Genomic DNA, 262,393 nt, shown 5'->3' on the forward strand with positions numbered 1-262,393 from the left:
CCATATGGAAAAGATATATATAAATCTTATAAAGTTTGTATCTGTCTTGTGTGAAACTTGTATGAAAAGCATACAAGAGTGAAAACAGATATAAGATCCCTTGAAAAATTATATAATGAAACTTGTATGTTTTGGATACTTACTAAAACAATATATGAAAGTAATGAGAAAGTGGCCACTTTCATGAGTTTTTACTATTTCTTTTCCATATGGGTAGTTTCCATCAACTAGCTGACAGAGCTGATGAGCAACAACTTGCTCAAGAATTGTTGAAATGAACAGCAGTTTATATCTGGGTCTGTAGTTAAGGCTGGCCTAACTGTAGTTAATTACTTAATCTAGTGCGGTAATGTATTGCATTCGTGTATTACTGAAAAATGTAATGTGATTACAGTAATACATAACTTTGGAACATGTTGCATCCAACGCTGGATCCAGGAAGGGTTTTTTTAAGTAACGTAAAAATGATGGCTGGTTTTTTTTTTCATCTTGTATGCACCCAGATGAAAGGGATTGATTAATAATAGAGAAGCCAGGGAGAGATGACAGGTAGAACTCGTTTAATAAATTTAGGAGGGATATAATGTCAGTTGGGCAGGAAGATGTATACATCTGAGAAATTTTATCAAGGAGATGTGTCCTGGAAATGAGATTAAACTCGGATAATAGCAGTGGATGATACACTTGGGCAGGTTGATAGGATCTTGTATTGAACTGTGACTGTGACCTGTTCAAGTCACATACTACTGATCTTTCCAACAAAGAAAAGTAGAAGTCATCAGAGCACATGGCAGGGAAAGCATACTGAGCAGGATTAAGGATTCTGTTACTGGTCTTCAACAAAAACCTTGGATTGTGCTTACAAATAAACCACCAAACCTTACATCTGCATCTAATTTCTTCATGTGAAGGTAGTATGTATATGGAGGTTTCTGTTGTACCATCTCCATTCTGCCTTTCTATACATGCTTCTCTAATGACAAATATTATTGTTGATCCAGAGTAAAGGATTGGTAACTGGGGCTAAGCTGGCTTTTAAGGGGACTACATAATCAAGAATATATTACATCAATCACGTAATTGATGAGCAATAAGTCACTGATATATAAATAATTAGGTGTTGATATGGGTACATTAGAAAAGAGAACTGAAACCCTTGCTGCCAAATTCTCATTAAAGATGCAATAATGGGCAATTTGGCTGTGGAAAGACAACACTGTCTGAAACTGTTGAAAATGAGCAGATCAGACATACAGTACATCTGGAAAGTATTCAGCTGTTTTGTCTCACATTTTGTCATGTCACAGCATTATTCCAAAATGGATTAAATTCATTCTTCGCCTCAGAATTGGACACACAACACACTGCGATGACAAAGTGAGAAAAAATATAACATGCACGTAAGTATTCAAAGATTTTGGTCAATACTTTTTGGAGCACGTTTGGCAACAAGTTTTTGAGTATGATTATACAAGCTTTGCAGTTTCTCCAGTCTTGTTTCTTTAAATCTCTCAAGCTCCATTAGGGTGGATAGTGAGATATCTGTGCACAGCCATTTTCAGATCTCTCCAGGCTCTGTCTCCAGAGATGTTCACTAAGGTTCAGGTCTGGGATCTGGCTGCACCACTTAAGCACAGTCAAAAAGTGGTGCTGAAGCCACTCTTTTGTGGTCTTGGCTGTGTGCTTAGGGTCATTGTCCTGTTGGAAGATGAACTTTCACCCCAGCACGAGGTCCAGAGCAGGTTGTTATCAGTGGTGTCTCTGTGCATTACTGCATTCATCTTTCCCTTGACCCTGACTAGTCTTCCGGTTCCAGCCAGGTGATGAGCATTGCCTGGTTTCTTTCAGATATGATTTTTGGCAGTTTGTCATCATTAGAAAGTCCTTCAGGTGGGCTGTCGTGTAGGTTGGCCACTGTAGCATGCAGGCGTGATTGGTAGAGCGCAGCAGAAATTGTTGTCCTTCTAGAAAGTTCTCCTTTCTCCACAAAGCAATGTTGGAGCTCTGTCAGAGTGACCATTGGGTTCATGGTAGCCTCCCTGACTAAGGCCATTTAACCCGGATCACTTAGACTGACCAGGCAGCCAGCTCTAGGAAGAGTCCTGGTGGTTTCAAACTTATTCATATTATGGATGATGTAGGCCTCTTTTCTCATTGGGATCTTCAATGCTGCAGAAATTATTCTGTCCCCTCCACCAGATCTGTGCCTCGATACAATCCTGTCTCTGAGGTCTACAGACGATTCCTTGGATTTCATGGCTCAACTATGGGACATTATATAGACACGTGTGTGCCTTTCCAAATCATATCCAGTCAACTGAATTTACCACAGGTGGACTCTTGTCCAAACATGTGACATACGATCAGTGGAAACAGGATAGAAAGGAAAGGCTTCGAATACTGTGTAGAATTCTGAAGTTAAAAAAGAATTTCATTCATTTTGGAATAAGGCCATAACCTTACAAAATGTAGAACAAGTGAAGCGCTGTGAATACTTTTTGGATGCACTGTATGCCGGAAGATTACAGAATGAGTAAAAATTGCCAAGAGTAAAAATCAGACTGAAACTTAAAAGGCACAGTATTCAAATTAATAAGCCTGTGTATAGAAATGTGGTCAATATAAAACTTTTTGTATCTGTACCTTATAAACACTGATTGGTAAAGTTAAGGTGGCAGTGTAACAGCTATAGCAGTGGTTAGGCAATTTAGCTGGTGAAAAGCTTTTTAATTGCAATGACAGGAAATCAGCTGTGCCTGTAATAGAGTGGGAATGGACAAGAAGAGTTAAACCCCTAATCATTAAATAACTGTGACTTGAATATGTTTTGTTAGACATTTCATGTAAAACAAATAGGGTTAGGGTCTATAAATATATGGACAACTAGGGTCTTACCCTAAGACCCTGTCAAGGGTCTAATACTTTCTTAAATTATAGGAACTTTCTGGATGGGGCTGAGAGTCACTGTTTCTTTTTTTTTCTTTTATAAGAAAAGCTGTAGACTGAGCTCACGGGTCCATAATTATGCTTAATGTGGAAGAAAACGTCCAGCAAGAAAATGAACTGCTATTTTTATTGTAGACATAATGAGAAGGCTGTCAGCTAAACAATTAGACTAACCTCCCAAAGATTAAGACTAGCTTTCCACCCTGCATATTCCATGTGCACAGGGACTGACCCCAACCATTCCCATTTGAAATGGCTACTATTTGAGACACATCACCTGTGGTGGCTGCACACTGGCTGTCAGCCCTAGTTATATAAAAACCAAATATGCATGGACTCTTCAAGCCTTTGATTTCCATCATTTTAAAGTCAAGCAGACATGTGTTGGCCTTAGCAATGAGTGTGCCTGGTCAGTATCTTTACCAACGCTGAAGTCACGATCGCAGAAATGTTCTTCTCTACCCCTCAGACAAGAAAAGACTAATCTGATGCCTCCCAGGCACACTTGATAACTGTGGACAGGGATCATTTATCATCAGCCACTGGCAGGTTGGATGGCATAACATGTCGCTTATACTCTCAATCTCAAGCAAGAAAGCAAGATCTTGGAATGTATTACTATCTTCTTTGGTTCCAGAGAGACAGCTCGCTAGACATCAATGTCCCAGGGACTTCTGTGCCTCCTTTCCTTTCAGTCTCCTGCATCTACTCAATAGAGTCCTGGTGCAACAAGTGAGCCTTATTTCTTGTGGCTAGTTAGAAGATATTGTTCTGAGCAACTGCACCATTCCTTCACGGATACTTCTGGGAACTAGTGATCCAACATGGCCTTCTGCCCCAAGCACAGAGAAACTGCATTATTTACACAAATCTACTAATGATCTTTCTTCACATTACACTCCTGGTAATAGATCTTCACCAGATGATGGAGCTGGCAGTCGTGGAGAAAGGCCTTCGGCAGTCTTCAAACGATCATCTTGGGGAATGTGAGGTGTTCGGACAGTAGTATAGACAGGCTCGGTGAGTTCATTAAGACTCAGGTGGAACACAGTGAACATAGTTTGATGTGCTTTGAACAGCATTGGGGCATTGTAGCAAGACGGACCACGTACACATCGCCCAGACCAAAGTGTGACCCAACTTGGCTTCAGGTTTGTGTTTTTTTCTGGTGGACAGAAAAACTGAACTGATACTACTGGAATGCATCCATATAACTCACTAAAGGAATTTATCACCGTTGCTCCGGTGTGAATCCAGATTGAATCACTGTTTCAGTCCTCTACCATTTGTGAAAGAGTTCGTTTAAATGACTGTGGTGAATGGTTTCAGTGCTGGACTTGTTCCAATGATCATCATAGGGAATGTGAGGTGGTTGGACGTTCCCAAAGGTGATGAATGCATCCCGACCCTCTGTGGTGCTACTTTCTCTAACAAATGTTTCAACTCTGCCTCAAGAACAGATACAAAAACATTATTATCTCATACCACGATACATGCATTTATTTTAAGATCCTTATTATCTTTTTTTCTTTTGTTTTGTTTTGCTTTGTGTTCCTGCAACACATTAATTTCCTGGCTTTTCCATGGGTGTTCTCTCCTGATACTCAGGCTAGTCAAGTTAACTGGTGATTCTAAATTGAATGTGAGCTTGAATAAATGTCTCGCTCTCTGCTGACACACTGCAGACCTGTCCTGGGTGTGCCCATCCTCTCCTTTTATGACAACCGGGACAGGCTCCCTCAACCCTAAGCCGCATAAGTGGTTAAGGCATTAATGGAAAATATTTATACAATAGAGAGGGTCATGTCATATTTTATCAATACAGTGGAGGGTTACATTACAACTAAAGTTCTCCCACCTCCAGCTCCAGGCTGCTTAGAAACATAATCTAATTATGACTTACAAAGATGCCAACCATGTGCTTAAAGCTAAACATTGCATGGCAACAGCAGCTGTAATGTGTTTCGACATAAGCAGTACCATGTGGGGCATATGTTTTATATATATATATATAAAGAGTGAGAAAACATGTAGGCTGGTCTTTAATATATATTTAACAGCTTTCAATGGGTATTTTGGAACATATTCTAATTCATAAAAGTACAAATTCTTATTCCATTTTGTGTTTTGTTAGTGTTTTTTGTATTAGATTTTGTGTGTGTGTGCAAAAAGACTGCAATCAGACTCTTCTACAGGATTAACCAAAGCTGCACTGATCAACACTGAATGACAGTCCAGGCGAGCAGCAACTCAACCACTACAGCAAACAAATAGCTTCACTGACCAGTGCACCTCCAGCAACTGTGCGCTACATTACCGTGCAGCAATAGCCAACGTTGCTAATGAGCTATTACAGCAGTGACCTCCGGGACAAACTCATTACCAGGTGACAATAGACGCCAGACAGAAGCTAGATTCATTATCATAATTATCAGCACCGCCTTTATTGCAGCTCGCAGGGGTTGTTGATCGAGATACACGCTTGTGTGCGAACCTGCATCTGTGTGACTGAAAGCACAAGACAGAGAGCATTACAAGTAGTTAGAGACCATTACAATACTGTGAAAAATTATCTCAGTGCTGTGCAATAGCTTGGAGCAATTTGACTAGAATTCTCTCATATTTTATAGGCTGTAATGAGGAGGCCTGTACTTTCAAATAACATTTGGACAAGTCCATTACAGCTCCACTGAATCCTGAATGAATATTCTATTTTTTTTTTCCTTTTTGACATGACAGAGTCAAACATCAAGCTCAGAAATGTGTGCAAGGATGCACACATTTGAGAATGGACGGCCACTTCAATGCTTTGCAGCTGTTCCATCTGTTCGCTTGAATCTATCAAATGGTCATCTATCAATGGTCCCTCTTGCTGCTCCCTCTCTTGTCAAACGGCAGAGGGAAGTTTACAAACTTGCGCTTCTCAGGCTTCACGACAGCAGGGAACTTACTCATTACTCATGGAGCCAATGAGAGAACAGGGAAAGATAGGTATGCATCTGATACTCTAGCAGGTAAGTATTTAACAGGTACAGATCGTGGGTAAGTAAGTGTATTGCAGGAAGAGAGAACAAGTGTGTTGCAGGTATTGAGAGCAGATAAGTAATCAACGGGTACTTAAGCAGATGTAAGTATACCTGATGACACCACAAACTCCCAGAAAGATTAAGAGTTAGCAACAGTAGCCGAGCGGCTGGAATAACCACAGCAAAAGACAGTGGCAACTTTTTGACAGTTAGTGAAACCTACAGTAGGTACAGTGCCTATGCTAATGGCACTGTAGAGGTCAAACGATACCTCAATGATGCATTTGTTTCAAGGCCACATGATCCACTACTTTATTGGCAGAAGCAAAGTGTTACCCTTCGAACCATCTCAACCTAATAGCCGAATAAAGGAAAAAGCCGAAAAGCTTTTGAATAGAAATCTTACTACAAATAAAGACGGTTACTCCAAAATAAGTGTTGATCATCGTTACTGATAGTCTGGTGTAATGTGTAACCTTGTGGAGATGTGACAATACCAAAAGTGGCCAATAGATGTCACTGTGGAGACGGATGTCAGATTGTTTCGTCGGAGTAAAAAAGCACTATATGAGTACCAGCCCATTTATCGTGAGTAACAAAACAGTGCTACCACATGAGCAAGTTAGCATTCAGGCAAGGAGCAGTAGTGAAGTCCTGGTTTAAATACTGTGTTACCTGCAGATGGATGACATACTTCATCTGCAGATTATTTGAACATGATATCAACTTGTTTTTCAGACAACCCTGCTAATTGAGAATATAAATATGGAATAATTAGGAGACTAGTAATTAATTTTGCTTTTCTAGCAGAAAAAAAAGTCTCAGTTTCCATAAAGTGGCCAACATAAAGATGGTGGGTTAATTTGAATTCACTTCGTAAATCTTACAGGTTCACAGTGCTGCTATCAGTACAGTGTTGTGTGGTGCAGAGCCTTTTTAGTGCCTTTAGCAATCTACTGTAGCAAAGTTGGGATAATTTTCATCAGGACAAAATTACAGCAGACAAAATCTGCAGGCAGTATAGCAAATTATTGCTTTCTTGCCCCAACACATTTACCTTTGATGCTTTCTGTCAAACAGGCTCTCTAAGATGTGGTAAATGCTCCATGACATCATGTTTTGAAGCCCATTCTGGGGTTTGGTTGCCTAAACCAAAACAAAATGGGACTGAAAATGACTCCTGCCTCTTTGCAGCATGTGTGGAAATGTATGCAACAGGTTCTGAGTTAGCCACACTGCTTATACGGGTGGGCAAGAAGTATTTGTGGTACAAATACTAGTAGTGGCAACAAACACACAGTCAGCACTACTAAGCGCATTTCAACACAAATAGCTTCCAACAATGTGCAAGGTTAAAATGGTCACAGGACTTACAATGTCTCTGACAGCAGATATTTTCTACATATCTGTGCGTGGAAATTTCTTCTATGCAGGTAACACAAAGAAGGAACACATCCTGGTCTCTTTTGTTATCACTTGCATCATTTCTTGTGTCACAATATACCTAACCTGCACAGCCTGTAGGTTAGGTTACCCTGCACCCTTTTCAGCTTGTTAAACCTACTTTGCACAGAATGTAACTGCACTGGATGGAAACTGTAAAGTGCAGCAGTGTTCTGTATAAATACTCCTGGAATACTAGCCTATGTAAAGTTTATTAGGGTAAAAGTTTTTGTTTGAGGGTGATTAGTCAATCAAAAATCCACATGGCGCATCCTAGCAACCCCAACCCTGAATTCAGATTGAACAGATTAAATAAACTCTTAATTAAATACCACAAATAAGCATATAAATGAGTTTCTGAGCATTCCATCAAATAATATTTTCTTCAAGATGCCATCGTTAAAAAAGTGGAAGTGGTGTCCTCTGCAATGCCGCCTACTGTTTTCACTCTTTAAATTTTTCGCTTTTTTTTAGTAGCAAAAAATTAAGAATAAACTGACTACAACATAAATCAAGGATAAGCAATATGTGGTGTGTAGTAAAATAACAAATTTAAACAAGCTCTAAATTGTCAACTCGTTTTCTTGAGGATCTTTCAGCATTCTGGAAAAAAAGAGAGAGAGAGAGAGAGAGAGAGAGAGAGAGAGAGAGAGAGAGAGAGAGAGAGAGGAGCAAACCTCCCGCTAGGCGTATGCGCTGTGTATAATGAGGCTTTTCTGTTTTAGCTATAGTGCCAAAATATTTCAGAACTGAAAACACAAAGTCAATGCAAAATCACACGGGTCTGTTTTACACGTGTCAAAGGTGAAAAGACAGAACAAGGCAAAAGAGAAGAGAGGATGGCAGGGAGAAAAAAACTCCCAGAACACAAAATGTTATCAAAAGGAAGGAGAGGAGACAAAGAGGGGAAGGATGGAGAGCAAGATTGTAAACAGGAAGGAGGGATGCGAAGAGGATATTCAGAGGAGGAAAAAGTGATCAAGATTAACAGGGGAGATGGAAATGAAGAGCAGATGGATGGGAGGGATGAAAATCAGTGAAGTCAAGAAGAAGGCAGCGAAGAGGGGTAAGGGAAGACAGATATGAACTGACAAAAGGTGGAAGGAAGGAGGCATGGAATAAGGTGACAGGCAAAAAAGAAGCCAGAAAAAAAGATGAAGATTTTTTTTTAACGAGGGGAAATGTGAGGGATGGATGAAGAAAGGGGGTGGCTGAAAAGGGAGGGATGATGAGAGAGAGGGAGGCCGTGACGAGGAGCGATTAATAATTTATGATAGCCTCGACTTTCCAAAGCAGCCCAGCGGTCCCGCTCCCTGCTTTCCCCTGACGTTTAATTTGTCTGGAAATCAGCGAGTGTGGAGTCTGATTATCGTCTCCGTCTGCCAACGCCTCTGCCTCCATCTCTGACACCGAGGTGAGATCACAAGCTGTTCAGTACGCACGTCAGCCGGAAATCCTTTAGGTTGAAACACTCATCTAAAGGCTGCACCCATGCAGACACAATGTATCTCTGTGTAAAGCATCTTCTAATCTCCCAGAAGTGCCTGAAATGAAATGCCCAAACGCAGACAAGATCTTCTATATTATTCCATTTAGAAGCCCATTAAACTGACAGGGAACAGAGGAGGTAGTGCTGGAAAAAAAGAAGCTCTTATCCAAGCTCACTAGGTATAGTTTTACAGGCTGATGGGCCTGTTTTCGAACAGAATAAGGAATGCACATCTCTCTTACCATGAGTTTTCAGCTTCCTGGGTCTTGCAGGAAGCTGAAAAATAACCTAAAGTCAAATGTTAAAATTCACCTATATCAGGAGTCTTTGATGATATCGTCTGACCTCCACAAATCTACTGGGTTTGTTTTTTTGGAGGGGGGATCACAAAGCCAAAGACAACAGTAAGTTTAGCAGTCTAAATTTCAGCCTCTTATTTGCATCTGCATGAGAGGAAGAGCTAAACTAAAGCCAGGGTGGGGAAAAGATGAAAAGAACCTCAGAGGCAACATTAAAGACATTAAAACGGGGCAAACTTTCATTTCCTCTTATTAAACACACAGCTGCATGAGGGAGAAAGCAAAAACAGAGACAACTGGGAAAGCCGCTGCTGCCGCCTGGTGGTCTTTTTGTGTTACAGCAATGCAGCTCAGTCCAGCCTCAGATAAAAACAAAAAGGGGGGAGTGAAGACTGTACTCATGTTCATATTTCTTATTATAGAGAAATAGGCATGATACTGAAGGGGTTTTGGCCTGTATCAAGGACAAAAAAATGATAAAACCGAGCCTGTCTGGTTTACATTTTTGATTCAAAAAGAAAAACAAATATAAGAATTTTACCTGTCGCATGGGTAGAATCGTAACATGAACTTAATGTTCATTTATAGGTCATGAATCTCTTTACAAACTACATATTACAATATTATTTTTAGTTCAAACTCTCTCCATTTAAATTTTTTTATAATCATTTCAGTTTTTAAAATGTACAGTGTGTATTACATAAACTTGCAACGCTATCATCTCCTTGCTTCAAACGCTCTTGTTCAAAAAAGGTCAAATTGGTGTCATATTTTATTAATCCCACTAAACCCGTGGATTTAGTGGACGCTGAAAATGCTGTGTTGGCTTCAATCAACCAGATAAAACAAGATTAAGATAACAATTTGACCACACGCTTTGATTCCCCTGACAGCAGCTTTGCCTTATTTCATGAAAGAGCAGTCGGTGCCAGCGTCAGTTTTTTGGAATTTAACCTTAAATTTCATCGTCTCCCTGAAGCAGATATCATGCACCGATAATCTATATATATTTATGGAAGGTATTTCAATAAGAATAGGTTGCAGTTGGGGGGGAAAGCTGGTCTATGTCTTTATTTAGTCATAGAAGAAGGAGGTACAGTATAATAACCACATACAGTTGTATAAGAAATATGCTACATTCATGAGCTGCTGTGTCAGGGACCAAGCAGTAAGGCATAAAGGTGTTTAATTCAAAAAAGGGGTTTTATTGACCCAAAACATAAAAATTAATTGACAACCCAAAAACCTAAACAGGCAGACAAAGAAAAGAGGTCAACTCAATAAACTAAACTCAAAAATGGCTACTATATAACCAACTAATACAAAACAATTGAACAAATTTGAAACATCCCCCAGGCAATAAAGAAGGTGATTTCGTCCAATTAGTCTGTCAGCAGTACTTCAACCCCCAGGTAACTCAAACAAAGATGTATTAATGTAACATAAAACAGAACTTTGACCTTGCAGTGTTCATATGTGTGCACGCCATATAAACATTGGAAGGTGTGATGGAAAAAAATAAATGAAATAAAGAAACAATATCTTGGACAATAAGTAGAATATATTTAAAGTAGTGACTGCAAAGTAAACCAACACACTCTGTAAACTTGACATCTTCATCTAAGTTGTGTTCATGACGGAATAATAATAACAATAAATCACACTTTTTCTTTCATGTAAGATCATTTGTATTCTTCAATAGACAAAAGGTTAAAGTGTTACTTTAATGTTACTTTTTAATTTGTTTTACGCTGATGAAGTCGTGGTCATTATGCTGTGACAGACACTTTGTGGTACCACCTGGCAATGATGTTGGGGTTGTTGCTGTGTGACAAAGTGGCCATCAGCAGCTTGGTGCCAGGTGAAGTAGCCGTGATGGACACCTTCTTCTCTATCTTCTCGCCTGGCTGCAGGAGAATTATCCTGAGAGACAGAGCAGACAAATGTATTCTTTTCACATCTCACCTCCCACAAAGACAGTACAGCTCCAGAGCTCGGAGATCTAATGTTTTGCACAGGCGAAAGCAGGTAGTAATAGTACAAACTGAATAAAGGAGAAATTGGTGAGGGATTTTCTATCCCACAGTACAAAATGATCCCAATATCTCCATGTGCTGTGGATGATGAATTTTGAGTAATGCTACCAATTTCTCAAGGAAACCTTTGCCAGGTAGAGATTTTTTTTCTGGCTCACAGACCTTACTCTTCTTCTCCACTATATATCAAGCCAAAAAGCTAATGCCAAACCAGTCTCAGTAATGCTGATGTATAACATCTTAACAAGATACATTATTTCTGCATAATCTCTTCCCTTGTTAGCTAATTCATTCCTCCCGGGGGTGTCTGTGCAAATAAAAAGCCAATGGATACAGATTTACAATACCTTACACATCCTTGAAGCCCATAAAAAAGAAACTGAAGAAGAATTAACCAAGTGAAATTCAGTGTGTAAAAATAATAATGGAAAAAATAAACAGAAAAAACAACAGCAGGGTCCTGTATATTTTGTGTGATGCAGGAAAAGGGTGGTTGAATGGGTTTTATGAAGAGGGATGTTGTTTTTAGGTTTTTTAAAAACTACATTTGGCACTGTAAAAAAAAGCTAGCTGAAGCTAAATACACTCACTGCCAAACCTGAAAATACAGACTAGTCATTAGACGGCTAGGTGTTTAGTTGGGATGACTGAAACAACACTATTTTTAAAGGAGGTGTGGCACAACTGTAGACTTTCAAGACTTTACGACCTCTCGACATTCCTCAAGACATTCCACCTTACCATCAGCCACAGATTTACAGTACTTGTAATCTTAAACAACAACCATGAACCTTCAGCAACCTAATTTCTCGATGAAGAAATCTTGCGTTTATAAAAGTGAGATAATGTAAACAGGTCATCATCAAATAAATGGAACAGTAAATTAATTGCCTGTGGGCAATGGTGCTCTAACATATGACAGATATGACAGCAACTTGTTTTTACTGTTGCAGTAACATACCTGACCGCATTCTCAGGCCACATTCCTCAGACATCTGCTCAGTTCAGATTTGAAGGGAAGATAGTTTTGTGTTTTTTGACACACTTACTTGGCCACTTGTTTGCCCTCCAGCAAGCCGGCTCCCTGCACAGTCAACACAGCTTCATACAGAGCTGTGCTGAGGCAGTTGGTGAAGGACACAAGGACTGTGCGCTGCTTCTTCAGCTGGATAGAGTTGCCTCCTTCAATCTACAGAGCAGCCACAATTACAAGAGCACACAGGGGAAAAAAATTATCTGTAAAACTGATTGTGGCAGATACTGTTTTTTTAACCCAATAAAAAAAGGAAAATAAATATGGATATTTTTAAAGAAGCGTGGGAAGCTTTCATATGAGTTCGAGGTGGAAGCTTGTGTTTTATAAAGTTTTGAATGCTAGTGGTGTTCTTCTTCACACAGCATTTTTCACCAATATTTTCTCTGGCACCAAACATTATCTTGCAGTGTTTTATAAGTGAGTTACATGGATCCACCTTTCTTTTGGCTTCTGTAAATGATTCACTAGACACTGCTAAAAATGCTAATAGCATTAGCATTTTGGGCTCTAATCTGCTCTTTAGCAAAGTGACTTATACTCTGTGTGAAAAAAAATCAAGGAATTAATACTTTTTGTTCAGAGTAAAACATCAAGTCTCCAATATTTTTTTGGTCAGTTAAGTAGCAGAGAGGGTGGTTAATCCGTTTCAGCTGCTTTGGTCCTAATGAAATGAACAAAAGCTGTAAAATAGGGACAACAGTGAGACAATCAGGAACTGTTTTACAAGTGGAGGCCACTGACATTCTTTCCATCCTCACTGATTCTGTTTTGTTTGGTTTTTTTTACTAGTTTTGCATTTGGCCAGAGTCGCCGTTACTAATGGTAGCATGAGGTGCTACCTGGAACTCACAGAGGTTGCACAGCTGGTGCAACTTCTCCAGGATGGCACATCAATACATGCCATTGCCACACGGCTTGCTTTGTCTACCAGCTCAATATCATGGTGGAGATTCCAGGAGACAGACAGGTACTCTAGGAGAGCTGGACAGAGCCGTACAACGCCCTTAACCCATCAGCCAGACCGGTGTCTGCTCCTTTATGGAAGGTGGCACAGGATGAGCACTGCCAAGACTGTAAAAATGACCTCTAGCAGGACACTGCTGTGAATGTCTGACCAAATAATCAGAAACAAACTTGATGAGAGTGGCCTGAGGGCCCGACATCCTCTACCTCTAAAGGGCCCTGTGTTCATTGCCTGGCATCATGGAGCCTGATTGGCATTTGCCATAGAATACACATAGGAGCAAGTTCACCCTGAGCACATGTGACAGACATAAAAGGGTGTAACAAGTTGCACCTCAGAGTGTCCAGGAGCTCAGTAAAGCCCATGTCCATATGTGGGAGGAGATCCCCCCCAGGACACCATCTGCCATGCTATGAAATTTCATCAAAATGACTACCCTACTGTATCATTTTTTTTCACTTTCCATGAAATGATGTGGCACCTTTTCCAAACACACGGCCAGTCCGTGTCACAATAGATATCCAGCACTGAGATCTGATGTGTTTTCAAAGTGTTCCTTTAATTTTTTAAGCAGTGTATAATTCTATATATTCATATGTACATTGCACAATGCCCGTCTTCTTCTTGTAAATTTTAGTTTTTATTGCTGTTGTTTTTTGTTAAGCCCAGGAGGACCGGTGATAAGACTGTGAGAGCTTACTGACTGAGAGTAAAGAATATGGTTTTTAGTGAGCCTGTGATCGTAACGCTTCATGACCTTTACTCTAACACTTGTATCACTCCAAATTTGAATACTGTAACATGCTGATAAAAATGAAAATAATGTGCAAATAGGAAAATGAAAGAAAAAGATTATTGAGAAACATCTAAAGTCTACTGAATACTGAAAGCATGTCATCTTGACAGTCGTCAACTACTTCATTAGTTAGTTTCCAAGGTACTGGAAACATTCCTCAGACGTTTTGGTCCATGTTGACATGATAGCATCACACAGCTGCAGTAGATTTGTCGGCTACACATCCATAATGTGATTTTTTTTTTATATCAACACACCCTAAACTTGATCTGTTGGATTGAGATCTGGTGACCGTGGAGGCTGTTTGAGTACAGTGAACTCATCATTATGTTCAAGAAACCAGTTTGACATTGTTTGAGCTTTGTGACACGGTGTAGACTGTGCTCACACAAAAGGATAGTCGTGGTCAGCAACACTGTAGGCTGTGGTGTTTAAACTAAAATAAAATGCTCAGTTGATACTAAGGCTAGCAGATTTTTTCATGAAAATATCCCCTGCACCATTACACCAACATCAGCTTGAACAATTGAGACAAGGCAGGATGGATCCATGCTTTCAGATTTTTTACACTAAATTTTGACCCTACCATCTGAATGCTTGATCAGAAAGTGAGTCTTTATTTTCCAGTTTTGGTGAGCCTAATAAAGCTCATTAATTACACTAAATAGGCTTTGGAATTTAATATATGGTGTAAAGTGAATGAATATAGTTGGTCAGGGAACAGCAAAAGAAATTTATTTCTTTGCTGAATCTTTTCCTGCAAGGCCGACATATTATCAGTTGACTGACATCATAATGTGAAAGGTAATTTGATTTAGGTCACCAAACTATGTTAGAGAGACTGTTGTTGTGCATGCTCTTTTGATGTGATTTTGACTTTGTTCTTCATTACAATAATAACCTGATCCTGTCATATTCAGCTGACAGCCATGAAAAAGATAAAAGTGAGGAAGATGAGGAAGGAAGAGAAAGGAAGACAGTGCTATGTAATTCATATATAATACTTTGTGAGTTGCAGAGACAGGAGGGGGGATGTTGTTGTACCTGTATGGTTATTTGTGGAGGGCTTATGCTGAACTCTTCAGCAGCCAGAAATGTTTCTTTGGTCCTCATGTCCTTTAGCACCACTGCCAAGTTCACAATATCATCACCAGCCAGGAATGACTGATATTTAAAATGAGAGATGGTGTGATTGAGTGTTGTCACTGGGGATGAGGAAAACGTCATGGGAAAGGGAAGAAACGAAGCAAATCAAAGGGAAGGTTAGTTACTTTGTTTATCAAACACTAATCTATATATAAGCAGTACAATAGTAAATGTACTGGAATCATGAATGTATTCAGTCACCTGAAAATGGCTGTATCTGCACCTCTGTTTGTGCGTCCCAGAAGGCCTCACACGGGCTGCTGTCGTACTCTTTCACCTGAGCGTTGATGTGTCCCACCAGAACCCTGGGGTTCTTGCACTGGTTTGTGATGGTCACACATATGTGGATGGGCTCACCCAGTTTTGGCACCCCAACTATTTTTAGGGTCACGTTCAAATTGGGTGACATTGTACCTGGTAATAACATGTACATTGTTTCAGGTTAAAGATATGCGACTAGAGCTGGTTTGATTTTCACCACTTGAACAATCTAGCTCGTTCTAGATTAAACCCTAAATGATTAAAGGTGTGTAGAAATTATACACACACACACACACACACACACACACACACACACACACACACACACACACACACACACACACACACACACACACGCGCGCGCATATATATATATATTATAGGTTTTATATTATAGGTTCTCCTTCATAGCATTCGTTTCAAATCTCACTATGGGAAAATACTGACTCCCAGATTGCCAGACATGTATGTTAAGAAGACAGCTGTCCCCAATAGCTCCACATGGAAGGAGCACCCACCTGGGAAGAACCTGCACTGAGGACTGAATGCACCAGGTTAGGCACTGTAACATCTAGCCTTTAAAACCTAGCAAAGCGCCCGGTGACAGAGTTAACACATGAATGTGTTAACAATTTAGCTTAGCCCCTGATAGCAATAAGGGGAGTCTTAAAGGTTGTTGGGGATGCTCTGGGGTACAGACACTGACCTTGGTGTTGCAGTGTTCTTGCACAGACTGAGGTGTTTCCTCCTGAAAGAAAAAGCAGAAATAAAACTACTTGAACTTCTTTTCTCATACAGAAGTCTGTTTTTCAAGGAACAATTGCTGAAGATCTTTAGCTTTTTAAAAGTTATAAGAGAAACATTTTGCTATGACAAGCCTCAGAGATAGATTGAGCACATTCTCTTACTTTTGTCAGGTTTATATGTCAGCTTCAGATTCTCTGGTTTATCTGATCCGATGCTTTTGGTGTAGATGAGCTTTCCCACACACTCAGTGTCCACCGTCTTTCCCACCACCAGTCCATTGTGCACAATTAACCTTACGACATCCGCATCAACAGAGGCACAGACGAATGGGATGTCGTATCGGGCGTCCAACCAGTGGTGCTGGATGGCAGCAACTGGACAAGGTCCACAGCAAAATATCCCTGAGGATCAATGTGTTTACAGAGAAATATCAGTCAGTATCTTTCATTGCAAATCAATGCAATCTATAAAGAGCATAATTTTGACAGCTATTTGGAGCAGGGGCCTACATGTACCTTCACTCTTTTCCTGCGGTGTTGGGTCCACTACCTGCCAACCGTCACACCCTGCACCAAGATCTGGTCTCCTCATCCAGCACTCCACCCACACATGGAAGTTCCTGCAAGAGGTCAAGTACACTGTTCCAAAAAATAGTAATGTCAAAGTATCTTACTGCATATTTTACAGTTTTGTACTGTCTTTCTAGAATATCCTTAAGTTTACATAAGTAGACTGTGATTTTACATGTCAAAGGTAAAATAACATAACATCACTGTAAATATAGTAAAACACAATTTACTTGTTTTTAAAATAGATTTTTTTTGTACATATGCATATTTAGATTGTAAAAATACATTCAGAAATGCATCATCATTTCACAAATATTTGTCTGTTATGTGAGAGAATGATCTGTTAAATTCAAATGTAATACTATGGAAAAATATATAAAATGATCGAAAATTAATGAGAATAATCAATAATTAAAGGAGTATTTGAATTATAATTTTGCTGAAAATTTCATGTCATCTAGGCCTGATTCAATAATTCAGAGGTAACAAGTGAAAATATAATTAATAGGAATAAAAACTAAAAAAAACATCTAAAACATTGCACAGCCACGCTGTGCTAATTAGATATTTTAAAAAATAAATGTAGAGGTAGGAATTGCAATTAATATAAATCTCAAAGTATTCACAACATTCCTGAACAGAAATAGGCCTCTGCACCTGTGGTGAGGGTGTGGCCATGAAAACAATGTGACATGCCATGGGACACATAATAACATGACGCTAAGCATCGGCCAATGAATGTGAACTAACAACCACAAGGTCGCGGGTATGGCTGCACTGTAGGAAAATCCTAATATAAAAGTATTTTACTGTGCATTTTACAGTTCTTTTCTGTTCTTCTAGAATATCATTAAAGTTAAGTAAATAGACTGTGATTTCACATTTCAAATGTAAATTAACGTTGTCAAAGGAGCTTGCAAAGAAAAGCGTCTGGACTTCTTTAAGTTGCTTGAAGACGTTTCACCTCTCATCCGAGAAGCTTCTTCAGTTCTAAGGTCAAATGGTGGAGAGTCCCAGATATAAAACCTAGTGGGAGTAACCCCCCACAGAGGGACAAAAGGACCCCCTGATGATCCTCTAATCGCCTGAGCCAAGGTGTGAAACTGGGCGTGGGTCCCAATCAGCCAGAGTTTCGGGTGTGTTCATTGTGAAACCTGGCCCCACCTTATCATGCGAATTCCTGAGGTCAGTTGGCCCAGGATGTGAGTGGGCGTTAAGGCGTCTGGGAAAGCATCTCAAAACTGGATTATAGATGGCAGAGAGTTGGTGTCGTAAACCCCCGCCTCTGTTCAAAGATGGTCGCTCACAGTGGGCATAGATGGCTTCTTTCACTCCTCTTTCAAACCATCTGTCCTCTCCGTCCAAAATGTGAACATTGGCATCCTCGAAAGAGTGTCCTTTATCCTTAAGATGCAGATGGACTGCTGAGTCTTGTCCTGTGGAGGTGGTTCTTCTGTGTTGTGCCATGCGCTTGTGAAGTGGCTGTTTGGTCTCTCCAATGTAGAGGTCTGAGCATTCCTCGCTGCACTGTACAGCATACATCAGGATGAAAGTCTCAGCCACGCTCTCCAGTGCCAAAGTCCCTCCATCCAACCTCACAATGCAGGAAAAGAAAGCCGTCGCTTCCCTGAGCAAAGACCACAACATCACTGTTTTACCAGCTGATAAGGGAAGATGCACCGTGGTCCTAAACACTACAGATTACCATACAAAGATCACTACTCTCCTCAGTGACAACAATACCTATGAAGCCCTAAAGCGAGACCCCACAAGCAGCTACAAAAAGAAAGTTATAGCTTGCCTTCAAGACTTTGAAAAGGACAAAATCATTGACCGCCTTACATATCACCGCCTTTACCCAGGGGATGCCATACCCTGCATCTATGGACTTCCTAATATCCACAAGGAAGCTGTCCCACTCAGACCCATAGTCAGTAGCATAAACTCAGCCACTTACAACATTGCTAAACACCTTGCCACCATCCTTGCGCCTCTCGTGGGGAACACCCCACACCACATCAAGAACTCCACCGACTTCACCGACAAGGTCCAGAAACTTACCCTGGATCCAGATGAAACCATGGTGTCCTTTGATGTAGTCTCTCTTTTCACTTGCATACCCACCACGGAGGCCGTGGAGACTGTCAGAAAACGACTACAAGAAGACAGCTCCTTGGAGGACAGGACCAACTTCACACCCGATCAGATTTGCACACTGTTAGACCTCTGCCTCACCACTACATATTTCAAGTACAACGAAGGCTTTTACAGACAAAAACATGGCTGTGCCATGGGCTCCCTCGTGTCACCTATTGTAGCCAACCTTTACATGGAGGAAGTGGAAAGGAAGGCTCTTGGCTCTTTCAAAGGAAGAGTACCCAGCCACTGGTACAGATATGTGGACGACACCTGGGTCAAAATCAAGACACAAGAAGTGGAATCCTTCACTGCGCACATTAACGCTGTGGATAAGAACATCAAGTTCACCAGGGAAGACACAAAGGACGACTGTTTGCCTTTCCTGGACTGCGCCGTGCACATTGAAGAGAACGGCAAACTCAACATCGAAGTTTACCGGAAGCCCACACACACAGACCAGTACCTCCTCTTTGACTCCCATCACCCTTTGGAACACAAACTTGGAGTAATTAGGACCCTACACCACCGGGCAGAACATGTTCCCTCTAAGCCTGAAGGAAAAAAGAAGGAACACACACATGTAAAGGAAGCACTCAAAACGTGCGGCTATCCTAAATGGGCGTTCTTAAAGTCAGCAAAGAGGCACAGAAAAGAAGACCAGACACCAGCGAGGGAGGATAAGAAGGACAGACGCAACAACATTGTCATCCCCTATGTAGCCGGTGTATCAGAGAAACTCAGGAGAGTTTTCTCCAAGCACGACATCCCGGTGCATTTCAGACCCAGCAACACGCTCAGACAAAAACTGGTTCACCCGAAAGACAAAACGCCAAAACACAAACTTAACAATGTGGTGTATGCTGTACAGTGCAGCGAGGAATGCTCAGACCTCTACATTGGAGAGACCAAACAGCCACTTCACAAGCGCATGGCACAACACAGAAGAGCCACCTCCACAGGACAAGACTCAGCAGTCCATCTGCATCTTAAGGATAAAGGACACTCTTTCGAGGATGCCAATGTTCACATTTTGGACATTGGCACCCGAAACTCTGGCTGATTGGGACCCACGCCCAGTTTCACACCTTGGCTCAGGCGATTAGAGGATCATCAGGGGGTCCTTTTGTCCCTCTGTGGGGGGACACTCCCACTAGGTTTATATCTGGGACTCTCCACCATTTGACCTTAGAACTGAAGAAGCTTCTCGGATGAGAGGTGAAACGTCTTCAAGCAACTTGAAGACGTCCAGACGCTTTTCTTTGCAAGCTCCTTTGACTACGATGACCTGGATGACTGAGAACCTTCACAGACGTAAATTAACGTTAAATCACTGTAATGTAATAAAACATAATTTTCATGATTATTAAATGTATCTGTCTGTACATATGCATATTTAGATTGTTAAAATACATTCACAAATGTATCATGATCTCACAAATATCTGTCCGTTATTTGAAAGATTGAACTGTTGAATTCAAATGTAATGCTATGGAAAAGTATATAACATGATTCCTATAAGTTTGTGTTACATCACATAAGTATTATTATCATTGCTATTTAGGGTGATCATGGCTCAAGAGTTAGCAGTTCGCCTTATGATCAGAAAGTTGCCGGTTCGAGCCCCGGCTCGGACACTCTCGGTATTGTGTCTGTGGTCAAGACTTTTCGCCTACTGGTGATGGCCAGAGGAGCCGATGGTGCGATATGGCAGCCTCCCCTCTGTCAGTCTGTCCCAGGGCATGCAATCCATTATTATTTAAACCAACTGTTAACTGTATATTTCTGTACATTTACGTATTATGATTCATATTGCCACATTCATTGACCTTGTTTATAGGTAATTTCTTTGTTTGATCACGTTAAAATGTTCCTAATTTAATGTCTAAAAGCACTTGGTAAAGGCAGAATCCCATGTGAAATTAGCGCAACAAACTGTATTGTCATTACTGGAAATAACCGTATTTTTATGAGGAAGTTATTTTCTGTTATGTTACGGTAGTATTTTGGCGCCCCAGGTGCCAGAATATTACTGTTTTTTTTAAGATGTTTTTTTAACAGTGTAGAGATAACTACAGATGATGTGCATTATGCAATTAATATACAGAACAGTCAGGTTAATTTTACAAAACAGAAAAATATTTGTAGTAGTAAAAAGTCCTTTTAGCAAGTTACACAATTATTTTGAAAGCCACTTTATGAGATACACTGTGCTAGTAGCAGGTTGGGCCCTGTTTTGCTTTGCGCACTGCCTTAATTTATTTGTGTTACACATTCAACAAGCTGCTTCCTCACAGATTTTACTCCAGCATCGCTCAATTGCTGTAGATTTGTCGCTTCATCTATAATGTAAATTTGTCATTACACTACATCCCAAAGGTGATCTGTTGGATTGAGATCTGGTGATAGTGGAGGCCGTTTGAGTACAATGAACTCATTGTCATGGTCAAAAAACCATTTTGAGATGATCTGAGTTTTGTGACATGGTGTGTTATCCTCCTGGAAACAGCCATCAGAATATAGGGACACTGTGCTCAGTGGATGACTTGGTCAGCAACAATACTCAGGCAGGCTGTGGTGTTTAAATGATGCTCAGTTTGTACTAAGGTGCCCAAAGTTTCCAAGAAAGGATCCACCACACCATTACACCACCAGCAGCAACCTGAACCATTGATACGAGGCAGAATGGATCCTTCCAGCCATGATGTTTTATGACAAATCCTGACCCTACCATCCAACTCTTGTAGAAGAAATTGAGACTAGAAAACATTTTTCCAATATTTCTTATGTGTATTATTCCGGTGTGAATTGTATCCTTAGTTTCTTGTTCGGTTCTTCGGTTCTTCTATAACTTTGGTTAATTGAGTTACTGTTGCCTTGCTGCCACCTTGAAGCATTCTCCTATTACCTCAACAACCATACCACATTCAGAACTACTTACAGTAAATCACCTTTCTTCACAGTTTGAGTGATACCTGGTTTCAACTTCGACAGGTTGTTGAACATGTCTATACACATGCCTATGTGCATTTAAGTCCTGTCATGTGACTAGCTGATTAGATCTTTGAGTTAACAGAAAGTGAACACCTGTAGCTATTAAAGAAGTCACCGAGTGCAGATTGCAAGAAGTTACAAAAAGAAATTGTATATTTATGGTTAAGAGCAAGTGACACCAACCAAATGTTGTCCTTTGACACGCCGAACTTCTCCCCTGTTCTCGTGTAAAACTCTTCAATTATCATGTTGCCATTTCCATCATGAGCTGCGTTGAAAACTGTTACCACCCTGGAGGGAATCCCTAGAACTCTCATTACTGGAGAGAGAGAAAAAAAGGCTTTAATATCATTTAAAAACCATATTTTCAATAATCACATAGCAATGCTGACATAATGCCTATGGCAAGTTACCATGGGAATGCAGTGTAAATGGTATGTCCCTTCAAAGAAAGAAAATAGATCCAATAATTGATCTAACAATCAAGGGGCATATGATGGAATTCTGTCAATCTACAGCATTTTAAGCATCACAAGAGCAACTTTAATCCATCCTGTGTGGACTCGCCTGTATACATTTAGATTTTGGGTCTGTGCTGACTTGTTTGGACAATTCTTGAGACTAATACTGGTATCACTTCTGTACTGTAGAGCAATTAAGACAGATTTAGGTCAACAAATCTAGAACTCCATGAGACATAGAACAACAGCTCTGCACAGGAGATAACTCAATCAAACACAGATTTCACCAATGATCTCATCCTAAACACACATCCTACCTGTACAGAGGACGGATGCAAAGACCCAGCATTGGCCATAACGCACAGGTCTGCATTTGGATGAGGCCCAGCGGAGAAGGATGTCAGCGCTGCCACTCCAGTCTGTAGGCTTCACACCATTTTTGTAACTGCCCTGCCACTTCCCCTCCAGAATACCCAGGTCATCGTTACAGTTTATCTAGAGCAGGAAGAATCACATTAATGACTTCACTTTTTTCCTTTTACTGTGGACAAAATTGCTTAGCATTATACTATATTGTCTCTCACCATAGCGCAGACCACTCGGCTGAGGTAGACAGGGTCTGCTCGTAATGTATAATCTTTGTTTTTGTCAGTGAGGTGTTGCGGGCTGAACTCCAGGAGCTTCAGACATGCTTCCAGGACTCCAGGCTCATACTGCATACATGTGGATGGAAATTTAGCATGTTACCTGCTAATAATGCTACTATATATGATCTATGCAGACTTGTTCTATGATTCTGGGTCACATACCAGACCAAATGACCATGGACGCTTGCTAACATTTAAACTGCTCCCCATATACACTAGCCCATAGTCACTTTTGATGTACTCTTCTTTATGGGCATCCAGTGGCATGTATACTGGATCACCTGAAAAGCGGTGATAGTTGGAATTATGTCTACAAAAGGATAACAGCAGACTGTGGACAAGAACAGCAAGTGGCAGCAGCTACATGGACTCACCTTTCAGCCAAGGGTTGCACAGTAGCACAAATGTTCCCAATACATAAGTTTTTCTGCTCCGTCTGGTCTCTATGTGGGCCAGGAGTTCATACAGAGCCACTGATGACTGAACAGGAGCGCAAATGTGGATAATGACTGACTGGGGATGCATGTTCCCTGGGTAGATTGTAGCTTTCCAGTCATAGAGCTGGGGGTGGGACTGTTCTTCATAGAACAGAACTGGGATCCTCTTTGACAGGCCACCTGTATGGTAAAGTAAATAAATAAATAAATAAAGATAAAAGCAGCATAATTTCCACCTTATAATTTGAATTTGTAATAAAAAAAATATAATAACTAAACTAGTTTTTTTTAAAATTGCAGAGGGAGTGTTCGCCCGGGGCGCCAAACAGGCTAGGACCACCACTGCCTTTGGGAACTGTACATTTCCCAATGCCTCAGAAGGGTGTGGTTCTCCCCTTTTTGACCTGTTGCTTTCTGGCAGCTGCTACAGTTTCTAATTGCTAATATCAGCACTGCCCTGGTGCAAAGGTGCTCCTGAATGCTTTTGAGTGCAATTTTTCACTTGAAAAAGTATGAGTGTGGTATTTATAAATCAGAAGTATTGCTTTAAATATGAACAGTCTTAGTCTTTGATACCTAAACAAACCTCCAGCACCAGGCTCTCAGCGCAGGGATTCCACAGCCAACTGTCAGACTTTAGCGTCACTTTGAAGGGTTTCCCTCGTCGAACCACAAGTCGGTTCCTACTAAGCCCCTGAGTTTCATGGGAAATGCTGTTTTCGGGAATCTCAAAGTTCATGGACTTTAGTCGGCAGTGGCCATTAGTGGTACCTGTAAAACAGATGGCAGAACCCATACTGATCTGAAGACAGTACACATGACAAAGATCTGTCAGGAACTAGAGAACAGACGGGGATAAGAAGGTAAGACGGGAGCTTTGGAGATGAATTTCAGCAAAGCCATCAATTTTAATTTACAAATCAGTGTTAAAGGAATTACAGGTTTCCTGGATTACCGCTGGGTAAAATGAACTTTAGAAAACGCAAAAAATAAACAACAGGACAAGAAAAAATATTGCAATGAATGATTTAAAATTGTTTCTTTCTACCTAACAAACGAAATCACTTAACAAATGATGCTGCCTCTCTCATTCATGTTAAAAACTATCCTATTCCGCTTCACAACTGTAATATTTATATTTATTACATAAAGTCCATGTATCAGATTACTTGGTAGAATATTAGTGTTATTTTCTTTACTCTTTGCACTTAACCCTTGGTAGAACCTGGGACCATTTCGTGGCCTTTGCGTTTTTTAATTCCACGCCATTTCCACTGTGTTTAATGGAGTATAGCCAAATTTTCAAACGTATTTTTTTCCCATTTTATTTTAAAATTTCAGTCTGAGTTTTTTAAATGAGCTTAAATGGCTGAATAAAAGGCATACATCCACTACCGAACCTCGTGGCCGATTTGTGCCCCATTGAAACCCATTATAAACGCTATTTTTCACGCCAGAAAAATTACGGTCAAATCGATCATCAGGTTTCCAGCTTAGGTTTCGTTTTGGACTACAGGCCTTAGAGTTGTAATTTTTTTATTTGTCCACCGGGTGGCGCCCTTGCTCCACATGTGACGCCTGCTGGAACATACACATGTTCTCCAGCGGCCTGCTCGAGACAGATACCCGGAAAAGGCACACTAATTTCCCGCGTACCACAGCAGGTTGGCCCGCTGCTCGTTCCGGACCATTTTCTGCCCTTAGGTTCGTTTGATTTTTTTTTTTTTTTTTTAATCAACAGGAAATGACGTATTTGTTTTCACGTGGTAGCGGAAGTGTGTGCTGCAGACACGGGAACCGAACCATATGCTCCGGCGCTGCGCGAAACACACCCGCGGCAGAGGCGCTCCTCCCCGGGGGAGCAGGAGCAGCAGCGCCGCCTGGGGACATTTTTGGCTTCTGGAAAAAAAATTAAAACCGGATCGAAATTAATGTTCGTGCCAATCTTTTGTCCATCTAAAGGCCTAATTATAATAACAATAAAATATTACTTCAAATGTTTTTTTTGGAAAATATTTTATGTTTTATGTTTTATGTTTTTGGGGCAAAAAAAGCAGTGCGCTCATGTGACGAAACCGGGATATAAAGGGTTAAAATCCGCGAAATGTAATTAAAACTTGACATGAATATTTCAAGGAGAAGTAGGTCTAAAAGATTGGCTAATTTAAAGTGGAATAAAATATTAATATATAAATTTTTTATAGCACTTTTTGGGCGTGGTCGATAGTGTGCATTTTATGAAATGCGCTCCTGGAAAAAAAAATAAAAGGCGATCGAAATGACTGTTGGTGCCAATCTTTAGTCCATCTAAAGGCCTAATTATAATAACAAACAAATATTACTTCAAATGTTTTTTTTGGAAAATATTTAGTTTTTTTGTTTTTTGGGGCTAAAAAAACAGGGCGCTCATGTAATAAAACTGGGATTTAAAGGGTTAAAACAATGAAAATATAATTAAAACTTGACATGGATATTTTAAGCAGAAGTAGTTTTAAAAGATTGACTAATTTAAAGTAGAAAAAATATTGATATATAACATTTTTAGAGCACTTTTGGGGCGGGACCATTTTTTGGTCCCGAGGTTCACGAAAGGATGGGATTTTGAGGTTTTACCAAGGTTAATGTCTGCTGGAATAAAACTTAATTGGATTACTTTCAGCTGGAAAATAAACTGTTTATGCAAAATCATATGAAATTTAATCAATCCATTTAAGCAAAACTCAAAGCAGCTCAAACGCACACATGCGCCTTCCTATGGACAAGAAAAAGATTAAAGTTACATCTGAGTGGCAGAGTGCACTTACCATTGATGCTGTATATTGTCTGCTGCATGTTGTCCATGGTGTGACAGCTAGAATTGCAAGTGTTTGGAAGAATGACAAGCATGCTTTAAGTAGCCCTTCGCAAAGCTAAACATCTCACACCTCTCCAGTGATTAACCAATCACCATTCATTTTTTTTTCTTCTTATCTGATTTTAATTATGCAGGTGTCTGACAAAGTGTACGTCATACATTACAAACAAATTGCACACAAATCACAAATTGCAAAAGCACAGCAGGAAATTGTGTCAGTGTCCTTATTCTTAACTCAAAGTGCAAAACCTACAGAAAAGTCAACAACCTTAACACAAAAAAACATTTCAGACTTCATACCAGCAGGAGACACACCCTCCAACTTTTCAAGTATTCACTAGCCAAGCATTCGAGTGATGTCACTTCAAACTTCCAGAGAAACTGTGTGGTTTATTATTAAGTTTATGATTCACTTTCTCTAGAAAATGACACAGGTTTCATGTGATGCTCGCTGACACATCTAAAACCTGCCATGGTCTTCTGCAGAATGATCACCCTAATGAAATTTGCATTTGCCTCTGAGTCATTAATGATACTCTATGTACTCCATGAAACATTCAGTATTTTAAAATATAGACCGAGAACATCTTGGAGCGCATTGTCATTGTTATTTGATGTTCTATTAAAAGTTCACAAAACACAATCAAACAGAACAACTCTAATATAATAGTCTACATCTTTAGCTTCTGAGATAAAAGACTGTGGTATTTTGGTGACACTCAAAGCTCATCCATGAGTTTATGAAACAGTATGAAATGAAGTTCGTGTGCTTTAAACCAAACTTTAAAACCTATTTTCATACCTTTCACTTAGTGGGTCCGGAAAATAAAGCACAAACAGAGGACTGACTTTCATCAGCAGAAAGGTTGCACAGACTCTTACTTTTTTTTTCAACGTATGCCCCACCTGTTTCTGTAACACAAACACATCACACATTTCCCTGAATGATGTTGCAAGTGGACTGCAAGAGTGTAGCGCTCCCTCTAGTGGCATAGGGGCGACATTGCATTTACGTCAATATGATAAACAGCTGTGCAGTGGTTAGCGTGCAAGCAAGAACCCGCAGGCCAGCTGGGGCATCTCTGTGTGAAGTTCTCGATGCCTTTTCATGGAGAACTCGCTACCCCACACATGCATGTTAGATTCACAGAGTCTACCCAGGAAAAAAATCCCATTACCATAAGTGAAACGACAATAATGTCAGTGATCAAATGCTGAGCAGCAGCACGGCACCACTGTGAGTCAGCCAGTCAAATGTGTGGTGATGGACTTGCAGGATTCGATGAATACATTTATGATTTATCATTTTTATATCACAAAGAACTAAAGATATATTTTTAAAGTCCTTTAGAGTCAATATAAAGGACTGAACCCTTCAGGAATTACAGCCATTTTTGCAGAGTGTCGTCATTTTCAAAAGCTCAAAAACTAATTGGACATTTGAGCAATTTCATTGTGGCTTGTCTCCTCACTGTTTAATTAAAGTGAAGTCATACGAGGCCTTCAGACTATAGCAAGTGCAGAGTTTGCCTTGTGTCATTTAAAGACTGCTTTGGCTGTAGAGTTCAAACTACAAGAAAGGAGAGGAAAAAGTCACCGTCTAAACAGTGACTGCTCATAAAAGAAGTAGGCCTATTTTGAATGTTCTGACTACAGTATAAAATGCCAGGGAGTTGAGAGAAATGCCTGTTTGTGCATATATACATATGATTATCACTAACTTCAGGACTGATCTACAGCCAGTCTAACCCAGGTTCCTCACATGCCACTTGGAAAATGCTGAGGGTGTAGCCTGTTACACTACCAGGTCACAAATACACATTGTTTAACTAATGACATGTGATACCACTGATTTCCTTTCCGATCTGATAAAATTCAGGGTGGCGTCTACGATACTGATCTGATACCGATACTTTGTACAAAAACTTAAGGTGTTATTGTATTTCAAGTTATAGCATCATAATGATTACAGGACATCAGACTACTTGTTCTTATTGTTTAATTATGAAGAATTATTACATAGAAAAAAATTACTGAAGTTGTGTGTTAATTGATGCTATTTGAACACATATATCTTGTCATTTAACATGTATCAAATCACTTTTATTGTCACATCATTGCTGATACACTGGTGCAGCACATGTGAGTGAAATTCTTGTGTGCAAGCTTCACAAGCAACAGCGGTGTGCAAAATACAAGAAACACAAGAAACAAAGTAAAATATAAGAATAAGAAATATGAGAAATATAAGAATAAATATATGTACAAATATAAGAATGTATGCACATTACTAATTATGCATACATCTACACATACAGTACATATAGTATACGTGTATGGGTGTACATACATATATATACAGAAGTCAGCAGATGAATATTGTGCAAAAATGGGATTTATGTACAATATGGAGTGCATACGTGTTGTAGTTTCGATAAGTGACAGTGAAGTGTCTATGAAGTGTTAGTGGTCAGTGTTCAGCAGTCTGGTGGCCACAGTAGTGCTGTGCCACACTACAAAGTTTGGTATCGATCCAATAGCAGCTAAATACAGGGCCAGTATTGCCAATATCAGTACCGACAAAGTATCAGTCCGATACCAATGCTAGTGTTGGTATCGATACTATGATATTTGGATCGATCCACCCACCTCTAATTTATTTATTTTTTTTTTAGCTCAGAAATGTATAGCACAGACTTTATGTGGCTCCTGTGCGACTTCCACTGCTAACCTTTGTGGGGGAAATGTTTTTGATAGTACTAAATTACAATCAGCCTTCTGAAGTAAACAAACATGGTTCAATAGAATACTAGTGAAGGTTTAACTACGTAATAACAAGACTTACCTAATGTAAAAGAAAGCATCATTAGTCTTAGGTAATAGCTACACCTCGTATTTTCTTTACATCACACAAAAACAATTTGCGACACAAATGATTCAAATGAAAATAGTTATTTTTATTTTGTCAAAAGACATTTCGATACAAAAGGGCATATTGGGATCCATAAGTAAATCACAAGTACAAACTTTAACCAGAATGAAGGAAGAAGAAAAAAAACAAAACAAGAAGATTGTTAAGTTTCTCGATAAGCCAGCACTGAGAACAGCAACTTAGTCAGGGCTGCACTCCGTTCACTTCTGTTCTGTTAAGCCACATCATTTTTTTAAAGATTTGTCAGTAGATCTGGATTTTATTTTGTACTCTAAGGTGACTTCAACAGAAAGAAATCTGCCTTTCAAAATGTGCATTTTATAGTGTTATAAATCTAGGATCAAATGTCATTTCATGATGAGTTCAATATAGCCCATTGTTTCAGAAAAATCCCACTTGTGCCCTTAAGCGTGCTTTGAATCTTACAATTGCAAAAGATTTGCGTTTAAACTGAAGGTGCAAAGTTTTTCAAACAAAAATCAAACAGATTCTACATACAACTAGCGGAAAATCAGGACGTCACACATTAAGATTTCCTGATCTGAATATTTTTAGGAACTTACTGCTTTACCTCAGCAAGGCACTTGCTGCATTTGTCCTGTGAAGCAGGGCGGCGAACACAATAGATGGGAGCTGAAGTCCAACACGGAGACGAAACGTGTTACATCATCTGTTATAAAAGGAGTCTAGTTGCTTGTAACAACAGTTGAAAACCTCTCAGATGGTATTTTGAAGATATACGGAAACAAGACAGCAGTTACAACATTTTAAAACATTTGGATGAGACTGAGGCACCCAAAGGCTACAAAATACTTCATGTACAACCTTAGAACAGCAATGTTGCCTGCAACATGACAAAAACTTAAATCTGAACTGTAAATAAGTTACAGATAAATCAATCAACAACAAAACAAAAAAAAGACTTCTCTTTTTCAAATTTTGGCACCACACGGCAATTCAAAGGTTGCACATGGACAACAGCTTAAGGCAGGAAAATGCACTGAGTAGAAAACACGGCAAAAATCTAAAAACGTGCTACGAATAAGAAGCTAATTGACAAATAGCACATTTAGAAATTAATGATTTGCACGGATTTACAAAATAAAAGTCCCTTCCTGACAGAAAACAGATCAAAAAAATTTTTGTACCCTTTTTAAATAAATATTAAATTCCAAAAAATAAAAACAAAATGTGCATTTTCCACACGCATGCACCTGCACACAAAACCCAATATTTAAAGAATGATAGGGGGGGAAAAATGTTAGCTTACATAACTTAGGACGAGAAAATACGACAGACATTTTTAACTACAATGATCATCTCATACTCTTGAGTACATGATGTGAAAATGTCTGTTATTGCCACATACTTCTGAAAATCAATATGGTTTCCTTAACAACACAACAAAAAATGAAAAAATAAAACAAAGTAGTACGTGCAGTGAAGCCGGTGTGCCCGTTGCAGAAGACACACAGAATCGATCACTCGCACCTAAGATAAGATGTACCACCCTGTTGACCTGACTGGGTATGGATTTAAGGCATGAACATCACAAACAACTTTCTGAACTGACTCGATGTGCATGTACTGAACAATAACAGGATGCGTCTGCTCTGAACTCTCAAGAATCCTTCCTGGAGTCGTCACTGCTTTACACTGATTGGATTGGTAAAAGTAAAGCTCCAGCTGTCTTTTGATTCACCCAGGACGACAAACAAACCACACTGAGTGCGTCCAGAAAACAATGACTAGTTTGGGAGGTCCGGGGTTCGGGACCTGCTGGAAGTTCCTCCCCACCTACACGACACGAACAGTCGGGTTGTTTCAGGAACTTCCATCTGCAGACATCCGGTGAACTCACTTGAACCTACAGCTAAAATATTTAAACGACAATTTTTTAAAACACACACCTTTAAAAATCTACCATTAACCTACGTAACGCCCACACACCTTTGCATCAAAACAGTTGATTTAAGACTTTGCTCTGCTCCGAACACCTGAGACTATGGCTAAACGCTTAGCTAACTAATAGAGAACAAATCAGTATTAGTTTTTACCCACCTGGTTTCCTGCACACTGACAAAACATACCTTAAGTTTTCAGGCTAAGTTCACATTGATCCTTCAAAGCAAGCGGCCATTTTTTTTGTCATGCAGTGGAATTTCTATCTTTGCCATTTTCATACTTTAAAGCGCTTGACTACTGTGCAGATGTTTTCTTTACAAAAAGAAAAAGAAATTTAAAGTGTCGTGGTAAATCTTTTACCATTTATTAAGTTCCAGTTTCCCACAGTTTTTCCCCAGTTTTACTTTGTGTTAACAACAGCAACACTGTATCCAAATCCACTGACTGTGGTAGAGTTTGGGTCTGTGCAAATCTAATTTGGAGCTCACAATGAAGCCATGTTAACATTAAAAGGGAAAAGCCTTTTAGATTTGGGTTTTTAATGATCTCTGCGGGTGTGAAAGAAAAATAATAAACTACACCGCAACGCCAAAATGCTTCTGTAAAGCCCAGCTGGCCTCACTGAAGAAGCTTTGGGCTAAACGTGCTGGACGCGTGCGGAAGTTTCTCGTTTAGTCCGAGCCATCTGAGGAACAAACCTGAAGAGGTATAACATGTCAGTGTTTAAGAAACCAGCCCTAAGAGTCCCAACGCCACACACACACACACACACACACACACACACACACACACACACACAAAAAACACCTGCACAATCCGCTTGGGAAAAAACATCAAACACAAAAACCTCACAAGGTACAAAATATGAAAATAACATTCATATAAATAATTTAAATAGCTATTCTAAAGCTAAACTCTTGGTCTAAAACTTTTGAATGGCCAAAGAGAAGTGCTAATGATATGCTGTACAATTTAGGGGGAATTATTTGAGATTTTAGTTAGGGTGGTATTTCGGGGAACACAATTAAAACAATACACAAAACATTTCTCCAAACTCCCACAATGAAAACACTACATTTTTGATAATGATGTGTCCATAAAATATTGATTCCCATTCTTTTTTTCTTCTTTTTTTGTTTTAAAGGAGCTCCAGATCACTGAGGAGAAGGCCTGAATTTATAATCATTTGCCCACGCGCTCCTCTTCTTTTGCTTTTTAACTTCTAATCGTCCCCCAAAACTTGTGACAGGTCACCAAAGTCACAGTCAAACAGTTCACTGATGCCTTCATGGTCCTCTAGTCCATAGTGGTAGTCGTGACTGTGAGGGGGGGACAAGTTGATGAAACCGTCCAATGGGAGAGGAAGGCCCTCTCCGTTCAGGAAGTCCGTAGAAGAGAGCGGTGAGAGATCAAAATCAGGTAGGTCTCCAAGGTTGGAGAATGGGTCGCCTCCCAGGATGGATTCTGTCACAGAAAGAGAAATGTAAGAAACAGTAAGAGATTAAAGAGAGGATTAAAGAGCTGCACCAACTTACAGTATAAGATCAGTGAAAATTATTTCAAAATAAATCATGAAAAGCTCAAGAATAAAAAATATGGAGCTGGAAATAAGCACAGTAAGTCCATTACCATGATCAAAACCAAGCTAAAGACCATAAATAAAACAATTTATTCTTAGTTTTGCATTAGGTACCAGTGTGCATAATATTTTATCTATGGGAGTCAGGAACACTTCAGCAGCAGTGCCTCAAGCAAAGCTTTTTCCACTGTAGACATTTTGACGTGGCACAGCAGGAAGGGGATGACTGCATTCTACAAGTACTGATTAATACAATTAAAGCCACCTGTTTGATGACACAAAGTGTCAGCGGTGAAAACAGTGTCTCGAAAGAGTCACCAAGGACACTCTTTCGAGGATGCCAATGTTCACATTTTGGACGGAGAGGACAGATGGTTTGAAAGAGGAGTGAAAGAAGCCATCTATGTCCACTGTGAGCGACCATCTTTGAACAGAGGCGGTGGTTTACGACACCAACTCTCTGCCATCTATAATCCAGTTTTGAGATCCCTTCCCAGACGCCTTAACGCCCACTCACATCCTGGGCCATCTGACCTCAGGAAATCACATGATAAGGTGGGGCCAGGTTTCACAATGAACACACCCGAAACTCTGGCTGATTGGGACCCACGCCCAGTTTCCCACCTTGGCTCAGGCGATTAGAGGATCATCAGGGGGTCCTTTTGTCCCTCTGTGGGGGGAAACTCCCACTAGGTTTATATCTGGGACTCTCCACCATTTGACCTTAGAACTGAAGAAGCTTCTCGGATGAGAGGTGAAACGTCTTCAAGCAACTTAAAGAAGTCCAGACGCTTTTCTTTGCAAGCTCCTTAGACTACGATGACCTGGATGACTGAGAACCTTCACAGACATGTTGCAAATGCCATTTCTAGTAAATACACAATTCGCTCCGACCGACACAACAACAAAATGTCGAAAGTCTCATATTACAAGACTAAGCGTCTACTTTATTAAAAAAAAAAAAGTGTTACAAAGTTTCTGAACTGAGCCAGACTAAATGTATATATTGGGATAATTGGTAGTAGTTTTAATTTATTCTTACTTTGTCAAATCTGTAACAGAAATAGCAGAAATCTAAGCTTCATTTACCTTTTTGGGGTTTTAGCACTAAAATGTGTTAATTTTACAATAATGATTACAGGATGTAGTTATGCTTTGCTGTGTTAAATCCTACATCAATATGGACAATATTATGGGAAGGATTATCATCATCTATATAGCTTTTGGGAACCCTATTATTATAAAACTCAAAGCCTCACAAGTTCTATATAATCAGAACAAACTGTGACATCATGTCAATGTTACATGTTCACTGTTGACATTGTGTTTATGTTAATGTGTTCCTGTATGTTTCTAGATACATTCTGATAAACTATTTTTAGTGCAGCGGCACTTTATGAGACGTGGAGTGTGCCGCCATCCATATGTCCTTGGTGAAATTTAAGCAAAATTGTGGGACTTCCTGCCAAGTTTGATATGTTATTAATTCCACCTATTTGCTGTTCTCCTTCTTCGGTTACCTGTGAAGCAAATATTTGCTTCAAAAACTTCCAGGAAATATATCAGTCCAAGAAAGGTGAGGCAAACATTCCCCTCATGTTTTGTCTGCACTGGCTAAAATATAAATGTTGGAAACAGACTGTGTTACGCAGAAGTGGCCTTAAAATAGTTCCTGATGATAATTATACAAATTAATACATAAATGTGGTTTATTTACAACACTCACCTGTGTCGCCACCTAACACCAGTGATGAGGGGTCCTGTTGCGACACTGCTGTTACAGTGGATGATGTGGATGCTGGAGATGATAAACCCACTTCCAGGGCTATTGAGCAGGTTCTGGGTTGTGATTGGTCGGTGGGTTGTGTGGAAGGTTGAACAAGGGAAGGGTCGGCAATGGGTTTAGAGGGACTGCCTCCTGTCACAGGGCTGCAGACGCCAGAGCTGTCTTCTGGACAGAGGAAGACGTCGATCGGACCTCGCGTGCTCTTCAGCGACACCTGGTAACCCTGGGATGTGCATGCAGATGTGCAGATTAGCAGAAACTCCAACAACAGTGAGTCCAGTGACCTGGGCAAAATGTTTTCAAAGCTTTTACCTCAGAGGGTTCTGAAACTTGCATCTGGGTTTCTGGTGGAGCTCTGATCACCATAACCAGCTGGTCGGGGGAATCGAACGACTGCCTCAAGTCCTGACAGCGCACATACCCCAACGTGATGAACTCAGCGATTAAGGAATAATTTCATATATTCATTAATGTAAATGTTTAGGCCATCTGTTTTTTGACATCTGTTTCTGAGTGACGCACAAGTCACGAGCATCACGTGTCCAGCTCAGCTCCACTGCTGCTGCCAGAGCCACTTTCTGTTTAACAGATCGCAGCTCATCACTTAGAGATCACAGAGCTGTGCACACGTGACAAGTCTGCACACGGCAACACTCAGAGCTCTGTAACCACTTCAGACAACCTGATACTCAAAACAAAAAGGATATTTTTTGTTCTGTGGGTCCTCTGTGAGCAATCTGAGCTGCAGATTGCATTTGGAAATGAGCTCATCCAGCTGCTCCTCAGCATCTGTGAGGTCACACACCTCCCTCTGCAGCTCCTTATGGCGGGAAACCAGAGCCGCATCAATGCGATTACCGCTGCAGGGGTAGACGAGAGAAAAACTGACTGCTTAGGGTCACCAGATACACACACACACACACCAAGCACTCAAATTTATTCTGCCACAGTTCTTGCTCCCGTTCCCAGATTTCTTTCATTTGCTGTTTTAGGCGTCTTTGAACACTTACAGCCACTGGATGTTGTTCTTTGACTTCTTGGAGATGAGCTGGATCCCCTCCAGGACATTGGTTATGTCGTAGATGCGTCTCTTCTGAACATCGAGCACCTGAGACGCCCAGTTCAGATCCACCACGCCGTCGGCCGACTGGGACAACAGGTCCAGAAAGCGCTTGGTGGTCAGGTTCAAAGAAGTGTCATACCGAGACTTCTCTGCCGTGGTCCGAGGAACTGGGCAGAAAGAGAATACATACAAGAATGAAAAGAAATGCACATATTACTGGTCTAGAGCGTAAGCTGAGACAGCGGTTTGCGGTGGGCAAAAGGTTCAAATGAAGATTATCAGTCACTTTAAAAAAATGGGACTCTTCAGCATCAAAAGAACTTAACCATTCTCTTCTGCTACTGCTTATTCTAGCTGCCTTAGGGCGAGAGGCAGAGTACACCCTGGACAGGTTGCCAGTCTGTCAGAGGGCTAACACATAGAGACAGACAACAACACACTCAGTCACACCAATGGGCAATTTAGGGTTACAATTAACCTAACCCACACTGACTACAATGTCTTCAGACAGTGGGAGGAAGCCAGAGTACCTGGAGAGAACACAAACGCAAACTCCACAGAGAAGGATCCTGGCCTGATGGTGGAATGAACTGAACTCAGGACACATTTGCTGTGAGGCAACAGTGCTAACCACTGTGCTTTTGATACCGTATTTTCACGACCATAAGGCGCACTTAAAAGTCTTAGATTTTCTTCAAAAAGTGCGGCGCGCCCTATAGCGCGGTGCGCCCTATGTGTTGTAAGGAGGACGTAGTAGAGAACACCATGAGAACGTTAAAGGGTGAAGTGTGGGCGTTGATCGTATATACCGGGACAATCGCACATACCTGTATAAAAGAACAGGTATGTGCATTATGCAGGACATCGTTGTTTTAACAACCCTGAAAATGGCAAAGAGACACGCTTACGAAGCACAGTTTAAACTGAAGGCCATCAGCTACGCGGAGGAACATGGAAATCGAGCAGCGGCGAGAGAATTTAAGATTAACGAATCGATGGTTCGCAAATGGAGGAAGCTGGAAAACAAGCTCCGGCAGGTCAAGAAAACGCAGCTGAGTTTCCGCGGACATAAGGCGAGGTGGCCCGAGTTGGAGGAAAGACTCGAGCGGTGGATCATCGCGCAAAGAGCGAGCGGGAGAAGCGTTTCGACGGTCACCATTCGGCTAAAAGCAGTTTCACTAGCTGAAGAGATGAACATTGAACATTTCCAAGGAGGTCCGTCTTGGTGCTTTCGTTTTATGAAACGGTGCCATTTTTCCATCCGGACCAGGACTACGGTAGCGCAGCAACTTCCAGCGGATTATAAGGAAAAGCTGGCCATCTTCCGCTCCTACTGCAGCAAACACATCGGCGACAAAAACATCCAGCCCAGCCACATCACAAACATGGACGAGGTCCCGCTCACTTTTGACATCCCGGTGAGTCACACTGTGGAGAAGAAGGGGACCAGCACGGTAGCGTGCCCATCTCACAGCCGATGTGAAAAAACTTGTGAAGCAAATGAACTGTGAGCTTGCTGTCATTCCGGGAGGCCTGACAAAGGAACTCCAACCGCTGGACATCGGTGTGAACCGCCCGTTCAAAGTAAGGCTGCGAGCGGCCTGGGAGCGATGGATGACCGGTGGAGACCACAGTTTCACTAAGAGTGGAAGGCAGCGCCAGGCGAGTTACGCCACAATTTGCCAATGGATTGTAGATGCTTGGGCTAACATGTCTGCTGGCACTGTTGTTCGAGCTTTCGCAAAAGCCGGCATCGTTTCTGAGGAGCCGCACGGCACGGAAAGTGACTCTGACAGTGAAGACAGTGAACCTGGCATGTTTGATGGAGATTTAGCGCAGCTGTTCAATTCAGACACAGAGGATGAGGACTTCGATGGGTTTGATTGATGATAAAAATGTGAGTACCAAACTCAGTTTTGCTCCTGCTTTATTTTTAAATATGCACACTTGTATGCTTGTGTGTTGTTGATGTGACGATTACCGGCAATAGAAATGTGAGTAAGGTACCGAATTCAGGTTTGCTCCCGCTTTATTTTTAAATACGCATACGGTACTTGTATGCGCCCTATGGTCCAGTGCGCCTTATGTGTGTGTTAAATACAGTAAGGGCACACATAACTGAGACTGCGCCTTTTAGCACAGTGCGCCTTATGGTCGTGAAAATACGGTATATAAAAATAAAGAATTCCCCCCTCGCTCCTCTCTGCTATGGATGCAAAGTTGCTTTGCATCCATCTCCTTCCAAACAGATCCCAGTGGAAATCCACATGGACTGCATTTCTAACAATTCAGAAGTCTATCTTGCATGAGGGATAGACTCATATTTCTACATTATACCAATTAATATAATGTGTGTGTCACGTGTAGCTTTTCCGTTTCAAGTCCATCATTTGATCCTTTTGGTGCATGCAGTGAGCCCAAATACTGCAAATGAAAGGGATCAAATGAACTGATAAATCGCAACGCCTCTTCTCTTGCTCCATTCTCAAAAAAACAGTCTCTCCATTATTTGAATAGAAAGATATTTGTAAGTTTCTCTCACTACAGCCAGCCTGGAGGAGACAGGATGACAGGCCGCGCTGATAAAAGAACAGCTGCTTTTATGACAATGACTGAGAGCAAAGGTGAGCAAGGATGTGTGGGCGAGGATTTTTTAGAGCGGGGTGTGGGCTGTCAGCTGTACCTCTGGGAGGAGCAGGAGTGGAAAGCGGTGCCTGGCCTGTGGAAGGTCGAGTGGTGCTGACATACTGATGGTCACTGTCCAGGTCCAACTTCCTTTTTACCTGAAGGAACACACGTCTGGAGTAAGAAACAGACGTAAGACAGTAACAGACTAACTGCTGACACAGACACGCACTGTTTACGAGCAGAGAAATGTGAAAATGATACCAGCAACAGGTGGGTAACTTACAGCAGCTCTGCTACGTGCAGTATGTAAACGAACAACTCCTCAGTTTAACCACTTCCCTTATTGCTCTTTCACTTTCTCTCTCCCCTTTCCTCCCACACCTCCCTTCCTCACCGGTGGCCTTCCCAGAGACGGTCTCCTCTTGTCCTGGATCCCTACGTCAGCTGGGCCCTGCGGAGTGGCGAACAGCAGGATCTCCCCCGTGCTCGTCGGGGCAGGGGCTGGGGCTGGGTGGAGTCCTTCATTGCTGGGGCTGGTGATAATCACTATCTGGTGGTCCTCGTCCAAGTTGATACTCCCAGAGTTCAGCAAAGTCTCAAAGTCTGCTAACAGATCCTCCGATGTCTGCCCTGTTATCAGAGTCTCTGACATTGCAGTGTGTCACCAGGAGCCCCTCTTCACTGGACTTGGGTGGCGGTGGTTGTGGTAGTTATAAACTAAGGTGCTGTTATGACAGTATCAGCACCGACTCACATCTGCCATTTTTTTGTGAATAAAGGCAACAAGGGTGAATTCTCGTGAAAACTGTCTCGAATGAGTTCATTAGCAGGTGGAACATTTCATAAACTGTTTTATTTTGTTACACATTTTGATTACACCACAGCAATGTAAAGCCACGTCCTAAAACTCAGACTGAGGCTGAAACAGCAAGCCAGGGTGTGCTGCCAAACAGGAAATTTGGCACATGAAATATTGCTAAATGCATACTATAAAAGCTCCGCCGCGAATAAGTTATCAGAGAACCAGTCCGAAACTGGCCGTGGGAGAAATCCAGTCAGGCAAGCTAGCAAAGGGAGCAAGCTAACCTTTTGTTTTCATCTCTCCTGTCAGTACAGTAGAGCCGAGGCCTGGCCACACTGCCCCTGAACAGCTACCACCCCGGCTAACGAGCTAGCTTCCAACCAAATGACAAAGACTCGAACAGGGTCACAAAACAAACTCGAGCAGCCGCCAAACTAGCAGGTCACGCCGGTAGAACAATATTACTTCTCCTTGTATTAAACACCGAGCGAAGTTAAGAGGCTATTAAAACTTTACAGCAGCTTACAGAAGTGAGCGATGAGAACAAAATATCCACGCAGCAAAAAAGCATCACGGGAACTTAAAATCATCTTTGAGACTATATCTATAAAAGCGAGCATCAGTCCAGCGGATAGTACATAGATGTGGTCGAATATGAATATATAGGGCAGATTAGCATGTTAGCTAACTTATTAGCGGCAGTTGTTCAATCCCCTTGTTTTGTTGGGGCACGCAGGAAGCAGTCCGACAAAATTGGAAATATAAGCACATAAAGCGGCGAAAAACAAGCGCACGGTTTAACATAACAATCGGTGGACCTCGCCTGCTCACCCCGGCCGCAATCCACCCGTTAAAACGCCGTCATTACCCCGTTATCGTCCTTTATTGTTGTTTTTGTCTCAGCTGATCTACATCTAAACAAGCCCCTGACGGTTTTCGCGCGAAATCTTTTTTGCCGCGAAACCAACACGTGCGCCAAGCAGTCGGTTGGGATTGGTCCGAGCTGTGCGCTTTTCGCGGGGCGGGGCCGAGGAGCTCTGATTGGCAGAAGCGGGTGTCTGTCACGTCACGAACGCAGATAAATCGATGAGAAGCGCGTTCGCGGAACTTGGAAAATAAAGCATTTTATTTTAGTTGAAGCAAATATATTTAGTTTATTAGGCTGATGTCAAGCAAGTTGTTTGTAATTAATATAAATTTACATTTTTGTTGTTGTCGGAGTAAAAAAAAAAAACTATTAACCGCAGTTCTTCTTGCCGGTCTCGCGTTCGAGAAGAGTTTCTCACAAATAATAATAATAATACTACTACTACTACTACTACTACTACTACTACTACTACTAATAATAATAATAATAATAATAATAATAACAACAACAATAATAATAACATTAATAATAATAAAACATGTCTGGGTGAAAGCGATTTTCCTTAGTTAAGCAGTTACCTCAAGAGGCAGCCATAAGTAATCGAGCGCCTACCACCCAGTAGGAGTGCTACAAGATGGCGCAGGCAATATTTGAGGTGCTGGAAGGTATGAGTATTTATTTATTTGCAGCGTAATTACAGTTACCCAAAACGTTTGCTCCTACTTTAGATATTTCACTGATGTAGGCCCATTCGGAAACGCAGAAAAATAACGTAAATCCACGTACAAGCCTCTGGTTTTGTTTCAATCAGGAAAACAGCACATAGGAAGGACTCTGTATGAATGTAAACAAACAAAGTGATTAAACACTTTTTCGACCTAACGGACAGCTTATTATTAATCGTAGTCATCGTATTGCAGTCAGATGGTAAATGTATTTACATTTCAGGGTGATTTTCTTTCCTTCAGGCCCTCTTAATGACAAGACTTTGTAATATTACTGGACTAACAGCCTGTTTGTTGTAAATGGATTATTACTGTTTTTGTTATTGTAAGTGAGTACAGTATCAGGAGATTACTGTACGCAGATTTGAAGTGGATGTAGAGATATCCTTATCGAAAGCTGTTAGTCTTCCACACTAATATTGCTTCTGATCACAGTTGATTAGATAAAACTACTAATTCATGTTTAGACATTTCAGTAAGTCATGCATCAGACTAAAATGGATCTTTGCAGCAGGTGAATTCTTCTTCTTCTTACTCTTCAGGCATGGACAATCAGACAGTGCTGGCAGTCCAGTCACTGCTAGACAGCCAAGGAGGTGTTCCTGACCCAAACAACCAAAACGTCTCTGGGACGCCAACAATCCAGTCTATGGGTATGTAATAGCATGCACAGCTGTGGGACAGGCTGTGTCATTGTCCTGTTATTCTTTTATGTCAAGAGACATGTCATCCATCCATCCATTTTCTGACGCCTATCTGGGTCTGGGTTTTTGGGCAGAAGGAGAGATGCCCGCCCATCTCTTCTAGCTAATCCAGGAGGACACCAAGACATTCCTAAGCCAGCTGAGATATTTCTCTTCATTCTGTCCTGGATTTTGCCCAGTGCATTCTAAAGGGAGGATGTGTTGGAAAAATCCCTCAGGTAGCAGGTATTTTTGCCAGAATCACCTCAACTGGCTCCTTTCAGTGTGGAAGAGGATCAGACAAAGGGCAATTCAGAAAACCCCAATACCAAGAACTAAAAATAGAGAACAGTTTACCCTGCCTAGGAGAGGGTTACCAAGGCCCAACCATGGAGTCAGACATGTGGCTTGAGGCAGAGCGCCTGGTGGTCAGGCCTTATCCACGGGGCCTGTCCAGGCATAGCCAGAATGAGCAACAATGAGCCCACCACAAACAAAAGGTACCACAGGGGTTCGGTGCCTTGTGGATTGGGTGGCGGTCAGTGACCCTGGTGGTTGGATTCAGTTTAATTTGATTAATCATCGCAGAGACCAAGGTTCTTGAAAAGTCTTGTCGTCAGATCAGCTTATTAAGTAAATGTCAGTTAAAACAATGTAAGTAGTTTATAAGCACATGTTTTTCATCCTGATGTTATTGCAGCTCATATTTGTGTCACATAACAAAAACCTTACACAAAAAGAAGAATCTAGAGGCAAGAATTTGACACGTTATTACGGTTGTGTTATTAGTTAGTTAGCTATTAGCTGGTTCATCAAACCAAAATGAGGTCCTCGTGACAGACTCGACTGCTAGTTTAATTTATCTGGTGGTGCACACTTTTTGCTGTGAAATGATGTCATCGTGTGCAGTCTTTGAAAAATACTTTTCCGCTAAAATAGCTATTAAAGCCAAGTGCATCACTGCAAAAACATTAAAGGATGAATATCACCACCCATTAAATGTCCAAAAGTGCATTAACATCCTCAAAATTGACTCATGTGTGTCTTTTTTTCCCCCGTCTGCTGTTTCTTGCTGCCTAAAACCTTTATACAGACGACGAAGACGTGTTCCTGTGTGGGAAGTGTAAAAAACAGTTCAACTCTTTGCCTGCTTTCATGACGCACAAGAGGGAGCAGTGCCAGTCTAGCACCCCTTCTCTGTCCACAGTGTCCTTGGCCTCCACCAATGCTTACACGCCTGTCCCGTCTATTAGTTCGGTACCGCAGACTCCTGCCAACAGACAGGTGAGGAAAGCAAAAGGGCAATTTATCTGTGGGGGTGATAAATAACTTGCTCGGTTTAATAAGTTAGTTGTGCAGAGTGCAGAGCTTAAAGCAGTAATAAAACTGATAAGAAATGTAAGGAGAAGTGGGAAAGAGGTAATGGTCTGAGGTAAAGCTGACCTGATGGTAAAAGTATTTTATAAATACGTTATATAAGAGGCCAGGACTGTAAAGGAAAAAAGATTTTGTTATAATGATTCAAAAAGCAGCTGATGTGACTGTTTAACTTGGCACTCACACAGGTGTCCACCTACATCACAGTCCCTCCCTCCCCTTTGACGCACACTCTGGTCCAAGGCAACGTGCTCGTCAGCGATGACATCCTCATGTCTGCCATCTCAGCCTTCACCTCCATCGACCAGCCCATGGCCCCCATGCAGACTCCCATACAGGTACTGTTTGCTTCCTTCTCTCTTTCACGCCCAGCATTTGAATTTATTACATCCTGTCACCAAATCTGTGCGCTTCCTTTATGACAGAGTAACCTGAGCATGCACACAGCCGGTGTGTCCTACTTACAGCACCATCACCACCACCTCCATCACCTTCATCAACCGCAGCAGCAGCCCCCGCAGCAGCAGCAGCAACAACAACAACAACAGCAGCAGCAGCAGCCGCCCTCCCATCCCCTGCCACCTGCACAGCCCACCCAGCAGACACTCACTTCCCAGGTCCCGGCGAGCCACAGCAACTCAGTGGTGCAGGTGTACAGCACTCTGCCCCACATGGTCGGAGGTGGAGGGGGTGGCGGGGGTGGAGCTGAGATCCACACACTGGGTTTGCAGCCTTTCCATCCTGTGCAAGTGAGTGAGGCTTGCTGTTTGGTTGCCGTCGCAGTGGTTAAAATGATACGTTTCCAGTTTCTGTGACCATGCGTGTCTTCCTCAGGTGCCCAGTCAGGGTGTGGAGAGTCATTCGTTCACAACCCCTCCCGTGTACAGCCCCGGGAAGCAGGGCACCAAAACCAAGACCTGCAGCATCACTGCCAGCATGGCGGAGCTGGGTGACTTTGAAAAGGTTATCGTTCCCAAGCGACCGAGGAACTGTAAAAAAAGCTCAGATGGAGTCGCAGGTATGTGTGGAAAAAGATTACATTTGTAGGCTACAGTTTTTATCTAATGGAACTGTAGAAGACAACATGATGGATGTTTATATAAACTGTATTAACTGTTTATATAAACTGTATTAATTGTCTGAATTGGACTCCTCAGCAGAGCAGCTCAAGGGAAAAGGTCCGAAGCTCAAATGTAACTTCTGTGACAAAGTCTTCTCGAAAAACTTTGATCTCCAGCAGCACATTAGGAGGTGAGTTGCTTTCCAGGATGTAGAATCGACCAACTTTAAAGCTGAAATAAAGGATTCATTAAAACAATTTCCCTCTTGCAGCCACACGGGAGAGAAACCGTTTCAGTGCATCGTCTGTGGCCGAGCCTTCGCGCAGAAGTCCAATGTGAAGAAACACATGCAGACACACAAGGTGCTGTGATATAGAGGTATCTGCATGATGTATTTAAATTTTAATCAACACACTAACAACAGCTGTCTTTATCTTACAGGTGTGGCCTATGAGCGTGGCCAGCACTGTGTCTAGACTACCAATCACAGTAAAGGTGGTACCAGTGCCCCCCAGTGAGGAAGAAGAAGGCGGGGAACAGCAGCAGGAAAGTGAGCGGGATGAGGACGGGATGCAGGAAACACAAACAGAGGAGCCAACGCAAGCAGGTACCGTCTGTTAAATAGCACACTGTGAAAAACACACTGCAAGCAGAGCCCGGTGTAGATCCAGAACCCACTGAAGAGACTAAGGCCCAGTTTACTTACACATTGTCAGTACAAAACTGGGCTTGTTTTACTCTCCCTTTATGTATTTTTGGGAGTTTACTAACATTTGCTAACTGTGCTTATATCTGACGCAGAACAAAAGCATGTTTTTGCATTTGATATTAAATGAACTGACTGCACCTGTGTTTAGAAAGCAGCACAGCTTTTGTAAATCATCTGTAAAACTAACCACACATATGAGCGCTTTTTGGAGATTGTACTTGCATGGTATTTTGTCACGTTTAGTTAATCTTGCCGTATATGCCCTGTCTGACCTGGGAATACTTCAGGATCTCCCAAGAGGAACTAGAAAATGTTGCTGACGACAAAGACATCTGGGACACTTTGCCACTGCGACCTGATTTCCAGATAAGCACGAGTTAATCAATGGATTTCAAAAAATTTGCTTAAAATGTTATTCAGAACATCAACAATTGAAACTCAGGAGAAAAGGGCTATGTAAAGTTAGAAGTAACGATCAGCTACAACACGAGACAATTTTAAAAGTAAAGTAAAAAATGTACCTGATTTAAATTTGGTCAAACTTCTCTTCGAGATTGCATCCTCGCACACTTCTGGACTGTTTCCAGTCTCACAGGAAGTCCTGTTCTGACCCTTTGTACCACTGACTTCCTGTGTCGAACCAACCTGACTGTCATGTTGAGACCAAACTGCAGTTTTTCACAGGGTCCAAGCCCAGATGTGGTGCTCCAGGTCAGGACCATGACCAGGCACAGACACTTTACCACCTCAGGTCCTGTGATAAAGTTCTACTGTTTAATATTGTGATATCTAAGTAGGAGCTTTCTAGGCAAACGCTCTGAACTCCTGGAGCAAAGCAGTCAGCTCAGTACTACTCAGCACATTTGCCTCCTTTGTAGTCCTCGCCAAAATGACAGCTGATAGGTCTGACGCTGACACTGCCTGACACCAAGTCAGAGTGAATGAGCGAGCCAGAAATAGCAGCATCAGTGAAATCATTCCAGTGATTCTAAGGAGATAACGTTGAATGTGACAGCAGCCAGATTTAAATCAGGCGGGCAGATTGCTGCTGTGTCCCTCAGCTGTAGAGGTGTGGCGGTGTTCCTCAAGAAGTCTGTTTTTGTCAGTAACAGTGACTGTCACTGATAAATCAGCCTCTACTGTCTTTTCATTGTTATGGTTTCTTGACACATGTGGACACTCACAGCCCTCACTGTTAACTCACTGCTTGACTGCAGAAGCACCTGGGGAGCTGGAGGAGAGAGTGGCCGAGGTTCGGGCTGATCCAGAGGGCAGCCAAGTGGAGGATGTGCAGAGCAGGCAGAACCAGCAGTGCCCGGCTCAGACCAAACAGATCGTGGTGATAGACAGCTCCTACCAGTGCCAGTTCTGCGCCAGCAGGTTTAAGACCTACTTCCAGCTCAAGTCCCACCTGACCCAACACAAGGGGGAGCAGGTGAGTCATAAAGACATGATGGGTACACATTAGAAAACTGTGCTGATGAGTTGGATTGACTGAAAACGTCCAGACACACACGGGGTTAGTCACTCGGACTTTGTGACTGTTTTCCTGCAGGTTTATAAGTGTGTGTTAAAATCATGCTCCCAGACCTTCCAGATTCTGGATCAGTTTTTGGAACACATCCGGACGCACCAGGAGCAACTGACCTACCGCTGCCACCTGTGCAGCAAGGTGTTCCCCTCGCTCTTTGAGCTGGGACTCCACCAGTACTCCCATTCCCTCTGCCCGCAGCAAAATACACGCAAGGAGGCCACCGTGTACAGGTCAGCTCAAGCACTTATCCTCGAGTGGAAGAAGGAGTAGAGAGAAGAAGTTTGGAGAGGTGGAGAGAGCCTGCTTGCATAAATCCCATAACACATATGTCATATTCCTTTGTTGCATAGTTTGTCTTGAGCAGGTCTCACGTTCACTGTTCTGCTGCTGTAAATAATCACTTGTACTTTTGCCTGTAGCAAAAATTATATATCACGTCTTACTCTGAACTGCATGTCTACTAGTCATTTCTACAGTTGTCAGACTGAATGCGCTTCTTCATAGGATTTGTTAACAGTGACAGTTTACGTTTTTCCTTCAGATGTGTGAAATGCCAAAGCCGATATTCTACGCAAGAAGCGTTAGAGCAACACCTGCTAACTGCATCGCACAGCTTTCCCTGCCCACACTGTCAAAAGGTACACTATGACACACCCGACGTTTCACCTTTTATTCACTGTGTATGCACATGTTAAAGTAGGCTTCAGATTCCCTGTGCCTAATGCAACTTGGCTTGAATGGTTTAGTTCATGAACATAGGTTTGAGCTGTTTAGGCATTTTGTTTCCCGTGTCAGTTCAGTCTCTGACTCACGCCCTTTGCGACCATCAGGTCTTCCCATGTGAAAGATACTTCAGACGCCACCTCCCCACTCACGGCGTTGGCGGCAGGTTCAAGTGTCAGATCTGCAAGAAGGCCTTTAAGACGGAGCACTACCTCAAACTGCACACACGGATTCACTCAGGTTATCTTTTCATCTGTTTGGCTATGTTGTATGACCTCATGCACCGCAGACTATATGCAAAACATGCACAGTTTCCCTTCTGTTCAGTTATTATGAAGGAGGTATTTATTAATGTCAGAGGAAATTAGGTGGTCACAGTTGCTCCAAGTGACTAAGAACAGCAACTATTAATACAATGTATTACAATGTTACAAAATAGCTCTAATATATACAGATACATACAATGGAAGACTATGGGACTGGAATAACAGGACAGACTAGAGCAGACAACAGACAGGTAACGATTAAGTCAAGGCTGCATGACAAGAAGGTGCTGAGAGGGGTGGGTTGTAAGGTGGTCTGCAGATGTGCAGTGACTCTAGACTGGTTTTAGCATCTCATGAGATGTGAACACCCGATTTTGTTCGCTGTGCATACAGCTTAGGCGTAAGTTTAATGCTGATTCCATTTTCTAGGTGAAAAGCCATATAAATGTTCCCTCTGTGAGGCGACGTTCAACAGGAAAGACAAAGTGAAGCGACACATGCTCATTCATGAACCCTTTAAGAAATACAAGTGTCCTTTCAGGTGAGACCTTTAAGTGGGAAAGCCCTGTTCTCTTCTGTTTGTTTTTCCTTTTCTAAAAGTTATTCACTCTTGTTTTTCTCATTTTCATCAGGACACATGTCGGTTGCACCAAAGAATTCAACAGACCAGACAAACTCAAGGCCCACATCCTGTCACACTCTGGTGAGTGGATAACACCAAGAATATTTTTGAGGAAAAAGATGAAGAAGCACTGTTAGGGATCTTCTGTATTCCAGATACAGTATGTATATGCGAATATTTTAATGCATCATCACATGAACTTTTTTCCAGGTATCAAGCCCTACAAGTGTCTGTTCTGTCAGAAGGCGTTCAGCCGCAGGGCTCACATGCTCGAGCATCAGCAGTCCCACACTGATAACTACCGCTTCCGTTGCTCCACCTGCAACAAGGGCTTCACCAGGCAGAGCTATTACAGAGATCACAAATGTCCTGCCGCAGGAAATGAGCTGGAAGCAGAAATGGGGACGGGAGAAATGGAGGGAGACGAGGTAGAGGAGGCTGAGGAGAAGGACGGAGAGGATGAGCAGAGAAGAAACGGGTTTACGAGAAAAGCAAAAAGGACGGAGACAGGGGGAGATGATGGAGCGGTGGGCAATGGCATAAATGGCATCCGGCAGCAAGTGGAAACACATGGGGAGGCGGGAGAGGAGAGAAGGAATGATGAGGGCTGTCAGGCTGTGCTGTCCATCAGCACCATCGAAAGGCAGACAAAGGGAGAAGAGGAGGAGGATGACGGGGTGAATCATGGTGGAGGAGGACTGGAGCAGATTTCAAGCGATGACCAAAACTGTTTGCAGCAGCCATGTTTGTAGTCCTAATGCCAAGTCCGAATGTTTCCAGGACCAGTCGACAAGCTTTGTTATCCTTTTTTTTATTATTTAAACCACACATTTACATAACATTATTTGTTTTAAATTAAAACGTCATTTAAATTATTACACTGGATTAACAGGAACTGGAAGATTTGAAGGATCTGTTGGATCTATGATGCCCAGTGGAAAGTTTCTAAATTCTTGTATTATGTGCAAGTTCAAACCACGCCGGCTCCGTCACAACATAATCTCAAGCCTTTGCCAAAATGTTCTGTTTTCATGTCATTTCATGTAACGACAAATAAAATTACTTTAAGGTTTGTACGTGACTCAAAGTGTAATTGTGTCTATTTAAATGCATGTTAGTGCATGTTTTAGTGCAGGTGCCACCAAAGCTGCTGACGTTATAATGGTTTCAGTTTTGGCTTTGGTTGGGTCACTCAGCGAGTCTGAGAAGCATTTCAAAGCAGCTCTGGGGGAAAGGGGAACTTCTGGGGAACTCCTCATCAATGCACTCAAGAGTATTTTGGTAGGCTGGCCACTGCTGGGATGGGTCACCACACTTCCAGGTTTTCTGTTTGGGTAATGGGTCTTATCGTGGCTCACTAGAGTCCCAAAGCCTTAGAAATGCCTTTCTTTTACCTGCTTCACTTACCTCTTGGTCTAGATCATAGGTGTCAAACTCTGGCCCGCGGGCCAAATTTGGCCCGCAGCCTAATTACATTTGGCCCGCGAAGCCATACTAAATTATTATTAGAGCTGGCCTACTGGTATTATACAGCTAATATATATATTGTTTAGTATTAAGCTTTGCTTGTTCCATATTCAGTTTTTCAGCAAAACTTGTTTGAGTCCATAAGAAGAGATTCATTCTTAAATCTGGAGGAAGATTTTTTTCCAATAAATATTAATGTTAGCCCGCGACCTTGTTCCAGTTTTGAATTTTGGCCCACTGTGAATTTGAGTTTGACACCCCTGGTCTAGATAATGAAATTTATTTCAAACTTCTGATAAAAAAATGGGGTTAATTACATTTAATTCATGATTTAACAATAGGGGGTGATTACTTTTTCATACAGGTTTAACAAATTCCTATAATTAATAAAATAATTTATAAACTAGCTGTATTTACACCAGTAATCTATGACTGATTAAAAAAAACCACAAACTAAACTATACAGAATGACCAGTTTTTAACATTGCTTTTAACTTCAGCTCAACTCGCAGTAGATGGTAAATCTTCCTTTAAAATCAGCCTTTACTGTTAGTTTTAGAGTGATTCATTGCCATTCATAATGGTGAATCACCCAAAAATGTTTCCAACACCAAATTTCACTTATTTAACTACTTCTGTATATTCTTTCATCCAGACTACATTATGCTTTAGACCAGTGATTCCCAAAGTGTGGAAGAAACTCAGCTTGAAATTAAACATATGTAGTTACATGTTTATTGAAATGTATTAATATAAAAAGGTCAATTAAAATCGGTAAATAAAGGTAGTTAGTTTGTGATTTAACCCATTACTCTGACCAAAGTTTATTGATCTCATTTGTCTCCCAGTAACAGGTGGGTCACGCATCGGCCTTTACAATTTGCATATGCCTGGGTAGATTTAGCAGTTTATAACAGACGGCTCGCGCTGACTTAGACTTTGACCCTCTTGCTGTTGGGTAACTGCAGTTGCATAACTGCAGTTGCATTTTAGATCAGAGTCCCAAGAAAGCATGCAAGCTTGCTTATTGGGAAAAGCAACCAGGATGCATCTGGCATAGTAAATACCCTGATAATGTGGGTAGTGAAACACCACATGTAAGGAGAAAATGTTTATCATAGCAGAGAGGATAAGGAACCAAACCACAACTGTGTCCTTAAACCTGCCAGGGCAAGCAAGACTAAGTAAATCAAAGTGATAAACAAGATGATACAAAATGTCTTTTTTAACAACTGCATCCCAGTAAAGGCACACACACATTTCTGAGTTAATTTATTAAGGTGGCATTATCTATATTACACATCGTTCATATACATCAGAAATTAAACAGGGAAAAGAAAATAGTGTTAACATAAACCTCTTTTTAAAACCTCTCTTTTAAAAAAGAAACTTTGTTATTGACACCATTTACAACTTCATGTACAGGGGAGTGACAGTGGTTTATTTGGATATGGAGGCTTCTAGACAAAAAAAATTAAAACCCAAAAAAAAAAAAAAAAAACCCAAAAAAGAAAAAAAGAAGCAGTTAATATTTACATATCTATTCAACTATGTTCCCAAGATTTTAATATGCGATCGACCCAGAACAAGATCAAAACGTCATCCTGCATCAGGGAAAACAATCTGAGGCAAAGCTGTAAATAGGCAACTAGACCAACTTTCCATCTTGATACATTCATCAGTTTTTATGCTAGCATTGTCTCAGTAGTTGTTGTCCTAGCCGAGGTCACACTTGACTATTTAAAAACAGGCCACGTGACACCCCCCCCCAAGCTCAATCTGGTGCAGTCCAGAGTATTCACTTTAGCATAAAGCAACCTGCGGTGGATCATCTCTGCCGGCTTCAAGCTGCTAACAAAGCATGCCTGAAGCCCGAGGGTGGAAATAAGGCTACCTGAAGGCTAATGACAGATGATCTCACCATGCACGTGGAAACGGTGAGTCCAGGGGTACAGACAAAGCAGAATGGAACTCGCACAAGCTGGGGGTGTTGGGAAAGAAAGTGCCGTGCTTTATTAGACTAACACCGCCTGAATCCAATGCCCCCATCAGTGACCCCAACAGTCTTTCAAGTGTGTAACCTGAATCATTCAAAGGAGCGCTCTAAAAATGAGAACCCACACTACCTGCTGCTCTAAATTTCATATGATTGATGCCAAACTACACCAACCTCAGCGCGCGCGCACACACACACACACACACACACACACACAAAACTCTGGATACCACCTTGGCAAAGCATCAGGAGGTTTCTTTGTGCATTCACATTTTAATACAACAATCTGCCCAAGTCAGCTGTTCCATGATACATAACCTAGAAGGTGAAGCAAGAATCTCTCTCACACACAAACACACCTTTTCACTTTCGTAATGCATTCTAGGTAAGGTAAAAAAATTTAAGAATACGAAGCTATGGAAGACTTATCATTTTCAAAGAAAAAAAAACCAAAAAACAAAACAAAAAGCTTAAAATCATGACATTAAAAATGCAGGATTTAAAAAAAAATAAAAATAAAAATCAAGATCCCGTCTGAGATTAAAGTGGTTATTTTAGGAGAAAAAAAAGTTTTGGTAAGAAGTGGTCACATTACAGAGTGCTGGTCTGTGATAACAACTATCACAGCATCTCGGTCTGTATGTTATTTTCATTTGAACAGGCCTGAATCATGGGCGAGTATCTTCAAAGTGCAGATCTTTATAATGAGAAGGTCATTTTGTGACCATAATTGTCAGCTGTGATACACTGCAGGCACGAACCAGCAGGTGGTGTCGTCTCGGGTCTGAATTTGAAGTCCGGGCTCACCCCTCCCCCTCTTATAAATTTACCACTTTAATCTCAGACTTTTTCTTCCCAGGAATTCATGACTTTTATTTTTTTTCCTTGAAGCAGTACAATGCCTCGCACAGCTTTAAAATTCTGTTTTTCTTAGAATTACCCAAATCCACAAACTATAGAATTACAAACTGCTTTCTCTGCTAAAAGCATTTAGAGGTAAAATGTTCCTCTAAGTGGAAAAGGGAAGACAGAATTCAACCTTTTTCAATTCCAAAACGCTTTGTCTCTTTCATTTTGTCTCTCGCTGTAGGGTTTGTAAAAGTTCAACTAAGGCAAAGCGCTCGATCCAATTCAAATGCTACACGTGTACAAAAAGCTACAAACTGCTTATTTTCAAGCTGTTAAGTGAGCATTCGAAATATCCATTATCATTTAAAAGTTGATTTGGTTTGACTTGATTTTGGTGTCTTGTTTTCAAACTTTTAACTTTAAATAGCATCAAAACAAATCTCGATTCATTAATTACTAAAAAGGATTTCCTCAGGATGTTAATTTATTTAATTTTTAATCAAGACTATCCCATGAAATAAAAGGAGAAAGCTGGAAAACATTTTAAAGCTGATACTAAGATGAATAACTTAAAAGACTCCCCCAGGATACTCTAATCCACAGTGTCCCCCATCACACATCACAGCGTGCAAACTCTGGCCCTATAAAACTAGGGCCTCTAAGTTCTCTTCCACTCTTCCCACCACTAAAGACAATGGAGGTTACAACACTTTTCACAATCATCGAATCGATTCCCAGATCAAATACTAAAGAAGCAGGAACGCAAAATAGGCATGTGGCCAAATCTCTCTGAAGCACCAGGATTGTCTGTTAGTAAAAGTTTGAAGCACTACTTTTGAGAAAAAAAAAAGGGTCTTGTTATAATTAACATGCAGATCAAAGTGTGAGTTCGATTCTAAAACAACAGAATTTAAAAATGATTTTTGGTGACTCTCACGTCAGTTTTAGAAGAAAAAGCAGACCCTCTCAATCTCTTTAAAGGTTTTACTCCTGGAACTTCTTGTGCTCCGTCAGGTCAAGATGTTTTCAGTTTAACCCCTCCTTCTTACCTGACATGATCATATGAGTCGAAAGCACAAAACAAAAGACCTGTAGTCTTGTTAAACAGATGTCACAGAGGACGAGTTCACCGGGCATAGAGCGGTGCACATTCTGAGAGATGGGAGCAGCGTCCGTGTTTTGGTTTGAAACGATACAAAAATTTCTCCAAGCTGTCGGGCGTGCAGAGGCCTGCTGAGACTGCAGTGTGCAGGGCCCGTGCCCAAAACCCAACAACATGCAGACAACAGTCTAGCATATGCTCCCATAGAAGTACTACACATGTGAGTGCATGCATGAGCACAAACTCCCAAAAACTCCTGCCTATTCTAAAGAGGCTCCCTGATTTGAACACTGGTGGGGTTTTTTCATTCCTCCAGACTCCTGCACCCAGCTCCTCCTGGTTTTCTTTACTCCTGTCCAAAGCCTTCCGTTTCCTCAATGGCAAACATCAGCTTCTCTTTCAGCTGCTCGTAGCTCTTGTAGGGTGGCAAATCCAGTCTGTTGAAGCTGGAAAATGAACATTAAAAAAATGTATTTTAGCTTGAAAAGCTGATTCTGGTGCTACCACAACAAACCTAGCTTGATTCTGAAGTGAGTCTATGTCAGTGTGGAGCTGTGTGCTTGGATGAAAACTAAAGAAGTTTAAGGACAGTTGAAACAACTCTGAAGTAGGTTGTAAATCTGCATTCATAATATCCAGGCCCAATTGGAAAACTGTACTGTCTCCATAGTTATTTCAACACTGTCCATAACACTTCTGCAACTCAAAACAGTTCTGTTCTTTTACATGAGGTGGGGTGTGAGGTGTATGCCCATTATCATCCATCCGCACCCAGTAGTTTCTTTAGTCCTCTGTATGAACTCACCATGTGTGACTTCTGGGAAGCCAGTTTTCTTTTCCCACCTTCTCAATGCAGAACTTTTGAGCACCGTTGCTTCCTACGAGGTGAAGCACAACTCACTGTTAAGTTTGATCCTTACAGAAAAGGTGAACTTTCAAAACAAATTGCAATAATTTGACAGTTTCCTACCTAACACACTAAAGGCTACAAATGGCTTAAATCTTAACAATGAGAACAAACATACAACTGAAATAAACCACCAACAAAACTTTGTAGGTTATCCTTTGGCGTCATGCTGCATGTAGAATCATTTGGCACTTCAAATGGTCATCCCTGCAATATTTACCCATGAGGTCATTGAAGCCTCCGACTGGCAGGCGACAGGTACCAGTGACGAACTGCAGCAGTCTCATCCTCTTCTCATTGTCCATCTCCTTCACCAGCTGCAGGAGAAAAAACAAACAAAAAACAAGAAAGATTAAAGACCATATTATCATATTATTATAAACTTCAGTTTAATGAGTCACTCCTTCGGCTTCACACTGACCTGCCAGAACCAGACGATCTGTTTACTGCTGCGAGCATAGTGTCTGTAGATGGTGTTTCTTTGCCAGTCTACCAGGTCAATCTCCTGCATACCACACAGCATGACCTGGGATGGAATACATTTTCATTAAGACAAAAAGTATACCGCCCACTCCATTCTTGAGTATTTGTCTTTAAGCATACCTCCAACTCTTTTGCATCAAAGTACTGCAGGTACTGCTGAGGGAGGACCTCATTGAAGCCTTCAAAGAAAGCCTGTGTCTGCTCTTCTACTCCTCTGGACAGGCGCCACTCTGCCACCAGCCTGCACAGGCAAACACAAGCCCAACCTTAAAACCTAAAAAAAACTCTTATCTTAATAAACATGTCATATGAGCCTTATATTGAATTGACATAATAATAATAATAATAATAATAATAATAATAATAATAATAATAATAGACAATGATCTGAATTAACAACTAAATGGAAAACCCTGAAATCCACCTGATGTACTCCTCCTTGTTCTCTTCTGTGACTTGGATGTCACCTCCTCCTGGCTTCAGCTCATGGGTGGAGATCTCCCCCAGGATCTCCTTGTCAACAGAGAAGAACATCTCCAGCCCGCACTCCTCAATGTTGTTATCCCTAAAGAGCAACAAGGTCCCTGCAGCATTACTGTTACAACAAGTTTTCATCCGTGTCATGTTATTCCGTTATCATGACACATTCTACACTTAAAGCTCTGAGAGTCTAACACCACAGGAAATTTGCTGCAGCCAAGAATGATTTGAAAACCTGACCAAGGGTTAAAGACTAACACGTTTCAGTGACCTATTAATGCTGCTGACGACATTTCTTCCTCCGCTCATCCAGCTAAAATGTTGCCTAAGGGGATTTAGAGCTACTCAAGGCCCAATTTTAAGAACATTTTCTTCATGGTTTCCCCAGGAAATGTTAAGCTTGAATTAGATTAGATTAGCATTAGAAGGTAATTAAAAGTGACTGAAGAACATGGAATCAATTATTTTGTAAAAATGTAAATTCAGTTTTGAGTTACTAGTCACAGTTATTCATGTGACTAAAAAGGACTAAAAATCACATGAGATGTTTGGCTAACCGCAGGATGTTAATGGAGGTTTTGATCATTGTGCTGGGGTTCTGTTGACAATTAATGATGGCATAAAAATATTTATGTCATCTGTAGCCAGTTAATATAAAACTTCCAGAACTGAATAAGCTTCTCGGATGAGATGTGAAACGTACTCAAAAAACACTCAAGTCTAGCCACTTTTCTTCTCAAGCTTTTTAGATAAGACTTCACTGATTTTTTTCTCCAGTTCTTTGTAGGTTAGATTACTTAATAGGACTAGACTTTGCAATCCCAAATGACTGAGCTCAGTACTCATCTTGAGGGGGTTTTGAGGCATCATTTCAATTGGCTGTCCCCACAAAGACAGGAAATATGTAATCGGCTTAATTTGTTTTGTTTGTCAGCAGTGTAGCATCCACAGTTTTCAAGATATTATGTGATGGTAAAAAACCCATGACAGCTTGAGTCTATTTAATTTTTGGTAATAAATAAATAAATAAATAAATAAATAAATAAATAAATAAATAAAGGCACGGTGGTTAGCACTGTTGCCGCACAGCAAGGTGGTCCTGAGTTCAATTCCAACATCAGGCCGGGGTCTTTCTGTGTGGAGTTTGCATGTTCTCCCCGTGTTTGCGTGGGTTCCCTCCGGGTACTCCGGCTTCCTCCCACCGTCCAAAGACATGCACTTAGTGGGGATAGGTTAATTGGATAACCCAAATTGTCACTAGGTGTGAATGTGCGAATGAAAGTGAGTGCGAATGGTTGTCTGTCCCTGTGTGTTGGCCCTGCGACAGACTGGCGACCTGTCCAGGGTGTACCCCGCCTCTCGCCCTATGACAGCTGGGATTGGCTCCAGCGCCCCCCGCGACCCTGAAAAAGGATAAGCGGAAGTGAATGGATGGATGGATGGATAAATAAATAAATAAAATAAAAAATTATCGGATCAAAGTCAAGGCCCCACAAAATGTGAAAAGCAGTAAAAGCTTTATTTTACCCACAATTTCTTTTCTTCAAACTTCCCAATAACAGGGTCTCTGGGGATGTGAGCAACTGGGTTGACCTTCATTTTTAGCGCCCAAGTTGACCAGTGCAATATGAAAGGACATATGGTTACTCCCCCCCAATATGAGACCCTACAACGTCAAGATGGACCCATAATGTTTCGCAAAAGAAATCACACGCTGCATGAATACATCTTAAAAATCTCACGTTTTTACAGCTTATAAAAGCAAAAGATTCCAGCCAATTCTGCCCCAATCATGTGGGTGAAAAAGATAGAAAATAAACCATTTTAGACTGTATGTGCTTCAAGGTCACAGGTCAAAGGTCAGGTATCAGCTCGTTGTCAGCAGGCTGACGTCAGCATGTTGTAATAAAAAAAAAAAAAAAAATCATAAAACATCAAAGTTTTATTACAGCCCCTGCCGTTTGGGGGACAGTTCTTCTTTCATTAATGAGTTAGTGTAACAAAGTGCAGTGATGTGTCATTTCTCCACACAAATAAACACGAGCAGCACATTAAGCACACTGTTACTCTTCTCGTCATAAATAAAACCTGAGATGTATAGGGTGATACACACCAATACAAAGACATAAACAATCTAATGTATTAGTAACTTTGTAATAAGAAATGTCAACAAGTTCATTTAGAATGAGAATAATTAAGAATGCATCGTCTCTCAAACCGCTTTACACACACAGCAGTTTTGTGAACTCACTTGATCCACATGAGGGAGTTGTAGAACTCTGGATCAATGGACTCCAGGTCGTGGAGGGTCAGCGGCTTGTTGAGGATGCGCTTGTAAAATGGCAGTGAGAAACCAGTATCGATGAACTTGCCATGGAAAAGAGCCTGAGGGGGAAATGCATGTTCATCATTATTACACACAATCAATCAAAGCTTTATTCGCCACATGCAGGTTGCCCTGCAGTGAAATGGGACCCCCCCCCCCCCGACCATACACACACAACACAGACATTACATGGGGATACAAGTCTGAGATCGGTAGTGTTACTGAAAAACACTGAAATGTACATTACAATGGGAAAGTACAAGAGGAAAAAGAGACCTCTACTCATGCTGTGCTTCCATGGTAGGACAGCATGAGAACAGGAAACAAAAAAACTCCTCTGCACAAAAAGCACAAAAATGTCCACAGCACAACATTGTGAAGGACATGACAAGCCACAGGATTGGGTGAGGGTGAGGAGTAATCCGAAGCGAACACAGCAGCCGCCCTGCACAGCGCTACCATCCCAGCGCGTCACACAGACCTGACGTGTTCCCCCGCAGGAAACAAGCATCGAAGGCGTTTGGAAATGGAGGGGGATGAGTGTGTGCTTATCAGTGTAAGTGTATGTGTGTGCGTGTCCATAGTTCAGCTGAGACAGTGTCCTTTGCCCTGCCAGGCTAAGAAAACAGTCTACCAGCCAACCCAGGTGGCCTTGCATGGAATGGGAAGGAACAGACTCAACAGTCGTTATCAGGGAGTTTTTGTTCGGTTCCGGCCTTGAGCCCACAGCTGGCGCCGAAGGGGTAGCCGCATTATTATAATGGTGATTTTTCTTTTACAAACAACTCATGAGAATTTCAAGCTGTTTCAACACTCCGACACCGACACTGGTCTCTCAATCTCCCGTTGGATAGCTGCGAGTTTCTCCATGATGTTATTTACCTTCAATTCTGTGGTCTTTTCAGTTTTTTGCTCACAGAGCAGATTCTGAGACCTCATGACCGCAGCCAACTGATCCGCGATGTAATCCAGCTTCCGCCCAGAGGTGTTGTTCCGAGTGGATTCTTCCCTGATGTAATCCAATATACGCTCAGAGGTGTTATTCTGAGCCTTCACTGCAGCCGTTAGCGCCTCCAAGCTCTTAACCATGCTGCATTCAGTGAGCCCTACCTGAGAAGCCGCACCTCGTCCCATCGTTTCAATCCCAGCGGGCAGCCTTGGGGGGGTTTGAACAGCCAGTTCCGCTTTCTTAATTCTCCGATAAGCCAGGGCCAAGCCAGCTCCGATCAGCAAGAACCCTGTTATCATGGTTCCGAATAGGTAGATATCTTCAGCGTCCTCGATCGACAGTCCTGCCAGGCACACGATCCTCCATGTCTGCCACCCGTCCATTGTGTATCCGGCAGGGAAAGTCCCTCCAGGGCACTCGGGCTCTCCCGAGCCCAGACTTCTCGTTGAGAAAAGGGTGTCAATAGCATTCAGAGACCAGTTGATCAAATCCATAATTCTCTTTAGGTTTTAGAAACAGACTGTGAGAGAGTGTTCCAGGGAAAAGTAATACAAAAAAACACGAGACTAGACAAGGACATAAGAACTAAGCAGGGAAGATAAGGGAGAGGAGAAAAGTGCGACCGCCTTCGCTGAGAGCCAAAGAGAAACACCTTACTGTTATAAATAATGCTACAGTGACTCTTACAATATCTTACTTGCCATTACAGCTTTAAAACCAGCATATGAGAAAGTGACTAACCATGGCAATAAAGCGTCCTATGAACTTGAAATACTTGAGGTGGTCAGGGTTGATGTAGGAGGCTGGGTTGATCTGAAGACAGTAGTTATCTTTACCAGCATATTCAAACAGGCAATACATCGGGTTCAAAACCTCATGGGACAGCAGGAAGAACCACTCCCTGTGAGTGAGGAGAAGACAAGGCAGAAGTGAGTGTGGGATGAGAAATCCAGCAAATACATAAATAAAAATGACAGCAGCAGCCCAATAATAGTTCTATGCTATGAATTCTGAGACTTCTCATAACTAACCTGGAAACACCGCCATAGTCAAGCCCTTCTTCTCCAGGGAAGATGATCCACAGCCTCCTTCGCAGATCTTGAGCATTTAAGCTCATTATCTACAACAAAGACAACAGACTGATATACCACCTGTGAAATCACTATTATTCTAAAACAAAATACCCCAGTATCATAATTAGGAATTTTACAGTCTGCTTACTTTATGCCCTGCACTTTTGTCATTATTATGCATTAATAAATACAATGAACAGTGTGGCTCAAGGTGGTTGCTGTACCTGCTGGAAGGAGTCCTCAAACAGGGTTTTTCTGGATACGTTGATCTTGACGTGTTGAGGCATCGCCAGTTGCTGGAGAAAAGAAAAATGCCAGCAACAGTTAATTTTGCAGTGAAGACTCACTGGTTCGCCTTAAAGGAAGGATTACGTTTTTTTTTTAATTTAACATGGTACGCACACAAATATTACACATGCACACTAAATAAAGCAAAAACAGTGCACTCCCCTGTTTATGATGACTTGGGATTTTTTGTTATCCATCGAAGACTGTGGGAGTTCAGACTTGATAACAACAAATTGAGTTGAAATGAACCTAAGGTCATCAGTCACCGTGAATAAATTTATGACTGACTAAACGGAATTCATCTCTACTTTGTTTCATCATGCAATTTGAGAGATCCATTAGAAAGATATGAAATACTCCATTTTCCACATAGTGTCAGTGGATATGGTGTAATGCCAGGAATCTGCAGATTTTTATTCTAAAGACAACAACTCTCCTTTCCTGTAGCGACACCCACCTGGCACCAGAATCTGAAGTACTGTACTTTGGCTTTGAAGTCTCGAACATAGGTGATCTGGGGTCCATTTTCACTGTGACAAAAAAGAAGGAAAAACCAGAGTTTCATTTAATCCGTTAATACCTTAAATATTACTTTCAGATATTTCGATCTCACACTCGCTTCCACTCCCATGAACGCCCACATAAATGTCCTTGCAAAATATATTTTAAAAAAAGCGATCCACTTACAAAAACGTACATGAGAAGGTTATAAACATGTGAATTTCGCCACTGTTCATCTTAGTTTACATAACCACATTCTCATCACCTTCCACCCAAACTGGTTTTTCCACCTGAGTGAAAAAACCAGACCCAAGCCTCAACTCAGTAACTATCAGGACTGAGAATGCTGTAGGAGACTAGGTGACCCATTAGTCATATCAGGCTAATGCATCACGACTTCTAAAATTAGAGAGGGATTCTTAGGACAGTGACACATATGACTGAAAATCAGCTGAAACATAACTATCAGGTATATCAAAGCTACCTTGTGAGATGCTAGATCAACTGTGAAATTAAACCTTGTTTCCAAAATACTCAGAATGTCTTTTAAAAGAATGATGATTATGTTTAGAAGAACACAAGATGGTTTGAGATATAAACGTGTTTGTTGCTTCTGTTACAAAGTATCATTATGGCAGTAATTAGCAATAAAACTATTTTTGAAAAGAATGTACGTCTTTTAGTTAGCCAATGTGACTGTGTCTTCTATATCTTTCTGAAGCCTTAAAATTTTGGGAGAATGGAAAAGAATGCATTGGAATAACATACAGTGAGGATTTTCCAGTGCGGGGGTCGATGTAGGTGGTGGTTCTCCTGGTGTGGTCGACAAAATAAGGAATACCGTCTACAGTGAAGCGCATCTCCCAGCCTTCAGGAAGGGGCTTCTCATTCAGCAAACTGAAAAACAACATTAGACCTTTTCCTGTTTAATGTTCTCAGTAAAGGTTATGAAAAAAAACACACTACAGATATACAAGTTTTATGTTTATCTGATAACAAAAACAGTGGAATATGCAAACACACACTAACCCCTGTGTTCTTGGATCCTCCCACTGTGTTGACCGTGTAGGGTGATGCACAAAATAAACTCTGCCATTGGAGTCTGTTCTCTTCTCTGCAAGCACACAAAGTGAGACATTATATTGCCCTACCCTAACTCCATCTTTACTTTACATTATAATAGATTAATGCAAAAGCCACAATTAAGCATAGCTACCTTTGAATTATTTAACTTTATTATTATTGAGAAATTAGGGACGAGTGTCTTTTTCATGCTACAAACATCTCTACCTTAATCAAATATAAAGATAGCTTAATTTAAAGGGGTTATATTAAATAATAAAAATAAATCCTGCTGTGGCTATCATGATATAACACTTTATATCAGGGCTGGCAGCTCAGCAGCTACCAGGCTACTGCTAGAAAAAAAGTCCCCAATGTAGACATCGAATATAATCCAACAGGTTCCAGAAGGCAGTCACAATAAATGTTGAAAACTGATGTTCAAATGCTAAAACAATGAAAAATCCAAATGTGACAGAAAATATGAGAACAATATGCGATTTAAGCCACTTCCAATGAGAGTGTAGGACACTGATTGACATATGTGAGAGTTCATCTCAGCAACTGGAACCTTGAATGTCCGCTGGTAAAACACTATCAGCAACAAAGCATTGCACAACAAGCAAATGGCTTCCTGTGTGGATGTCTCTTAGCAACAATTGTAGTTAACAGTGACAGAAACTTTTGTATTTAAATTAGAAAGTCATTATGACCTTACCCCATCCCTGTGGTAGAGGCCCAAGAGGATCATACTCCTTATTTTGAGTGGCTGTGGCCTGGTCTTGGGCCTACACAGCAGAAGATGATCGTTAATGAAGCGTCTTCACTTGTATGTATGACATAACAGATATGCCAAGCTTTGTGTTTAACAAGCTTGGCATGTTTTTAAGATAGTGGCGTGTAAGGACATATGCAGTGGCACAGCGATCCCAACTACTGTGCATCTTTTTGTGTTTTCCCCCCACACCCCGCTTATTCCTGCTGTCTACTATTTGTATTTTATTCTGACACAGGTGGCGTGGAGCACCCACAATTTCGTTGTACATGTACAATGACAATAAAGGGCTATTCTATTCTATATTAGAGCAAGAGGCCTGTAACTACAGGGCCAAAGTAACATCTCAAAAGCAGTGAGCCACCTTTTTCCATTAATAGCAATGTCACAGAAATATGGCAACATAAAGTAAACTATAAGCTATATCCAGCACAGTACTTATGTATATATTTTGTATAAAATGCTTCAAGAAAAGAAAGATATCTAGCTTTTTTTCTCAACTTGCATCCTTCAATCGATCTTCAATCAAAATCCGATTTCCTAATCATTTAGTATTTGTGTCTGTGAAGGTTCTCAGTAATCCAGGTCATTGTAGTCAAAGGAGCTTGCAAAGAAAAGCGCCTGGACTTCTTTAAGTTGCTTGAAGACGTTTCACCTCTCATCCGAGAAGCTTCTTCAGTTCTAAGGTCAAATTCCTGAGGTCAGATGGCCCAGGATGTAGATCCTGGGCCAGGAATTCGCATGATAAGGTGGGGCCAGGTTTCACAATGAGCTCACCCGAAACCCTGGCTGATTGGGACCCACACCCATTTTCACACCTTGGCTCAGGCGATTAGAGGATCATCAGGGGGTCCTTTTGTCCCTCTTTGGCGGGATACTCCCACTAGGTTTAAATCTGGAACTCCTCACAGTTTGACCTTAGAACTGAAGAAGCTTCTCGGATGAGAGGTGAAACGTCTTCAAGCAACTTAAAGAAGTCCAGGCGCTTTTCTTTGCATTTAGTATTTGTATTACAAGACTGTAAATTCACAGATGAGACACACCTATAGTCACTATATTCCAGCTTATTACCATCCAAGTCAACACAATGCATCACATGATAAAGAGGATGTCTCACCCCAAATATAAATCTCTGGTTGAATTGCTGCATGGCGCCCTGCAGCTGGCTTCGCTGGTGCTGCCATTGTTCATAATTGCGCACTGACTCCACAGTGGGGCGTTGCCATGTGGTGGTACGTGTCATGTGATCAACAAAGTAGACCCGCCCCATTTGGTCAACACGACGCTCCCAGCTGAAGGTGTAAAGGGGGGGAATAAATGCTTTAATGACAGAAAAACCATACACTTTTTCCAGGCTAAAGGACATGACAAATATATCACTGGACGAAGTGAACAACAATAATATAACCAGTATCTACTATTATAACAGTCCAATAACACTAGAGATGACTTTCTAAGAAAAATCTAAGTGATAGAGGGTTTTTTTTGTTTACCCATGGGGCAGTGGTTCAGGCCGTTCCCACGTTGTTTTCTTCTCCACGTGATCAACATAATAAAGCCTGCCGTTCTGATCCACTCTCTGCTCCCATCTAGAAAAAGGAACAATGATAAAGTTCAGGCCACTTTTCTTAATGGTGCAAGACACCACTCTAGCAGATTAGGTACAGATTTATAATTTCTAGCATTTTCTACATGAGTCATCCTAGTAGAAAAACAGCTAACAGCCAGTGAAGGTCACAATGATGTCATAGGAGCACAGAGCTCAGAAAGGGATGTTTACAGAATTACAGGCTGGATGAAGCCAGACCAAAAAAAGACCACGATTGTCACAACCATGTTTAATATATAAAATGTGAGATAAAGTCATTCACTGTTTAGGCATATCTGCTCTCAACAGACAAACAAGTAGCATGTCACCTTGTCTTTTCAGTAAGAAGATTCTGCTATGCTAAAAACTGCTCTCACATTTATCACTCATGTTTGCATATTCGTTTGATTTTTTTATCGTTACAATATTCAGCATGCTCCGTCATCTAACGTGTCATTAGATTGATGAATGGAATATAAATGCTCATCTGACCTTGCCTTGTTCAGGTATTTCTGTTCTGTTTTAGAAAACATTAATTTACGGCTAAGCAACAGCCCCTTTTCTTTATTTTTTCCTCAGTAGTTAAGCATTTTTTCTCTGGATGAAGCTTCCTTTTCTTGGTCTATTTATACTACAGCGCAGTCAGCCGCTTTAGCAATTAGTAGTTTGGCTTGGGCACTATTATTGCTTAGCATGGCTTTGGAGATTAGATAATCATTTCCATTCTTTCACATTCATGACTTATGACTGTACAGAAAACCTCTCTCAGTTCTTCTGCAAGAATTAGAAAATGAGCACCAACCCAGGAGGCAAGGGTCCTGTGCTGACTGCGGGGACTCTGGGAGTGACAGCAGGGGTGATGGTGCTGGTCGGCTGCCTGGTTGCTGCAGCTCCAGAACCGGAGGCCACTGTGGAGTTCCTGTCAGAGCCCCATGATGGACTTGAGTCTGGGGCTGATGAGGGACCCGAGGCCGGCGCTCGCACTGGGGTATCAGAACCTGACTGGCCGTCGCTGCAGTCTGCTGCAGCAGAGTCATTGCTGGAAGATGCTGAAGAAAGAAAATGGTGGATCCTCACTTTAAACACGGCCAGAGCATATGAACAAGGCTTCAACAGGCTTCAACAGGCTTCACACTGCTCTAAACAAATTTTAAGACAGTTTTGTCTGCTCTTGAATGTCACTACTGTGTGATGTCACCATTTCCTTAAAATATTCACCTTAGGGACATGGATCTAACTATGAGCATTTTTGTTCAAATCTTTTTGTACTGGTGAGGGCCAGCCAATTAGAAGAAACTTAACTTAAAATGCCTCGTTTCAGACAGCGAATGAACTGCATAGTTGAAACAAGGAACACTGTAAGTTAAATAAAGTTCATTTTGAGCTGCCAATCATGAATTGTGTGAATCGGCCCCATTTTGGAGTGCAAGAACAAAACTGTGGAATTAATATGATTATAAGAGATCATTAAGGCGCATGTGCGAGAGGATTTAGCTAGAAATGATCTTATTGTGCATCTCTGTGTTGTTGTGCATGAAGAAAGCTCATATTTAAGGAAACCGGTTGTACAAACATATCAAGAGCAAGTTGTGCTTTGGCTCAATTCCAGATCTACCTCTGGGTTAAATATTTGACACTGGAATGATGGTAGAGAGTGGGTATAGAAAAAGAGTGTCTCTTCTTCTTTGTTTTCCTTTAGTTCATAGTTTCAGTGTCTTGACAGATTAGAGCAGTTTTCACTCATTAAATCTCTTACCTGGTGAAGAGTTGGGTCTGCGTGGGGTTGGAGGCGGAGGTCTAGATGGCCTAGGTGGTCGAACAGGCCTCAGCCCTGTTGAAGATACCGATGGAGACCCTGTGCTGTTTACTGATCTACGGCCACTAGGAGAGGACTTGTGCTCTATGCTGTCCACAGCCGGAGAGCTGTCTCGACTGTGCCTGTGGAGGAGGGTGGGTGGATACTGATAAACAAAGCAGAAAAAAAAAGAAGAAGAAACCAGAAATGTGACACTGGTAGAACTTGCCTAAAGACAGGAAGATGTACTGTACCTTATGGAATGATCACCATTTGGCTGCGACTCCCCATTTGATGTACCTGAAATAAAAGCATGCAAGAGAAAAGAGTCAAAATGAGAGATTCTGTTAGAATGTAACATAACCAGTCAAATAATTAAGAACTCTGCTATTAGTACTGCTGATATGGATGAAAAGTTGAACTTCTGAAAAAAAAAAAAAAATGTCAAAATATCTTCAGTCCCCTTTTTCACTTTAAAAAAAAAAAAAAAAAGTTGTAAAAAACAAAACAAAAACAAAAAAACAAAAGGTCCTGTAAAATAAAACAAAAAAATGACAACATAAAATGAAAAACTTCACATGCTTCCAATGTAAGTTCCTCTTTGTGCTCTTCCGTGACTCACTGTGATGGTCGGCTTCTGCTTTTGCGAACATATCAGGATCAACAGTCATGCCGTCAAGGCAGACAGACAGGTCCCCCACCACGTCTGACTCGTCCCTGTCTGCACACAGTTGTAAGGTCTGCACCACCTCAGAAACTACATACAAGAAACACACGATGGTCAGTGCTACTATGGCATCTGAAATACAAACCTTGCCATTAATGATGCCACCAAACTTTACTTCAGTCAGTGGTATAATGTCCCTTAAAAAAATTCTAACCAACAATACACAGTAGTAATTTACACAACATTCATAGTAGAAAAAGAAGTACTTTTTGCCCCCCGTAAGCCTCCTGAGATCACATACTGGATACTAACAAAAAGAAATATAAAAGTACTGTTATAACCATTTATTGATAGCACAGTGACAGAAGCAGTTTACCCTGCTCACCGCCAGGAGATGTAATTATATATTATAATACATTTTTTAATTAAATGAGAAAGATTACTTAAAAGACTGTTTTCCTGCTTCTGTTATGGCTAAATATTGTACCTAGTACAATAATGAAAAGGTTCATTTTTGAGGTGGAAAACAACACCAAAACACAAAAAACAAACATGACAAATGATTTCAAACATGAAATCTTGAATATTTAAATTACAAAGTTATGGCAATCAGCATGTGTTTCCCTGCTCTGATATCAAAGTCAGCTCTTGACATTTGATTTGCTCCCAGAGCTCCCTGTCATTAGCTCTGCTCTGCTGGACAGGGTCCATGCATATAAAAAAATAAAAAAAATGACCGCACAGTGAACTGGTCTTTATGAGGGAAAAACAAAAAGATAAACAGACCAAAAATCTTCCAGCATACAAGCAGATGACAAAGATTATAAATGGAATACTCTACTGATTGTTTTACTGGGTGTAAGTCAGATAAACCACATCTGTAAGCGCTCTGAAATTCTTTCTGTATGTACGTGTGCTGCAGTGAAACCATGTAAACCTGCATCAACTCACACAGACAGCAGGAAATTATCTGACAAAACTTTGGTGGGCAGGAAGTGATGTGGTTTATACTTGCAGCAGTTTACTTTTGCAGTAGAAAATTACTAGTTAACCATTACTGTCTAATTGTCTACACATATAATTTCTTATATTTAGCAATCTCCTTTGTTCTATGTGCAACTGTTGTGTTACTTGGGTTAGCCAAAGCGCATTTCTACGGCTTGTATCCAGGATCTTATTTGCTGGATCAGTCAATTCATTGATTTTCCGCTGCATATTATTATGTGCTGGAGCCTATCACAGCTGTCTGACTTGTGTATCAAACTTCTTTGTCAAGGCACAAGAATTTGTAAAACAGGGACTTAATTTACATTTTCTGTGGTACTTTTGAGTACATCTTGCTTCATCACTGGCAAACGGCTGTATGTGATAAACGTCATTTAAAGGGTTGAGGGTTTCCCTTTTTTTTGTCATCAGATGCTTGCAAAATTTATTCTCTATATTTGATCCCTTCGCAAAAATTTTACTAAATTATATATCTTTATAATCATATATGTCAACTCTGAGGCAAGGCTCAGAGTGACAAGACACTGTTTTTACCAAGCTAACATGTTTCATCCTGCAGCTCTTCTAGGGGTAAGTTGAGGTATTCCTCAGAGAGCCAAGAAGCATAATCTCCCAGCTGTTTCCTTTCAATTGGACATGTCCCCACACAGCTCACCTAGGAGGCATCTTAGTCAGATGCCTGAACCACCTCAGCTGGCTCCTTGTAGTGTGGAAGTACAGGAGCTCTACTCTGACCCCACCCAAATGACTAGACTCCTTACTCTACCTTTAAGGCAGAACGCACCGCTTGTATGTAGGAACCTTTTTTTCCCTTTGTGTCATATATACTCACTTTTCATGTCATTAGATTTGAGTGTTTCACTAAGATCCAGCGTGGCCATCCCTAGCAACAGATCTGACTTCAGGGTCTGGTGGCTCCACACACGAAACACTAGTTTGCTGAATGGAGTTACGATCCTGTGAAAACCAATATATTTAGAAACAGTTACTTTTGAAAGTTTAAAAAACAAACTAAAAAGAGAAAGAAAAAAAACAAACATGCTTTTTTCGATTGAAAAGCTAACATAGGAAAGTTCTTCATGGCCGTGTACACCATTTCAACAACCAGGTTGACAGATTAATATGTGCTGATAGTGTTTTTATAGACTTTCCATTGTCTAAATGAATAAATCTGTAAGCAGTTCTTATTCCACTTCTCAATCACAAGTCCTTAGCTAGCCAATGTCAAGTGAATACCATTTTGTGTGAGTCTTAAAACCTTTTACAGCTCCAATCTAACATTTGTGTTAAGTACAATTCCCAATGATAAGTTCTACAAGCATCAATAATTACAAATATAGGAAATAACAACCAATTACTCTCAGGAATTCCCAGCACTGCAATCTATTTGACAACTGTTTTACCAAGCTAAACAGTGAACACCACTTTGTCTGTATGAGCAGCAAAAATCTTTGTGTTGTCCTGAAAGCGAACCACAGACAATAAAGTTCAAAAGCTATTCAGGGACAGTGAGTGTCCATGACCGTCACTACGACAGTTGTTTAACAGTCACCAGGAAAAGAGACAGTGGATATGTGGACTGGGTCCGGTTACACCCCATAGTAAACACTTGTTATATAATAACGCTTCCCCCGTTGGTCTAAAAGAAACTGTAGGAGGGTTCTATAATAAGAAGGCCACTTTGCATAGAAGGAGACATTAGATAGGCTAAAATTAAGGGGGTGCTAAATGTGTGAATATTTTTACTGCAGGAAGTGAAGTGGTGTGAGTGCACTAAATGTGAAGTGCATTCTTGGAAACAGGAGTCCTGTAAATGCACAGGACACTCACCCAACTGTGTGGGACTGTAACTGCTAATGGAAGCCAATTCCAAACACACAGGTCTTTAAACTTCTCTTTAAACTGGAAACTCTATGAAAACCGAGCCCAAGAGCGTATGCACGAAAAACAATTGCACAGTTTCAGTGAAATTCTATTTTTATATTCTCATGAGAGAAACTGACAGTTTGCTGGGGAAATGATGATTTGTCTTACCGCATAGTGCAGTCAGCAGTAATCGTGCATGGTACACTTCTTCCTTTGAGCCAAAACCCAAATTACCACACTGTTTTTGCAGTCTCTAGGGATTATAGCCATTAAATGGGCTGTAAAAATGTTTGAACAATGGAAAGATGCTCTTCTCACCGAGGAGCACAGGCATTATTTACTATATGCTCTCTTTTTGATATGCATATTTTATAAGCTACAAATATAAACTACTATCATTTTATTAGTGCCAAAACTTTTGTTTTCCTTCAACATAGTTGAATATTTCTCACTCCATAGAGATGCTTAGAGAATCTTTAAAGGGTGCCCTTTATGCTTTTGCCGATTTTCATATGGATATTTATACAAACATGGGCAAAGTTTCAAATAATGAGGTCAGCATTTGTACAAGTAGTTCTGGTGAGTTAAAAATTAGGGTTTTAGATGTTGTATGATGTCAAAAACAGGGGATATCCTTAATATGGTCATCTCACAGCTGTATTAACCTACTGTTCAAACCTCCTGTTTGCAAGAAGAGGACTGAAAAGGGTCTGTCGCAACATAAGATAAATACAGATCTATCTTTTTAAACTGTGAATGATGCAATTACTCTACTCTGCTCTCTAGTTGTTTCGTTTCTCCCTCTGAAAACGCTACATCCAGATGAACAAAATTGAGGATTTGGTAAATACACAGTTGGTTTGGTTTCCTGAAAATATAAGTAGTAACATTTATGACAATAAACAGTCTATGGCATCTGAGTAAGTGGGCTATTAGATGTTTTATGGGCACATTTAAACATTAGAATTCATTCTGTATCCTTTCTCATAAATTCAAACATTTGCAATTTAAATACAGGTTTTATTTAGACAGGTTTGGCTCGAGTTAAATACCTTTTATGGGTAATAAAATAGAAGTATGGCATAGGAGTATCTATGATATGAATTAATATAAGAGTCTAGTAATCCTGGCAAGACTGACTCACACAGTGAGCGGCTGCTTCCATTTGGGGCTGTGAGTGTTGGTACATTTCTCTGTTTTCTTGGACTGGCCGTCGACTGTCACTTCCACATAGGGACTGGGACCAAACCAGTTTTTCTTGTTTTCTTTCAGTTTTGCTGATAGCACTAAACAGGAAGAATACATATAGTAAATGAGCAGTCAGATGTTGGAGTCCAAAACAAAACAAATAAATTGTTTACAACTTTAATTTAGGAACAAAATACTAGTATGAAGGCAGTGGGGGAACAATTATTTGATCCCCTGCTGAATTTACAAGTTTACTTACAAAGAAATGGACAGTCATTTTAATGAAGAGAAACAAAGTCCCAAACGCTAAAACTCTAAACCCTTTAGGTTTCTAGGCTGCCGCTTGGCAGCTTGAGGTTTCTTTCCCTTCACAGATTTTTCTACAGGATTCAGGTCTGGAGACTGGTTAGAACACTATGTGACCTTAATGTGCTGCTTGACAGTATGTTTTGAGACATTGTCATGATGGAAGACTGATCCACGGACCCATGTGCATGTCTACGACCCAGCTGACGTCTTGGGCAGCTCTTTGGTCTTGCCTGTGGTGACGGCTATGTTGGAATGGAAGAAATTGATTCTGTGGAGAGGTGCGCTTCATACACAATATGAGTTGAGATCAGGAATATAATAAATATAATTGAATGACTGATTGTAATTAGTGGGAGCCAGAATTGTGGTGTGGTTGTAGGGGATGAAATTCTTATTTCACTCTATGACATGCAAATCAGTTTGTTCTGGATTTTGTGGTTGGTATTCTCTCACTCTATTATTACCATAACAATTAGAGACTGTTCCTTTCTTTGTGAATGAGCAAACATACAAATTTTGTTTTTTTAACTGGTAGTAAAAAATATGCAGTAATAGCAAGAAGCACAGATTTTTACTAATGAGAACATCTGAAAAACTTAAGCAGCTATCTGAATGCTCAGAAATAAAATAAGTCAACCTGACTTTTATTTTAACCTCTGTGTGTCGGTCTTCACTTCTTGATGAAGACCGAAGACTCACCAACGATTTGTAGCTGTGCCCTAATAGGGTATCCATTGGAAGTGCCCGACTTGGTGGCTCCACTGGCCATGACATAGGGCTGGTATAAAGGCCTGTAGACAACACATCATTAGGTTGGTGACAATCATGCAGAACTCATACAGATATGACTAAATGATCTCATCTGTAAGTTGCAGATGTGCACCATACTGGTGAGATCATTTAGCTCAAATATATTTAGCTTACATTGTGAGCTGAACTGATTTCTGACTATTAATAGGTTAAAAAAATATGAAACACTACATTAAAAATATTTATATTTCACAAATTATCTCTGCAAATCTACACTGTACAGTAAAATAGAAAAATATCAGAGCTTTGAGCAAATTTTCATTAACTACAGGAGTTATACTGCAACTATATTTCTTACTGAAATACTCTTAAAATGTACAACATCTGAGATTAAAATAGTACACAATGACTTTCATTCATACACAGTCACAGACATTTGGTGGCAAAGCTGGGAAACAAACCACTAACTATTTGATTAATGGAAAACTCGCTCCAACACCTGTCTGTAAAGTGCACTGAGACTACATTTGTTGCAACTAAAACTGAATTAATCAATTAGTCAATTTAATCAGCTGCAGTTCAGCAGTCAAAGCTATAACAGTCAGTCACTATAAGAACCTTGCAAGATGCATAAAGCACATCAAGCTCGTACATCTTCCATAGCTGACACAAAAGTATCATAACTGTGGGCTCCAAATTACCTCTAATGCATATTTCTTCCTATATTCCTGTGCAAATGCTTTCACTGGGTTTGGCTTGAAGCAAGCAGCCTTTACCCAATTATCTTCAAAGTCTAAGATAAACAAGAAAATACGCCAAATCACTATTCTCGCCAAATCTGTGCAAACAAGTTAGCTTAGCTTAGCTCAACGGACACCCTACTTAGGACATCAGCAACATGCATACATATTTTTTCCTTTGTACAAAGACTTCTACCTAAATAATCTCATCACCTGGAGAGTCATTTTGAATAGTAGAAAGTCTACATTAAAAAAAAAAAAAAAAAAAAAAAAAAAATTGTATTTCCTTTCAGGATCCCATCCTTAACAACACTAAACAGTATAATGACCTGTTAAACGTCCGCAACAAGGGAACAGACTGACGGTAAACTCAAAATAAAAAGAATATCAGTTCAAGCAACAGTAAAAATCTCCTAAATGCTGCGTCATCATGGAAGGTAATAAAAGACCACAAAAGGAGGCAAAGGCCAGGGCTGCAGGCTGTGAAACCTGTAAGGTGGCTGTAAAAGAAAATCTTATGGGTCTTACAAAAAAACTTGTGATCTTTGTCACCAGTCTTCACTTTAAGATCACAATTTCATTTATATAATACATGAGAGCAATTACATAAAGCTCATGCCAAAAATACACCGACAACAGCAATAATTGGTTCTGAGGATAAGGTTGCCAGGGCCAGTTATACTGTTTGCTTATAAGCATGTCAACAGTATATGAACTCCGAAAGCTCTGAAGCAGGCCCTGTGATCTTTTCTTGATTGTGGTTACTTCAGTGTGGCACTGAATAATGCAGGGTCCTCAGCTCTAGCTCATCCAACAGTCTACGCACACAGCAGAGCAGGAGACAGTGAGGAGCTCCCGGGTAAACTTTCACGTTGGCTACGGGTCTCAGTCAATAATTCATTATAATTGCTGACTTTGCATCCTTGCAAGTAGGCTGAATGTGTATCATGGATGAGTGTATTTCCTGGATACTAAACTGGATTTTTGTGTTTTCAGCTAAGCAACATCTCCCACTATTTCACAAAGTGCATCTGGGGTTTCTTGAAACTAATCTGAACTCAGACTGATTCAACTATTGCCTGTTAGTGCTGTGGTGTTGCAGGTGAACCAACTATTTTGAACAGTATGACCAAAACCGCATAAGAGGAGCTTTTCATTACTATATGCTGAACTTCTATTGTCAAGGTTGCTAACACCTTGTTAAATCACATGGACACGCTGTTTACATCATGACTAAGAGGGCAAAACAATGCAGCACATCAAAACAACATACCGTCGCAATGACGAACACGAAATCTTTGTCAGATAAAAGGGACAAATGGGTTTTCTAATATTACGATTCAAGCAAACAATACTCAAAAACCGTCATTATAAGTAAAAATCGGAGACTGTTGAGAACAATTGCGACTGAGGGCACAAAATAACGTAAACGTCATTCTTGCATTATGTTTACAAAGCAATTATGTCAAAAGAGAAAACTATGCGGTCAGGACAGCTTGCTAATGGAGGGCACTTGGGAGCAGTGACGTTTGACAGGTGCAGTCAGTTTCCCGAAGAGTCAACAAGCTTCCGTATACCTTTAATAACACTTCTTTTCACTGCTTCACTGACACAAACCCATTTATAATAATATAAATTCCTACCAAATCACTTCAACATTCCTCAATAGCGTACTGAGAAATGACTCCATGACGTCTAAGCGTAAAGATTTAATCGAACTACTAAAATATCAGATTGAGTGTGGCGCACCTTCCTTCGCAAATGACAGCACATAGCTGAGAAGAAACTACTCAATGTACCTCCACATTCCGTGTCTTGGATGCTAAGCTAAGAAACGTTCGTAAGATTACATAATTTAATCCAACTAGGAATTGATAACAAGCTAACGCTAATTCGGTTAGCCGGAGAAAGAAGTACAGTATGTCCTGGTTGCCAAAGTCAAAAGCCATGAAGTTGACCACTTTTAGTTATGTTCGCCGCTGTGGCTTTTTAACTAGAGTTGCTGAGTACGTGTTGAATGTCAGCTGGCCACCAGAATTGACAGCCTGGTGCCATCCCAGCCCAGGCTAATTACTAGCCTGCTAGCTTGTGTCATCATCATGGCTGGCTGGAAATCCCAAAGTACAACGGCTGTGGAAAAAGCTAATATCACCGATGAGAACTCCAGTTATTGGCTCCCATTACTTACCGGAGTCCGAGCGAGGAGCTGTAAAACTAACGCGCTGTATCTAAAGTGTCCACCCAGCCTTCGCTCACCAGGATGTTTGGGTTTCTGTTGGGGGTTTCACTTCAAGGAAGAAGAAACTTCCACCATCTTCGTAAGCTCGTATCACGTGATCGAAACAAGGTGGAGCGCGCACGCTACTCCCTCTTTGTGCCGTGATTGGACAAGAGTTGTAGTGCTACGAACCAATAGACGGTCAGTAAACATAATGATGCATTTAAGGTACTTGCAGTCTACTCATAAACCTTACGTTAACGCAATGTTTTTAATGCCTTGTGCAGCATTTTTTAAAATAACGAATATATTTTTATATATACTTGATATGAAGGATATCCATCATCTTCTGTGGCAAACTTGATACATAAATGTGTTTATGATGTGTTTAGTGAAAATAGGCTTAGGTAAATACAGTTAGAATAAAATATCCACAAATCTCTTGTGTGCAAAAAGAAATTCCTGTTCAATCTTAATCTGTCCTATGTAGCTCTTGACAATGTAAAATTTAACATGCCATTAAAAATATCAAAAGACTACTTGATAACCAACATATTTTGTATTTGACTTTAAATGTAGTCATATTTCTAATTTGGTTAGAAATATTTCTTATGGAGGCTGTTTCCTATTTACAGATGGTGGTCCAACAACAAACGGCAGATGGAAGTGTTGTGCTGTATAGCTGACTGTGTAATCGTTGTCACCTCCTCGGTGAGGACAAAGAGCTGTAGGGACAAAGAGAAGAGTGTTTACTAAAGCTTACTAAATTTAATATTGCAATAGGTTAATATACTACATACTGCGTGTGTTATAATTCATAGATATTACAATCTAATAAATAGAACATAAATGTAAAATAGGATGTATTGTACTATACACTTAATGAATACAAATATGTCAGTTCAGTTCAGAGATGCTTTATTTTGAAAGTGCTAACAGGAACGTAGTATTCGCTATGACGTTTGTCTTGACTCCTATAGCGGGGTGGTCGGGTTTGGTCACTGTTGATACAGAGACAGCATGAGACAGTTCTCTGTTCGGATCATGCAAGCATGGGGATATTTGGAGGAGAAGACAGTTTGACAGCTAACTCAAAGAAAAGGTAAGCCACAAATCTCAACATCAGGCATTAGGAACAGTCCAGGGCACGACTTATTACAATGTTTATGAGCCTTCACTTGAATTGTGGCCACACAGCGCAAGATGCAAACGTGTTGTGTCTTATGAAAAAGAAAAACTGCACCAATGCAATGCATAAGAAAAGTTACTCCATGACTGTGGAAAATCCACGATGTAGGCATGTAAATCCGATACAAGGTGTCTGTAACACGTAGTAATAATCATGCACGTTGTATTTTTTCACAAAAAATAATAGAACTATTTACGAGTATGTTTATTATGATAGAGAACAATAAGGTTTTTGTAGCTGACACTCACTGAAAGCATTTTATGCAATATTAAAAGATTCTAACATTTTTTTTCCCTTATGGGGTTTTGTATATAGGGTTCATGCAAGTTGAGGGAAGGTCACACCCTGAGCTGACTCCTTGGCTGCTACTGCTGTTGCAGTTCTAAGTAATATATGAATAGAATACAGAGGGATAAAATAGTGTATGCCATGATTATCTTCACTACTGCGAAGCACAGATGGCAGATGGTCAACATCAGGGAGTCTGCAGTGAGTCAACATGGCATGAAAAGTAAATGACATCTGACAGTAAAGATGGACAATATAGCAGTGCTTTAGTGGGAGGTGATAGTGTTTCCTGTCATTAGGAGCACTCTGAGATTCAATCAAACGCTAGATGGCTTCTAATAGAACAGTTTTTTAAAGCAGTAAGCAATGTGGGGAAGGGATTTCTGCTGAAATTGACATTGCTGTTGTAAAATCTTCACATCCTTGAGTAATGCCGGTTGATAAACTAATTACAGAACGCAAATTAAGGAAGGCATCCCCAAGTGCTCCTTTTGACATTCAGTCTGACTTAACAGCACAGAGAGTAAAATAATATAGGAAACACAGAGGTGCACACAAGCTTGCTCGAAGTTGTTCGCATCAGACTGACAAGTGCTTTGTTATTTCTCTTAGCATTTGCATTTCTCCCGGGTGATTTTCATTTCCTTCTACGTGCACATTAGCAATCACTAGAAAACCTCTGCAGACTGGTAGGACCTGCTTTGAATGTGTGTGTGTTTAAAAAAAAAGAGCGATAGAGAATTACATGCTCTGTATAAGTGACTCTCACTTGTTTTATTACATTTCTATCAAAACTTTACAAGAAACTTTTATGTCAACAACAGTTTCCTGTTTTGCTTTGTGCATTTGTTTCTTATATTTGCCATTCGAATTAAGTTTCTTCAACACTGTGCTCTCGACCTAGTGTTGCCAAGGTGTAGTCATCATACCTGTGCATTCTCAGCTTTCAGATCACCTCATTGCTTGATTTCGTGTGAATGCTCTAAGATGTTTCCTGGACTTTGCATGTGCCTGTGGGAAACTTTGCACCCCTGCACTCTAGTGTGTGTCTGAGTGGAACAGCCTGCTCTTGCCAGGCAGCTATCAGTGTATTAATAGGTGTTTGAGCTGCTACTTTGGTCCCAACCCCCAACTGGCTTTTCAGTTTTCATAACACAAACAGGCCAACAAACCCCCCTGCCCGACCCCGACCCCCCCCCCCCCCCCCCCCCCCCCCCCCCCACTGCTACATAAAACAAAACAAGAAAATAAAAATAAAAATATGAGCTTATTTTAGGCTCAGTGGTAGATAACTGACAGTTTGGGTTGCATGCTGTATGTTAATAATAGGTGGTGAGTTGCAGGGTTTGTTGTTAGGTAGCCTAAGATGACCTGTCATTCAGTCATAGATAGGATTTTTTATTTTTTTTTAGATTGTGTTATCTATAAAACTTTAGAGATAAAGGTCATTTTAAAGGTTATTTCTACAACAGGAACCACCTTGTTGATGTCACATTTGAATTATTCCATTTTTTACATGGCTATATTAGATTTTCTTTTTCCTAGGAAGTTGAATAAGTGGAGGAAAGAAAGAACAAGACTGAGTCTGTTTATTCTCAAGGGGAAACTAAAGAAGAACTTTAGTGTGATATATGGGAAATGGGGGGGGGAAGAATCATAGTAGATGCTTTGGTAGTGAACATGGTGTCAGGCTGACCATATCTGGGAACTGTGTCAGGGTGTGCTTGCTCCCACGCTGGCTGATAGATGGGAAGGATGGCTAAACCTGGCATATTTACCATTTTATTAGTTTTAACTTCCCTCTGTGTCATCATTAGCCACGGGTGTTGGCAGTAATCTGTTAGGTGGGAGCGCTTGTGTTTGGTTGGATAGAGCAGTTAAGAAGATGTCAGACTTCCTCTATTCACTGGTCCGTGCTGCTTGTGCTTCTTTTATGGTCCCAGGGACAAAAAAGTATAAATAAGAAACAAAAAAGGAACCGCATGGCATAGCTCCAAGCTGCAGGAGCTATTTTTGGGTCCAGCTATGGGAACATAACCAAGCTCCCAATAAGTCATACATGGACAACATGGTGGCTGTAAATCCTGGTGCTATTGGTGGGCTGACTCTCATAAGTGATTTACAGAATCAGATAATGTTAAGAGACCACTTTCTGCACACCTTGCCGTTGTTCATAGCATCAAACAAACACAGAGCCTCAACTGTAAAGTGTATTAAATCAAACAATACGTTTTGTCTGGATCACTTTACAATGTGGAGATCATATTTCTTTGAGGTCACTCTAAGTAGAAAGCATTTGTTTTATGAAAGCGCTGTGCATCCTTTCCATCACCCCCTGCCGGTAGGTTCAAGTACCCTGTTTGACCTGTAATTAAAGCTCCTTGTGGTTATTGCATAACAGGCTCTTGTGTGTTGACTAGTTGCTGGCTCTTGTTGTTCTGCAACAGGTTAGTGGGCAGGTTTTATAAGTGACTCTCACTTGTTTACTATTGGAAATATGTCTTCTATTTCCAAACAGCTGCTTATAAGATGTGTGAGTAGATATTGCCAGACAAAAGAAGAAAGAAGCTACCTTCACTTTGTTCCTGCATTCACAAGGGGTCTTCCTTGTAGCTCCACATTTTCAACTTGTTTTTTTTTTTTTTAATTACACCAGACAAATGCAGAAATGCAAAGACCTCTGAAATTTTTCAGTTCACTTTTGATTTCTGAAGGGAGTTATCAGCCAGTGTGCACCAAAATGCCTCTGGATGCAGCTGGACAGAGATACACTCACAAAAATCTGTAAAGCACTAATTATATAAAATTATAGGTTCATTTATTCAAATAACTAATCATTAAGGAAAATACGCTTGGTATAAACTGAATACCAATCAAGTCAATTTCATTTGACCAGATTTGATCAAATTCAACATTTTACACTGTACTAATGTAACATGGGAAACTGAAATGTAATCAGATTATTTAAAGTCAGTATTTGGGGCATAAATATTTTTTTTCAGTGTACAAACAACTATAGCAATGAGTCAGCATTTCTAAACAGATCATAACATGCAGATATGACTCAGTAGCATATCAATGAAAATCTCTTTGCATAGAAGGGAAAACAGAAACACGAGTCCTCAGATCGGCCTGGATCCAGGGTTAGCATTGTTACGTAATATCAGTATTAAATGGAATCAGATACAAATATGATGTGAAATGATTCAAACATAGTGACAAACAGACTGAGAATGATCTCCTAACTCTGAACCGCCATGATGCTTGTAGATGCTTTTCAAAACACATTTATCATATGGTTGAGTCTCGTGGCTCTCACTAGCTGCATCAAACAACAGACAAAATAAGGAACCATCTGCTTAGCAAGCTAAATACCTGAATGTAAAAGCAGTGTTATATGGGGGGATGCAATGGAATTGACACTATACTAGATACACTAGATATTTCCACTTTTGCCAGACTTACAAATCAAGTGAAAAACATTTTATAGGATGTGTTTTTGGAAACATTTCTGAAATTAGAAGCAAGATGTGGGGTGCTAGCGAGGTAACCTCGGGTTTAATATGAATGGTTTTTATGAAGCAGTTATTTTCAGAATATTTTCAATTCAGTTTAGTTAGAACTAGTGAGATATTCAACTCTCTTCAAAGCTAAGCGTTAAGAGGTGGCTTACTCAGAGACCAGCAAAATCATATCTTTTGCTGACAGGCAGCTTAATGAGATGTTTTTAGATATAATCTTAATTAAAACCCTAAAGACTTGTGCAGGTTGTCACTATAAGGTTGTACAGGTTTTTATTGTTAGTTGTTTAACTACTCACCATTCAACACCAACATGGTTGCAATATTAAGGACAAGTGTAATCCATGCTACATGCACACATCTAAGAAAGACATTAATTTAGTGGAACACAGAATTGTAACTACAGAGGGATCTACCTTTTTGTTAATGCAGGGGAAGTGTTATTGATAAGGCTTTCAACTTCACAACTTGGCACAGTCTGGCCAGAGCCAGCTTTTCTTCCTGGCTTTGGCTTCACCAGCTTTGTCGCTTATTCCTCATATTTGTTTAGGTTTATAGTTTTTTCCTCTTTGTGAGAAATAGAACAAGAAGTGTGCACTCTCACTCCATGTTTACAAGCTCCTGGCCACAAGTGACTGGCAAGTTGATAACCTCTGTTGTGTGACTGCACAGCATGATTAGGTTTAGTAAAGCCAGCTCATGGAAATTATTTCTGGGTTTGTGAACAGTACTGAACTATGAGTGCAGATGTGGTAAATAGACTTTCTCATCCTCCCGTTTATTAAAAAATAATAATAAAAATTATGTGACGTGTGTTATATTACTTAAGGCAAACAAATGAATCTGTAATGGTATTGATATCTCCAAACACACTCCAAATTACTGTAAACGTCTGCCTACTTGTGAGAAAAATGACCTCGGGGCTGCTGTTCAGGACTAGCTGAGCTGCTCTGTGCTTAGTACCTCCTTGTTTGAAATTACGACATAGCTTATTTTTCTAGTGATGTAAGTTATGAGCAACAAAGGAGGCCTTGTTTGACCTTTCATACTGTTCATTTTTTTCTTCTTTTTTTCTGCCTGTCCCATTTGGTTCTTTAGCCGTCAGAATTGTTGTCTGAAGACCAACAAGGATACCCAATGGATCATCACGGCCTTGCTGTATTGGTCCATTTGATCAACCTTTGTTGTTGTTATTATTTATTTTATTTTATTTTCAGTTGTAACAGATGGGACAGACATGACTGAAGGATAGGAAAGGGAGAAAGAAAGATGAAGGAAAAGAAAAACAGAAGGGAAGAGGGACAGTGAGAAAGGGCACATCACCTGTTGAGAGAAAAAGAAGAGAAAACAAGCAAAAAAAAACAGAGCAACATACTAAACACAACACCATCACGTTAATCTAGCTAAGTGTAAACAGCAGTAAATACTAAATATTGAATGTTGTTGTGTAGCAAGCAGGACCGACAACGCATAATGTGCTTGGAAATAGCAGCCAATAGAGGTGTAGTTTATGTCTATGAACAGTGAACACCCGTGTGCACACCTGTGTGGATCAGCGTGCTTGTATTCAAAAGGTTTCCCCATGTAATGGTCTGCTAGAGGATGTAGAGAGCCATAGCCCCGTCCCCCAGGGCATGAAGCAGGCATGGAAGAGATCCAAGCTCCAGACATCCAGAGGCCCCAGAGTGCGAGAGGGGCATCCGTGCCACCCTCCTGGGAAGAGCTGAGGAGAGCCCCAGATGAGGGGTCACCCAGTAGCCACAGAGCAGAAGCCAGAGGGGGCTGCAGTGGCGTGCCCGCCGGCTCTGCCAGCAGCCAGCTGTGCCAGAGTGAACCGAGCCGCAGGCCCAGAGGCCCGAGGGCCCCCTTTGCCCCGGAAGAGGCCTGACCGAGCAACAGGCACCAGGCCCCGCCAAGTAGTCACCGGGAGTGAGCTGGTACATATCTCAGCACCCAGCCCCGGACACCAAGAACCACCAACGCACCGACCCCTGAAGGCATCAGTTGTGTGTGTGAGTGTGGTGAGGGGAGATAGGCCTTTGGAGGGCCTGAGAGTTCCCAGAGAGGTGGAGTGTAAGACCCGACCTGACCGAGCAACAGGCACCAGGCCCCGCCAAGTAGTCACTGGGAGTGAGCTGGTACATACAGTGGGGCAAAAAAGTATTTAGTCAGCCACCGATTGTGCAAGTTCCCCCACCTAAAATGATGACAGAGGTCAGTAATTTGCACCAGAGGTACACTTCAACTGTGAGAGACAGAATGTGAAAAAAAAAATCCATGAATCCACATGGTAGGATTTGTAAAGAATTTATTCGTAAATCAGGGTGGAAAATAAGTATTTGGTCAATAACAAAAATACAACTCAATACTTTGTAACATAACCTTTGTTGGCAATAACAGAGGTCAAACGTTTACTATAGGTCTTTACCAGGTTTGCACACACAGTAGCTGGTATTTTGGCCCATTCCTCCATGCAGATCTTCTCGAGAGCAGTGATGTTTTGGGGCTGTCGCCGAGCAACACGGACTTTCAACTCCCGCCACAGATTTTCTATGGGGTTGAGGTCTGGAGACTGGCTAGGCCACTCCAGGACTTTCAAATGCTTCTTACGGAGCCACTCCTTTGTTGCCCGGGCGGTGTGTTTTGGATCATTGTCATGTTGGAAGACCCAGCCTCGTTTCATCTTCAAAGTTCTCACTGATGGAAGGAGGTTTTGGCTCAAAATCTCATGATACATGGCCCCATTCATTCTGTCCTTAACACGGATCAGTCGTCCTGTCCCCTTGGCAGAAAAACAGCCCCATAGCATGATGTTTCCACCCCCATGCTTCACAGTAGGTATGGTGTTCTTGGGATGCAACTCAGTATTCTTCTTCCTCCAAACACGACGAGTTGAGTTTATACCAAAAAGTTCTACTTTGGTTTCATCTGACCACATGACATTCTCCCAATCCTCTGCTGTATCATCCATGTGCTCTCTGGCAAACTTCAGACGGGCCTGGACATGCACTGGCTTCAGCAGCGGAACACGTCTGGCACTGCGGGATTTGATTCCCTGCCGTTGTAGTGTGTTACTGATGGTGACCTTTGTTACTTTGGTCCCAGCTCTCTGCAGGTCATTCACCAGGTCCCCCCGTGTGGTTCTGGGATCTTTGCTCACCGTTCTCATGATCATTTTGACCCCACGGGATGAGATCTTGCGTGGAGCCCCAGATCGAGGGAGATTATCAGTGGTCTTGTATGTCTTCCATTTTCTGATGATTGCTCCCACAGTTGATTTTTTCACACCAAGCTGCTTGCCTATTGTAGATTCACTCTTCCCAGTCTGGTGCAGGTCTACAATACTTTTCCTGGTGTCCTTCGAAAGCTCTTTGGTCTTGGCCATGGCGGAGTTTGGAGTCTGACTGTTTGAGGCTGTGGACAGGTGTCTTTTATACAGATGATGAGTTCAAACAGGTGCCATTCATACAGGTAACGAGTGGGGGACAGAAAAGCTTCTTACAGAAGACGTTACAGGTCTGTGAGAGCCAGAGATTTTCCTTGTTTGAGGTGACCAAATACTTATTTTCCACCCTGATTTACGAATAAATTCTTTACAAATCCTACCATGTGAATTCATGGATTTTTTTTTCACATTCTGTCTCTCACAGTTGAAGTGTACCTCTGGTGCAAATTACTGACCTCTGTCATCATTTTAAGTGGGGGAACTTGCACAATCGGTGGCTGACTAAATACTTTTTTGCCCCACTGTATCTGAGCGCCCGCAGCAGCAGGGAGGCCCCGCATCCCAGATCCCAATCGGACGGCCACACTTCCTCCCAGCCCCCCCGCCCCGATGGCCAGCAGAGAACAGGGGTGTGTGAAGACCCCAAACCTCCCTCCTCTCGCTCACTACTCATGTGTAGTGTTGCTGCGTGTTGTTCTAAGGTGCAGACCTTTCATACTGTGTAGATTTATTGCATGTTTACATATTAGCATGTTAAACAAAGTTGTGACTTACAGCGAACTTGCCCTCCCATTTTACTTTGTACTCGACACCCACAAACTGAACTACAAAGGGTGACAGAATAGATGCAACATTGTTCAGTTTATAATTCTGCAAATGAACTTCCTCACCTCTCCCTACCGAACTGAGTGTTTTTATATTAAGAAGCTTTGAGAATGTTATCTGTGTCCCCCCGCTATAAAAGTCCTTTCCATATCCCTTTGTGTACACATTACAATGGCTTATTTTTAACCTGTTGGGCTCTTTAGAAGTGGCAAGGGGAGAGCAGGCAGGAAGCTGGTGCAGGATGACAGAGGATCCATCCTTCCTGTCTCCCTTCCCTCACATATTACTATGGTTTGTGTTGCCGCTCTGTGATGCCCACCCCACCCCCAGTGAAATACAAATAAATAAAAATAATGTGTGAACAGATGCACTGAGGGACACTTCCTCAGCCACAGTAGACCTGCATGGGAGAGAAGCTGTGACAGTTTGACCTACTAGATAGTGTTCGAGAGCAACTTACTGAAAGGAACTGGAAAAAACTCACTTTAAATGTTGGATATTTAAGAAACATCAAGCAGATAAGAAAACATGAGAAGCTGAGCTGAATAAAACATATAGCTGGATGGGCGGAGATGGGCGTCCAGGTACACACCGGCTCACTCCTTGGTGGCTGCTTATTGGGGCCTGGAGCCTGGGGCTCGCTCGGGCCACTTCGGGGGTGGGGTGCCCCCGGCCTCTCGGCCTGGGGCTCGGTCACTCTGGCACAGCTGGCTGCCGGCGGAGCTCACGGGCGCGTCACTGCAACCCCCCTGGCTTCTGCTCCGTGGCTGCTGAGTGACCCCTCATCTGGGACTCTCCTCAGCTCTTTCTGGGACAGTGGCGCGGCTGCCCCTCTGTTGGTCTTCCTTGGTCTCTTGTGTTCTAGGGGCCTCTGGATGTCTGGAGTTCTGATCTCCTCCATACCTGCTTCATGCCCTGGAGGACGGGGCAGTGGCCCCCCCACACCCTCTAGCAGATCATTACTTTTAAAAACAAGCGCGTCCATGCTCACAGGTGTACACACGGGTGCTCACACAAACAAACTACACCCTTTTTGGCTCCTACCTCAAAGCACACTGTGCGCTGTCGATCTTACGTGCTGCACAATAATGTTTAATATTTAGTATTTACTGTTATATTCCCATATATCATCGTGATGTTGTTTATTGTATTACTCTCGTTTTCTTCTGCTTGTTTTCTTTTTTCTTTCTCAACAGGTGATCCAGGTGATTGATATATGTATTTTTTTTGTCTGCTTATTTAGTTGGTTTTTGTTTTTTTTGCCCTTTATCCCCGTCCCTCTTCTCCGCTGTTTTCCCCCCCTCTTCCTTTCTCCCTTTTCTTTTCCTCATTCAAGTCTGTCCCGTATCTAGCAAGTGAAAATAAAAAATAAATAAAATAAACAATAAAAGGTGAATCAAATAGACCATTACGGCAAGGCTGGGATGGTCAATTTGGTAAAGTAAATCCGTTGGGCATCTTTCTTCGCCTTTAGACAACAATTCTGATGGCAAAAGAACTAAATGGGACAGGCAAAAACAAAAAACAAAAAAAAAACATATAGCTGGATGAGCCACAAATACCTGTTTGACTCTGTAAGCATTATTAGAAACAAAGTAAATTCATTCAAATCTAAATTTACTGTATATGAGCACTTTATTTAACAATTCAACCCTAAGAGATACAGTTACTAGTTACTTTTCTGCCTCAAGGTTTGAGTTTAAACAGTACTTTTATGAAATGTTATTAAATTAAAAGTATTCTGTGTGCACTTTGGAGTCTCTTGGTGTGGCCCTCCACAACAGGCCCAGTCATATGGCCCCTTCAGAAAATTAAATTCATACCCCTAACTGTCAAACATGGAAGAGTCATATAAGGTGCCTGAAAATGTAGACACAGTAGCTTTAGTGTTTGGGAATGATTAATGGGCCCTCCAAAGCAGTCCCAGTTTTTCATGGGACCCCATGGGAAAATAAAGTGCCCTGCAGATTAAATTCACTTTTGCTTGCGCATTGGTGAGTTAAATGAACTCAAAAAAGAGAGGTATTCAAACCAAAGCCACCACCACCACCACCACCCCCGCCTATTATCTTACGTCACCTCCAGGGTTATCTGGGTTATGACCCTGAAGGTTGACCTTTATGGTTGGATTCTACCATATCTAACTTCTACAGTACGTGCAACTTAAAGTCCTTCCATCCTTCAAAAAGTAAGAATGAAATGTTAACATCAACAGCACTTTATGAATATATAAGCTCAAGTATTTACAAAATGAGGAGTGTTTACACTTTTAAGTATGCTTTTCAGACAGTCACTCAGTAGTCTGAAAGACTTTTGTTAATGGAAGTTTAGGTCAATGATAGTTTTTTAAACATTTAAACAATATTGGCACTTAAATTTAACTCTAAGTACTTATTGATACATAAACAAGCTGTAGAGCTTATTAGAGCTTTGATGTGCAGAACAGTTTTCAGCTACAGTTGAAATATGGCTTGTAAATAAATATCAAGGCCAGTTTTTCTTTTTCTTCCCTCTGGTTCTCCATGGTGTTTGTGGTATTTTATCTTATCACTGATAAACTCTCTCTTATCCAGTGGAGTGCATTCATTGTTGCTTTGAGTGGCATTTGTTTTAGTTATCTAACAAAGAAGAGTTTTTAATTACACAGTCCTTTTTTCTGTTATGTTGCTGACAGCAGCGTGAGAATTCCAGCCAGCTATTTGCTCTTAGGCCTGTTAGTTTTTAAATTGGTTTTTCATAATTAATTTAAGCTTTCAGTCTGAGCTTTTGTTCTTTTATATATACCCATGGGGTCTGGATTTTCTCAAACTAACTGCATTCTTCCCAAAATAACTTTCTCGAGTTACTGCTTTTAAGGCAAAAATGCTTTTTTCCCCTACAGTTGAAATTCCTTTAACCCTGCAAAAATGCAATACTGCAATTGATAACACATGTGCTAACAATAATATTCTATTTTAGTTTATACAAAATTAGCCATTGTGCAATTATGCAATAATGACCACTAGGGTCAGTGGAGGAAAAAAAAAGTCGTTTTATTTCACAGCAGCATCTGCAGTCCATTTTACTGAGTAAAAGAACCAATAAAGCTAATTCTGGGACAGCAAAAACAAAAACATTTGGATTTCTTATTAGTTCCGGCTGGTGAGCTGTAGTACAGACCATATAGTCATGCAAAAAAAACAAGTATGTCCCATGAAAATTATAGGAATTTCTTTTTAACCAATTTTTTTTTTTTGCTTTTCTGAGCAAGAAGCAAACATTTTATCAAAATTGATAGTCTAAGATAAGATAAGATAAGATAAGATAAGATAAGACTTTATTGATCCCACGGCAGGGAAATTTGTTCTACCTTCAAGCAAGGAAAAATGTGCACTTTCATTCATTTATTAATCAAAAATATCAGCAGATGTGACATAGGCTTCTGATGGAGGTTACATTAATAATAAAAATGATAACTTTATTTATGAAGCTCTTTTAAACAAAGTGCTGAACAGCTATTTGAATATTTAAAAAAAGATAAGTGAATAAAAGCAATACAAAAAACATTACAATTTAAAAACTGATAACAATTTAAAAACTAATAGGCATAAAATTAAGACGCATAGGATCAGGTGACCAAGTAGGTCTTTAACTTAGCTTTAACCCTTTCATGCATGAATTATGACAACCTCAATCAGGATTTTTTTTATTAAGTACTTTTATTCATCTTTAGGCATGAAAAAATATTTTTGAACTTCATTTTTTAAAATATGTACTTTTCAAAGAGTTGGTTACATGTCCACTTAGGTGCACAACATACGTTTTGACTTATGAATTTGACACATCAGTGTCCAGTGTAGTGGTTTATGTGCAAGTATATCAACACTGACACAAATACAAGAAAACAGCTGTCCACAACGATAGCTGTCCACTGTAGTGGCCACTATGCGTGAAATGGTTAAAGCCTTGTAGGTGAGCAACAGGAACTTAAAATCTGCTCGAACCTGACAAGGCAACCAGTGAAGACATTTCAGTACTGGGGTAATGTGCTCAAATTTCACAATTTTTGGCTAAAATCCAAGCAGCTGCGTTTTGTACCATCTGTAAATCTGTAAACCTCTAAAACCTTTTTTTGGTAACCCAGAAAGAAGAGTGTTATAATAATCAATGCACAAACACACAAATGCAGTCTTCTCCTGGTTTCAAACACTTGAACTTTAACAAGAGTTACCTGCAGATCCAGCGATGAAAGTTTGGAGTTCTTTAAACAGACTGAATTTGCTGGGGAGCCGAGTCTTGTCAGACATTTAAAAGCTATGTCTTTTGTTAACGACCTTCCTCACTGTGAAATGATTTATATAAATTAATTGGATTTTTTTTTTTTTTTTAAACCCTGGCTAAAAAGTTGTAGTTGCTATCTACAGCCACTGGATAACATGTTTGTTAGTTCAAGTGATAATACCAGTCATGTCTCTATTACATATTATTTGAGACTGTATGACTTGTACATCACCTACCCACATAGCAAAATTGGTATGGCCCCGATCTGGCCCACACAATGTTCTTATACATGGCCCACATACCGCAAAGAATAACAGCCCTTTGGTGGCCCAGATCTGGTTTGCCAGAGGTGGCCCACACATGGGCCAGCACAAGACCAGTTGCAGACACACTGGTGGTCCTTTGCTGGCCCATGTGTGGATTACCTCTGGTAAACCTGATTTGGGCCACCAAAGGGCCGTCATTCTTTGCGGTATGTGGGCCATGTGTAAGTTGTGTGCAGCCAAGGGCCAGTTGCAAACACACTGCTGGCCCTGTGCTGGCCCAGATGTCAGCCTAATGTGTACCTTAATCAAGCCATGTAATAACAACATGTGCTGGAACATAATAGTGCAAAAGTAACATGACAAAACTGTTCAGACAGTGAATGGACTGATTCATATATAGCGCTCTTCTACTCTCCCAGATTACTCAAAGTACTCTATACAACATTCCACATTCTCCCACTTTCTCTAGACTGAGTGCTTTCTAACTATATTCATACACAGACTTGCAGACTAGAGGAGCCAGGGATCAAACCACTAACCTTCCGATCAGTAGGTGGCCTGCTCTACCTCCTGAGCTACAGCCACCCACTGGTGCAGAGAGTAAACCGTCACTAGGTTTGGGATATAGTGTACACTCACAAACTTGTCAAATCTGCATTTGAAACGTTGGCTACCATAGCAGTATAGTATTGCAACATGGCATTTAGGTCTTCTGACTAAAATAGGAAAATAGGAAGATAAATAGTGCCATCATTGCCAGACCTGGCCCACATCTGGTTGACATACACCCTGCCATGACACCAGTCAGTCAGAAGTGCCAGCTTGATGCCGGATCCAGGGAAGACCTATTTTCTATGGGCCTGGGCCACATACACCAAACCACAATCGGGCCAGATGTGGCATGCCATCGCATAAACAGTAGCATCATTGCCAAACCTGGCCCATATCTGGATGACATACGTCTTATCATGCCAGAAGTCAACCAGCAGTGCCGGCTTGATACCAGATCCAGGCCAGACCTGCTTGCTATGTGGGTAGAGGTGACTGGCGTTGTGTTTTGGCACTACAGGGAGTGCAGAATTATTAGGCAAGTTGTATTTTTGAGGAATAATTTTATTATTGAACAACAACCATGTTCTCAATGAACCCAAAAAACTCATTAATATCAAAGCTGAATGTTTCTGGAAGTAGTTTTTAGTTTGTTTTTAGTTTTAGCTATTTTAGGGGGATATCTAAAGCCACAACTGTTTGACTGTTTGGCTCAATGGTCAAAGAATAGCTGATATTGTCTAAACAAAGTGTTAAACTGCTCACATTTTTTTGTGAAAAAAATGAAACAATATTTTTCCTTTAGTGAACAGCACTTATCCTTGAAAGAGTAGTTGTCAAACAGCTAACAGATCATCTGCAGAGGAATGGTTTATTTGAAGAGTTTCAGTCAGGTTTCAGAGTTCATCACAGCACAGAAACAGCTTTAGTGAAGGTTACAAATGATCTTCTTATGGCCTCTGACAGTGGACTCATCTCTGTGCTTGTCCTGCTAGACCTTAGTGCAGCATTCGATACTGTTGACCATAATATCCTATTAGAGCGATTAGAACATGCTGTAGGTACAGGGAGTGCAGAATTATTAGGCAAGTTGTATTTTTGAGGAATAATTTTATTATTGAACAACAACCATGTTCTCAATGAACCCAAAAAACTCATTAATATCAAAGCTGAATGTTTTTGGAAGTAGTTTGTAGTTTGTTTTTAGTTTTAGCTATTTTAGGGGGATATCTGTGTGTGCAGGTGACTATTACTGTGCATAATTATTAGGCAACTTAACAAAAAACAAATATATACCCATTTCAATTATTTATTTTTACCAGTGAAACCAATATAACATCTCCACATTCACAAATATACATTTCTGACATTCAAAAACAAAACAAAAACAAATCAGCAACCAATATAGCCACCTTTCTTTGCAAGGACACTCAAAAGCCTGCCATCCATGGATTCTGTCAGTGTTTTGATCTGTTCACCATCAACATTGCGTGCAGCAGCAACCACAGCCTCCCAGACACTGTTCAGAGAGGTGTACTGTTTTCCCTCCTTGTAAATCTCCCATTTGATGATGGACCACAGGTTCTCAATGGGGTTCAGATCAGGTGAACAAGGAGGCCATGTCATTAGTTTTTCTTCTTTTATACCCTTTCTTGCCAGCCACGCTGTGGAGTACTTGGACGCGTGTAATGGAGCATTGTCCTGCATGAAAATCATGTTTTTCTTGAAGGATGCAGACTTCTTCCTGTACCACTGCTTGAAGAAGGTGTCTTCCAGAAACTGGCAGTAGGACTGGGAGTTGAGCTTGACTCCATCCTCAACCCGAAAAGGCCCCACAAGCTCATCTTTGATGATACCAGCCCAAACCAGTACTCCACCTCCACCTTGCTGGCGTCTGAGTCGGACTGGAGCTCTCTGCCCTTTACCAATCCAGCCACGGGCCCATCCATCTGGCCCATCAAGACTCACTCTCATTTCATCAGTCCATAAAACCGTAGAAAAATCAGTCTTGAGATATTTCTTGGCCCAGTCTTGACGTTTCCGCTTGTGTGTCTTGTTCAGTGGTGGTCGTCTTTCAGCCTTTCTTACCTTGGCCATGTCTCTGAGTACTGCACACCTTGTGCTTTTGGGCACTCCAGTGATGTTGCAGCTCTGAAATATGGCCAAACTGGTGGCAAGTGGCATCTTGGCAGCTGCACGCTTGAATTTTCTCAGTTCATGGGCAGTTATTTTGCGCCTTGGTTTTTCCACATGCTTCTTGCGACCCTGTTGACTATTTTGAATGAAACGCTTGATTGTTCGATGATCACGCTTCAGAAGCTTTGCAATTTTGAGACTGCTGCATCCCTCTGCAAGATATCTCACTATTTTTGACTTTTCTGTGCCTGTCAAGTCCTTCTTTTGACCCATTTTGCCAAAGGAAAGGACGTTGCCTAATAATTATGCACACCTGATATAGGGTGTTGATGTCATTAGACCACACCCCTTCTCATTACAGGGATGCACATCACCTAATATGCTTAATTGGTAGTAGGCTTTCGAGCCTATACAGCTTGGAGTAAGACAACATGCATGAAGAGGATGATGTGGACAAAATACTCATTTGCCTAATAATTCTGCACTCCCTGTATATAAATAAAACTGAACTGAATTGAATATATTTTGCTACAATATCACTGATCATGAAGAACTAGATTCAATAATGAATTAAATCTATTCAGTAAGGACTGGGGAAGATCTAAACTCTTACTCTACAATAGGGGATTTTAGCAAACACAGTAAAACAGGGAAAACAGTGCTATACAGGACATACTGACCACACTACAGAAACACTATTTCTCAGAAACAGTTACCTCAAAAGACCGGAATGCAGTGATGTTATGAGACATGCTGTGTCTCTCGTAGTTCCCCCCTAATTGGAAGTCTTCTTGTATCTTCTGCTGATAACATCACCACTGCTTCTCCTGCCTACACATGTTGCACATGTAACTTCATGATGGAAATGACCACTCTTTGGATGCTGTCAAACTGGCATTGTGGAAACTATAGGACGTCACAACTGATTTAAAGAAAAAGGCAGTTTGAGAAAAAGTAGGCGTTTAGGGAGCTTGTCAGTAAATAGCTCGATTCAGATGGAATTGACTTGATTCGTCTCATTTTTGGAAAAGAGCGTCCGTTCACACTGAAAGATAAAATAGGAGCCAGGTTTAAGAACTGTGAGACTATAAAACTAAATATACTGTTCAAATTAAAATGGTCATGTAAATGAAATAACTAAATGAAATATAATAATATTAGCTGGATAGACATAGTTCAAGATAAATATAAAACAGTGTGTGTCCAAAAGGCAAAGGATAAATCGTAAATGGACTAGTATTAGTAAATGGACTGGATATAGTCCTTTCTAACGTATAAGTACCAGTCCAAGTACCAGGAGGTTGATGGGAAATTTGCTATGGTTATGTCCAGCTGGAGAAATTGTGTACTGATCCTGTAGATAGTGTGTTGTGTCCTGATTCATTTAACCCATTTAACTGTAGTTTGTTCCTGTAAGTGTTTCGTGATTCCCGATCTAGTACGATTATTGTATTCCTGATCCAAATGTTCTTCGGGATTGTGCCAATGTTCGTCATAGCTACAAATCAAGCTATCACTGATGCTCTTACAAAAGACCTGCAGAATTCTTTCGATGACTGTATATTTTTACATTTTTCACCCCCAGAAAATGTAGGCACTCTTGGCTTTTTTTGCAAAGATGACCTCACCGATTTAAGGTGTAATCCATTCCTTCAAAAATGGAAATCTACAACAATTGTATTGGTTTTAGAAGCGCCAAGGTCAAGCTTTTTCTCCCCTGGGCCCTGGATAATGCAGGAGAGCTCAAGGGGTCCTTTATGTGGGCCACAATCTTCAGTATGTTGATGTGGTTTTGATGCCTGCTGTATCTGAAGAACAGCAACCATTTCAAAGCTCCTCATTACAAGAAGTGTTAAAGCTACAGGGTGGTGGTTTTCTTGTGGGCAGGATTGTTCTTCTTGTGTATTTTGTGCAAAAACATTACAGTGTGGTGATATTCAAACACTGGAAGGAAATGAAAGGGTGGAACACAGGCCAAAGAAACATAGCACGGTTGTTGTTATTGTTAAGCTATCTCTACATTATCAATATTTTTCTCTGACTTTTTGCTTAATACGGGCCACTCCAGTCAGACTCCCATGTTTCTGTTTCTCATGAACTATCAAGAGGTACAGTTTGTACTTTTTCAGATGTAGACATATTTATGTTCTGCCTTCCAGAAAGAGGGAAAGGGACGATTTATTAGAGTCACTTTGGTTTAACAAAAATAATGAGAAACAATTCTGTTTAAGGAGAGAAAAAGTCTTTAGCAATAAAGGCTTCTCACAATACCACAGATGACTGATCCTTTTTTTAAAGCATTTTATGACCTCAGAACATCAGGATCCTGGTATGTTTCTTCATTTTCTATTCCATAAAACGTGTTAGGTTTTATTGTTAGGTCGCTCCTTCTTTTAGAGTCTGACAGTTTATCTTAATCAGAATTCATTTGCCAAAATCACTTGTGAAGTAGCAGTTTGGCCTAATTACTTCAAACTGCTGCGCATATGTTGCGAGGTCTGTGAGTGAAACCTCGCCATCCACTGAAAACATCACCTTGAGTTCTGTGGTTGCCAAGAAAGGCTACAGCATCTGACACGTGTTTGGACTCATGTTAGTATTTTCTGTTATTAGCACTTCCAATAGGTGATGACTCTCTGCTGTTACTCCTGCATTATTACTAGTGTGAGGCTGCTACATGTGGTGAACTGGTGGCCTTGATTTGTTTTTACAGCTGTTACCAGACATGCAAGCAATGCATACCAGTTTGACTGTCAGACCATCTAAACATCTCACTAGGGAAAGAAAGAAAGAAAGAAAGAAAGAAAGAAAGAAAGAAAGAAAGAAAGAAAGAAAGAAAGAAAGAAAGAAAGAAAGAAAGAAAGAAAGAAAGAAAGAAAGAAAGAAAGAAAGAAAGAAAGAAAGAAAGAAAGAAAGAAAGAAAGAAAGAACTCTATTAAAGGAATGCACTGAGCTATTGGAAAAAGCCTGACCTATACTGAAGTTTAGTTGCTGTTATGTAATTTTGCTAATGTTTTTATTTTTATTTTAAAATTAAAATTTTAAAATAGTGCTTTTAGTGCTTTTGTCACTAGTTCAATAATCATATACATGTCAATCTAATTCCAATTAAATTCAGTTTTATTGAGATATGATATTGGAGAGAAGACCCCAACATTCAAATAATCCCTTATGAGCAAGCACTATGTGGAGCAAGCCTTCCTTTTTAACAGGAAGACACTTCCAGTTAAAAGGTCATTATTCCAGGATCATCAGCCTGGAAGGAAGTTTTTCCAAGATCAGGATCAGCCTCATGGAGGACTGTAATGTGAGCAGCTAGTGGATCACGTGATCCACAGTAACAGTAAGCTTTATCAAAAAGTCAAGTCAAGTTAGTTTATTTCTACAGCACATTTAAACAACAGACATTGACCAAAATGCTGCACAACAGTAAAATCAAAATCAATCAATCAATCAAAAAAGAAAACAATACAAATGAAGGATAAAAAAATAATAATAAAAATAAATTCATAGCAACTTTCATAAATACTAAAAATGAAGATAGTAAAAGAAAAAGAGACACAGTGGGGAAAATAAAACAGAAGCTGGCCTGAAGCTGGGAAATGAGAAGAAGAATGTTTAAAGTTGGGAATTCAAGATTGGTAGTTGGGTAGATGACCTAATCTGAGGAGGGATCTGCCCGATAAAAAATAAACTTTGAAACCTAATCTTTAAAGTATTTAATTTAATTCAGGTTTATTTGTTTAGCCCCAGCTCACAACAACAACACCTTAAGGCAATTTATACTGTAGGGTAAAGACGTACAGTATCAATGGGGAAATGATAACCTGTGAGAAAACAGTAGGTGACGGTGGAAATTAAAAGCTCCCTTTTAACAGGAAGAAACCTCAAGCACAATCAAGGTCAGAGAGGCGGGCGTCTTTTACCACGATCTGTTGGGTTTGAGAGGAAAGAGAAAAGAAAAGGATAAGTAGTGTATGAGCAGAAAAGTAGAGAGGATGTCTGCTTCCTGAAGTCAAACTGAGGGTTGATTTCACAGGTGAGGAGCCTGACAGATGAAGGCTTTAATTTTGGAAAGTCAAGGAACCACAAGAATGCCTTAACAGACTTTTAATTATTTTTTATAAGAAAAAAACCTCATCTGTGGAAAACTGATCATTCAAGTATAAATATGGTGGTAAATCACAGCACAGCTGATTAAAACCAAAGCCGTGTCTTAGGTCTACTAATCAGGGCAAGTTACTGAACCACCATGTAGTGGCAATGAGTGCGCGTGTGCTGGACAAAATGCACCAAAAGGGCATAGAAACTGCTCCGTGTATGTGTGTGGATCTTTTGGTTTTACAGTGTAAATATTTGAGCGCTGGGTAAGTGTAGACTAGTGCAATATAAATATCTATCCAAGTAAGCCATGCAACACAAGAAAAGCACAGGGACTTGACCCACATCAGTGTCTGCTCAGCTGTTATGCTACTCTGCTACATGTACTGCAGACGGTGCTGGGACTTTTAATAAACATGGTCAAAATTTGGAGATTGTTTGGAGATTGACAGCATAGTGACTTATAAAGTAAAATTTCTTAATATAATGGTGTGGAAAGGTTAACTAAATTAGGGGGGAAACTTATGTTATTGTTGTTATTTTACACAGTATGTCCCAGCTGGCCTGCTGTAATGGTGCTCAGAGCTACAGTATAAAGACTCATTGTTTTCTTCATGAACCAGGTTATTGTAAGCTGCATGTGCTGATGCTTTGTCAAAGTGATGTGTTTTTTTATGTCTGCACTCAGTACGACTTTTCTTTTTTTAAACACTGTTTGAATCTCTGAGTTCAAACACTGGTCAGCAGTGATTCCCAGCTTTTTTTCATAGCCGTAAAAGAAAAGCAGTCACAATATTCTTCAGTCTCACTGACATGTCAGTGATTTTCGGGCTTTTGTTCTCACCAGATGAACCGGTATGACTGAGATAAATGCTGACAGGAAGCAGTGTAGGATGAGAAAAACCAGAGGACAAAAAATAGTTTGAGAGGAAGAGTCTTCAAGAGCAGCAGTAAGAGAAAAAGAAAGAGATCAAGCGGAAAGGGTGTTGGCTTTATTGTATGTGTGCGTCTTAATGTGTCTGGCTGAATATAGGACACACAATTCTCTGGGCACAGTCAAATCAGCATGCATCTGCATCACCTAAGTTCAAATTGAGAGGTGACGGCCTAAGAGAAAATAAAAGACAATAAAACCACAGGGACAAAGGAAGTGACGAATCAGCAATAGCATCTCAGTTTGTTACCGCAAAACAAAGACAATCCAAACCACTTGGCTACAATTCACAGATAGATTGCAAGCAGTGTTTATTGGTGACAATGGCACATAGCGAGCACTTGCCAAGGCATTATGATATGTGCGGGTGCGTGTCCTTGGGTTAACAATGTTCTGATGGGGAACAATACATTACGAGAGGCAACTGTGTACAAAACAGAAAGAGGGGCAATCATTGTTTGGTTCTTGATGGATTGAATCATAATTATAAATATTTGTGTGTGTTTGTGCGTGTCATCATTGTCACTGACGGAAACTCAGAACTGAAGTTCATGGGAAAAACTGTCACAGCACAGTTTGTGATGCGAAGAAAAAAAAAGTAAGGGCAGGCTACAATAGCCTGTGGCTACGATGTTGTTCTTCGCTGGTAGGATGGCATTAAAAGACCAAATCAGAAACCTATTTGCACATGGTAGTAGTAAAGATAATAGTTGATGATTCTTAATATAAAGAATGCAAAAACACAAGTGACTTTTTTACTTCTGTAAGTTACTTAAAGATCAATATTCACATTAAATTCCCCCTGTGCTGCAGTCGATTTGAAATACTCCTCAGCTGGGGGAAAAAGCTGTGGTTAAACAATCTAAAGTAATCCGTGGTTGCACTTGATCTTAGCAGACTCAGCAATACCAAAACTTTCTCTGGGTTGGTGGAGGAAAACTGCAGAAGCAAGCAGTTCGGAAAGAATCTTGCAGGCAAGCTTTGCTGTAATGAGCTTGGGACATTTCCTGTGTGTTGCCTTCACTTCAAACCTAGTTACAAGTCATTTTTGTATGCTTGCGACTGACTCATGAGCATTTGAGAAGCACTTGACTTTAACCTTTAACATTGGCGAACTGATATTTTAATTATAATAAGTGTAGTTTAAGCTGTTTTACGCAATACAACATGACATCCAGTCTGTGTCCAGACTTATAAGAATACAATACAACTTTATTTAAATAGCACGTTTAAAACCAAAGGCTTGAAAAGTGCTTCACAATATTACAATAGATCAAAATAAATTTATATAAAAGGCATTACCAAAATACAAAACAAGCACTAGCACTAACACTAACAGATGGGAAGCACTAATTAGACCAGAAGTGTGGGCTAAATAAAGTAGGTATCAGACCTCAATTCGGAGGGTCAATTCATACAAATATAATATCAGCTAAGAGGCTAAACAAAGATATAATAATACGATTAAAATAGATGAGATGAGGGCACTAGCTAGTTGGGAATGCCAGATTAAATAGGTAAGTTTTCAACCGTAATGTGAAAGATTGGATAGAGTCCGAGGCACGAATAGTAGTAGCAGGAAGGCTGTTCCAGAGGTTAGGTGCAGCTGAGACAAAGGCACGATCGTCTTCTGGTCCTCAGTCGAGACCTAGGCTGCACCAAGAGTAACTGACCTGATGATCTTAACGCTCGACTAGGAGTGTACAGGCTGAGAAGGTCAGTGAGATAGCTAGGCGCAATATTATTTATTAGCAACAAGATTTTAAAATCAATACAATATTTGATGGGTAGCCAATGCAAGTCAGCAAGAACTGGAGTGATAGAAGCATTTTGAACAAGCTGTAATCTGTGAAGAAATCAGCATACATTTAATTTTCTCTGTTATTTTAGTTTATTTTTAGTACACTAAAAAAATATTGATGTCGATAATGCTGACTTAACTTCATTTTATTATATGGTAATTTTACTTGTGTAGAATATAAAATGTTACATTTAATGGAATCTGGTCAAATTAAATTTACTTAATTGAAATACATTAAGTTTATATTTTAAGCATGTTTTCTTAAATGTTTAATTATTTGAATAACTAAGCGTTTGATGGGTCCTGTTATTTGTTAATCTGTCTACCAAGCCTGCTTACTGTCCTCACCTACACCGTTCAGTGTTTGTTTCTTTCTTTTCATCACCAGTGTATGTTCAATTAAAAATAAGAGAACTAAATTTTCACGAGAGTTACAAAACTATTTTTAATATATTCTATTGTCACAATGAGTAAATAAGCAACAGAGACAAAAGCATCAAACAAGAATATTTCAGTTGTAAACTTAAACGTTTTCATCTTATATGTTGGATTGAGTGGAGAAAAAAATGATCCAGTCACGCAGAAGATTTTGGATGATGAAATCAAGTCTGCCTGTATTCTGAGAGCTCTTCTCTCCAGGCTCTTTTACACACACAAAAATAATTATAAAACTGAATATTTAGAGAAACAACACCGCTGACTCACAACATTTCCACACATTTCTTTCCCCTTTTGCTTTTCTATCTCTCTTATTCGCATCTGTCAAAATGCTTTCATTACTCTGTCCCCTACAGAGAATTTATTGACGATAATGCGAACTCTTATTGCTTTTTCAGATATTTTTCTCATACACTCTTCAGTTTATATCCCTTTCACATCTGGCAAAATGTTTTTGTAACCATGTTGATAAAATGTTGCTATTTTATCAGTTGTGTTTGACTTTAATCATTTGAAATCTTAAAAAAAATGTAGATGCCTCCGTTTCACAATACATTTTGCTTCAAGGAAAAATTAAACAGAATATGCAGCTGTAGATTTTTGCATTGAGCAAATCCCCGAAACAAAGTCTGACTATAGAGAGCGAGAACAACAGAATTAAAGCACTGACTGTGTATTTGTTGTTAGAGACTCTGTAACTGGCTGGCTCATTAAAGATGAAAAGCTAAAGGGAACTCGCTGCTCTTTTGCCCCAAAATAACAATAAACACACATCTGTTTCTGTGACCCTGAGTGGACAGTAGAGAGAAATGACTGCGGGAGCATGAACTTCCTTTGCTGATAAATGAGAAAATACACAAACAGCGAATAAACATACACGAATGTGCTTATAAAAACTGTGCGTTCACACAGAGGCATTTGGGTTCGGCCTGCAACAGTGACGCTATGCGGAGCGCTTGATTTCATGCATGCTAGTGGTGGTTTTATGTCGTACTTGAATGATGCAGCTGAAGCCACTTCACATGTACATATGGTGGGAGACTTAGCGTACAGATGTTTCACAATTACATTGTTCATGTTCTTCTTTTCCTTTTAGAGAAATGTGGAAAACCCTAACACTCTCCCTGCTGGTTGCACTGGCACTCTTCACAGAGGTGAGTACTCCTTTCACCCATTAGCTATTTAAGTGTCTAATGCTTTATGTCAAAGCCAGAATGTGCTTTGATTAAATTAGAGGACGTAGATTTGTAGTATCTCTAACATACTCTTTGTTTTTGATGACTACCTTGCCCAGGTGGCCCACTGTCAGGATATGGAGTCCCTGGCAGTCACTGAAAAAACAATGCCACGGCAGGAGAATTTTACTAACATGGATTTGGCCGACTTACTTGGACAGTCGAGACGGCAGATCCTGGCTGCTCAGTTTGAATGCTACTTGAAAATAATCCACGATCCAGTAACAGAAGAAGGTGATGATAACACTTTACCCATTGTTCCATCCCAGCTGGATGAATTTCTTTTAAGTATATTATTCCTGGTAGATGGAGGATAAAGAAGCATTGAAATCGTTTCTTCTGCAAATATAAACATGCACAGTATGCATGAAACAATTAATTAATAAAATTAATTAATAAAAATTCATCTATTTTCATTGTGTTTGGAAAACATTCCACATAATTATATCAGAGCCAGTGCTAGAACAGATGACTTGTTGCATTACTAGTAAATGAAGAGGAAAGGGAAAATAAAACTTTAACTCATGATCTCACCAAGGCAGAAGAAAAACTCCTCAAATTCCTCACCTATATCGGAAGACTTTAAATGTTGGTAGCAATGGCATTTAAAAGCTCCGTAGAGCAAGCATACACAGGAGGTGGGGTTGTTTACCGCTAACCCACTAAGTTGTTTTAGAATGTGAAATTGGCTTGAAATAAACCCCTGAACCACCATCAACAAAAGTCTGGATATTTTCCATCCTCCACCTTTCGGGGGCAGTAAAGGAGTCCATTGCTATTGTGTAGACCTCTCTGTGTGATAAAGCAGTTGCTGTATTTTCTGTTTATCAAGTAAAAATACATAAAGGCACTTGATGATGTTGATATTAGGGATCTGTGGGGGCCATAGCATCACTTCCAGTACTTCTTGTTCTTCTTTACGCTGAAGAGAGTTCTTAATGACTTTGGCTGTGTGTTTGGGGTCATTATCCTGCTGCAGAATACATTTGGGGCCAATAAACAATCATTTCTTTTTCTGAAAGCACTCTTTGTTTACAGCATTTTGTTTACAGCACAGTAGTGTATATATATCGTAAAGCAACATATAACATATTAAGTAACTGATAGCAGTTGAATAGTAAGGAAGTGAGGTGTATTACTGGCAGTCCTTCCTATTTGGTGTGTGCACATTCCTTGGAAAAGAGAAAGAGAGAGGGACAGAGAGAGAGAGGAAGAGAGAGAGAGAGGAAGTGAGTCAGAAAGAAAGGAAACTTGCCCTTTGTATTTCCCCAGTGCCTGTTACTCCCATTCAGTACTTCACTGCCTTTGAAATGTTATTGTGTGTTTCAATTCCCAGCATGCCTCTGTGGGACCTGGTATAAGCGAATTTCCGAGTATTGTTGAGAAGCTTTGTGTAGCCCAGCTGTGGTTACACTCTCTATATAAGAGTAACACACTATTTATAATGAATGGAAAATCTATATAAATAGTAATAATAATTTAAAGGGTTGCCTGTGGATGATAAAATAAATTCAAAATGAGCAGTTGGTGTATAATCACTTTAGGGTGCCTCTCGCCCCTCCGGGTGTTCTTTTAGCTGTATCTTTGCTGTTCCTTGGACTGCGCTCTTCTGGACAGAAATCTTGGATGTCTGGGATCTACTGGTGGCACTTGCCAAGCTTCAAGGGCACTGCACTCAGTGCTCTGATTACCAACGGAACAGCTATTGCCTTCACCCTTAACATCTTCTTGAGCTCTTCTCTCAGCCCTACTTCTCAAGCTTCTTGTGTTCCTTCGTCCTGATGTTGCTATTACTCAGTATAGCTACATCTATCACTACAGCCATCTTCCTCTGCTTGTCCACCACTACCATGTCTGGCTGGTTAGCTATCACCAGTTTGTCTGTCTGTATCTGGAAGTCCCACAGGAACTTAGCTTGGTCATTCTCAACCACCCTAGGAACCATGTCCCATTTTGACCGTGGGACTTCCAGGCCATAGTCGGCACGGATGTTTCTGTGTATATGCTGGCCACTTGTTTATGTTGTTCCATGTATCCCAGGGAATCTTTGCACAGCCTGCACCTGGGATCTTGCTTGGTGTGGTAGAACCCTGCTTCTATTGAGCTCGTGCTAAGACCTATTTCTTGTGGTGCCATGATTAGGGCCTCTGTATTGTCTTTCAGTCCAACTTTGTCCAGCCACTGATACAATTTCCTCAATCTGCCTTCATACATACCATGAAGGGGCCTGTCCTACCATGATGATTCTTCTCCTTGCTCTTTTTCTTTCTTGGGTTTCTGCTGCCTGTAGAATTCATTTCTGGTAGTTTGATCCCCTCTTTTCTGACTACCTTCGCTCTCTTTGTTACTATTCAACTTTTTCCAATCCGAATGACATTCCGATGTCACTGCTGTAGATCCTAGTGGTGCGGATTGGTGAATCGATGTCTCATTCACTCTTGGCATATAGCTCGATGTCATCCATGTAGAGGAGGTGGCTGTCAATTGCTCCACTCCATAGTCGGTATCCATAGCCATTGCTCACCAAGGGGTTTAAGGCTTATGCAGTTGAAGTTGGCTTCTAGAGTTGTTTGCCATGTCCCCATTGAGTTTGTAATGAAGTTCAGTTCAGTTCAGTTCATTTTTATTTCAAACATGCGCCTTCACATTCATTACAAAATATCATTCCATTCTTTTGTTTGAAAAGGAGTAGGCAGAAGTCTACACTTATTATTCCCTACCCCCTCAAATTTTGCCTTTAATTTAATTTTCTTTTAGCCTTAAATTAAACAAACAACATATGAAGTAAAAGTAAAGCAAAAACAAAACAAACAAATAAACAAAACAAATAAACAAGCCCCACCACAGTATAGTTACTTTCATATAAATAAGGACTGAGTGGTAACGTTTGCAGATTGACAAATTATGAGACAAACAAACTAAAACACTATTACGAACAACATTTCCACACTGGGTTAACCCTGTTTTCTTCATTCTTATATTTGTTAAAAAATTGTTTTTTATATTTCATTTTAAACTAGTTTATGTTGTTACTTTCTTTCATTTCTTCTGTTAGACTGTTCCATAATTTAACTCCTGCTATAGAGATAGACATACTTTTCAAAGTTGTTCTAGCGCTTTGTATTTTCAAATTCTATTTCCCTCCCTCTTTAGCTTCTGTGAAGCACTTTGTGATTTTTATCTTGAAAGGTGCTATATAAATAAAGTTTTACTTACTTACTTAAGTTACACCCACCTTGTCTTTCTATAAACAATTTACAGATTTCTTTTGGAAGCAATTTATTTCTTACTTTATATATTATTTGCTTTCCCCAGGACGGCAATGCTCCGTGCCAATTTCCCTCGAACATAAGTAATGTGTGGTTTCCAACAGACCTTGTGGTCAATGATCACACCAAGAAATTTTATTACATTTACTCTTTCTAAATATACATTGTCAACACATATTTCTACTTTGATATTTTTATTTTGGTTTCCAAACAACATAAATTAGTTTTTATCTAGATTCAATGATAATTCATTTATATCAAATCACTTCTTTAATATCGTTAATTCCTGTATGATCATCTCCAAAACCTGTGGCAATTCCACACCTGAACAAAATATATTTGTGTCATCTGCAAATATTACAAACTTTAAAGTCTCCTAAGGTCCTGTTGATCTTGTATAGTGTTAGGTATTCTAGGATCCATGCGTGGGGCATTGAGTAATATGCTTTCTTGTAGTCAATCCAGGCAGTGGACATGTTGGTCAGTCTGGTCTTGCAGTCTTGAGGAACTGCTCTGTCTACAAGTGGCTGGTGTTTTACCCCTCTGGTATTACTGCCAATTCCTTTCTGTGTGCCGCTGTATTGAGCTATTTGCAGGGGTGCACAAAAGTGGTCCGCAGGTGCGGATTCGCTGTCAAAATAAAAGATGCGCACCAGATAAGCTCCTTTAAGCAATTACTTTGGTGTTCCTCCACCTCCAAAGAAATGTCATAAGGAGTCCGAACCGCAAAAGAAGCACGTATTGAAAAGTGGTTGCAGGAGGTGAGCTGGCTTCAAATGATGAACGCACAGAGATGTGGTGCAGAATATGCCGTGAAAATCTCACTCTAGCGGACAAAAACAGTGCCTTTTATCTACGCAAACACGCGTTGCAACTTCTTATCTGGTGCACGTCTTTTATTTTGACAGCGAATGCGCACCTGCGGACCACTTATGTGCACCCCTGTCTATGTGCCTATTCATCTTAGCCACCACTTGGTTAGAACTTCCAAAAGGCTTATAGTGTTACCACTACACTATCCAGCTGCTCTCTCTCTCTCTCTCTCTCTCTCTCTCTCTCTCTCTCTCTCTCTGTCTGTGTGTGTGTGTGTGTGTGTGTGTGTGTGTGTGTGTGTGTGTGTGTGTGTGTGTGTGTGTGTGTGTGTGTGTGTTTTATGGTTATCTTACCCTAAATTACCACTGCACAGACATGCAAATCTCAATGACATTTCTCCTCTGCCCTCTTTAGGCCCTTACTGTAACCGTACATGGGATGGCTGGCTATGTTGGGATGATTCAGCTCCAGGAACTGTCATGCAGATGTGTCCAGCATATTTTATGGACTTTGACCCTACTGGTAAGGCCGTAATGGACACACATGGTCTCTTTGTATTCTTCTTTTTTATTTGTACTGATACAGTAAGTGAATAATAGATTGAACAAAGATAGTTATAGTTTTGAATTTACACCACCATAGTTAATTTTAAATCAAGTAATGAAGATGTGATTGATCTCTAAATCACAATCAAACGGGTTTAACAAAAATGTTGTATTATTTGTTTAGGAATTAGAGGCATTTCTATACATAGTCGATACATAGTCACCAATTTTCATTTTCATTGGACTGACAAGAAGTTTCTTGGACAGGTGTCCATTCCCTTGCTATTTCGTGAGAAATAAAGGACACGTAATGTCTGAATTTCATTCAAAGTAATGAATTTGTGTTTTATAGCTTTTTTAGTCATTTTAGTCAATGTAAGGCTCAAAAAGTTATCAGTGCAAGTGAAGAAGCCCGTCATTAGGATCAAAACCAAAATAAATCTATTAGTGTGATCGGAAAACTAAAGGAGTAGCCAAATCAACAATCTTGTGCAGTGTTAAAACAATTTTTTGCACTGATCAGAAGACAACTAGAGAGGATGTTGACAGAATTCTGTCGATGGTTCAGAAAACCAACTCTGAAACATTTAGCCAAGTCAAGAACACTTTCAAGGGGGTAGGCATGTCATTGTCAAAAGTCTGCAATCAAGAGACACCTTCATGAATGAAGTACAGGTGGTTTACAACAAGGTGCAAACCACTGGTTACACTAATGAACCTGAAAACCAGATTTGACTTTCCAGAAAAATCTGATGAAACTAAGGGTAATTTACTAGAAAAGGAAGACAAAGCGGAATCATCTGTCCAACATAGTGGAGACTTTGTTATGGCATGTGCCCGTACGGCTGCTAGTGGAACTAGATCACTAGTGATGAATGGTGTTTTGACTTTTAGTTGAAATAGCAGGATGAATACTGAAGTGAACAGGGCTATACTCTCTGCTCAGATTCAGCCAAATGCTGCAAAACTGTTGGGTAAGACGAAAATGACCCAAAGCATATTGCAAAAACAACCTTTTCGCTAGTTAAATGCAGAAAGTTCCACAAACAAACAGCAACTTAAATAAGCTACAGTAAACACATGGCAGATCATTTCAAGGGTGAAAAAACAGCATTTAACCCTGGAGAACCAATGGGGTCAGATCCGAGCCCATGGGTTCTCCAGGGTTAAAGATGTCCATGGGTTAAAGTCTTAAGGCAGTCATTGACTTCATGTAAGTATTAAAAACAGTCCTGATATTTAAAAATTAAGTTAGTTTGTCTAACTAATTTAGAGACTTCAAAAATGGGGGACTGTGTTTAAAAGTTGTTGCATTTGTTAAACTGTAATAATTTTGTTAAACCCTTTTAATTAAAGCTAAAAGCCTTCACTTCAAGGACAATTTGATGGTTTTATTTAAAATCCACTGTGGTGGTTTACAGGGGCAAAACTGCAAAAATTGTCCCTTTGTGCAGCAAAGAACAGACCTAACTGCATGTACTACAAATCGTCCACGTGCTGTATTTCATGTATAATGGGCCTATCATTGCCAACTATGACAACATGTAAAATCTGTTCATTCAACAGAGAGGGTTACCAAAGTCTGTAATCCTGATGGCCAGTGGTTCCATCACCCAGAGAGCAAGAGAATCTGGTCTAACTACACCATGTGTTCTGCACACACTAACCACAAACTCAAGGTAAAATGGAGCTATTTTCATCATTTACTGCATTTGTTTAATTTGGTTTGGTTTTGGCTGAATTGACCAAATTGGAGCATTGACCTTTACTGTAATCTGGTTCTGTGTGCCACTGTTTCGGGAGCTATTTTTCTGAATAAATGAATGTTTTTTGTGAAATTTTCTGACTGGAGTTAGAATTTGTTCGCACTTTCAACTTTCAACTTGCAATTTTATCTTATCTCATTTGATCTGATTTGGAGATGCCAATTTAACTATTAGAAAGCCATAAAACTTTGCAAACTCATCTAACCCTCCAAAATATGTCTAAGTAGAGTTCTGATAGAAATTTTCACCTTGCTCAAATCTGCTTTTAGTCTAATCAACCTCATGTCTAGACTGAACAGGCCAGTTGTTTGAAGAATATTCCTGTCAGAAACAAATCTCTAAAGCCTGTCAGACTTTTTGTATATTGTCTTTAATCAATTTAAAATTCCCATGCCATTTCTCCAGCAGTGATTACTGTTTAGTGCATCTTAATTGATGGCCATTCAGCAAATACTTTCTCTCTCAGAAGAGAGTTTACAGTTGTTTTATTTGCATTGCTGTGTGCTGCTTTCACATACTGTGAAGAGAAGATGCAAAGATTGTATTCTGTGCTGGCTAACATCTTAATTTTAAAAGAAAATCACTCTTAGTCAGCGATAAATCTATTTACATTCATCATAGCTGAGCAATTTGTTCCCTGCAGCTTGCCATCAGTGTCTACTACATGGCCATGGTGGGTCATAGTCTTTCCATTGTGTCCTTAGTCATCAGTCTGACCATCTTCTCCTACTTCAAGTGAGTCATGGGAGGTTTCTTCTGTCTGGGTTAATTGACTGCTTCTTGTTTTTTCCCTCTTCATAATCATATGATTAAATTATCATAGAAAATAATGGTGATTGCTTGAATGGGAATATTAATCTCCTGAGAAAAGTATTAGTTCACTCTGAAGCACCCGTAACTAATACGGTAGTCCATTAATGCTGTTCCTTTGCTCTCTCTGCTCTCTTTCAGGAGCCTTAGCTGCCAGAGAATCTCCCTTCATAAGAACATGTTTCTTTCCTTCATCTTAAACTCAATTGTTACTATGATATGGCTCACATTCAGCATAGTCAATAACCAGGGCACAGACACCAGCAACTCTGTGAGCCACCAACTAGTCTTCATCTCATTACACTCATGAGTTTTCTCTGTTTTCAAAAAGGCCTTATAATCCATAGTCTAGTGCCTTTCTCAGTTTTCACCTGTGGTCCTCTGTTTGTGTTTAATTACATATTTATAAAAAATCTGCTTATAACATATTCAGTATATAAGGACTTACGATATCCCCTCTATCAGGTGAACTGTAAGATCCTGGCTGTACTGACTCAGTATACCTCTACTTCCACCTACTTCTGGATGCTGTGTGAAGGCATCTACCTCCACACACTCATCATAGTGGCCGTCTTTGTTGGGGAACAGCAGCTCTTCTGGTACTACATCCTGGGGTGGGGTGAGTCAGGAGGATCACACACATTTGTGCCTTTTCCAATTCTTCTTGGAGTTCCTTAGTCTAGTTATGTAGGAATTTGCATCATGTTAGCAGCAAATTTGCAGACCTGGCTCTGGCCACAAAGGGCCAGGTAGGTTGGGATAGCTTTTTTCCCCCTTAATATTATTGTTAAGGGGATTATTATTATTATTTCCTCTTAGTTATTTACTCTGGTTATCTTTGTCCACTATTAAAATTTGCTTGATGATCTGAAACATGATATGCATGACAAATATATATATATATAAAAAGAACAAAACAAAACTAAGAAATCAGGAAGAGGGTAAATACTTTTTCACGGCACTGTATCCAAACACGTGAGCATGTATTATACATACATATACATCCTCATTCACTAATACACTAAGATGTACTGCTGCGGCTGCAGCAGCCTCTGCAGAGATCCTGGGTGTCAGACTAGTATTCATTTCTGATTTTCTCTCTCTCTGTCCAAAGGTTTTCCCATCGTTCCTGCTGTCACATACGCTGTGGCTCGTGGGCTTTTCCACAACGACCCGTAAGATGCAGCACATTTACTGTTTTGCCATTGTCATCTCTGTAAATCAGAAGCTCAGACTAAGATGAGAAATGTAGTAAGACGTGTAGAGATATCCGTACTGGAAGTAGAGCAAAGCACAAGAGAGTTTTTCATCTTTTCTATAGTCTCTAAAATATGAAGTGGATTCTTGTATAGAAATATTTGACTGAAAAATGTTCAACAAACTAAGGTCAGTATATAATGGATATAAGCTAATGACTGATAAAGCCTGACTCACTGAGAGTAATTTGATTCACTGTAATCCACTTGTACAAGCTGCAATGTGACCCATTCCCATAAGCCACAATCTTTACAGCCTGCGAAAACACTGATAAAGATTGTGGCTTACAGGGATAGTTTATATAGCGACTATGTCTACAGCAGCTTCGTAAAAGATGTTTTGCCATCATCATTATTATAAGCAGATGAACACCTTTGACATTAGTTGAGTAAAATATATTGTGGTATTATATTTTTAATTTGTCAGTTATAGTTTTTGGATAATTTGATAGCTCCACCCCTTCCACACCTTTATTTTACTTGCTACGTGCTTTTTTAATGTAGAATATTAAGTTCACCTGATACAGTCACATGGTTTATATTGCTGGATTCATCACAGTCAGACCTTCTCCCCCCAAAAATGATTGGTGTTTACTGATCTTTATATTTTTATATATGTAGCACTCTATTCAATCAGTCCATCATGATATTTATATTCTTTTTTTCAGATACGTAGAAGAACCCTCTGCCCACATCTGTCACATCTACTTTGGTTTGAATCAGAGCTTCCATTATGAAATTTCTCCCATCTGAACTTTGTTCAGAAGTTTTTAAAATTTGGGGAGTTTTTTTTTTTTTTAGAATATCTGTCAATTTAACTTCTTTTTCAGTAAAATATTTTTATACAATAAAACATAAGAGACTATATAAGAATATTTAAAAAAAACACTGTGATCCTTTGTTCGGCCTCCGGTATGGACTCAAAGAATAAAGTGCTTTTGCAGGTCTTTACTCTAGCCTCATAGTACAGTCTTTTGTTAAGAAGAATTATAAAATATAGAATTATCTCATCAAATTGCAGTGTTCATTGAGTGTGGCACAAACGATGAACAATGATTTCCTCTTTGTGTTTGTTTCAGGTGCTGGATTAGCACACACACTCAGCTGCTCTACATCATACACGCCCCCATTCATGTTGCACTCATTGTGAGTTGATAACAGTGCATTTTAAATATCTTTTACCCAAATTTTAAATATTGAGTGACAGTTCATTACACTGCTGCACACTCTGATACATGAAATAGACAATATACCAGATACACATTCATTTATTAACAGAGAGATCAAATACGCTGTGTCAGCCTTTAAGTGCCATGATAAATATTGCCAGCATAATTACAGTAAAATGATAAAATGCTAATAAAATCATAGCTTTGGCACTAGTTTCAGAACCTGGATGTCATTTTTCAAAACGCTAAAAACAAAATTCTCATTCAAAACACTGCATTTGCGTTCATATGTTTTTAAGGAAAACTGGTACAGTTTCACTGTTTAGTTGTTTAGAAAATCATTGAATATTAGAGTACATGCAGTACACATATGTCGTTGCTGTAAAAGAACCAGTAGAGAGAATACAACAGATGCAGTGGAGTCAATGAACAAATGTTAAATTTACTAATGAAATCCACTGTAAGACGAGGAGAGCCTCTGCTATGCACCTCCTAGATGAGTTGCTCTAGGCATGTTCCACTCAACAGGAGGCCTCTGGGGCAGACCCAGGACATGCTGGAGAGATTACATCTCTCGTTTGGCTTGGGAAAAAACTTAGTCTCCAATTAGTCTGCTGCCCCCACAACTGGGACCCAGATAAGTGAAGAAAAATAGCCGACTAGATAGATAAAATACACTGTAAATAACAGCGTGGTTCCCTTTAAATGAAAGCAATTTGCTAAAAATAATATACATATTGGAACATATTGGAAAGAACCTTTGGCGAGTCCAGGCCCGACACTTGTCTGCTGTTATGTTGCATGTCTGGAGGATGATCACTTGTTGATGCAGATGCCTGTCACATATTTTCTACTTCCATGTGGGGAAAAATCCTCAGTCACACAGAGGAAAGGAGAGTGCATGGGCAAGTCTATGATGGTGAGCTGTGGATGATCCTGAAACCATGGCTCCAGCTGAAAGCATCATGCAAATTAACATTGTCCCACACAGTATCACAGAATTCCCCAGCAGTCCCAAAGACCAGATTTAGCTCATAAAGAATGCTACAAGGAGCTCTGCATTGTATGAGCCAACACAAGATCTGCATCCCACCACACCATCTTCTAATATAGCAGCAGACATGTGATGTTGGCCTCACGTTGTCAAGATGCTGTGATGGTGTTCCACTGGCCAGTGAAATTCTGACCTCGCTCTTTGTCTTGGCTTGTTGGAAGCCTGCCTGAGCCACAAAAATGAACTTAAGAGTGTTTTTACTTGCATCCAGAGCCATAAACTGAACATACTTAATGGTCTGTTGCTTCTCTATGTCTGCATTTCTCTCGAAAAGCACATAGTAGAGCTGTTTTAGGGAAATTGGGTACCTTTTCAGCATATGTGCAGTGGTTGGGATACTTACAGATTCCACATTGTTGAAGTTGTCTTCTGATGCAGAAGAAGCCAATCACGGCCAACTATTGTTCATCAGTTAAGAGTGTGTCTCTGCCTGGTTTAGTGTCAATTCCACTGGAATAATTACAAGAGAAAAAGTATTACTGTAGAGCAGATTTGGCCTGAAAACATGTTACACATTAGCACGTAGTACCCAACATGACATCCAGGTTCTGAAACGAGTGCCAAAATGATTGTATTAAACTGTAAAAGGCACACAATGTAGACAGTAAGTAGTCATGTATTAAACTTCAGTCTCCTTAATTACTGGGACTCCAGTGCCACCATCAGGCCACTTGTTGTATTTTCCGTATAAAAGATTTTTTTAAAGCCTCATAATAAACATTATGTCTCATTCTTTTCATCCATATTTGTTTTAACCACATATATTTTTCTCTATCCCCCTCCATCCATCTATCCAGGTGAACTTTTTCTTTCTCCTGAATATCGTCCGGGTTCTGATAACCAAACTGAAAGAGACACACTGTGCTGAGTCCACGACCTACATGAAAGCAGTTAGAGCCACGCTCATCCTCATCCCTCTGCTGGGAATCCAGTATATCCTCATACCTTGGGCGCCGGATGGACGCATTAGCCACGCTGTCTATGAGTTCTTTCTTAACATCTTCACTCACTTCCAGGTACACTCAAAACAATGGCACACTTGAGATACATTAAACTCTGTGATCAAACCAAAAGAGTGCTTTCGATAATTTGCAACATGCAGTGACAAAGAGCACTTTTTGCTCCTAAAACTGCATAAATAAGCACTGTGTATTAATATTAACCCATTCCAAATTTACCATGTATAGTGCTCTCACTAAGAAATGTTTTTTTACTGCTATTGAATCTGTCTGGCTGTTACTTTTCAGGGACTCCTGGTGGCATCTATTTTCTGTTTCTGCAATGCTGAGGTATGTCTAAGAAATTTTCAAAGTGCTAAACTGACTAAGACTTCAGTCATGACACAAATAATGTAGATTTTTTTTTACTCATTCGATATAAATTCTGTCCGAATTTCCAAAATGTTGACTTAGAATTGGCAAAAGAGCATAGATAAGATGACATTTATTCACTGTTGATGTGCAGGCTCAAACAGCAGTGCGGAGGAAGTGGTTTCAGTGTAAATCTGCCTGGGGCAAAACCGGCTGGGGTGAAACACCTCTCACCAACAACCACTTTAACTACCACACCAACTCTTCCATCACCGAAACCAGCCGCATCACCATGAACGTAGAGCCGTCTGCCAATGCACCTTCGGAAAAAAAGGACTCGATCTCCGTGGTGCCGCAAAACGCCAGCAGGAAGAAGAGCAATGCATGCACCAACGGGGAGATAAGCAACATTCTGGAGACCACTCAAATCTGATTGGATAAAACACAGAGGTGACGGTTTTAGTGCCATATACACACACACACACAACACACACACTGAAAAAAACAGGGACTGACGGAGAGTTTTCACAATAAATGTTAGGTTTTGTATGTATGTACATAATGTCTGGAGAGCGATTTAAAAGCATGTAATGTGTAGCTCACACAGGCACATTTCTACGCTTACGTTTTTGGACTTTTAGGAACTGATGAAAAAAACAAGCGTTCATCATCGTCGTTCATCATATCCAGTAATATCCAGTAATCGTATTGTAACGTTTTGTTATGTTGCTGCAGTCAAGTCAAGTTTCAGTTGTTGTTTGTTTTTTGTAGTTTTCATCAGAATAGAGAAAGATGACAATCCTGACACTGTATCTTAGATGCAGTTAGGAAAATAGATTTTTGGACAATGACACATCTCTACACCACCAAACACGATCTACAGCAAATCAAACAATCAATATGCGATTAATAAAAGTATTGCATTAGCTGTTTAGGAATTCTAGCCATTTTATTACATTGTCCCCTATTTTCTTTGAGTAATTGGATAAACCAATTACTTTAAATTTTAATTTTAATTGAACAGTTTTTAAAGATTTGGATGAAAATCCTTTTGGAGTCTAAAAACTATGGATATCATCAATGGTGCATTTCCTTTGAGATGCTCTGCCAGGTCTTAACCGCAGCCACATTCAGTTGCTGCTTGTTTCCCTGCCGCTAGTTTTGTATTTAGTAACTGAAAAGCATGCTTTATTAGACTGAGATGAGGTGACTAGCTTGATTGTAGACTTTAAAATTATACAGCTACCTCCCTGAGAGCGTTCTTGGGTTAGCTAAATTCAAAGGGTCTTGCTAAACAAGGAAAGAATTTGCAATCATCTTCTTTAAGTTGCCTTTTGTGGGCTTCCAGATCTTTTAGAGCTGTTAATGGTCAGCACTACATTTTCTACTAAATGTAGTAGATTGTTGATTTGGCCACTTGAAAAGCTTTTGCTATCTGTCTGATAGGTTTATTTTTTGGGAATGATTTCCTCTTTCACTTTCATGGACACCTTGCGGGACCTCATATTGAGAGTTCCAGCAACTGCAATCAATCCAGATATTTTATCTGAAGCCTTATTTAAACCTCTGATAACTGTGTATTAAAACATTGCTCTTTTCTAAACAGTTAATGCATATTTTCAGGTGAGTGTTTGTGTCATTAGTTGCCCCATAGAGCTGCCGAATGCTTAACTGTATATCAGAGTGACCAAGTGAATGTCGTAGCCCAGAGATGTGATTTTTTTTTTTTACAAACTTTTATTTAAGAAAGATAAAAACACCTCATGTTGTCTTGAAAGCCAGCATCCTCATTTAAGTTGTTTCACATATTAAATTTCACATCACAGTGAATCCTATAATAGAGCTGGAATTTATTACCAGAGGGAGTGCTGTGCCCAGACAGTTTGGAAAATACACTGTTATAGAACTAATCTGCCCTATACAAAATGCAAAAAAGGCAAAATGCTGTAATATTTAGTTTGAGTTGGCTTTTACTGTAACAATGAAAAAAAAAAGATGTTAATTTTTTTTTTCAAAACCAAATGATACAGAAAGGCAGCTAACTAGACATGTAAATCTAAAAATTATATCCAAAGTTTAAGCTAGCTGGCCCAATAGCTGCAGCTGGATAATCTGAAACTTAAACCCTACGTATTCTTTAGCATTTTGTCGAAAAATACCAATTTTGGTAAATTGAAGTGGCGTTATGGTACTTCATCACCTAAGTAAATGACACAAGCAAACCCACTGAGGTGAAAAGCTGAACCAAGTTAAAATTTAGCAAAATGTGAAGCTAGCAACTGCTATGCTAGCTGTTTCTTACACAATGTAATTCAGTTAGTTCAGTTCAAGAGAATGTAAGGTAAAGACTAAACAATATTGTGTGTTGTTGTGGTTTAACTAGACTTGTCGTGACTAGTTATAGTTTGGAGTTTTATCCCTTAACTTCAATCTGTAACTGAGCAGCCAGAATGTTGGGGGTTTTTGGACAGTCAGCAAAAGAGCTAAAATACAGAAGTGGTATTTTATTTTTCAAAACTTTATTTACATATTATCCAAACTATATTTACATATGCAAAAAAATATTTCTTTTGCTCGTCTTTTCTCATTGTCTCTTACTGAGCTCCGGTTTCAGTTTCTCTACAATGAGATTAGAACTAGAACGGCTCAACTAGGTTGGCTCAAAACTCTGAGGCTGAGGTTTAAGTACAGGAAAGGCTCAGAGAAGTTCCATAAATAGTGTGTGCACTAGACCCTGACCAATTTATCGGCAGACCAATACTATCAGCCAATCTCAGCCAATCTGTTGGTACTGAAGACATTAAATATAGTTGATAATTCAAATTTGTAAAAGAAAACAAGATGGAGAGCTACCCTTCAACTATGTCATGAATGTTGATGATGAATATTTTGTCCACCAGGGGGCACTCTGCAACTCCCCTGTTGGTAACACACCTGTTTGGAATGAAGCAAACACAACAACCAGCTGGGTAGAGCATATAAAAGTAAATAAATAGCTACACACAACAAAAATATAAGGAAAATCTATTCATGTTTCATGTGTTTAAAGGGGGGGGAAAGGAATGTTGAACTTTAAACCACCAATTGTTGGTATCAGACGATTTGTTTCTTCACAAATTCCCCACTACTTTCTCGTGAACAATGTATGAAAAAAAAGCACTTATTTAATGTCTGCCATTAATGTTTCTTTTATAATTATATTACTTTTATTGTAATGGAACAGGTTATACTGATCTGATGTAAAGCTTTAATACCCTGAGGTTTCAGATGAAACGAAGATGAGCTTTTGTCTAACTTCTGTAGACAGGAGAAGAGTTTGTGCGTAACAGATGTGTGTGCCTTTTTTGTTATAGTTTTTCCATAGTGTTGCTGTTTTATTATTTCAAAGAGTGCTTATTATTGTTACACAATGCTTTCCCCCTCCCTTTGCACAGTTATGCATTTACAGTGACTTTACAGAAATACAATTTAATAGTAGTGCACTGTATGTATCCTGGCTACAGTCCACTAGAAAACTGAACAAGTCTTATTGTTAAAGGTGAGCTGTTAGCAAATGTATTTAGCTGTTATTACAGCATGCATACACACACATCATAATAGAAAAACAAAGGCTCCAGTGTGAATATAGTGAGGTAACAGGAAATTAACTAAGCATGAGAAAGAGCTATTTCACTTAATCCCACCCACTTGGGAAGTGCCTGCTCAGCAGAGAAACAACTGTCATGGATGCATTTGCAAAGCAATTTGAGAAACATTCCAATAAAGTGCCAAAACAAATTTTCACTTCAAACATATTACTCTAAGGAGCTTGGAAAGAAAAGCGACTCAAGGATGGTCGTTCACAGTGGACATAGATAGCGTCTTTCACTCCTCTTTCAAGCCATCTGTCTTCAAGAACCCTAAAGAACAGTCGTGTTTCTTTCACAGCTGCTTAGATCGCCATGACGTGGATGACTGAGAACCTACACAGACAAACATAATACTGTATTTATATTTTTAACACTGCCATTTATGTGTGGAAATAAATTTGTGTGACTATAATCCAGCTGTGTCTGTTACTATTCTATACTTTGGGTTATTTTGGGAATATTTGTAATTTACACAAGTGTTTCTGCTGTTATTTTACATACTTATGCTCAACTATTTTCCCATTAAACTATTTTAACTTTTGCTAGTTACTTTATTATTTGGCGTATATTTAATATGGCAATCTGTGTGCTACTTTATTTCTTTTTTGGTTTGTTTATTATTTATTTTATTTAATATATCTTATTTAGTGTAAACCAACACTATATAAAGTAATTAAAATAAGTACTATTAACTTTAACAGCTAATTGAGATTATATGTTGGGAAATAAGCGGTTTGCTAGGATGACCAGCATCAAAATGAAACGTTTCCTGATTTATTAATGAATTGTGCAGTAAAATATGTATTAGTAAATTTGTGTACACATTAATATTTCACCTTTAATACACCAATTCATTGTTTGATCATTTCCGAGGACCAAAATAGTCACTGAAATGCTAAAGTTAATTGAATAGTTAATCCAGCAGCTAATAGGGAAAGCAAATTGCAATTTTAAATAGATTTAGGTTTTATTGAGAGTTTAATGTTTAGAGTTTTTTCTGTAAATTCGTTTTTCATTAAAGGCATTTGTTAATGAATTGATAATTCATTTAGAATTATTCATTTAGATTTCCATTCCATTGACCATTGACCTCTGTCAATGGCCCCAGGGTGGCTGTGGCTACAATGTAGCTTGCCATCACCAGTGTGTGAATGTGTGTGTGAATGGGTGGATGACTGGATGTGTAAAGCACTTTGGGGTCCTTAGGGACTAGAAAAGCGCTATATAAATACAGGCCATTTACCATTAGATCATCAAATAACAAATCACTTGGTTGATACGATAGGACAATCTTCCCCAAGTATTTAGGTGTATAATACATTATTTTGTAAAATATCTTAAACATGGGCATACATCTGCTTTAAGGTTATTCGCTGTTTTCTTAGTACATGTCGATTTTCTGAAAGAAAACCGTATTTTATTGTACTGTAGTAGAAAAGGACGAGGTCCCACCGAGATTTGAACTCGGATCGCTGGATTCAAAGTCCAGAGTGCTAACCATTACACCATGGGACCGGATGGTATCGCCAGTGTGGGTCGTCGACTTTTGAAGAAAGTGAAGAGACTCTCTGCTTAAAATTCTAGGTGTATTTGTCTATTTACGTTCAGCTACATTACAACGACACAGCTGAAACGATGACATTAAACTGTAATTTATGTTTATAGCTTTTTAAAGACAGCTAACAGGATATGAGTGACGTTAGCTGCAAAGACATGTTGTAAGTTTTAAGCGAGCTCCTTTAGCTAACTCAAACATGCCAAAGACTGAAAAGGCAGCGTTGATTCTATGCGCTTTTATATGAGTAGTAGTTTACGTGTACTCAGTAGTATAACTAGCTAGCATTACAACACAGTTCTCATATGAAACGCCGCTAACCTTAACCGTTGCTTCCAGGTTCATTCTTACCGCACACGTAAATTACTTTGGATGCTTGAAATGAACTGAATGATAAATGAGAAAGCAGGGTGAGAATAAAGTACATATATACATCTGTTATGTTATGTTATTATCATTAGGTGTTGTTGGTTATTGCTGAGTTGTAGTAACACAATACGCCACGTGGAGGCAGCAGAGGATGTGTTTTTAACCACACTCCACACCGTCGTCTACTTCTCTATGTTTTTGTATCGTTTGCATTTTTATTATATAATTTCACTAAAACCGTGCTCTTTATTGGGCTGTACAGGAAGGAATTCCACGCATATTAAATCACCACCCCCGGATGCTTTGTTGAAAATGCAGGTAATCAGGCAGGCTATAAGTTCTGTCCCTACACTGTTTAAGCTATTGTAATGACATTTTCCCCCTAAATGAGATTGATTATATTTTAATCAAACCTAAAAATAAGTTTCCACGGTCACTGAGCTTATGCACTACAGCCGAATAAGCACGACTGGTTCTGCCCCAGTTGTGCAGACCTAGATAATTACAGAATGCTGTGGATCAGAATCAGAATACTTTATTGATCCCTGGGGGAAATTATTTTTTGTTACAGTGCTCCATTTTAAACCAACATTAAGACAAGACAGACAATACGCTAACTAAGAATAGTACAATATATACATATATATACATACATACATACATACATAAGTCACTTATAAATAAATATTTGGAAAAGAAACATGTGTAGTTGTAGCAGCAAACAGTGTGTTAAGTGGATGCGTTGTACAGGGAGATGGCCACAGGCAGGAATGATTTCCTGTGTCGTTCAGTGGTGCTTTTCGGTAATCTCAGTCTCTCACTGAACGAGCTCCTGTGGCTGACCAACATGTCATGGAGTGGGTGGGAGGTGTTATCCAACATTGTCTTTATCTTGGACAGCATCCGCCTCTCCGACACCACCTTGAGGGAGTCCAGCTCCATCCCCACAACATTGCTGGCCTTACGGATCAGTTTATTAAGTCTGTTGGCATCTGCGACCCTCAGCCTGCTCCCCCAGCATGCAACAGCATAGAGGATCGCACTGGCCACAACAGACTCATAGAAAATCCTCAGCATTTTCTGGCAGATGTTGAAGGACCTCAGTCGCCTCAAAAAATAGAGACGACTCTGGCCCTTCCTGTAAAGTGCTGTGGTGTTTTTAGCCCAGTCCAGTTTATTGTCAATGTGTACTCCAAGGTATTTATAGTCCTCCACAATGTCAACACTGACCCCCTGGATTGAAACAGGGGTCAAGTGTTTCCTGGTCTTCCTGAAGTCCACGATCAGTTCCTTGGTCTTTGCCACGTTGAGCTGCAGATGATTCTGCTCACACCACGTGACAAAGGAGTCGACCACAGCCCGGTACTCTGTCTCATCATCCCTGCTGATGCATCCAACCACCGCAGAGTCATCAGAAAACTTCTGAAGATGGCAGGTCTCTGTGCAGTGGCTGAAGTCTGTGGTGTAGAGGGTGAAGAGGAAGGGGGAGAGGACAGTCCCCTGTGGTGCCCCTGTGTTGCTAATCACCTTGTCAGACACACACTGTGGGAGACGTACATATTGTGGTCTTCCTGTCAGGTAATCAACAATCCAGGACACCAGAGAAGCATCCACCTGCATCGCTGCTAACTTATCACCCAGGAGGGTCGGCCTGATGGTGTTGAAAGCACTGGAAAAGTCAAAAAACATGACCCTCACAGTGACAGGATGAGCTTCTCTGTATAAGCTCTGCAAGTCCATCCAATACAGCTCCATCCACACATAGTGTAATAGAGAGGTGCTATGGTGATACATTCACTTGATACCCCACAGCTTATCTATACTAACAGCTTAAAGCAGCCATACTCGTTACAATCTCTAGCATGTGAGCGGATGCCTCCCGCTTCACCTTCGGCCCCATTAAAGACTGGTTTTAATGCACGTATGTTTAAGCAAACAGGCCACTTGGTTACACTCACATTCGACCTAAGAAGGATCAGAGGGAAATCAATGTGGTGTTGAACTTTGGATGCAGGAATGTGACTGAAATCAATTTAGTGGAGTGTTTGTTGCAGATCATCCTATACTGTGGTAACCCCTATAGAAGTAGGTCAGCCACACAGAAGGAAATAGATAAGATATCATTTCAATCTTTATTTTGAGAACAGCCCTGATAGTTTTAATTTCACCCAATTATCAAATGCAGGGTCATTATCGATGTGCTATGTTTATCTCTACCCAACTTAAATTTACACACACATTTATTGACATTTTGAAAGTTTCATGATCAAAGATCATTTGAAGCATTCGAGGTGAAAAACTGCTGAGTGCAAGCATGAATAAATCCCATATGCACATCACATGTGAGCAGGCACAGGAGTAGATGAGCCTCTTTTCTTTTCCTTTAATCCCAGCCTGTCAGATTTAGGCTAAATCCTGTTTTAGTGATAGCCTCAGTTCTTGTCCAGGCAAGACAAGATGGTATGCGTGGCCCTTCAGTATGTTCTACACACTATACACTGTTTCATTTTTCTGGAATGCGCTTTTACAATGTTTATAGTTTTAGTATTTTTAAGTCATTTTTTTGCTATAGTATGCATCAGTAAAGTTTATTTTAATCATGTGTGAACTGGGGTAGAATCAGTGTTACCAAGTTAGCACATAAACTATTGATGAGTGGGTCAGTGGACTTATTTTTCACCCAGTTTTCGCATCTATTGACTTAATACTGTTTCATGAGTCAACAGCTTTAAAAAAAACAGCTCTATCAACACAAATCAGTTACAAATCAACCATCTAATCTTTTGAAGCTTTAAAAAAAACCTCTTTCATGTATAACACGTGCAGTGCACTAAAATGTTCAACCTTTATTTAAGAAATTGGAGGCTGAGCTTAAGGCATTATCATTATAAGAACATGTCTGACAGACAAAGCCAGCAAGTTCATGCTTCAAAGAGAAACGAAAAGAGCTGCCGATCATTTTTAAGTCCTTCTTAGCTGTAAAATGATGGCTCCTTCCTAACTGCTGCTGCCCTTCACTATTACAGTGAGGAAAAGAATGAGTGAAGGTAACAGGTTTCAAAAGCATTAAGTGAATCATTTCTTAAGATGAGCATGAAAAGCATTCTGAAAAAAACATTATTTTTAGCTACTAAATTGTAGCTGAATTATACCTGTGTTACAATAAATGTCAAAGCTTTAATTCAGTGTCTAAGCTAAGTGAGCAATGTCACTGCTTAGTTTGTGACCAATCAAAACTGACAGCATAAAGTATTTGCTCCGATCGCCTAAGTCTCTCTTTGCAAACACACTATGGACAGAAAAAGGAGTTCAGGTATTGCAATACTGCAATACATATTTCAAATCTGCAAACAGCGTCTTTAGCTTTCATGTAGCTCTTCGGGCCATAACTGCAGATATCATCGTCTAGCGGGGGTTTGTCTGGTCTGATTTTAAAGGGGTGTGATTTGCAAAAGGTGGATTACTCTTGAGAATATTTGTTATTGATTTAAAGGCTTGGTCTTATTAAGGCTCATCTTTTGTGGCAACATCACAATGGGATAGTATTCCAGTTTTTCACAGGAAAAAGTGTCAATGAAAGGTCTGGCGAAAGACAATGAAGTAAGATCCCGCATTTGCAGTAAATCAGGAGAGGAAAAATACAGTAAAGCACACTGTTTCTTCTGAACTTCAAATTTACAGGCAGGCACCTCAGCTAACCCCCATTACTCTACGCAGGTGTGCTTTGCAGCATCTCTTGAGATTTGTGATCTAGCTCTTTGATGGCTGTGCAGCCTCTCTTGGTATGAATACACTCGCTCCCTCTTTGGCATTTTAACTGAAGCGTGTCCAAATTTCGCCCTTGCAAGCCATCACATATTTAATCTGATATTCTGTGATGTTAGCCAAGCTCGTAAAATGTAAGGTGTGCGGCTCGAGCAATGTGGGTACTGCAGGTGCTGCAGGAAAGAGCAAATGCAGGCAGCGTCCAATGGGTCACACATGAACGACACTTTTTTGGTTATAAAAAAAACTATACCTCAAACATGCACTGTGAAAAATGTGTGAATCTTTTTGTGTAGAGACAGGCATATTTGCAATCCAGATCTCCAAACCCCACAAAAAGCTAAAAGATGTGTTTTTTTGTATTAGCTAATTATAACGTACAGTAAAAATCACAGTGATTTAGTGGTCATTAAAATGTGTTCAGAATTGGCAAATTAACGACCATTCATCTCATGAATCACGACACACTGCTCTCCCTCACATAAACTGCCATTATATATCAAAAGTATTGGTATTGGTGATACTGGCCCTGTATCTGGCATCAGATTGGTGCCAAAATGTGCAGTATCGCACAGCAATATCTTCAACCACGCTAAGGGTACAGCGTCTTGGGATGGGATTACATTGTATCCCTAACAGGATGAATCTAAACAACTTTTAACAACAATTACCAAAATTACGCCTTTCCCCCCCTAATCTCCAGAAAATCTGTTCATCTTGGTTAGTTTTCAAAAGGCAAAGAGTGTAGAGCACTTGTGAACACCGCTATGAGGCAACAAGCCAAAAACATATTTCCTAGCCCTTCAGTGTACTCTGGTGTACTGTAGATATTATTGATGTCTCAGCCTGCTGTGTCACCTCTTGGCTGTACATAGCGTCCTGGCCATGATTGTGACCTTAAATGCTCTGACTGGATGCTGCAACCTGATTTCCATCCAGCAGCAAAGCAAGCAGGCAGGCAGGCAGGCAGGGGTCAGTGTTTATGTAACTCACACAGCTTCAGATAAGCACCTTTGGACTCACGCCCCCCTTCTCAGCTTGCTCTTATAATCTCTCCTGATCTCACTCTAACACGTCTCTCGCTCCCTGCGGTTGAGATGTGGTCTCTTGACAAATTGATTTTCTTTTTTTTCACACAGACTCACAGTTACAGATCACTTTAGTTTTTCTCCCTGCTTTCGCGGTGATGGAAATTGTATATGAACCAATTACAACCTCTTCCTTTGTGTTCACTTCTGCATGGGCAGTGACTGCCACCCCCTTCTATGTCTCCGTAATGTCACTCTGTCCGCAGTGGTAGATGTGCAGGCCTCCTTCAGTGCAGTATTGTCACATGTGATCTAGTCACTTCCTGTCTGTGCTTCCATGCCTGCCTGGCCCTGGTGAGAGTCTCCCTGCCTGATTGCCACAGAGGAGACAGCAGAAACAGAAAGAAAAAGTAAATAAATTTAAAAAACCAATACCATTCTGGTTTATACTGCAGCGATACATAATAAAAAACTGAACATGTCATCCACAGATCAAACCTTCCTTGCTACCATGAGTAGAAATTTTGTGTTTTTTTTATTGTGACTAAACTTCAGTCACAGTAAGCACTTTAGTGAAATCCACACTCTAAATGGCCACTTAAAGCAAAATGAAAATGAAATTGTACTAAACCTTGCTTAAATATGCAACCATAAAGCATGTGCAAGATTGGCAAATTTATAATCACTAGAAAACTATGAGCAGTATCTCAAAATAAGGCTCTGAGAATGTTCTCATTTCAGGATAATGAGATGAAATTGAAACCAGAAGCAGCGCAAATTGTAGCCTTTCCGCTAATACTCGCCTTCTTTCTGTTTTATTTACTCCGACTTCACAGTGGTTTATTTTTGTATCATCTTTACTTTCAGTTACTGGATCACTCTGAGGCTTTATCTAATATTCTAAAAATAACAATATTGTAAACACAGCAGCCAGGACATCCCTTTAACCTTGTTTTCACGACTTTGTGCAGATTGCCTAGTTCTCTGTCTTTTGTCTGTTGCAGCTGTTTCACGTATTGACTTTTTGTGTTGTCATTATTTTACATAACAAACATGTACAAGTATAAAGTGAACAGAAATAATCTTACATTAATCCTAATTTAAGATTCTCTTAAATTCTACAGTGAATACTTTATATTTAGTGTCATACTTTTAGGTGTTGATGTTAATCTATTACATTATTGCTCCATATATATTCTTCTATTTTTTATTATTTTTCAGTGTGATTTTTCTGAGCAGTACAAGAATTATTCTTTGGGATAAATAAAGTTTGATCTTTTTATCAAAATTTGTTTGTTTGTTTTTTTAATCTAGAAAAATAACTCACAAAAACTCAGGCAATATATAAAGTTTGATGTCAGTAGCTATGACTGTACATCAGATCCTTATCAGTGCTAATGCTAATATGTGTGCCATGAATGTTATATTAGCACATGGCATAATCTTCTAAGTTGCCTCTAAGTTGATCCCTTCCTGCATAGGTTGAACATTTTTTTAAAACTTCACAAACCCTTTATCTCAGTGAGACTTTGATGGCTTCAATTGCGTTTCTTTTGTAACCATCGGTGAGAACAATACATGTCGAGTTCTGTGATGGTCACGTGATGTGAAATTTAGAGCGTGATCAGGGGGCTAAAATTGCCTCGCAGTCTGCTGTTGTTCCTGGGGGACCTGAGCTAAAGGACACAATAGTTGCACTACAAAGGGTCCAAATGTAGATGATGGCAAATTATTAGTTACACGAGAGCTTTCACAACTTTTCCACCTTGCTCAAAGCCGTAATGTATAGAATTATAATAATTTCACAAATTCAAGCAAAAGAAAAAATACTAAATACTTTTGCTACACTGGAGACAGTCACCATGAAGAGGGGCATTATTAATCTGAGCTCCCCTGCATTCAGAGTGATCACAGAGAACTGTGGATTTATAATGATCATTTATCACATTAATTGAACGTGCTATATGTTTATTCTGAGGCTTCATGAATCTGCTCATAGCGAGGTCACCTGATTTGGTTTCCCTCCATTGATACATATATATATCAGAGAGAGAGCAATCATTATGATGTGGCATACCTATAAACAGACTATAAACAGACGTGTTCTGATTGTAACCACATGCACTTTTGACAAGTCATTAAAAAAGCATATACTCGTGCATTTTAAACGTGTTAAAGAAAAAAAAGCATAACCACATTAGGTGAGGCTTTTGTGCCAGGCTTAATTTTGGTTTTAATCTTAGTCAGCCTGACTAAATTAAATCCGAGGCACATATCAGCCTCAGAAACAGGCATGTGACCTATTTTTGGCCCTTCACTATATTTTAAGAAGGTACACAGTTCTCAGTAGTGACAGCTGCCGAACACGTCTTCCTCCTCCATCCACAGAAAATATATGACTGGATATGCCCAGAGTTGCAATTCAGACTGCTCTGATTTTGATTCTTAAACTGGAACATTTATGTGTCTCATCTTTTCTTAAGTGTCCTCTTTACCCAACATTAAACAAGGTGCTAAAAAGTTATGAGGAAAGCCTTGCATGGGGAGATTAATAGCTAACAAACCAGGAACATGCTTGACTCCAACGTTCTTTTTAAAAAATGTTTTTTTCATTGAGGCCTTTGTCATTTCTCTTACTCATTAAAGGCTGGAATTCTGCAAAACACATTTTAACATTGTTATTCATAGGATGAAAAAAACCTCTTTGACATGTCAAAGATTAGTCAAGGCTAACTTTTCACTGAATAATAATAATGAAAAAGTGCAGAAATACTTTGCTTTCCTTTAATTATAATCTTTTTGTTGCTTCTGTGTGTTCTGTCACCATTTCACAGATGCAAGACTTTTATCCAACGGCATCATTATGCATCCTCACACCCCAGGAGCCACTTTCCAATGGGAGGCTCGCTCTCAAAAGAGAACTATTCAAACACGGTGCAAGACAAACACCGCTCGTTCATTCCTGTGGAGCAGAAAGAGCTCTAAATCTGTCTGAAGCTGTGATTTTGCCTCCAGACTCCCTCCAGGTGGGACGCCTCTGATAAAACCCACAGACTGCATACTGTACTGAGAAGAACTCCCACAGACAGGCTCACACTGTAAGCAAGGATGTGTGCGTGCGTGTGTGTGTAAAATAGTGAGGCTGCCTTGCAAATCAAATGGAGTCATAAGGGAAGGCGTCTAAGGCAAGAAGACACATCAGAGTATTATTCTGACAATCGTTTTGCAAATCAGCATTTGAATATTAGTTACTATCATGCAAAAAAGGCCATTTGGATCAAAACAAGCAAAAATATATTTTTGCCAAACGAGCTAATTTTCTAGTGATTCTTATCCTTTGCTTGTTTTTGAACCTGGTATGCTACACTGCTTCACAAGATCTGTAATACTGCCCCCTGCAATATAACACACACAGTATATACCATAAGTGGCCAGGATAGTGTTAAACTTGCTGCTCCACTGCGGTAGTTCAAGGCATGAAAGAATTTAGTCATTTTGATTCCATTGTTGATATCACTTATTCTTAAAAGTAATGCACTAATCACATTTTTCTGTATAATGACCTGAAACACATTGCCTCATAATTACCATTTAACAATATAAAGCTAGGCTGCAGTCCCACACTGACACAAATCCCTTTCCTAATGAGAAGACACATATGATCCTGTCTACAAAAACTGGTACTTTTACATGTTTAAAGTTATCTTCAGACAAACACATTTTTCACTGAAAACTGAAAACGTTTTGAGTTAACAGGAAAGGAACTATCCTTTTTGATGTTCCAGTACCCAGCATGCAGTTTCCCCAGTAACCAAAGTCAGACACAGTCATTTTTTATAATTAAGGTGTGGAGATTAAACTGAACTTGGCAACAGCACACTGTGTACAGAGTGCCAGGTCTATGAAGAATTATTCCCCCCTTTTCAGCGATTTACAGGTGTTTTGAGGATGGCAGGAGGTGCCCCCTGGCATAGTGCTTAATTTTATTAATGAAGGGGTCCCCTTCATCAAAGAAGCAAAAAGGCAAAGGAAAGGCACAATGTGACCTGATTCACGCTGGCAATGAGCCTATCCAATCATCATTATGCTAAATACAGAATGACCAGACAGGTGTTTTTAAACTTGCCGTTTGGATTAGGTAAGTAACATATTCATTGTTGATAATTGAGCTTCTGATGTGCTAGAAGAAGTTTATTTTAACCTTTGGATGTAGACAAACTGGCCAATTCTGCATACCAAGAACAAATTAATATTTTTTAAGCTAAGATAAAAACTAGCTGATATCTTAATATAGCTTCAAATGCATTATAGAGAAATTGGAGTGATGAGCACATTCAATAAACCAGAGTCTCCCAAAATATCCAACTAATCTGTGTTTGAAGAAACTTCTTCCCCAAAGATTGATTGTTCACTGGAACAGTAGTTTAGTGGATCTTGAGATATGAATATTTAGTCACACTCTTTCCTAAAGTTTAGAAGAATTTATATTTATTTAGTTCCACTTGTGGTAATTTAAATCACGCTTTCACAAAGAAAGCTGCTGGCGTCCTCCTGGGATCCTGCTTGTCTGATTGGCTTAGATGGTCCTGGGCTGTAATTCATTCCAGGTTTTTTGCAGGTGGTTTGCAAACAGAAGTATAGTGTTAATGGTCTTATTTTAGAACTTTAAAGACTTCTACGGCCACACGCTGGACTTTATGCTCTTGATTTGTAAGCCATGAATAATGTTAGAATGTCAGACAAGATGAAAGATGTTTCTTTTTTCAGCTCGTAAATGACAAGAAGTCAGTGTTTCTTGCTGAAAGGGAAAAATTGGATTGCACGTTGGCTATTATGAGACCATTACTTTCCACTCTAGTCCAACTAAGTTTCTTTTGAGGTTTCCGATGCAATGTAATGTGTAATGAAAATTAAATTAGTGACAAAATACTAACGTCTTTAATCCCATTTCACTCTTTTTAATCATTCTGGCTGCCAGCTTAAATACACATGGATGTATAAAACTAACTTGTATTGCAAGAGACCTTGGAGATGAAGTGCCATCAAAAAGCTAGTTATTCAGGCTTTTCAGAAGTCTGGAGAAGAATTTCCTTTCATTTTGAAATTAAAGACATTTTTCTAAACACAAGTGAATACTGTTGAGACACTGATTTCATGAGGACATGGCTTTACATGCTGTCATTCACCCATTGTTAAAAAAAAACTAAGCTTGACGCTTCTCTTCTTAGCAGCTACAGACCAATTTCAAAATTACCATTCATTGCTAAGATTTTAGAAAAGGTTGTTGCTAAGCAGCTTATTGCTGTTCTAGATATATACAGCATTCTGGATAAATTCCAGTCTGGTTTTTGTAGAGCACACTCTACTGAAACTGCACTTATTAGACTCTCTGGTGACATCCTGATGAATTATGATGCAGGACAATGCTCTGTCCTGCTGATGTTGGACCTGACTTCTGCCTTTGATGCTGTTGACCATCACATTTTGCTAGATAGGCTGAGACATTGGTTGGGTATATCAGGGTCCGCTTTGGACTGGTTGGCATCTTATCTGTGTGAACGATCTTTTTCAGTGGCTAATTCTAAATACAGGTCCTCTTCTACTTCTCTTGAATATGGTGTGCCACAGGGCTCTGTTTTGGGGCCTTTATGGTTTTTGCTGTATATACCCTCTCTTCAGCACTTATTGAGCACTTTTAAAGATATTTCTTATCACTGCTAGGCAGATGATATTCAGTTATATATCTCCTTTAAGCCCCAAGATGTTTCCAAACTACTGATTTTGCATAGGTGCTTAGATTTCGTTAGGGGATGGATGGCTGATAACATTCTTCAGCTAAATGAGGAGAAAACTGAATTCCTTGTTGTGCTCCCAAAAAATTGGTACCGTACATCCGTACATTCCCAGCAGGTCCCTGAGGTCATGTGATCAGGGCTTGCTGGTCGTCCAACATATGAGGCTGAAAACGAAAGGCGATAGAGCGTTTGTAACTGTGGCCCCCAGACTCTGGAACTCCCTTTAAGCCTGAGATCTGTGGACTCAGTGGTTTCATTTAAAAAACAGCCAAAAACTCATCTTTTTAAACTTGCTTTTGGTTGATTTATGTTTTTATGTTTTAGCTTTTCTGTGAAGCACTTTGTGATTTCTGTCTTGAAAGGTGCTATACAAATAAAATTATACGTGTATAGTATAGTATAAAAAAAGACATAAAAAAAAAAACAAGCTGAAAATTATGCTGCACTACACCACACAAAAATACATACACTATCAAAATGAAATAAAGGATAAGCCTTCTATGTGCAGAGGTATACTTAAGTCACAAACTATTGCTTTCACTCTGGCCACAGACTGTCATCAACTTCACACCTACTGCTCTTGTAATGTGATGTGCATCCCGCAACCATCCTCTGCACCGTCTGCATCGTTGTATAATTTGTCGTCTTCCCCTCGCCACACCACCACATGTCATCGCCCCTTCGTGTCCTGTGTAAAATGTTTATCTGAGTAGCTCCCACATTATTCATTCGGAACTCATTTAAGCTTAGAGTTTTTCCCAGTTGCTTTGGCTCAAATCTCAAAATGATCACAGAACGTGACGAAAGACTCTAAGAGCAATTATTGGTAGTATTTGTATTTTGTGGTCAAAGTATTCTACAGGTGTAAGTCATGAAATTGAAGACTGTAAAACATGCAACAATTTGCAATCATGGTGGATCCTGGTCAGATAAGCACATCCTGCCCATGGGGAAGGAAGAGGAATAAGGATGGGGAAGTGAGACAACAGCATTTAAGATTGGCCAGAGGGGCCGATGGCACGATATGGCAGCCTCGCTTCTGTCAGTCTGCCCCAGGGCAGCTGTGGCTACAACTGTAGCTTGCCTCCACCAGTGTGTGAATGTGAGAGTGAATGAATAGTGGTATTGTAAAGCGCTTTGGGTGTCTTGAAAAGCGCTATATAAATCCAATCCATTATTATTATCCATTATAACAAATTGTTTATTTGTCCTGTTTTTAGGTAATACTTTACAGAAGGACAGCATTAAGTGTGAAGTTTATGAGAATTTGTAGCCAAAGGTACACAGCAAAATCTCCAGTGTTAAATTAACACTGGAGAGTGTCTATATGGGTCCACACCTCTGAGTGTTAAATACAACACTGTTGAGTGTTAAATTAACACTTTTGACAGTGTTATATGTTTAAAAGTAACCTAGTCAGTTTTGAAGATTAACCAACAATGGCTAACACTGAGCAGTGCTGATTTTCTAACACTGGAATATTTCTAACATTTTGAGTTATTTTCCAGTGTAGAAGAATGACAGGATGTTCAGTGATTCCCTGCACTGTTTTGTGACTGTTATAAATTATTGCAGTTGCAGTAGCATGCAGCAGTCGATGCTGACATGGTTTAGATGTTGTATTCTGTTTACAAAGTCACTAATGGCATAATGTGTGTTCCAGTGTATATGTAAATGTGTGTGTGTTTTTAGAGTGTTATAGAATGATTGCTTAGATTAGACATTATTAGTCTTTTTAAGTTTTGCTTCTCTGTCCAGGACAAAATTAATTACACAAAATCCAAAAGCAAAGTTTTAAAAGAATACATGTTTTTCTTTTTCTTCTTTTTTTTAAGGCATAAGAAATAAAAACAAATATTGCCGTGGAACAAGATTTATTTCTTTTGTTTTGGATGACATGATAGTGTAAATTTTTTCCCTGTGTAATACCAAGTAAATCATTGCTATGACTGTGCCACTATAATTCAATTCAATTCAATTTTATTTATATAGCGCCAAATCACAACAAAAGTCGCCTCAAGGCGCTTCATAGATACAGAGAAAAACCCAACAATCATATGACCCCCTATGAGCAAGCACTTTGGCGACAGTGGGAAGGAAAAACTCCCTTTTAACAGGAAGAAACCTCTGGCAGAACCAGGCTCAGGGAGGGGCGGCCATCTGCTGCGACCGGTTGGGGTGAGAGAAGGAAGACAGGATAAAAGACATGCTGTGGAAGAGAGACAGAGGTTAATAACAGATATGATTCAATGCAGAGAGGTCTATTAATACATAGTGAGTGAGAAAGGTGACTGGAAAGGAAAAACTCGATGCATCATGGGAATCCCCTGGCAGCCTACGTCTATTGCAGCATAACTAAGGGAGGATTCAGGGTCACCTGGTCCAGCCCTAACTATATGCTTTAGCAAAAAGGAAAGTTTTAAGCCTAATCTTGAAAGTAGAGATAGTGTCTGTCTCCTGAATCCAAACTGGAAGCTGGTTCCACAGAAGAGGGGCCTGAAAACTGAAGGCTCTGCCTCCCATTCTACTTTTAAATACTCTAGGAACAACAAGTAGGCCTGCAGAGCGAGAGCGAAGTGCTCTAATAGGGTGATATGGTACTACAAGGTCATTAAGATAAGATGGGGCCTGATTATTTAAGACCTTGTATGTGAGGAGCAGGATTTTGAATTCAATTCTGGATTTAACAGGAAGCCAATGAAGGGAAGCCAAAACAGGAGAAATATGCTCTCTCTTTCTAGTCCCTGTCAGCACTCTTGCTGCAGCATTTTGGATTAGCTGAAGGCTTTCAGTGAGTTTTTTGGACATCCTGATAATAATGAATTACAGTAGTCCAGCCTGGAAGTAATAAATGCATGAACTAGTTTTTCAGCGTCACTCTGAGACAGGATATTTCTAATTTTAGAGATGTTGCGCAAATGGAAGAACGCAGTCTTACATATTTGTTTAATATGTGCGTTGAAGGACATATCCTGGTCAAAAATGACTCCAAGGTTCCTCACAGCATTACTGGAGGACAAGGTAATGCCATCCAGAGTAAGAATCTGGTTAGATACCATATTTCTAAGCTTTTCAGGGCTGAGTACAATAACCTCAGTTTTATCTGAATTAAGAAGCAGAAAGTTAGCGGCCATCCAGGTCTTTATGTCTTGAAGACATTCCTGCAGTTTAACTAATTGGTGTGTGTTATCTGGCTTCATAGATAGATAGAGCTGGGTGTCATCTGCATAGCAGTGAAAATGTTTGCTATGTCTTCTAATGATGCTGCCTAAGGGAAGCATGTATAATGTAAACAGAATTGGTCCTAGCACTGAACCCTGTGGAACTCCATAATTAACCTCAGTGTGTGAAGAGGACTCTCCATTTACATGTACAAATTGGAGTCTATTAGATAGATATGATACAAACCACTGCAGTGCAGTACCTGTAATACAGGGAGTGCAGAATTATTAGGCAAATGAGTATTTTGTCCACATCATCCTCTTCATGCATGTTGTCTTACTCCAAGCTGTATAGGCTCGAAAGCCTACTACCAATTAAGCATATTAGGTGATGTGCATCTCTGTAATGAGAAGGGGTGTGGTCTAATGACATCAAGACCCTATATCAGGTGTGCATAATTATTAGGCAACGTCCTTTCCTTTGGCAAAATGGGTCAAAAGAAGGACTTGACAGGCTGAAAGTGGCATGGGTTTTGGTGCCATAAATAGTCAAAAATAGTGAGATATCTTGCAGAGGGATGCAGCAGTCTCAAAATTGCAAAGCTTCTGAAGCGTGATCGTCGAACAATCAAGCGTTTCATTCAAAATAGTCAACAGGGTCGCAAGAAGCATGTGGAAAAACCAAGGTGCAAAATAACTGCCCATGAACTGAGAAAAGTCAAGCGTGCAGCTACCAAGATGCCACTTGCCACCAGTTTGGCCATATTTCAGAGCTGCAACATCACTGGAGTGCCCAAAAGCACAAGGTGTGCAATACTCAGAGACATGGCCAAGGTAAGAAAGGCTGAAAGACGACCACCACTGAACAAGACACAAGCTGAAACGTCAAGACTGGGCCAAGAAATATCTCAAGACTGATTTTTCTAAGGTTTTATGGACTGATGAAATGAGAGTGAGTCTTGATGGGCCAGATGGATGGGCCCGTGGCTGGATTGGTAAAGGGCAGAGAGCTCCAGTCCGACTCAGACGCCAGCAAGGTGGAGGTGGAGTACTGGTTTGGGCTGGTATCATCAAAGATGAGCTTGTGGGGCCTTTTCGGGTTGAGGATGGAGTCAAGCTCAACTCCCAGTCCTACTGCCAGTTTCTGGAAGACACCTTCTTCAAGCAGTGGTACAGGAAGAAGTCTGCATCCTTCAAGAAAAACATGATTTTCATGCAGCACAATGCTGCATCACACGCGTCCAAGTACTCCACAGCGTGGCTGGCAAGAAAAGGTATAAAAGAAGAAAAACTAATGACATGGCCTCCTTGTTCACCTGATCTGGACCCCATTGAGAACCTGTGGTCCATCATCAAATGGGAGATTTACAAGGAGGGAAAACAGTACACCTCTCTGAACAGTGTCTGGGAGGCTGTGGTTGCTGCTGCACGCAATGTTGATGGTGAACAGATCAAAACACTGACAGAATCCATGGATGGCAGGCTTTTGAGTGTCCTTGCAAAGAAAGGTGGCTATATTGGTCGTTGATTTGTTTTTGTTTTGTTTTTGAATGTCAGAAATGTATATTTGTGAATGTGGAGATGTTATATTGGTTTCACTGGTAAAAATAAATAATTGAAATGGGTATATATTTGTTTTTTGTTAAGTTGCCTAATAATTATGCACAGTAATAGTCACCTGCACACACAGATATCCCCCTAAAATAGCTAAAACTAAAAACAAACTAAAAACTACTTCCAAAAACATTCAGCTTTGATATTAATGAGTTTTTTGGGTTCATTGAGAACATGGTTGTTGTTCAATAATAAAATTATTCCTCAAAAATACAACTTGCCTAATAATTCTGCACTCCCTGTACCTACAGCATGTTCTAATCGCTCTAATAGGATATTATGGTCAACAGTATCGAATGCTGCACTAAGGTCTATCAGGACAAGCACAGAGATGAGTCCACTGTCAGAGGCCATAAGAAGATCATTTGTAACCTTCACTAAAGCTGTTTCTGTGCTGTGATGAACTCTGAAACCTGACTGAAACTCTTCAAATAAACCATTCCTCTGCAGATGATCTGTTAGCTGTTTGACAACTACTCTTTCAAGGATAAGTGCTGTTCACTAAAGGAAAAATATTGTTTCATTTTTTTCACAAAAAAATGTGAGCAGTTTAACACTTTGTTTAGACAATATCAGCTATTCTTTGACCATTGAGCCAAACAGTCAAACAGTTGTGGCTTTATATTGAAAAGCAAATGAGAACTTACAAATATGTACACAGTCCCTATGGTTAGGTAAATACAGTAAATAAGAGCATGAATAAGAAAATACAGAGTATACAAGTGTGTGATAAATAGTGCGAAATAAAAAGTGCTAAAAAGTGTCTAAAGTGCACATATCCGGAAGCAGGAGTGTATGCGTACATACCCTGGTGCGAACATAAATGATAATTAAAAAAATTTAGCTTAGCTTGCATGCTTACTCCTGCTTACACTGCTTACTGTCTGCTCCCCTCTCACAGGCCTCCACTGCACGCTAGCATGCAGCAAATATGACAAGCACGGACACTCGTAGTCAAACATTTACCCATGACAACTCAGGGCGACAGCAGCAGTGTCTAGGGGCCTAACAGTCCTGTTCCTTTTCTCCCTCTCAAGTCAAGTTCTTAAGCTGAACATTTAAAATGTAAGCCAAATGAGTCTGAACCAAACAGGGGTCGCTACAGCAGACGCTCCGTCCCACACCGACCTTTGAATGTTTACACGCAAGAGCTTTATTTCCTCTCAGCTTTAAAATGCTTTTGTCAAAACCTGACAATGGAAACACTGCCTCAAACAGTCACTTACCGACTGACTGAGCTTGCTTTATTATGTCCTACCTGTCACTCATGCCCGCACACACACACACACACACACACACACACACACACACACACACACACACACACACACACACACACACACACAGTTCCCTTTCCCCCCTCACATTAAACATTTAACCTGAGCTTGTCAGGGAACTTATTGCTTTGCCTGGAGACTTCTCCTGGTTTTACCTCAAAGCTTTTTAAAAGTAGAGGTTTAAAAAATTAAAATAGAGCCACCTTGCAATTACATAACAGTTTGGTGGTCAGATAGCAGCAGTGGCAGGCAGACCTTCATCGGTTGAGTAAATACAAAGCCGGGATGTTAAGGAATAATGCTGCGTGCACTGGCTGTCTCAGTAGGAATCGTGTTTGTGGCGAATTTCAGTGTTTGCATGTCCAAGCTCAAGAAAGGCGGTGTTGGTACGCCAGTGTGTAATTTTCTATGTATAACCCTGGCTCTGAGGCTTTACGCTTTTCAGCGTTTCCAGTTTATGATTTTCTTCTGATGTTCTTTTATTTTAATGGGATAAACACACACCACTCATGCACAAAGTATAAATTTATGGACTTACACACACTGTAAATACGCATATGAGCGTGTGTGCTCATGCACGTTTTGTCTCTTCATTCGGCTGCACAGCTGGGGAAAGCCAGAGATTTTTCAAGCCTTTCATGCCTCCTCAGATCTTCCTTTCTCTCTTTTTTCCCCTCTGTGGAAATTATACAGGATAATGGAGAAAGCATTCGGGCTTATCCAGATTTACACCTGTTGTCTTAGAAGGAGAGCAAAACATCAGCAGCACAAGACAGCCTGTACTTCGGTGGAGTATGCCTGGCCACACACAGACATCCTGGTGTATGCCACCAAACATGTGGAAACATATCCTGAGGCGCCCAACCATATGTACTGCTGTAATATGCATCAGGCATTTGTTTGCACACATGCAAAGGTCTAAAACAGTACTGTCAAAAATAAAGTTATGTCTTCATCTAGGGATTATTTCAATTATAAATAAGACATGGATTTTTTTCTCATTAGACTAATTGTGGTAAATTTAAATAATAAACAAATAGTAAGTAAATAATTGTGGAAATTTAAGTGTAATTCAATGCATTTATTTCATATTATTATTATTATTATTGCTTTCAGTTTGGACTTAGTTTAATCAGATCACTGCCATTTAATTTAAACCCTAATGGCCAAACAGAGTAACAATTCCTCTCACATGTTTGTTTTCGGATGTGTATGTTCCTAGAGTCACATGTTCCGTGCTCAGTTTAACCCCTGGAGTATTGTGATGTGTGTTACCTGGATCTGCTCACGAATATTCTACAGCTCATGCTAGAAAACAGCACTTGAAATTCTGTGTAGAAATGACAAAGATTTCCAGTTGTTTCATTAACTTTTGTGCACTTAGAATGAGTGAAAGCGTACGTTTTCCAGCTGTGTCAGAGGTGGTAGAGAGCCGTGATCATTTCCATGGACTGTAGAAGGAAAAAACGAGGGGCAAAGACAAATAGACACTGCCTAACCTCCAGCGGAGGGAAAAGCAAAACAGCAAGAGCCTCTGCGCCAATGACATAAAGAACAAACAAACAACATGTCCAACAATAGGGCGAAGAAGAACTTGTAAGGCACCATCTCATTTTTGAAACCTGCTGCCAGTTTCCAGCTGTGGGGAAACCAGTGTGGGATGTGTGGGATACTACATAAAAACAGGAATTTTAGTGGTAGGAAATTGCCAGTAGTCAAAGTGTATGATTTCATAGTTCAGTGAAATCACATCAAAAAAAGGGACAAAAATGCCATGAGAAAAATAACACGAGTAAGGGCGAATAATACAGCTGGAAAAGAAGGGGTCTCGCCCTGCTGCTCTGTTCTCTAGCTTCAGTTCTAAAAAGACAACCCCCATTTTTTTATATATGAAGTTTAGATGATAGCTGGAGTTATCAGGCTTATTCGTGCTCATGAGAAAGTATGTCATCTGTGGGCTTCTAGCCAACACTGGCACTCCATTTTGGCCTCTGACACGGCGGGTATTCCTTTATGCTGTTACGCAGCACGTGGACTTTTTGGAAGATGTGCGGCAATTAAAGAAAGGGAACGTGAGCAATTTGGACACGGAAGAGTGCTTCAGTTTAGGCTGGCAGGGCTTCCTCCCTTCCATTTAGCAGTACAGTGGAGGTCATGATGGGCCGGTGGGAGAGGGAGGAGTGACAGGAATGAAAACAGCTGAGAAACCCTGCATTGAAAAAAACAACAAAAACACTAAAAGTCTTTACCTAATGTAGCAATGTAGTATATAATGCTGTAGGATGAGAGATGAGGCACCAAACTTTGGAGGGCTCTTTGAACTTTGAATGTTGACAAAATGATCCATTTAAAGATTTTCTGTGTTTTCTTATCATGTCTTATTGTCACCACATCGTAGCGGTTTGGGATCTTTCTTATTTTGGCTTCAGAAAGAATAACTTTCTGTAATTACTTCTCCTGCATGGACCGAGCGCAAGCCTGCGGGGCGACAGGAGATGAAGCAAGAAAGGAGGACAAAAGAGAGGGGGTTTGGTGTTGTGCAACCGCTTGACATTGATCAGGGTTGTCGAATGATGACGCGGCAGTCCATTGTCTCATCCATCTGCACTGTGTGCAGTCTCTCTTTTTGTGACTTCTCCCTCCCCACCCAGAAACTTCTCCTTTATGTTTGTGCACATACTTTAGATAGAGAATCAGTTGAAGTCCACATTACCACAGCTCTAAAAGAAACCTAAGATGTTGTTTTAAATGTGTGGACTTAACCCCATGTAATGGTCTTGTGTTTTGTGAATTGATCTTACCTAGTCTTAAAATAAGCCAAAAATTTAACTGACACTTTAATTTATCGAGTAAATTAGAGAGGCAATGAAACATGTATTGACTGAGAAAAATCAGTTTATGTTTCAAACACAAGGCTTTACTGATTTTTGGTAATCTAGCTGCATATGTTTGAGATTATGTGGTGATATTTCACTCCGCTCTTCTTAAAGCACCTCCCAGCTAGTGAATTGGCTTGGTTAATTCTTCTGTACAACAGGCAAAGCTGTTCCCACGACAGCTCAATAGATAGCTCCAATATAAAGAAAATACTAACTGAAGGCTTCTTCCGTAAATAGTCTTTGCATCACTGTGAGCCTTTTCTTCGGCTCAGTGTCCTGCCATCAGAGGAAGTTGCTCTGTTCAAGCGGTATCCACAGGGCATGGTATAACCTTGTAAAACAGGGTGATAATGTTCCCTGCTTCCCACATAAATCTTCAACTTTAGCACCAAAGTATCCCAAACTATCACATTCCCTCATATTTCTTTTCACTCAAGAATCTCAAACTGTCATTCATCTGTCCTCAACACTTTCCTCCGTGTAAATGATCACGACTCTCTACCACCTCTGCCACAGCTGGAAAACGTATACTTTCACTCAATCTAAAATCTGTAGAAATCTTTCTCAATTCTACACAGAATGTCTAAGAGCTATGTGTGAAATGTGGGAGCTGCTTTTCTTCCATTTTTGCTTCCTCTGTGCTTTCAGCCAGGTTATGATTAATATGTTATAATGTGGTAAGATGCTGCTCTTATAAGTACAATGTATATCTTCTTTTTTTCTTTTTTCAGATGATTATATCTTTAGTTTTCTGTCATTATTTGCTTATATTTTTTTTAAACCAATATTATATGTGAACAAGAAGATGTATTATAAAACAAATGTTTAAGTTTAATTGAATCTTGGCAGACTATATTTTTTAAATCTAAAGAAAAACAATCTATATAGAACAAACCAATTTTTTAGTGCAATATTTACTTTGTTTTAGTGTTGTTTAACTTCAACATAGATGTTTCCTTTTGTATTTATTGTTTTATGACTTGTTTTATTTACCTTCAAATACATATTTGGGTACACAAGGCAAGGAGAGGTTTTTTTAATTACAAACACAGCATCTTTATTAATACTTACATTACTGAAAATAATGAATAAAAGAAATTACTGATAAGTTTCTTCAAGTCGTTATTTGGTGTTTATCAGAATTATCACATTAAATATCTGACAGTTCTGATCATTTGTTCCTAATTGATTTGCATAAATCAACATAAATGTTAATGAATTTGCCAAATAATTTAAATCTGACTGAAGCAGTGGTGACATATAGTTAAACACATTCAAATACTACAATTAAGCACTATCTTAAGCTATACTTAAACTGCACTACTTTTCTGGAAAGCTATTTTACTCCGAGACATTTGTGTGGTTTTACTTTACTTTGTAACGTTTTTGTAGCTTAGGGTTTTTGCAAAATATTTGTATTCATAGCGATCTTGTGCATTTTTTCAGCCAGGTGCTTTCCAAGTGTTTTGGTTTTAAACATTTAAACTATTTAAAACATTTCACTTTGAGCTCTTTATGACAAGTATTACAACCCCACAGCTTGTAAGAATAATTCTTTTCTGAGGGTTCAATTAAAATAACTGTTAGTAGCAAAAAAGTAAGAAAACTGTTTTTTTAAAGAAAAGTCTTCTGTGTTTTCATCCTCCTGCTTCTATTCAGTCAACCTATATCCCAACTACTTCAACATTTATGTGTATTAGGCATTGATGCAAATGTATAAATTCATTTTATTTATAAATACAGCTTTAAGTGCTCTGTGATATTGCTGTTGTATGGTTTTACTTAAGCTGTAAACTCCTAGAGCAGCCTGTGTTTTTTCCACATTGAATAATTCTACAATTATTCCATCATTTGACCAAAATAAAAAATAAAAATCTCTTTTAAGCGCAGATGGAAACTATTTTTGCAGACTCTGTCTGTACACAGGTGGTGTGTTATGATAGAGGTGATTTATGACTGTGTAGGTGTTCGCGGTGGACTGCTCCACTCTGGCTGGAAGTGCTTGCGCTCTCTCTCCCACCCAGCCACTTCACATTAAACGCTTCCTGAGGAGCTGAAAAGACTGGAAATAATCCATCAAATAACCCCACCCCTATGCGCTCGTCAGCCAAGTGGCAATACAGTAACGTAACATATTGGATTTCTCAGATTGTGAACAAATAAAATGAGCTCCAGCGGCACAGAAAGGAGTGCTTGAGTGTGTCTAAATGTGCAGTTTACACAGGCAACATATTTTGTAGCTCATCACTTCCTGAGGAAACGTGAGACACGGATGTATTCTGAGAAAAAGGAAAGTGCAAGAATGACTGTTACAGTAACTCTATAAAGATATTTGCATCACATTTACACAGTAGTTTCGAGACATTGATGTCTTCAGCATAATCATTATTTTTGGGGGAAACCAGTTGCATGTGTTCTGCTGGTTCTTTCCTTTTCATATCCACAAACAGGGAAAATTGTTGATGATATTAATGAATTTAAAGTAAATGATATTATGAAGTATTGTGATTTAGATATTTCATTCCATTTTATTGTAAAATTGTGTTGAAACATATATAAAATATAATGCAGGTTTCTACAAAAAATCTCCATTGACAATAAATTTAAATGATTAAGGGAATCATTTACTACAACTAATTAAAAGCTCAAATGCAATTTTAAGAGATATTTAAATATTTTTGTGTGTGCTTTTTTGTTTATTTTTTCATTATTATTATTATCAGTATTATTATTGCTTGTATAGAGCACATTCTATGTCCCTGTTGGAACCTCAAGGTGAAAAAAACAGCATCTAAAAAGGAAGAAGCAAATTGTTTGAAATGGTAAAATAAATACCTGATGTGTCAGACATGTGAGACAAGAAAAATCTCACATTTGTAAATGCTTTTTGTATTTTGTAAACAGAACAAAAACCACTTTTTTAAAAACAGAGTCAAATAAACAGAATCAGTTCCTCTTTGTTAAAAAAAAGCCAACCATTTACATAACATGTAACCAGATGAGTAAGTAAAACTGGCGCATGTAGAAAACATGTCATCAAAAGGAAACTTAAAACTCTGAAAAGAAACAACAGGTCAAGTTTCACATTTTCTGCGGCTCGATTGGTTCTTGTTTATGTTCCGTAAAGTGGACTGCAGCGTCAGTGGGATTTTGGCGGTCAGAGCTTTTACTTGGTACCACTAATCTCAGGATACAAAACTTCCTTTATGTGGTTTGTAAGAATTTTAACAGTGTGTTCTGGGCACAATGGGCAAGGTGCTGAATAGGCACTATCTGCTGTGTATGAGAGAAATACTCCTCGAGTTTCATAATTATGTTGAAACGCAGTGCCAGACTTGAGTATGGCAGATGGATGGACAGATTGCACGGCGGCTCTGATTTCTTTAAGTTTCTCCCTGATTTCTGACAAAGCTACACTGATAACACATTTGCTGCATTTCTACACTGCACTCTTGCTGGACCGCGTTCATTACAGAGCAGAAGAACTTAGCTAAGAAGACTGTCCACAAGAAATATGGCTTGTTATAATACGGACATGAGTAATATGTTATACTGATATTTATAAACAGAGGAAATAAATAAGTCAGTCCTGCTTACTCTGGTGATTCATGGGCTTTAGTCTTACCCCAAGAATGACATTTGTGATTATGACTGAAATGTCTCAACATTAAGATGGATTACCATGAAATGTAGCACATTTCAAGTCGCTGTTGCCTTATTTTTAACTGTTTTCTGGTTGAATAAAACTGTAAAATGGATTTCCATTTACATGACTGTAATCTAGTTCCAATAACATTACAGTTCAGGTTTGTAAATTCTAATCAGAGCGGACTATGCTAACAAAGCCTGGTCTATGCAGGAGTGGCAAAAACAATTTGCTGACTTACTGACCCCATGTTCCACTTTTGCTCAGCTCTCAAATTTCCTTGTGTCTGAATGGAAAGAATGCAGCAAATTTGTTGAGAATATTGGGTCCAGTTTATTGATGTTGGAGGCTTGTGATGACATTGTCGAAGAGCTGAAGGATGAGGCAGAGCCAAGGAGCATAAAAAAAATCTTAAAATGGGGACAGAGGAAAGGGCCTGATTGTTACTGAGACTGCTCCTTTCCCTGGACAGTGTGTTCCTGTGTGCGGCCATGTAGGTGCCAAAACATCCCTGAGAATCTTGTGGCTCACTCAGGGGACACAGCAACCAATCTTCTGGCTGCACACTGTGAAGCTGATCAAAGAGTGTGTTTGCCAAGTACTGCAGCATTCCTTTAGGTTTGTGCAATTGCACTGGTCTTTGTGCCTTCTGACTGCAGCTGAAAAACCAGTGTGAGGACTGCATTCATCCAAGTAAAGGTCCAGTCATATATAAGAGCCAGTGGGCCAGGGCTGCCTGCAACTATTTGCTTTTCCAGCTGTTTTCTAGACTCACCCTGTGAGTGGGAGAGAGTGCTGTGTGTGTATGTGTGTGTGCGTTGGTTAGTAGGTCGGGGCATTAAAGTGAGATGGAGACATTCCGAGTTCTAGGAAGGAAACTATTGAGGAAGAGAGAGCTATGAGGAGTCCTCGTGTTTCTTCTGCTCCTATTGCTGTAGTGTGTGTGCACAGTGAAAACACCCAGAGAAAATCCGGGCATCTCATGTGATACTCGCTCACTTTCTCTCTCTCGCTCTCTCTTTTTTGTTCTCTTTCTCATGCACACACAAACCCAGAGGAAGACTAAGTCCCTTGTGCGCATGCCCCTGACATAAACACGCCCATATGCCTTGCATCGTATAGACTGATCCGCCTCTCAGACACAAAGCAACAAGGGATGGCCTAGATTCCAGCACATGCACACACAGGCAACGCTGTACAGAGGAAATATCCCGTACACGTGATTGTCACGTATATTGGTTTATGAATGTACATGCATATATATTTGCCCTGTTAAAGCTGGCTGCACTGATTCATGCACCACTTGATTGAGATAAGAAAGTCAGGCGGGGGTGGGGAAGAAGAAACATTACTGTTATCAGCCAAATGGGAGCAGCCATGCTGCTGTAAATTTGAATAATGCATTTATTGCAGTTACAAAGGCTATTTGGCGATAGGAACCACATATCCAGTTTTGAAGGATTCCATTATATTTTTCAGTAAACATTAGTTTTTTGACATCCATATTTGGTTAGTAAATGGAGATTGTCTAACCCAGTTAATATTTAAATGAAAAAGCGGGAAACAAATAGAAAAGCTTTGATCTCCCTCCCTTATGTGATATCCAACCATACAGATCATTTTAACCAAGGTGGCCTGTTCCTTATATGCAGAAAATGACAACTAAACTACAAGTAGGCAATGCAATTCAATTACTCTTAAAAATGGGAGAGTGACATGAATAGAAGTATGAGAATCTGCAGTCGTCAGCTCGAATGACCTTTACAGTGCCATTCACTGCTGACTATCCTCATGGCGCAGAGCTTAAAAGTAAAGATTTTCAATGCAGTAATCAAGCCGACATTAGGCTTTGACAGAATAATGCCACATAACTGTATGACCGAATGACTCAGCGAGATAGTGTATTGACATGCTCAGTCGCACCTATAAGAAGGAGAAGAGCAATGTGTTAGTGTTTACTTGAATTGAAAGGTTAAACAGGAACGCGTGAATACCTTTGACCTCCGGCAGCTAGACTGACCTGCACAGCCTCAACCTGTGTGTCATCAAGCATTAATGGTGACAACATACTGATAAATGACACTTGTGGAAAATGTTTCAGTAAGTTGCAGCATGGGTCTATAGTGTACAGGATGCAGAAGTGGCTTAGGCTCGCATGCATATCACACTGTGACGCAAAGACATGTAAATGCATCGAGATACCACAGTGGCTACTTCTGTAGAGAAATATCTCAATGTTACAGTGCATCTAAGAACACGCAAAGCATGTAGGTGTATTAAGACAGGAGGTCTATCAGCAATTGCAGGGGCATAGAGCAGAGAAAGTTAGCATGGTCTGCTGCAAAAACAAAGCACAACAAGTTTCCTTATGCCAAATGCTAAAAAATTCCTACTTCTACAGAAAAGTTCAAGCCATCAATATGCTCACATGGTATCAGTGCTTTCAGTCCCACATGTACAGAAACTTATGGATTTATGTAACTGGCTTGTTGTCAGTGCCAGCTTTGCATAGGTTGGAAGGTTTGAAATCCAGCTCATGGGATTTTCATAAAGCAATGAGATCAAGCAATAAATAAACAAATAAATAAATAAGTAACATAAACCAAGTCATACAGAGTGATACCCTGAGCCATCCAGGGAAATGACAAGAGATAGCTAAAAGAAGAGAATCAGTTCTAATTACAGAGTGGGCGATGTGGTGATTGATGTGCTACAGTAACCGCCCAGGGGTGACACAGAATAGCACCACAGGGCCCTATCATTCCCACAGAATTCTTTCACCCAGTAAACAAATTAGCTTTGGCGTGTGTCCCAATATACGGTAAATTATGGACACATACCAATAGGCGAGTCGGTCAAAATGTTTTCTAGGCTAAGCCGTTATCCCGTCATCATGGGTATACTATCAGCTACCACCAGTTTCCAGTACAGAGGGAGCACAAAGGTTAGAAGAAGCTGGAACTTTCATATATTATGTATAGGTGAACCATATATGATTCATGATGAGAAATGCGGACACATTTAAGCTTCAAATGCAACGGTATTAAAACAGATCCCTCCACCCACCCACACATACACACACCCGTGAATTGGTCAAAACACGTGTAGTATATTTAGTATACATCTTTATAGATTCATACAGCTAAACGCCCTGAACTTTAAAAGCTGCCCTTACTTTTTTCGACTTTACCCCTTATTTCAGTTTATATTCTTAAGGTTTATTTCTGCAATTGTTTACTATCTATCGGACCGTCAGCTACGTCACGACACACCCCTATATGGTACGGAGACAGCTGGAAACTCAGCACGAGACTGAAAAGCTTCTCGACCAATTGGAAAAGACACTATTCCAGAGTGGAGAGTTGTGATTGGACATCTGGGAGGGGGATTATATATGTACAGATATGCCCGACTGCTAAACCATGTGGGGCGGGACTACGGAGAAGTGCTGTCCATCTATGTTGATACAGATCTGAAAAAAAAACTGGACTAACGGAGCGTCTGCCTACGTTGCTTTTCGCGTGGACTAATGTAAGTTATTTTAGACTTTCCCGTACCTTTGGGCGTGCCTCGCTCTCTGACGTGTTATAACACTTTTGTAGCATTATACTTAGGCCATTTACCCCCTCTCGTTTCGTTTAGCTTAAAACTGCTTTTCAAGCCGAGTGGTACACGCGCTTTTCAGGCCAGCAAAGTGGTGCTGCCGTTAACGTTAGCTGTTGTCATTGCTCTCTAGCGGTCTGCATTATTTTGACATGCAGCTGACACAAACAATGCGTCCAGTGAGGCTAGGTGTAATGCCATTGTAGAGAGGCCATTTTCACAGCCGTCCCGCTACTGTAACACAACAATTCAGTAATAAGCGTGGCGTGTGAAAATTAAAGGACACTTTGGCGGTGTGTGACCGCTGGTACCGCTGTTTTTCTTCTTTTTCTTTTACTACCCCGAGTCCGGTCCTCGATCAGGCTCAGCCCGCTTGTGTGTGAGGGAAAAGGAAAGGGGCAAAAAAAGAGTCTTTTTAATTATGTGTCAGTTGAATATGTACCGACACATTTACACGCCATGTAACCTCCGGTGGTATCGCAAATGCTCAGTTTGCTAGATTTTCTGGCTACACGTAAGCACTTGGTTGTACGCTCCAAGTCCTATTCGGGCAAACAAAACAGCGTTTAATGGCAAAGCGGCGTGGACGTGTTGCAAAGTTTAGTTTGAATGAAGTGTTGCATCATGTGTAACTACTGCTCCTCACACACGAGCCCGTGAAATGACTGTGGAAAAAAGTCCAAAGCCCCTTCCTCTGGATGTGTTTACCTCGAGCACGTCAGGTCGTTAAAATCGCCAGATTTATAGAATGACGTTTGGCGCTACAGTGTTTCCATGCACGAAATAACGGCACGTCAGCGGTAATGTTACCCAACTCCCACCTCTCCGACTGACCGTTAGACAGTCCTGCTTAATTCACTTGTCTTTTTTTTCTTTCTTTCTCTGTTTACAGTTTTTGTTTTATACAGAGGGCAACGTTTTTCAACGCGGGGGGAAATTGTTCACCTTTAGCTCCACTAGTTAGTGACCTGGCTGCAACATCTGGGCACCTCTCTGCTACTGTACAAAAGTGAAGGTTGATATGCAACATCAGGTAAGACGGAACTCACTGGCTTGGTTTTGTGGTGCATCACAGCTTCGCTTAGCGTGCGTGGCGATTCTTATCAGTTAAACACGAGCAAACAAAATGAAATCTGTATATTTAAAAAAAAAAAAAAAGCTTTTCGCTTTGTTTGCTCGCTGTGCCGTGTTCGGGATATTTGTGAAGCTCTGCCGCTTCTCCACTCGCCTCATCCCGGTGTCGTTTTGTGTGTTGTGTTATTGTTACTCCACATTCTACATGTGTATGTTCGCCTCCCCTGCAGCCCAGCAGCAGGGCCAATGCGCAAATCCCTATCCTTTATTACACTGCATTAAAATGAACATGTGTTAGCCTGGCGTGCAAAACAGCAGGCGGATTATTGATGTGGCTTTAGACACATCAATAATTTACGGGGTTGCATACTTTCCTTCTCAGAGGTTGTCCGCCTCTGGTGCTGAGGAGACTGCAGGGAAAAGACAAAGGGACAGATTAGCATGGAGCCAAGGGGAGCAGAGTAGACATGCATAGACTTCAGTAAGGTGACATGTTGTCTGAGTCTGCTGTCCCATTCTATTTTATGTCTTAAATATGCATTAGCAGATACGAGCCACTAAAAGGTCAAAGCTACACCATCTAGTGATTAATTTCAGTGTTTGTTTTTCACAAAGTAAACTTTAACTATCCTGAAACCTGTGCGTCTTTCATTCTCAGTCCTTAGTGCCCATCATATCATTTGTGTTTCTTATGTGTTTCAATTTAATAACACACTGTTAGGCTTGCTTTAAATAAGAAGAGGTAAATGTTTAACTCACTGGAAGAGCAGGACATATTTCTTGGGATGTTTCCACCTGCGCAGAGAGTGGTTTCCTTGACTTAATTATTATTTGTTTATATAGCTGTTTTGCTTTATTTTTAGTGCTAAAGTCTCTGTACGTCTTTTCATGCCAAGGCAACCAGGGCATCAGAAAGTTAATGCTAAAATGAAGAAAATGAGCTGGTAATTTGTCATATTATGGTTTTGTTGCATTATTTGTACATCTGTTTTTTGGTTTTTTTTTTGCCTAGCTCTTCTGATCTTACCTGCTTGTTGGTCTCCTTTGTCCCGAGGAAAAACACAATGCTAGCCTGTGCAATGACATGATTTCTTGGCTGCTTACGCTCATATTGCCAGGAACGATTCATCTATCTATTTTCTTAACACCTTATCAAATTTAAGGTTGCAGGGTGCAACCTATACCATATACCTCTATCGACTCACATAGGGTGAGATGGTACACTTATCACAGGGTTTAGCAAAGATTCATCATGCACTTGATCAGTGTTCACTTTATTACACTTCTATGAGTATGGGAGAAGCTAGAAGTTGAGATGAATTTGAATAGAAGCAGAAACCGTAATTTCTGCCACTTTGCAGTGTTATTTATTTCATTTAAAGGATCCTACCTCCCATCTATTACCTTAGCGGGATACACAGAACCTTTCTTCTGTAATGAGGTGCTTAGTGGGGCACATTGTGCTTGAGAGGTTTGTACTCGCAGAGTTACAGGCAACTTGTAAAATGATAACAGATGCATAGAGTCTTCAAGGTGGAGAGTGCTGTTTTGAAATTCCCAGGAATATGAAATGCACATGTACATACATGTGCACATGCACACGTACTTGTTAGTGCGTGTTACATTTTTTTGTCTAACTTTATGCCGGTCAAGTCATCTGTGATTTGTGTACTAAAGTCTCGTGGCAATGCGGGCACAACCACTTTTCTTACATGTTGAAAGTGATCTTGGGTAAAAACATTGAAGATAAGATAAGCAGAGTCATTGCTCTGATGGGGATAGAAAATCAATCACTTTAAAAATGTAAAATTTTAGAGGGAAGGCTCATTATAAAATCTAAATAAAACCAAATCCCCTGGTTGAAATCAGTCCTATAAAAATCAGTTTTTAAGATCAGGGTATGTATTAGATGGTAACCCCATACCCTGGTTGTCAGCATTTTTCAATAACACTTGTTGATTGTTTAAGGTTTTTTTTTTTTGTGTTTTTTTTTTATTTGGCACGCTGCACACAAAAACTTTTGGGTCTGATTTGGAGAATTGGCTATTTGCTGGTGTGAGTTCAACTGAATACTTCTGTTCATCTCCTTATTGATTAAAACACCTGCAGAAGCAATAGTGTTATTTTTCTAAAGCTGCTTGATCCAAATAGTGATAAAGCTTGTTGAATAAAATGACTATGTCCTTAATTGTACTAATTAATCTTACATTTAACCTGGACACTCTAGCTTTTAAAATAAGTGATTAGGGTTGGACAATAGGCTCTGCACAAACTGCAGTCATGTGGCATCTGGGTTGCAAGTAGGGCTTGGTGATAAAATAATAAATGATAACACAAAGAGACAGTGATTTCGCAAATGCAGCAGACTACTATACTGAAAAGACATGGTGCCAGTAAGCACATGTAGAATTTAAGTGGCTGATTAAAGTAATTGACACTCTTTGCCAACTCCCTGGCCCAAGTCATTTCTTTCAGAGGGCATTTTCACAGCTGAGGCATAGAGAGACAGTTGAATAGCTGTGTCTTCTTCTAGTTTGCTGCCAGATTGGATTTGTGGTTAAGTTGTACATCCATAAATGAGCCTCACTGTCTATGTCACTGAGACAGTGATGCACTTCCTGTACATTTTTTAAAGTATCCATTAAATTTGCTGATTGCTTGCTTACCCTGGACCATAAGGGAAATAATACAGAGTAGTCTCTTGAGATTTATTTTGCATTCATATCATGTTCTTGTTATTTGTTTGGAATTGACCAAAGGAGTTAGTTTCCCGTTTTGTTTGTATGCTTCTGCAACATTTGAAGCCTTTGACTGGTCGGAATTAAGAGTTTAGTTTATTATATATACACCTACAGTTGTAAATGTCTTGCAGTATATTTATCATGTTCAAATTCTGACAAAAATAAATTAAATTAACCTCATATCTAAGGAGTAAAAAGGAATCTTTAAGCTTGACAGAAATAGTGATTTGATTTATATGATGATATATATCAATATCAACTGGTGTGAAAAACATTACTGTGATTCAAGTATTTTGTAAGTGGAAAAGCATAAAACTATAGCAAACTATCACCACTGGTTTGACAGTTGCCGATCCCTGGTGCTGATGGATATCGACATCATCCATCGGCACAATCCTAGTAGAGATACAGAGACGAGGTTCTTCTTTTTAATCTTCTTGCTTCTCAGAGCGTTACAGCTTGAGTCAGTCATGGTCGCAAAAAAATAGTTTTCCTTGTTTACGCACTTGCATGTGCAGCAAAATTCATGCTGAAGAGCTTGCTACCATACAGGAGAGCAACAGTGCAACATCATCAGAAAAAAGGGGACAATGCAGAGCAGATCGAAATATCATGTCCTTCATTTTAGCCAATAGCAGTACCGATTAGCTCAACCACCATCATCAGATCAGGATGGGGTGTTGTCTTTGGGCTTAGAGAGATAAGCACTTGCTGGCCTTTACCACACATGAATGAATCAGGCTATTATTAGGTAGTATTTATAATACCGTCAAAGGTATGTGGACACAACTTTAAAGTATACTGACAGTAGCAGTGTTCTCATTCTTGTGTTTTAATTTGTCCATATATTGTTGTTAATGCTTTCAGTGTTTTCTCTCTGACCTTTTTCTGTTCAGTTAAAAAACTCAATACAATATCTTTTCTCTTTTTTCTTCTGCTGCTCTGGTGATCATACCAACCACTATCTCCTCAATTTTTTGTTGTTTGTTTTTTAAAAAACAAACACATCACTCCCTGTGTGGCGAAGGTTTTCCCCCAAGGGAAAGGACTAAAAGACACCAGGTGTTTTGTAGTTTCAAAATTTTAAGCCTGCCAGCTGTTGGATTTCTGCTATGAATGATAAATCAGAAATTCAGTTGAGGAAAACAGATATTTTTCTGCTTCGTGGTGTTCACATGTAATAGATTTTCCTTTATTCCCATAGCCACATCTCCTCTCCACCTCCCTTTTTAATGCGAACATGCTCAACAGGGGCTAATAGATTCCTTATGAGAGGTAATTGTGTAGCTACAACATAAATGCAGGGGAGGTTCTGGTGTTGTGGTTAGTCTGATTAGGTCTTGTTTGAAGCCCTAAGGGATTTGGCGAGATAAACGTCAATAGCAGCTGACCTCACAGCCTAAGGTCACAGGCTACCATGCAAGTAGCGCTCACAGAGCTGCAACTTCTCTGGGTCCCACACTGAATGTTGGTAAACAGTGGCGTAGATCACAGGGTTTGTGCACTATGTTGTGGTCAAGTGCAACTTTGCATAACACTAATGGGGTTAGAGGTTCAATTTCCACAAGGCAAAAATGCTTGCACCACTGGAAATAAAAAGCTTTTTGGATAATAGATCTCCAGTCAAGAGACAAACAGTTCCTCTGTGCTCTTGCTGGAAATTCTTTTCTCAGGGATTTTAAAATGTTTTGTCAGGAGCCATTTTAATTTGATGTAGTTTTCAAGATTGCAGGGATGGTTGAATATTGGGTGAGGGTTTTTCGTCAGAGGTCACAGTAACCGAATATTGTTATCCATTTAACAGAAAAATTTGACTGCACGCTGCCATAGCGACAGATTAAAATTCTGGTGGTGGAGCTACTGTTAAATGAAATACTACTACTACTAATGATAATAATAATAACAGGACAGAATGAGTTGAAGTTAGAGCTTGCTAGGGCTAAATTAAAATCCCAATTACATTTTGGCTTGAATTGACTGAATGATTGTTCACTGACAACATTTGCAAATTTGTACTATAAATGTGTTGCTACTTTGTGTTATCTATCTGTCAAGGTGGGGTTTTTATAATAATAATAATGCATACTTTATTGATCCCCGTGGGGAAATTCCTCTCTGCATTTAACCCATTCACTCAGTGAAGCAGTGGGCAGCCACCAATCTAGCTCCTGGGGAGCAGTGTGTAGGGACGGTACCTTGCTCAGGGGTACCTCAGAGTAGCCGTTCAGTGGATTCGAACACCTCGACCTTCCGATCATGGGGTGACCACGCTACCTACTGAGCTATCCCTGCCCATAAGATATTTTGCAATATGATTGTGCTTCAAGTATTGAAACAGACTGGTGGTGTTGACTTTGTTTTCTGAAGCTGTTTCGTTTTTGACTTTGTTTTTTGTTTGGTGTCATCTTTGTCAAAATGTGTCCATCACGGCAGGCATAAGATTTTTAAATTTTTTTTTTTGTACGAGCTGCTCGGGTTGCAAAGTCGACTCAATGATGCTTCCATGTTTGGCCAAGCATTAATAGAAAAAAAAAAAAACAACCAGTCAGTTTTTTAAAAAGATATGGGGCAGAGTAGGATCTGAATGTCAGTTTTGATTAATTTTTGCTTTTTTTTTTTTATAAAAAAATAATAATGAAAACTGATAACAAGCTCTGGTACTTGCACCATCTGAGAGTCCATATTCAATTGGTGACATCTGTTTGCTTCCTTGGAAGAAATGTTAACCATGCTATCACGCTTCCTTATGAGGTGTGAAGTGTGGTAGTAGTGAGTTCATGAATGCATGCACTTTTTATATTTTTGCTATTGTCATTTAAAATAAATTGTAATGCTATTAAATCTGTGCTATTTTTTTTTTATCACATTGTGCATCAAAATGATAGACAATGGCAAATCTAACACAATCTCTGTGTAATATATGATTGTGTTAGTGTTTGTGCACTCTGGCTTTAAACAAAACATTTATTACCGATTCTTGGTCTTGGACATTTTCCTTCAACCAGATCAATTTCAATTAAATTGAAAGTGGCCGTACCTTTGATGAATAGTTGGAAAATTTGCTGCGGTGATGAAATTACGTCTTCAGGTAAAGATCTAAGATCAGTCAATTTAACGTACAGCATCATCCACTTACCTGTTAGACTGATTTAAAATAAAACACGGGCTTGCATTTGTTTTAGCATGGCCTGCACAGTTTAATGTGCCCAGAGGACAACAGGAAACTAAAATCACTATTCTGTCTTTGCAGAGGTAGATTGGTGTTCAGGTGATTAAAAAGGTGCCAAGGTCTAAAATAATAAGTAGCAAACACCCGATACAAGAAGCATATACTTATTGCAACATATAATTCTTTATACCTGTAAATATAAAAAGAGACAAATGTTTTATAAGCAACAGGTGAGTAAGGAGTGATGGAACTGAATTACTTGAGTGTGTTATGTCAGACATTGTACTGCTGTAGGATATTACAGAATTAATCCACACGTTTCTGTTTTCCTGCCCACCCCCGAGCATGGAACAGACTTTTAGAGGTTCTGCGTCACATTTTGTGCTTTGAATGTTGATGAGAGTGATATATGTACAGATGGTATTGAAGCTGGCAGAAAAGCAGTCCATCAGCCATAGATTCAGTCTATGCAATGAAAACCTTGTCCACAGGCTGGCAAAAATAAGCCAGTCACAGTTTATTTCTACAGCTCATGCTGGAGGACAAGATACACACTCTTTAAAAGAAGGAATCAAATTGTGACTGTTTATCCTGAATTGCACAAATCATTAAGTGTCTTTGATTCATTTTAATTAAAGTCAGGCAGCCAAACTTAAAATGCAAAAGATATTTCTTAAAGCAGCAGAAAAGCTTTTTGTTACCATCGCTGCCACCTCTGTGGAAGATTAGACACACTTTCCATTGATTTAAACTTTGGGCTTTTTAATTAGAGTGATGTGAGACTTCACTTGGATGTGTTTTACAGCCACACTAAAAGCACGACTGGCTCATTACTGTAGTCACTCATTAAACCCAGGAGCACATGTGTTTCAGAGAGTGCATGAGAATATGGCGAACTGGACTGTTATTTAACAGAAGACACAGGGAGAGTGACGGACAGCTCTCAACACCAAGCCTTCAGTGCAGAGTGTTTTGAGTTGGACAAAAAAAGTTTTTGTAATTTTTTTGTAATTTGAATTAAAATGAAAGCAGCTATGTGTAGTTGGCAGCAAATTTGGAGTAAGGACTGGTCATCGATTAGTGTAATGTTATTTTGGCTTCAGCTGTCCCTCAAATGGGTAACATCATATCATTTTCATCATGTCAATATTTCATTTTAAAAGGATCGTAGAATTTCTGACTGTTGCAGAGAAATGTTGGAGGATGAAACTCTGAAATGAGATTCAGGCTTCTGTCTGTCCTACTGTGTCTGTCTACGGAGGCCCACTGTAAGGGGCTTTCACTGAGCTGCTAACCCTTCTTCTGAGCTCTTTTTTCCCCCCATTCTTATTTCCACTTTCCTTATGCTACCTTAGCACAGAGACAGAGAGACAAGCCCACTGAAGACGATTGGCTGTTGCTTAACGGGCCCCTTACAGAAGACTCCGCCCATCTCACCCTGTTTGTCCAATAATTTGTCATCCAGAAGGGCAGTGGATGACCAAGCAATCCACTGTATATGTGCACACAGGTTCTATGGTGGTCATTACTACTGGTGTAATTATGTCCTTCTTCTCACTACTTCTGCTTTCGTGCAGATTTTTTGACACGTGTACATAAGCGCTATACAAATACAGGCCATTTACCATTTACCATAATCACTTTGGATCCAGTGTAAATTTAAAACAACAGGCAGATGCCAGCAGAAAAAGCAAAGACAAAGCATATCTTGGCTCAGAGGCAGAGCACTTTTATTCTGTGTTTTTACACACAGTCACAGGGAAGCACACACTCTCTCACTATTATTTTCTCTTATTCAGAGTATTATATTATGGCCTGCAATAGTCAGTTAAGACTCTTTATAGTTGGATTTTGTTTTTACGCGTATTTTCTGTTTGTTTCTTTGCCATTCCAAATTGTTCAAGAGTTTCTAAAATAGTTTGAAATAGCAGCTTGTGAAATTCTGTGATGATTGATGTCAATGTTTACAATAAGTTCTTTTTTTTTTAAAAAGCTAAAAAAGTAAAAGCTATGAGATCAATACATTTCAACCTAAATATAAAACAGTAAAATAAGTTTTCTCTGATCTGTTTTTATGGCAGCTGAATTGAGAATGTTGTTACAGATGTATCCATTTAATGTCCATAATTATTCACCACAGTTAGTAGGATGACCTCTGCATCAGATGATAGAGGAATCCAAATGTTGTATTGATTTAGACAAATAGCGTTTCTTCCCACATTTTTCTTCTTACTGCACAGATTAATGTTTCTGTCCATCCGAAAAATCCTGAAGCCAGGTACGGTCACACTGTCGTTTAGGAAGTGTTAGTGTAGCAACTCCTCCATGAAACACATTGGAGTACACTCTGTAAGCTCTCTGGGTCTCAGTCACATCACTAAGCTCGTCCACATTATTGCTCAAAGAGCTCACATTGTTATGGTGATGGCTGGAGCCTCTTAACCCTCTCAGGCTCAAATTAAACTTTTTGTTGCTAATGCACAACCAAGTCCTGCAGTGGTACTTATGAGTAAAAAAAAACTCATAAAATATGTATGTGGGGTAATCAGGTTGTTAGTTTTTAACTGTTGCAAATCGGCAACGCCTGCCTTGAGAGGGTTAACTCTCCACTGAGCTCCAGCTCTGAAACTCTGTCCTTCTAAAGTGTTGTCAAAATCATTAATAAAATTGATATTTTTTTAAGGTGTCAGGAAAACAGTTTTTTTTCCCATCAAAGAATAAACTTTATAGTTAGAACTTTGTCTTGAATAATCAGACAATATAAACTGTGGCTTACATTAATACTTATAATATAATATAATATAATATAATATAATATAATATAATATAATATAATATAATATAATATAATATAATAATATTTATTTTGAATTAAATGGGAGAAACAAACAGATTAAGAATGGATCTCGAAAAGGAGTTTTTCCTATGGTGGTGTTATGTTAATTAGTTCCACAGGTGGTAAGAGATTTTTATTTGCATACTTCTCCACTAGCAAATGCTTACAGGATGGGTTTAATTCAAAGCAGCTTTCCCTGTTTTTTTTTCTTTCTTTGTGTGTGTGTGTGTGTGTGTGTGTGTGTGTGTGTGTGTGTGTGTGTGTGTGTGTGTGTGTGTGTGTGTGTGTGTGTGTGTGTGTGCGTGCGCGCGTTTCGGTTTGTTTACAAAGTTGTCCTTAAGTCAGATTCCTGTTAGCAGTAAAATCTTAATATGTCTTTAAATGTGCTCTGTCACACTACATCATGCAGTCTCTGCCTTTTCTTCTGTCATTGTTTTTTTGTTGTTTCTTCTTTTGCCAGCGTTTTACAATTTTTTGTTTTTCTCTGCCCCAGTTTCTCTCTGTCCTGTTGCTATTTTCCATCACTTTTTTTTGCATCTTGTACCGTTTAAAGCTCTGTTTGCTTCTGCCAGTAGCTGGAGTTTGCTTGGGTCACATTTGTTTTAGTGCTACACTGATAGATGCTTGTAGTATGCTCTCCAGAGAGTACAGTAGACTGCTGCGCAGACACTCTTGCCAGCCTCTTTCTCTAACATATGTATACTGTATTCTGCCATCACCAAATGATTTATTTTAGAAAATGATGCAACTTGAACTCTATAAAAGAAACTGAGATGTGTGTGTGTAGCCACTTAGATGCTGCTTTTATTACACTTGCCTTTGTTATTTAAATAAGTGTGCTCTATTTTAACCAAGTATTCTCTGAATATAGTACATTTTCAGTTGACAAGGTCTTACTGTTTCAAACATATAAATGAATCTTAAAATCCCTTTTTTGTCCCTAGTTTTGTGGTATTATAATTTTTTTTGAAGTTACTGGAATATTTTGTTGTTTTTGTTTACCCATTATGCTCTTTGGGCTGGGTAACAAAGTTGGATAGAAAACACAGCCATAGAAGTGTAGACGGGGTTAGTCGGCAGCAAACAGCAGGAGGTGTGTGAAGAAGTAAAAGATGGCTCAGGCCACCAAGGCTGTTCTCATGAAGCAAAGCCAATAGCGCCAGTAATTATAAAACTGCCTAAAATGCTGTCTTTGTAGACAGGCTTACTGGTGTGTGTTGTTTGGTGGCAGTTTTGTGACTCAAGTCAAATTACAAGGAAATAAAGTGTCATTACTTATTTCTTGCAGCTGTAACTGCGCATTTTAAAAATGTAAAAAAACAAAATGCAAAAAGCACCACAAAGAATTTAATAATGCACATATCTTATATATCAGTTTCTTTCACTATTGTTTTATTTTCTGCTTTGTACCTCATACCCTGCTATTACTGAATTATCCCACACATGTCTGAAATGATGGCACTGTTATGATGTTTGGCAAGATCAGGAGTGGTAAGGGTTTACATTTAAAGCCAAAGAGAGAAAATTTCTACTCTAGGAAATAGAAATCTGAGGGAAGGCTACAATTATGTTCATATTTGCACTATGCTAACAGTAATATTTTTTATGAAGTAGAAAACCCTAAATCGAGCAGTCTGCTGATTCTGTCTACTTATTTGTCTCTTTGCTACGCATGCTGACAGATAACTAAAGCTTGTCAGCTACTGGTGTCAAAACTACCACCCTTTTCCTGCTTTTTCAAAATTAGTTAGTGCATATGGTTTGTGTCCCATACATTTATTTATTTATTTATTTTATTTTTATCTTTTGCACATTCTGAGCATTTAGCAAGATTTGGGTTGATGGATGACTATATTTTGGTGTCTGCCCGTTCATGATGTTTCCTGTGCTTGTGTGTGTTTGTGACTAGGGATGGGTATCGTTTAGGTTAGGATACCAGTACCAAAACCGGTACTTTTGAAACGGTGCCGGTGCTTAAACGGTGCTCGAACTGGTGCTTAAAGAATGGAGAACACAAAATTGGTCCAAAAACCTCTCATGTTCAGCTGTTTTTTTGTAAAAAGATAACAATTTTAACAAGTTTAACTGTTTTCCACTTTTTCTTTGGTCATTTTAGCCTTTTTGGCCAGGGTGAAGGGAGTACCTGCCATCAAACAAGAAGACAGCCGCATGTAACTACAACGGTGTTTGCGAGTTCACCTTACATGTATTAATTTAATAACGTGGTTAGCTTACACACGAACAACATTAAGCTACTCACCCAGAGAAGAACAGGTGCTGCTGCCATCATCATCCGTCATCATTTCTACTACACTGGCAGGGCTACGGGCCAGGACTCTCCTCTTCGGGTTTTTGGGGGATGTTGCTAACTTCGAATCGAATTTTAATCACGATTACGATCTGGGCTTTCAACGATCATTAAAAATGACTGAGCCGATTATTAGCCCCTCCCTCATTTATCCGCGACACCTTAAAGGCCGGTCCGTGAAAATATTGTCGGGCATAAACCGGTCCGTGGCGCAAAAAAGGTTGGAGACCGCTGATTAAGAGGACCCGAGGGAAGCTCGGAAAGCTAAGCAGAAGTTATTTGGAGAGGAGAGTGACTGCCGTTGGTTGAAAAGAGAGGTAAAAAAAACTTCAGTGGTGTTGCACACTTTTATATTATTTTTTAAAGTCATTATTCAATACATTGTTATTGTTAACCCTTTAAATCCGGTCAGAGCAGCACGCTCCGTTTTGTGTAACTATTTTTAAATCCCTGTAGAACCTGAACCTTGTAAGCTAGCGCAATAATTTGTTTTGCATATGAAACTTACATCTTATGCCATCAGCTTGTCCTCGGTCACGGTTTCCTTCCACATAAATTGCATAAAAAGCGCTTGCAGGAACAAAAACATAATATTCCAGAAACACGCTTTGCCGATCCGATCAGCTGTTCGTAACACTTCGCACATTGAAACAGACGTCACCGCTAACTATCACATGTCCGCCATTTCCTGCCCGAAACCGGAAGTGATGTCATTTTCGCGGAAAATGTAGTTTGTTTTTTTTACTTGTAGGCCTTTAAAGCCTATACTGGTCATGCTTGACTTTTCTGAATAGTTTCTGGGATGCTTAGAACTCGAATTGCACTGTTGGAAATAGTTTATTTTGATGCACCTGCTGTTTTCTTTGCAAATTTGCATCATAGGATTGTTTTTGTTTTTCCTGCAGTATATAAAAATTGCTGTATCTCCAAAATAAAACTATGAAGACACTCAAAATAAACTTTTTTGTATTTAAAGTTTTGAGGGATAAACCTCTTAAATTTCTCCAAGTAGAAATATATGTTAAAAAACAAAAACAATTTTCAATTTTTTTGTAGTTTATTGCACTTTTTTGCAATTAATGTAGTTACTATGGACTTAATGCATACATATTATTAAAATATGGGCTATAACAGTTGTATAGCAACTTGAAATGCTCCCACAAATGGCACTACAACATGTAAAAAAATAATATAAGCTCTGGCGGACTTGGTTCTATAGTAGGTCTTAAAGGGTTAAATAAATATCGTCAAATAATCGCGATCTCAATTTCAGTGAAAATAATCGTGATTATCATTTTTGCCATAATCGAGCAGCCCTAGCTATCGGCTTTTAACACAATGCTATACGTCGCCAGGTGTTTCATCAGATTTGAGGTGTCACCTCCTTTGCACAGTATCACCTTAAAGCACTTGTTGCAGGCTGCTGAGTTTGCATCTTTTGCTGTGAAGTACAGCCAGAATTTGACCGCTTCGGCTTGGGCATTTTTAATCTGTAGCTCTGCTCTAAAAGAGCGTATGTACTTGGGCCCGCCTACTATCCTTGGAAAAGTAAAATGGCTAGAACCCAAAGTGTATGACATCTCAGGGAAAAAAAAGCTGCTTTTCGGTCTAGTTACTACCGTTTATGTCAGAACTGGTGCCGTAATGGCACCGGATACTGGTGCCGTAATGGCACCCATCCCTATTTGTGACATACTTTTGTCTGAATCTATGTGGATGACGTTTATTTCAGTGTCGGCGGCTGTGGGCGTCTGCAAGATCCGACATTCCTGGATCTGGCAGCTGTGCCGAAGTTTGTGTGTGTGTGTTTGTGTGTATTCCGAGCTTGTGTTTCGCAAAGAAAATGCTCCTGTTTGATTTTGATTTTGTGTAGTAACCCCACACTTTCTCCACACCATGTACAATTCTCCCAGTTTTTTGTCACCTCCAGCTACTTCCCCATCACTGTTTTTCTCAGTCTCAGATTTTCCTTTCTCTCTGTTTTGCAGATTCACTTCCTGAGTGTGTGTGTGTGCATTTTAATGTGTTCTCACATTGCCATTATTGTGTCCTTTTGGTCAGCTTACACCATTTTCCGTTATGTAATATATTTACTGCACTAGATGGTTCCTTTTGTTTTCAACTTTGCTCAGTGGCCAGGTGCACCTAGCTACTTCAGATGGCCATTTTGGTCACTCTTTGTGCACACGTCTACCAGGAAGTCATTTATACAAATTAGCTGTGTGAGGTCTAGTTTCAGGAAGGTCACTAAAACGGAAAAGCAATTGCCTGGAAGGAAGGATATTTTTAGTCATTGTGTAAAAAGTGATCAAACGATTCAGAGATTTTTCAACAAATGACAAAAAACAGTTTTTTGTTGGTTGAGGAAAAACAAATTATGAACTAATGAAGAAAATACATTAAAACAGCAGAAATCACATTAGGGAATTATAGTGCTGTGCAAATAAAGGGCTGTACAATAATTGTATTTGACCACTTCCAAAGAAATTTGTGTGTGTGTGTGTGTGTGTGTGTGTGTGTGTGTGTGTGTGTGTGTGTGTGTGTGTTTGTGTTTAGTCACTTGACCACTGAACGTTAAACCAGTGTTGTGTCTACACATAATGGACAACCTGGCAAAGATGCAGTCTTATCTTTAGTCATTCTTCTTAGTAGCCTGTAACAAAAACACACCAATTGTTTCCATTACATTAGTTCAGTTGAATCAAAAAAAAAAAAAAGATGCCAAATTACAGACAACTGAACTGAAAATCAGTGTTAACACATCCCATGGAGTACAGCAGTGAGTTTGCACAGCCGTCTGTGAAACATGGTGGAGGCTGTGTCATGGTGCATTTCAAAATTGATGGAGTTATGAACGCAGGAACGTGCCAGATTTTCCTCCACCATGCAATAATAACTGGAATTTGGTTGACAACAGTGGTGTTCAGCATGACAGTGATCCCAATCACACTGCCAATGCAGGAGGAAAAGCATGCCTGAATAGAAAAACATACAACCAAACACTATCAGTCATGGACTGGCCTCCTCAGAGCCTAGACCTCAACATTGAAGCAGTGAAAAACAGAGCAAAAGGAAAGCCATGAATTGTTTTCCCTGGCCCGGTCTCTCTTCAAACAGATGCAGCAGTGGGTTGATTGGCATGCATGATAGAGGCTGGACATTGTAAAGACGTGTTGGTGTCACAATGAAGAAGGAAAAAATGTATGTTCAGTAGTATTTAACAGTGACACATTGTGTTATTTTAGCATTTTGCTGTAGTTTTCTCCATCCATATTAGGTGAACAGAATAGCAACCTTTAATTATAGTAGCCCTTTAATTATGCACAGTTCTGAGTTTTATGCGATTCCAGTGTTATTCAGCATGGAGCATAAACAACCAGTGTGTTTTTTAACTATTGTGGCCAAACAGTGGAATGTTAGGTCGCCTGTCCTGAGTCCCACTTGCTGTAAACCAGAATGAAACCAAGTCCTAAAGCAGACACAGAGTAGAGTTCTGGTAGGGCATCACCAGGATGGGTTAGCACACTTCTGATGGGATGTATCATACAGAGTAAATTTATATCATTACTTATTTCACAAATGTTCTTTTTATTTGAAAAAAGTGTACTTAAGCAGCAAACATAAAATGCTGTTACAGAGGTTTGGACAGTGTTAACTCATTTTTATTGCTTTTTCCTAATGGATCATAAATTTCACAAAGATCCTGAGAGAGAAAATGAATGATACAGAGTGAGGGTTAGGTAGAGGCTTTCGCCCCCATCCTCCAGCCTCAGAGGCCTCTGGGCTGGCTGGGAGCCAGGGGCAGCCGGGAGGTGAGGTATTTTAATTCACCTTAGAAAGGAAATTGGAAAGGAAATTATTTGCACCACAGTGAGGCAGACAATGGAGGCAAGTTTTGTGATAGTGAGTATGCCACCAGGCAGTAGTTAGACCAGAGATGTTTCAGAAAACAGATTCAAGGTAACAAATACTACCAAATTATAGTGTTATGATTGAAGGGTGCAAAACAGAAGCATATGAAATTCCAGACATGTTATTATAACTCGTCCACTGAGTACAGAACAAAGCGTGTGGGCCATAACATACAAGGAATACAGTAGACATGCAGCAGAAAAGAAAAAATCTTAATTAAGGTGTAGGGCTGGGCCATATTATACCGTTCACGGTAATACCGGTATAATGTTAGGCAACGATAGGAAAATGAAATATCGCGATAGAATGGGAGTAAAACGCGCATGCGCAGTGCCTTTGTTTTCATACGCACATGGCCGATTGTTGAGTGAAACAGATGAACCAGAATTGGTTTGTAAAAATGGTGCAACTTCCGTGATGTGGAACTGGTTTGGTGTTTGTCCGTCAGATACACAACAAAGCACATTTTTTTGCAGAACATGCAAGCGGCCGTTGTCATTGTCATATTTGTCGGACTAAGATGCTCTTAAATCTGGGAGTAATCTGGGTCCTAAACTCCGTATGCTTCAGGTCAAACAACACTGCAGCATCACTTAGAGTTAAAAACTGTCTAAATTCTTTCATCTTTAATAAAACGATCAGCATTGCTGCTTTACCAGGTGTAACTATAAAGTTTAACTTCCAGGCATCCATGAAAACAAAAGTTATTACATTTAACGGAGTTAGAAGTTAGCAGGAAGCTAGCGGAAGTTAGCTCGCTAGTTTCGCTAGTTACCTAAGCATGATATTGCATGTTCTGACTGAGAGATTTCTGAAAAAAATCAAACGTACAGCTCTGCTATCACTTCCAACATAAATGAAGACAGGAAACTAAACAGCAGTGACGTTTGTAGGGTTACTGAAGTTGGGCTAGCTGGTATATAATGATGTGCTACGTGACCGCTAGCGATACAGCTATGTTAGCATAACATAAACAGTGAAGCTGGAGGACGAACACTAACACTTTTCCACTTATAAAAGTTAACGTGAAGGTTCTTCATGGTTAGAGACAAATGCAATCGCATGGCAGGATGCTGTAAACGGACCAAACTTCAGTCAGGAGAACAACTGAGATAATCCATCCACAATACGAGGTTAGTCATTAATATACTGCAACAACATGGGAATAGATCAGCTGCCAGAGAATTCAACATTAATGAATCAATGGTACAGAAGTGGAGGAAGCAAGAAGAATGAGTTTAATAAAGTTTGATTTATCTGACTGCTTTGTTTCACTTAATGTGCCTTATAATCCCGTGCACCTTATGGTCCGAAAAATGCGTACTGCACACTGCAGTTTAATGTTGCAAAGCACCTCTTTTTAACTTCAGTGGATATTATACATGGTTATGCTCAGGATATGTCAGCATTTCCAGTATTTAGTATTTAGTATAAATACTAAATACTAAATACTAAATACTGGAAATGCCTTTTGGTTAAACTTTCAGCAAGGAATTTGCATTTGCACTGTTACATTTTTATAAAGCTTTAATGTACATAAAAACCAGCTTCTTGTTTAAGTGAAAATAAATGGAAGGTTGTCTTTTTGCGCTAGTAATGTTGTGGAGTTGTATTTTGTCTCGCATCAATTATATCGTCGGTTATATCGTTATCGCAAATTTTCAAATATATATCGTGATAAATATTTTTGGCCATATCGCCCTGCTCTATTAAGGTGTATGAAATCTGTTTCTCTTATACCACTCATCTGTATTTTACAAATCAAAAATGTGGTTTAGGGAAAAATCAATTTGTACCGCTGTCCTTACAACCTCTTCTCAGATGACAGCTCTCATTAAATGGGTGAAATGATGTGTGGATACAAACTGCAATTTGACAGGTTGAAAAGCACACAATTGTGAGTCATTGTGTAGTTGGTAATGTCATGATTAATGTTTGAATGTGTGTAGGTAAATTAGTTAAGTTTTCCCCTGTGGTGGTGGTTTGCAGCAGCTGTTATGTTAAGCCTTGGGTCTCATATGGTTTTCACATTAGAGTCAATGCCAAAACCCAGCATGCAGGTACGTTTATATATTAGGAGGTTGGAAAATGAGAATGTCGTATGTTTTACTTAAGTAGAGAGGCTGTTGAAGCAAGCAGGAAGGCCATAAACGTTAGTCATCAGTGTCTATCTCCGCTGTAGATTTATATTACAGTTTTTCTCAAATGCTAAAACACATGTCACAAACGTTACCACCAGGTCCCCCAATGTCCAAACACAACACCCTTCTCTAAAGCTACATAAACATAACCACACCTTCCCACTGCAAAACTCAAACTCCCACACCAAGAGAGCAGCTCGAAGCTGTCAAAACTATAAACACTATACACAGCATTACACACTACAGCAAAACAATTGAAAACACAATGCTCAATTTGTGAGAAGGTTCTTTGTTTCATAACTGCCAATGCATATTTTAGAAACTATACAGTAACGGATCGTCGTAGATCCCTGCAGAGGATTAGGCATTTAGATTTGTGAGTTTCATATGAGTAGTATAAATCTATAGAAAATCCTGCATGTACGTACACTACTGTAACACAACTCAATGCAAAAACAGAATCTATTGCACACAACAGTAATCTTGAAAACATGAACAGGGTGTGAAGTTTTTTTATTTACGTTATTCACACACACACACACCACAATCACTGTGCGGCATCATGTCGCTGAGCTGTTGCTCGCATCTCGTCCGTAATGATGGTACGAGGTTGTCTTGCTCTCCCTCCTGGACCTTCTCCTCTCCCATGTTGGCCTTCTCCTCTTCCTCGTTGGTCGCTCCTCTTCCTCCTCTCATTTGAACTCCTCTTCCTCATTGGCCTGCTCCTCTTCTTCCAGGGCCAGCTCTTCTCCCTCCTCTGCATCAAATTCCTCTTCCCCTGACTCTGCCTTCATCCATTGTGTTTGTTTGGAACCTTCAGCATACTGTGCACTCTGAACTTGCTTTTACATGTGGGTACAGCATTAGCAACAAGTGTCTTCAATTTTGAGTCATTGTGTGTAGTGAATGACGCCAGGTGTGTTCCCTGTGTTCAAAGATTGGTGACTGTGGCAAGCATTTTGCATCACATGGGCTTTCATTTGAGAATATGAGCAGAGTTGTTTTGCAACATGTGTTTTAGCAAGGAAAAATGTGTTTAGATTTATGAGTACAGAGGGTTGTGTTTTGTGAATTGTGTCTTCATGTGACATGTGTTTATGGTACTGGAATATGGTGGCTACATTTAGTAAATGTGTTTAGACTACTGGTCATTTGGGTTACAGGATTGGCTTTTGTGTTTTAACATTTGAGAAAAACTGTAAGTGCTGTACTTGTTTGAAGGTCTGGCTCCTCAGTTCTAGTTATTATGGGTTATGGATGAAAATAGCATTATCTGCATAGCATCTAAGTGATGCTCTACTTTATTAAAAGAGAGTGTGGTCACGTTTTGTTTTTGTTTTTAAATGAGAAGGTCTCTTTTTTTAAATTACTTTTCTGTGTGTTTCAGATGCAGCGTACATATGTAATAAAGTATATGTATGTTTATGGTGATCCTGGCCCATGGTCAGAAGTGAAGTCAACTCAATTTTAAAAAGGAAAACATCTGAAGAACCCAAATTGAACTCGGGCTCATATTTCTTTTCCATCCAGACTCCCTGATGGCAGCTTTGACTGGATTCAGCAGCAGTTACATAACGTTGTCATTCCACAAATACCTTGTAACTTAGCTGATATTATTTCTACATATTGGCCTATGAATCAGATAATTAGCTCTTCAATTTGATGCTTACTGTCTTTACTGATGTAAAGGAGTTAATTGTTACTCTTAGTTGAATGCATAAAGATGACTGTCCTGTCCTGAGATTACTTAATTTAGGTCGTTTTCAAAATTGTGCTTATTTTGTTTAATCACTACACCCAATTAACGCGCGTGTTGCTGTTTTATAGCTCTTAAACCTGAATTGGTGTGTATACAGTTAAGTCGCCGTGTGTCAGTCAATTTTTGTTGTGTTTAAACAAGTGGTTCATAAGTGTATTCATATGAAAATATTTATTTAAAATATTTATTTTCTGTCAAAGGTTGAACATGATATATGTACTGCAACGTTGTACAACTGTTTTTAAAATAGAAAACATGAGTACATATAGTAAACTAAACTGTTAATTCTGACTAGGCAAACGCTTTAAGTTCTCTTTTTCGGACTTTAAATGGCCAAACTATCTCTATCCTCCTGAACTCTCACTTCTAATGTACTGGTGTGCAGCAGCCCAAACAATAGCACGTATGCTGTTGCCGCCCACTCCTATGCTGTTAACCTGACATGACGTGACTCTACTTGATTCGTTCAGCACGGTGCTATTCTCGTTGTCATTGGCCTTTTTTGTTGCCTGCCATTTATAGTTTAGTTGAACTTGAGCACTGAGCATGTTTCATATCGCTATTGAGGAACATTTTTGCGCAATTTATTATTTTATCACCAACCTCTACAAGGAAGTGACATCGTGATATATCACTGACTAATGTACACAGGTGTGTTTAGTGTTATGCATATCACTGTATGTTGGTTTTTTGGCTGAGAAAGTGTAATGCTGATGATGTGTGTATAGTTATACAATTTTGGATTTTGCTGTTTGGCTGCTTGAGTGTTAGGTTCTGTAATTCTGGTGTTTGATTAATTGTAAAAAATACCAAGAGAAATTGTTCACACTAATTACAGGCCATAATATGATAAATATCACTGGGGAACAGTGATGTAGTCTAGCAACAGAAAATCTTTTCATAATGTATATAGATGAAAAAAAGTTTCTTTGATGTTAAGAAAATCCTGTAGGATTTGGAGCTTAACTAAGTATCTCCAGGTTTATCTCTGGTCTTTCAGTTTAAAAAAAGGGTGGGTTTTTTTTCTTCCTTTATTGCCATGGTAACCTTTGCTAAACACCTAGCAAGCAACCCCAGACTGCTGATGACCTGATTTAATTTTGGTGCTACAAGATCCCACAGACCTTGGTGTACAGATTAGTTTTTCCTGATGATCATCAACGAGAGATGCTTTTTCTTCTGTCCCTTTTTTCCCCTGCTGTCTGCCAGCTATGTTAAAGAATCAGAATCAGAATCAGAATACTTTATTGATCCCTGGGGGAAATTATTTTTTGTTACAGTGCTCCATTTTAAACCAACATTAAGACAAGACAGACAATACACTAACTAAGAATAGTACAATATATACATATATATACATACATACATACATAAGTCACTCAAAGGACTGCCATTGTTCGATAACATGAAACAGAATATGCCCTGTTGATCAACAAAAAAACAAAACAAACATTTTTCTTGCTTCCAAGACTGTTTAAGACCACCAGGGTTGTAGATCAGATCTGCCCTAATGAGCGGGCAGTGACACTGATAAACCTAATCGGTTATGCATTGTGTGCTGATGGACAAGAATTACTCTGCCAAGAACTTCCTAATCAGTGCTCCTTCTTCTAGCTTATTTCCCATGGATGCAATAAATAAATCTAATCATTATTCGTTTGCTATTAAAAGTAATCTGCCTCATTTTGCATATAGCAGACAGTTGTCTGTTATGTGCAAAGATCCAAAAGGCTCCAATGCTGTTGGCACTGTTTCAGTAAAATTTGTAAATATTCAACAGCTATTCGTATTTGAGCTTCACTTCTCAATCAGCTGAGTATTTTAGCAGGACACTGTGCGTTGGGCTTGTGTTGTGCTTGCAAAAGCAACATAAAGCTGAATTCCAGTGTACATACTTTTGTATGTCTGCGTGTGCATTATTGCGTGTGTGTGTGTTCAGAGAGACATTGAAACCGGGAGAAAGCGGTTTTGTTTTTTCTTGGATATGCGGTCAGTAACCCAGAGAAGAAAAACCAAGCAACAAACAACACACACGAGTCTAAACAGAGTTAATCGTTTCCCTCCAGCTTCTCTTCTCCCCACAGTTTCTCTGTGTTTTCCCCATGTTGTTGTGTGGTTGTGGTTTTTGTATTCTGCAATTCTTTGTGTATGTAATGATTTGTTGTAGACCTTGTGGCTGCTGTTTTTGGTATATGAACTTATACATGCATCTGCATGCACAAACAGATAAAAATCCATTAATTCAAGCACATTTGCAGGCGTCAAGAAAGCAGGACTAAACGTCTGCACGCTCACCATTTAGCCCAGCCTGTTCCCTCCCATATCCCACTTGTTTACAGTTGTACTGGTTACCGCAGACTCAAAGCTGCCACTCAAAATCAGATTCTACTCTCACATGTGGTGATGTCGACCTCCTGTTTAGAAAATAGTCGTCCTGTTTGACAGACCTGCACTTTCAGAGTTCCTTCACAGATTTAGATTTACGTATCCTATTTTGACAGCCGCCCGTAGTTGTTTATGTTCAAATGGTAAAATCTTTTGTTGATGAGGCTCCTTGTGTAAGTTTAAGGGTGCGTCTTTGTCTGTTACGCCACAACCCCCCCCGATCTCTTCTCTGTGAGCTCTCACTTACTGAACTAATGTCAAGAAAGTAATCCATAAAAGCAGTGGCAGATGGCACAACTTCAATGAAATCACTGTTAGAGAAAGATGCCTTCAAAAAAAGAAAAAGAAAAGGAGTGGCTTTTCTCAGTAGAAGGAAATGCCATTTAAAGATCAAAAGAAATTCAAGCTAAATACTAGGGCACAATCGATAAACATCTTTTAACAGTCATAAAAACTGTTTAAAAGTTAAAAAAAACCCCAAAACAAAACAGAATAACAACAAATGCGGTCATACAGCATTAAAAGGATTGTCTGACTGTTTGTTTACATGGACAATGAGCATTGTTTTTTAAACCTTTTATCCTCTTTAAAAGCAATTAGGCAAAAGAAAAACTTAAAGATAGCCATGTGATGGACAGGTGTCGTCTGACACAAACAACCAATCACACTGCCAGAGGACAATTTTAGAATACAACTCAAAACGTTTTAATCTCCAAGTTCTGTTGAATGTGCCACTCAATGTTAAAATAAATTTGCATGGTGAATGAGTTTTGGCCACCTACACCTGACGGTGCAGTGTTCGGTAATGACTCTGCCCTACTCAACACTCGTTGCTAGTGTTACAGTTCTGGTTAATCAAAGCCAAGAGGGCGTGGCATTACAGATAAAGGTTACAAAAAGCTGTGTGCTTTTGTTTCAAATCATGACACAAACACACACACAAAAACAGAAGCGGCATATCTGCATGTGATTCTCTGAGCCTTTTATCACATATCAGGTTCAGTATAAACATTTACCCACCAGTGTGGCAGAAAGCTTTCTCTGATTTACTTGCCAAACAGAAAATCTATCCGCATTATGGCACTAACCACAGCCTTAGTAGATCAGTTTCGGTTTTTTAATTGAATGCTGTCAGTGTAATCTAAAGGCTGCAGCAGCACAAAGTGAAACTTGATTTGATTTGATATACCTTTATCAGTCCCACAAGGGGAAATTTCACAAGGCTGCCGACCTATTGCACACAATGGCGGCGCCATCTTACCCTCCAACCATACATACATTACACAACTTGCAGGAGAGAAACACGACATTCTAATTAAATGATTTTAACTTGCTCAGGCAAAGCTTGGCACAATTAGGTTTTAAAACCAAAATTCCCCCTGAGATGCAGCATCACAAAGTGTCAGTGAGAGTCTCCTGGGCTCTTTCGGTGGCTTTTAAAGTCAACGTTGGAGCCTGTGAGTGAAGTGAAAACGTTGTTTTTCACTCTCCCCCCGCTGCCCGCCTGTCCAGGTGGCAAATGTCACATGAGTATCTGGCTCTTTATGGAAGAGCCCTGTGACATTTGATTAAATGTGTAAGCAATATGAGCAAAAGGCACCTCTACCTGAGTGTCAGAGGGCTTCCACTAAAACAGATGGAGGGCAGAATATATTTTTTTAATCAAGCACAAATTTGTTTTGGTGCTACTTATCTTGCCCTTCTCACATTCTCTTTTATTTCCTTTCATGCCCAAAGCCTTTTTAAATAAATCTTCATGTAAGTCTTACTTCATTTTTCAAACCATGAAATTGTGCATGACAGGGCCAGCAACCAGGGTGTTGACAGAGACTAAGTTATTTAGTTAGTTGCCAGAAAAAGCCAAAACTGAAGTCGTGTCTTAGAGCATGCGCTTGCAAATACATGCACACACATGCTTGTTGAAAGACGTCCTGCTGTTTGCAATCTGGATCTCCTTTATTTTAAGTGGGGTTTCACGATAAACGAGCATCTTACAAGTGTCCTTCACATGCTGTTTAAACCCCCCCCCCCCCCCCCCCCCCCCAAAAACACCAGTGTGCACACACAGACACACCTATGCACACACAGATTATTCATTGTCCTTAGTCTCTGTGAATCTAATACTGTTGCATTATATTACATCAGATGTGGTTCTATAGTTTCTTATTTGTTGTCATCAAAACTGTTGTTTTCTTTATCCAGTAAAATGACAATAGATTTGGACTTTCTTGATGTAGTGTGCCCAACTGCTGATTCCTGCCCTTTGCCATTTGAAGTAAGATTGATGAGGGTGAACCTTTTGTTTTTCCAAGAGATTTTTTTCTTGTTTTCAATTCAATGCGTTAATCTGAAAGCATTTATGCAGCAGTGCTGCTGCTGATGTTAATGTTTATGTCTCAGGGACTGGAAAACAGTGGAAAGCCTCAGTTACCGAAAACTGGACAGACTTGGGTATTTTGAAAAGACCAAGTTATATTCCTTGCCCCACCAGAACTGGTTGAGGTTTTGTAATGTCAAAGTTCTGCAGTGTGTGTGTTAAGCCGGCCTCTGTTAGAGCTGGAGTCTGTAGATGACGGAGTACAAAATATTTGCAAAATGTGCTACATTTGATGTGCCAGCCTGTCATTTTAACGGATTTTTTATTTTTATTTGAATTTTATTGAATTTTATTTTTTCCATTTATTTTTGCATGTGTGTTGCTGCTGCCTGTGTTTAATTGAGTAATTTCTGTAACTGTGAGACGCTGCTGGCCAGGTCTCCCTTGAAAAAGAGGTTTTTAATCTCAATGGGATCTTCCTGGTTAAATAAAGTTTAAATAAAAAAATTTAATTAAAAAAAAGCACAGTACTGTACAAAAGCCATGCTACGGATACTTCAATTTTTTTCCAAGGAACCAGATTTTCTTGTAATATTTCTAAAGTGTTTCCTGAGCAGTAGTTTTCAAGGTTTTCTGAAGGTCTTTCAAATTTTTCTTTTAGAAACCTAAAGACTTTCAGGGTTTTTCCCCCCCTTAAATATGAATCATTCAGGCCTCAGAAAGACACCAAACTTAAGGGTTGAAGCAGAGAGTTTAGCAAAGAACCAACTTTAGACAATTTGTCAAAACCACGCAGTTTGTTCCCATTTCTTCGGCATATTTTATATATTCAACTAAAGATATCAGTTTGGCAGATATAAAGTCGTATTTTTAAAACAACAAGGAGATTCATGAAGAATGATTAGCTAAATATTTGGCATATCTCTACATGATGTGGATTTTGTCCTTAAAAATGAAGCAGTGCTAGGCCTAAAAACCAAAAGTAAAAGCAAACATCATATGCTGAAACTAACATAGGACCTGAGAAACTGGCTCTGGACTACATCTCAAGTTAATCTATTCACTGGTTGCTGAAGCCTCATAAGAAATTATCTCAGTGGAAGGTTGGCTGTCGACAAGCCGTTCTTATAGAAGGGGGAGATATGCCAAGTTATACAAGTACTGGACTTAAAATCAGTGGCAACAAGTGTTAGTGATGAATCTTAAAATTTAAAAGAATTTCATTTTAATTTAAGAATTTAGTGGTTCAAATCAAACATTTGGTTCAAATGTTTGATATGTGCATAGGAGGTCAGGAGTGAGGTAACAGTGTGTGTCATCACACAGTGAAGGTGATTTATTGCATCTTTCAATACATAACTGAACTTGTTTCCAATTTTCCTAGTGAAATAGAACAAAATGAGGTGTGGCTCAAGACACATGTTGAAAACAAAACCTGGATCTTATTGAATTCTTAAAATAATCTTTCTGAATGTGACTGTAGCATCAGGGACAAATTTCAATTTAATAATATGTATAGACATTCAAGCTGATAGTCTTTAGATCTGCATCAATTTGTGCAATTTTAGAGTTCAAAAATCCAAATATACAGCACTATGCAAAACTTTAGGTCCTGGAGATATTTCCAGTCTTGTCAGATGATACCAACAGGCTGGAGTCTGAGGGGTCTCATTTCCCTCTACCCCTGGAATAATGGAAGAGCTTAAGCTTTAATCAAGCTCCAACATGTGCTAGGCTTGCCAGTTACCTGAGCCACTTTCTTATTTTTTATTTATTTATTTTTATTTTTTGCACTTTCTTAGCAATAATTGTACTTTAGCAGGAGCCTGACCTTCACACGAGGCTTATATGAGGGAGGAAAATGAATCTTATCTAGTCAAACTCTCCCAGTAGATCCTCCCACTAGCTGTTACTAATGTCAGAATAAATCAGCTGATGGTGGAAGCAAACTGCCACAACTACATGAAAAACTTTGGCAAGCAATGCAGACTTCATGCCACCACTTCATATATTATATGTGGAAATATGGTTATATAAAAATGTTTTTAGTTCTTTTTTGTTTTGTTTAAATGCGTGTATGTGTGCTGTATAGTATATAATTAAGACACTGTGTTATTTAACCTTTTTTTCCCCTCTGATTGCTCAATTGCTTCTGGGAACAGAGGTAGTATGCTGGGTAGAGTATTATGGTCTATGTTCTCATTCAAGTTGAGCTTTGTTTTTATGTACAGGATGTGCTCAAGCTGGTAATGAGAAAAAAGAGGAACGTGGAGAGTGAGAGATGGAGGGATGGAGTGAGAGATGAGTCATTTTCTCTGTCAGACGCTGTTGTTTTCCACTAAACCCTGTTATTTTCGCTCATAAATGGTTGCCAGGTAGTGGGTGGAAAAAGAGTATCTTTTTTTGTTTTCACATTTGGTGTAATTTTATGATGGGGCAGACTGTGGTTTTTACTTGAAATATTTTTTTATGAACTTATTCCAATGTTCCTTTCACTTTGCATGAACCAAAACATGTGAAACGCTCATAGTTCTTACAATACTTAATGCGGGGAGTTCTTAAAAAACCAGTAATTCGCAAATCTCTACCTAGTATTGACACTTGTTAGCTTGAAAGATTGATGAAAATTAGGGTCGATCTGTTGTTTAGCTTTGAGCAAGCACGTGGTTGTGTCTGAGGGTTCCTCCTGCTCATCAGGAGTTTTTCCTTCCCACTGCCACCGAGCTCAGGGAAGGGTAGTGGTCTGCCGTGACCAGTTGGGTATTAGGGAAGGGAGACGGGACAAAAGACACACTGTTGCAGAGAGTCAGACATTAATAAAAATAATTTTGCAGGAGTTGTGAGCCAAGTGCACAAGATGACTTTAAAGGGGATAAAAGCTACATTAAAATCAGGCATGGTTGTTAGAGAGACAGTTCTTGATCACAACTTGTGTAAAGCAAACTACTGACAGGAAGAAAAATAAAGCAATGAATATTTATTTGGCCCTTCTTGGACAGACGCTGGATAGACTGATATGGAAGATGGCATTAAAATCTTTCGAACTAAGTAGAAAGGTATGGAGTATTATTAGATCACCAACAGCTTTTATTGAGCTAATTCAAATGACACATGAACTGGAATTGAATTGGATAACAGGGTTTGAGTAGATACTTGTGTCTGCATTTGGATTTGAAGGAACTCTTTTAAGAAACCATTTGCTCCCCGTTAAGCCGCCTGCGAGAGCCTCTCCTTTTATTATAGTGACTAATCTCTGGTTTGATCGCTCCACTGTAAGCGCTTCTTTCTCTCCATGATTGAAGCTTCCACACCATAAGCCATTGTAGAGAGTGGCATTTACTCTTTAGAAAACCTGCCAGATTTTTGACAGAAGTAAACCACTGTTATTGCACCTGTCGCAAGCAGGCTATATTTTGTTGAATAATTCTAATCTTACCTGTTAACCTTTGATAGGCAGATTTATAAAGAGTTCAATGAAAAGCGCAGAGTGGTCATTAGCTCCTTATAGCTGTAAACTCTATACATTGTTTTTTTCCTATAAGAAACATGGTTTTTATTTTTTGTTCGTTTTGGTCATTCATCACAATGTTGCTACCCTAATTTTCTTCTTTGTGCTTTATTTGTTTTACAGCCATATTTCTATATAGCAGGGCTTCATTTTTTGCACCTTTTAACTGCCTGTTGGCACATCAAACACAGTCAATTTAATTTAATAAAATCTTGAAAAATATATTTATTTACAGAAATAGATCCTTCCAATAGAGGAAGATGTGTTAGGACAAGATATGGCCATATAGTATATACAAAGTGACTCTATCTCAAAATAGAGAAGATATAGGCACACGGAAAAATGTGCTTTAACTGACTGAAACTGAATTTCATTGTTTAGTAAATAATGAATGAAAAATCCACAAGTAAGCAAATGGCTTTTGTAAAATATATGTAAATGTATATATGTAAAATAGCCACGTAAAATTTTGTTGTTGTTCAGAAAGTGAAACATGCACCTTCTGTTTCTTTTTCCGTCAACCTACTTTGGACTAATGGACTCCCAGAGGCTGCTTGATCCTTAGTCCCCACAGGTGTGTGTGTGAGACAGAGAGAGCGAGTAAATGATCAGGTATCCATGCGCTTATCTGTAATACCTTGCTTGAATTAGGCGCATTAAAAATTTAAGCCTATGTGTTTACACTTCAAGGTTGTTGTGTCACATGTGAAAGTGACACTTGCCTCTTGCTTCACAAAACAAAAAGTTGCTTTGTTTATTAGAAACCATATAACATTTTGCTATGTCAACCATAGATCGTTGATACCAAAAAAATAAAAATAAAAAATTCACAGAGGCATTCTGAAATGAGGTTTAGAAAAGGAGAAACTGCCTTTTCACTACTATGATCTTGGAAAAGTCAGGCTCTTCTCCTTTAGTGAGAGGCACATCTGCTTAGCTGAGTGCCACACAAGGCTCCTTCGGAGGGACTCTTCTTTTAACAGCTTGCCAACCACATCAGGGAATGTGAAAGAGTCTGTTTTCAAGGACAGACTCAAGATCCTTCACTTCAGTTTTTATTTTCCTAACCCCTTTCCTGACCCTGAACCCTGTCTTCTGTTACAGTCACCAGTTTTTTATGGGGTTGTGCTCTTACATCTGTCTGTCCTTCCTGTGTTATCTGTTTGTTTATTTATTTATTTGTCCTGAGCACTTGTTCTTGTGTTGTAATGCTCGCTGAGAGCACCCTGTTAACTGCACTTCTCATTCATGAGAAGTTTAAATGTGAACTTTTGGGTTCGTTTGGTGGTGTTTGTGGTAGTGATGGGGGTATTGATTTACATCTGCATACTTGGCAGTCTAGACAAGTTGGGAGGAGTACTCAAACAATGCTGTGGTGGAAGATAAACTGATACTTGGCTTAATGCTGCCATTATAACTATTACCTACTTAACAAAGGACCTGGCAGCTGTACACAGGACCACCTCACGTGCCTGGGGTGTCAAGTCTGAGGATGACAAGAAGGCATGTAGGAGGCGTGTTTTTGGTCTAGTTTGAGTGTGTATAAGTGAATGTGTTTTTCATTTACAGCACATAATTAACACATAGCTGAGACACTACATTTTTGACTGTTAGTTGTCCAGATAATACCTGTGTTTATCATAATGAATGTTGGGATTATGACTGTTTCTGTGGGCCTCTTTCTTTTCATTCCACTGCCTGTTTTTGTTAACACAACAAGATAATACACAAAGGAATTCACCTTTCTGCCTTTAAAGAGAACAAAAGGAGCTGCAAGCTAGAGTTGCATACCAGGCTGGCTTATCTTGTACTTTTGGCTGGTAGCAGTTCCTACACATACAGTGTACCCGCACCCAACACAATCAGCTTGCTAAGCTTTCAAGACTAAATAGAATAATATTTCCCTGTGAAATCCAACTCAAAACTTATTTTTTTTAATTTAAAGAACCTTTCCCGTTGTCAAGTAATGATAAAAATATAATCTAATTTCTGTAAACAATAACCTTATTCTGCCTGCATTTCTGTTTGTTAGTGTATGACAAATATAGCCTTTTGAAAACTAATTTTGGAAGTTAGACTGATGAAAAGGGATGCCATAGACCAGTTACATATAAAAGTAGACATTAGGGACAGGAACTCCTCCCCATCGTCTCATGACTGGTGGAGAGCTGATGGAGACGACGTGGGCATCAAGCTCACTGGACGAGATCCGCAATGTTGATATTATAAATATAGTGATTTTTAACATCATGGGAACATGGACAGGAGGATGGAGCAGCAGGGCTACCCCAAATGAACAACAGGAAAAGAGGCAGAACTTGAGGGAATACATATTCATTTGCTTTGCATCTCAGACGCCTAGAGAGCAGTTCAAACTCCCAACCATCCTGGTCACCATTATTAAAAATATATACTCCCAAACCAGTTGGCAAGTAATTGCTGGAGGTTGCTGCCTCAAGCAACTATTTTAATAAATCAATCAATCAATCAATCAATCAACAACTGATTTCAACCAGCAACAGCTGGTTAACGTTAGTCACAAAGAGGGGGCTGATTGGAGGCAGATTGGCACGGTTGCCTATCCGGTTGTTCAGTCTGACGTCACTAGCCGTGTCTGGGTCTAAACTCCGCTGCAGGTCCATATATCAAACGATCACTATGGCATTACTGAGAGTTGAAAAACTGTCTAAATTCTTTCATCTTTAATAAAAATGATCAGCGTTCTGCTCTACCAGGTGTAACAATTGAGTTTAACATCCAGGCATCCATGAAAACGGAATTTATGACATTTAACGGAGTTAGAAGTTAGCAGGGAGTTAGCTCGCTAGCTTCTATCTAAATACAATATAGCATGTCCTGACTGCGGGGTTTTGGAAACAAATTAAAACGTACAGCTCTGTTATCACTTCCAACATAAATGAAGACAGAAAACTAAACAGCAGTGACGTTTGTAGGGTTACTGAAGTTTGGCTAGCTGGTACATAATGATGTGCTACGTGACCGCTAGCGACACAGCTATGTTAGCATAATATAAACAAGCTAACTTTTTTTCCACTTGATAAAAGTTACCGTGAGTGTTCTCGGTGGTCAGGAACAAATGTAATCGCATGGCAGGATGCTGTAAACAGACCAAACTTCAGCCAGGAGAACAACTGAGATAATCCATCCACAATACGAGGTTAGTCATTCATATACTGCTGCATGGGCTGGGCTGTAGTTACATCCTAAGGTTTTAAAAACTGAGCTTAAATAAATGATTAGCGGTAATAAAAGCCGAGGGAGGTCAACAGTGATCGCTGACTGTTTTAGGAGCTTTTTGAGATCAAATAGAAGAAAATACATAAAATTAAACATGTTAACAACACAAATGCCATATTAAACGCAGACTACTTTAGACCCGGAAGTAGGATTCGTCGCGTCATCACTGAACAACCGGATAGTTTGCATGGAAGATGCTGACTTCTTTGTATTTTAATTTGCTGACTAACTACCATGATGTCGAACAAGTGCAATGGAAATTGGGACTCCACAATTGACTTGACTACTTCCAGCAACAACTCACTGGCTGGGGAATTTAAATTTTTCTTTTGCAAGCAGTGGTTGCCAGGCAGTTGTCAACTTTTTTTCTAGACCTGTGTGTATAGGGACTTACTGAATGTATGCAGAAGCTTCCTGTTCGGGAAATTTCCAGTTAATAAATTATAATGGGAGGTGAGTAGGGACTGTCAATGGCCATTGATGTCATAGTCTATCATCCACCCTCCTAAACGGTTTGCTTTTTTTTTTTAAATAAAAAAAAGAACAACATGTTTTTGTTAAATGTAGCAGTTCTTTACAAGAAACAGTGTAATTAAATACACTTTTGTTTCGAAGGGAAATTAACAGTAAGTAACCCTTACAAAGTCTTGCTCCGTGTTTAGTACATGCGTTATGCCTTCATCTTTGCAGAAACAGTGCGGTAAACAAACACCAGCCACAAATTTCTCAGCAACCCTTTAATATGGCTGCAGAGGACGCCGTCCTTATGAGTTTGTTTTGAATCCTAAAAACGGTTCTGTCAGTTCAGTGAGACAAAGTTCATTTAGTCTTTGTCAACATTGAGCAACCTGCACGTCAATAAGCTGATATGTTAGTTTTGGCATGTTGTGTTTTAATTTTGACGCTGAGAGTTTGGCAGTGGCCAAAGGAACCTTACGTTATTGTATTTGTTATTTTTTTTAAATTTCAAAAACTATTTTGTTTATTTTTTCAAACTTTCTTTGGGACTGTTTTTTGGAGTTCCCAACTTTGGCATACAAACGAGATTTGACCTTTCATAATGGCGGTGATATTGCTTTCTTTCAATGCATTCTTTTCAACACAACTGACATTTTCTCTTTATTTCTGTACAGTTATATACCAGGAATCATAAGTTGGTGATGCATGCAGGGCTTGCCATTATATTGTGCATCACTACATCTGACATGAATTTAAGCCGCAGTCTTTCTTAAGTAATCTGTCCAAATAGTAACAATATGTGGGAAACACTTCTATTATGCTGCTTAACTCTCTGTGAAGTGGAATGGTTGTAAGGCCACAAAAACTATATAGTGCAGTTAATGAATAGAGAATCAATGAGGGAGTCTTGATGAGTCAACTCCTATTTTATTTACTTAAGTTAACACAGATGTGTCAGAGCAATTTGGTAGAATTTTTTACCTTGCAAACATGTTGATCCAAAAATGCACATCTGAACTTCAGTTTGTCTTCATTTAAAAAGACTAACCGTGGTCTCCTCAGGCTGTTTGGGGCTTAGGAAATTCTTCACATCTAATGTCTGCTGCTCCATGGCTTTCCATTATCATGTGACTTGCACCCTTAGTTTATGAGGGGAATTTTACCCGAGTAGAGTAGTCACCAACTCAAGTACCTTGTTATTCGGCTTACACGACTCCAGGTGATTTTAGGATACTTGCCTGTGGTTGAATGTCATCTGTCATATTTACATGCTACAGATAAAGCTGCAATAACTATTTTTTTTAAAGAAATGATGGATCAGAATACTGTTTTTATTTCGTAAAGCATAGATGACATTTTTTAAAATTTTGATTTATTCTCAGTGCACTGCACTCAGTCCGTTTCCAGATACATAACTGTTTTCAGCAAAAACTCAACTGTCACAAACTGGCAAGACGCAAATAGCATGCAAACAAAGTTAGTAATTAGCTTCCGAACATAGTATTGAGTTTTTCGTGGTTCAGGACTTAAAAACAACTGATTACTACACTTTATAATTACCAGGTGGCCTGAAAGAATTATGATAATGTAATACCTTTCCTTCTGGATGTGTAGGAAAGCTGTAGGCAACTAATAATGCATGTGCTTTATCAACTTTATGAGGTGATAATATGTGAATGTTATGTTTACAGGTTGTCCTGTGGCCCAAAGGCCCAAACAATCTATTATTACTGCTTTAATTCAAGTTGTCTACTAATAAGAAATCCCTGATATTCTCTCGTATAATGCTGATTTTATTTACCCTATTAAAATGAATCTCATGTAACCATAGTTATGGGGATTTATCTGGACTTTTTAACATCATTTAATATATTAACTTGGACCACATTATGAATCAGACGTTGTCATGGATCCAGGGTTTCGTTCCCGAGGTTTGGTATTTATAGATCCTTACTTGTTGGCTTCTTTATGTTATACTCTCTGGTTTTTGTTCAATAAGAAGAGCTCACTAGGAAGAATTGAATATAATTTATCGAGATAGAGAAATTCATTTATTTGGCAGTTAGATTCCAATGACCCATCATGGCAGAACAAAATCCCAGCAGTGATAGGATTTAGGACAGGACCCCCCGGAGTCTAGACGCTAGTGGTGGCGAAGATGAAGACTGAGGCTTAAATAGAGCTCTGGCTGAGATGTCTGAGGTGGAGATGAGGAGGAGGAGGTGAGTTGCACAAAAGAGTCTGAAAGGGAGAATGACAGAAAGCACAGATTTAAACATGTGAAGTGGAGGCTGATCTCTATTGTGTTCCTTTCTCATATTTTTGTATATATTCTCCTGTTTGTTATTTATTCCTGCTGTCTACTATTTATATTTTATTCCAGCACAGTTGGTGTGGAGCACCCACAATTTTGTTGTACCCGTAAAATTACAATAAAGGGCTATTCTATTCTATTCTTCTACTCTATTCTTCTAATCTATTCAAATAAAGCGGGCGAGAAAATGATTGGAGTAATGATTACAGTATTGAGATTGACAGTGTGGGTAAGCTGTAGTCATGTAAAGAAAAGAAAAGCATATGAACACCCAGGAAAGCAGGCAGATGAGTGATTACAGATCAGAAATGAAGCATAAGCTTCATTTGAGCTGTCTGTGTTCGGTTCATGGTTATAGTTTATCTTTTATTCCTTGAGCTTCAGTTTATCCTGCCCCCCTCATGTTTTTGTTAAGTGTCTGTCTGTGTTAGGTGCACTTAGTGATCATATTTTTTTTTGGTATTCGTTTGCCTCTTGTGCCTCATTTACTTTTACTTCCCTTGTTTAATCTCTGATTACTTTCAGCTGTGTTACTATTTTGTTTCCACTTCTCCCTGATTTAAACCCTCAGTTTGTTGTTTGTTTCCAACTCATTCCTTGAGAGTCCTAATGCTGTAGTTGTCCTCTTGGTATTTTCAGTTTTCTTTGTTATCAATAGACTTTCTGGCCTAAATAAATGGCTCACTTTTCGTTTGTACTCCACCTCTCTCCATCTTTGCAATTGAGTCCCCACTAGGGATGGGTATCGTTTAAGTTTTATCCGATACCGGTGCCAAACTGTTACTTTTGAAACGGTGCCGGTGCTCGAACCGGTGCTTAAAGAATGGAGAACACAAAATTGGTCCAAAAACCTCATGTTTAGCTGTTTTTTTGTAAAAAGATAACAATGTTTGCCTTTTCTGCAGCTTTAGGGCATATATGGTATCACTCTTGGCTGGAAGCAGTGCTTAAACAATGGAAAAAACACAGACTTTGTCAAAAACCTCTCATGTTTAGCTGTTTTCCACTTTTTCTTTCGTCATTTTAGCCTTTTTGGCCCGGATGAAAGGAGTATCAAACAAGAAGACAGCCTCATGTAACTACTACGTGTTTGCTAGTTCACCTTACATGCATTAATTTAATAACGTGGTTAGAGTACTCAACGTAAATTACACACGAACAACATTAAGCTACTCACGCAGAGAAGAACGGCTGCTGCTGCCATCATCATCCTCATCATTTCTGCTACACTGGCAGGGCTAGGGGCCAGGACTCTCTTCTTCGGGTTCTTGGGGGATGTTACAAACTCCAGGTCCGATAACAGGCACCACACCCGCAGTAGATGTGCTCGGTGTGAGATCTCGGTGGTACAACCGGTGGTGTAACCCTGCCAACATAACAATCAAAGAAAGGATTTGTTGCCCGGACACTGAACTGTGTGCTGTTGGACTCAGGCCGTATTATTTACCCAGGGAATTCTCTCACGTCATCTTGGTGGCTGTTTATGTTCCCCCCTCTGCTAACCCCACAGCTGCATGTGACACTATCCACTCTGCCATAGCTCGGCTACAGACTCAGCACCCGAGTGCCTTTATTGTGATCTCGGGTGACTTCAACCATGTATCACTGGACAATACACTACCAACATTCAAACAATATGTGGACTGTCCCACCAGGGGAGAGAAAACTTTAGACTTACTGTATGCTAACGTCAAGGATGCATACAGCTCCTCCTCCCTCCCCCCACTTGGTAGGTCAGATCATAACCTGATTCACCTCACCCCCCGCTATGTGCCAATTGTGAGGAGGGAACCTGTGACCACCAGGACTGTTAGGAGGTGGTCAGAGGAGGCAATAGCGGAACTACAGGGCTGTTTCGAGGTGACCGACTGGGAAACACTCTGTGAGCCTCACGCCGAGGACATCAATGGGCTTACTGAGTGTATCACAGACTACATAACTTTCTGCACCGACTCCATTGTTCCAGCTCAGACTGTTCATTGTTACCCAAATAACAAGCCGTGGGTGACTAAGGACATCAAAGCCCTCCTCAACAACAAGAAGAGGGCTTTCAGAGGGGGCAACAAAGAGGAGGTGAGGAAGGTCCAGGTGTTACTAAAGGACAAGATCAGAGAGGCTAAGGACAATTACAGGAGGAAGCTGGAGTGGAAACTCCAGCAGAACAGCATGAGAGAGGTGTGGAGGGGCATGAAGACCATCACTGGATTCAGGCCAACCAACAGCAGGGGAGCTGAGGGAGGTGAGAATAGAGCCGACGAGTTGAATCTGTTTTTCAATAGATTCGACACCACAGTGTCTGCTCCCACCCCCACAACCTCACCTGCAGTCAGCCTGGAATCCAGAGCCACACCACTGTGCCAGCCTCTCTCTTCACATGTTGCCTCCTGTGAGATTCCTGACACCCCTCCCCCACCCATCACCTTCACTCAATACCAGGTTGAGATGCAAATGAGGAGACTTCACTCAGGCAAGTCTGCTGGACCAGACGGAGTGAGTCCCCTTGTCCTCAAGGCCTGTGCCCCCCAGCTGTGTGGAGTCTTTCATAAACTGTTTATGCTGAGTCTGAGTCTGCAGAGGGTCCCGGTGATGTGGAAGACATCATGCCTCGTCCCTGTACCAAAGACGCCTCGTCCCAGTGGCCCCCAGGATTACAGGCCCGTGGCACTGACCTCCCACATCATGAAGACCCTGGAAAGGCTCATCCTGGACCAGCTGCGACCCATAGTAAGACCACATCTGGATCCCCTTCAGTTCGCTTATCAGCCTCGTCTCGGAACAGAGGACGCCATCATCTACCTGCTCAATCGTGTCTACACCCATCTGGACCAGCCGGCGAGCACTGTGAGGGTCATGTTTTTTGACTTTTCCAGTGCTTTCAACACCATCAGGCCGACCCTCCTGGGTGATAAGTTAGCAGCGATGCAGGTGGATGCTTCTCTGGTGTCCTGGATTGTTGATTACCTGACAGGAAGACCACAATATGTACGTCTCCCACAGTGTGTGTCTGACAAGGTGATTAGCAACACAGGGGCACCACAGGGGACTGTCCTCTCCCCCTTCCTCTTCACCCTCTACACCACAGACTTCAGCCACTGCACAGAGACCTGCCATCTTCAGAAGTTTTCTGATGACTCTGCGGTGGTTGGATGCATCAGCAGGGATGATGAGACAGAGTACCGGGCTGTGGTCGACTCCTTTGTCACGTGGTGTGAGCAGAATCATCTGCAGCTCAACGTGGCAAAGACCAAGGAACTGATCGTGGACTTCAGGAAGACCAGGAAACACTTGACCCCTGTTTCAATCCAGGGGGTCAGTGTTGACATTGTGGAGGACTATAAATACCTTGGAGTACACATTGACAATAAACTGGACTGGGCTAAAAACACCACAGCACTTTACAGGAAGGGCCAGAGTCGTCTCTATTTTTTGAGGCGACTGAGGTCCTTCAACATCTGCCAGAAAATGCTGAGGATTTTCTATGAGTCTGTGGTGGCCAGTGCGATCCTCTATGCTGTTGCATGCTGGGGGAGCAGGCTGAGGGTCGCAGATGCCAACAGACTTAATAAACTGATCCGTAAGGCCAGCAATGTTGTGGGGATGGAGCTGGACTCCCTCAAGGTGGTGTCGGAGAGGCGGATGCTGTCCAAGATAAAGACAATGTTGGATAACACCTCCCACCCACTCCATGACATGTTGGTCAGTCACAGGAGCTCGTTCAGTGAGAGACTGAGATTACTGAAAAGCACCACTGAACGACACAGGAAATCATTCCTGCCTGTGGCCATCTCCCTGTACAACGCATCCACTTAACACACTGTTTGCTGCTACAGCTACACATGTTTCTTTTCCAAATATTTATTTATAAGTGACTTATGTATGTATGTATGTATATATATGTATATATTGTACTATTCTTAGTTAGCGTATTGTCTGTCTTGTCTTAATGTTGGTTTAAAATGGAGCACTGTAACAAAAAATAATTTCCCCCAGGGATCAATAAAGTATTCTGATTCTGATTCTGATTCTGATTGTAGCAAGCTATCAAATACAGTGCATTTCTCGGCGTTTATAAAAACGCTACGCATCGCCAGGTGTTTCATCAGATTTGAGGTGTTACCTCCTTTGCACAGTATCACCTTAAAGCACTTGTTGCAGGCTGCTGAGTTTGCATCTTTTGCTGTGAAGTACAGCCAAACTTTTGACCGCTTTGCCTTGGGCATTTTTAATCTGTAGCTCTGTTCTAAAAGAACGTATGTACCTGGGCCCGCCTACTATCCTTGGAAAGGTAAAATGGCTAGAATCCAAAGTGTATGACATCTCAGGAAAAAAAAGCACCGAAATGTGCGCTGCTTTTCGGTCTGGTTACTATTGTTTATGTCAGAACCGGTACTGGTACACATCCCTAGTCCCCACTACATCACACTGTGAGTAGATGATGAACTCAAATGCTCAGTAACTTTCTGGGGCTTTTATTCTGGATTATTGGGCTTTGTGGATGGTCATCTGATTTGTTCACAGAGAAGAAGTCAGTTAGGATCCAGATTAACTGGGCAGTTTCCACTAATCCAGATTATGTTAATTATACTCACGATACCCCACCACCTGAATCACTGTTGATGAGGGTTGGTTAGTTTAGCTTCATGCCAGCCAACTCCCTTCCCTCTATTGCAGCAAGCCAACTCCACATTGCTCCTCCAACTAACCAGCTTCGGGTGCTTCAGGTGGAATTGGAATCAGTAGCCAGTGACCTCTGTCAGCTCACTTTATCTGGCATCTGCCTTGCTGGACTTGGCTCTGGGGCTCACGGACTCTGTGCTTACCACCATTTCAGCTCCGATTCTGCTACTTCTTTGGCAGTCACATTAAGTGGATGAGAAGCCTCCAGCCTTTGTTCCCACTTTTCTCTCTTTTGCAGGTGGAAGTGAGGCTCTCGCGTTCCATCAGCTCTTTCAACACCAGCCTCCAGCCAAGCCACCAGAGGGTGTCCTTCAAGGCCAGCCCCCTGAACTGGTTTTGTGATTTTTTTTTTAAGCTTTCGTGCTCCCTGCTTTTTTTTTTTTCTCGCGTCAGTTGAGCTACTTACCCTCATGTTTTTTCACTTTTGTTTGTTACCAATGGGCTTTCAAGCCTGAATAAATGGCTCACTTTTTGTTTGTATTCTGCTTCTCAGTCTTTGCATTTACATACTCACTACATCACACTCCAACATGACAAAGGTGGTATGTTTATCGTCAATATATAGATTAAAGATGTTCCTGCTCATTTACTCTCCATCGTACTATAAACGGGAATTATATAAAAAGGTTGTGGTGCCGCCAAAACACAAGCAGTTGCTAGCTTATTTATCTCAAGAGTTCAACAATTGCTGTAGTAAAAGCTACATCAAAGGTCTCCACCTGCATCCATGCATTTGAATGAAGCCTTTGTTGTGATGGCTAACACATTTTTCTAATTTCACTTTCTTGAGAAAATTACCAAATTGTGGATTATAAAACAGTTTCCAGCAGCTTCATTGAACTTTTAGGAGCATTTACACACTCCTTTGATCTAATGATGTCACTGAAATTATTGCTCAAGTCAAAGTGTTGGGAATGTTTGTGCAGCGGTTGTTTCTTGTCAGGTTCCTGCTGAGTTCAGGGAATCCTCATGTTTATTTTGGTTTTCTTTAGCTTTTTTTCCCCTCCTTTCACTCTTTCCCCACATTTGCACCTGTTATTTGTCTCATTCACTTTTTTTCATCATTTGTTTCCTTTTTCCGGCTTCCTTTTATCTGTTAGTAGGAATCTCCCTGACAGTTAAGTATTCATGCCTATTTCCTTTTCATTGCATTCCCATTTTATCATCCCATCTCTTGCTTTTACTTGTATATTTCTGTTGTCATTACGTTGCTATTTTCTCCTGCCTAATTCCCTTGCGGTCATGGCTTTGGCTATATTTATGAGGTTTCCCACTCTCCCTGCTGAGCCTTATTATCAGGTTAAGCATTAACCTTCAGGCTTTACCTTGCTCGTCCTTAACTTTGTGACATCGTTGACGTGGCCACAGGCTACATTACTCTGTTCTGATTCCAGTATGTTAACCTCTTGTTAATAAGAGAGGAAGAGAAATAAAGGGAAGTTACTGATGTGATAGGAGTACTGGGAGGAAATAGTCAGGATGCAAAGAAAGAGGCTTGCCGTGGGAGTATGGGAGTAGGGCTGGGCCATATTATACCGTTCACGGTAATACCGGTATAATGTTAGGCAACGATAGGAAAATGAAATATCGCGATAGAATATGAGTAAAACGCGCATGCGCAGTGCCTTTGTTTTCATACGCACATGGCCGATTGTTGAGTGAAACAGATGAACCACAATTGGGTTGTAAAAATGGTGCAACTTCAGTGATGTGGAACTGGTTTGGTGTTTGTCCGTCAGATACACAACAAAGCACATTTTTTTGCAGAACATACAAGCGGCCGTCGTTATTGTCGTATTTGTCGGACTAAGATGCTCTTAAATCTGGGAGTAATCTGGGTCCAAAACTCCGTATTCTTCCAGTCAAACGAACACTGCAGCATCACTGAGAGTTAAAAACTGTCTAAATTCTTTCATCTTTAATAAAACGATCAGCATTGCTGCTTTACGAGGTGTAACTATGAAGTTTAACTTCCAGGCATCCATGAAAACAAAATGTATTACATTTAACGGAGTTAGAAGTTAGCAGGAAGCTAGCGGAAGTTAGCACGCTAGTTTCGCTAGTTACCTAAGCATGATATAGCATGTTCTGACTGAGAGATTTCTGAAAAAATTCAAACGTACAGCTCTGCTATCACTTCCAACATAAATGAAGACAGGAAACTAAACAGCAGTGACATTTGTAGGGTTACTGAAGTTGGGCTAGCTGGTATATAATGATGTTTTTTAACTTTATTGCTATGTCTGGTTTTATTACTATGTGCATATTAGTATTGTACAGCACTTTGGTCTACCAGGTGTGTTTTTAAAGTGCTATATAAATAAATAAATAAATGATGATGATGATGTGCTACGTGATCGCTAGCGACACAGCTATGTTAGCATAACATAAACAGTGAAGCTGGAAGACGAACACTAACACTTTTCCACTTATAAAAGTTAACGTTAAGGTTCCTGATAGTTAGAGACAAATGCAATCGCATGGCAGGATGCTGTAAACGGACCAAACTTCAGTCAGGAGAACAACTGAGATAATCCATCCACAATATGAGGTTAGTCATTAATATACTGCAACAACATGGGAATAGAGCAGCTGCCAGAGAATTCAACATTAATGAATCAATGGTACAGAAGTGGAGGAAGCAAGAAGAATGAGTTTAATAAAGTTTGATTTATCTGACTGCTTTGTTTCGCTTAATGTGCCTTATAATCCCGTGCATCTTATGGTCCGAAAAATACGTATTGCACACTGCAGTTTAATGTTGCAAAGCACCTCTTTTTAACTTCAGTGGATATTATACATGGTTATGCTCAGGATATGTCAGCCCATTTCTACTGGAAATGCCTTTTGGTTAAACTTTCAGCAAGGAATTTGCATTTGCACTGTTAAATTTTTATAAAGCTTTAATGTACATAAAAACCAGCTTCTTGTTTAAGTGAAAATAAATGGAAGGTTGTCTTTTTGCGCTAGTAATGTTGTGGAGTTGTATTTTGTCTCGCATCAATTATATCGTCAGTTATATCGTTATCGCAAATTTTCAAATATATATCGTGATAAATATTTTTGGCCATATCGCCCTGCTCTATAAGGGAGTATCAATAAATGTTATTGAAGTAGCTGCAAGGTTCTTGTAGAGGAAGGAAAGCATATGAAGAGTTGAATTAATATTTTTGTCCCTGGGGTGTTTTTTTTTTTTTTTTTTTTTTTTTTGACGGTAAGCTCTTGTGTTTATCTGTTTGAAGGGAAAAGAACAAGCCTCTCTTATTGACAGTGCCCTTAGGTTACGTTAAGTGTCATATTGTTTGCTTTCTATCAAAATGTTTTTGTCTTTCTGATTTAAGTCAAGCAACACTGACTTAAACAAATCCCAACATCCTTGGGATTCGCATCAAAGTTACACCTCTATCTGTCTTTCTCCCCACAGATATGAGATGCTAAATAGAAAGTATTTCTTTCTGAATTTATTGTTGTTTTGTTCTTCATAAAACAGCCATGAACCCATGCTACATGAGTAATGTCTGACTCACACAGAACAAGTTTATGAGGCATGTTTGGCTATTATTCTTCCTTTATATTGCGGGGAAATCGGCACCCATGAAACAAACAATTAGCCTTAATGAGTCCAGGCAAAACTTATCCAAAATTCAAAAAACAAAAAAACAAAAACAGAGATACATAGGCAAATAGGACTTTAATAATTATTTTATTTATTATACTGGCAGTTCAAAAGGTCCATTGATTGAGGTTTCGTTTTTTTGTTCTCTAGGCAGATTGCGCTATGTGGTATTTTTCAGGGGGTTAGTTAAGTTCAGTAAATTGATAGAATAATAATGGTATGGAAACCTGTCTTTTTTGTACACCCTTATATGTATAAATTTAACTGAATACACTTTCAACATTCAGCTTTAAAAAATGCACTGTATAGTGTAACTTTGTATACAGAAACTATATTAATTAGACCAACACAGACAAAGTCCTCCAGTCAAAGCTCTTCATTGGCTGCCTTATCACTGGAGCATTCTTTAACAATCTAACTAATAATAAAAAAGCAGCTAATTTCTGCTGTTCCCTGACTTGCTTGGAACCACTATAGTGTTTCATTTGGCATGATTTTACAGCAGGTGCCCTTCCTGATTTTCTGTGTCTCCTCCTGGGTTTGAACTGGGGATCTTTGACTTGTTATGCAAATAGGTAAACTACTATTGCTCCTACTACTAGTGCTACTAAAATAATAAAAATAATAATCAACTTTTGATACATATAAAATGAGTGAAAAGAACAAGTAATGCAAGTTATACAAAGGCCACTCTGTATTGGTGGGTCTTTGAAAGCTTTTTGAAATGAGGAACTGATCATGCTGGTGTTAAATAAGTAATGTTTGTTCCACCGAATTGGGGATAAAACAGATAAAGCACGATCCTTTATTTTAAGCCTGTAACCTTTTAACTGTAATTGATTATGTAGTCTGAGTCATCTGGGCGGTGTAAGATGTTCACACTTCCGAGATATAGAGTCACTACATAGTGATTTGAAGGTAATCAGTAAAGTCCTTTCCAGATGAAACTGATATAAACTAGGACTGGGTCCTGTCGGACCTAACATGCTTTGAGGGGAGTTTCTGCAGGTCTAATGTTTAGAAGCCCTCCTAAATCACTGCGTTTTATCTTTCTGGTAACAGTAATAAAAATGTAAGTGCTAAGTCATTTTCCACTAACTGTTGACACTGATAACATGAATAGACATTGCAAAGCAATGAAATGCCTCATTAGAAGTTACCATTCACTTTAGGCAAACACTGGAAAGCAGTACAGATGTCTATAAAATCCACAGCAATTTCAGATGAGCGGCAGTAGATTTGGCTTTATGTAATGGAACCCATATCTAGAAGTGATTGGGAATAAGTGTCAGGGTCCCTGTGCCTACCCGGTCGGCTCAGTACGGCTACATATGTTTTGTATTCCTTTTTTTATTTTTTTCCTGCTCTCTCCTTTCCCCTCTTTCCCTCCTCCCTCTGCCTGGGCGGAGCTTACCTGCGGGCTCCTGCCCTTGGCCCACGCACCTGTGGCTCATCACGAGTGATCCAGCTCCTTTATAAGACGGCAGCCCTGTGTTTCTCGTCGCTGGACCGTTGCCGACCCTCGTCAGTGTAACCCCAGCTCAATGACTTCAGAAGTGTTTCATAGCGATTTACCTAACTACCCATTCGTGTCTCTGTGTACAGATTCCCTGGACCTACCCCTGTGTTACCCGAGTGAGTGGAGTGTGAGGAGGAGTGGACGGAGAGTGTGCGTGTCTTTCCCGTTCGTGTGTGGACCCCCGGAGCCCGGCTTTCCCCTCACTTTTGTAAATAATCACCTGGTGCATCATAATAAAGACTCTTGTGCTTTCAAGACCTAGAGCCTGCGCGTGAGTCCGTTCAGTCCCGTTGTGACAATAAGAAGTTGAGCAAATGTGTGCCAAATCTGATAATGACATTGTGAAAGAAGGCATAAGCTACTTTCCATTGTTCTGTGGTCTTTTGTTATGGATGTAATGCATTACGCGGATGTGTCATAATGCTTAAGTCAAAATGTAATGTGAAGCATTTCCTTTGCACTTTGCTGTGTTTATCCTTAGAAGATACTGTGGTAGAAAACAGGTTTTGTTCTTATTTAATCATACTCCATGTGCTTTTAAAACACGAAAATAGTACACATCCAATGCAGAATTTACTGTCTAATTTTTAAATGCTTGTCATTTTTTTGTTATTTCCCACACATCATTTTCTACTGTGCAAACATATCTATGTAGCAAACACTGGTGTATGTCCAGTGCTTGCTACCATTTTTGCCCCGCCATCAGATCTCTCCACTAGATCACAGTTTACGTCAGCAGGGATCTGGCCTGAATTGCAGCCTTTATTAATGTGCTATTTGCTTTACTTGGCCCAGCTTTAAGGGAAAGCAGGGGCATTATTAATATTAAGTTATTTAAATAGCATAATGTCTAGTAGAGCAGGGCGATATGACCAAAAATATTTATCACGATATAGATTTGAAAATTTGCGATAATGATATAACTGACGATATAATTGACACTAGACAAAATACTTTCCAACTCCACAACTTTATTAGTTAAAAAAAAATCAATGTATTTTCACTTAAACAAGCAGCTGTTTTTTTATCTGCATTTAAGTTGTATAAAAATGTAACAGTGCCAGTGTAAATTCCTCGCTGATAGTTTAACCAAAACGCATTTCCAGTGGAAATTGGCCGACATATCCTCAGCATAACCATGTATAATATCCACAAAACTTAAAAAGAGGCTATACACACACAATACGGTAATATTATGTTGAAGCACAGTACGTATCACTCCGCGAGGCTCCTGCCTACGATAGCCGTAATGCTCCGACAATCCATCAAGCAGTCCGGGTTCGTAGTTTAGTAAAGTCGTACTGAAACATCTGACAGATTTTCGAGCGCCGTGTACATAAAATCATTTCGAGGTCAGTAAACACAACCAGAATTCAAACATAAGGCACACGGGATTATAAGGGGCACTGTTGATTTTCAAAAAAATCAAAGGATTGATTTTAAGTGTGCCGTATTTTCCAAAAAACACGGTAATAACGACGGCCCGCTAGCACGCTCTACCAAAAATAGTGCTTTGTTGTGTATCTGACAGACGAAAGCTAAACCAGTTCCACATCACTGAAGTTGCAGCATTGTTACAAACCAATTCTGGTTCATCCGTTTCATTCAACGATCTGCTTTCGCCATTTTCATTCCCCGTCGCCTTTTTCGCCATGTGCGTATGAAAACAAAGGCACTGTGCATGCGCGTTTTACCCATATTCTATCGCAATAGTCGTTGCCCAACATTATACCGGTATTACCGTGAACGATATGATATGGCCCAGCCCTAATGTCTATGTTGATATCCACTCAGCTGCTTGACAAAGACCCTTTTGTAAAGTGCAGTTTGTACAGTTTTATGTATATGTTGTTTTAGCTTTGTAAGCTAGCAATCAGCTGTGTTTAAAAGTATAAGAGATGCTTTAGTCAGTCCTAAAATTTTGAATAGAATCGCATATTATTTCTTTTGATGTAGTATTTTGACAAGATCCACTACTTAATCAATTTTGGAAATAATCCAGAAGTAGGGGCTGCCTTGTATGCTGACATTATTGAAAACAGCAGAACTATCTTACAGTTAAAACAGATTGGTTGCTTGCGTCGTTATCTGTGGCTCTGTTTTCCACACTGTAGCTGTACTCTGACTTTGACTCTGCATGACAGCTCAATCAGCTGCTGTTTGCCATTATTCACATGTTCCAGGTCAGCAGATGATAAGAATATATTGATCACTAATAACAAAGCCTTAGCTCATCATGTGTGCAAGTGTCTTCTCAGTTGAAAGAGTTGAAGGAGTTGTGCAAAGAGCCTCTGTTTTATCCCAGATCTCTTTTGGGCATTTTGAATTTTACCCAGACATAAGTGTAAGTAACCCCGTATGCCCTCTAAACAAAAGTGGATATGATTTGTGCAAAATAAATGGTCTCCTTGCCAGTGTGTACATCACAGCTACATTTCTCACTAAGCCAGCAAAATCAAGCTTCCACATCCAGTGCTGGACACACCACGTGACACCCTGTGGCTCCAAAAAAGACAGCTGTAAACTATGAGGACAATTTCCTGACTAACGTATCTGAAGAACTATAAGTTGTGTGGAAAACATTTGCAAAATTTGGCCCTGAGGGTGCTACCGCAAGAAAGCTCATGCAGTGAGTAATGGAAAGAAATCATCTTCATTGTTTCCTTCTCTTTATCCACACTCGACTGCCTCATTATTTTCTGTTATATTTTCAGCAGTGGGCCTTCGCTGTGTTCTCAAATACTACTTTTTCTTTCCTCTTTTACTCCTTCAGTTTCCATCTGTCTCTCCCTTTTTCACTTTCTCCTTTCATTACTTAATTCCCTGCTTTCATTTTTTTCATGACTTCATTCCTTTCTTTACAAGCTCCTCTCTGTCTCACCCTCTCTTTCTCTCACTCCTCCCTCTTCGTCTCCCTGACAGTCTGCCAACAGCCCAACAGCCCAGCCTGTTCGTTTTCGTCCTCCGCCTAGAAAACAAGGTCTAAAGTTCAAAGCTGCTGTTGTGGATTGGCGGAAGGAGAGGGAACACAGAAGGAGGCCAGACCTGGGTCAAAACAGATTTGAATATCGTCTTAAGTAGATGGAATTTGAATTTAACCAGATACCACATTTTAATTTCAGCACACGTAATCACTTTGAATTGGGTGAATAAAACAGGAATCGTTTACTCTGGTCTTGACCAGCGTCTCAACACATTTTATTCAAATGCGATAGTCCATCCATCCATCCATCCATCCATCTTCATCCGCTTTGTCCGGGGCCGGGTCGCGGGGGCAGCAGCCTAAGCAAAGAGGCCCAGACCTCCCTCTCCCCAGCCACCTCCTCCAGCTTATCCGGGGGAATACCAAGGCGTTCCCAGGCCAGCCGAGAGATATAATCTCTCCAGCGTGTCCTGGGTCTGCCCCGGGGCCTCCTCCCGGTGGGACATGCCTGGAACACCTCACCCAGGAGGCGCCCAGGGGGCATCCTTGTCAGATGCCCGAACCACCTCAGCTGGCTCCTTTCGATGTGGAGCAGCAGCTGCTCTACTCTGAGCCCCTCCCGGATGGCCGAACTTCTCACCCTATCTCTAAGGGAGAGGCCAGCCACCCTTCGGAGGAAGCTCATTTCTGCCGCTTGTATCCGCGATCTCGTTCTTTCGGTCACTACCCACAGCTCGTGGCCATAGGTGAGGGTAGGGACGTAGATTGACCGGTAAATTGAGAGCTTCGCTTTTACACTCAGCTCCCTCTTCACCATGACGGACCGGTGCAGCGTCCGCATTACTGCAGCTGCAGCCCCAATCCGTCTGTCGATCTCCGGCTCCCTTCTCCCATCACTCGCGAACAAGACCCCGAGATACTTGAACTCCTCCACTTGTGGCAGGAACTCATCCCCGACCCGGAGTGGGCACTCCACCCTTTTCCGGCTGAGAACCATGGCCTCAGATTTGGAGGTGCTGATCCTCATTCCCGCTGCTTCACACTCGGCTGCGAACCGTTCCAGTGCGAGCTGGAGGCCTTCACCCGATGAAGCCAACAGAACCACATCATCTGCAAAAATCAGAGATGAGATTCTGAGGCCACCAAAGCGAAAGCCCTCCGCCACTTGGCTGCGCCTAGAAATCCTGTCCATAAAAATTATGAACAGAACCGGAGACAAAGGGCAGCCCTGGCGAAGCCCATCACCCACCGGGAACGAGTCCGACTTATTGCCGGCAATGCGAACCAAGCTCTTGCAACGGTTGTATAGGGATCGAATGGCCCGTAGCAATGGGCCAGACACCCCATATTCCCGCAACACCTCCCACAGGACACCCCGAGGGACACGGTCGAATGCCTTCTCCAAGTCCACAAAACACATGTAGACTGGTTGGGCAAACTCCCATGCACCCTCAAGTATCCTGGAGAGGATAAAGAGCTGGTCCAGTGTTCCGCGACCAGGACGAAAACCGCATTGTTCCTCCTGTATCCGAGGTTCGACTAACGGACGAACTCTCCTTTCCAGCACCCTGGCATAGACTTTCCCAGGGAGGCTGAGGAGTGTGATCCCCCTGTAGTTGGAACACACCCTCCGGTCCCCTTTCTTAAAGATGGGGACCACCACCCCGGTCTGCCAGTCCACAGGTACTGCCCCTGATCTCCACGCAACATTGCAGAGGCGTGTCAACCAGGACAGCCCTACAACGTCCAGAGCCTTCAGGAACTCGGGGCGGACCTCATCAACACCAGGGGCTCTGCCACCAAGGAGTTGTTTAACTGCCTCAGTGACCTCGCCCCCGGAAATTGGCGGGTCATTCCCCTCATCCCCAGACTCTGCTTCCTCCTCGGAAGACGTGTCAGTGGGATTAAGGAGGTCCTCGAAGTATTCCTTCCACCGCCTGACAATTTTCTCAGTCGACGTCAGCAGCGCTCCGCCAGCACTATACACAGTGCAGGTAGAGCACCGCTTTCCCCTCCTGAGACGTCTGACGGTTTGCCAGAATCTCTTTGAGGCAGTCCGAAAGTCTTTTTCCATGGCCTCTCCGAACTCCTCCCACACCCGAGTTTTTGCTTCAGCCACTGCCCGAGCCGCATTCCGCTTGGCCTGTCGATACCTGTCGGCTGCCTCCGGAGTCCCACAGGCTAACCAAGCCCGATAGGACTCCTTCTTCAGCCTGGTGGCTCCCTTCACCTCTGGTGTCCACCATTTGGTTCGGGGATTACCACCACGGCAGGCACCCACCACCTTGCGGCCGCAGCTCAATACAGCAGCTTCGGCAATGGAGACTCTGAACATGGTCCATTCGGACTCAATGTCCCCAGTCTCCCTCGGAATGCTGTCGAAGCTCTGCCGGAGGTGTGCGTTGAAGATCTCGCGGACTGGGGCCTCTGCTAGACGTTCCCAGCACACCCTCACTACGCGTTTAGGTGCACCAGGTCTGTCCAGCGTCCTCCCCCGCCACCTGATCCAACTCACCACCAGGTGGTGATCAGTTGACAGCTCAGCCCCTCTCTTTACCCGAGTGTCCAGAACATATGGTCGCAGGTCTGCTGATACGATTACAAAATCGATCATCGACCTACGGCCTAGAGCGTCCTGGTGCCACGTGCACTTATGGACACTCTTATGTTCAAACAGGGTGTTCGTTATGGCCAAACTGTGGTTAGCACAGAAGTCCAATAACAGAGCACCGCTCGGGTTCAGATCAGGGAGGCCGTTCCTCCCAATCACGCCCCTCCAGGTCTCGCTGTCGTTACCCACGTGAGCATTGAAGTCTCCCAGCAGGACAACAGAGTCTCCAGGTGGAGCACCCTCCAGCACCCCCCCCCAGGGACTCTAAGAAGGCTGGGTACTCTGAACTGCCACTCGGCGCATAAGCGCAGATGACAGTCAGGACCCGTTCCCCGACCCTAAGGCGCAGGGAACAAACCCTCTCGTCCACCGGGAAAAACCCCAACGTACCGGCAGCAAGCCGAGGGGATATTAGGATACCCACCCCAGCCCGCCGCCTCTCACCAGGGGCAACTCCAGACTGAGACAGAGTCCAGCCCCTCTCCAGGAGACTGGTTCCAGAGCCCAAGCCATGTGTAGAGGTGAGCCCGACTATATCTAGCCGGTACCTCTCAACCTCACGCACTAACTCAGGCTCCTTCCCCACCAGAGAGGTGACATTCCATGTCCCTATTGCCAGTCTTGGCAGCCGGGGGTCAGTCCGCCAGGGCCTCCGCTCCTGGCCGCCACCCGGCACACAATGCACCCGACCCCTATGGCGCCTCCTGCGGGTGGTGGGCCTGCGGGAGGATGGGCCCATGTCTCCTCTTCGGGCTGTGCCCGGCCGGACCCCATGGACTAAGGCCCAGCCAGCAGACGCTCGCCCTCGGGCACCCTCCCCGGGCCTGGCTCCAGGGCGGGGCCCCGGTAACCCTATCCCGGGCAGGGTAAACTGTTCCCTCGGTGTCCTTTTCATAAGGGTCTTATGAATCGCTCTTTGTCTGGTCCCTCAATGCGATAGTGAAAGAATAAAATGTTTTTGTCTTAAGTCTTGTGCCTTAAATGCATTCAGAATAAGGGAAATACCTTCTGCACCAGCAACAACAATATGAAATGTTAATACAAGGCAGAATGGATCCATGCTGTCATTGTTGTTTATGACTCATCATGACCAGCAGCAGAAACTGGGACTCATTAGACCGGGCAACATTTTTCAATTTCTTTTTTCCAGTTTTGATGAACGTGTGTGAATTGTAACCTGTTATGACAGCAGTGACTCCTGTAGCCCAGTTGCTTCAACGTGAGATGTTCTAGTGCATAGCTTGGTTGTACTGAGTGATTATTTAAGTAACTGTTGCTTTTCTATCAGCTCGGATCAGTCTCCCCATTCTCCACTGACCTCTGACATCAATAAGGCATTTTTTTACATGTAGAACTGCTGCTGGATCTTCACTTTTTTCTAGTTCATTCTCTGTAAACACTAGTGATGGTTGGAAAATTGCAGCAGATCAGCAGTTTCTAAATTACTCAGACCAAAACAGTGTGGCACCAACAAACACACGATGTTCAAAGCCACTTTCTGAGGAATTATATTTTGATTGGTTGGTCATTTTTCATGTTTCCACATCCTGCCTATGCTTAGTGTATACCAGCATATTTTCTATGTGACTAATCTATTCATTTGTACGGCTGGGTTGTTCTGGGTTGTTCCAATGTTAGAATGTGAGTGTGTTTGCCACAAAGACATGTGTACTCTATTGTTCGTGGGCCTCCACCCGAGTAAGCTAAGTGCTCACCTGTATTTTCCCAGCACATCTTCTTTCAGCCTCCATCTTTGTGGTACCTGTAATAAAAAAAAAAAACAAACAAACTGACCTACTAACTTGTGCACACGCTCAGCATGTACCATGCTGGCAAGTAGGCACATATAAAGGAGGTAAGAACATGCTCTGGTTTTGCAATGTGTTCACTGAGTTGTATGTAATAATTTGAGTAGGGCTAATGAATAACAGGAATTTATAGTGCATCTGCATTTTGTGTTTTATTGAGGAGTATCATTTATAGATGATTTGTTGCTGGCTTGAAAACTATATTTACTTAAAGCACATAATGGTTAAAGACCTTGACAAAGCTGAAACATTACTACTTTCTTAGCAGTTCAAATAATGTTAATAAGCCTGCATTAGTAGAGGACTTTTAAGTCTGACTTTGCTCTTACAGCAGGAAGATCACGACTTTGTTGTTGCGTCAATTAAATTTTCTGATGGCCTCCATTAGTACTAGGGCTGCACAATTAATATAATTTTAGTCCTGATCTCAATTTTAACTTTCCACAATTACATTGTGTCTGAGTACCTGACCACAGGGTTGTATGTGCCAATTACAGCTGTTCCTGCACAAAGTTTCTTGGACATAGTCTTGATGAGTAACTCTCCATTAAAAGACAGATATGCAAAAAATCCAAATGTCTACAACAGTAGAAAGTGAAGAGCTTGTCTCTGGAAAAGAACCATCATTTATTGTTGGAAATTCTTGGAATTAGTGCAAATGGTGCTAACCAAAAAATCCTCCAAAGAGTTTTGAAGAGTTGTGTCTCAACTGTAAAGCAACACAACTTATTCAACTGACTGAAAACACACCACAAACTGCTGGATAATTTATGCCTGAAGGCCAAGAAAAGCAATGCAATGGTTACTAACGCATTCAAAAATCAACTAAAGTCGTCTCTAAGAAAGAAGACTCTGCATAGCAGTCCAGCTCACAAAGACGGAGAGAAACCACCAACACAGCCATATTACATTTGGACAAATATTTTGTCTCCAGGCTTCTGGAAAATGGTCAGCATGCTGGACAAAAGCAATTATTTTTTTCAAAGTAGCAGTACCTGTACTGTGCGCAAGAGCATGCAGGGGAAGTGGAGAGGGATCTCACAACTGGGGAGTACTTTGCTACGAGTTTCAATTGCAAGCAGGTACAATTAATGATGTGTCTGCAAAGATGTTTTAATTAGCTGGAATGTAATACATTTAAAAAGTGAAAGCGAGTACACTGTTGATTTAGTTTTGTTTAAGATTTTGGCGCAATTTAAAAAAATATATTTATAGTTTTCTCCTAAGATATGTGCAAAATTTAGTTTAATAAGGGAGAGAAATTTTATTTTGATGCAAAGATTTGTACATTAGTAAACTGTAGTCCAATAATTGTGACAGCAGTGTCACAGTTGGGTGCAACAATAAACTTTTGTCACTAAAATCAATGAATAAACATGACCAATAATTGTGGTTTCAATACTGATCATAATAAGTCATCCATCCATCCATCTTCATCCGCTTTATCCGAGGCCGGGTTGCGGGGGCAGCAGCCTAAGCATAATAAGCATGATAGTCATTTTGGCCATAATCATGCAGCCCTAGTTAGTATCTTTAAACTGACCTGGACACACTGAAGGACGAGAACTTCCTTTGCTTTCATTGCATTCAACGTTCAGGCATCTGTTTGCGTAAAATCATAATGTTTGACATCTTGTGACGCCGATTTTTTACCATACTTTAATCAAGCCTATTGTAGTTTATTAATGCTGACATCCATGCCTTGGATGATAATTTACTCATGTTATTGTTATGTGTCTGTGCATGTTATTTCTACGTGTTAAATTATTTTCTTGTTGTTTTAGTTGTCAGTGAAATATTTTGCTTGTTGAACAAAAAAATTGAATTCAGTTCACATGTTTATTTTAAATCCTTGCAGCCTCCATTCTTCCAAAGTCAGAGGTATTGTGTTTTAGCGTGATCAGACCATTTATTCTTGTCAGTTTGAAGCCATCTAGAGTAGCCTTGAACAGAATTAGTTTTCTCAATTTTTCAGAAACTTTCAGTTTTCTGTTAACAAACAATGTTTGGTTATAACTCAAGAATTTATTGTCTAGTTTCTACATTCTAAAGTGTCTACATTTATTAAACGTACCTGCTGCTTTGAGTTTGTTTATTTCCCCCATAATATTGGCCCTTTAGGCCCCAGTCACATAGACCCAGAGACCAGTCGGCAATAGACACTCATTTTTCCATAGAGACCGGTGGTTCCCAGGCAGTTGCCAATCGTTCTCTAAGCCTGTGTGATGAGTCCTTTGGCACTTCATCCTCCACTGAGCTTGATTTCTGAGCTCACTGAAAGTCCGATTCTGCTTACCAGATAGCACCATCATACCTCTACCTATAGTTGTCTTTCAATCCACTATTTACCTAGTGTTTGCATTGAAGGTCAGCCTGTTTCTGTCACAAACAGTCTTTCTTCTTGTTCCTTTTGCAGGAGAATGTTTTGACAGCACTGCAATTTATTTCATAATGTGTCTAAAACATAGATCATATGTCAAGATTGTCTTTGATATAAGATCATAAAATCACCCACCTCCCTCTGTATGTTTTGATGTCCAGGATTCATGGAGCCAAATGGGAATCAAATGTCTTTGGACTGAAATTTTTAAAGAGAAAACCCACCTTGTCAAACAAAATTTAACTTGTAGTTTCTCACTTTCCAGCTCAGTAAACAAAACCAGTCAAGCCCTGAGGTGACACAGCCAGAAGTCTCTGTATATCACCAGAGTGAGGAAACATTAGAAGTAGTCGTTTATTTTTCGAGTTGTGGGATTTTTGAGTATGTGTACGAGTTAAAGCTCCGGCTCAGCTGCTGCTCTGTTGTGATGTAGTGGACTAGAGTTTATGGCAGTTAGCTTCTAGTGAGGCCCACTGTGAGGCAGCTGGTAGTAAAAGTAGGCCATGTTCCCTGTAGTGCCGCGTATAGAGGAGTTCACACTATATCATATAAAGAACAACAAAAAACTTTTTTCTGCTCAGCTTTGAAGTGAAACTATTCGGAGGGAAAATGTTAGGCCCCTCTTAAGCCTTGCAAGATTTTGTTAACCAGAAGAAAATGCTGATGGAAAGTATTTTGTTGAACTATTTAGCCCAATGTTGTTATTAAGAATGCCCCACCTTAGACAGCCGAGAGGGAGAGGAACCTCAGCGTACATGCAACAAATACAGGACAGTTGATGTTGATGTACTGCTTCATAATTTTAAAATGGGATTACAGTGTGCAGTGCATAGTTGTGTTTCGGAGTAAAATATTGTCAAATAGATTCTGGTTAATTTTGACAGAATATTTTGACAATATTTTACTCTAGTTTTAGTCGACTGAATATTATAAGATTATAGTAGAGCAAATCTAAGGCTCAGTTAAGTAAAATATAAAGTGTACAGGTTTGTCATGTTTTTAACCATTGAAAGTTGCTTGCTTTCAATTGAAATTAACACTGGTTTAGACTTTATTGTTACTATGGTTCATTAACATGCTGTGTCCACATTCAGTCTGGTAGGAGTTACACTGGTGTTGGATTGCACATCTCTAATTTTATGCATCTTCTCAGGAGCTTCAAGTATTCTGAAGTTCAGAAGTTAGTGTTTGTGTGGTAAAAGTTATTTTTCAACTAGTCACTCAAAGAGTGTAATACTGTAATACTTTATTGATCCCTTTATTGTTCTTTTTTCTTGATGTTTACACCAGATCAAAGGTCAGCAGCAGCAGTGTAGGTGGTAGGAATTAAGTTTATCTGCTGTGCTCAGTTAGTGCCAGCTTTAAGTTTCAGTATCTGTAAAACACTACAGCAGCATGTGATGTGTTATGATTCTTTTTTTTTTTTTTTTTTTTTTTTTTTTTAAATGACATCAGAAACAGCAGTATGCGACATTACGTGATGGCAGAGCTTCAGTTCATCCTTTGTCATTTTTTTTTCTTTTTTTTTTTTTTTTTTTTTTAATAAATAGGACAGGGGGAATGAATGAGAGAAAGAGGGGGAGAGAAAGAAAGAAAACCAAAGGGGAGAAGAGACGGTGAGAAGGGGGGGGAAGAGAGAGAAAGAAAAAAAAAAAAAGAACTCCTGGGTCACCTGTATGGAGAAAAAAAAAACAAACAAACAAAAAAAACAAACAGAGGAGACAGCAAACAACAAAGAGCAACATAATAATAGAGAAAACAAAGCACCATCACAATAAACTAGCTAGTCATAGATATCAATATTTACTAAATAATAAACGATATTGTGCAGCACGCAAGATAGACAGCGCACAGTGTGCTTTGAGGCAGCAGCCAAGAAAGCTTTAGTCCGCGTCTGTGAATACCCATGTGTGCATACCTGTGTGGATCAGCATGCTTGCATTCCAAAGGTTTCTCCATGTAATGATCTGCTAGGGAGTGTGGGGGGGCCACAGCCCCGTCCTCCAGGGTGTGAAGCGGGTATGGAGGAGATCAAAACTCCAGACATCCAGAGGCCCCCAGAACACAAGAGACCATGGAAGACCAACAGAGGGGCAGCCGCGCCACTGTTCCAGTAAGAGCTGAGGAGAGTCCCAGATGAGGGCTCGCCCAGCAGCCGCGGAGCAGAAGTCAGGGGGAGTTGCAGTGACGCGCCCGTGAGCTCCGCCGGCCCCCAGCTGTGCCTGAGTGACCGAGCCCCAGGCCGAGAGGCCGGGGGCACCCCACCTCCAAAGGGGCCCGAGCGAGCCCCAGGCCCCAGGCCCCGACAAGCGGCCGCCAAGGAGTGAGCCAGTGTGTACCCGGACGCCCACCCCCAGACACAAAGAACCACCAACACACCGACACCTGAGGGAGTCCGCCACCGGCAGGGGAAGTGGTGGTGGGTGGAGATAGGCCTCCAAACCTTGGAGGGCCTGAGGTGTCCCCAGAGAGGTGGCGTCTGATACCCAACCTGACATATAGACACAGACATACAGGCACACACAGACACAAACATCCATTCCCACCCTCATGCTCTCATATGCACTCACTCCACACTCAACCAACGTGGAGACAGACATAAAGAGATGCTGTACACACAATCACACTCCCCAAGCGTACTCTACAAACCGGGTCTAGGTACCCTTGCCCCTGGAGGGGGGAATTGCACCCAGACCCAGGTGGTGTTACCCTTTTCCCTGCGGTGGGGAGAGGCAGACCACCCCGACTCCGCAGCAGCAGGGAGGCCCCACACCCCAGACCGCAGTCGGACGGCCAACTCCTCCTACTAGCCCTCCCGCTCCAGCAGGTCGCAGAGAATGGGGGTGGGAGAAGACTCCAAACCTCCCTCCACCCGCTCATTGTAGTGTTGATGCATATGTGTTCTAAGGTGCAATTAAAACCCAGGAGGGCATGGAGCTACCTGCCAAGGAGCAGCAGGTAAGCGCATAGTCCCTCCTGCTAGCCCTCAATGACTAAGTGTATTTAAAATTGAGAGGTGGGCAACGACGTCAGGGGTGAGGTATACACCCTGATGGTGATTTGGACTCCGTGATTGTGCCCACCCCCAAGATCCTATATGTATGTGTAATGAGAGTGTGAATAATGTGAATGTCTAAGTTGTGGGATAAAATTGAGGCAGAGGCAGCCAGAAGGGGACAGGGGGGGGGGGGGGGGGGGGGGGGGGGGGGGGGGGGTAGCCTCCTCTGCACCCTGGTGACATACCCCCACTCCAAGGCCCTGCATGTGTGGGTGGTTGTGGAGGAGCGGGATGAGGGAGGCAGCTGGAGATGGGGAGGGAAGGATGTGTTATGATTCTGATCAAACAAGTCAAACATTTTTATTGACTTTAAGATTTTTTAAGAAAGCCAGTCTGCCTTACTGTTCCACCTAAGTCTTTGTTAATCTGTGCATGTATTTCAGTCACTGTTACTAGAAGAACTCCCCTTTGGAGCTTAGATGGCATGTCTGGGCAAAATCTTTTTTTTTATACTTTCTCTTTATTGATTTTCATCTTATTTTACATACAGAAATAAAGAGGGCAAAGGAAACCAACACATTCACATATGTTCACATATTCCAAAATACACAACGCCTTATTTTACTTACATATATTACATATTACACAGTTGCATGTTCCATTCAAACAAATTCGCAGCTGTCCCTCTGCATCACAGAGGTATCAGTTTCTAGTCTCGTGACGTATAACGAGCCCATCGTTCCCAAAGTCTCTCTCCTTTCTCCTTCTGTAGCCGCAGTGAGAGGGTAATCGGTTCCATACGATGAATTGTGTTAATAATGTCTATGACCAGCTTCCGTGTGGGGCGGCTTGTCTGTAACCAACGTTTAATAATTGCCTTTTTGCATGCAACCATAATTATTTTCAGTAAGTATGAGTCTCTTTTATTTATATCCTCAGGGATATTCCCAAGGTACATGGTACTAAAGGAGAAGTCCAGTGCTACTTCCAGGTCTTCAGTTTAGGGCATGACCAGAAGACATGGATGCAACCTGCAGCGACCTCCCCGTACACCCTCCAGCATGAAGCGCCTGAACCACTTATTTTGGATTTCTGCTTTGGTGTGATGAATAATCTAATTAAATTCTTCCATCCAAAATCTCGCCATGTTAAAGAATTTGTGGTAGATAACACATTCTTCCACATCCGCAACCAATCTTCCTCTGAGATAGTTATACCGGCTTCTTTTTCCCATCGACGACTGACATGTCTTGTTGAGGTCTTTTTCATAGCTATAAAACTTCTGTACATTTTGCCTATAGTACTTCTTATAATGTTCTCACCATAAGCATCCATAAATATTTGGATCACCCCACTAGCATCTGTGTCAAGCATTCTAATTTCCTTCCGGAAGAAGCTCCGAACCTGTAGGTAACGATAAAAATCTTCCCTGCCGATCTCGTAAATCTGACACATGTCCTCAAAATTTATCAGCTCCCCATGCTTAACTATCTTACAGATTGCAGTGATTCCATGCCTGGACCACTCCCTGAATTTATGGTCTAACAATGCTGGAAGGAAGCGTGGGAGATACACTGGCCATCCCAGCAACCCTATTTCTCTATTAAGACCAAAAATTTTAATCACATCTGCCCATTTTTTCAGGGAATGTGGCACATTTCTGTTTCTTCCACCACAACCATGTGGTCTTGCTGTTTTAGCAGCATGTAGGATATAAAGATCTGTCTAAGTAGAAAGTGTGATTTATGATAGAAGGGAAGCTGGAGTAAAAGAAAAACCGTACCCACCCTGTGGTGAACTGTTGTGGGCGGGCTTTATTCCAGTAGAGTGTTTTCCTACGCAAGAGGTTGTATTTATTGGTCTTCAGTTTTATCATCACTCATAGCTCTTTTAGTTGTTTTTTTTCTTTCATCCATTTCACAGGTAAAATAATTCTTTTCTTCTCATATGTGTTAACATCATAGGCTGTAAAAACCATTTTTAGAAATAGTTATAAATCAGCGTAAGTGCATTGAGGTGCATAATTAATAAAGTAATCAAAAATGACTAAAATGTGGTTTTACAACTGGAAGCAAACACCCTCATGTAATCACCACAGGTGTACTGCAGCGCTGACCTTTACTGCCTGCGTCTTTAATAGATGTTGTTTTTAAAAGCTGTGTGGCACTGCCGCTTTTGAAAAAGCTTCAGTGTATTTTATGTTATGAGCAAGCACAAAGTAGTGATTCGGTAAAGAATTTTAAATGTCCTCTTGGTGAGTGTTTGTTCTGTACGATGCACTGCTATGGGATTTTAAAGCCTGCTTTGTGAAACTAGTTTTTACATACGATGAGGGGATTGCTGAATTTTTAACAAGACTAGATGGCTCTCAGCTGCACTGCCCACTGCTTCACAGAGGATAATTGCATCAGCATCAGCATAAACAGCTACTGTAATCTAGCCTGTTTATCCCCCCTCACTACATATTTCATCTGTTGACATTAGATGTCATCTGTATGGCCCTCAGAGGCATTGTGGATGTGTTTTTACAGCTGATGCTGGAGTGTTAATTACAAAAAAGAAGGGGGGGAAAAGAAGCCACAAACAATGTAAATTGGCTTATATTCCTATATATTTATATACTTGAGAAGTCCTTAAAAGAACAGTGAGATTCTAGAACTGGTGTCCTGTTCGCGTCTTTCTGTTTTATTTAAGTCATTAAATTCAAGATGCTGTGATGCATAAATAAGATCAGACCTTTTTTGGTTTATTTTCATGCCTCAGTCTATGTATGTACACACCCGGGACATGAAATTTTAATGACTCTTCTGGATAACATTTAGTAAAATGATTGTTTGGTACACATTTGATTTACCATTGAATTCTGTTACTGAGTATTTACAGTGAGATGGGAGTCACACGGCTCTAATAGTGTGGTGAGCAGGGGTGGGCTTTCGTTTCAAAAACAGCATAGATTCACTTATACATGGAAGACATTATTCATTCTATGTCTTGGTAGTTTGAATATAAATAGTAAGAAATATAAAGTAACTGAGGTATAAAAATAATATGAGGTGACTGAGTCAGATATTCACATTCATATATTTCTTTACAAAAATGCTATATTATATTCAGTGCTATTGTAAAATGTCTTTGTGTGTGTGTGTGTGTGGGGGGGGGGGGGGGGGGGGGGGGGGGTTAAGGCAACATGGCAAAATTGTATTCATAGTTAGAATCCATTATTCACAGCTGAACTGTTCTGTCCAGAAATATTGCCTGTGTTAGCTCCCTTAATCCAGTTCAGTTTGTTTTAGGGGTGTAAATGTTTATCAAATGTTTAAACCAGCTTATACCTAGTAAGCGTGCAAAACCCTGAAAATTGCTAAAATGAATCCAAACAAAGCACAAAGACTTCTGGCAGACTGCGGTAGCACTATTCCATCAATTATGCTGATCTTAGTTATCACACATTTCAAGTATGATTCCAGATTTGTGGAAAAAGTGATTTGCAGATCTAACTGCTGTTTTAAAGGAAAGATAATGATGATGAGATTAAGGTGGTTTCAGTAACAGGATTAGACAAGAGGAGAGACTGAATAACCTGCCAGGTAAAAAAAAAAAGAAAGAAAGAAAAAAGGAGAGGGACAAGAGAAAAAAGAAGAAAAAAGGGCTGTCATCTCTATCAGCTAATCATGCTCGCTGTGAATAAATAAAATGACAGTTATTAAGCAGTGTTACAAATGACAAACGAGAGAAAACACAAAAGGGGGAAAGTGTTTAAAGGAGAAGTACCGTTTGAGTTGTTAATTACATACCTGCGGCTGAATCGCATTGTTGTTAATCAGCGCTATTAATGAAAGTGCGGGTTGTTATGGTGTTTTTTGTTTTTTAGATCTGTTGAGAGGTTTGACACACTGTCTCCCTGCTTTACCTTCTCTAATTATTTCATTATTCACCTGCTGCTACATCAGTAAACAAAGCTGTTTTTGTGACAGGATGACTAATGGTGGAGGTCTTGTGTCTGTGTGTGTGTTTGTGTGTATGTGTGTGTGCAGATCTGTCCTATCCAACCACCCCAACACACATGCACACGCACTGTTAGAGGAAATCACTGATATGTAAACACTGATACATACGAGCCAGGTTTAGATGGTGAACGTGTGTTAAAGTAATATTCCTTCAGTATTAAGTATGTTTGTATGTTTGCTGGTGTGTGACCTGCACTCCCACTACAGTGTATTCTGGGTAAGTGGAGTGATGCCTTCACAGCCAGAAGCTCCCAGCTCACGTGTCTGTGGGTTTATGTTTTCCTGGGAACTGGTGTTACAGCTTCTACTTCTATGAACGTCAGCTCCTCCCCGGCTATATTCTGCAGCCATGTGACTCCTGCTGCTCCTTACTTCAGTGCATGCAGCCCCCTCCTCTCTTTGTCCTCATTTTGTTGTCTTCCCCTAACTTGACCTCCCCCTCTGTAGTGCTGTTTATCAGCAGGCTCCAACACACTACTCATTTATATGTCACATTGAAATCTCCATCTTTGTTTTTTTCCTTGTATTTTCTACAGTTTTGTTTCACTTTTTTCAAGAACTTTATTCTTAAAAATCAAATTAATTTCAACATGTTTCAAATTTTACTCTTGGAAGTCAACACCACTATCTATACGATTATTACATAGGCAACACAAGGGGACAAAGACAGTGAAGACAGAATCATAAAAAGTTTAAAGAGAAATTGAATTTGAGTCTAAAGGCGCAATAAACATGTCATAGAATGAACATGAAAGGCGGTAAAAAGTTTATGTTCTGTTTTAATGCTTTTTAAGACTTGCATAAGTAGCGGGGTGTTTGTCATATGTGCACTGCGAAAACAGTGAATAAATAAAATTGACATCTTTTTAACACAAAGAGAAAAAGAAATATTAACCATTAAGCCAAATGAGTTGAGTTGATGAAAATACAATACTTTAATCAATGCACAGATGAATGGGGAATTAAATTAAATGAAAAACATCAAGCGATTTATTAAGTTAGTGGGCCACAAAAACAGCTTTAGTGATTCTTGTCATTGATTCTTCAAATCTCTGGAAACCCATACGGTGATGGGTGGAGCACCATTCCTCCAAACATTTTTGCTTTAAATGGTGTTTTCGTGATGATTGTGGGCAATTGTGCTAGTTTACATGCTGGTTCATAAGGGGGGAGATTTGGTGTCTATCATTTTAAAATCATCCACCCCACAAAATCTATAAATAGAGGCACTGTCGTCCAGAAAGTCTTGGTCTTAGTCAGACTTTAGACAAAGTTGCATTTGGAGAAAAAAAAGACTGTTGCTGGTATTATTTTGGTCACAGTTGCCAGTAACTTTTTGTTACACTACTCCTGCATATCTCTCAGAGGAAAGCCAGATGGTGGATGTGCTGGAAAAATTCCGATGGCAGAGAATGTTTCATCTTGGCAGTATTAAATGCATCAGTCTTTTCACAGCCTCTTCAAATGTACGCTGTTCTGTCATTAATTCTTTTTGCCATTAACACAGTAATTTGAAAATTCTTGAGGCGTGTGTGTGTGTGTGTGTGTGTGTGTGTGTGTGTGTGTGTGTGTGTGTGTGTGTGTGTGTGTGTGTGTGTGTGTGTGTGTGTGTGTGTGTGGCTGTGGCTGTGGCTGTCCCTGCAGACTCATTCAGCCAATAGCTGCACAATGCAGAGTGTGACTGTCAATGCCTTTTGCTAAATATGCTAATAACCCAACACCTGTTTGTATAAGAGAGAAAAATACACACTTCACCTCTCTGTCGAGCACACAGTCAAAGACTCCCACAGAAGACACAGGCAAAGAGATTTTTAAGCTTATTTGAGGTTGGCTTTTTTATGGATCTGTGCTTAGAGTATTTATGCTGACTTTAATGTCTTTTTGAATTTTTGTGACCAAGACAGCATGGAGCCACAGTGGTAACCTCTACTGTCTTTTCCCTTTTCTCCTTAGTGATGGAGCCCATGACGGTGACGACGTCAGTGGTCGGGCCGGAGGAGTTCGATCGCAATGCCCCCAGGATCTGTGGCGTCTGCGGGGACAAGGCCACCGGCTTCCACTTCAATGCCATGACCTGTGAGGGCTGCAAAGGGTTCTTCAGGTGAGTTTCATACTTCAGTTGATGTTTTTGCATGTTGCCTGTTTTGCGTTTTGGTGTATGTTTCTGCTGAGTGTAGGGTGTTTCTGGGTCCAGGCAATGTGAATACATCCTGCTGGGTATTTCAGTCTCTGGTTTGGGGGTTTGTTTGCCCCCTTAATAATGTTGTTTGCACATTTCTGCCAAAAGGACCATTAATCAAGTTAAAATAGTGAAACTTAGAAATAAGAAGTTTGAGATAAGAAATAAAAGCTGTTATGTTTTTACTTTCAAACAGCAAAGGGACCTTCTGTTGTATACTTCTGGGTTTTGCTAGTTTAAAATAAATGAAGTTGTATATTCAATAGCTTATGGGAAAAGAAAATGATCATTCTGTTTATTGAACATTGCCAATCTGAGTTTACATCATAACTGTAGATATTACTGCCTGCATGTTAATGAAGAGTGCATTATTGTTGACACTGAGGTACAGTTTGTCTGTTTCTGCCTGGCTGCATGACAGCGATTACAGTGCTTTCAGAAGATTATAAATTATTCAGTGTTCACCACAGTCCTGTTATTTTTCATTTTCTTCCTCATCTCTCTTCTCCTTTTTCTTACCCATTACTCAAACAGTGATATTTTAATGTATGTATACTATTCAGCCACAGTGTGAAAATCACTGACAGCTGAAGTAAATGACCGTCTTGTTACAATGGAAAACGTTGCCTGTTGGTATTTATGTGGATGTTACTTTGTTGCGCACCACCCACTTAAACACTGTTGCTAACCAACACCCATTGTTACACAAGCTGTGGCTTCCCCACAAGGTGCCACACCAAACCACAAAAACTGCTCGGAAACAACTCAATTCATCTGTATTGTGTTTCTTATCTTTGTCTTCAAACTCAGATCTTAATCTCATCACAGAAGTATGTAACCCACACGACTTAAGAGACCAAATGTCCCAGTTTCAGAAATGTTGTGAAACTAAAAGGATTTTTTTTTTATTCATGTCCCAGCAAATCATGTTTTTGGCACCACAGAGTATATCTGTACAGTATAAAATGGATTTAATCTTTTGGTTTAGGCCTTCTCTTTTTAACTTTAAAATTTTGGATGTCTACATTTCAGTAGTATGTACAGTTCATCTGTTGCTGGGTTATCACCAGAAATGCCTGTTTTTAGTAGTATATCGCTTATGTTATAAATAATAAATGATCCCAAATGAGTAACTGATTCTTTGTGGCTCTTCATAGGCGCAGCATGAAACGTAAAGCTTCCTTCACCTGTCCATTTAACGGGAGCTGCACCATCACTAAGGACAACCGGCGTCACTGCCAGGCCTGTCGTCTTAAACGCTGCATTGACATCGGCATGATGAAAGAGTGTAAGTTGATATTTATGACCTCTAATAGTCTAACAGCACTTATGTTGTTGATGCCATTGCTTGACATGTAAAACATGACTAAAGTATCTTGTATGTAAGTGATCCTTTTTTTTTAATGATTAGTTGTAAGTTACTGGGCTGGGTATCAGAGTGAAACCTGCTGGTTTATATATTCAACTGTGGGGTTGAATATATGCTTTGTTAATGAGGACAAAGCATATAAACAAATGGGCATATAGACAAAGCACTTTTTTATTTCAGTAAGATACACTGAAATAATATTCTTTTTATAAATTACATTATTATAAATTATATGACTATAGATGGAAAAATTACGATAGCTTCAAGATCACGATTATGATTAAAAATCATGCTATTATTTGATGTTTGTGCTGGACTTTGATATATGCCTTTGCAGAGTGATACTGAGGCTGATATTAAAGCGAGCATTAACAGCTTTGCTCCTGCTTGACTTACCTTTGATGTAATATTCATGTTCGTATCTGAGATACTGAGCAGCTGGTCTGATGCTGCTTCTGTGTCACTGCTTAAATTAGAAACCAAGGCCACCGCTGCACAAAAGACAATTGATCTGTAATAATTATTTTATTTCTGTAGCTGGGATGGAAAATCAGCCAATAGCATAAATGGTTTTGGTGTAAATTGATTTATAGGAAGTAGATATCATAAGGTTTGCACCATATGGCAAACTCAGTCGTGGGTCAGATTGTTGCTGAACTTAATAATGTTGTTAATTCTCCTTATAGCCTTCCAGATTAGGGCTTCTGTAGTTAGTGAAGTTTAGTTGGTAGGATTAAAGCATTGTAATCAGTTACTGAAGTAATATTGTCTTATATTTTCAGTTTGATAGTGTTCTGCATTTAACTGTGTTGGTTATGCATGCAGCAGCAGGCCTGGGTGTAACACAAGAAGAAGGTGCTGTCAAGGGAAAATGAGCCATCACCTCACCTTTTGTTAACACAAAATAGCATTTGATGCGCAGTGGCTACCATAGTTATTTTGCATGTTTACAAACGATCATATTATACAGTGCTTACATCAACGGTCCTGCATCCAACTTATTTAAATGAAAAATAGGGACTTTAATGTTACAAGCCAGTGTGCATTTCAGTCACATTAAAACTAACTATATAGTAATAGAAAGTACCGCCAGCATCACTGCATGAGCATAATTGTAACAAGTTGTAGATGACAAGAGGTAAATAAGAGAGCAAGTGGGAAGGAAGGAAGGAAGGAAGGAAGGGGGGAAGGAAGGAAAGAAGGAAGGAAGCCAGGAGGGGTTAAAGTACTTTTCAACAATGGCTCGCTTTCTTCAAAGAGACAGAATTGTTGAGCTTCCATTTCATTCACAAAAAGACTGTGTGTGTGTGTGTGTGTGTGTGTGTGTGTGTGTGTGTGTGTGTGTGTGTGTGTGTGTGTGTGTGTGTGTGTGTGTGTGTGTAAGAGGGCACAATTCAGACTGGTGATTGCCACCGTGTTCACCATAAATAGACATACTACACTGCAGTGTCTGTTTGTGTCTGATGAAAGAAGAGCGAAGAGAGAGCGAGAAGTTAGAGAGCGACAGGGACTCTTATGTGGATAAAATGGTCTCTTTGTCAGAGCTTATACACAGGTTTGTGGGGAAAACGCAGCCCACTGTATTCACTACTGGGAATTACAGCTGCTCTGCTTGTCTCTATTGTGCCTGCGAAGCAATTTTTCCAAATAAATATCCGTTGTATGCTATGTTAAAGCCTCAGATCTTTGGTAATGATAAATCTGTTATAGAAGAGACGTATTAATACCAACTGCAATTGTGTCATTGACACTGAAAAGAAATGTAGCAGGACTGTATGCTAGCAAGCTTGACACTAAAGCCCAGTTCACACGACTGAATCGAGTCAGATTATTAGCATTCTGTGAATAGAGTAACTGTTAAAAATATTAATATATTATCAATAGATAACATGTACAAGAGTGCATGCAAAAATGCATGCAGTATTGTACAATATAAAATCCTGTCTTCCTTCTCTCACCCCAACTGGTCACTGCAGCTGACCACCCCTCCCTGAGCCTGGTTTTGCAGGAGGTTTCTTCCTGTTAAAAGGGAGTTTTTCCTTCCTGCTGTCGCTAAAGTGCTTGCTCATAGGGGGTCATATGATTGTTGGGTTTTCTCTGTATGTATTATTATAGGGTCTACCTTGAAATATAAAGCACCTTGAGGCAACTGTTGTCGTGATTTGGCGCTATACAAATAAAATTGAATTGAATAAAAATTACGTAGTGTATGCACCTTGGAGCTTCAGCAACATACATACAGTTGGCTTCTTTCTTGAGTTATTTACAAGTTTCTACATCAGAGAATAAAGTTATGTTGAAACCAAGCACACCATTGTTTTTCTTGTGAAATTACCAATAAGTTTGATGTGTCACATGGCCCTCTTCCTATTGAAAAAACAAAAGTTGTATCCAAGATGGCCGACTTCTAAATGGCCACCATGGTCACCACCCATCTTGAGGAGTTTGCCCCCTCACATATACTAATGTGCCACAAACAGGACTTTAATATCACCAACCATTCCCATGTTATTACGGTTTATCCATATAAATGGCCCACCCTGTAGAAGATAAGATCAAAGTGTATATGGACTGCTGTGTGTACCTCCAGTTATAAAAGAGTACAGTTATCTTTACTGATGTGTCTTTGTTGTGATAACATACCCGCAGATTACTGAAAATTCAAACTGATCCCAACACAGAGCCAGATACAGCATTCTATCTACTCAAACATTTATTTATTTTTTATTTATTTAAAGTGATATGTCGAGTTGATAAAGGAGAACAAACAAGTGCTCGTAGTAGTTTTCAAAGCATTGTTTTTAGGGTAATTTTGCTTGTATGACAAAGAAGATAACTCTGATAACTCGTTCTGTGCATATATCTCCATGCGGTTCTTATGCGCCAATCCCAGCTGTTTGTGATTTATTTCATCAGGCGGCCTCGCTGCGGTTGCGTTAAAACTTCTGACTCAAAAGTATTTTCATAAAAAAATAATATGTCTTTGTCAGCTTTTATTTCCATGGAAATAAAATAACATAAGGATTAGGTTTCAGGATTTTTTTGGGTTTTTTTTTCTTTTGTTTTTGAGGATAACATGTAATAAATGAATTTGAACGAGTCTTTTCATTCACACAGTTCAGTTAGCATCAGTGTTGGTGTGTATGTGTTTCTGTCTCTGTATTCTATCCTCTTTATTCTGACGGCTTTGTCTAAGCTTCACCGCCATTCAGATTAGAACTCCGTGTGTGTGTTTGCCCTCTGGTATTTGTGCCAGCTGAGTTCATAGTAAACACCCCTATGCTGTCCTTATTTGACAGAGGTTAGGTGGATGCCAGGACACCCCTCCCCCACGCCTGTGTGTGTGTGTCATAATACTTGCAGTGTTTGTGTATTTTTGTGTGCTTATCCTTGGGTGGGTGCTTATTTGTAACAGGATTAGAAGTTAAGGAGAATTTCTGAAACATTTTACCGTTTAGGTGGCTGGATTCTCGCCTGCTGTTGCCAAGCCCATCAGTTCCCTAATTTAAATTCTTCACCCTTTCTCTAATGTTTTTGTATTCTGTCCTTTTGACAACCTTTACTCTTGTTCGATGTAACCAGAATTGCCAGATGCTCACTTTGTGGACCAAACATGTTAAACAGAGGGAAATGGTGTGGATCCAAAACTAAAAGCTTGATCTCCCAGCTTCATCGTCATGAATCTAATGGGCTATTTCCTCTCTAAATAGTAAGTGCAGTAAGTGCTGCAACAGTATTGGTCACCAGAACCACCTTGACATATATCTAGAGCTGGGCGATAGAACGATAACGATATGTATCGCGATATAACTTTTACTCGATAGAGAAATTAAGCTATCGCGATAGACCTCGCCGCTCTTGTCCTCTTAAAAAAAAAAAAAAAAAAAAAAGGTCAGCCAATCCAAATTAAGTAGCGCAGAGCCGAACCAATCACAGCCGCAGCGTCACGTCGCGTGACTTGTTGCATACAGCACAAGTGCCAAGCCGCACGTGTGTTTGTTTGGGAAGCAGCCAGCGGGTAATGGAGCCAGCACATAATGGAGGAAATGAGTGTGCCGACTAGAAAAATCAACCGAGCGTGACCGAAGAGAAAACAGATGATGTTTCCAATGCCGGAGAGATTGTCGAACAGAAGAGCCATAGAAGTTCCGTAGTGTGACGGTATTTCGGCTATTTCAAGTCTGACAAAAAACAGAGTAGCGTGCACTGTAAATTGTGCCGAAAGCAAGTCTGGAAATACAATAAACTGGTGCATGCGTCACACTGTGCGCCACGTTATTGTTTCGGTGAAATGAATTTCTACAATACTGTTACTGTTAATTCTACTCTCTGCAGTGTTTAAATGCTTACATATACACACAGTTACTGTCCGTCCACACATACGACTCGGTTCTGCTTCTATGCCCCAGCTTTGTTTACTTTTTCCCACCGAGGCTTCTAGACTTCTGATTGGCCAACATTTCTGCACGGTTAGGAATCTAGCGCCACCTGCTGCTTTGGCATGTTCATAGCAGCGTTTTCCTTCATTTCTGCCTTTATGTGTGGACGGGATTATTTTTTAAAACGAAAACGGAAAATCTCCGTTTTCAAAAATACCCGTGTACGTGTGGACGTAGCCTCAGTCTCTGACTGGAAGCGCTAATTCGTCATTCGGCTTTTGTCAGACTAAAGTAACTGTTAAAACTGTTTGAAAAGCTCAGCTATACAACAAGGAGAGATTGAGAATTTCCTTTTAGTTCTCAGTTTATTTGATATTGACAAAAGTTAGTCAGTTTTGTCTGATCTTCTGTAAAACAAACTAAGATTTATTTTTAGAATTAATATTTTGTTTCTAAGTGGAATTGACAATTTAGTCTGTTTCGTTTGTTCTATTTTGAAACTTAAACGCTTTAGCGGCTGCCTTTTGTGTAGTTTGCAATATTTGCCTTTATTTATCTGAAAAAGTCTCATGTTCCTTAAGTACATCTACCCTGTTGAACTTATTATGGGAAATAAATATTTAAATAAAAACAAGCTGCTGATTATTTCACATTTTACTTGTGAGCAACGGCACATTTAAATCTTACAAATATAGTTATTTGGCTTATATCGTGATAGATATCGTTATCGCCTGAAATGAAAAAAACATATCGTGATATGAAAAAATCTCATATCGCCCAGCTCTACATATATCTCACCAAATTGGAGTATTAGAAGTCTCAATTGTGTTTAAGTGGTTGGTTGGCTGGTTTATGAATAAGCCTGCTGGGAACCTCTGGGCCTCCACCACAGGGGCACTCTGCTGCTCGCTTATTGCCAGGGAACAGGACCGGTGTTGACCAAAACTTGTTGGATTTTAATTAATTGCCCCCATCACAGTTTGCCTTTCTTTCTTTCAGCCTTTCTCTCTTTGCTCTCCTCTGCCACTCTGGGCACTTCACCACATCCAATCACTGACTTTACAAACAGCAAACTTTCTTTTGGTAAACTGCTGCTGCCTGCCAAGTGCTGTGGGGTGGTCAAGATGTTCCTTTGATGGTTGGTTGTTTTTTGTGGAAAGCCTTAATGATTCCATCCAGTGCTCAAACTTGGCTGGAAACCGGTTCAATCATGTTCTGGGCTTTAGAATAGCTTCTTTGACGGCTGGTGCCAAACTTGACCAAATTGTGCCCATTCACGATTGAGTTATTTGGATGTCTTCACCACAAGGAGTGGTTCAAGACAGTCCTGGCTTGTGACTGGATGGACACCGGAGTGTAGCCAAAGCCTAATTAATTACAGTCAGTTAAAAGAGATGAAAGCCTAGTAAAACCTAGTTAGCTAAGCAGTCAAGCTTATTGAATTGCCTTTTTAAGCCTCAAGTAGTAGTATTTGTTGTTGTCGTTGGTCTCTGCATCACCCAATCATTTGATTATGTAACGCTGCTTCTGTGGTTGCAGTCCAGGGTGCAATTACAGAAAGTTCACTTTAAAATTAGTTGTTTACAACTTCCAGGGAAACAACCAGTATTCAAGATGAAGTGTGTGTTTTCTGAGTTCTATTTAATTTTCAGTCAGCCATGACATATAATTGGTCTCTTAAGCTCTAAAGTACATAAATATTTGCTATCCTTGTACCTTTGATCCAAAGATGTATTTAAAATTAGAAAGGCTACAGCTGAATTACAAAAGTTCCCTGTCTTTTAAAAATTGCACATGCTATAAATACTAAACAATTTTAAAAAAAACAGCATAATGTGATTAGACTAAATTAATTGTGCATAAAACGTAAACAAAACAGTTTTTCTGTAGCTGTCAGATTGCAGCTTCATCTTTTTGGGCTTCAGCCATGACAGTCTGTCTCTTCTTGGCAGTCGCAGCCTGTCTGGCAATCACACTGTCTGTCTGCCCAGTTGAGCTCTTCATGGGTAATCGTTTACTATGGCGCAGAGTCAAAGGTATAATATGGGCCAAGGCATTCATAGGTCAGTGGAATGCTTCAGCAGTGACTACAGTGACCCATGGGCTCCAACTTCAGATAACATAAATACTAACTGTAAAAATATTTACCAGTATTTTTAGCATTTCTGAAAACGTTATCTTCAATAATTTAAATTACAATCAGGTGCCCCTTCAATTCGACAAATATCCAGATGCTCATTTAAAAGAGAAACTGAAACTGGAGTGTTTATTGAACCTTTTGTTTAATTTAAAAAAAAGAAATTAATGATCAGTTTAATTTGTATCATTTTTGCTACCATTGCTGGCATTTTTGTGTAATTTACGGCAATGTGTTATTTTGCGATTCATTTATGGGTTTTTTTAGGGGTGAAAAAAACTTCTGACAAGATGTTACATAAACTCACAAAACCCATGTATCAAATATGGTATTTATGAATCCCTTGTGGCAGGACCATTTTATTGTAATGTAAAACCAGAGATTAGCCACTTCAGGAAATGTTGACAGTGATCTTTTTTTCTAATACAATTTTATCAGCGCCATCTATCATGGTTTGCCTAGTCAAAGGGATCAGATTTTGTCAGAGGATTCACGGCCATCTGTCATTGTATATCATATTTAAAATCCAAAGCAGACAAATGCAGGTCAGCGGCAATCTGTAGTAAATAATATGTTTTGATAGTCTCTGATTAGAAAGCAATGTAAGGCTCTAAAACGTGTGCGTGCAAACCCAGGAATTCCCAAGCAACCGTCTCATCGAGTCAAGAGTCATTATAAGCAGTAAGTCTATTCTGTTCTGCACCACTGCGCCGCACTGCCTGCAGCTTCTGTCGGGCAGCATGAATAAGGAAAAAGGCACTTAAATATCTAACATTAACCGCATCATCTGAATGAAAAGACAGGAGACATGACAGGCTCTTCTGCTTGCCAACTTGAAGCGATGCAATGGTAATGTAACCTGGGATGGAAATATTTGGGGCTTACATTACATCGCCCTTAGCTACTTTTATTGCTGACTTTCTCAGATTTCATCTATGAAAGTTGGTAATGATGCCTTAACTATTATCTAAGGTACCACACAGGAATTGCTTTCCTTTAACTCCTAACTTGATTTTGCTTCTTTTTCATAATTTCTTTGTAAAATGTTTTGATGTGTCTTTTATTCTATCTTCCATTGCAGTCATACTGACAGATGAAGAGGTTCAACGGAAAAGGGACATGATAATGAAGAGAAAAGAGGAGGAGGCAGCCCGAGAGGCCATGAGGCCCCGGCTGAATGAGGAACAGGCTCGGATCATCTCCTGCCTGGTGGAAGCTCACCACAAGACCTACGATGCCTCCTATTCTGACTTCACACGCTTTAGGGTTAGTCCTGTGAAAAGTTACTTTCTTTCTTCACACCTGCCAGAGGTCCTGGGTTAAAATCTGAGACAAGCCCCCACTTGTTAAGTTCTCCTGAAAAAGTCCAAGGGGTGTGGGAAAGTAAAAAGTGTCCGGTTTGAAAAAAAGAGACATGGAAGGAAAATTGTTAAAGTTTTAAAAAATGAATAATTAAACTTAAAGAGATGGACGAGCTGCTATCGCCTTCAAAAGAAAGAAAACATAACAAAAGCCTCTCTGGCACTCTGGCGTCATGGGCCACATAAAGCCCAGTTTGACCTTAAGATGGGATAAAGGAAAATCTCCTCTCTTTCAGTGCAAATATGTTTAACTACACATGAAATCACTGAGATGTGCAATTTTAACTGCATGTCTCAGGTTTCGACATGAAAAATGTGCAAAATTACAGAAAAAAGTAGCTCACTGCCCAGAGTCTCCTGTATTTCTAAAACATAAAGTTTCTATATTTCTATAGATGGTTAATGACAGAAACATTTCTGTCATGTAATTGTTTATGTACTACTTAGTTCAGTTGATTTAGCATGAACGACCATGGGGGAGGAGAAACTGTAAAACTTACAGTTAAAAGTCCAAAAATGTATGCCCCTCTTTCACGTTTTCCAGCCTTCCAGTGGGTCTGACTGGAGTCTTTGCTGGGCTGACTCTGGTCCGGAGGCCTTATGTTTGACACCCCTGCACTAGCGCTCTCTATTCTCTGGTCTTAATTGCTGAGTAGAGTCAGCTGTACAAAAAGGCTAGCACCTTACCCACGACCATACAGGGTAAAACCACAGCAGGCCCTACTAGGACAGTGACAGCTCACTTTATGATTAGTGGAGCAAATTCATTTTGTTTTCCAAATGACTATGGGTGTACCAGGTGTCATGTGTCATGACCTGGTACACACAGGATGAAGGCATGGAATCAGATCTGTCTTTTACTTTGTGCCTAATGAATATGATTAGATTAAATTTGTCTGCAGTAAAACATCAGGAATTGCTGCAATGTGTTAACACCACAGCAAGCCCCATTCATTATTACTGAGCGTTAACTCTTACACAATTACACTGACTTGAGCTGGACATGTATATGTGAGGTGACATACTTTAATCACAGTTTCCACTTATGCATATTTTTCACAGAAAATAATAAGTAACAATGAAGCAAATATTTTTGAATGAGTAATGAGAATTTGAGAACATGATTTTGGTACTTTTTGGTAATGTCACTGTTTTATATACAAAAATAGAGCTAATAGAGCAACAGTGTTGTGCCATGTGTGCCGACCAGGTTAGCTGTTTAATAGTTCACTGTTGTTGAAACGTGGGCTTTATTGAAATTCATCAAAGTGTTCTTCAGTGATCAGTGATTACATCAGCTGCTGGTGAGGCAGGGGCTGTTTTTGCTTGTTCTTTGTTTTTTTGGTAACCCCAGTACATACAGGAAATTTTCAGAACACGGTGTTCATGCACACTGTGCGGCAAACCTGACATTTCTAATTCTATTATGTGAAGCTTTATTACTTTATTATTGCGACTGCTATTCTGAGTAAAACCTCAAATAGAAAAAGAACAGTTCCAGCAGTCCCTGCTCCTGTGACACAGACCTGTGGTGTGTTGTGATTACTTGGACTTTTGGAGCCCATGAAAACAAGCCAAGCAGCACTGGGTAATATTAATGCTTGTGTTTACGTGTGTGTTTGCAGCCCCCGGTACGCGAAGGCCCGGTTACACGCAGTGCCAGCAGAGCTGCCTCTCTTCACTCACTCTCTGATGCCTCGTCTGACTCATTAAACCACTCACTTGGTGAGACAATAAAGGGTCCCTCTTCTCTTGTGTGTTTTATCAATCAGGGTTAGGACACAAGGACCCAGCTGTGAAGAGATCTATTGATTAAAAATAATAATAACTAAGCTCCATTTTGCGGTTGTATCACACCAGCTGCATTGTCAGTGAGCTCCTGGATCATACCCACTGTGGAAAACAAACAGACCCAATAAAGGAATACTCATATTTGCAGTTACAAGAAATATGAGGGGTGCTTGTGCCCACTGTTAGTCATACTGACTCACTGATGCTCCACAGTGAAGCTGTAGTGATTGTACTGATCTTGAGCTGCTGTGTGTCAGTCTTTTTTAGAATTTGTTGCTTCTTTCCCATCTCGGCCAAACAGAATACACTTAATACCTTTCATTAAATTACTTAAAAGTCTTTGGTGCATTTATTATTTAAACCCATCGGTTCAAGGTGAACTCACTTGCCATCTCCGCTGTGTAACCGGTAACTTGCTCTTTGCTATTTCTGTCCGTTCTAAATGTTTTCTTGTAATCCCTCCCTTCCTTCCCCACCCTGTTCCCTTTTCCCCCCTTCCTCCTTTATCAACTTGTCTCCTAATCCCCTCCTTGAGCAGAGTCAGTGGACACCAAAATGAACTTCAGCAACCTGTTAATGATGTACCAAGATGGCGCAAGTAGTCCAGACTCCAGTGAAGAGGACACAAAACTTTCCATGCTGCCCCACCTGGCTGACCTGGTGTCCTACAGCATTCAGAAGGTTATAGGCTTTGCCAAGATGATCCCAGGCTTCAGGTACCAATTAAAGCCTCTAATGAGATTTGCCAAGAAAGTACATTAAAGCATTTTGTTATTTTTGTAACTAATATTTTTAAAAAGATGGATTCATCTAATTTGCCATAATTTACCAACAGTTGCTAAACACTATATAATGTTAGCTTTATTTGGGTTTACGTGGGTCCCAATGCACCGATAAAATAGCTGATCAGCTATTTCGGTAGATTACTCATTTGATTCACTAAGAAAACATAAACATAAATGCTAAAAATTTGGCCATTCTAACTTTCAATATGTACGGATTAACTGAATCTGCTAATTTGGCTATGGAAGATTCTAAAGAACATTTTCAGTTTCTTTTTTCCCACATAGATTTCATTTCCATAGACATGAGACCAATAAAGTGATTGGCAGATTATTCAGTAATCTGACTGAACATATAATTTGAATACTTTGTTGTGAATGTAATTGAAATGTCTTAGAGACAAAGCAGACTGCTTAATCTGATCCAATTAGAGATAAGCAGGAAAATTGCTGGGCTCAGAGGGGCTCTGATTGCTAGACGTCTCATACCATAAAGCCGCTAATGTTCTAGCAATCTTATTCTCAATGCCATTAACTAAGTTTCTGATATGTTTTTTTTATGGACTCGTTACAGTATATCCATGTTATATTTTCATTTTTAAAATTAAATTTGCAAGAATTTCAAGCAAACTTTCTTCACTTTTTCACTATGGGCTCTTTTCACCAAAGTTTTGAGGTGGCACATGAATTTAATTAATTTTGAAATAAGACTAACATGATAAAATGTAGAACAGGTGAAGCACTGTCAATACTTTCCCGATGCATTGTAAATTCTGGTGTATCCAATGGGTAGCACATAGACGATGCCCCACCCACATGAAGGGCCCGGTTGTTTGCTGGGCATTACCGAGTAAGGCGAGATGCTATTATCAACCCCCAAACAAACATGCTCTTCCAAGAATACTCCAGAACAGGCTGTAGCTTTATAAATACACGCAGAGCAGAGATAAATTTGTAAATGTATGCACATACAGAGACGATGAAACAGAAGAATAAACATGGAATACTGTATCTCTCACATGGGTGTGCATAACGCATACATGTCTGCATCTTGGGAAACAATAATGGCTCATGGATAAGTAAGGTCTATGCTGTGAGGCCCAAATGAAGAAGTTTGGGATTTCTTTGTCAACTTTCTTTTTTTCTTTTCTTTCTGTAGGCATAATTATAGACACATTTAAATAGTGTTTAGATCCTTGGTATATAAAAACAAAGGGAAAAAAAATCTGATTTCATTCAGCAGTGATGGCATGAACATGTAGATAAAAGGTCTGTGGTTCTCTTACATTTGCATCTGCTTGCATCAGTGAATGCAGATGCACATACTTTTAGTTCTGTTTGCAAAGATCTCTGTTGCTAAAGTACCTGTTAAAAATACATTGTTTTATTTCTTGTTCTACTATCTCTCTACCTCACAGACGAACAGTTATTTGTGTATATAGGTGGTTAAGTGGAACTCGTCAGATGGAACAGGGTCATGTGTATTCTGGGGACAAGAAAGTTTTGGGTTTTTTATTAGCACGCTTAATTTGCATCAATTAAAATGTAAAGTTTGTTTGCAGCCAGTGTTTGTTACCGTGCACGTGTACCGCTATATAACAGTACAATCTGACCCATTTCCAAACTTACTACATGCACTATTTGTTTCTTTGGCTTTTTGTTTTTAAACAAAACACTTTACAGTTAAAACTGTATTTTAAATATATTTACCCATGATTAATTCACAATTTATGATAATCTATTATTATTTTATTTGCTCTTGTATGGGTTATTCATGAAGTTATACATGTATAACTTTGTATGGTTAATGCATTATGAAGGCACTATTTCTCTCAGGGCTTCAAAAAGTAAAGTAAACCAAAGAAAACACCTTCTTCTTCTGTCCCAGGTCCAGATTCACTGATTTGACAGTGCTTGTGCCTGACTGAACCAGTGTAGTGTGACTCATGCTTTTATCTGTAACTGTGTGTGTTGTACAGAGACCTGACAGCAGAGGACCAGATCGCTCTTTTAAAGTCAAGTGCCATTGAGATCATCATGCTGCGTTCAAACCAGTCATTCAGTCTGGAAGACATGTCCTGGAGCTGTGGAGGACCTGACTTTAAGTATTGCATCACCGATGTGACAAAGGGTTGGTTTCCTCTCATTCATGTAGCAGCTGCACAGTAGAACTAAAGCATCGGTGACTGCATTTCATGTTTACAGTATGTATTTTTAAAGAAGCATGTACAGAGCGTGTAAGAGACCATGCTTATCTGTTATATATACTCTTAAAACATGGACTCCTCTTCTTGAGTCACTGCTCTGGAGGCATTGGTGAATAATAGCTTTACACACTCCCAGGTATAGAGTGTTAATTGTTGAAGCTGGTGACACAGCTGGGATTATTTTTCTCCCAGTTTATATAACAGTCTTACAAGGATCCCCCACACTCGGCTTTTTACGCACACTTGCACATTACTGTGAGGTTTCAATTTCAGGTATTTTCAGCCACAAGCGCACACTCTGTGCTTATTCACTCGTACATGAAGGGCAGGTAGCGATGTTCTCTGTCCGCAAAATCGAAATACACATAGAGACCAGGTGTGTTTTCATTCATAAGCACAATGTACTAACAGTGAGTGTGTGTCATCCTTCACAGCGGGTCACACTCTGGAGCTGTTGGAGCCGCTGGTGAAATTCCAAGTCGGTCTGAAGAAACTCAACCTGCACGAGGAGGAGCACGTGCTGCTGATGGCCATCTGCCTGCTCTCCCCAGGTACTGCCGCTGCTGTTTGTGTGTTCGTCCGTGCCTTCATTGTCTTGGAGTATTTCCAGCTGAGCCATGCTTTAAAGATTGAGAATAGAGATTAGAGATGGTTAGTGGTTCGTTTCACTACTAACAACACCGTATCATCAAAGTGTGAACAGCATGGCGCAGGGTGTGTGTCGCATTCTCTTTCCGACCTAGATTCCTCCTATAGTCGTGTGCTGCCAGTAACACAAGAAAAAGCTTTTCCTGGAAGACCAAATGTGCTGTTCAGTACATTAAAGCATGAGGTTACAAAACAGTGTGGGAAGCAGAAGTTTGCATGCTGTAAATGACAAGTTTGAACCAGTGAATGAACATTAGGAGTATCAAATCCCTGAATCACAGAAAGAATCTGTCAAGCAGCAGGGTCATTTGTAGAGAATGTACACCATTTCAAAAACAGTTTGTTTTGTTTTCCTTGAGACTCGAGAGCCTCAGGGACACACTATTTGTATCAAAGCAACAGCACTTAGAAAGTAGCCGCAGTTAGAAATTAAATTCTTTGAGGGAGGGAAAAAAATCATTAGTTCTGTCCTTGTTCTCTGTTGCTATTATGTTGAAAGTAATCCAATATAAACTTGTTATCTACACATCTTTAGTTACAGTACACACTCTGTGGTGCAGATAAGCACACAGAAAAGAAAAAGGTTCAAAATATATTTATCCAGTAATAAGAAAGACTAACAGTGACAGACGTGTGATCAAGACCCAGAACATCCCATCACCATGGCCCTTACACGTCTCAGACACTAACTGATAGCAGACAGTGTTCTTTTTATAAACCTGTTCATATACAATACTGTGCAATACTGTGAGGTCTCAAGGCAAGCTTTCTTTCCTATTTTTTTTTTAATTTCCTTTATAGTCGTTTCTGATGATTAAGGACCTTGAAGTGCACTTTATACATTTTTTGTTCTTTACTTCTTTGCTTTAAACATATTGAGTCCCCCTGCTGGTGATGCAGCTTCTGCATGTGTGTCCATTTCATGTTTTAAAGAGGCAAAGTGTGAAATGGACTCGACGTACCGGCGTGTCTATTACATGTTTTGCCGTGATACTGGGTTGATGGGTAATATCTTCTGATGAATCACTTTGTTGGTGCTAGAATTATGTAGGCCTTTTTTATGCTTGAATGCTTGATAGGTCATTATGATTGGGTTAACTATCAAACTTACAAGAAAATGTGAGGGATGGCTCAAAACTTTTGCACAACATTTTATACAAAGCAGGTAAATGTTTTCTGTTAGAGCAGCAACATTGTTGTACAATCTATGAAAAAACTGTTTATAGTTCAATTTGAAATGCACACTAGACAGCTGATGCATTTTTCTTGAAGAGACAGTAAGAGCGTCTGTGCGTCAGCTGTCTCTGCTGAGTGCAGGGAGGATATTACAGAGTGAAGATAACAGCAAACATTCCTGAAAAGAGACATTCTCCCACGTCATTAATCACGTCTTGTACACGTGTATATAAAGATCCTAAAGTCTGAGTCAAGCATGAGGAGCATATTTAACACAGAAATGAGACAGAAGTAATAATAATGATAATAATGGATTGCATTTATATAGCGCTTTTCAGCAACAGTGTTAAGTAATTGATATGATAATTACATAAATTTTATGATCAAATCAAACTTTTTATTAACAGGGAGCATGATACCAGCCTACATGTCTGTAGGCTGGTAGCATTACTACTTAACATTTAAATTCAGTATTTTCAAAAACAAAACAATTAAATATTCTGAAATATGTTTTCTTTCTCGTTCCATCCACCCACACCTCCCGTCTCCAATCTCACCCTGCTGCTCCCTCTTTAATTTTCTCTGTGCTTCTGTCTGATTATGCCTTTCCGTCCACGCCCCCACCTCGTTTGTTGTGTGACCTTGCTCACGATGGGCTATACTCTCCACTCCCTCCACCCTCTTTGTTCTCCCATGTCAGATCGTCCCGGTGTCCAAGACCATGCCCGCATCGAGCAGCTCCAGGACGACCTGTCCGAAGTGCTGCAGGCCTACATCCGAGTCAACCACCCAGGTGGACGTCTGCTCTACGCCAAGATGATCCAGAAGCTGGCTGACCTGCGCAGCCTGAACGAGGAGCACTCCAAGCAGTACCGCTCGCTCTCCTTCCAGCCCGAGCACAGCATGCAGCTGACCCCACTGGTGCTGGAAGTGTTTGGCAGCGAGGTGTCATAGCGGTGGAGGAGGCCTGCGTGGATGCATTCACACGCTCGTAACACAGAGGATGAGTAACCAACCCCTGCTGCCTTTTCCCCAAGAACGCCACTGCCCTCATAAAAACCTGGGCATGTGGGAGAAAGATGGATATTCTGACAGGTAGACAGTAATCTTCACCTCTTCATCATCTCTTCATCCTCCTAACCTCAAGCTACAAGACTCAGACAACTGGACCTCTGGATTTACAAAAATGAAACACACTAAACAGGTTCTTGCTTTCTGTTGCACTTGGATAATCAGATTTTATTTTTGCTTCTGGATTTGCAAACACTGTACAGAATCAGATTTCATTAGATCACTCAGATATCCAGACTCTTTGACATCCTGGTCCTCTCTCCATCCCCAAACTCCAAAAATCACCCCTTTATCATGATGGCCTTTCCTCAAAAACTACTAGATTCCTGCCGCTTTTCCTGCAGTGGGATGGACACAAATGTCTCATCCTCTTTGTAACATTGCTCCATGTTCACGCCATTGCCACAATACACAGGAGCAAATGCACAGATTTACTTTCATTACCCATGCTGGGTGATAAACTCGGTTTAGATAGCTATTAACTCTTGTTGGTTTACAGTTTTCAAAAGCAAAGACATCCAAATATATTAAATATCAGAAGCCATCGGCAAGCTTACAGTAATCTCATAGAAATACAAAGTGAGAGTGGAGCAGGCGTGTTTCCCTGTGAATCTGTGCATGTAGTCTCAGATAGTGTAATAGGGGCGATCGTGGCTCAAGAGTTGGGCGTTCGCCTTGTAATCGGAAGGTTGCCGGTTCGAGCCCCGGCTTGGACAGTCTCGGTCGTTGTGTCCTTGGGCAAGACACTTCACCCGTTGCCTACTGGTGGTGGTCAGAGGGCCCGGTGGCGCCAGTGTCCGGCAGCCTCGCCTCTGTCAGTGCGCCCCAGGGTGGCTGTGGCTACAATGTAGCTTGCCATCACCAGTGTGTGAATGTGTGCGTGAATGGGTGGATGACTGGATATGTAAAGCGCTTTGGGGTCCTAAGGGACTAGAAAAGCGCTATATAAATACAGGCCAATAGACTGAAGAAGGACATTTAAGTAGGAAAGCGTCAGGATGGGAATGGTGGGAAGGAAGGAGGAAACGAGGTTGGATAAATGGAGGGAGGTGCTACAGATGATGGAATTCCTTTTTCACAGGACAAAAAGGAATTTAGTAAAAAAGAATGTATGTATAAAGCTATATAAATATAAATGATACGTATAAGCTGACATATATGGGAAAACATGGTTGCTTCCATGGAAGCAAATAGTTCTGACTATTGTACTATGTAGAGGATTTGAAGGCCTCTCCTCTGTTTTGTGTGTGTGTGTGTGTGTGTGTGTGTGTGTGTGTGTGTGTGTGTGTGTGTGTATATGTCATATTTCAAAAGGCAATTACACACACACACACTGAGAAGCGTGTGAGGAGTCCTTTTATTTGCGAGATACGTGTACAGAGAGGGAGAATATTGATGGACCACTGGGGGGGGTGTGTACAGGCTCTGACTGAGGGTCTAGTGCAGGGAAGCATTTTGGACCTGTGAAGTTTGTAGAGTGACATACGCAAACACAACTTCATGTTGCATGGATAGTGACTATCCAAAAGTATTTGTTCAGCTGGTTAGATTGCTGCTAAGACAGAGCTGCGTAGTTGGAGAGAAACCAGCTACCAGCTGTTGCCTCAGGGAAAAGTTTGTCTGATCATATTGTGTACTTGGTGTTTACGATGTGTGCGGCGTAAGCGTACAATCATGAGTCCGAGATTGTTTTTGAAGCTCTAGGCATCACTGTGATTTCTAATCATACTAAATAACAGCAGGAGGAAGCTAAAAGAGGGACTTTTTGAAATAATAGTTAATGCGAGACTTTGTTTTCTAAGCTTATCTGATCAAAGAAATTACATTAGAGGTCATAATTAATACATTTCAAATGCAGACTCATTGGTGTGAAAGTATCTGCCTTAGCTTTAGTTTGTCTGATTGTTTTTTTCCCCCAAAGTCAGAAAAGTAGCAATATACAGTAGTTTAATGTTGTGAATGAAATCCTGAAGATGCTCTTAGTAGCAGAGTAGCGATACAACGCACGAGAAAGATTTTCTTTATTTGTAAAAAGGTAAACTCAAGCCTCATATCTTTTTATCACATTTGTATAATTTTAACACCAGCCACATAAGCGAGGTTTAGAATGTTAATTTTCAACATCACTACATATCATACATCACATTTCTGTTGACACAGTGTTTGCTCACCCTCATGCAGACCTGGACCACCCCCTTGTGGACAAACTTTGTAAATACCACTTGCTAATTCTGTACATATTTAGAGTTTAACGTAGGATAATATAGGAAGAGAATTCACTTGTTAATGGCGAGATGCTCTGCTATATGCAATTAGGAGTTGAACTCTTATGTTTTATTCTGCTAGAACGGACAGACATGGCAGTTCTGGACAGGTTGCTGAGCTGTTTCAGGGAGAACCGGAGAAGACCGGAGTCCCAAATAGTGGACAAACATCAATGAGACTTCGAAAAAATATGTTTTATAATTACAAACACTTCATATGATTAAACATTCCCAGTGGCATTTGTTTTTGAGCATTCCATCTACACAGTATACACACAGTTGGTGTAAGCATCCTAACACACTGGCGGCCTTTGAAACATGCCCAACAGCTCAGTAACTTCTCGCTAGTAAATGTCTTCTCTGTCCATTTCAGGCTTATGGATGTATGTCTTTTTCTCTCTCCTTCTAAAGTCAATCGATAAGCTTCTGACAATTATACAGTATATTCATAATCTTTTCATTTTGGTGAACATCTGATTTTATTTACTGATTTAATTTTGTTCCTTTCAAGACTGTCACTTGTATAGCGTGTCAGAGTTTGCCGTCTTGCTGGCGCTTGGCTTGCTGCGCTGCAGTGTCGTTTTAGTGAAGCAAAGATGAGCAAAGCGGACTCCTGGAGCCGTTTTCCAAGAACAAGCTTCTTCTTCCCTTTTTTTCCCCCTGATATCAAGTGAGTGAAGATGGAATAGCTTTTTCTTAACTCACATAGTGGCTTCATCCTCACATACGGGGAAGGGAAGGAACACTGACACTGATTTTTGTTAATGGAAGGAAAGAAGTCAGTGTCGCTGTTTTCCACCTGGAGCTGTATCATTTTTTTGTGAACGGAGAGGCAGTCCCCAACTCTGTATAGAAAAACAAAAACATCTCCTTCTTCAAACCCTCATGTGATAAACTAACACTGCCTCAACTGACTTTCACAGGACTTAACCAACGCAAACTGTTGCAGCTACAGCATGGGCGTGCCTCTTTTTTCATCAACCATCTAACCACCTCAATAACCAGTTACAGCAGGATTACTCTTCATAGCTTTAACTCAGCAGCGAGTCAAGCTCTACTTTGGAAAACTGTGGTGCACCAAGGGCTGATGGGAGTGTAAGTTTTAGGGGCCACAACTGCTGTGGAATTGTACAGGTCGCTCAAATGTGGAGATGACAACCGAGAATGGCTCCTCTGTCCGGCTCGACCCAGGAAACCTTTGGAGTGGACCTCTAGAAGACTGTGTAGAATCTGTATAGAGGATTAAAGGAGATAAAAGACTTTTTAAAAAGAGAATTGCCACAGATGTGCAGACTTAGTGACACACTGTGACACTGACTGACTGATACGTCGCCTGTTAAAATCCAAAGCGGGATGTTACCTTTGTCACTGCTCTGCGTCTCGCATCGCAGCTGTTTAAATTCAGATTTGTTTTGTTTTGTTTTAAAGTAATCGTCATTTGCTAAAGAACAGTTGTTGACAGACTTTTTACATTTACATCTACATCATCTGTTTCAAAAGAAATGAAGGAGAGGGTGATGGTGCGAGAGTCTGCTCACTTGTAAGGATTCCCTATTTAACTTTGCTATGCTGCTGCTGGATGCTGACTCCTCTCTGGAGAAACCCTACTTGCCATTATTAATGTATATATTTAGGGTTAAACATGAAACATCTGGCTTATACATTTTAACCTAATAGTTGTAGCTGATGCTAGAGGCCGTTAGCGTTCAAAAGAATCCAAACAATGCACAAGTCTCTCGCACCATTACCCCTCCACCCTTCAACCCAGGTCAGCAGCTCCACCTCGGTAGCCTTACTTACAGCAACCTCACTCAGCTGGAAACATTTAACAGATACCTCAGTAATGTACAGGACAACTTTTCACAATAGCCTTCAAGGGAACCAAACATAAACTCATACCACAGATGTACTCAGCACACACCAATACAAACACACACACTACAACTCTCTCCTCAGCAACCTTTGCAGTGTTCATAAGATAGACAGGAAACTAGTTGCCAATTGTTGTAAAAAGGTTGTTAGGTAGAATCCTGTTGTGAGTAGGCCAGTGGATCCCAATGTTTCTCAGTGTTAACTTTCACACTCTCGTTTTTTTTCTCTTTACTCACTTGCTGTCATCACTACTTTGCTCTCTTTTTTCTTCGGACTTTGTCGTCTCTCTGTCTCTGTAAACGGACGACGCACCGCTAAGCTTTAGCAGTGCGTTTAGCCAAACATACTACCTCTCCCTTCTGCACATAAATTTATAAATATATATATTTTTGTCGCAGCATGATTGTGCTTAATATAAAACATCCATTTTTACGTTAACACTAATTTAGAAGTTTTTTGGTGTATATGTACAGTATATTCCTTTTTTATCTCTTTTTTTAAAAAAATGCTGGATGATATCTATTTTTTTTTTTTTACTTCAAATTTCTATATAAAATTTTAAACTCACTTAAATCCGAGGCCTCTTTAGCTCCACTTTCTCACCTAAGTGTGTAGATGCATGTTAAAAATGATGCATGAAAGTGAGGCTACATTCAGAGCAGCAGAAAGTGCCAGAATTCTTTTGGATTCTTTTTATGTGTCTCAAAGAGCAGATTTATGTTTTTTAAATTATTATAATTATTATTATTGTTTTACCCAGGAGAGAAAAAAAACCCATTTGTTTAGGTAAATATCTAAATGAGCAACTTATTGGTGGAACAGACATAATTTTGATGAAACAGTAACTTTACAAAGTCCCCTTTACCAAGCAGAAGAGTTGACTCGATAGGTGAAGTTTTGTAGACTGAAGCATCGTATAACAGAACTTTGAAATGACTGAGAGGTAGAGCCTGACTGATTTATTGACAAGGCGATATTATTGGACTATATTTGCTATTTTTTGTTATCTGCATTTTTAATTGAAAATAGAAATGGAAAGAAGAGACAGAAGAAACACCCTTCAGCCATGTTGCGAACGGTGATATTACATAGTTTTTCCACCAGAGGGCACTTGGCACAAACAACAAGCGGATGATCTGAGGTGAGCTGGATAGAAGGTGAACAAGTGAATAAATAACTACACATAACAAATGTTCAGGAAAGTTGTATGTATCGTGCATACGAAACAAAAATAATCAGCCGATATTTTGGATTATTGGATTTTCATACCACTCGATTTTAGAATCGACCTTGAATATCCTGTATCAGTCAGGCTCTACTGCGAGGTTTGCGGGACCTAAAAACAGTTTATAAAAATTCTGAAGAGAGATGTGTCATAAACTCAGCAAAATAATAGTGACAAGTTTAACATTTATGGAAGTTCATTTTCTTGCTTTCATGAAGCAAGTTAGACGTTTGATTGATACCACTTTGGCTCGGTGCAAATATTAAGCGGCGACTTTGTTTCTGTAACAAGATGTAAAGTTATATAAGCTCCATATTTTACCTCCACCCATACAAACGTTGCTGTTAAAGTGGACCTGTTATGTTTTCCCTATTTGTTTGGGGGGTGGGGCTTGGTATCATTTATATATATACTTATGATGGAAGCTACTCATATTAAATATGGCTGAAGCTTCAAATAATGAATGGCTTATGTACAAGTAATCACTGTGAGCCAAAACCTCAACTCTGTTTTTATACTCCTAGATCTGTATGATGCCTTTGGTCTTGGTGTAAGCTTCACCTAGTTGCTGTACACACTATGTGTGTGTGTATGAGGGGCAACCAATCAGAAGAAAGTTAGCTTAGGGGGAGGGTTCCCTTAGAGGAAAGGAATGTTTCGAACAGGATGAGCTGTGGCGCTGCACCAAGGACAAGTATAAGCTAAAAGAAGGGATGTTCTTTTTTTATCCTTGAATCATGCCAACTACTCAGTACAGACCAACAATAAAAATATGGGGCTGGAAATAAACATCACAGGTCCACTTTAAGGTAACTGTCTCCAGGATGTAGCTTTATATTAGGCATACAGACATGAGAGTGGTATGAATCTCATTTATACCATTGCAAGAAAGCAAGCATCACGCTGCCCCAACAATTCATTTAAACAACAAAGTCACAGAAGGCAAAGGTAAAGTTGAGAGCAGTTAATCAAAGACAAAGCAGGGACAAAATACAAATGAGTGATTTTAAATCAAAACATACTTGACAAACTTTAGTTTCATGAGGCTAATTGATTGCATGTCAAAATAGAGATGGTTCATTATGAGCAGTCAGGAATCGAGTCTCATGGGTTGTTGTATGAAAGTAGCATAAAGCCAGAGAACCTAAGTGCAAACTTTACAAACAAACCAAAAGAATCTGAGCTCTGCGAAACAAGAGGAAGCTGGTCCCACTTGAGTCTGCTCGTCAGTTAATCAAAATAATACGCTAACAGATGTTTGTCTCTACTGACCCACTGCTGTTGATGAATTCATCCCACACAGTCAGAAACCTCTCAGTCAAACTTATGTAAATGTTGTCAGCTTCAGCTCAGATAATGAGAAATGCAGTTCGACTTTGACAACTTTGTTTTCCCCCTAACATTCAAAATGTAAAAAAATAACTCCCACCACAGTGACCCTCGGACAGCTTTGTTTTCCCGTTACTGTCTGCGTGTGTTTGTGTGTGCGTGTGTTTTCTTTTTCTCTAGTGTCCTTCAGTTGTCTGATAAGGGTTTACAACATTGGGATCCTATTTTAGATACAGTAACAGTTTTGGGTTCTTTTGCATCAAAGTATCACGCACCTGCACCAGCCCAGCACTTCTGCCTTCTTCTAACTCTGAATGCTTCACCTATGTGCTGCTCTCACTTAGCTTTCAAATTAAAGCAGGCCTTTAGAAATATATGATATGAATGACTTAGCGAGACTTCACTGTGGCATTCTAGAAATTAATGGGTCATGTTTCAGCTCACAGCATGTGCTTTTGGTTTTCTAAGGTTCATTTAGCACCCTCATCTGTTGCTGATGGAAATCCTTTGGCAGATGCTTCATTCAATTTGCCTCCTGATTGACGTCATATAGTGTCCTTAAAACTATTATTAGGAGGATTAGTCTTAGTTTACACTTAAACGAGCTGTATTCTGAACAACAGGCTGTGACTCATATGATTCATATGTTGCCTGTGTTTGAACCTAAGGAGAGCGGACAGATAGAAAGCCAGCTTTTCTGTTGTCTAACAGATGGATTTCACTCTAAACAGATTGTCATCTGTTGCATTTCTTTGCTACCTCTTTCAATATGCGCTTACACAGACACACACACACTGAAAACGCTGCACTCAAAGGTCAACATGCACCCATTTGTAACTGACTGTAAGAAGACAGTGAACACATGACACACACTCAAACACACGCACACTTGTGCCCACTTCTTTTCCCTCACCAGCAGTTTTTTGCCAATGATGCACTTGTGTTTTTGTCTCCAAATGCTCTGCAAAACATATGTTTAAAAACATTTTTTTTAAAAATTAGTCATCAAGTTTTATTTTTTTAAAACCTGTAATCTCCATAGTAAGACCTGGGCTAGCCAGGTGCTTAGAAGTGAGTAGGTTTTTCATTCATCTGTATAGAAAGATTCATGTCTTTAAAAATACGAGAGAAAAGAAACATAAATGCACATATATCTCAGCTCAGTTGTACCTTGGTGTGCCTAGAACCCACAGCCTTATTTTGGGACAATATCAGGGGTTTTAACCAGAATACACGATGTTCTGTAGAGGACAGTTGAGTTTTATCGAGTAGCCCTCCCCAACCCTCCCTTTATTTCCACAATCGGTTTTACGATGTGCATGTGGAAGGTGCGCATCCTCCACAGGGTGTGCTATGTCAGTGTTTCAGCTAGTTGTGATACTTTATTTATTCCCCTTTCAGACGACACTTTAGAGTTAAAGCAAACAGAAAAACAAGCAAGAAAAAAAACATTTTGGAGTCTGATTTAATTTTTTTAAATCTAATTTGGCTCGATTATTTCCAGTAGATAACGATCTATTATGTAGGTCTGTGTATTTCTTGTAGAATAAAAATAAAAGTTGAAGTAATAATTGATCTCACCAGAGTCCCAAAATAAGTACTTTTGCTTTCACACATGCACACCACCATGCAGTAAAACTCAGCAGATCTCAGTGCTTTGAGCAGAAATTTGTCTTTTTCAGAATACACAATTGCCAGGGCGCTGCTGTTGATGGCACCATCAATAGCCTTACGTAAAGACAGATAGTGTTATACATACATGAACTAATGTCTCTGTGTGGTATGAATCACCACCTTTTATTTTGTTTTTTGCTCTTTTCTATTTGCTCTTCTCTTTGAAGTTGATCCATTGTACTTTGGTTAAATGCATTGTATTTAGTAAAATACTGATGATGTTTTGGGGAAATCACACAAATAAAACAGCTGTACATAGTGACGCAAAACAGCCCTCGTGTCCTCGCTTCTTTGTGTCGTGCTGTAGAAGAAAACATCGCTTATTTCTAACTTAATGCTGATAAATGAAAACTTTTTTTTTTCCTAGAAATACATCAGTTTTCACATTTTTTAAAAAATTTGGAACAGCATAATTCAAATTCCTTTTACCTCAGTTAGATTTTTCCATCATTGTGGAAAAAAAACCCTGCAAAGTTAAAATGCTATTTGTTTTTTTTAAAGGCACAAATTAGTCCCTGCATGTCATCAGAGAACATGTATGGGGTGATACTTTAAGGCACATATGCAAGTTTCTTCTAAGTTAACTGATTTTACTATAATCACCAGAGGCCCCCAGACTTTCCATTTATTTTTAATAATCCACTTAATTACAGTCACTTATACTCAAAGTGAAATAAATCGACAAACGAGCTTGCAAAGCTCTTCTGCGTCCACTGCTCATTGAGAAATATGGAACTATTTAATGAGCAATATTTTTTTTCCATGAGTGAAGTTTGTTGATATTCTGTCATTTTATCCTCCACTTGATGTTGGGGGAAATAAGTGAATTAATTAAAATAATTGTATTTAATTTAATTGTGGGACTGCCTCGTTTATTACCACATGGCTGTACACTTCTTTGGCCGGTAGAGGGCGCAAATATGCTGCTGTAGTCCTGAGCGGCTGATAGACTCATTGAAGTGGGTCATTCCGTATGTGGAAATAATCATACCGAATATAGAACAATATTCCGATTTCACGTCTCCGAAAAAGTCAAAGGATCATTAAATTTAATGTATTTCAGCTACTTTTTCTTCCATTTTCCTTTCAGCTTTTGGACACTTTCAGATCTTCACCTACATCCTGATTAGTGACAGCCGCAGTGAGAAGCTGCCTTCCATTTTCTTAACGTGCATTAAAGATGCGCATGATTTATTTTTTTTAATCAAGTACCGTTACATGTCTTTGTCACCTCAGAGTGGTGACCAAATTGCTGCTGTCCCCAAACATGACCACTTTCATTTTTTCCGTGTTAGACTTTCATCTGCACAGCGCCATTCCTCGTGACTGATCTGTGTTACGTTCACTTCTCTCCCTGACGGATTGCCTTATCTAATGATAAGACAGCAGCTGTGGCACGATGAAAGGAAGAAGGGCAGTAGATGTAAGGAACAAGATAGATAGGGCTTCCCACTCAGCGAGAGCCGGGAGGCTCATTTTAAGTTTCTCTTTGATCACAAACGTATTCGCCCCTCTTGTGACAAACTCCACCCAACCACGATGAAACAAATGCTGTAGTTTATTGCCAGCCTCTGCACGACCAAGGTGAGCATGAGCAGGATGCTTTGGCCTGCCTGTGATGACAGTCATCCAGACCTCATTAAGACAGTCTCATTCCATGTGACCCTCCGGGAACGACGAGCAGTGCTGTGCGATACCGCACATTTTGATAGCAGTCTGATTCCAAGTAAATGCTGGGCCAATATTACCAGTACCGATACTTTTAACCTATAAAGGCAGCTTATGTAGGGGGGAGCAGTGTGTCATGATTTATTAGATTAATCATCATGAATTTGCAAAATCTGAACACATTTCATTGAAAATTAAATCTTTATCACTTAGGTTTTCCAGAAAAATGAATACATCAAAACACACCTTTTGAGCTTTTTATTTATCTTGAAATTGGTATGTAAATGTGCCGCTATCTCTAAAGCACTTTGGGTCAACCTCTGTTGTTTATGTGCTATAGACTATAGATAAAATAGACGTGACAGTCAACACAAAAAAGGTTCAGACATTTTTCATAGTGCCTTTCAGGAGTATCTGAACAGCTGAGACACATTTTTTCTAAACACTGCATTCCTCTGGCTTTTAAACCCCAAAACACGCCGCGCCAAAAACTGGTCCACCCCAAGGATTGAGTGGACCAGTTTTTGGCAGAGTAATATAGTGTACGCTGTTAAGTGCCAGGAGGATTGCCATGATTTCTACATCGAGAAAACCAAACAACCTCTGGTGAAGTAGATGGATGATGGAGAAGAGCTGGTCAGGCCAGGACTCTGCAATCACACCAAACCAGTGGACACTCCTTCACTGATGAGGATGTACACATGCTGGACAGGGAGGAACACTGGTCTGAATTGAGGAGATCTTTCACCATCTTTGCAGCCATTCCCCAACTCTCTGTGAATGGTACTTAAGGCCACCGATCATTGGGCTTTGGTCGATGATCAGTAGTTGATGATCAATAGTCATGTCAATTGGCGTATTAATGATCCAAAAACTGACCTCACAGCCCTACTCTTTATAACGTTGGGGAAACCTGGAGTCAGCTGAGACTGAAGAAGTCACTTGGATGAGTGACAAAATGTTTCTCCCACTGAAAACTGAGCATAGAGGCTAGAAACACAACACTGATCCTATCACGCTAGTATCGATCCAATACCAGTACCAGTATTGGCACTGATATTATTTTTGGCTCGATCCACCCACCTCGAATGAGAACAACTGCTGGCTGAGCAGTTGAGATCCTAAAAGCTAAGCTCTTTAAACTGAATCACTCTCATGACAAAAATTAGGAAAGGCTTTTTTTATGACAGCTGTCTGCTTAATCTGGTATTTGTCTTTGTTTATGTTAATGACACAGCTCCCAGTGGCTGAATGATTGTGTTCTCAGCCTTGAAATAAACTCACAGCGAAGCCGCCACGAATGCTTCCACCATGTTTGCGCTCATTGCGGTTTTCATAATAACGGCTTCTCCCATATTAAGTTCTCCGCTGGACCGCTAACCAGATGCTAATAGCTCACTCTGTAGAGTGTTGATTGACTATTATCTCGCCGGCTTTCATGGCTCATGTGAAGAGAGCTGCAGTTTATGGATGAGTCTGAGAAGCCAGGCGTCTCAAGTGTTTCTACAGTCACATTCCTGCATAATTGCTGCACATAGCCGTGTTGGGAAAGAGTCATGATACACAGAGAGACATGCCATGGCACGAACACACACACACTGTGTTATTGGTATCCCTGCTGAGCTTCGTTAGTCACATCCTGCACATGGTGACGTGTCCAGATGCTCTTTACTGGAATGTCAGAGAATGTTGTAATACTGCAATGAATCAGTACTCAAAAAAAAGAAAAGTAGAACTTGTTTAAAACTGGAGAGTCTTTTTTTTTTTCTTTTGTCAGGGGGTCTTTTGCAAAGCAGATTATACAGATTACAGTGTGTGCAGAACCAACTTAAAATAAATGACAGTCATCATAATAAAGCAGCTTGTCACTGAGCACACAGGGAGTCCTCCACAGATGGTTTTAATCATTTGAAGTAGAGTTCAAAAGCAGTAAAAGCACTAAGTCAGACTGTCCATACACACAAAATGAAAATTCAGTGTGTTTTCATGTTGACAATAAGAAAGGAGATATAGTAGAAATCACTGGCTGCAAATCATGGAGCATATATAAAACACACACACATACATATATATATATATATATATATATATATATATATATATTTATATTTATATATATATATATATATATATATATATATATATATATATATATATATATATATATATATATATATATATATATATAAAACAACTTTTAAAAAAACCCACAAAGCAAAAAACAAAAAGAAGAAAATATTGGCTCCATTCATCTGTCCAGCCCCAGAAGGGAGTCACCTCCAGTATTTCTTACATGTCTCATTTTCACATCCCCATTGTGCCGTGCTGTGCAGCTTTTCCCAGAGGAGGAGGAGTGTTTTACTGAATAAGATTCTTGTTTCTCCGGCCAAATGTCCGACATTCACAGCTGTCGCAGCAGACAAATGCACAAGAGGTCGAGCCTTATTATGACTTTTATATTTACGCCTCATGTTTCTCACAGTTTCTCAGGCCCCTAATTTGCATGACCTTGCACTTTTAAATATTAAATTTAACACACCACGACCGCCCAGGTGTGTGAGCTCTAAAGATTTCGTTCCTCGTGCTGCTTTTACAGTTTTAACCAGCTGGTTCATTTCAGTAAGTGAGCAAAATAAGAAGAGTTTAATTAGTTTATAGTTAGCAAGTCCTTTATTTTCCCTGTACTATCCCTTTATCTGAGTGAAGTTGTGGCTTGAGAGGAAGACGAGTTAAAATGAAAGACTTGTCATCTGATTTGATTTGTAGCTACTTGAGGGCAGCAGAAGCAACTGAGCAGCGAAAACCTTTATTCTTGCAAACATAAGATTTCTTTATGTCTTCCCTCCAAGGACTTGCTTGGACTTGCTTGTCATTTTTAAAGTGGTCTTGAGCGCTAGTTCTTGAGGCTTTCTGAATGTTTTCATTCGGACATTGGCTTCTTTTTCATTCACGTTCAGTTCCGTCCTTGTACCTGATCATTTTCCAAGGAACGCTTTTCATTCGTTAAGCCACTTCACGCTGATTTTAAGTGATGAATAGTGTTCCGTCTACACTAAAGAGACAACTTACCAAAGAGTCCATTTTAAGTAGACTCTTTGTTAATAGCTGCCTGATGCAAAAACATATCATGTGTTTCTCTAGATGAATCTACACCACTGATTGTGTCATTCCTCTCAACAGACTATGCAGGTTCCTTGATATCAACTGGCACTTCTCAAATGATTTTCTTCATACCTATGTGACAGATACTTCAGGATTCATATTTACAATGATCTGTGCTCCTCCTTTCTGGGGTTACACTCAATCCTTGGTGTAATTCCTTTATATATGCTACCCCTGGCCGTCTACTAAACAGCTTCAAAGACATCTCCTGCCATTGCACTGCGGTACTTTTCTGTTCAGCCAAACAGCCTCAGCAGGCTCTCCTATCCTGGTGAATCTTTCACTGGCATTAGATGTCTTCAAATTTCCTCCATCTCGAGCAAGGCTGAGCTCCGTGACAGCTTATCAATAAAGTTATTACACTGGTCTTGTCATGCTTTGGGGCAGCAGCCCACATGCTGATATTGCAGTAAAAGCTTACCAGGATAGAGAAACACACAACAGAACACTATCAGTCATGGATTGGCCTTTGAACTTTGATTAGCTTTCAAGAAGCCTGGAGAACTATTCCTGCAGACTACTTAAAGACATTACAGCAGGGGTGTCCAACTCCAGGCCTCGAGTGCCCATGTCCTGCAGGTTTTAGACGTGTCATTGATCCAACACAGCTGATTCAAATGGCTATATGACCTCCTCAAAATTGCCTTGAAGTTGAACTCCAGAGGCCTGGTAATGAACTAATCATTTGATTCAGGTGTGTTGACCCAGGGTGATATCTAAAACCTGCAGGACACCGGCCCTTGAGGCCTGGAGTTCCTCCATCCCTGTATTACAGGAAGAATAAAGGGGGTCATACCAAATACTGACGTTCAACCTCATTTGATTTGTGTAAATTCTGTTTTTAACATCTATACTGAACTGTATTTCCCTGTATGTTTGCACAATTCAATAAATCGCTGCACCTGTTTCCCATTTTGATCACTTGACTTCACATAGTATACAGTGAACAGGGAAAAATCCCACTTTGAGTTGAAAGCACCGGCAGTTTTTGTATGGGGGGTCTTCTTCTTTTTTCTTTTTTCTGCCTGTCCCATTTGGTTCTTTAGCCGTCAGAATTGTTGTCTGAAGACCAACAAGGATACCCAATGGATTTACTTTGCCAAATGGATCATCGTGGCATTACCGTATTGGTCCATTTGATCGACCTTTATTGTTATTATTTATTTTATTTTATTTTATTTTCAGTTGTTACAGATGGGACAGACATGACTGAGGGATAGGAAAGGGAGAAAGAAAGATGAAGGAAAAGAAAAACAGAAGGGAAGAGGGACAGTGAGAAAGGGCACTTAAAAAGAGAAAGAAGAAAAAAAATCTCCTGGATCACCTGTTGAGAGAAAAAGAAGAGAAAACAAGCAAAAAAAAAACAGAGCAACATACTAAACAGAACACCATCACGTTAATCTAGCTAAGTGTAAACAGCAGTAAATACTAAATATTGAATGTTGTTGTGTAGCACGCAGGACCGACAGCGCACAGTGTGCTTGGAAATAGCAGCCAATAGAGTTTATGTCTATGAACAGTGAACACCCGTGTGCACACCTGTGTGGACACCTGTGGGGATGAGCGCGCTTGTATTCAAAAGGTTTCCCCATGTAACGGTCTGCTAGAGGATGTAGAGAGCCATAGCCCCGTCCCCCAGGGCATGAAGCAGGCATGGAAGAGATCCAAGCTCCAGACATCCAGAGGCCCCAGAGTGCGAGAGCCCAAGGAGGACCACCGGAGGGGCATCCGTGCCACCCTCCTGGGAAGAGCTGAGGAGAGCCCCAGATGAGGGGTCACCCAGTAGCCACGGAGCAGAAGCCAGAGGGGGCTGCAGTGGCGTGCCCGCCGGCTCTGCTGGCAGCCAGCTGTGCCAGAGTGAACCGAGCCGCAGGCCCAGAGGCCGGAGGCCCAGAGGCCGGAGGCCCGAGGGCCCCCTTTGCCCCGGAAGAGGCCTGACCGAGCAACAGGCACCAGGCCCCGCCAAGTAGTCTCCGGGAGTGAGCTGGTACATATCTGAGCACCCAGCCCCGGACACCAAGAACCACCAATGCACCGACCCCTGAAGGCATCAGTTGTGTGTGTGAGTGTGGTGAGGGGAGATAGGCCTTTGGAGGGCCTGAGAGTTCCCAGAGAGGTGGAGTGTAAGACCCGACCTGACATATAAACACAGACAAACAGGCACACGCAGACACAAACATGCATTCCCACCCTCATGCACACATATACAAATACTCAGCACTCACCCAACGTAGGGATAGACATACATGGACACTTTACACACAATCACACTCCCCAAACAAATTCTATACCCCAGGTCCAGATACCCTCGCCCCTGGAGGGGGAAACGGCACCTAGACCAAGGAGATGTTACCCTGTCCCCCGGGGTGGAGGCAAGCAGACCGCCCCAGGCTCTGCAGCAGCAGGTAGGCCCCACATCCCAGATCCCAATCGGACGGCCAACACCTCCTTCCAGCCCCCCTGCCCCGATGGCCAGCAGAGAACAGGGGTGTGTGAAGACTCCAAACCTCCCTCCTCTCGCTCATGTGTAGTGTTGCTGCGTGTTGTTCTAAGGTGCATTTAAAACATGGCAGAGCATGGTGCTGCTGCCAGAGAGCAGCAGGTGTTAGCACGTGTGTGGGGGGTGTTCTTCCTCACGCTCACCGTGGCTGCATGTTTCGATTTCATGATAAAGCTGCAGACTGGATCTGTCATCCACTGCATGTTGGTCTGAGGAAGAGTTTCAGCCAAGTGTTCAGCCAAGTGTTGCAAATGTGAAACAAAGTTTTGAAGGCTGGCTTTTTTCCCCCCTTTTCTTTCTTTCTTTTTCTTTTTTTTTTGGAGAGGGGGAATGAAAAAATTATTTAACTAAATATAAGAAAGAGGAAGGAGGGAGAGAAAGAGAAGTGTCGGGTGAAAACAAGAGGGTGGGGTGTTTAAAACGAGAAGGATCGCGGGGTTACAGAAAGAGGCTGCGGTAACGCTGCTGACGCACATGTGAAACACGGAGGGGAGGGAGGGATGGAAAGGAATCTCTGGCTGGGATCACCAAAACCTCGAGACGAGGTCAGAAAGCCACTGGCGACATGATGAACACACACACACACACACACACTAGAGTCCGAGCAGCACTAATAATAACAGATCTAATAGTAGTTTAATGGGTGATAATCAGTGATCGTTTAAAACCACGTGGAGCACAGGAAAACGGGGGTGAAACCTCTTCTGCGCACACTTTATAATGTGTGGGATATTTAACAGTGTGTGTGGGTGGGTTGGAGATATCATTTTTAAAACATTTTGTTGTATCGCTGTTGTTATTTCCCACTTCTGGGACAGTCCTCTGTCCCTGTCCTCTGTGTGTTTACCGACTCTGACATTAACCAGTGTGTTGCACGCTTAGTTTGTGTGTTGGCTTTTTGTATAGCTGTGTTTAACACTCACACATGCAGTTTAATGTCAACTGCAGGTTGTGATAATCATGTGCGCGCTGTAGTTTGTCTGTCTGCAGATGCGTGCGTGCACGTATATGAATATGAATTCATTTTATATTGCACGGGTATGTTAATAAGTACATCCAGAGGCAGAAAAGTCACCGTTGGTATGTATGCGGGGTACATGTGTGCGCGTGTGGTTGCACGCTTATGTGCGTGTATGTTCTGGCCAGTCGGAGCGTGGGAATGTGGTGAAGGATTTCTGTGGTATTTTTAATGTTTGTTATTAAATATTACCACAAGGGACTAGGACCAAACCCCAGACACTCCTCTTCTTCTCTTCCTCGTCCTTCTCTCCCTCTACTCCTCCTCCTCCTCCTCCGAATAACAATGAAACCAAAGCGACTCACCACTTGGTTTAAATAAATCTGACACTTATGGAAACAAAACCCCTTCCAGACCAGACTCTGGAAGGGGTAAAAAGTCAAAATAACCATGGTAACACAAGAAGGCAAAACTACTTAGAAGTAAAGCAAAACTATAAAAAAAAAGAAAAACAAAGTGACACCCAGCAGCAGGTGGAGACGTTATTATGGGATATGGGGAACAACAGGTCAGCTCAGTCATAAACCATCTCTTTTTTCTGAATTCCCAGATTTTAAGCAGTGATGTTGGCTGAGTGTGTTTCCATTCTCCTCACATCACAAATAACAGTAAGTTCCAAGTTAATGGACCCAGTTAACCTAACATACCCTTACCTAATTAAAAAAGAAAGAAAGAAAATTACAATATCTTTGTATACTTTGATAACTTGATCAATTTTTCAAATGTATTGCTGTCCAGGGCTGGGGGCAGCTGACCTGGAAGTGTCGGTCCTGCAGGTCTTGAAATGGCTCCTTGAATGTCTCTCCAAAAAGAGGCACTGAGGTTAAAATTACCAACCTAAATTAAACTCCAAAAATCCCACCTGGCAGTGATCAAATCGCAGACGTTAATGTGGAGTCCAGAAACCTGGACAGCTGAACTCATTCATTTAATATTGCTCACTCAGAAAAATCAAGTTACTCCTAGTGCTCTCCACTCACAATGAACACGACCCCTACAAACTAAGAAAACAAAAGTTAGTGAACTGTACTTAGTTTTTCTAAGGAAGAGAGTTTGCATCATTTTTTTAAAGCAATGACAACAACATGAAATTTTACAAAATCAAACCTAAATCTTAAATCTAAACTCTCAAATTGACCTTTTATAGAACCTTATCACTCTGATGGTGTAAAACTCCACTGAGTTCTCACAAGGGTACTTTGTGAACCAATGCCCTGCATGTAGCATGTTTAGGGTGCGTCTATGAAGTTCACAATTTTGTAGTTTAGTACCTACTTTTGATGATTTATTTATTTATTTAGGTCAATTCATTTGTCATTATGATTGTTTTCTATCTCTTTATGGCTGTTTTGCTTCACATTTTGATTGAATTATGGGTCTCGGGGTCTCAGCTGATAAGACCAGACAAATGTTCTTCTTCCTCTTCTTCTTCTTGCTTCTTTAAATTTTGTGGTGAATGTTTTCCTATGTTCCGTGACGTGAACTTGGACTTGCTTCAGTTGTTTGAATTTGGAGTTGTCGGAGTCAAAGTTGACTGAAAAGTCATACGGTGTTGACGTGTTGGTCTGGAAACAGGAGAGCAGAGCAGCTTTTATACGATAAGAAGAGTAAACAGTGTGAGCGATTATCAGATCCTCCCATCTTTGCAAATTTGATCTTTCCAACCTCGGTGTCAAACTGGACTGGATGCATTTTTTTGTACTGGAAATGTCAAGACTAATTTTTCCTGTTTAAAAAAAAAATCCTCTGCACAAAAAAAATGTTCCCCATCAACGCTACAGACAGACCCCATTCAAAGCTGACATAAAGATCTGTTTAAACGTATTTAACTCTCCTTTTCGCTGTTTGAAACATGTGCTACGAGAGGCTCTGTTTGTTCAGAAAGAAAAGTTCAAGCCTTGGGTGGAGCAGACAGATGGATGGATTCAGTGCATACAGTAAACATCTTTTTTTACTTACCAAATGCAGACCTCATTATTTTCCTCCAGCTGAGCATTTTTTCATCTTTAAACTCTCACACCATCGAAACTCGCCCCTCCAGAGACTCTTTCCTGTCGACCATCCCGACAGGGCGGTATTCGTGTCTCTTTGGTAGAGCACGAGGCTTATTTCCTATCAAAGGCAGATATAGTGCAGATCAGAGGTCATATAAACAGGAATTCCAAAGTACACAACAGGAACGCCTATTTTTAGTTGAATCTGATGACTTACATTTCTTTCTTCTTGTTTTCCAGAAATGGGGGATGAAAATCTTCCAGTGACATGAGGCAACCTTTCTTTTTCTGTTCTTTCTTGTTAATTTTAGTGAAAGATTGATTTTATTTTTATGTGTTCTGCTTGGTCATATATTTCAATGATAATAAACCTCAGGGTCATCCTGTTCAGGACACATCTCATCCGTGGGATTAGTTTGAAAGGTGTATACTTTTCCAGTGCTCAGTCCACAGTAAAGTCTTTCGAGACAAACTTTTGTCCCCCACATTCCCCCATCAGCCCCCGCCCTTTATATGTCACCCATTTCCATGTGTTTCCAGCTTTTCTCCATTTTTCTGTTTGTTCCTCTCATCTCCGCCTCTGCCTCTCAGCTATCTGTCTTCTTGTTCTTTCCTTAAAGAAGCATGTGAGAGCGCAATCACGGAGACTCCAAGCTTTTCCGCACAAGCAGCCAAATTTATCCTCGTGGTTTTCCGCATGTTTATTTTGGGTTTTCTTGAGGGACGACATATCTGCGGGAAAACCAAACAGCCCAGAGCGGGTGCTTTCCCTCTGGGGATCATCGAGGCGCGGGTAAAAATAGGAACGTCTTTTTTGGGGAAATGGAATTAAAGATTAGTGAGGGCCTCCCGAGGGTCCCCCACCTCCCCTCACAAGAAGATGGCAAAGATCATAACTCTTTTTTTCTTTCTTTCTTTCTTTGTTTTTTTCTTTTTTAAATATCTTTTTTCCCATTCTGCAGCGAATGTTGAAAATGACAAACTGGGTCTCGTTTTAGACACAATAGAAAAGCACCACTGCTATCCGCTGCTCTCCATTTTTAATCTGACTGTAATTTCCTGGAGCAATTAGCACCAAAACATCACAATTATATAAACGCCGGTGGAGCAAATCATTCTGACTCCTTTGCGGTCCCGCCACCTCTCCTATGTAAAGCTACCCCAAAGAGGGCATTAATCTCTGTCATCACTTTCAAAAACTCTTTCCTTCATGCTTTTTATTTTCTCGCAGCTGAACTCGATGGCTGTCATTGTAGGATGTGCGTGTGGGTTGTAAGGAATTCTGGGATAGGAAAAAAAACCCTCCTCCGCTCTGACTTCTTGGTTTGACCTGTGTTCAACATGCTGTCTGCTATGGTGATCTACTACTACTTCTGCTACTACTGCTGCTACATTCATGGAAATCGTTTTTCTGCAGGGTGGGCGACCCGCTCGGATTGCACCAAGGGGGATAGTGGGCGAGCAAATTGTTTTGTTCACCCATGGTTTTTTTGTTTGTTTTTGGCTATAGCTACTCTGCAGGAAACCTTTACAATCTCTGGGTTGCTCTTATTCAACAACTGCTATCCATATAATGTCTGTGTCTTCCAACCTAAAACCGAACAGGGTTTCACTACTAAGGATGGGGCTCAAACATGTGCATGATGACAAAGCAATGCTCCAGCAATGATGATATCTGACTCATATTCTTACTCAGATGATAAAGTTGGGAGTTTTTTTCCCCCACATTTCTATTACTGTTGGTTCTTTTCTTTTTTTTTTTTGCAGTTGTTGAGTCTAAATATCATCAAGGGTGTTGGTTTAACTGCTGGATACAGTCAAAGGCTTTATAAGGATTCTGTGCAGTCAAACTAAGTACACCACATGATTAAGTAGCTTAGAATCACCTTTAGCAGTAATAACTTAAAGTAACTTTATCAGTGACTTTTTGGCCCACTATTATTTACAAGGTTGCTTAAGGTCATTGAGCTGTGTGGGATTCATTTATGTGCAGCCCTCTTCAGGTCCCACCTGAGTATTTCAATCAGATTGAGATCTGGACTGTGACTGGGCCCATGCAGCACCTGGATTATTTCCTTTTTCAGTCATGCTGTTGTAGCTTTGCTGCTGTAATCCTGATTTTTGTCTTGTTGCATGATCATGGTCCAGTTTGGCCCCAACTGTTGGCTGTTGGCAGATGGCCTCACATATGACTCTAGAACTACATGGTCGACTAAAGTGACTGCAAGGTACCAAGAGCTTGTGGCTAGAAAACAAGCCAAAATCATCACCCCTCCACCACCGTGCTGGACTCAGTACGAGGTGTTTGTGCAGTGCATTATAGCCAAACATCTCCAATTTTCTCCCATTTGTAAAATGACATTGTTTCTGAACTCTCATGTCCTTTCAAACCCTTTTGAGACTAGTCATACTTGTCTTTTTCTGATCTAACATGCTATCTGAGAACGAACAAATTTGCTGGGGCATCCACTTCTAGGGAGATTTTAGCACTGAGTTAACACACAAACCAAAGGGCTCCAGATCAGAAAAGTGCAATAATACTTTTGCTTTTGCTGATCATCAATTAATCAGCATCCTCAGAATTTGTGTGGAAGCAGTACGGATGTGTTTAATTTTCCTAGGACTGCATAAAGTGCTGTGAAAGCTCTTCTTTCACATGACTGTATATTATTTTGGAGTACATTAGTTAGTGTTAGAGATATGGTTAGTGATAATAATTAAGTGTAGTCGGTAAAAATTGTGACCAGAAATTCCAAAAAGCGGAAACAGAAAGGGGATGTGGTTATCAGTTTTTGTTGCCTCAGCAAATGGCAGTATGACGCAAAGTGGAGATATGGTCAACTAACGAAGACGTTCAAACTGTAGTTCATATGTGAAAACACCAGAGAAGGATACAAAAGTAACTAATCTGACTATGCCCATAGGTTAAAAAAAAATAAGAAAAAGAAAGTTTAAGCCACAGAAGCACGCGGCTTTATGTCTACGTCAGCACTGACCACAGCTCAGTCATCACCATCACTCAGCTGGTCACTTGGGAGTGGCTGGGTCTCAGTAGTCTGCTGTCACTGTGACTAATAAGAAGCATCTGCACATCCATAAATATAAACAGACACACAGACTATTTTATACTGCACACAGAGTGACTGGTGCACATAAAACCTCCTAATAGTAGGGGTTACACAGTACATCCACATATGTGTGCAGGAAAAAATCATATCCAGAATGCAGCTGAGATTTGTGTGAAGACTCCAGTAGTTATTGGACCCAGAAACCAGGAAAATAGTGAATCACATAAGCTGGATTGAATTGAGAGTTAGAGCAATCCATGAGAAGCTTGAATAGTCAGAGGGCCCGGTGGCGCCAGTGTCCGGCAGCCTCGCCTCTGTCAGTGCCCCACAGGGTGGCTGTGGCTACAATGTAGCTTGCCATCACCAGTGTGTGAATGTGTGTGTGAATGGGTGGATGACTGAATGTGTAAAGCGCTTTGAGGTCCTTGGGGACTAGTAAAGCGCTATATAAATACAGGCCATTTACCATTTATTTGTAACTTTATTATATTTATAGCACGATCATTTCTTTTTAGGCCAGAGAAGAGAAGAAGAAAAATCAGCTTGTGCATCGGATATTTGGGGAACATAAACTGAAATGTAGAACATAAACATTGTATGTATTACAGTTATGTAATTAATGTGTATTCCTTTATTTTCACAGTGAAGGAAGAGTCACGTTGTTAAACATGTAGCTGCATGAAGGAGAAGGCAAGCTAATTATAATATTAACACTGCAAACAGTGGCTAACAGCTAGCTTGGCTTTCTCCAAAGGTTAAAATAAAAAACTCACTCTGTAGTGACAGAGTGAATATAATACTGTTTTAAATAAATAAATAAAACTGTAAGAATGAAGTAAAGAACATATAGCGTGCTAAAATTTGAGTGTAGCCAGGTTAGCTTTTTCTACTTTTTACAGTGTTTATGCTAGGCTAACTAAGCTAGCCCTTTTAACTGGACAGTGTGTGTGTGTGTGTGTGTGTGTGTGTGTTGCACAAAGTGCTTTTTCAGCAGGTTAATACCATTTCGGTGAGCATTGTTGCTGGGAGCTATAAAAAGGTAAGTTCTGTCACCTTGTCATGACTTGCTGGGTTTTTCCTGGCAATCAAGCTAGAACCCAAAGTTAACTTACCTAAATTTAACAGTAATATTCTTAACCTCCTAGGACCTGGTGTCCAAATATGTGGATATCACATTTTGGGTTGTCTAGACCAAAATACACAATTTTGCCCTACAAGGGCCTGATATCCACTTTCGAGGACATTATACTGCCACTGTTCTATCGAAATTTGAAACAAATGTCCTCATATGTCTCTCATTTGTCTCAGAAAAATAAATCAGGGAAAAAAAATCTGTTAATTCTTTGTTTTTACATTCATCAGGTCCCAATCAGCCCAACTAGCAAAGAGAAATTAAAAATGCATGCCATGAAAAAGTTCAGGTCTTAGGAGGTTTTAAAGCAGAGTAGAGTCAATTCTTTAACTAACCTTTTTAAGAACTTGCGTTATTTTTAATAAGTGTGCTACTGCTGCTAGACTACTGGAACTACTGGACAGATGTGGCGGTTTTCGTTTAGGACAGTTATTATAGTTGTTTCTACTCTACATTCATTTTATTGTTGATCTAACTGCATCGTATGGATCATTTTAGAAGACTGAAGTCCTAGACTCCACCTTTGTCTAGGGCACTGTTATTCTATGTGTGTGCAGGCAACGAGTCAAGGTCCCCCATCAAAGAGGAAATGACTTCAGAAGACCCGAGGGCCTCTGCAGGGCCAGGAGGGAGGCTGGTATGCACACACAAACACACATGAACTCACATGCACACCTGCAAGCCCATGCAAGAATGTGCACAACAGCTTCACACATACTAAAAGGTACTTGCTGGACAGCACACACATACACACACACTGTAAGCCACACATATATGTACTTTAAATACACTAACCCCAGCCTGTCATCTCCTGGGTCTGTTGGGTCTGACTGTGTTATTTGTTTTAGCTAGCCTGTGTGAGAGTTAAAAATGGAATGTTTCAGCTACATAAAGCACTTCCTGTTTTGATGACTCCCTCACTGAGCTGTTCCCCCAAGCTAAACAGTCCCAGAGCAACACGTAATGATGGTCGCAGGAAAAATTGTGCTTATTTTCATCTAAATAAACTAGACTTTCACTCATGGTTTTCCGCTTCCATCAGTGTGTCAAAGCACCTTCTCCCCATTGGTCTGCTTGCTTGCGGTGATGGAGGTCTTGTTCTTGTTTGTGTTGCACGGGGTCTTGTCTGTCTGCACTTTGAGAGTGTTATCACAAGAACAGGAAGTAAGCTCTGTGTTTTATTTGAAATCTACCTCAGGACAGATACTTTTATGGTACTGCACAGGGATGGCACAGGGGGTATGTTATCATCACAGTTTGTCTGTTTGCAAAAGAAACCCTACCAGGCCTAAACACAGTACTTTATACGCTGTGTTTAAATATTTGAAATAATGCATAATGTCCTTGGACGAGGACATTTTCTCTGATATATCTTTTCCACTAACTCCCATTATGATACTGCTGTGAAAGTTCTGGCGTGGTGTTTTTTGGGACTGGGCCCACATTTTAGGAATGGGCAGGTTTGAAAACTGACCTAATACAGTGGTACAAGGCAAAAGTTGGGGTAACTGGTAAGATGTGGTAAAGGGGTATAACTTCCCTTCTAGCTGTCACCATATTTAAGTTAGAAAAGCTAAATTAATGATTGTAGTTTCATTAGTATTTTCAGTACAGGTGGGATACAGTTAGACTCTTGCTAAAATCCCAAGTGTTTCTCTTTAGTCAGCAATGCTGCAGTCAAACTAGAGAAAAAAATAGACTGCAGTACAACCAAAAATATTGCAACCTTGTGCAATGAACTTACCATTTTGTTGCCTTTGAAATGGTTGCTTTAAATATGGAGACAGGGCTGCAACCATTAGTCAGTTGCCATTTTCAAAACTACTTTGGTGCATCAAGACAGGAATAAAACAACAATAAAATGGACTCAGTCTAATCAGTTTGTGATTAAATTAGGTCCCAGATGACAAATACATGCAATTTGTTTGTGATAATTCAGCTATTAACTCTGATAAACTTGCCGTCTGCAACGTGTTGCTACAATATGACCATTTAACTGTGAAATGGCATAGGTGCAATGGAACTCTGCTTTTATATAGCAGTATAACCAGAATACAACCAGCTGGCAACCAGGTGAGTCGAGTTCCTTACAGCAACGAGATTGCAGAGTTACACTCATTGATGCAGACTGACTCAGATTGATTGATTGTTGTCTGCATGCATAAATTGCACAGCATTTATTTGCAAACCTTAACCACTTTGTCTAAGAGTGACTGCAGTGAATCCAAGTGGGACCATGATTGCTTGGAGACAGGCAACCTGTGCAATAGACTGGATCAACAATGGTCAAGTGTTGCATGCTCAACCTCTGGGCGACCAGCTGTGTGTCATCTGTCCCCAAATATGAAAAAACATTCAGTGCAATCACCAAGCAACCACAATTTTTTCCTAATCACAAGGAGGCTGCTGTCCTATTTTTACTCTAGTGTGAGTGAGGTAAGAGGCACTTATCATATTTCTATGTGATCTATCAGATTTTTCACATTTGTAAGGAAAATGCATTTGTGGGTTGAGCAGCAGAGTTGAGTATGTGAGTTGTGCCCATGAAAAACTTCCCAGATCTTCTCTGCTAATGCTTAACAGCTTATTCTGCTGTTGATTCTTGTTCAACATTTGTTGGATTGGATGATTGAAGTTTGAAGATTTAACAGTTTATTTATTTGACAATCAGGGGCCTCTGTTGTAATATGTGGATCAGAATTCATCACAATGAGTGTGATTGTCGCTCTGGCACAAAGAGCACACCCAAGCTGATCCTACAGTATTCAATGGGGTTGAGGTCAGAACTGCAGGCAGGCCATCCCAAAGTCTGGAGGTAGTCTCTGATAATCCCAACTCTGTGGGGGTGAGCATTTTCATGTTTGAAGACCGAGTTTGTTCCCAGGCTGTGGAGATATGAAATTGCCAATGGTTGCAGAATCTCTTCCAGTAATGCTTCCAGTGATGACAAGCCTTTTCCACTGCTGCCCCGTACCATTAAAACGGTCTCCACCGAGAGCTGCTACCCTATTGGTGCAGCAATCAGCATAGCATGCTCAGTGTTTTCTCCACACTTTGACCCTACGATCCAACTACCATAGACTGAATCTGGACGCATCACTGAACACAATGATTCTCTACATGTTCAGGTTCCAGCGCAAACGGGCCTGACAATGAGAGGCAGCTATTGCAGGCCTCCTGGCAACCCTTTGGGACCGACCGGTCATTGGCTGCGTCTAGTCTGTTGTGGATTGTCTGGGCAGAGAGCCGTTGGCATTATCATTCTGCAAACATTGACTGCAGTCTATGGTTCCTAGGTGCTGACAGAGTGATGAAACTGTCGTCTTGTGGATCTCATCTTCTTGGGACTCCCACTTCATGGCTTGTCTCTGACATCCCCTGTTATGTTAAAAGTTGGTCTTCAATTTGGAAATGGTATGAAGGCTCAGACCAGGATATGCTGCAGCTGGGTTTTGCAGAACACCAGCTTGAAGTCACCCTATGGCACTGGCCCTATCCAGATCAGTGAACATGCCATACTTGTAGCAAACACCAGCTGACCGCTGTAGCAGGCTCCATGCTCCGAGGTGCTGCTAATCAGGCACCTGATTGTCAGCACTAGAAGCTCAAAACAAGAGTCAATATTTTGTGCTAACATTATCTTTGGTGGCGACACGACGTCATGTTTTCCATGCACTGAGAGAAGCCACTTAACTTCTACACAGATAGGACCTTATCATAGCTTGTGCAAATAGCCTTTGTGGTTGTTTTCTCACATTTACCTATGCTCATTTTAGAATCATCTATTAGTCTGACATGCATATTTCTGGACTGTGGGAGGAAACCTGAGAGCCTGAAGGGAAACCCACACAGGAACAGAGAGAATATGCTCACTCCACACAGAAAGACCCCACCACACTGAGCTGAAGAAGAAGTAATCCAACAGAAAGCCTAAAATAATGAAAAGCAAGACATAAGCAGATTGCAAACATAAAAACAATTTCACCTAGAGCTAATAATTAGCTCACTCATTAGGGGAGTTTCAAAGTGATGCTTGTCTTTGTGGTATTAAACAAAATAGCTTTAGAGTTGAATAAAACAAGGCCAAATAAAACAAACATCTTTGGTTGTGGAAAATTAGACACTTTTAACAGATTTTGAGCGATTTCATTTATTCGTCCGACTTGTGTTTGTCCAGTTGTCATGGAATCGCATTTTTCTCCGATAACGTCAAGACTACAAGTACCAGTTTCACCTCTGAGTAAGGAATCCTATCAGTGGACCTTTTGGTGACTTTAGGTGAACATAACCAAACAAAAGCTCCAGTTTCCAGTTTCACTAAATTCAAGAAATCATCGCACTCTGTATCAGACTCATTAAACATGCAAACGTCCGCTGAGTAACATTTGTAGCCGTTATCCCCACTCCCCTCGCAGTTATGATTAAAAACAGAAAATCGTCTAATGGCAGAAATCCACGCTCCAGATGTTTATTCGTGATTTTTGGCAAAATACCAGCTGTTCTGTATTCTCATCACACCCAGGTTTTTCTTTCTTTTTTTTCTGACGTTCTCCTGACAAACACAAACTTCTGCAGAGAGAAGTGAGCTGCCGCAGACGAGAGCTGATTACATCTCTGCGCTGCGACATTGTTGATGTTTGGCTGAGTGAAATTACAGGTGTTTCCAGCAACAAAGTACATGCTTTCACACATACACACACATCTCCCACTCACTGCTCACTAAACCACAAACCCTCCCCCAGCTGAAACAAACCATTATATAGGTGCTTGCTATAGATCTGTGAGATGTACAGGGTCTGTGGTGGAGCTGCTAACACACACACACACACACACACACACACACACACACACACACACACACACACACACACACACACACACACACACACATTTGAATTAACACACAAGTTTGTTCGTTCTCTTTTCTGTTGTCTTTCTCACCCACAACCACTTTTTTGTATTTTCCCTTGCACACACACACTTATAAATTCACACACACCCCACTTTGAAACATTTTCTCTTGTCCAGACTCTACACACACACACACACACACTCACACTCACACTCCCACTCCCTCTTCCTTTTCCCTCCCTTGTCTCTAATCCCTGCAGCTGTTGCTCTTACTCACATTGCTGCCTCCTCCAGACAAAACCTCATCTGTGTGTGTGTGTGCAGATGTGTATGTGTATGTATGTATGTGTGTGTGTTAGTGTGTGTCTTAGAGATAAGGAAAGTTACGTGTTAAATCAAGGAGGAGGGACAGAAAGAGCAAGGCTGCAATGAGAATGAGAGGATGGGAGATGGAGAGGTGAAGGAAAATCCCCCTCCCCACAACACACACACACACACACAAATCCCCCCTCCCTCACAGTCTCGGGAGAGCCTCCGTCTTCCCCTTCTCCCAAACCCATTGTGTTCCCCCTTCACCTCCTTCCTCCGTCCATCCATCTCCACATCCTCGGGGTTCTGCTTTCGGATATCACAAATCTATCAGCCGCATCTGGCTCCATCATGAATGTCAAGTGGAGAGTTGGCAGTGTGCAAATAGTAGCTAAATATATAACAGGGATATTACATCTCAGAAAGACGGCTGTGGTTTGGACAGGGTTCATTTCAGTTGTGTCAGAAGTGAACAGTCTGATGAAGGAGATTTGTTTCCGCACTGAAGTTACAGTGACACGAGAAAAATATTTTTATTCTGCTCTATTTGTCTTCAGGCTGAGAAATATACTAGAAAGTAACCCTATTTCTATCATTCTGGCCACATTATACTTTTAGAAGCACGTCCGTCTGACCATAGCCACTGTGGTTGCAAGGGATATAGTAGATAGTCACCACTAAAGGGACAGTCAACCAATTTTCACATGTCACGCTAACAGTCGAGTCATGAGAAGTGCCGCTCAGTCTGTGAAAACAGTTAAGCATCTACATCTTAACGGTTCTGCAGGAGCTTTGCCACATTTGAGAAAATAACCCCTGACGATGACATCAAAGTTCTCCTGGTTTGAGTACTTGATACGACAAATGTGTAACAGAAAGCTTGGGTTACAAACTTGCAGCATGAGGGTTGGAAACATGTAGGATTATCAGTGTAATGACCCAGAAGTGTCTGAGTGGCATCCACGATGCACTCAAAAAAAATGAAATTGGGTGGTTGTTGCATGTACAAGATTCAAACTTGTAATTTGAACTAAATAATTTCATGTTTCTATGGTGAACGTAATTAAATCATGTAGCATCTGCATGAAATTCAGAAACTTAATTTGTTCTTGTTGAGATGACATGATACAATCTAGTAAGAGTGGTTAGTTGCCTGGACTCACGAAATTCGCAAGATCACATTAGATGTCAAATTGGAGAAAAATCACTGGAGTTTTAAGAGGCAGACAACTACACCCACACCACGTGTATGCTATCGCTATTTATTGTGGTTTAACCTGTCAAGGACAAAAACGTACAGAAAATTCTGCATCAAGCCTTGTAATCATAGCTTTTCTACTTTTGGTAAGCCTGGATTGACAGCTTGGTGGTGTGATGGTTAGTGCTGTTACCTCACAGCAAGAAGGGCCTGGGTTCAAATCCACAATCTGGCTGGTTTGCAGTGTGTAATTAGAGTTGGGTTAATTGGTGATTCTAAATTACCCATGAATGTAAGTGCAAATGGTTGTTTTTCTCTATGAAATCATCAACCCCCATATTGGTTCATTAAGCAAGACTAGCAGTAAATGCCTTGATTAACAAAGTAGTTGTTCAAACAACAAGATTTCATTGCATTTTCCTAAAGTTTTTAACTTGTGTAGAATGAATTAAAACAAATTTCACTCTACATACTTAAATAAATCACTTCAAGTCAATGCAAGTATACTACGTTGATTCAGCATAATCTGATTACATTAAACCACCAAATGCCAAATGTGTTGGTTTGACATGGTCAAAAATGGGTTATTGTACTTGGTTAAATCACGTGGAAAAAGGTGCCATGATTAAATTGTGTTTATCCAACAACAGATTTTTTTGAGTGTGGAAGTCCGTCAAATTCTCTGAATGCTTTAAATACTCGTTGGGGCTTCCTCCTTCCTCCTTTAGTCTGGACAGATCAGAGTGTGTGCATTCAACATAACACAGCATTGTAGTGTTTGAATAGCGTACAGTGTCTAGGTTTTACTGAAACTTGGATGACTTGTAAGCATATGGTGGAAGATTTCTAAACCAAACACTTGCCTATTTATTTTTCATACATGTAACAATTGCTTTCAGAAAATTATATTAAATGGCAGGATGCGCAATGAGCATGAGAGTTGGTTTGTGACCGGTAATTCCGATGTTGGTAATGAAGTCACATTTCTCACCAGGTTACCGTCTTTATGACCTGCATAAAACACCGCAGTGTGCACAGGGTGAAGTATCTGAGCGGTGCTTTTAGGTTCACCGCTCTCGAGCCACATCAAGAACACCTGCCGCAGCATAATTATGTAGCCTAGTGCATGAGCAGTCAAATTTTCTGAGCAGATTTTTGTTTTCTTTTTGTCTTCTTTGACTTCACAGTCACATTTCGTTTGTCTTGACTTTTCCATCAAGCTCGAGAGAAGTGTTTAGAAAAGAGACAGGATTGTGGGAGTGGGACTGACTGTAACTCTAATGTATTAGAATTATTTCTAATATTATTCAAACTCACTACACAGTGTTCTGAAATGTGAAAGTACATATATGGTGTTATTACTATATATTATTATAAGTCTATCAACTGCAATTGTCCCCTCAATGGTCACTCAGATCTCATTTACACATTTTATCACAAACGTTTTGTGTTTGAATAACTTATCTAGACAAAGGAAACCCCATGCCAAGTATAAATGTAAATGCATCTGAGCATAGGAACCTCTACAGTGTGTCTCACAGGTGTTATATGGCTGAACGAGCGACTCTGTTCTCTCTGATGCCTCCCTTGCAATTACATTGATAAGCAAGGAAACAACAAAATACAACATCAGCCGTTGCATAATGCCAATACGTTTGTGGCAGTGTGATGAGTAAGGATTTCACTGTAGTAACCAAGAAGATCTTCGATGTTGCAGTTATTTTTGTTAGAGGGTGGATTCTTACCAAAAACCAAAGATCGTTCAAACTTTGAAAGTTGTGTTTTTTTTTGCTACTGAGTAAAAATAAAAATGTATGCAAATAAGAAAAGAGCAAATGTGACCCATTCCTCTATGACTAATCTTCAGTGTGATCTTCAGGTGTTCATTACTCAAAAAAAGTAATGCATTACACATAGGCTACCGTTTTACACACCAACACAAATACATATCCTAATGAGCACACACATGTGATCTTTCTGTAAGCTTTTAAGTTACAACACAAAATCGACAACACGAAGATGAAGATGAAAACCAGCGTAAAGAGGCTTCAAAACGATCTCGGTCTGCATTCACTTAACTTCATTATCATTTTGAGTTCTTGGCTAGCTTTGTGTTAGCATGCTGTCTGCGCAGATGCTAGCAAAGAGCTTAAGTTATGTTAGCTGTACAATGCAGCTGTTTCTGAGGTGAATGCAGTTTGCACTTTAGTTTGAAATGCATTACCCCCAACACTGCTCATCTTTGAAAGGTGGGCTTTCTTACTCCTTATCCTACCTCTACCTACTTTCTTTTTGGCAGAAACATAGCCATCCAATAGAGGGTCTTGGACAGCAAATCTGCAAAGAGTCACATATGTTGCCACTCTTTTGACATTTAGGTACAGCAGCAAGTTGGAAAAAATAGCAATGAATGCGGGTCTGCAACTCCTTTTGTGCGCTCTCTTGGCAATTCATCGAGCAAATTTAAATCCAGTCACAGTGTGGACAGGTGCTGAGCATGTGAACAAATATCTGACAGATAATATTCAAATAATAGATGTACAGATTATATGATATAATCTGTAAATGCACTTTTATAAGGTTATGACAGGTTATGTCATGCAGTTTTGCATCTGTCACTTTAAGTATTTGAACCTTACGGAGGTTATAATGCTAATGAACAGATGTTCATGGGCCACTCATCTGGAAATAAATAAATCCTTCCTCAGCTTTTGAGTGTTACACACTCTGAAACGACAATCAACATCAAAATCTATTTAAAATCCATCTGGGAAAAAATATTAACTACCATCCTAAACTGTTCCGTAGTGGCAAAAACTATTTTTAAAAAAAAGGCTGTGAGCCTCAAAATATCACTTCATAATTTTGGGTCTCAGTTAAAATCACCCACACCCACACAGGTGTTACCAGTGTAAACACAAATTATAGCCATGTGTCACTTTAATGGGCTTAATCAAATGTTCACGTCATACCCAGATGTCCATTGCACACATGATCTTGTGCTGCGTCTAAAAATACACAAACACACATCAGCCTGACCGTGTGCAGCTGCTTGCAACTGTGGTTTATGAATACTCAGGGTAACACAGCTGTTAGTTGTCCTAAATTGGTAATTGTTGACATTATGGTGACCATGTGCCATTTTATTTATACTTGTGATTTTGCAAAAAAAAAAAAAGCTTCCTGTTATTTTAGAAAGGTTTCCACAGCCATTGTTAATGAGGATTTTGAAGGTATCAATTTTAATGTTGATTCAGTAATTTTGAGTATGCTTCATCTCTCAGTGTCTGTTATAAACAGTTTTAATGAGGTGGACAGAATGAACTATCCACACAGCCTCTGTCAAGCTTGTATACATCTCTGGCAGCATCATGTACACACTGATGTTTGGATAAAACTAGGGTTTATTTATATTCACTTTAGGCCATAACAACAAGCTGTTAAATACACTGAAATATGGCTGTTGACGCAGACTGTGGACTCTTAACGATGAGGTTCATTCTGTTCTCCAATCAGCTGATCACAATTTCTTCATTCTAGCTGGCACACATTTGGAAGACTGCAAAGAATAGCAAAGAGATGGACTGCACTGTTTTAAAAAGTTAGCCTATCACATGCAACTGAGAGCTTAACTGCAAACAAAATTCTATGAACTTCCTAAAAACATTAGATCTGATGTTGCCAAAGAACTATACAAGCACCCCGTATCTAGTTAGCTTTTACAAAGCTAACGGTAGCTATACTTCACTTTCAGTTTACTCTACTTAGCTAGGCACGTCCCAAAAACTACTCATAAGTCGGAATTATCCTAATTCTGTCATAAAACACTGTATAAAAAATGCTTTAGCATAAATTAACACCTTAATAAAATTAACAACAGGTGCCCTGGAGGGGCAACAAAGACCCTGTCATCAAAACAGAAATGATGTTACAGTTGGAGGACACTGACATTTTATCTCTCCTTATGTTTTCTCACTGTTTTTTCACCAGCTTTGCATTTTGCTGTGTTCAGTGTGACTACTGGTTGCAGGAGCTGATGCCTCAGCTGTACAGAGGTCACACAGGTAGTTCATCTACTCCACGATGGCACATCAGTACCCGGCCTCATTTGGCAAGAGTATGCTCGCAGTTCCTGAAAGATAAAGGATCGATACCATTGCATGACCTCCACACTCACCTGACCAGCAGAACACCTCTGGGACATCATGTTTCAGTCCATCTGACATCGTCAGGTTGCACCTCAAACTGTCCAGGAGCTCATCTGGGAGAAGATCGCCCCGAACATTATGATTAGGAGCATACCCTGATGTTGTCAGGCATGCACACAAACACGTGGGGGCTATGCAAGCTAATGAGTACCATTTTTAGTTGCTGCAGTGAAATGGACTAGCCTGCTGCATCATTTTTTCACTTCAGCCCTTTCATTTTCATTAAACCATGTAGCATCCTTTTGTTCATAACACATTGCCTAGTCCATATCAGTATAGATATCCAGCATGATTTCTTTACTCACTGACATATGATGTGCTTTCAAAGTGGGTTTTTTTTTTTTCAGAAGTAGTAGCCTAATACCTCTCGTTTTATTCTTTTCACTTGTTGCCACTACTGACTTTTCATGGTCTAAAAAGCTTATTTTTTTGGTAAAGCACTCCATCCATCCATGTTCTTCCACTTATCCGGGGCCGGATCGCTGGGGCAGCAGCCCAAGCAGAGAAGCCCAGATCTCCCTATCCCCAGCCACCTCCTCCAGCTTGTCCGAGGGAACACCCAGGCGTTCCCAGGGCAGCCGAGAGATATAATCTCTCCAGCGTGTCCTTGCTGTGCCCCGGGGCCTCCTCCCGGTGGAACATGCCTAGATCACCTCACCCAGGAGGCATCTTCGTCAGATGCCTGAACCACCTCAACTCTCTCCTTTTGATGTGGAGGATGAGTAGCTCTACTCTGAGCCCCTCCCAGATGGCCGAACTTCTCACCCTATCTCTAAGGGAGAGGCCAGCCACCCTTCCACTTGTATCCGCTTGTATCTCGTTCGTTCTGTCACTACCCACAGTTCATGACCATAGGTGAGGGTAGGGACGTAGATTGACCGGTAAATTGAGAGCTTCGCTTTTACACTCAGCTCTCTCTTCACCACAACAGACCGCACAGCGTCCGCATCACTGCAGCACCAATCCGTCTGTCGATTTCCTGCTCCCTTCTCCCATCACTCGTGAACAAGATCCCGAGATACTTAAATTCTTCAACTTGGGGCAGGAACTCATCCCTGACCCTGAGTGGGCACTCCACTATAGCACTCCACTAAAGCACTTCAGCAATAGCTTATTCTGGGTTCCTTAGATTTTTAGTACCCCAACATATAAAAGCATATAGGCATTTATTAGTCTCTTCTTAGCAGATGTTCATGGAGAGCTCTGAATCTCCTCCAGTTTGGGCTGAATACACTCTGTCCTTGTGCTGGCCGTTTTATGTGGCACATTTCAATCTGGATTTGTGAATACCAACAAAGTTTCCTGAGAGACAAATCTTTCATCATGATGTCATCAGGAAATTAAATGCTGGATACAGCTAATTTGAAGTGTATGAACAAGTGCATGGCAGCTTTGTTGCCACAGTGACAGCACACATGCATAATTTGGACACAAATTTGGACGGGGCGATTGTGGCTCAAGAGTTGGCAGTTCGTCTTGTAATCGGAAGGTTGCCGGCTCGAGCCCCGGCTCCGATAGTCTCGGTCATTGTGTCCTTGGGCAAGACACTAACCCCGTTGCCTACTGGTGGTGGTCAGAGGGCCCGGTGGCGCCAGTGTCCGGCAGCCTCGCCTCTGTCAGTGCGCCCCAGGGTGGCTGTGGCTACAATGTAGCTTGCCATCACCAGTGTGTGAATGGGTGGATGACTGAATGTGTAAAGCGCTTTGGGGTCCTTAGGGACTAGAAAAGCGCTATACAAATACAGGCCATTACCATTACATCCTTTGATTCATAACTCATACTGTCAGTCCAACATTTACTCTCAGGCCAGCTCTACATTCTTCATGATCTCATATGTGCTATATGTTCAGAACTGAAGATCTGTGTGTGTGTATGCCCAATGTGGTTTAAGGTGAAGAAAAAGACATGACCCATGTTGGAAAGCTGCTGCGTGAGAGGCCAGAACCATACCACTTAACCTCTGCATGACACACACACACACACACCCAGAGTCCTCACCACATCCATTCACTGTAAAATCCCCCAACATATGGATGCTATAAATTCAACCAGACCTATAAATTCTTGCAAAATGCATTTGAGTTCAAACTATTCAGACTCTTTTGGGTTTGTCACTGTTTTTTATAAGATGTTAAAACCGTAATTCTTTGCAAAAAGACAGCTGGCATGTTAAATTGACCGTGATCGCGACGAGCTCTGACACCCGGGGCTCCAACAGCCCTGCCACTCTTTGAATAAGAGGTGAAAAGCGTGGGCTGCATTTTTCTTCTAGCGCTTTGTCGAAAATAAACAGTAAACTTCTGAAATGTTACTTTTATGAATGAATGCATGAGGTTCTAGAAACTGTATTTCATTCTTTGCTAATAACAACCTCAATGAACTGTGCAGATACTTTACCGAAGCCCCAGCTGGCAAAAATTATTAGTAAAATAATCACGAACGTAAAACTAATCAGAAAGGGTTTGAAAATTCAAAACAATCCTTCTAGCCAAAGTTTTCCTTCCAGAACTTCAGTTAGTCAAAACCATTTTAAGGTCCTGCTTCCTAAATTATGTGGTCTTTCAGCAAATGCTAATAAAACAAGATGACAAAACAGCGTGTGTCGCTTTGCATTGGATAGGAAGTGAGTGAGTGAGTGCTGGGAAGCCGGGGGAGTATTGTATGTCATCTAACACTAACATTCTTTAAGTAGGTCAAGTAGAGAAGTGATGCTCAGCCTTTTCCATAAACCTACTGATGTAATGCTGACCTACAAAACAACAGCAGCTGCTGGGATCAGCGGTCTGGACCCCATCCTTTCCTTTCCTTTCCTTTCCTTTCCTTTCCCTTTTTTAAACTTATATGCAGCTTAGTCATCCATATCATTACATCACTCTGTCATCACAGCATTAAGCATCCCAACCTTAACAGTATTGTTTTAGCTGCCTAATCTTTACCATAACCACAGCAGCTCATTTGTCTTTTTCTTCAGTTTGAACTTCATAGCTGTCCTGTCCAAACAAACACGGATTACTTTTCCATCACGGTTCTGCTTATGCATATATTTTGATTGAACTGATGTAAATACCTGTAAAGATGTTGTACAAATCTTCATTTCTAGGTATATGGGACTGAGCCACGTTGTTTACATCTGGGTTTCATTGCTGTTGCTCTGAGAGGAAGCTCTTATCCTTTCACTTAATAACAGCCAGAGTCACAGATGCTCCCAATAACAGCAGTAGCGAGAACACTGAGCAGCAACGGGATGCTTTATTGTCCTTGCAGGTGATTAAACAGACTTTTTAAAAAATCCATTTTAGGGCCATACGGCAAGGTTTTAAGATGATAGTGGCATGCTAACACACCGTGTTCACCTACTTTTAGTTTTGAAACTGGTCTCCACCAATTTCTAAACTAATAAATTGGTCTCTGCCTTTCAGCAAGCTTTGTCTTTTTCATGTGCATCCATCTAATAGTCATAACATTAGTCTCTAAGTTATCATTTTTATCGGTCTTTTAAAGGCAAAACACAAAAAAAAGGCCAACACAGCACTGAAACAAACACAAAGAGCTTATGCAATTAACATGATGATATATTCAGCACTATATAAGAGACTATTTTTGCATCAATAAGGTGATACCTTGTTCTTTGCGATTCCTTGGTGAGAACTAATAGCTAAAAACTTTAAGAAATTAAAAAGCATAAGTGGAAGGCCGAAAAATACCTACTGCAGATGAACAGTATCTGAAATGTATGTTGTTAAATAGGAGAAAAAAATCCAGCAAAGGCCTGAGAGATTCATCTGGGACTAGTTGCTCCATCTACTCTTTGTTTAAGGCTCATCAGAAATGGCCTCAGTGGAGGGATAACTGTTAAGAAACCATTCTTAAGAAGATAAACAGGGAGAAAAGAGTGAGGTATACCAAGTTACACAAGAACTGGGTGATTAATCCAATGATGAATCCAAAATGTGAAATGCAAATCACCCTGAGTGTCCAAGGAGAAGGTCAGGAGAGTGGTACAACAGTGAATGTCAATAAATACTTCATTGTGTAGTATAAAGACAGCATTGATGGTATACTGTCAGTGCAGAGGACGGAAATCAGAAAAGGTAGCTTGTGAAGCATCTGCTTACATTTTATTTAATTCAGTTGTGTAAATCCACAAGGAGCAGCAAACCTTAGAGCAGCATCAGCAGCACGGGTCAGCTGATTATAACCTGTACACAAACAAAAACTACTGCAGTTCTTAATACAAATTACTGTGAGATGTGATTCCAAACACAGTGCCAGAGAAGAAAATGTAAAAGTGGTCACATCAAATTCTGATTGACTCAAGCCTGCCCATATTTTAATAAACTCCTGCCCTTATTTCTTATTTTCCTTGCAAAGTATAAAGGAATGGGGGGTTTCTCATGACTTTTGCACACTGTACATGCAACAATAGTGGTAATTGTTTGAGTTAATTACTGTCGTTCACACTGCACACTTACTGTGCCCTGCTCACAAAAAAAGATCGGTGCTTTATTGTCATTTTTTTTTGTTCATTTTATATGCAAACCTGTATTTCCTGAACAGAACAAATTCCAAGGTACGAATGAATAGCAGACAACATGTTGAACTTGAGGCTTCCATATGCTCTCATTTAATACATTTATGTTGAAATTAGGCCCTGACCTCAGCTCATTTTGTCTCTCTCGTCCCAGTTTTCACCAGATCTGATTTCTCTTTCCCAGAATATTTTTAGCAGCGTTTGAGAGAGTACAGTTTTCTCCAGGAGTTACAGCACCATACGATCAACTGCCAGTCAATATGGGCTGCTCATGAATATCTTGCTTAATACCTACTAAGCATGAGCTCAAAGAGCTTACTGCATATGATTTTTGTTTCTGTAATGTCTTTGTTCTTTTGTATGCTGAACAGCAGCTTATTTAGACTGGAAATTTACTGTATGAAGACTGACAATATGGAGTGAGGACAATGCTCCGAGTCACAAGCAAGTTCACTGTATATGATATGTTCAGGTCTTGTGTTTCTTCTCTGGACCCCAGAACTGCTTAGTGAGGCTTAGCAGACCAGGCTGGTAACCAAAACAGAGGAGGGGAGCTGAAAACATACAACACAGTGTGCTTGGTCACTAATCACTGTGTACTAGCATCACACCCACATCTGAAGACATCTTTCCACGCGCGTGTGAGCGAAAGGCAGAGTGTGAACAGGAGTTTAGTCAGACAATGACAGAAAAGGTGTGTAACGGTCTGAGCGTGTGCGCTTTTTTAATTGTTAAGTCTGTGGTTAGAACAAAGAGTTGTTTGTCTGAGGTTTCAGAGAGAAGTTAGAGAGGACGCTGGTTTGATTCCCAGGAGAGATGTAGTCAAAGGTAGATGAGGCAACATCGGCGTGAGGCGCTGGAAAGTAACATCAGCTAAAACCCCAGGTTTGTGCATATGTGTGTGTCTATGCTCCAGATAGACACACACACCCCTCCAAAGGGACCTCGCCCTCATATTCAGTCATTTTAATGACAACCATATTCTCTGCTTTTGGACACACACACACACACACACACACACACACACACACAGTCCTAGTCACGCACTTGCACATGCACACACACTCACACCCTTATGTTTGCCATGCATTTGACAGTGAAGCACAGCATTGTTTTATTTGGCCAAGATGGGACTCAGATGTTTTGAGCGAGTCTCATAAACAACCTGCAGCAAGCCAGCCGCCTCATCAGGCTGCATTACACAGAATCATTGGAGGAGCCCAACAGATCTGACCACTCGCTTCAAATTAAAGCAAGGATTTTTTATTAAAATCTCATATCCTCCGTCTTACTGTGGGACCCAGGATTACATGTTGCTAGCTTGTGTTCTGCTGGGAAGCCTGCAACCTATTTGGGCCCCTATCCCAGGTTTAAAATATAAATTAATAAAAAATAAAAACCTGGGAGGGGAACACAAAAGGCCAAAGAGCATTTGAGGCTTTCATGAAAAAGTCAGACCAACGGCTGATATAACTCTGCATTCTGCATCTCCACCCTCATTTTAGTGATTTTGACTCATTGTAGCATTTTCTGTGGAGGCTGTAATAGAGACCT

General features: G+C 40.3%; 6 protein-coding genes across 19 annotated transcripts; 3 read left to right on the top strand and 3 right to left on the bottom strand.

Moving 5' to 3' along the window:
- Positions 1–10,068: 10,068 nt before the first annotated feature.
- On the bottom strand, positions 10,069–26,301 carry LOC308407721 (protein-glutamine gamma-glutamyltransferase 2-like). Its single transcript, XM_080899554.1, has 14 exons — positions 26,238–26,301; positions 24,010–24,204; positions 23,371–23,613; positions 23,159–23,277; positions 22,934–23,062; positions 22,667–22,844; positions 22,072–22,207; positions 16,705–16,808; positions 16,351–16,590; positions 16,149–16,190; positions 15,383–15,595; positions 15,080–15,240; positions 12,289–12,428; positions 10,069–11,126 (listed from the first exon to the last, which is right to left on the bottom strand). The coding sequence occupies exons 1-14, from the start codon at positions 26,272–26,274 to the stop codon at positions 10,973–10,975; spliced, it is 2,091 nt and encodes a 696-aa protein (XP_080755680.1). The 5' UTR covers positions 26,275–26,301; the 3' UTR covers positions 10,069–10,972.
- Positions 26,302–29,223: 2,922 nt separating this feature from the next.
- On the bottom strand, positions 29,224–39,928 carry e2f1 (E2F transcription factor 1). Its single transcript, XM_080899288.1, has 7 exons — positions 38,575–39,928; positions 38,236–38,335; positions 35,500–35,719; positions 35,197–35,349; positions 34,802–34,916; positions 34,430–34,712; positions 29,224–32,588 (listed from the first exon to the last, which is right to left on the bottom strand). The coding sequence occupies exons 1-7, from the start codon at positions 38,830–38,832 to the stop codon at positions 32,347–32,349; spliced, it is 1,371 nt and encodes a 456-aa protein (XP_080755414.1). The 5' UTR covers positions 38,833–39,928; the 3' UTR covers positions 29,224–32,346.
- A 516-nt stretch (positions 39,929–40,444) lies between these two features.
- Positions 40,445–48,624, top strand: znf341 (zinc finger protein 341). 6 transcript variants are annotated; one of them, XM_080899104.1, is made up of 17 exons: positions 40,495–40,515; positions 41,118–41,228; positions 41,354–41,497; positions 42,352–42,542; positions 42,824–42,973; positions 43,061–43,384; positions 43,470–43,653; positions 43,793–43,886; positions 43,968–44,058; positions 44,138–44,303; positions 45,623–45,840; positions 45,961–46,169; positions 46,481–46,577; positions 46,770–46,902; positions 47,358–47,469; positions 47,561–47,631; positions 47,761–48,624. In XM_080899104.1, the coding sequence occupies exons 3-17, from the start codon at positions 41,476–41,478 to the stop codon at positions 48,300–48,302; spliced, it is 2,604 nt and encodes an 867-aa protein (XP_080755230.1). In that variant the 5' UTR covers positions 40,495–40,515; positions 41,118–41,228; positions 41,354–41,475; the 3' UTR covers positions 48,303–48,624. The 6 variants fall into 6 exon arrangements, with proteins under 6 accessions (XP_080755226.1, XP_080755228.1, XP_080755227.1 ...); XM_080899105.1 differs by having other exon boundaries at positions 40,496–40,515; positions 41,354–41,504; XM_080899103.1 differs by having other exon boundaries at positions 40,496–40,515; positions 41,354–41,500.
- Positions 48,625–50,475: 1,851 nt separating this feature from the next.
- Positions 50,476–74,045, bottom strand: itchb (itchy E3 ubiquitin protein ligase b). 3 transcript variants are annotated; one of them, XM_080899985.1, is made up of 24 exons: positions 73,905–74,045; positions 70,926–71,017; positions 69,874–70,015; positions 67,696–67,820; positions 65,814–65,948; positions 65,446–65,491; positions 65,153–65,334; positions 64,199–64,445; positions 63,302–63,397; positions 62,926–63,100; positions 61,752–61,821; positions 61,001–61,085; positions 60,740–60,868; positions 59,928–60,000; positions 59,407–59,478; positions 59,141–59,229; positions 58,851–59,010; positions 57,086–57,219; positions 54,779–54,919; positions 54,475–54,595; positions 54,293–54,397; positions 54,092–54,188; positions 53,770–53,842; positions 50,476–53,410 (listed from the first exon to the last, which is right to left on the bottom strand). In XM_080899985.1, exons 2-24 carry the CDS (start codon positions 70,993–70,995, stop codon positions 53,311–53,313), a joined length of 2,667 nt encoding a protein of 888 aa, XP_080756111.1. In that variant the 5' UTR covers positions 70,996–71,017; positions 73,905–74,045; the 3' UTR covers positions 50,476–53,310. The 3 variants fall into 3 exon arrangements, with proteins under 3 accessions (XP_080756111.1, XP_080756112.1, XP_080756113.1); XM_080899986.1 differs by lacking the exon at positions 69,874–70,015 and having other exon boundaries at positions 73,905–74,006; XM_080899987.1 differs by lacking the exons at positions 50,476–53,410; positions 53,770–53,842; positions 54,092–54,188; ... (1 more) ...; positions 54,475–54,595; positions 54,779–54,919 and adding an exon at positions 54,974–56,237.
- An 876-nt stretch (positions 74,046–74,921) lies between these two features.
- On the top strand, positions 74,922–114,617 carry calcrl2 (calcitonin receptor-like 2). The gene is made up of 13 exons (XM_080897848.1): positions 74,922–75,036; positions 98,565–98,622; positions 98,763–98,937; positions 103,200–103,307; positions 104,897–105,009; positions 105,740–105,831; positions 106,048–106,177; positions 106,372–106,525; positions 107,021–107,081; positions 108,242–108,308; positions 110,183–110,401; positions 110,633–110,674; positions 110,850–114,617. Exons 1-13 carry the CDS (start codon positions 74,987–74,989, stop codon positions 111,126–111,128), a joined length of 1,548 nt encoding a protein of 515 aa, XP_080753974.1. The 5' UTR covers positions 74,922–74,986; the 3' UTR covers positions 111,129–114,617.
- Positions 114,618–142,841: 28,224 nt separating this feature from the next.
- Positions 142,842–231,017, top strand: LOC308407120 (vitamin D3 receptor A). Of its 7 annotated transcripts, XM_080898577.1 has the most exons (12): positions 142,842–142,944; positions 143,909–144,049; positions 186,900–187,014; positions 187,096–187,280; positions 205,690–205,837; positions 207,073–207,203; positions 214,882–215,066; positions 216,787–216,886; positions 217,491–217,668; positions 219,714–219,865; positions 220,376–220,492; positions 222,466–231,017. In XM_080898577.1, exons 5-12 carry the CDS (start codon positions 205,692–205,694, stop codon positions 222,717–222,719), a joined length of 1,263 nt encoding a protein of 420 aa, XP_080754703.1. In that variant the 5' UTR covers positions 142,842–142,944; positions 143,909–144,049; positions 186,900–187,014; positions 187,096–187,280; positions 205,690–205,691; the 3' UTR covers positions 222,720–231,017. The 7 variants fall into 7 exon arrangements, with proteins under 7 accessions (XP_080754703.1, XP_080754699.1, XP_080754700.1 ...); XM_080898573.1 differs by having other exon boundaries at positions 186,900–187,280; XM_080898574.1 differs by having other exon boundaries at positions 186,900–187,217.
- The last annotated feature ends 31,376 nt before the right edge of the window (positions 231,018–262,393 follow it).

Source organism: Rhamphochromis sp. 'chilingali' (genome assembly GCF_963969265.1).
Source record: "Rhamphochromis sp. 'chilingali' genome assembly, chromosome: 12".
Taxonomy (NCBI): domain Eukaryota; kingdom Metazoa; phylum Chordata; class Actinopteri; order Cichliformes; family Cichlidae; genus Rhamphochromis; species Rhamphochromis sp. 'chilingali'.

Bases quoted from the DNA above. Each gene is read 5' to 3' on its own strand.
- LOC308407721 (XM_080899554.1), bottom strand. From the start codon at position 26,274: ATGGACAACATGCAGCAGACAATATACAGCATCAATG. The intron at 16,191-16,350 runs GTAAGAGAATGT...TTTTTCTTTCAG, and splicing joins GACATATAAACCTGACAAAA to GAGGAAACACCTCAGTCTGT. The intron at 12,429-15,079 runs GTACAACAACAT...GCTGCTCTGTAG, and splicing joins CTCCACAAATAACCATACAG to ATTGAAGGAGGCAACTCTAT.
- e2f1 (XM_080899288.1), bottom strand. From the start codon at position 38,832: ATGTCAGAGACTCTGATAACAGGGCAGACATCGGAGGATCTGTTAGCA. The intron at 35,720-38,235 runs GTACAGCTGACA...CTTTCTGCCCAG, and splicing joins CACTCCTGCTCCTCCCAGAG to TTCCTCGGACCACGGCAGAG. The intron at 35,350-35,499 runs GTAAGTGTTCAA...CTACCCCTGCAG, and splicing joins AAGAACAACATCCAGTGGCT to CGGTAATCGCATTGATGCGG.
- znf341 (XM_080899100.1), top strand. From the start codon at position 40,485: ATGGCGCAGGCAATATTTGAGGTGCTGGAAG. The intron at 46,903-47,357 runs GTTATCTTTTCA...TCCATTTTCTAG, and splicing joins GCACACACGGATTCACTCAG to GTGAAAAGCCATATAAATGT. The intron at 47,470-47,560 runs GTGAGACCTTTA...CATTTTCATCAG, and splicing joins AAATACAAGTGTCCTTTCAG to GACACATGTCGGTTGCACCA.
- itchb (XM_080899985.1), bottom strand. From the start codon at position 70,995: ATGGCCAGTGGAGCCACCAAGTCGGGCACTTCCAATGGATACCCTATT. The intron at 59,479-59,927 runs GTGGGTGTCGCT...TCTTTTCTCCAG, and splicing joins ACTTCAGATTCTGGTGCCAG to CAACTGGCGATGCCTCAACA. The intron at 53,411-53,769 runs GTGAGTTCATAC...TTCATTTTCCAG, and splicing joins CTTCCCAGAAGTCACACATG to CTTCAACAGACTGGATTTGC.
- calcrl2 (XM_080897848.1), top strand. From the start codon at position 74,987: ATGGGGATATTTGGAGGAGAAGACAGTTTGACAGCTAACTCAAAGAAA. The intron at 75,037-98,564 runs GTAAGCCACAAA...TTTTCCTTTTAG, and splicing joins ACAGCTAACTCAAAGAAAAG to AGAAATGTGGAAAACCCTAA. The intron at 106,526-107,020 runs GTGAGTCAGGAG...CTCTGTCCAAAG, and splicing joins GTACTACATCCTGGGGTGGG to GTTTTCCCATCGTTCCTGCT.
- LOC308407120 (XM_080898573.1), top strand. From the start codon at position 205,692: ATGGAGCCCATGACGGTGACGACGTCAGTGGTCGGGCCGGAGGAGTTC. The intron at 205,838-207,072 runs GTGAGTTTCATA...GGCTCTTCATAG, and splicing joins GGCTGCAAAGGGTTCTTCAG to GCGCAGCATGAAACGTAAAG. The intron at 217,669-219,713 runs GTACCAATTAAA...TGTGTTGTACAG, and splicing joins AAGATGATCCCAGGCTTCAG to AGACCTGACAGCAGAGGACC.